The following is a 280585-nucleotide window of genomic DNA, read 5'->3' as shown; positions in this document are numbered from 1 at the left end:
TTTGTTTGTTTATTTTGTAATACAGTTGATTCCCACAGTAAACATGGACAGAGAACTGCCATAATTTGTTTGAAAGGTAAACCTACCCCCAAGAAATATCCTCGAGATCCAGGAACTCCAGCTAAGATTCCACTTTGAGAGGAATGTTGTCATGGCTCCGTATCTCCCAATTGTACAGTTAATGTATGATAGAGGGAAGTTTGTATTTTAGTATCCTTTCTCTTGAGTTTAGATGCAGATCACTATACTCATGGATGGCTAGACACAGTACTACTAGTTCCTTTGTGAATTGATTACCTCGTTATTTGAGAAGGTACACCACACAGATTTGGCTTAAATTCCATCCATTAAGATGAATGTATATTACAACCACACAACCCTTCTATTATTTTGTAGCCAAATAAAGACATTAACAGTTGCCATGTTCCAGTAGGTGATTCAATGTCATACATTTTGTTGCTTTTTCTTTTGTGATGTAAGCAGAGATAGCTTCAGTCTGACATATTCAGGACTCAAAATATTTCACAGTAGGTTACCTGATCTTGTGGCTGCGGTAATTATGTGAAGAATTGAACAAGTCTCAGCTCATAGGAAATTGTGTTACTGTCGATAATAATTTGTGTACTTTGTTAGAATTTCGTTGCATCACATTGTGGAGCATGTGGACCTGTAGTTGGAATTTGGATATTGTTGGCCTTAAATTAAACTATGTATTTTACCTAACATTCTTCCCCACTTGTATTAAAAAAACCTTTGTATTTAAAATATTATTCGCCCTTTCAATACGAATAGTGTATTTGTTTGTGTCTTTGGAGGAAACTTGTTTAATTTGTTCCTGAATACAGTGCTAGGTTGGTGTAAAAAAAGGGACTGCCGTTATGTAGGTGCAAAGATGTCAATGTCCCATCAATAAGATAATTAAGGTTGAAATTGTGGCAAAGAGGTTTTACCTACCCAGCCGTGTGGATTGAAATGGGAGAGGGTTTCAACTTTCAATCTGAGAAAAAGACATGTTAGTTGCATTTTCTTTTTATTTTCTATGGTTAGTTTTGTATAGTCACGTCAAAGCATGAATATCTTAGTCTATGCCAACATTTGATTAAACCATATTGAAAAGATGGTACATGTACTTTTGGTCTCTCTCGAAATTCTAAAATTCAACTAAAGAAAAACTTAATATTAGGATGACCAGCAGCAGAATTAGGCCAAAAAGAAAAGTTATTAGGCACGGAGGGTTCTTTTTTGAATCTTAAGCTAAAAAATGATCACAAAATATAGGACTTAATGTGGGGTACTTAATAGAGTAGATCAATCAAAGTGGTTTCCAAGTTTAAGAAGCATAATCATTTCATAATGGTAGCCTTTTTCAATAGAATAAACAATCCAACTAAATAAGAAAAAAAGTTGAAATTTTGCAGATATTTTCTTCTCTAGGTCACTTGCCCAACAATCTATAATGCAAAATATAGTATACAGATATGTTAACTGGCAAATCTTGACCATGTTCATCATGCAAATAGCTTTAGAGAAAAGGAACAAAAATCTTCCAACCTTAGTTTCACCATCTAAACTAGCAGTGTATAGGACATATGAAGAATTTGTATCTGATGGAATTTGTTGATCACTAGTCACAGTTAGGCATTTCACTGGTCCACTGTGCCCTGAAATAACACTAAGACAAGAGTAGCATCTCTCAACCCCTCTCCATACTCTTACTGTTTTATCTTCTGAACCACTGCACACCAAATCCGCGACGACAGCCAGACATAGTATGGACTTCTTATGACCCCTGAGTGCACCCACCAGCACCATTTCACCATTTTCGTCCTTCTCCCATACTAATATCGACCTATCACAAGCACCCGAATATAAAACAGAATGAGTACTAGTACTACTTCTCCCCACTGCTAGTGCATTTACACCTGATCTGTGTTTCTCCAGTGTACAAACTAGTAAATGTTTTTTCTCTTCCTTTCTCCACATCTTGATTCTCTTGTCAGCTGATCCGGTGAAAACATCCCCATCTTGTGATATTTCTAGTGCATTGATCGCGTCATCATGTGCATTTGCTATTGATTCCAGGCACTTAAAATCACTGGTTCGCCAGATTTTAAGTGTTCGATCCCACGAAACAGAGTAGAGGAATGACTTGTTGTTCGAAAGGGCTAGTGCTGACACTGTGTCAACATGGTGCACCCATGTAGACTTCTTGTGGCGCCTGATCTGAACATGGTTTTTTGGTAACATAAACTTAAAGGCTCTGTCACTAAGTATTGGTAGAGTGGCCAAATGAACTATTTTAGGAGTATCCGTATCATGGTTTTCGATTCTCCACACTCTGATTTTGTGATCTTGATGAGCACTAAAGACCTTATCAGCCAAAATTACTAGAGACTTCACTGCACCTTCCCCTGCTATAACCGTGTCGATTATACTAGCATCTATTGTGGAAGTTAAAGCTTTTTGCTCCCACATACAAATTTCTTTATCAGAAGAGCCAGTAAAAAGGAATTTCCCACCAAGTACAAGGGAAGATGTATAGGAATTCTGTCCCTTAAGATTAGCTATGCATTGATGTTGAGTTTCAAGATTACGCGAAAAACTCTGATCATGACATAGTGACTTGATTGAAGGAACTGAACGAAAACTTGGCTGTGAATCTAAAGAAGTTGGCTTTTCTTGTTCTGCTTTTGAGCTATTTCTTGAACATGATGTTTGGTAAAAAGGCATCATTCTTCATTCCCCTAAAACTATAGTATATGAGTTTGATTTTATGTAAGCAATAAGGTTTGGTTGATCATAAAATATACATATTTGGTGTATCTTTACTTTGTGAATTGTGAGGAGTGAGGAGTAGAGAAATTAAAATAGGCTTCTTTAATAGAAAATGGAAAGGTACTGTTACTATTTGTTTCTTGAAAAAGTTCTATATATTGTGTAACTTTTGTTGATTGAGAAATGTTTTGTCTACATCAATGACACTTAAAAGAATTGGCCCACAAAAAATAAACTAGACAAAAGTTACTTCTTTAATTGTCTTAACAAAAGTTTTCAACTTGCATGAAGCAAGGTTTGTTGGAACAAGAAAAAGTGTAGTCTCAACAAAAATATATATAGTATGAATTAGGTACAATCAAATAGCTGACTGGCAAATTTTTAAAGCTAAACCATTTAGCCATTTCATTATTATTTTCCCTCTAATTTGGATGATGATTGTTGTCTTTTGTATCTGCCAAAACAAGGTCAAAATGTGGACTTCCAGAAACACGGGCGAATATAGTATTCACTCGAGCTCAATAACTTTGATTCAACTAATAAATTTCGAACCTAGCAAATCAAATGTAATGTGTTAAAATACGTACTTAAACTCATAATGTTCATATCCCGAATTTGACTCTGTCTAGCAGAATTCAAAGGTAATATTAGTGTCTATTCAATGAAAGGGACTTAGCTAGTTGCCTTTCATTTTTAAAAAAAGTGATTGGTAAAAGCAGCAAAGTTAGGTACTCTTATTGATCCACCAATCTTTCTATTCTCTTTTTCATTAATTTTTTTAATCTTTTATAACAAACAAAATATATGGAGAATTTGCTAACTTAGTTGTCATGATAAATTATTATGTGAAAAGTTTTCCATAAGAGTGTTTCTGCTCAGCATCTGATTTTAATCATGGAGGACAGTTCTGCTTATCTGGATGTGCCTAGCTAGGCACTAAAATTTGCCAGCTTCTCAAGTGGCATTTAATTAAATCATAATCCTGGAACATGAACCCACCTACATTATCTTATTTTTCTCATTTTACCTTTTCTGTATTAAAAATATTTTCTTTCGAACATATCACATGATTTACTCAATTCCGAAAAAACATTAGTAGGCGTTTGATCATGTTTCATTGTAAAAGTAAAAAAAAATGATTTTTTCTTTTTAAAATAATAAAAAATTTATTATTTGAAAATTGGAGTTGTGCTTAACTATATAAGAAATGAATTAGAGATTGCTTTTGGATTTTGTGAGTAATTTGCGGAGGAAATAGTTTTTATATTTTTGGAATTTCTGGAAAAATTTTGATCAAGCTTTAGTGTTATTAAAAAAATACTTTCGGCGAGGAGTAGTTTGTGTTCAACGAGTAAATCTTAAAAATACTAAAGAGCAATAATTAGTACGTACTTTTAGAAGTGTTTCTAAGAGTACGTTACTCAAAAATGATTTTCAAACGTTCCCGTTATTCCACATAAACACATATTTTTCCTCAAAAACTTGTTTTTTTTAAAGAATTAAGTATCTTTTTTTTGCCTCTCAAAAGCTTGGCCAGACAGAAGCAAGAAGTCAATGAATAGCTAACTATAGGATAGTAGTAGTATATATAATAATAGAAGGCATGGAATTGAATGTGATTCAAAATATAGGACAATGAAGGAAACCTACCTTCCAAATTAGGTTTTTGCTTTAAAAATACAGGACAATAATTTCTATGGGACTATGTCTCATACCTAAAGGACCTCTTAAGGAAAACTACTACACTACTACTATCAAGTGTGTAAAATTTTCTTGTTTAGATATATTTATCAAACATGACTTGTAATAATTGGAATTATTATGGATCTGTGTTCACTTGTTTGCAGGAATATAGAGAATTGATTGTTTGAATAAGTAACATATATAAATCACCAATTATCATAATAATATTTATTTATAATCTAGATAAGTGCTATGAGAAGTGACAACAAGGTGATGAAGATAAAGATAAGGTGTGTTGAAGGACGAAAAAGATATAATCAATGTGAAATGTTATTTGTGAAACTTGTTTTCCTTATTTCCATTAGGCGAGTTATTTTCCTCGTCCCTTTTAAGAAATAAAAAGTTTTGTTTTTTCCTAACAAAAGAAAAAAATTAAAAAATTTGACTAATAAAACACAAAAAAGTAATAATTAAAAACTCTATATATACTGAACACACTCTAAAAAGTATTTTTGTATTAGGAATACTCACCCCTTCCTTTACTCAGAGATTTCGATTTCGTGTCTTTGTATTAGGAATACTCACCCCTTCCTTTACTCAGAGATTTCGATTTCGTGTCTTTGATATATGTAAAAAAATTTAATAGAGTAGTTCCTATGAATGAGCCTCTACCGTGCAGGTGCTAATCCAAATTATTCGTAATTTAATATGAAAATCGAACAATAATTAATTCATCTTGACTTCACACGTGAGCTTCTTTTTCCAAAGGAAATGGATTAGGATTCTCTGCTTAGGCGACAAACATGAAGATTGACTCATCAAAGAAAAAGTAAACTTTTGCTTAACCGCATGACATTAACAGATTCTCTGAAATAACACATTTATTATTAGTAAGTAGTAAGCATTTAAACGTCGTCGGAACTATTTTAATTTTTTTAGTGAAACCAATAATACAAAAAAGTAACATTGTGGTGTAAGATTTCTTCATTATTAGTTAAAAATTTTCGATTTGAGTCTTGAATATGAAGTAAATTTCAGTTGATCGTGTCATTTCCAAATAATTTTATCGTGCGATACCAATTTTGTTGGAATTTCAATGCGAATGAAATTTTTTTTATAGAATCAATACTAGGGGTGTATTAGGTACAAAAAAATATATTATGTTTTACAAAAATGTAAGTAATTTATATGAGATGACTGGTCAGGATCTAATTTAGCATGATTTATACTTTTATAGAATATAATACTTAACAGATTGGTATTGTATTCCACAAAAATTAGGCAATCTTAGCTGCTAAATATAAAAGTGGGATTAATTTAGTAACATTGTATTGCACAAATTAGACATCTTCAACAGTTATTTGCTTTAACGGTACGAAATTATGCTAATCTCATACAAACGAAAATTAAAAAAAGAAAAACTAATAAAATAAACGTAACAAAATTAGTCCACGAAAACCATAATTGACGAATAAAGAAAAATAGTTTTAATTGATACTAAAAACAATTATAAAAGAATAAACAAAGTAATTTATAAAACTTAATAAGAATTGAAATGAATTCTATCTAGAACAATATATGTTTGTCAATCTGTATTATGAAAATCAGAAATTACTGGTTGTAATAAATCATTCAGAAACACGAAGTAACTGAGATTTATAGAACCAGTAAGTAAGATGAACAGAAATTTATTTGTAAAAAACAATTGAATCCGTAAAAACTTACGAGAATCTGGAATAGTCTTTTTAATTTTGAAAGAAAATCAAGTTCACTGAATTCACAGTGTCCCCTTAAAGAAATTATTCCCCTCTAGTATCCGAGTTTTGATTTGGAATATAACCTCCCAGGTTACAACGATCCTAATCAGTAGAGTGTAGATACCAAAAACCCTACTGTCAGCGAATCAATCCACAGCAGTAAAGTACACGAAGAAATATGTGTTTAGAAGAAGAAGGAAGATCAGAAAATTCGTTGGGAATTATTCTGAATACTGAATGGTATTTATAGGCAAGAAGAATATATTCTGAAAGGTTGCAAAATTTCAAATGGTATTGACTGCTCCTGAAAGTTGCAACCTTTCAGAACAGTCATGGCGGGAATTTTAAATATAACGGAAATTAAAATAAATAAATAATTAAATAAACTAATTAATTGAAAATAATTTTTAGCCATTTAATTAATTAAAATAAATTTGTCCAAAAAAATAATATCTCGATCGATTGCCGAAGCCGAAGCGAGCGACGGCGCGAGGGTGGTCCCTCTTTCCAATCCTTTTAACATTTAATAGAAGTGTTTATTTATTTAAACTCTCCTATTTTCATAGTCATTACCGATAAGGAACAATTACCGTTTTCATTAAAGCATTAGAGAACCTTCCAAGTTCTCAACTTTTCAAATTTCTTTCTTTCCATCTGTTTTCCATCAATTCTTGCTAAATATGGAACAATATATATTTGAAGTACCTTTTGATTCAAATAATAGTTTATAATTCGTTCATGTTCAGCAAAATTCGCTCACTTGATGATGAAACGCACCGGCCTGGCAAGTAGTTGACAAACGGACAAGAAGATATGGATGAATTGATGAGGTCTTGACAAGTAACCTAGCTATCAAGAGATAGGTTGACAAAAAACAAAACTTGCCTCTCAATTTGTTTCTACTTTGTTAGTCTTAGGTTAGGTTTCTTTAATAGTACAAAAAATTATGCCTATATCACCCCAGGCTCATTATTTTCATTCATAGGGTGGATCGATATGATTATTCCATTGGAATTAGCCAAACACCTGGCCTCTATTATTAGGTTTATGTCACACTATTTATAAACATTTCTAGGGCCCTCCTGCAGATCTTGGTACAAAAAGAAATAAAATTTAACAACAAATAATTATTATTTTGAGCCATAAAAAATTGTGCTTTTTTAAAAATTATTTAATTTGCTCACAATTGTATAAATTCCTTCCACGATAGACGGAACACTATTTTTCTACTTATGCTAAACAATTAAAATTGCACAACTTCAGGAAACTCAATAAAATTGAATATTCATACGAAACTTTTTTTTTTCTTTTTTGTCTTTTCAATTATTTAACGAGCTTTGTTCAAGTTTTATATTTTCTCTATATTATTGCTTATACTTATTTTTTTATTTTTTTTTACCGAAAACACAACATTAATTGTTCCAAGTAGATTATACAATTATCGAAGCAATTTCTTTTTCAGTCTCAGTGACTGATCTAGAATTTTCACTGAATTCAAGATATGAAAAATAAATGTAACTTTTTAAATATTTCTAATTGAAAAAATTGAACCCCTTTACCGGTAGGCTAACCTCGCAATCGTGTGAGTGAAATGAAATTAAATATATTACTATATAATTTCAAAAATTGATTGATAACATAAATAAATATATATGTATAATGTTATTTTTCAACAAAATAGATTCATATAAATTAACTTGACCTATATAGGTCTGCCTCGTGGTTTTGTTATCTAACTTAGGTAAAATTAGATAAGTATATTAGTGTTAGATAATGAAGGCATACATAAACCTATTAATTATCATTGTTACGTGGACTAATTATACAGTTATTTCATTGGAAAGAAGAGGATTTCATAATTAGTTTTCAAATAATCCACTCCCAAAATTTGGATGACATTAGGTGTCAATGTTTTCTAGTATGTCTAGATAAATTTTCAAAATTTGTTTTTGTTTGGAATTTTTTTTTAAATTTTTTTTTCTAGAGAATAGCAATTTATGTTTGATTAATCAATTTGAAATACATATTTTTTATTAATATTAGAGGCATTTCTTTATTTGTGCCTGACCAATATTCAAAAGTGGTTTTAAAAAAAAAAATACTTTTTGTAACTTCTAAAATATTGTTTAAATTGTTTCCCTGCTGTTCATAAACACTTTTCTCCCCCTTAAAGCTTGGTCAATCTCAATTTCCTAAATTAAGTGATTTTGAAAAGGCACGTATATATATTTTTGAATGTCCAAAAGTTTTGGTCAAGCAAACTAGAATCATAATTTATATATTATTATGTAATTAAATTAACTATTTATGAGACGAGTAAAAATACACAGAAAAATTATATTACAATTTAAATCAAATGTTCTTATTTTCAACTAAAACATGACTTAATTTCTACGTCTAAAATGAAACATTCCGATAAATTTAAAAAATTCGCAATATATCTAACCATTGATAAATAAATGAAACATGCGTGATAGTGATAATATATTCATATATTTTTTTTATCAACATACATAGAAAATGTGACATGATCGATATTGCCATTTTATGCACTAGGCTGGGTGAGTCATGCTTCCTCTTTGTGGTAGGGGCACAACTTTTTCTTCGTTCATCGTACTCAATTCATTTTATTTTCTTTTTCAAATTAAAGAAGGCTACGTGCGATGGTGCGGAAAAATAATCAGATACAAAAGTTTAAAATTACTCAAACTTAAATCTCAAAGTTATAATATTTTTTTTTCCAGAGATGGTGTGAAGAGCTAAGCTTGCATATACTTCAACTATTTAGATCTGAATGTTATTATTTTCAAAATTTCTTATTAATACTAGTTCGTTGAAAATTTAAAAAATGCTTCTCAGATACTAAAATAGAAAAAGTTGAAAAGAAAAGATAAATATTTATCTTTGAAAAAATGTCACATTGTTGAAAAGTTTGAAAAACACTTTTGAGATACCTAAATACAAATAGCTAAGAAAAGGCATAAAACACGTTCACCGACTGCGATTTATGAGTAAGCTTTTGTCATCTCATCTATTGTCGAAATTACCATATTGTCCCTTCTGTTTAATTTTGTTTGTCCGTTATTCTATAAATATATTTATTTATTTCATTTATTACTTTTGTAAAATGAAGAAAAGATAAATATTTTATCTTTTTAAAAAACGTCATATCATTGAAAACTTGAAAAACGTTTCTCAAATATCTAAGTAGGCATAAATTGCATTTACCAAATGCGAGTTATGAGTAAAATTTTGTGTCACCCTGTTTATTGTTGAAATTATTATATTACCCGTTCCGTTTAATTGTATTTGTCTACTATTTTTAAAATATATTTATTTATTATATTTATTACATTTATAATATGAAGAAAAGATAAATGTTTTATCTTTTTAAAAAATGTCATATCACTGAAAAGTTGAAAAACGCATTTGAGATACCTAAAAACAAAGAGCTGAGAAGATAAGACATAAAACGTGTTCACCAAAAGTGCTTTATGAGTAAACTCTTGTGTCATCTCATTTATTGTTGAAATTACTATATTATCTCTTCTGTTTAATTTTATTTGTCCACCATTTTAAAAATATATTTATTTATTTCATTATTACTTTTGTAAAATGAAAAAAAGATAAGTATTTTATCTTTTTTAAAAATGTCACATTGTTGAAAACTTGAAAAACGCTTATCAGATACCTAAATAGAAAGAATTTAGAAGATAAGGAACTAAATGCAATTTATATTTTATGTCATCTCATTTATTGTTGAAATTACTATATTACCCATTCCGTTTAATTTTTGTCTATAATTTTTAAATATATTTATTTATTTATTTCATTTATAATATGAAGAAAAAACAAATGTTTTATCTTTTAAAAAAAGGTCATATCGTTGAGATTTTGAAAAACATTTCTCAGATACCTAACTAGAAATAGTTGAGATAATAAAACATAAAACACGTTCGCCAAATGTGATTTATGAGTAGATTTTTGTCTCATCTCATTTATTATTAAAATTACTATATTACCCTTTCCTTTTAATTTTATTTGTTTACTATTTTAAGATCTATTTATTTATTTCATTTATTACTTTCACAAAATGAAGAAAAGATAAATATTGAATCTATTAAAAAATTTCATATCGTTAAAATTTTGAAAAACACTTTTGAGATACCTAAATACCTAGAGGTGAGGAGATAGACATAAAATGCATTCATTAATTACTATTTATAAGTAACTTTTGTGTCATCTCAATTATTGTTAAAATTACTATATTACCCCTCCTATTTAATTTTATTTGTCTACTATTTTAAAAATATATTTTTTTATTTCATTTATTACTTTTATAAAATGAAGAAAAAATAAACATTTTATCATACCATATCCACCAAACTTAATAAATGAAAAAAAGCCTGTGTTTTTTTTTTTTTGTGATAACATAAGTACCCTAATTTCTATTTTTCTCATCAACACAAGTATAAACTTTTAAGGTAAAATTATCATTTGTCTCTAATAAGTTTATAATTACAGGAATCCCTTAAACTGATACAATAATATAAATTTTAATACATTAATCATTAAGTAAGATACATTACATTTTATACATGAGCACACTATAATGTACATTTTATATATGGTATACAAATCTGATGTGCGAAATACATTAATTTGATAAGCGAGATACATTATTTTAATGTCATGATACATTAATCTGATGCTTGAAAATGAGAAATTTAGAGATCCGTAAAGCTAATAGAAGATAATGGTAATTAAAAAATTTAAAAACGAAATTTCTATCATTTTTTCTAAAAAATTACTATAACCACTATATTTATTATCTCAAGGGAAATGTTTTGTAAAGCTAATCCCTCATATTCTTCTTCCCACCTTTAACGTGGGCCATCAAGTCTTTTATATTCTAGCCTAAAAGAGTCGAATCGTATAAATACATATTATCTTTTATTTTATTTTATTTTATTTTGAAAGAGTAAGTGAGAGAGATTAATGAATTGAATCCACCATCTTTTTATGTTTAATCTTCGTCGGGGGATGATTCATTTTTTCTAGCTAAGTTTGCAAAAATGAACTAAGTCAAATCATATAGAAAAAAGAAAATTGCCGATTGAGTGTAAGAAAAAACAGGATAGCATTTGTTTTGGTAAGCACGAATTACACTAATTGTAGAAATTAATCTTAATTTCCACATAAAATAAAGATATGGAGACAGATTGAATCTACATTAATAGTGGAATATGTAATTAAGGCAATTGTTCCCTACATTACATCAGAGAAAAGGGATGTTGAGAAGCATGCACTTAACAATCAAATTCAGAATATAATAAAGAAAAATCTAGCACTAAAACAACTTGATTGATAAATTAAAGTAGGTATATTCTAGAAAAAAGCCACCAAAAAAGAAAGATGACGGTACTATTGTTATTGAAATCTTATTTTTTTTCTCGATGTTCTTCATTAATTATGTTGTCCAAACATTATGTTTTTTATCGTATGAAGTGCGAGTAAATTAACTAGTATTTTAATAATCACAGAAAAAATTGAGTAACGGTTACATGAAGTTGCAAAAAGAGAGGCCTACAAACAAATGAACTAGAACAAGTGGTATATGACATATGAAAACTATTTTTCTCCATTTATACCAAATACATATATCCTACGCAAATTCGCATCTTTATGGATTCGACACATAATTGATTTTAATAACGATTTTTAACTATATTTGTAAGATCTCGATGCTTACTGAACTATCTAGAAAATATTTGATGAAAAAATAAAAAAATTAGATATTTATTTTTAAAAAGGAGATGACTTATCTATAGATTTATAAGTAAATGTATGATAAAAATGATTAGAAAGAGATGTATTATCTATAGGTTTATATGTAAATGTATGATAAAAAATGAAAAGAAAGCTAACATCCAATCAAGAAATTCAGAAATTGAAAGAGTATCGACGCATCACTATATTAATTTTTTTTCTTCAAATAACCAAAATAGATAAATGAATTACTGCAAATTTTACGATGAAACTCTCTAAAAACTAATAAATAAATAAATAATAATTCGATGAATGCGTTTTATACTTTGTTTTCTAACACTTTTAGGTAGTTGAAAGCAAAGAAGCCCTCAATCAACTACTCAAATATAAATCTCGGATGTATGTATCAATGTATGAAATGTTGAAAGAAACTGCAAATTCAAAATTCTGAAATAGTTTTTCCATTTTAGTTCACAATGTGAAAATACTGAGTAGAAAAACTTTTAGCTACAGCTTAAGAAAACAATTTCGAATTTTGGGACAAAAAATCAGCGATATGTTTCCTTTTAGGATGATGATATTAGTGATGATAACAACGACAAGCTAAGAGGACAGGTACTAATATGAGTTCCTTTTAAAATTACCCTTATATTATTTAAAAATAACGCATATTTACCTTTTATTTATTTTTTAGATCAAAATTGATGATATATTCATATTTTAGATAACTGTATTTTAAACATTATATTATCGATGAATCTGATATATTGTAATTCACCTGGCTAGTCCAACATAGCAAAAATCTCTTCTCTCTTAATAATGTTGTTCTTTTTTGGTGAGCCCTATCACAAAAAAAAAAATCAATCAAAATAATTTTTTCATTGTTCTTATTTGAGTTGTTGTCTGGATTTCAAAATTCCAATTTTGAAGTGTGTTGAAATTTGTTTAAGGTTGTACCTATCGTGTTGAAGGATCTAGGTCATTATTTGGATTTTAAGGTCATCGATTATGTGGATGAAATTTTTATTTCAAAGTTGAATAATTATAAAAAATTCTTGAGTCATTCTTTGTGTGTTGGTAAGACATTTTTAGCCTTTTGGATTTTTAAAGTGTAAAAATTTGAAGAGATTTAATTAAATATTATTGAAAATTGCTTGAATATTTCTGTTAACATTTGAAGGGTATTTGTACTTCAAAATGTAAACAGCAAGAATAGTTTTGATTTCAAAAATAAATAAAGAATAAATTTGAGCTATTTTGAAAAGTTTAAAAATAATTTTGATCCTTTTTATTAAAAAGAAAAAGGTTATATCAAAAAAACCTTATTTAAGAATATTGAAATTCAAAGGCAAAAATACTAAAATCAATCTTTGTCATAGTTGACTTTTGGCGCTTGATTTTTAAAGAAATGAATTATCATTTGTTATTACACCCTTTTATATTATACAAAAATACATTTAAAGAAAAAAATAGAAAAAAGAATCGTTATTCTATACTCCTTTGGCCTGCAAAATTTGTCTCGACTCCTCCAACTTTCACTCCGTTGATACTCTTTTCATCTCGCTACAAAACGAGAACATGTCTCACATTTCCACTATTATAAACGTCTTCTTCATCCATCACTTCGATTCAACAATTTTCAGTTTCAGCAATGGATTCCATTTCTATGATCTCCTTCTTTATTTTCATCGTCTTGTGCGATTTCATGTTTTCCGTAGCTAATTCGTCGACGCTCGGAGTCAACTACGTTTCGCCGCTTCTAGATATTCAGGAACGTGAACGAGCACCTTCTTCAGTACAATTAACCGCCGCCTATGGCGTTCTTAATCGCCTAATTCCTTCCCACTTTTCGAGCTTTGAGTTCCATATCATTCACAAGGTGCTTTACTAGTTGCTCGCTTAAAATTTTAATACTCCATGATAGCAGCAAATTAAAGAGAATTGTGTACGCTTCATTTGTAGGAACATTGTAGTGGAGAATTTTGCTTTATCATAAGCAATCACCCTGGCTCAGCTCGAGATGGTTCTCCTGAAATTCTGTAAGTTACAGTTTTATTTATTACTGTAGTTTACAATGACAATAACCTTGAAGTACCAAATTTTCTGTTTCATTGTTTGTCTTTGTAAAAAGGAAGTACCAAATATTAGTGATTCTTTCTCTTTTCTGTTGTATAAAGTTTCATGCGCCAGTTCTGTTGTATAGTGATGATAGTTGATTGATTTCACCTCTTAACATAAATGTATTACGCATGAGTCTGGTATGTAGAGAGCTTTATGAGCTCATTTTGTGCTAAACATTTAATATTGCTTTTTAACCATTAAAATTCTGTTATGTCATTTGTAGCAGAACTTATATAATACCATAATTACGAAATAGAATGTTTTTTTTCTCCAATTTTTTCTTAGATTTAACAAGTATTAATCTCTTCTATACGTAACGTATTGCTCACAAGTGGAACTCTATTAGTAAATCTATCCGAATGTTACACAGAATTCGTGGAACCACAGCTGTAGATATATTGTCAGGTGTTCATTGGTACTTGAAATATTGGTGTGGGGCACATATATCATGGAGCAAAACAGGTGGAGCACAATTAGCTTCTGTACCTGATCCTGGCTCTCTCCCTGATGTTCAAGATGCAGGAGTGGTAGTTAAGAGACCTGTTCCTTGGAGCTATTACCAGAATGCTGTCACATCAAGCTGTAAACCAGCTTTTCTTTTACTTTTTAGACAGTCCAACTCAGGAGGTATATTAAACATTTATTGATTTCTTCTTCTAGATACATTTGCTTGGTGGGATTGGAAAAGATGGGAAAAGGAGATTGACTGGATGGCTCTCCAGGGAATCAACTTGCCATTGGCTTTCACTGGGCAAGAAGCTATATGGCAAAAGGTTTTCAAGGTATTCCCCTTTGGCTATAGTTTCATATTGATTGTCTTAGTTGAAGATTCTAGTTCATCGTACTGATGTTATGTTGCATAGGATTGACTCAACTGAGAGTCTTTCATTTCACAAGAGTAATTCATATAGAAAATCTGTTAGTGAGTTAACTGATTTCCTGTTACAATTTCCTGAGAGGATATTTTGACTAAGCCTGTTAGAGACTGTGTAGCTCTATCCAAAAGAACCTGGAAAATTGTTGACTCTTTTAGGAGTATGGAGAAATTATGTAATTGTAGATCTTATAATCAAAAAGGAAAGAGGCTCTAATGGAGTCTGTTCAAAGAGATAGTTTAGGCAGAAAAAGTGTAGATGTCGGGTGAAAGGTTCAAGTCAAAAGTTTTGGTACAGAAACTCAAAAAGCTGCTTAAGTTAACTTAGTAAAGTTATATTTGACCAATGGAATCAGCAATTAACTAGCTTTGACGTAATGGAGCCCTTATCTTTGGCTAGTACATTGACGAAGGACAAATCAAATTCTTCAATCTTTATATGGATGCTACTGTTGATGATATGAAATTGATCATCATCTATACTTTTAGGATACTCTGATTCTGGACACTTAAAAGCCCATTACTATGTGATCTACTGCTCCATTTGAAGATACTTCTTGAACTTCAACTTTTCTGTTAAATTCTTCAGTTTGCTACAGTGGATACATGTTTAATGTAGAACATGTTGAGACGTCTGAACTTAAGTATAATATGAAGACTCTTTGGAGCACCCAAGGATGTGGCCTAGTGATCAATGAAGTGGGTGCAAACATTGGTGCCCAAGGTTCAAATTCCAAGAGAGACAAAGAATATTAGGTGATTTCTTTGCATCTACCTGAGCCTTAATAGGCAGAGTTATCTGGTCTGGTGAAAGATAGCAGGTACCTAGTAAAATATTTGAGATGTGAGCAAGCTGGCTCAAACATCATGGTTTTTCAAAAAACTATTAAGTCCCTTTCGATGTAACATTGGCCTTGCTGTGTCCTTTACTGGCTTGATTTTGCGTACTTATATATTTGATGAATGGTTTTTATTTGTGCAGAACTTCAATATTAGCACTTCAAATCTGGATGATTTCTTTGGTGGTCCAGCATTTCTTGCATGGTCACGTATGGGAAACCTACATAAGTGAGCTTCTAGTCATTGACCTATGGATACAATTTATTGAAGTCCCAAGAGTTGGTGTTCTGTTAACTGAAAAAGTAGAGGATTGGTTTTGCCAGTGTGCAGCTAGCTAATTAGTACAAATGCCTTAAACTCCATTTTAAGCATCTAATATTTTCACTTGTCTAATCACGTGTCATTGTAGTTATGCTTCATCAAAATTGGGGGAATGGTGCTTCTTTTGAAGAAATGAGTTCTTTTTGCATCATGCATTGCAATCAAATTGTTGAAATTTTTGCAATAAATTCATTTGTAGTAATTGAAAATTTGCATTACCTAAATAACTCACAGAAATTGATGGTGTTATTTTTTAATGCTTAGTCATTCAGGAGCTAGTTTGCTTTTCAACATAAACAGATTTTTTTCTGGCATTCAACTTTGTTTCATTGGTTCAATAGTTACTTCTCTCATAAGCAATTTGGCTTGTGTGTTCTTATTTCTACTATAATTCTGTTCTTTTGAATTTTCAAACATAATGCATCTATCATAGATGGGGTGGGCCACTTCCGCAAAGTTGGTTTGATCAGCAACTCATTCTGCAGAAGAAAATTCTTGGTAGAATGTATGAGCTTGGGATGACACCAGGTACAATTATTATTATATAATGTGTTGAAAGCACTCTTAAACTCACCTGCTTATCCTAACGGAGAAAGGCATATTTTCAAAACATATTTTGGCTAGAAAGGAGTTAGAAGTTGATCATGCATCTAAGTTATATACAATTTTGATGAAGTAGAGGCACAGGTTTACTAAAAAAGAGAAATATGAAGATGAAAGTAAGCTATAAGGTTGCTCTTGTATACTAAAGTTTAGCTTTCATGCAATTATTCATTGCTTAATGTGGAATTCCTTATATATTAAATGATCATGGTAATCTGTTCCTTGTTTAATTCCTAACACTTTCTTGATTGGTTAAAACAAATTAAGGAATTGCTTAAAAAAATTAGAATCTGTATAAGCTAAAAGTGTGCCCTTGACCTCTGTGTGCTGTTGTCTCAATAAAGTATTCCTAAGTTGATTTCGTGCATCTTTCAGTTCTTCCAGCCTTTTCTGGAAACGTTCCGGCAGCACTGAAGCGTGTATTTCCATCAGCAAAGATAAGTCGTCTGGGGAACTGGTATATATCTACTTTAACACAAAGTACTTGATTGGTGATTTAAAGAAGCTAACGCCTCTATCTACTATTCTGTTCCCTTAATTTCCTTTGGATTCTTTCAATCTTTCTATTGGATTTATTGTGGAGATAACAAGAGAAGATTAGCTAGTTGGAAAGATTTGCCTTGTTTTCATATTTGATTATGCTGTTTCTCCTTAATCCTATCTTCAACTTATTTTTTCTTGGTCCTATATAATTAAGAAATGCAAAAGAAACAGTGGATGCTAGAGATATTTTTGAATCCAGACTTGCTCATTTTAGAAAGAACGTTGCTCATTTTTATAAATAGACACGTTGCTTTTCTTTATGATCTGCTTGTTCACTGTCTTTTTATATTAGTTCATTCACAATCTTTGACTATAATCACCTTTTCTAATAAGCTGTATTCTTGGGAGATAAGGACATTATTAAAAGTTAAAGTGGTCAATTACAAAGTTCACTTAATTAGCACTTTTGATAATAAATAATTAATAGTATGGCTGAGTCTTTTTTAAAATAGGTAAGTAAGCTTGTTGTGCAATTGTATCTTTTCTTAATGTTATAGGACAAAAAATTAGTTTAAGAAATAAAAAAAGTTTGGACTGATCCTTCTTGATGACATGACTATGATTAGAAGTACTTAATTTGCTGAAAATATTGGACACTATTCAAGTATGATGTCCAGTTAATTCTAACGTTTCTCTATTGATTGATTGCAAAGACAAACATTTCTATTATGAAATGGTGTCTTCTGATGGTTATATCTGTTTTTAATAAGTGACACAATCATGAAAAAAATCACCCAGTTATGGTTTTTATTCGATTAAACAACACGATATACCATGAGATGAGCTATGAAGAAGTTTAAGTAATATTGGCAGACCTGTACTAGAACTGATAACCTAATTATGTACTTGAGTCCTCAACTGCTGATAGAAATGAAGTGCATAATTTCAATAAGCATAATGCCGCAATCTTCTGGTATTTATTCACAATTGATTATCGGTTTCAGGTTTACTGTGAACAGTGATACCAGATGGTGTTGCACATATCTTCTTGATGCAACTGATCCTTTGTTTATTGAAATCGGAAAAGCATTTATTGAACAACAGCTAAAAGGTATTGTAATATAGTAACTTCTATCACCATTGGACCAATCACAATCTTATTTGGATGCTGTCATTGTAAAATTTTGTAGCTCAAATTGTCTTCTTTCTGTTTTATTATTTTCTGTTGGGGCCAACCGTGATGTTCAGAATATGGAAGGAGTAGCCACATATATAACTGGTAAGCTTTTTTTCAATTCCATTATCGTCAGGTGGAAAAATCATTTTACTTCTATAGTTTCATGTATTATTGGATACTAGTTGGCGTAGATTGGTCGGTTTTCATTCATTAGACAGAAGTAATGATTATTGACGCGGTAACTGTGTTATAATAGGATCCAACTGCTTACCTTAAACACCCAATAAATTGTGTGGATGTCAAGCATATCTATACCATAAACAAAAATGCTGGAGCACATTAGAGCAAAAGAAAAATTCAGGCAAGTCATGTAGATTGCTCTCCTTTCCCTCGTATACATGGATCCATACCAGATAATCCCAATGCTAAGTTGAAGCTTCCAAAAGGTTGACAATAAGGCTGGACAGCGAGCAAGGAATGCTTTCCGAAGTTAGATATTCTTCAATAAAGAAGACAGAACAACCAGAGATAATCAACTATTGAATTTTAAAATGTAGGAAATGAAAGAGCTAGCAAATGTCTTGTCATACAAGAAAAGGCTTCAGGAATCAGTGGTAAATTATTTAAGTTCACTCTTCATGAGCCATATCAAACTTCAAAAGAAGATATCTGAACAATGCATAGCATCTTTTGAGTCTTACGGTGGATAAATTTCGAAGAGATATTTGGTAAAAAGGCCAAAAGAAGCACCCAAGGTACAGGCTGCATACATCAATAGTGAGAGCCTCAGCCTCTGCATAGACAGAAGATTTACGATATAAGAAGCGAATTTAATAACATTAATTCAGCAACTTGGAAGAAAATCTACAAGACACTGATCACGTACCACTCTCAATGGTGATGCAAAGTAAAGCCAGAGTAAACTTGCTACAGAAGAAAGGACTGTGAACAGCCCTCCCACTTCCCAGATGATCAAGTGCAAGAAGGATCCAAAAGTAAAGTTCAACATGGCACAGAAGAGATTAAGATACACCTATATTTTCAGCAAACTAATCAATCAGAGGAATAAAGCGGAATCCAAAACTTAGACGCAGAAACTAAAATACATCTTTTCCAGCGAAGCAGGTTTTGCAAAGAAAGAAAAGATCAAAAATAAGACTCTGAAACCTGAAATTGCATGAAACAAATTAACCCTTCTGTCCAAATTTAAATGAAACAAATTCATTTTGGGAAGTTCGAAAGCACATGGCAATCGTTTCATTTTAACTATTTCAAAAAAACAAAAAAACTTTCAGGCCTAAATAGGAGCAAGGTTTCAATACCAAAACTCTACTCGTGTTATCAGTTATCACTAACAGCATAATTAAGTAAAAAAAATATGGCAATACTTGTAAAATATTCAGAAAAATCAAAAATCGTCATGAATCCTGAAGAATTAAGTAAAGCAAGTACAAAAGAAGAGAAAACATTACGGTAATACATGTAAGATGTTTTGAAAAATCAGAATTCATCATAAATCCTGAATAATCAAGTAAAACAATTAGAATGTAACCTTAATTTCTTACTAGAACTACAAGAAACTGTAAAGCAAATCGATTCCAAGTAGATCTCCTGATACAGCTATCAGTAACACGATAACGAAATAGAAAAATCAGAACAACATTTTAATCAGAACAATCCCTCGATTACAAGTTTTTCAAATAACAACATTTTAATCAGAACATAATTCTTACATTTGTGATCAAGTAGAAAGAAAAAAATGAAACAGTAAGAATAAAATATACCGTCGTCAAGCTTGTGTAAGCGTACTCGGAAACTTCTCCAGTATTCACCAGGTCTTCTCTTGTCCAATTCCTGTTGAAGTAAGCTTTCACGGCATTCATCTCTGAGAACTTCAAGTTCTTTTTTTTTGCTTCAGAGAGAAAACGAAATCGGAGATTTGGTGAAGAAGCAGGAAGAACGTGAGCCGTGTTTATAGTTCGTTATATACACAAGAGTTTGTTACAAAAGAATTGCCCATCGCCGTTACTCTGTTTGGGAATATTTACGGCTCTACCTTTCAGTTATTGGCTGAGTTTTGGGGATATCGCAGGGGTAATTTTGTCAAAAGAGAAAAAGGATATTCCATCCTTAAAAAAAGTTTCAATTTATTTTGGATCAGATTTCCTTCCCTCCATTTTCCTCATGCACACATTTAAACACTTACGAGTTATCTAATATATTTTTTAAAGGTCAAGCATTAGATTAATTTAACAAAACATCTTAATTACGATTAAAATATTAAATTTGAAAATCACTTTTTAATTTTAGTATGCAAATCAATCTCCCCATATTTTTTATACTCAATAATTTTAATTTATAAATTTTAAGAATCAAGCATTGAGTTTTAGAATGTTGGTCTGACTTGTAACTAAGATTCATGGATTTAGGGGACTGGAATGGAATTACAGATACCAAATTATGACTCAGAATTATATTCTTTAGAAATCAAAAACAGTTTTAAACTATATTGACGAGAGAGTTGCTCGAATCGTAAACACCCCTTACTTCCAACCCGAAGGTTGCGAGTTAGAATCTTAGCGTCAATGTCTATATGGTTGTTGTTCTCCATCTTCTCAGGTTAAGAAAGCAATTTCGAATTTTGATACACAAAATCAGCGATATGTTTCCTTTTAGGATGATATTAGTGATGATAACAACGACAAGCAAAGAGGACAGGAACTAATATGAGTTCCTTTTAAAATTACCCTCGTATTATTTGAAATAACGCATATTCACCTTTCATTTATTTTTTAGATCAAAACTGGTGATGCATTCATATTTTAGATAACTGTCTTTTAAACGTTATATTATCAATGAACCTGACATTGTAATTCACCTGGCTAGTCCTACATAGCAAAAATCTCTTCTCTCTTAATAATGTTGTTCTTTCTTGGTGAGTCTATCACAAAAAAAACAATCAAAATAGTTCTTTCATTGTTCTTATTTGAGTTGTTGTCTGCATTTCAAAATTCTAATTTTGAAGTGTGCTGAAATTTGTTTGAGATTGTAACTGTCGTGTTGAAGGATCTAGCTTATTGTTTGGATTTTAGGGTAATCGAATTTAAGGAAGAAATTTTTATTTCAAAGTTGAATAATTATAAAAATTTCTTGAGTCATTCTTTGTGTGTTGAAACTCAAAATAGCAAACACATTTGAAAGTTTGTTGGTAAGACATTTTTAGCCTTTTGGATTTTTAAAGTGTAAAATTTGAAGAGATTTAATTAAATGTTATTGAAAATTGCTTGAATATTTTTGTTTAACATTTGAAGGGTATTTGTACTTCAAACCGTAAACAACAAGAATAGTTTTGATTTCAAAAATAAATAAATAATTAAAAAAGACTTACTTAAGAATATTGAAATTCAAACATTGCAGGCAAAAATACTAAAATCAATCTTTCTCATAGTTGACCTTTGGCGCTTGATTTTTAAAAGAAAGGAATTATCATTTGTTATTACACCCCTTTTAATATTATACAAATACATTTAAAGAAAAAATAGAAAAAAGAATCGTTATTCTAATACTCCTTTGGCCTGCAAAATTTGTCTGGACTCCTCCAACTTCCACTCCATTGATACTCTTTCATCTCGCTACAAAACGAGAACATGTCTCACATTTCCACTATTATAAACGTCTTCTTCATCCATCACTTCGATTCAACAATTTTCAATTTCAGCAATGGATTCCATTTCTATGATCTCCTTCTTTATTTTCATCTTCTTCTGCGATTTCATGTTTTCCGTAGCTAATTCGTCGACGCTCGGAGTCAACTACGTTTCGCCGCTTCTAGATATTCAGGAACGTGAACGAGCACCTTCTTCAGTACAATTAACCGCCGCCTATGGCGTTCTTAATCGCCTAATTCCTTCCCACTTTTCGAGCTTTGAGTTCCATATCATTCACAAGGTGCTTTACTAGTTGCTCGCTTAAAATTTTAATACTCCATGATAGCAGCAAATTAAAGAGAATTGTGTACGCTTCATTTGTAGGAACATTGTAGTGGAGAATTTTGCTTTATCATAAGCAATCACCCTGGCTCAGCTCGAGATGGTTCTCCTGAAATTCTGTAAGTTACAGTTTTATTTATTACTGTAGTTTACAATGACAATAACCTTGAAGTACCAAATTTTCTGTTTCATTGTTTGTCTTTGTAAAAAGGAAGTACCAAATATTAGTGATTCTTTCTCTTTTCTGTTGTATAAAGTTTCACGCGCCAGTTCTGTTGTATAGTGATGATAGTTGATTGATTTCACCTCTTAACACAAAAGTATTACGCATGAGTCTGGTATGTAGAGAGCTTTATGAGCTCATTTTGTGCTAAACATATAATATTCTGTTATGTCATTTGTAGCAGAACTTATATAATACCATAATTACAAAATAGAATGTTTTTTCTCCAATTTTTTTTAGATTTAACGAGTATTAATCTCTTCTATACGTAACTTATTGCTCACAAGTGGAACTCTAATAGTAAATCTATCCGAATGTTACACAGAATTCGTGGAACCACAGCAGTAGATATATTGTCAGGTGTTCATTGGTACTTGAAATATTGGTGTGGAGCACATATATCATGGAGCAAAACAGGTGGAGCACAATTAGCTTCTGTACCTGATCCTGGCTCTCTCCCTGCTGTTCAAGATGCAGGAGTGGTAGTTAAGAGACCTGTTCCTTGGAGCTATTACCAGAATGCTGTCACATCAAGCTGTAAACCAGCTTTTCTTTTACTTTTTAGACAGTCCAACTCAGGAGGTATATTAAACATTTATTGATTTCTTCTTCTAGATACATTTGCTTGGTGGGATTGGAAAAGATGGGAAAAGGAGATTGACTGGATGGCTCTCCAGGGAATCAACTTGCCATTGGCTTTCACTGGGCAAGAAGCTATATGGCAAAAGGTTTTCAAGGTATTCCCCTTTGGCTATAGTTTCATATTGATTGTCTTAGTTGAAGATTCTAGTTCATCGTACTGATGTTATGTTGCATAGGATTGACTCAACTGAGAGTCTTTCATTTCACAAGAGTAATTCATATGGAAAATCCGTTAGTGAGTTAACTGATTTCCTGTTACAATTTCCTGAGAGGATGTTTTGACTAAGCCTGTTAGAGACTGTGTAGCTCTATCCAAAAGAACCTGGAAAATTGTTGACTCTTTTAGGAGTATGGAGAAATTATGTAATTGTAGATCTCATAATCAAAAAGGAAAGAGGCTCTAATGGAGTCTGTTCAAAGAGATAGTTTAGGCAGAAAAAGTGTAGATGTCGGGTGAAAGGTTCAAGTCAAAAGTTTTGGTATAGAAACTCAAAAAGCTGCTTAAGTTAACTTAGTAAAGTTATATTTGACCAATGGAATCAGCAATTAACTAGCTTTGACGTAATGGAGCCCTTATCTTTGGCCAGTACATTGACGAAGGACTAATCAAATTCTTCAATCTTTATATGGATGCTACTGTTGATGATATGAAATTGATCATCGTCTATACTTTTAGGATATCTCTGATTCTGGACACTTAAAAGCCCATTACTATGTGATCTACTGCTCCATTTGAAGATACTTCTTGAACTTCAACTTTTCTGTTAAAGTCTTCAGTTTGCTACAGTGGATACATGTTTAATGTAGAACATGTTGAGACGTCTGAACTTAAGTATAATATGAAGATTCTTTGGAGCACCCAAGGATGTGGCCTAGTGATCAATGAAGTGGGTGCAAACATTGGTGCCCAAGGTTCAAATTCCAAGAGAGACAGAATATTAGGTGATTTCTTTGCATCTACCAGAGCCTTAATAGGCAGAGTTATCTGGTCTGGTGAAAGATAGCAGGTACCTAGTAAAATATTTGAGATGTGAGCAAGCTGGCTCAAACATCATGGTTTTTCAAAAAAAACTATTAAGTCCCTTTCGATGTAACATTGGTCTTACTGTGTCCTTTGCTGGCTTTTTTTGCGTGCTTATATATTTGATGAATGGTTTTCATTTGTGCAGAACTTCAATATTAGCACTTCAAATCTGGATGATTTCTTTGGTGGTCCAGTATTTCTTGCATGGTCACGTATGGGAAACCTACATAAGTGAGCTTCTAGTCATTGATCTATCGATACAAATTATTGAAGTCCCAAGAGTTGGTGTTTTGTTAACTGAAAAAGTAGAGGATTGGTATTGCCAGTGTGCAGCTAATTACTAATTAGTACAAATGCCTTAAACTCCATTTTAAGCATCTAATATTTTCACTTGTCTAATCACGTGTCATTATAGTTATGCTTCATCAAAATTGGGGGAATGGTGCTTCTTTTGAAGAAATGAGTTCTTTTTGCATCATGCATTGCAATCAAATTGTTGAAATTTTTGCAATAAATTCATTTGTAGTAATTGATAATTTGCATTAACTCACAGAAATTGATGGTGCTATTTTTTAATGCTTAGTCATTCAGGAGCTAGTTTGCTTTTCAACATAAACAGATTTTTTTCTGGCATTCAACTTTGTTTCATTGGTTCAATAGTTACTTCTCTCATAAGCAAATTGGCTTGTGTGTTCTTATTTCTACTATAATTCTGTTCTTTTGAATTTTCAAACATAATGCATCTATCATAGATGAGGTGGGCCACTTCCGCAAAGTTGGTTTGATCAGCAACTCATTCTGCAGAAGAAAATTCTTGGTAGAATGTATGAGCTTGGGATGACACCAGGTACAATTATTATTATATAGTGTGTTGAAAGCACTCTTAAACTCACCTGCTTATCCTAACGGAGAAAGGCATATTTTCAAAACATATTTTGGCTAGAAAGGAGTTAGAAGTTGATCATGCATCTATGTTATATACAATTTTGATGAAGTAGAGGCACAGGTTTACTAAAAAAGAGAAATATGAAGATGAAAGTAAGCTATAAGGTTGCTCTTGTATACTAAAGTTAAGCTTTAATGCAATTATTCATTGCTTAATGTGGAATTCCTTATATATTAAATGATCATGGTAATCTGATTCTTGTTTAATTCCTAACACTTTTTTGATTGGTTAAAACAAATTAAGGAATTGCTTAAAAAAATTAGAATCTGTATAAGCTAAAAGTGTGCCCTTGACCTCTGGGTGCTGTTGCCTCGGTAAAGTATTCCTAAGTTGATTTCGTGCATCTTTCAGTTCTTCCAGCCTTTTCTGGAAACGTTCCGGCAGCACTGAAGCGTGTATTTCCATCAGCAAAGATAAGTCGTCTGGGGAACTGGTATATATCTACTTTAACACAAAGTACTTGATTGGTGATTTAAAGAAGCTAACGCCTCTATCTACTATTCTGTTCCCTTAATTTCCTTTGGATTCTTTCAATCTTTCTATTGGATTTATTGTGGAGATAACAAGAGAAGATTAGCTAGTTGGAAAGATTTGCCTTGTTTTCATATTTGATTATGCTGTTTCTCCTTAATCCTATCTTCAACTTATTTTTTCTTGGTCCTATATAATTAAGAAATGCAAAAGAAACAGTGGATGCTAGAGATATTTTTGAATCCAGACTTGCTCATTTTAGAAAGAACGTTGCTCATTTTTATAAATAGACACGTTGCTTTTCTTTATGATCTGCTTGTTCACTGTCTTTTTATATTAGTTCATTCACAATCTTTGACTATAATCACCTTTTCTAATAAGCTGTATTCTTGGGAGATAAGGACATTATTAAAAGTTAAAGTGGTCAATTACAAAGTTCACTTAATTAGCACTTTTGATAATAAATAATTAATAGTATGGCTGAGTCTTTTTTAAAATAGGTAAGTAAGCTTGTTGTGCAATTGTATCTTTTCTTAATGTTATAGGACAAAAAATTAGTTTAAGAAATAAAAAAAGTTTGGACTGATCCTTCTTGATGACATGACTATGATTAGAAGTACTTAATTTGCTGAAAATATTGGACACTATTCAAGTATGATGTCCAGTTAATTCTAACGTTTCTCTATTGATTGATTGCAAAGACAAACATTTCTATTATGAAATGGTGTCTTCTGATGGTTATATCTGTTTTTAATAAGTGACACAATCATGAAAAAAATCACCCAGTTATGGTTTTTATTCGATTAAACAACACGATATACCATGAGATGAGCTATGAAGAAGTTTAAGTAATATTGGCAGACCTGTACTAGAACTGATAACCTAATTATGTACTTGAGTCCTCAACTGCTGATAGAAATGAAGTGCATAATTTCAATAAGCATAATGCCGCAATCTTCTGGTATTTATTCACAATTGATTATCGGTTTCAGGTTTACTGTGAACAGTGATACCAGATGGTGTTGCACATATCTTCTTGATGCAACTGATCCTTTGTTTATTGAAATCGGAAAAGCATTTATTGAACAACAGCTAAAAGGTATTGTAATATAGTAACTTCTATCACCATTGGACCAATCACAATCTTATTTGGATGCTGTCATTGTAAAATTTTGTAGCTCAAATTGTCTTCTTTCTGTTTTATTATTTTCTGTTGGGGCCAACCGTGATGTTCAGAATATGGAAGGAGTAGCCACATATATAACTGGTAAGCTTTTTTTCAATTCCATTATCGTCAGGTGGAAAAATCATTTTACTTCTATAGTTTCATGTATTATTGGATACTAGTTGGCGTAGATTGGTCGGTTTTCATGATTTTTTGTTCCTTCGAATAGTTAGAACTTGTTAAACTCTCGACATGCTAGCATAAGTGACTAATTCTTCATCTCCATTTTCAAGAAGTCCTCTTTCCATCAACATGATCTCCAATTTCCTAGCATCTTTTGTTTATGAATCAAGAACTGACATGGTTGCATAGAGCTCTTGTGATGGTCACATGTGGTAATAGCCTATCATTGTAGCCTTGCCCAACTTTGTCTCATCCTAGTTGGAAAATGTCAATCTATTGCAGTGATACCTTTGATGAGAACACACCTCCTGTTGATGATCCAGATTATATCTCTTCTCTGGGGGCCACAATCTTTAAAGGAATGCAAAGTGCCGATTCAGATGCAGTTTGGCTAATGCAGGTAAAAAAGCTTAACTTTTTAGTAGCAGATTTTCCAGTGATTTGAAAATCTCTAAATTTTATGTCTACCGGTGTTTGAAAATTCTATTTAGTTAATCGTGTTTAGTTCTTCATTTGGGCATTAATTTAACATCCTGGCTTTACTTCGCCTCAATCATAGAAGTGTTAGTTTATTTCTCTGGCATGGCGCACACAGTTTGTCTTCGAAGTGATGAAACCAAATGTTTAATCCATGTTTAACTCCTCCTTTCTTATTTTTGACCAATGATTTCCTTTTACTTTTCTAGGGATGGCTTTTCACTTATGATCCTTTCTGGAGACCTACACAGATGAAGGTCGTCTATCTTATCTCTGTTTCTCTCTATAAAAATATCTAATGTTCATGCTGGTTACTTTATCAAGAGAAAAAAGAGTTCATGCTGATTGGCTGAAGCATATTGCATACTCCCATGAGCTGTTTAATATTGAGGGCATGGTACTATGATGTTTTGGATGAATTATAGGATGCTCCAAAATTTGGCCTTGAAGTTTTAATTATCTGCATGCACTATTTTCAGGCACTTCTACATTCTGTTCCTCTTGGCAAGTTGATAGTTCTTGATCTTTATGCTGAAGTTAAACCAATATGGGCTACTTCGAAGCAGTTCTATGGAATCCCATACATATGGAAAGTAACATTGCTATTTTTCTTTTGTGCATCTGATATAGTCTTCCCATAGTTAGCATATTATTTACTCAGTTCATCTGCCCTGTTTCAGTTGGAACTAATCTTAAAGTTGTCTTTTTGACTGGATATGTCATATATTTCATGTAATGACTTGGAATGGTGTTAGTTTGGTTTCAATAAATTATTTTAAATCTGTTTCCTTAAAGAATACATTCTGAACTGTCCTCAGAAAGTAGTTGCATATATTATTTCTATATGCATCACGAATCTAAGTCATGATGTCATGTCGGGCTGCTGACAATAATAAGCATGCCTGACCTTGGTTTTAAGAGCGTTAGACACCATACAGGTTTTGACCATGAAGTCCATAAAAGTTTAACCAGTGAGCACGAATCTCATAATATGGGTTTCTGGTGTAGTTAGCAGTAATTCATATAAGACTTGAAATCAGTTCAGGCCTTATTCATTCTAGAGATGAAATACCGTGAATTTCCTAGTTTTTGGGTTGGAGCTTTCTCACCAGCCTTGGCTCAGCCTTTTTCCAATCAATGGAGCTAGTATATTAGCTATTGCCACCTGAAATTGTCTTTTTAAAATTACTCGGTTTGTATTTACGATTTTTATTTCCAATGTCTCAGGTGTATGCTACACAATTTTGCTGGTAATGTTGAAATGTATGGAGTTCTTGATGCTGTGGGATCAGGACCTGTTGAAGCTCGTACGAGTGAAAACTCAACCATGGTAAGTTTTGTTCTAATCGTATTAGGTTTTCATTCTCCTTATAATTGTGTATCCAATACAGAATTATAAGTAGGTTGCCATTTTTTGGATCTTTGATATCCTGATCTGTTAGGATCTTTGGGCAATGCGGTTGAGTTACTTCCAATGCTCATGCAACTCCATCAATTTCTTCTGAGAATGTTTCTGAAGGGATTTCAAAATGAAACTGTCTACCGCTTCCTTTTTCATTGATTTAGAGATTACAGGATAGCTTAGGTGGTATAGGTAATAGTTATACGAGATTATTTGTTCTGTTAGTTGTGTTGGATTTGGATCTGCAATTCACAAATCTATTAGGATCTTGTTCATGTAATTCGATTTGTCATGTTTCTCAGTCCTTTCTATTCACTGAATTTATTCATGAATCACATAGTCTTAATTTTTTTCCTTGCCTAAAGGTTGGTGTTGGGATGTCAATGGAAGGCATTGAACAGAACCCTGTGGTGTACGATCTTATGTCTGAAATGGCTTTTCAGCATAGCCCAGTTGATGTCAAGGTAATGTAACGGTTTTATGTACAATGCTGGAGTTTATCATTTGATTTCTTCTGTATCTTTTCCTTTTTAGTCAAATTGGATCCTTTGTTTTGTGTATTAGTAATTTCCTTTGACTTATCAGTTCAAGCAAATGTATGTGAAGAACTGTGTTAGCTATAAGAAAGTATCCAAAGTTCTTTGCTTTGTAAATTGTATGTAATACCCTTTATCCTTTTACTTATTCAGTTTTGACTACAGCATGGTCAAGATTCTTCAAGTTTACAAGATTTTGCTATGTTGACAAATTCTATAGTTTGAGAGACAAAGCAGTTCAAACTAGCATGTTTTCATGTCATAGTACTTCTATATGTTATCGGTTAATGATGATTCTGGTTGCGTAGTGGCACTTAATAAGTCAATCAAACACTGTCTGTAGGCTTGGATAGATCTATACTCCAGAAGACGTTATGGGAGATTTGTTCAGCCCATGCAAGATGCCTGGAATATTTTGTATCATACCATCTATAATTGCACTGATGGTGCTTATGTAAGTAAAACCTGCTTATTGCTGCCTTGTTCTTCCATTTGAGGTGTTTATGCAAGTAAATTCTGTATCTTTGACTTGTCCTTACACAAAGAGGTATTTTAAGGATCTTTAGAGACATATGATATAAATTAATGGAAGCACTGTTTGCACTTGACATATGATAATATCATGTTTATAACTGATATAATTAGGTGGGATCTTTCAAATATGCTCCTCTAGAAGTATATACTCTGCATCACCTAGGAACTAAAAATATTTGGAGATCTGAAAGGCTAGGTAGATACATGTGTGGAATTGGTTTTAAGACAGATTATTCAGGACAAATGTGTAAAGAACATTTAGGATGGTGCAAGTTGCTTAGTGGAGAAAAGGAGAAGAAAATGCAAAAAGTAGTGTCATCTCAAAATAAATTGATAGAATCTCCTAAGCTTTATGCTCTCCTCAAATACTAAGGGACTACAACTGGTTGTTCTTGATGGAGATAAGTATAGTCTGATAGTTCCATTGTGTATGCTTGTGCAGTATTGGCAAGTTGACATGGTTATTACTTGCCCTTTTTCATGATTTCTAGTATAGTGCCTCATTTCAAGATTTGAATTCTAACAAAAGTAGTGCTGTAAAGAAATTTGAGATTACCAGCCTAGAAAAGTAATTCACTTGTTTATTCTCCTTCTCCTTTCCTTAACTATTTAGGTACATTATTGGAGTTTTATTCTGTACATAACTTGCGATATGGCTATAACCTTTGGCTATTTTGCTGATATTAGGGATTGGTTATATATTTTGTTGATTTCCGAACTTTGATCTGGTTCCTACATACCGAATGTGCATGCACTCCCTCACTTATGATGCCAATACAAGAACATGCATCAATCTCCAGAAAGTCCTATTTTTATCATCATACTTTCAAAGACTCCTATTTAATATGTTCAAAGTAGTAGTTTTTTTATGTTGAACATTTCCTTTGTGATTCTTGTGAAGGACAAAAATAGAGATGTTATTGTTTCATTTCCAGATGTTGATCCAAATTCCATTTCAACACTGCAAACAGTACTAAACGATGTCCATGAACGATATGGAAAAAGATATTTAAGAAGAGCTATTCTGGAAGAACCAAATGATTCCTATGATAAACCCCATCTTTGGTATTCAACTTCAGAAGTTATACATGCACTAAAACTTTTCCTGGAGAGTGGAAATCAACTATCTGACATCCGTACTTTCAGGTTGGATACGTTAGTTCCTCTTTTAAGTTTCCTTCTTTATTTCCTTTCTTCACTTCGTGAGGGTAGTGGTTGTTGTTCTCCATCTTCTCAGGTATGACCTTATAGACCTGACAAGACAAGTTTTGGCAAAGTACGCAAATGAACTATTCTTAGACGCTATAGAAGCATATAAATTAGATGATCTGCATGCTGTTGCACACCTTAGCCAAAAGTTTCTCGGCCTAGTGGAAGATCTAGATATGCTTTTAGGATGCCATGATGGATTCCTTCTAGGACCTTGGATAGAGAGTGCAAAGGAACTTGCTCAAGATGAAGATCAGGAAAGACAGGTAGAGATGTCTTTTACTTAAAACACCTTTCATGCTTAAAGCAAGAAGATCTTTTAACTTGAATGGACAATTTGCAGTTTGAATGGAACGCAAGAACTCAGATTACTATGTGGTTCGATAACACTGAGCTGGAAGCTAGTTTGCTTCGCGACTATGGTATGCAAAACATCCAAGCTTGTCTTGCTTATATATCCATGCTCTAGACTTCCCAAGCTTAGCCTATTAAGTTTTAGCTTTTGGAGGATAGAACTTCATACAAGGTTTTTGTTGATTCATTTTTCGTCCCCTTCTCTCTAGGTAACAAGTATTGGAGTGGGCTATTGCGAGATTATTATGGCCCTCGTGCCGCAATTTATTTCAAGTATCTGATAGAAAGTTTAGAAGAAGGCAAGGGCTTCAACTTGAAAGCTTGGAGGAGGGAGTGGATCAAACTTACAAATAGTTGGCAAAGTAGCAGAAATGTTTTCCCAATCAAAAGTAGAGGCAATGCCCTTAATGTATCACAATGGCTTTTTCAGAAATACTTGCAAGATTTGGGATCACACGATCATTAAGCTTTATAATGAATATTTGTAATATGGATATCCCCTGCCCGCAATATATATCCCATTACGGTTTCTGCAAGAAAAAATTCATCGTGGCTATGTTGTTAAAGCAATTGTACTTGTGACTTTTGACTAATGAAATGAACGCTCTCTTTAATGAAAAATAAAAAAAGTCAGAATTTACAGAAAAAAAAAAGTTTATTTATAAAAAATGGAAAATGTCACCTGAAAAACTCCTATTGATTAGACTGCAGACTAAAGTTTATTTTTAATTTCTAATTGTTCTTAAACTACAAAGTTGTCACTTCTTTGGAAGCATTGAAAGCCTGCGGTTAACTTATATTCCCTCCATTTCCGTTGGTGAGTTATTGAGGCAATGAGCACACATAAAAACAAAAAATGTTTAGAATATAGATTAAAAACTGTTTTTTATTTTTTCTCTTTTAGTTACTTTAAAGTAAAATTATAAATATAATAATTATATTTATTGGAATTATCACCTAAAAAATGAGAAATCCGTTATAGGCCCCAAATTTGAGGAGCAACTTTTTTTTTTTTTTGGTAATAGTAGAATCAGTATGGGTCCTTTTTAACAAACAACAAAAAATGTCTTACATTTTAACTGTTTTTTTACTTTGTTTCAAAATATTATAGAATATTTCTTTCTTTTTTATCTACCTTTAAATTTAACTTCCACACAACATGTTTAATATTATAAAATTAAAAAAATATTTAATATATATTTAATTTAAAATTATTAAAAAATAAAAAACATTGAACAAACAGAAAAAAAATAACTTTGCATCTCAAAAATAAATAAATAAATAAAAATTAAGCTTCCAAATTATTTTTGGCTTTAGCGGCGGCACAAAAATGAGAGAAAAGCCTCGGAACAGTTACACTTATTTTTAACTTATAAAAAATAATCTAACAATTCGCTTATTTTAAAATAGAGAAAAAATCATATGTATTTCTACTTGATGATAAACTTAATTCTTCATTTTAACCAAATTCCAATTAAGTTGGCTAGATTTGTTGGTAGAATTAATTAAGATTAAAATAAATAGAAAATGGTAAAAAAAAAAAATACTCCCTTTACTTAGAACAAGAACAACAGCGAAATTTCTATTTCCTTTTTAATCCAAATTAAAATCATTCAATTATTTCAAAATCTTTTTTAATTTTTGAAAAAATAATCTTATTTAATACATCATATTTCTTTTAATATTTATTTACATAGTCATTTTATAGAAATGTCAAATAATGGAAAAAACAAAAAGAAAATTTAATAAAAAAGATTCATACGTGCCTGCAAATTGTATACATTCATTCGGCCAAAAAAGCGTGGGTTTTGTAGATAAGTTTGTTACAGTCAATAAAATCACATCGTCAACATACTACATTCTATCTTCTTTGTTGCTGACTAGCTCCATTCTATATCTGTTTACCAAATCATCCTTATATAATACATTATATTTATTCATATCTTAATAATATATACATATATTTATGCACTTTCTCAAGTTGGCAAGGAGAATACTGTACTTTCAAGACTTTATCTAATATATTATTATATTAATTCTCTTTTCTCCCAAATCTTCTCATTACTGGTAAACCTCTTCCTGTTTTTTTTTTCTTCATCAAAAAAGCAATAAAACATGTCAAGAAAAAGTGCATATGAGAATTCATGGGCTGATCAATGGGACTACCATAAAGAATCCTATTCCAAAGAGAACAAAAAAGGTGATTTCTCCGCGGTTGGCGTCGGAGTGGCAAAGAAAGTTGGAGAAAAAACAAAGGCAGTGGCTTCAACTAGCATGAAGAAGATGAAAGAAGGTACTTCATCTGGATTTCAGTGGATCAAAGAAAAGTACCAAAAAACTGCCCAAAAGAATTGATTATTTTTTTCTTTTTAATTATTATTTGCATCATCTGTACATGATTGATGATATATTCATTTTACTGGCATGTATTGGTGGTTTAAATAAATTTGAGATGATTTCATTTATTGTTAAACCAAATTTCTTCATTCTTTTTTTATTAATATCAGTTTGATCATATTGTAGGTAATACGTATGTTAATTATTTTTTTTTATAATAATTCTAGCTTGAAGTGAAAAGTTCTTAATCGATTAGAGAGATGATTCATGAACACGCACGATACTTCGGTTATTTTTGAATAGTTAGCTATGGAGATCACGTTTGATGAAAATGTTCACTGATTAAATACTAACAGGGACTTTCTTGCAATTTAATCAACCATGTTTTCTTAAGTAATCATGTATCATTGTTATACATATATAAAGTTTGTTTTGATTGTTAGTTAAAATATATTATATAAAGTTTGTTTTGATTGTTAGTTAAAATATATTATATAAAGTTTGTTTTGATTGTTAGTTAAAATATATTATATAAAGTTTGTTTTGATTGTTAGTTAAAATATATTATATTGTATTATGTAATAACAAAAACCCATATTTTATGGAACAACCAATTTGGTGTGTTCCGTTAGTAAATTTATAAATTACAATACTATACGATATAATCAAACCAAATAATTACAAATTTACAATGTTACTAAATAATAACAAATAATATAATCGTTCATTATGAAACAATACAATATAGTATTAAAACGATATAATATTATATTTACCATACCATATAGTACAATAGATTACAATACGAAATAATGAATAACAATGACTCAAAATAAAGTGTTAGTCGTTCATTAGGCCCAAATTGAAAAACAGTTTGTCACAATATTGTCAAATGGGCTTTACTCAAACAAAACTGTAATTCGCCCATTTCGTCACTTTTTACTCACTATTTTGAATTTTGAAATTTCAGATTATAAGTGAAATTTTGTCTCTTTCTAAATTTTATTTTTCAGGATTTTAAGTAAATATAAAATAAAACTGAAAATAGCCCTGACCATGAAAAAATTAAATAACATTATAATATATCCATATATTAAATTTATGATGATATGATTTAATTTTTTAAAAAAAATAAATCAAATTATAGATAGATATATTAAAACGATTAATTACCTTTTTTTTTTATAAAAAAGGGTAATATAAAAGTCTTTTTCCATTCACCGTCCAGTCCATGATGTGAAATCTGGAAAATGATGGCAAATTAGCTAGAAGCTTCCGTCACGGTTTTCCTTTATTTGTTGGTCCATTAAAGCTACACTATCTTTCTTTTTTGTCTCTTTATTTAATTTATTTTCTTTGTTTTAGTTTTTTTTTAAAAAATGTGTATACTCTTTATTATAATCTTGGTTCTTTTTTTCATTTCTTGTTTATTCATGCTAAAAAAAAAAAATTGTTTTTGCAAAAAAAAAAAAAAATCACAAACAAATGCCGTTTCAGCATTTACCACAAGGTGTTAATCTCGTGAATATATACTTACCATAAAAAAATCTTATTAAATACTATATGATGAGAGTATTATTCGGAATACCATTAGATGACAGATTTAGCTTCCCCAAATCTATTATTAATTAATTAATTATATATCACTACTCTATTAGCTTGGATATTGATGCTATTCACGTGTGTCGACCTACCAATCAATATATTTAATTCTGTGTCATATAGAGTATAGTATATCACACATAATCACTTGGAATATTTTCTTCACGTGGTAGTTGGCACATAAGTATTTATTATCGTCAAATCAAATCATTTCAAGATACAATTCAATTCAAGCCACGTAAATTGAGTTATTAATAAAAAGACAAGAATAATGGTCAAGCCTAATGTGATTTTATTATTAAGATATGCATGAACATTAAATAATTAAAATTATTTGTTTGTAAATATTAATAAATATATGATTGAATAAAAATAAATTCAATATTAAGATATGATATATTTTCGTTCGCTAGTGATGGTGGAGATGGTTTGTAGTGGTGACATAGTGATAATGGTTAGGCTACTGGCTAATAATAGTGATAATGAAGGTGGTTGGTGTAGTATCAACTGATGGTTGATAGTGATATCAAGAGAATGTAAGGTGTCGGATGATGTATTTGTGATAGTTTTTTTATCGGATGATCCCGAAAGGACATATTTGTGGTAGTTACGTTGATTACAATGTTAGTTGTGATGGTGGAGTTGATTAGTAGTAAAATTAACCACAAAGTGGTATTATGACGTAGTAAAAAGTGCTTGTCAAGGATGATTATGATAATAAAGGTGATTGGTGAGACGACAATAATAAATGACAATTGTTGATTGTGAGATGGTAATAATAGTTGGCAATAATGAAAATTAATGATTGTTAGATGCATCCATGGTGAATAATATCATAAAAAAAATATATCTTTTAATGATATTTAAACATTATTTAAAATTATAATAATAAAAACGTATTCAAATCAGTTAAATACTTAAAATAGCTATTATGGAAACAAATAAATAAGTCTGGAAAGTCAAATCCAAATGATTAAGTATAATTTATGAATAATCTATTACTATTATAGATGTAAAAGATTTTGTTGATTATTCATTAACTTAATAGTCTTTTTAAATTTAAAATTGATAGAAGAAGATATGGAAAGATCAGCCAGAAATATCATTGAAATTATATATGTATTATTAATACAATCACATATGACTAACCCACATGTAAAGTAGGAAAAGGTGATGGAAAGTGGAGAAAGATAAAATTATATAAAAGGGAAATTTTTTCTTTTATGAAGTTAGAATTAGATATATTCTACCTAGGACTTAGGAGATGAAAGATGGTATTTTATTTAAAATTTATGAAGATGAAAAAAAACACGTTTGAAACACTTCTTTAAATTTAAAATTTATGGGCACACTTTTCGGATTAAAAACTAAATAAAATGCATATCTAGCAATGATTTTGAAATATAAGGGTAAATATATATTTTAAAAAATATTCCTGTCTGATAATTATTGTACACTATTGATTTGTGTTTTATAAGAAATAATAAATAATAGATGTAATATTATTATATTATTTTTTGACTTTATTAAATTTATTATTTTGAAAAATGTATTAAATAGAAAATAATAGTATCATTTTGGTTCACACGGGATCCAACTTCCCGATTTGCTTGAGTAGTCTTGAACTTGAGAGTTACAGCTTGAGCCAAACTTAGGAAAGCATACGAGTAGCCACTTTGGCCAAGTATTACTTTTAGTTATTTTCATGAGTTATCTTTTGTGTTTTAGTCTTTCGTATAATAAGTGAGCCAGTAAATTAACTCTTAATTTATTAAATTAGATAATTATTTTTAATATAGTGAACAATTATAATTAGATGGAGAAATAATAAATATTTCTCGTAGCCAAGGGACTTCTAATTCTATCTAAGGGCATCTCCAACACAATCCTCTATTTTACTTTCCAAATATAAAGTTCTCTATTTTTCAGACAACCAACTCCAACCTAATTCTCTATTTTACACTCTAAAAAAATATATTTCTCTCTCCTCAATATTATATTGTTATTTCTATTTTATTCTTATTTTCTTATTTCATAATATAAATTCTTTATTTCTTTTTTCTCAAATAATTACCTTATACATTTTTTACTGTGATATAAATTTATCTTAAAATTTTAAATAACATAAATTGCAAGAAAATATTAATACATAAATTAGGGGAGCAAATTCAAATAAAAACTGACATACAATTACATAAACACTCAATTTCATAGTCATTACATTGCTCCCACAATCTATAATGCATTACGGAGATAAAATGAGCATTTTTGTCCTTAATTTTTTTATGTTTAGCTAAAAATTGTTCAAACCGGAGATTCATCTACCACCACTTCTATAGTTGGAGTTGGAGTCTCTACGACATCTTGAATTGGTGCATTGAGAAACTATTAGTGATTCAAATATTTGTGATTATATGCAACGAGAACAATAACAAATACTTGAAAAAAGAAATCAACAATCACAACCGCAGTCACAACCACAATCGCAACAACTTTCAGAATCATATTCTATTTTTTTTCCAAATAGTGCTATATCTGGAACGACCTACCGGATTATTAAATTATTATTGTGATCAATTACTTATTATGTTATGTATTGTATTGTTGTCTTGTATTTAAATTTATATGTTATGTATTGTATTATTGTCTTGTATTTAAATTATATGTTATGTATTATATTATTGTCTTGTATTTAAATTATCATATCATGTATTATATTTTTTATAAATTTTTCATCTTGCCATTTTGATTTTTTGTATTCTTTGAAAATTAATAATAAAATGAATTTTTATTATTGATGAAAATTAGAAAAAAATTATTAATTTGAAATTGAAGTAGTATATATTAAAAAAATATTTAGAATGTTATATTACATTTAAAAAAGAATTATGAATATTAGATATTTAATTAATGAAATTATATATAAAATAATAAGTTAATTAAAAAGAAATAGAAATAATAATATAATAATAAAAAAAGTAAAATAGAAAGTGTGTAATAATTCTCAAAATATGAAAAACTATTATTTTATCTTTCTATAAATGAAGAATAAAGAATAATTCGAAGGTGAATTAGAGAGAATATTCTTTATTTTACTTTCTAAATATAAAAAATGAAAAGTAAAATAGAGATGATCGAAGATAATTTAAACGCTTCATTTTGCCAGCCAAAGTCAAAATAGTACAAACACACAACACAATAAACTCTTGATTTTCCAGAATTAAAAAAAAAACTATGTAGGCCCTGTTGAGCCACAAATATATTTGGGAAAACTTTATAAATTGGTATTTGGTCATATAATTATTATTACTTTGACAAATATGTACGGCAAACATTTCAAGTTTATAAAAAGAGTTAGAATTTGGCCCCAAATTTTAGCATTAGGATTTTTTTTTAAAATTATCCCAAACTTCTGTATTGATTTTTTAAAATACCCAGCATTTATAGTGTTGAACTAAAATTTATTTCTAAGGTTGTTGCACAAATTTATATTTTTCATGCAATTTTTCCGAGCTTGTTATTCTTAGTGACTTTCAATTATAAGGTAACACTAAATGCTTAGAAAATTTGGTTAGAAATTTAAAAAATTTATAATTTTTTTTATTTTAAAATAATCTTTTTTTATTTTTAAATTAAAAAATATCAAAGTTAAAAGGATAAAGATATCAAAAAGACAAAATACATAGTGTGAAATATGTTCTGATCAAACAGATTTTTCCTAAGTATTAATAGTAGTTTTTAGTATATAAATATCAAATTAATGAAACTTCTTTTTTCAAATTCATATTAATTATGTTTAATGTCATGACTTTTTATAAAATATTTTCATAATTTTTAGACTTACGAATATTTTTAATAATTTTTAAAAATTTATGAATATAAATTAATTTTATTAAAAATAATCAAATTACTTTTATTTACTACTATATAAAAGAGGCTAGAGAAACAGCTGTTCGTCAAAATGCCTACTTCCCCAGCCAGGGGCAATATAATAATTTACGAAATATCATTGTACTTAACTGCTTTGTTGTTGCACTTTCTTATTTATTGGACATAAAAGTCCACCACATTTCCGTTTTTGTTTTACCTCAATAGAAAAACAAGGGGCCCATAATTGTCTTTTTAACACATGTACTCATTTCAACTATTCTCATTTCCTTTCTTTTATTTGTTCCTCACAATTTCTCCTTTTAATTCTTTTCACTTCGTTTCTTTTGTGGCAATTAGCTTTTAAAAATTTGATTACTTTATTTATACAATTTTTTACAAAAATATTTGTTTCTAAAAAATAAATTAATTAACACTTAAAATTTTATTATTGTCACGTGAATTTGAATAGATTTAATTTATATTATTGAAAATTACGTTTGACATATTATAAATCATAATAATTAACAATTGAAAATATTTTTAATTGACTTTTGAAAAAAAAAAGATTAATTGACTGTTGAAATTTTATCATTGTCCAATGAATTTGAATAGGTGTAATAATATGTATTGATAAAATTATGTAAGAAATACTACAAGTCACAATAATTAACAATAAAAAATATTTTTAAATCATATAAAAAATTTGGTTCACTAACTTGAGTAGAAGAAGTAAACTATATTATTTGAAAATAACATTAAAACTTCTAGAATTCATAAATTAACAACTTAAAATACTTATGATTGTATTAATGTGTGTAGACAATAAAATTTTGCATCAAGAAATATAATAATCAAGAACGAAAAAAAATCATAACAATTATATTTATTAATTTAAATGCGAGCGATTCATCAACATGCTTGCTTCCTAAACAAGGGCAAGTTGGTAATTTATTGGGTAATTTTACTTTTACGTCTACTTTATGATTTTTGTTCTCATTTCCACGGTGTCCTATAAATTGATACATGAAAAGTAATTAATTATGTAAAAATTATATAAGAGGTACTACAAATTATAACAAGTAGTAATTTAAAATATTTAAATATGTACTGCATAAATTGAAAAATAAAATAATATATTTTGTTTCAATAAAATTGCATAAAATATATTATAAATTACAGTAATTAATAACTTTAAATTTCAATAATTTCTCAAGTTCTATTTGTATTATTTAAAATTAAATAAAAAATAATATTCTATATTTTTTCAATTTATATGACACATTTTATTTTTGAGAGTTTAAGTTTGACTAAGAATTTTTTTATAAAATCTTTAATTTTTTAAATAAATTTCTAAATTTTTGAACTACATAAAAAAGTACTACAAATTACCATAATTGACAATTTAAATTATTTAAAAAAATTTATGATAAAAAAAACTTATCTAAAATTTTAAAAATTTAAAATATGTCACATAAATTGAGATAAGAAAGTTCCCATAGAGTATATCTAAAAAGTTTTTTTAACCAAACAATAAGACTTTATCTAAAAATAATTTATTAAAAATATATAAAATACTATTGTCAAACACCCTCGATTAAAATTTATACGGTAAAAAAAATAACTCCGCAAAGTTACAATAAAACACATGTTTTACTAATTTTGTAAAGAATATAGTTGTTGGAGGGTTCCAATATAAAAGGGCGACACATTATAACCGAGACCGACTATTATTGCCCAAATACTACTTAGACTTACCATAACACGTTTTCATATGGACAAGTTAAAGATTATCTCACTTGGAAATTATCTGATTAAATATTTATAAGATAACAATTTCAATTTACTAAAAATATAATCTTAGATATAAGCTCAAAAAGAATATATATAAAAATTGTTATAAAATCAAGCTCATGACAATATAAATATAAAGAGACGAAAATAAGAGAAGTAAGATGGAAGAAGACTTTCTTCTTATTCAAGTGTATATAACTTTCATATATTTATATTACAATAGTGAATGAACAATCCTATTTATAGAGCGAGAAATCACTCCAAATGTCACCATATTAAGTATCATAATAAATAGATACATTCTTATCCAAAAAGGTCCATGTAACCTAGTGAATATGAATGGTTGTTCATGTACCAACCTTATGGACTATCAACTCATTCAATGAATTTATAACAAAAATAGAATAATAGTATGTAATAGTTATAATATTGGTTTGATAGTTACCTGTCCTTTAATTTCTATTATTATTCATCGTTTATTATACTTTAATTATCATTTACGTACGTATATGATAATTTTTGTATATGTTACATTTCTTTAGTCGATTTTGAATAGTTTTTTCTCGAGTGTACATGCGCGTGTGGATGCAAGCGAGTGGTCGGATTATATGACGGTGTTATCAAATTCTTTGGCTATAAAGTAGGAATGAGCACTACATTTTTTCGACTGATATCAGTAACACTTTGACAAAATACTGAAAGTGAAGTGATCAAGTGTAGAGCCATGGCGATTCCTAATATACGGATCCCTTGTCGGCAGTTGTTCATCGACGGTGAATGGAGAGAACCCCTCAAGAAGAACCGATTACCCATCATCAATCCGGCCAATGAAGAAATTATCGGTATTTGAAATTTCATAGGTTTAATTTCAAAGATCTCTTGCAATTTAGTGGACAACTTTTGAAATGATGTTAGAAATTGTGAAGATTTGTGTGTGTTTTATGGTTGCAACTGGAATATGTTCTAGAATAACCTTCAAATTATATTTTCCGCAAGATTTGAGCAATTATGTTGCAAATTAATGAGTTCTTGTTTGATCCGGTTGTAAATTTTTTTTATCTTCTTGGATTTTTTCAGGGTATATTCCCGCAGCTACAGAGGAGGATGTAGATATGGCCGTCAAAGCTGCACGGAGTGCGCTTCGTCGAGATGACTGGGGTTCTACTACTGGAGCACAGCGTGCCAAATATCTTCGTGCTATTGCTGCTAAGGTTGGTGTGTTCAGTTTGGTTATTTTTCCATATCGTTATTAGGTGGACCACCTAGGTTTGACTTTCAGGTTTGGTAACTTACGGATGCTTGGGTGGAATTTCTCATCTGAGAATTTTATCGTTTGTTGACTTGCATTTTCTTGATTGCTTATTAACCTAAGGAAGTGTTAATTTCACATCTTCCAAGACTATACTATAGTGTCATCTCATGAGATCGGTTAACATGATTTTTGTAGATAGCCCTACAGTTACATCAAGATTGCTCAAGCTGTACTTGATTCCCCCTCCCCCCCCAAAAAAAAAAGAAAAAAAAAAGAAATCCCTCAAATTGTGTCGTTCAGCTAACATCAGCAATTTACATCTAATTGAGTAGCACCTGCAAAGATTATTCTGTTTGAATAATAATAAATTATTTCTCTTCTATTTACTATACTCAAGAAAAATAATTACACTGCTTCTCTACTAAACTGAACTGCATTATGATAATGCCAGTTTTTCGCTAGCTTTCACCTTTGACTCTGAATATCATGGCTAGATAGCAGATCCAGTTTGATTGGATTATGTTGTAGTGTACTAACAGTTCTGTGTGTATATAGCATTTACCTTGATTCTTGGTGTTTGAGTGTCAGGCCGATAGTGATATTTTTACTATTCATGATTATTTGTTTATGCTTTATTGATTCAGTTGCTGTTGTTTACATTTACTGTAGGTACTGGAGAAAAAGCCTGAACTGGCTACACTTGAGACTATCGATAATGGAAAACCCTGGTTCGAGGCTGCCTCGGATATAGTAAGTTCTTGCTTAATAGGATAAACATAGGATAATTTATTGCAAAGACTTCATTCTACTTATGTGCTCTTTCTTATCTTCCAGGATGATGTCGTAGCGTGTTTTGAGTACTATGCAGATCTAGCTGAAGCTTTGGATTCAAAAAAGCAGACTGAAGTTAAACTTCATTTGGATTCATTCAAGACCCATGTTTTAAGAGAACCTCTTGGTGTTGTGGGGTTGATTACTCCATGGTACACCACTTAATGTTAATGATTTATGCTCTTCTTATCTCTTTCAACCCACTTTGAAATATGGCATTCTTCTCTTTTCAAACCAAGATGATATTATTTTAGGCGACCAACTTCTGCATTACATACATTTACTTTATATGTGGCCGCTCTATCTGGTTATGAGCTATTAAGAAAAATGAAGAGACTGTTCGAATGAGCTAAACTTTGAGCTTTATGATTAATTGAGATAGCCTCCTGAACAACCAAAAATTAGAGAAATGAAAACAGTTTGCACTTGTAGTTCATTAAACTAGTTATCAACTAGTTCAGCGGTGTCTTTAATTACAAAGTTGGATGCCATCCTAACACGAGCATCGGGAATGATAATCAAGTGGACTTGTGAGAATTTTATTTATTGGATAGTGACAACATACACATTTCAAGTTCTGAAAAAGGTGAAATGTCATTGAGATGAATTCTATGAATCTAAGTTCTTTAGAAGCCTTCAAAAAAGTTTAGAGAAATTAGATGAAAAAGTAGGAGAGACTCGAGGGGATGTAGGAAATTGTAGAGTTCTCCTGAATATTTCTTTGTTTGTTGGCCTCAAATGAATTGCATCTTCAAGGCAATCAGGAATACTTGTGGAAGTCAAAAGGGGCGTTGACAAACTGGGGGTGGGGGATAGTTTTCAAGAGATTCTTTTTTTTTCTCTTTCCTTATTTTACCATTCACTCTGATTAGTGGACAAACCGCTGCATTTGCCGTTTCAAAGATCCCTAAAAAGATTAGCTTTTTTTGGTTATGAGTTAGGGAGAGTGGAAATCAATCTATTGGAGCATTGTGAATTTCATTGGATTTTTCGTGTTTCGATTGAGAGAAAAGATTTAGATGATTGACTTATGAGCTTTTGTTTCATAATGAAGGAATTATCCTCTTTTGATGACCACATGGAAAGTCGCTCCTGCCCTAGCAGCTGGTTGTGCAGCAATACTCAAGCCATCAGAACTAGCATCTATGTGAGTTCTTAGACGGTTTTCTTCATTATCCTTATTAGTGGTCCATATTATTTACATCTTTTTTTTTTTTTTGCAACTTCAGTACCTCTTTGGAGTTGGGTGAAATCTGTAGAGAGGTGGGTCTTCCTCCTGGTGCCCTTAGCATACTAACGGGATTAGGACATGAAGCTGGTTCTCCTTTGGTATCACATCCTGATGTTGATAAGGTTTGCTTTGTTTCTTTTAGGTGTATCTGTGCTTGCCTAAATTTAATACTATGTTAAGTTCATGTGATGAATGCATTTTTACTTCTTTGGGGAGAGCAGATTGCATTTACAGGAAGTGGCCCAACAGGGGTCAAGATCATGACCGCTGCAGCTCAACTTGTTAAAGTACGTGCACATCTAAATAATGATTTAGGTTCCTATTGGCAAAACCGATATGCTGGTGGATTCAGCTCACTAAGCCTCTTTATGTCATTTGCAGCCAGTTACTCTTGAGCTTGGTGGAAAAAGTCCAATAGTTGTGTTTGATGACATTCATAACCTTGATACAGGTTTGCTCTTTTAGTCCTATTTGACAACTCCCTTCTAATGTATATTTCTGTACCCGACATATCTGGAATTTCCTATCACATACTTAGCAGAACTGATAATTTTGGAAAAGGAGGAACTTCATCATTTCAACATCCTTCTATTTTGGAGGAGCATTATCAATATAAAAAAGAAGGAAAAGAAAGAACAGGGAAAATCCAGCTATTGAAATTTAACAGGTGACTAGCACATTACAGATCAATGCTCTAACCTCCGAGTTATGAGCAAATGCGTAATAATTGCCTAAACTGTTGGGAATACGAGTCTTAATACTACTTTCTATGCCCTCATACATTTCATAGTCACCTTTGCGCTGCATTTACGAAATTAATATAGCTCTTGAGCTTAAGTGTCCTCATTGTCTACACAGCTGTGGAGTGGACTCTTTTTGGCTGCTTTTGGACAAATGGTCAAATTTGCAGTGCAACTTCACGTCTTATAATACAGGTACTAGCTTAAATATCGGGGAAGGCCCATGTATTTAGTTAGTTTTCAGTTTTATGGTTATCATGGTTCTCTGACACCACTGTTTACCACTATCTAGAAAATACTGTATATACTATTGGCAACTAGCAATTCCTTGAGAATACAAGACGATTGTGGGTGTGTGTGTATCTTAAATAGCAAATAATTAGTTTTTCTCGTAACACTATATCAAGGTCACTCTGTTTTTCTCTGGTTGTTCATAATGAAGTTTCTTCAGGTTTAAGATTATGTGAAACTTGATTGCTCCTTAATTTGGTAGTTCACTGATGGTACCTGAGTCAAACATAATATCAGTTTGTGAAAGTTGAAACAGAAAGGGGCCTAATTTCTAATGGTTGACTCAGCAGAATGTGCATCTAGTACTATACCTTGATAGACCAGACAAACCAGACAATACTTTATCTAATAGTAGGATAAAAGACCCTGCTTCCTTTTTCTTATGCTACAAGATTAGATTGTGAAATTTAGTCCCTATTGGACATCAATTAGTTTGACCTTTGAAAATTTAATTTATCTTAACTGAAAACCAAGGGCTCTGTAACAGATAAATGTAAGAATTCAAAAGTTTCTGAGGAAAAAAATAAAAAAGAAAGTAAACAAAAGGCAAGGTCTTTTCTGCTCAGTTCAATTTCCTTATAAAAAAACAAAAGGCATTGTCTTGCGAGCTATTGCATAGGAGCGGGGTTTTTACCCTGTGTGCACCCAAAGGATAGCGGCTGCGGATTTTCCCCTGTCATAAAAAAAGAAGAAGTAGGACGATCTACTCTCAGAGAGGGTGAGACTCCTAGTTTTTCTTTGTTTTTTAAAATGCCACCTTATTATAATATCCTTCCATATAGTTGTTACTGTTTTGCTATTCGTTGTCATGTTTCTCCCTGCCACCTGTTTTTTCGTTTTATTACTACTTTGATTTGCTTGGGCTATGTTCTTGTTGTTGCCACCTTATATAACACTGAAAACAATACTATTACGGAGTCCCTTTGATGTATTCTTTGATGCTATCTCCCTTTCTAGTATCGTCAAACACTAGAGCTCTTTGTGAAAACAAATTATGAATTTGCAGGAAACAATTGCTCCACAATTTTTGGCCAGGCTTCTTGAGTGGACAAAAAACATCAAAATCTCAGATCCCTTGGAAGAAGACTGCAAGCTTGGTCCTGTCATTAGTCGTGGACAGGTAAAGACATTTTTGCAATAAACTAGTAGAAGATGTTCTGCTTTAACTGTATTATAAAGTGCTTGAAGACAATGTTGTGTGGTGCCTTAAATAGATGCAACTGTAGTGTAAAATTTATGTTGTTCCCTGCTTAAAGTGATTTATGTGCGGAAGTGCCATCTCATTGGATGAGATATAGTCAACAGGATAAGTTTTGGGATATGGAACTTAAAGTCACAACGGTCTGTTTAGACTTTTTGCAGTTTGAAAATTGCCAAAAGCTATCCAATGGTCTTTTTTCTGGTGTAATATCACTAGTTGTGCTGCAGAAGAGAAAAAATAACCAGTCAGCATTGATGATCTTGCAAAAATAGCCGTTCAAATGGGTTGGTTTGTACATAGTTTCACAAGGCCAAGAAATATTTAAGAAACATATCTCTCATGAAAAATAAACAACTTCTTTAAGATTATACTTGTACTGGTGAGACAAATCTTCTGGCTGAAACTTTGATGTTTGCTACTCCTTGATTCAGTGATCATATTTAAATGTTGCGAGAACATAAAGTGTTCTCCTTGTTTAATGTCACCTCTAGTTTGTCTTGTTAACGTCACCTCTAATTTATCAAGATGCAAGGGACTTCTGTCTGAGAAATTACTAATGCTTCCTCTTTGAACTTCTATAGTTAATATTGTTAATTTGAAGTTCTATTCACACCCTTGTAACTTATCCTATTCATACCTAATAAATCTGATTACTTCTGTTCATAATTGCACAACTTTGGGTTAGACATTTAGACGTTTGGTGTTCATCCCATATAAAGTTCATGGTAAAACTTAACATTAGAAAGTAATTGAGTACCGCCTATATTAATGGTGGTCAATGCTGTATAATATTCATCTGCTTACCCTAGTTAGTCAATGTTATTGTTAAAGAACTATTGATGTGAGAAATCATTTCTTTCAGAATTATTAGAACTTAATCTTTGATGGAAGAATGAAAATACAGAGGATTCATGTTTTTTGCTAAAATAAAGAGATATTGATTATGTATTTGAAAGAGTTAATTGGTCTTGTTGTCCAAAATATTGTCAATTAAACATCTGCCAAGAGAAGGGGAGTTTCTTTAACAACACCTTAATGTAAATAGGAGGTTGACTTAAATCTTAAAAGGAAGTTGAGGAGAAATTATAGTACAATCGACATGGAAGGTCTGTGTAGTTGTGAAAAGCTCCAGAATAGAATAAGAAATGATCATAATTCACATCAGTTTAGAATTCTTTGAAGATACTGGAACTTTCTTATCACTGGGCAAAGCAACAACATTTAAAAATGATATGGATATTGGCTTTCAATTTGTGTCTAGTTTGTTTCTTTTCTTGTTATCATGTTCATCTGCTGGGTTCTTTGTCAAAAATAATGTTTATCTGCTGGGTTTCTTTTTTTGTCTAAGCAGACTTATGAAATATTCTTATATGTTGACTTGTTTGTTTTACCTTTCAGTATGAGAAGATCTTGAAGTTCATCTCTACAGCCAAAGATGAAGGTGCAACCATTCTTTATGGTGGTGACCGACCTGAGGTAAGGAACACTTCTGGGTGAAAGTATGCAGGTGCTGTATTTATCAGTATGTTGGAACATGACTCGATTCTTCACTGGATTTCAGCACTTAAAGAAAGGATATTACATTCAACCAACAATCATAACTGATGTTGATACGTCCATGGAGATCTGGAAAGAGGAGGTATTTGGACCTGTTCTTTGTGTCAAAACATTTAAAATTGAAGAGGAAGCCATTGAACTAGCAAATGATACCAAGTGAGTTGGCTAGACTTAAGATACACGATTCTATTATTTCACAAACATTCCTTTTTCTAATTTACGCTTTTTTCTTTGTTAGGTTTGGTTTGGGTGCTGCTATTTTGTCAAAAGATCTTGAAAGATGTGAACGTTTCACAAAGGTGAGAGTAGTTCCTCAATTGCGAAAAACATCTTTTATCCATACCCAAAGGCACTGCTTCTTGCAAAGCCAGGGATGACCTCTTAGTAATTGGACTTTGCAGGCTTTTCAGTCGGGGATTGTCTGGATCAACTGCTCGCAGCCATGCTTTTGGCAACCACCATGGGGGGGTAAGAAGCGTAGTGGTTTTGGACGTGAGCTTGGGGAATGGTAAGCACTCATTGGTTGATTTTAGTTCCATGTTGAATATCATCTTAGTGACTTAGCAATTACCTCACTTTCCCTTCAGCCATCTTGTTTCTTTCTGCTACCAAAAGTTCTCTTTCTTGAATTAGCTATGTTGTGTAAAAGCAACCGAGTATAACGGGAAAACCTGTGGTTGTATTACCACACTTGGAAGAGTATTTAGATGGAGAATCTGGCAAGCTGTACAGCTGATTAGTGATATATTGCTCTTTCTTCTTTCTCGCAGGAGTCTCGAGAACTACCTAAACATTAAACAGGTGACTCAGTATGTGACTCCGGACGAACCATGGGCTTTTTACAAGTCTCCTTCAAAGCTGTGAAACTTTCAAGTGGTCAAGGATTATGTGAATGATGAAGAAGCAGAGATGAAACTTGGATCTGATGTAGAACTGGCCTCGGTTGTTATTATCAAGTCTAATAATCTGTTTGAAGGGACAAAATGTGGACTACATTTTTTTTTCTACTGATATTGCGGTCTTCTGTTTATTTCATCTTTATGAGCAAAGTGTCAATCTTGGATTCATCATATTCACTAATTGCACGTTACATGCAAAATTTCATAAGAGAAAGGTTTAGCAAGCTATATTAACTACATAAATTCATCTTATGCAATTTCCACAAAGGGGAAATAGCATGGGATGGATAAACAAAAGCACCAATGAGAAGTTAGAAAAGTGACTTAATGATATGGACTAATCTTAACATTTGGTGAGTTGCTATTTTGGGTTAGTAAAATATGAAGAGGGTTAAACCACTAAAAATGATTGAAATTATATGCAAGCTAACTTACATGGTTGCATTTAATATTTACATTTTTCCATTCCTAAGTGATGATTATGAAAGTATTAGTCACTTTTTCCCCCTTTTGCTTTTCATTTTCCAATTCATTATCTTACTATTTTGTCCCATCATTATTTCGGATGATTACTAGTACAGTGCTACATCTCTTTCTTCTTGATCTGGTATTCCCAATGAAACCAAGTTAGGTACGGCACTTTAAAGAGTACGATGACAAAGAAAAAAATAGATATCGAAAGACGAAAATAATTTTATGAGGGTGTAACGGAAAATATAATTTTTTTTCCATAAAAAATATTTTTTGCATTGTGGAAGAGGAAAAAAGAAAATAAGGAGAATTCATGTGGAACTTTACGAACACAAGAAAATCTCTGTGGTTGAAATTTCTTATTGGAAAAAAAAAAATCTTCTTGCTTTAGTAAAAATATTTTCAAGAGAATATTAGAATATGCTTTCCAAGTTCCATTTATCTCAAATATATGAACTTCCTCTGTTCGAAAAATAAAAGATCATAATTCATATACCTTAAATTAGACAACTTTATAATGACAAACATAATAAATACAAATATTTCTGTACTGTAGAGTGATGAAAGCCGATTAAATAAAAACAAAAGAAATGTCGAAATTTGCTACCTAGTATTTATTTATATTTGCCTCATTATAATATCAAAAAAAAATCAACCAATTTTCTTCTGTCCTTTCTTTCTCACTGGATCTTCTGTATTCATCTCAATTTTTATTTACAGTATTCATATCTCTTTCTCCCCCAACATTCTCGTCCACCTCTTTTTCTGCTTCATCTTCTGTCAGCACTGTCACTTTCAGGTTTCTGTATTGTAATTATTGAGTTGCCCCTTTTGAGATTATTTCCCAAATTGTGTTCATTGTAGAGTTAAAAGAATTGGGGCTGTTGATTTGGGCGGAACGTTTTATCCTTTTTTTCTTTTGAGATCTGAGCTCTGCTTTTGATAGAAATGGGAAGTTCTGAGGAGAAAGTTGTGGCTGTGATCATGGTCGGTGGACCAACCAAAGGTATGCATTTTTTGATTCAAGTTTTAGAACTTCACCATCCAAGTTCTTTATCACTGTTTGGAATTTGGGAATAAAAGAAACCCTTGATTAATTTCAATTCAATTTAAATAAAGTTCAAATCTTGTGCCCTGTGTTCTTGATTCCTTGACAGGTACACGTTTCCGCCCATTGTCATTGAATATCCCAAAGCCACTTTTTCCATTAGCAGGACAACCAATGGTTCATCATCCGATCTCTGCCTGTAAAAAGGTAATGCTTTCTTTGTACTAATGCTAAATATGGTTATATAGATTTGATGTTCTAAGTTTTCTTGTACTCGTTGATGGATGGGGTGTTCAAAGTGTGAGTTTTTATGCATTAAACTAATGCCTTTCTGTACATATGGGCTTTCAGATTCCGAACCTAGCGCAGATCTACCTCGTTGGCTTCTATGAGGAGCGTGAATTTGCTATATATGTGTCTTCAATCTCGAATGAACTAAGAATTCCTGTCAGGTTATATTACTATCCTGCTTATCAGTGCAGTGAGTTTTATGAACTTCTTAATATTGGAGCTCATTCATGTGCATATTGAATTTATTGTTAATAGATACCTGAAGGAGGACAAACCACATGGTTCAGCTGGAGGTCTTTACAACTTTAGGGATCTGCTCATGGAAGACAGCCCGGTTGGGATCTTCACTCTTCTTGATTATATTTTTGTGATGATCATGTATAAATTGCTGGGAAATATAACTACAGAGTTAGTTAATGGGAACATAAGAATTGATCAAATATGATCTGAAAAATCTGAAAATATAAGTGGGGCTACTGCCTCATCATACTTAGTGATCTCTATTAACATGGTTGTTTTGTCTCCCCTGGCAGTCACATATATTTTTGCTGAACTGCGACGTTTGCTGCAGTTTTCCTTTGCCTGAGATGCTCGGTAGATAGTTCTTTCTTTCCCTCTTTATACTTCACTCCCACTTCTTAACTTTCTATCGTCTCCTCTCTTGATCAACTTCTCTGAAATAAAGAGCATTGCAGTAGTTTGTATTTTTGACTTTTCCAAGTTTTACCTTCTGTTTGCTCCAAATTTGCAGAGGCTCATAGAAGATATGGTGGAATGGGAACCATTCTTGTCAGCAAGGTAGATGAAAGTACCCTCGAACTGTTTGTCTAAGACACATGCTATTGGCTATTTTATAGTTTATTAGCATCTATTATGTGATTACTTCATGTTGAAAGTCTATTGGAGTTTCCATGTGTAGGTGTCTGCTGAGACAGCCAGTGAATTTGGAGAACTGGTCGCCGACCCCGTTACCAATGAACTGTTGCATTACACTGAGAAACCTGAAACTTTTGTACGTCCAGATATTTACTTGCTCTTGGATTTTACTTGCACAAACTAAGAAATGTGTAGGTTTATACCCATGGATACTTGCCTAAATATGACTGGGATGCAGGTGAGTGACCGCATCAACTGTGGTGTGTACGTATTTACACCAGATATCTTCAATGCTATTCAAGGAGTATCCACTCAGAGGAAAGACAGAGGTTAGTGTGTTTTCATATTAAAAGAAATGAGATTTTTGGTCCATCTCGTCCTTTGATCTCATTGTTCTAGTGTCATTTTCACCTTACAACCATATTGGGCTGATTTGAACACTGATATAGCACAATTGCTGAAATAGAACAGTGTTGTGCTTGACTTGGGACTATATTACGTCTTCCTAATCCAATGTGGTTTTCAAGTTTCTTAAAACCCATGCAATGATTGGTCTCAATTCTCAAACAATAGTATTATATGGGGTGATTTATGAAGTATTTTCTCTTCTTTTGCAGCTAATCTAAGGCGTGTATCCAGCTTTGAAGCTCTTCAGCCAGTAAATAGGTATAACTTCCCTATACAACTACATAATAGACATTTTGGTGCTACCTTCAGAGAGTAATTATCTCATTTGCAGTTGCCCTTTATTATGATATCACTGTTGCAGCTCAACATGGTATCTAGGTGCTTAGTCTGATTTTTCATTCTTCTATTCAATTGCTTACAAGCATGGTTGCTTCTTTCTCCTCGTTGCATGGTTGCTTTTTTCTCCTTGTTGCATGGTTGCTTCTTTCACTATATTAGTAATTTATTTCAGTATTTTGTTTGGTGAATGGTGAAACCGGGTGAAGCTTTATAACTCTAGCAGCTGATAATCACTTTTGAGGACAGAGGTTCTAGGTGCTGACATAATTCGTACCTTTAGTTTCATAGGGCAATAGGCGAATACTTATCTTCTTTAAGTTGTTGAGGAGAACACATAAAGAGCAGATTTTTGGTTGCTAAATCTTTTGAAGGATAATGATTCTAATTTGTTTGTAGTTTGTTTTTCGAGGTTACTCATTTCATTAGGATGATGTTACTACACAATCATATGTTCCCACAAACACCTGTCATTTTGAGCTTTAATGGAATGGATGAGGTTACTGCTCACTGTTTGACCAGTAAATGATATTCAAAGTGCAAAGTGTTCGTCTTGTTGTCTTCACTGTCATTGAGGAGTCCACCAAAACTGAAACCAGTTTTAGATTTTTGAAGCCCACACTTATCCCAAGCTTAATCGATTTAATTTTGGCATCTTCCTGAGGTCTGCTCAACAAGACACTGCCACAAATGTTTGAACTGTGTGGTCGTGCACCTCTGGCTTGAATCATGTTACCTGGTCTTATAATGACCTCCAGAAAGAAGCTTCTTCTGCAGAAGGATCATATGAATAAATCACCTGCTATAGGTGATACACTCTCAGGAAAAGGTAGTCAAGTAGGGGGCTGCAGACTGCAGTTACTAGAGCTGGATTATGGGTCTCCAAGCCACAGCCCTATGTAGAATAAATTAATGAGGTTTATGATGCTTACAGGAGCAGTAAAGTTATTCTTTCTACTGAATAATACTTAGAATTGGAAAAAAGAGTTTAAAGTACTGGTGTACCTGAAAAAAGGATTTCTAGTGCCTTCTTTTCCTTTCCTAATATGAGCTTATTTGGCAGGAGTCTTCCAACAGACTTTGTACGGTTGGATCAAGATATTTTGACCCCTCTTGCTGGGAAGAAGCAGCTATATACCTATGAAACCATGGATTTCTGGGAACAAATTAAAACACCAGGGTAAGCGAATCACATATGAAGTGCTCATCCTCCCATTTCCATTTCAAATGTCAAGATTTGAGGTGATGAGTGGGTTTATTTCTTTTGCAGGATGTCTCTGAAATGCTCCGGTCTCTACCTGACTCAATATAGTTCCACATCACCACATCTTTTGGCAAGTGGGGATGGCTCAAAGACTGCAACCATCAGTGGTGATGTTTATATCCATCCATCTGCTAAAGTTCATCCTACTGCAAAGGTAGGAATATTTGGATACACCTACAAAATAACTTGTTATGATTATTATATTTATGTTATAAATTTCATGGTTGGTTAATTGGGATTGATGGTTATTTATTTTACTGCAATAACTTCTGTGATATGAAAAACAGCTAGGATATGTTTTCTTATTTATTCATGACGATATTTGTTTGTAACAATTAACACCCTCTATGTCGTACACATCTTGGCTCACCAGCCAAGTCTATATTGACTAGCACGTGCTTGCAACACTGTAGCTCGAGGTCTTTTTTTTTGTAATGAATATGATTCCTGGTAAAGATTATGTCATATATTGCAGTGATTTCTATATTGTCAAAGCTGCATCTTTGTAAATATATTTCAGTTAAAAGTAATGAGATCAAATTTGATTTCTGCTTAGCGTTTATGATTCTGAAGAGCTAGCTCTTGATGGTTCTTGCTTCATTCCATTCCATGTCTCAAAAAGTTCTTTTTACGTTGTTTCTCCTTACATCATTAATTGCCACAGACACCTCTGACTGCAGCTTGCCCTGATTATGTGCTCACTTATGACCTCCTTCCTTCACCTATAGATTGATGTGTCTGTTACAATGTTGAACAGATTGGTCCTAATGTTTCAATTTCTGCTAATGCTCGTATTGGAGCTGGGGCCAGGCTCATCAGTTGTATTATCCTTGATGATGTTGAAATCAAGGTACCACTTCACTTTATCACAGCTCATGGAATACTTCAGTGACATATGCTGGCATTTAACACGGGGTTCATTTTCCAGGAAAATGCGGTTGTTATTCATGCAATTGTTGGCTGGAAGTCTTCAATTGGCAGATGGTCAAGAGTCCAGGTAAGTAACGGAGATGGCTAAATTCTTGCTTAATTATATGAAATATATTGCTGAAAAAAGATGTTTTGGTCTCGACTCCCCACAAATATGCCCCAAGAGGACATTCTTAATTTGTCAGTTTGTCTGTCCTGTCGATACCTAGGGCCAGCTGGTTTTCTCCTTTGGAATTTAGGAATATGTAAGAGCCGTCATACTATTTCATCAGTACTGTAGAGTAAAATAATCTGGAGAAAGTGCTTTTTCACATCAAAATTATTCATCACTCATGATATTAAATTAGTACACCAAGTGTGTAATCCATGTATTATGTGAAGATCTTCTATGAGAATTCATAAGATTGGCTGTACTAGTCCTTTCTCTTGAACTCTATAATACATGCTAGCTGAATAGCATTCCTCCATTATTTCATTTGCTTTCTCTAGTCCTAGTCTTGACATCAGATATCTAAACTCTATCAAACTGATTTCAGGGTGTAGGAGACTACAACGCAAAGCTCGGGATCACAATTCTTGGTAATGTATTTGTTATTCTCATATTCCTAGCTGTTACAGCTCTTACCTTAACAAAATTATCAACATTAAACTTCTGTGGTGGATTATCTAAACCAATATATTGAAATCAGGTGAATCCGTGTCGGTCGAGGATGAAGTAGTAGTGATCAACAGCATTGTCCTGCCAAACAAGACTCTTAATGTGAGTGTCCAAGAAGAGATCTTACTTTAAACACAGAGAAATGAATTTGGCAGTGCCCTTTTGCTCATGCTACTAAGCCATCTTCATCCCCTAGGATTGTATTACCATTTTAATTCTATGTATGTATTGTTTGTACATCTGAATACGGAACAATTTTGCTACCTTACTTTGTATTTGTAATTTTACATAGTAAGAACTGCGATAAAACCCTCCTTTTCTTAGTTTTATTGTTGGTCTATCTCCCTAATATTTTTTTGAAAAAAATTCAATTCATTTAGTTTCTCAAAAAGGAATACGTCAATATTTTCAGATATTTCTCAACCCGATTATAAGGTTTGGTGTATACTTTATTCTCATTGGATTCATTTTAGTGAAATTTCACTTGATATTTTGTAAAAAAATAAAGAGATGGAGAGGAAATCTTATGTAAATTGTCATTTTGCATGTATCCCTGTTATATAGGTCCAAATATTTCCATTTCCAATAAAAGCATTCAAAGAAAAATTGTTTGATATATTCTTCAATTTTGTGATTTAAAATTAATATATTCTTCATGAAAAGGATTCAACATATATATATATATATATAAACCGACATAATTATCAAACAACTCAAATATACTCTTCTCAATAGAAAGAAATAAAAATAATTAATTTTAAAATTTATTTTCCTATTTTTATTAAAATAAAGTCCATATAGCCTATATGAATATATCCTTTAATTCCTCCTATTCAATAAAGGTTATCTTGAGGTTTCATGTGTATTAGATCAGGGGAAAAAAAGTGGCTAATCGAAGAGGTGACAATGCCAGAATACTCTATTGTTAATTGTGTATAAAATGCTTCGCAAAGCCAAAAGAATGTCATGTCTTCTCTCCCAAACATTACTTCCTTCTTCAGCTGCTAATTCCGTCTGTAATTTCAAGCCTACTATCGCTCCACATCATCTTCTTCTTCCGGTAAATTCTCTTTCTTTCTTTGTGTGATCTTGATTTCGCTACGTGTAGGGCTGTCAGCTATGGAATTATACTTATTTGCTAAATCTTGTGAATGAAAGAGGTTGTTGGGTTTAAGACCCAAGATTGGATTTTTGGGTTCATTGAGAGGAATGGCAACGAAAATGGATATCATTCAGCAAAACCCTGAGGCCATTTCGTATCTAAACCAGAAAGAAGCTGCTCAAATTGATGAGATACTTATGGGTCCTCTTGGTTTCAGTGTTGATCAACTTATGGTTAGCCTCTTAATTATCACTATAATTGTGATATCTTTTGAGTTTCGACTTTATTAAGGGATAATTTATAGTATGATGGGTGATATTGTGGTTTTGATCGCAGGAACTGGCTGGCTTGAGTGTTGCTGCTGCAATTGCTGAGGTGAGTAGTGGAATTGCTTTGAAAAGACTCTTTGTACTTCGTGTCATCACCTCCTTGACAATTTGACATGGTTGAAGATGCATTCTGACTTAGAGAATTTCAGTTTGTTTCAGTTGTATTGGATTGAGTAATTTGGTTATTTTAAATTTTGATGCAAGTTAACTATACATTTATATAGCATCTACCCTGCTTTGCGTGTCATATTTTTGAATTTTTAAAATTTTGTTTCCCCCTGCATGTTGGACAACAAAATTTTAGTCTCCTTTTCTGCCATTTTAGCAGTTTTTGAGTGGATGTAGGTTCATAGACAATACCATCTGGCTATTGCTTCTTTCTTTTTTTCCATCTTGATCCTTTGTGGGTAGTTCGTTGAGGCTGTACGCCAGTGATTTTTTTCTTCTGACAGGTCTACAGACCAAGTGAGTACAGTCGTGTTCTTACTATTTGCGGTCCTGGTAATAATGGCGGTGATGGTCTTGTAGCTGCTCGTCATCTATATCACTTTGGCTATAAACCATTCATATGTTACCCTAAGCGTACTGCTAAGCCTCTTTATGATGGCTTGGTAACTCAGGTATCAATTTTTGTTTAAACTTTACGAATGACCAATTTATAGTCCATTGTTCGGTTAAAGTTCCATTTATTCAACTTTCTGATTAATCAACATTTTTTCTAGCTTGAGTCGCTGTCAGTTCCTTTCTTGTCATTGGAAGATTTGCCAAAGGACTTGTCTGACAGCTTTGACATTCTAGTGGATGCAATGTTCGGATTCTCGTTCCATGGTATAATTTTTCTTTAGATCTTTTTGTCGTTGAGCTTCAACATGTAACTACTCAAATTTTAGAATCTTTTGGTTGGAACCTTTCATTTATCTTTCTTTTTCTATTGTTCATGACAATAACTTTGTTTATTGATAAGTAACTCTTCATTTACCTTTTATTCCTTTTGATAGAAGATGTACACTCTCAAACATAAAAAGCTATACATCATTTTCTTGTGTTGGAGTGGAATGTTGAGGAGGGATAATGTGGTAAATTTTGTTTCCTGGTGGTAAGATTGTCAAATACTTTAGTTTTGTTTCAAGGCCTGGAAGTGTATAGGATGGTTTGATACCAAAACAGAATCAAAAGCAGGGGGTTTTGTCCATGATTAATAGGAAAGGGAAAAAGTTACGAAAATAATCCTTCCAACATTTCTTTGTTTGGATGAAAATTAGATAAAATTGAAGGGGGCAGGTTGTTGAAGCAGGATAAGGATGGTTCTTTGGTCAAATTTTATCGTGGTTTCCTGGAAGAAAAATCCACTATACTTTTAGTTTGTTTTAAGGTCTAGATGTGTATAGAATTTTTTGATACCCAAAAGGAGATTCTTTCGTCCATAATTTGCAGGAAAGATAATTTTTCTGATAAAATATCCTTCTATATCCCTCATCAGGTGGATAGCATGAAGCCAAAAATAGATAAAAATTAAGAGAAACCTAGTTTCTTCTTCAGGAAAATTTGGAAGTGGTAACAACAAAGTACCTTTGCGAAGGTGTTCTTTTACGGAAGATTAAAAAAAAAAGGTTCTGGTACTGAAGTGTGTGCACCTCAACCTTTCTTTAGCTTTTGTAAGATGTCTGGTAACTTGTCCAGGTAGCCCAAGGCCACCTTTTGATGACTTAATCCAGAGACTGGTGGCACTAAAGCTTAATGGCGATACACATCAGAAATCACCTGCCATCATCTCTATAGATATTCCATCTGGATGGCATGTGGAAGAGGGGGATTTAAGTGGTGAAGGTATTCAACCTGACATGCTGGTATGTGTCTGTTTTTTATTTGTATTTAATATCTGCAACGCCCTACTGTTTTGACTTTTATTGAGCCACCTAACAAGTAAAATTTCTCGAATCTAGGTTTCTCTAACTGCCCCAAAATTGTGTGCCAAAAGGTTTTCTGGCTCGCACCACTTTTTAGGTGGCAGATTTGTTCCACCATCCATCAGAAACAAATTTAATCTTCAATTACCAGCATATCCTGGCACTTCCATGTGTGTCCGTATTGGCAAGCCCCCAAAAATTGACATATCATCTCTGAGGGAGAACTATATTTCTCCTGCGTTGCTTGAGGAAGAGGTCGTCGCTGACCCCTTTGATCAGGTATGAGTTGATGTAATCATGTAAAGCAGAGTGGACGATGACTGATGACTTCATTCTTTTTGTAATTTTATTAAGAGATAGTTGGCCCTATTCCAGGTGTCACTAATTCTAACCCATGTTTCTTGAATTTTCACTGTGATTTTGTGTACCTAATTCCCCTGTTGCTTTATAATTACATCAACCTTGACTTTTTGCAGTTCCAAAAGTGGTTTGATGATGCAATGGTCGCAGGCTTGAAGGAACCAAATGCCATGGCCTTGTCAACTACTGGCAAAGATGGCAAGCCGTGAGTGTCTCACGTTGCTTTTGCTAAAATTAGTTCATTTTATATTTTAACCCACCTGCTGTAATAATATGCAACTCTAAGACTTTACCTATTTCTTTCCCCCTCTCTTGCATTATCAATCACCAAGAAATTGTGATGAGAGCTATATCAACTAGGGAACTTTCATATGACAGTTCTGGTTCACGCTCAATTGTAAAACTGGCAACAGTTCTGCTATGAGAATTAGCAGGATGTTTAAGGAAAATATCTCTCTCTCTCTCTCTCTCTTTTGATAAGGTAGGAGAATTGTCATCTGTGTATAATGGTTCTACTTACTTGTCCTTCAAATGCCCTTTGGTTCCCAAGCAAATAGAATCTTGTCCATTTGCATTGAATGACAAGTGACTCTAATTTTCTCATGTATTCACTATAAACAAACTTTGTGATACTTGTAACCATGATAAAAAAACTAGATCAGTAGGATTTTTTGCAAGATTATTGGTTCATATGAATCTCTGATTAGTGTCTCAAATTGTTTATGTATTGGTTCTTGTTAAGTGCTTAGATATGTTTATCTCTTACTTGGACCATAAACTTATAGCATTTTATGACTTTTTAACTGAAGTTCATCAAGGATCGTATTGCTGAAAGGGTTTGACAAGGATGGTTTTGTCTGGTTAGTTTTGCTCATCTTTATATTAGTGCATCCTAATGCCATTCAGAAGACACTCGTTTTTTCATTCTTATATAGAGTCTTCCCTGTGCAGGTACACCAATTATGAAGGCAGAAAAGGTCAACAAATAGCTGAAAATCCTCATGCCGCACTCCTCTTTTATTGGGATGATTTGAACCGCCAGGTATATTCTGACTAAACTATCTATAGTAGAGAATCTGTCAGTGTATTTATTCTTATTCTTCGAGGAGAAAGATTTATGCAGTCTGTGAGGAGGCTATCAATACCCTGTTTACTATTTTCTAGCATAGACTAAAATTCAAGTGGTTGCGTTTCTCAGCATTTTGGTTGAACATGGAATATGTATATGATATTGTACGATGCTAGACTTAGTTGTCTGCTAGATTAAAAAGGAAGAAACTTTGTAATTTGTAGTGTTTATATTAAGCACTCATTTGGTGCTGTGCTTATAAAATAAAAGTTACCTATTAAAAGAAACTCAAATCCATGTGCAAGCTACATTAATTGTTGAATAATATGTCATGGTTGTATCCCTGCTGCCTATGAATTACTGGTATTGATTATAAGAATTTTTTTTTCTTCTTTTTTTGAATGGATCTTAAAACAACAGTGTGGTCTCTAGGTAAGAATCGAAGGGCCGGTGCAAAAAGTTTCTGATGAGGAATCTGAGCAATATTTCCACAGTCGTCCTCGGGGAAGTCAGATTGGTGCCATAGTTAGCCAGCAGGTCTGCCCGGTTCTTAGTATAATTTTCTAAATTGTTTCTTTAACTTTGTATTTCTGTAACTTCCTTTTATTTGCTCATATAATTTGCAAACATTTGTCTCTTGCTTTTCCTTAGAGCACAGTTATTCCAGGAAGGCATGTCCTCCTTGATGAATACAAACAGTTGGAGGCAAAATACTCTGATGGGTTAGTATCTATTTAACTAATCAATTACTTCGAATACCAAAACCAAATGCTATGATGTTTCTGTATCTGCACCATTCAAAACATGGTTTATCCCGTTCATATACTTTTACTCAACTTTATTTCTTGTAATCCATTACCGTACTTTAGGAAATATATGATAATATATAGTAAATTTCCTTCCCCAATTCACAACCCCTTTGAAAGAAAACTTGAGGAACAATTTTCTTGGAACTGCCTAAATAGGAAATCAGGTACTTTTACATCTAATACCCCATAAAAAATTCATTAAGAGAGAATGGGAATTCATAATTGGGAATGAGAACTACTCCCTCCGTCCCATATTAGTTGTCATGTTTTTCCTCTCAAGAGTCAATCTGACTAATCTTCAGAGCTAAATTGGATTAGATTGATTCCTATTTTAAAATTATAATTTGAATATTCAAAAACTACACGAAAGTACTATAAATTACAATTCTTTTAATATCAATATGATGAAAAATATAGATTAAAAACATCAGTCAAAGTTAATCTAGTTTGACTCTCGAAAAGGAAACATGTTAAGCATTATTGGACGGAGGGAGTAACAAAATCCATCAGTTGATTTCTCATATGAATTCGAATTATGCTGTCTAAACTTCTCAGTTGGGATGACAAGCGCCGCCCCCCCCCCCCCCCCCCCAGGATGAAGTAAAAAGGTTTCCTTGAAAGCATCCAAAAGATGCAAAAGAGGTAGTACATTTGAGCTTACAAGAAAGTTGTGTGAATCCCTTTGCATAAGTGGCTATTACAAGACCCAGGGAGATAATAAACTGCAAAAAAAAAAGAAGTCCTGGGATACTACAGGGGGGACATATTGTCACAGCTACACAAAAACATCAGACACCTACTATTTCTTTCTAACCAAGAGCACCAACAATATCTGGAATCATCCTCCATGTGCTTCTGATGGCTTACCAATTCCCAGCAGCTCCAACATTCATAAGCTTCTTTAAAGTTTTGCGGCATGACCCAACAGAGACCAAAAATAGAGAGAAACAGACTCCACAAATCAGTTGCAACTTTACAATATAACAAAGGTGGTTGTTGGTTTCCAAGCTATTGCACAACATAAAACATCTGTTCACGGTCTGAATGCCCCTTTTGCTGAGATTGTCTTGGGTAGGCCAGGCCTCATGTAGGACTGTCAACTACAAATGAATCTTTTTGTTTGCAATGGTAAGTGGAAATGCATGTGTATACGGTAAGCTTCAATTGATTCTTTTATCTATGCCTGCCTGGCTGAGCAAGTCGAATTAGATTTCATCAGTAGGTTCAACCAAAGCTCAGCCTTGAAAGTGCTAATTTAATATTATTAAATTGTTAAAGATTGTAACAACATTTTATCTGAAAGTTGTAGATCAATAATCGATGTATCAAGAAAAGTATAATGACATTTAATTTGATAATGGTAGATCAATAGATTGTTTGTGAAAGGAGAGGAGAAGAACTAAAGAGCAATATATCTACGAACAACTTGGACCCAGCCTAATAAAGTTCAGACTAGCCTTTTCCTGAGGTTGGATCAAATTTAAAGTTAGCCCTCCCAGATTCAATTTGGGCTCAGCTACAGAAATTGTGCTCAATGAGCTCAGTTTCAATTGTTCAGTTCGTATATGGCGTATGTGCTTTTATGTAGTGCAGTATTTTCATGTTCATATATAACTAAAACCAACTAATTCTGTCTCCTATAAGCTGATTAAAATAATCCATCTCCTGTAATGCAACCGTTATAGTAATTTGTCATTCCTCCTCTCCCACTTCATGTTCGTAAATTTCACCCGCATTTCCCTGTAAGGACTTGATTACCTGTTTTGTCTCATCTGCAGATTCGTGATTCCCAAACCAAAACACTGGGGAGGGTACCGGCTTAAACCTGAAATGTTTGAATTTTGGCAGGGACAGAAATCTCGCTTGCATGACAGGTATTTACTACAGGATGTCTCATCCAAAGACTTCCATACTATGCTAAGAATGTGTCCAACTCAGAGAAGAAATAAAGTGTTAGCAGATTTTTTTAATTTGTAAGAGAAATGTTAGGGTTCTAGGTAGCTCCATCATTTGAGAAGAAGCATGTCATATAGAAATACAAGAATGTAGTGGAAAAGAGATATGGAGTGTTGAATAAAACACTATATATCAATTTAGAAAAATCTGGGACGGGGAACTTCAGCAGTTTTTATGCTGAATGCTCCGTCTGAAACAGATATCCAACTTATCACCGATATAAGCAAGTGGTTTCTTAAAATTCTGACATGTTAAGTATGAATACTGTTTTTAAACTACAAGTATCCAAGGCTGTTTCTCCATATTTGAACTGCACTTTGATGAGATTTCAACATTAACTTCATCTTGTCTTCCTCTTTAGAACTTCAGGTTGCTCTTATTTCCCATATAATCTATGGCTAAATTTAGTTTATGCTGTTGCAGGTTGCGTTACATCCCGGAAACAGCTGATGGAAAAACAGTGTGGAGGATTGAGCGATTGGCTCCATGACTTTTGTTGAGAGCATCCTCTTTATGAGAATGCCAATTTGTTGTACTTCCCTTTTCTCCTCTCACCGCCTTGTTGATCATGAGTGTATATTGTGGAGTCGAGGCAACTTTCCAGGCACCAATAAAATTTGTTACCGTTTTTATCAGACTACTGGTTAATATTTATAATAGAGATTTACATTTAATTACTTTATATTCCATTAGTCTTTTTCACAGTCAGTCATGGACTTACTGCCATTATATTTGTGTATAGTTCTGTTTCTCATTCGACATTTGTAAGATCAAAATGTATAAACGACAAATTGACTGCAGTCACAAGTTTGGCCAAACACCGCAATATTATTACGTTGGAGTATATCAAAAAAAATTAATCAAGTCTTTTGTCGTATAAATTCGTAGATAATTAACTGTTATTTATATAAGATAAAAAGACAGACTTGTATAGAAAATCTAGAAGCATTCTTTTTTTTAGTTTAGTAGATTCTAAATTATGACCATGGTTTACCCATAATTTTGTTTCCAAATAACGCAATAAATGAAATGGCGTGTAAAAATTTGTAAAGTACCGTATAAAAGGTAAGACAGAATATCACAATCTTATGTCTTATTATTTCGTTATTACTCATAAATTAAAGATGAATTTATAACGTAATAGTAGTAATTTTATTTTAATTTCGGAAGCGGGTCTGAAGTACAGTTGTAATTGGAGTAGAGCGTAGAAGGAACTACAAAGTATCCTTTCTTTGTTGTGTGTTTGGAGCTAAGCAGCATGGAGAGCACAGACGATATATCATATGTTAACCAGCAAGAAGCCATAGAAATTGATCAGATGTTGATGGGTCCTCTTGGTTTTACTGTTGATCAGCTCATGGTTTATCCTCTGATTTTTATTTTTATTGATTAATTTCTTCTTAAAGTTTCTCTTATCACTTAATTGGGTTTTTACTTGTTTTGAGATTAGGAATTGGCAGGCTTGAGTGTTGCCTCTGCAATTGGAGAGGTAAGTATAATATTGTTCCACCTGTAGCACCAGACTCCATGCGAAGTCTGCATTGATTTTCGACTATGGCGTCAGAGGGAAAGCAATATTATATATAATCATGGTTGGATGGTGCAGACTATTTGTCAGTTAGAGTTCATGTAGTTATGATTACAACTTTTCGATCAAACTAGACAGACTTAACCGATTTCATTTGTCACCTAGTTGAAATTTAAAGCATATATAATGGATTCAGTACTTGGAGTTCATGGGTTCCTACAATGATCTCAAGTCAAGTTGATATTCGATGATAACTGGGTTCACAATCAAATATTTAATAGATATTTAGTGAATTTCTATCGGGCTTGCCTAAACCTACTGGTTTATGTGAACCCAATGCTTCAAGGCTAGATCTCCCTTTGTTGTTGAATCTAGTCTAATTAAAGATCATTTGTTTGTGAGAGTGTTAGTTGAAGAAGAAATTGACATCAAAACATAGGGAGAACTTGGAATCAGTGATAATGACGTGTTGACAGAAAAGGCAGAACATATGTCAAGTGTATAAACAAGAAATAGCTTGGTTTGTGAAAGTATTACTTCTTTATTCTTTCCTAACCCGACCGTGGGATTAACAAGACTAAATGCATCTTATCTCTCCAGGTCTATAGTTCAAGTGAATATACTCGCGTGCTTGTTATATGTGGTCCTGGTAACAATGGTGGGAATGGTCTTGTAGCTGCTCGACACTTACATCACTTTGGTTATAAGCCCTCCATTTGTTATCCAAAACGGAATACCGAACCTCCCTTTGCTGGTTTAGTTACCCAGGTAGAGAATATGACATGAAATTCTTGAACCTCAATATTTTTAGTTTATTTGAGATGTTAATGGATGTGAGAATTTTGGTAGCTTGAGTCACTGTCAGTTCCATTCTTGCCAGTGGAAGATCTACCCGTGCAGCTTTCAAGTGACTTTGAAATTATAGTGGATGCAATTTTTGGATTCTCATTTCATGGTAATACTTCCTTCCTCAGTTTCTGCTTGGACATCCCCATTAGTTTTTCTCTTTGCTGAGAAGGCCACGACTGCTCTTGACTGCTACAGCTGTATACCAAACTTGTTAGTCTTATTATTAGCAAAAGTTGATTCAAATCATTCATTATCCACCATATAAGTGGGTATGCAGCATTGGAAGTAATTTGCTGTTGGTTCTTCATTTCTTAGAGATCTTGTATCCTTCCTATCTTTTTTTCCTTTTCCTTGGCATTATGTGGAATAACCTTAAGGTCTCCCAATTATATCCAGGTAACCCAAGGCCACCGTTTGATAGTCTCATTAGAAGGCTGGTCTCCATAAAAAACCAGCAGCGCACACATGAAAAAGCAGCTGTGATTATATCTGTAGACGTACCTTCCGGGTGGCACGTGGTAGAGGGAGACATTTGTGGTGAAGGCATTGAACCTGATATGCTGGTATAGAGTTGTTAAGTACTCAAATTCTATTGTTTTCATGCCTTTTTCTCGTTGATAATTCTGTTTTCCTTTGAGAATCAAGGGAAATACCTAAAGAAAACTTTGGACATTCACTCTGTAGGTCTCTTTGACTGCTCCAAAATTGTGTGCCAAAATGTTTTGTGGCCTGCATCATTTTTTGGGTGGAAGATTTGTTCCACGATCTATCATAGACAAATTCAAGTTAAAACTTCCACCATATCCCGGCACTTCCATGTGTGTTCGAATTGGAAATTTTCCAGAAACCAATTCATCAGCACAGAAAGGGATATTTACAGCTTCTGTAAATCTTGAGGTGGAGGAAAATCCTATTGATCAGGTTGAGTTGTATAAAGTATATCTAGAACTTTGACTCTCTTGTGGTAATTTTATCGCAAGTTTGTTAGATTATCTAGAAATGTATGCAAACTTCTTTTCATAAAAGCAATGCAGTATATTTATACTTGTGGCAATAAAGCCCCATTCTGATTGCAGTTTCACAAGTGGCTTGGTGATGCATCGGAAGCTGGTGTCAAAGAACCCCATTATATGGTCCTATCAACAGCTGGTAAAGATGCAAAACCGTAAGTCTTTCGAGATCTGCAAGTTAAATATAACAGTGATGGTTTGCCTGATGTTAACTGTACTATTTCTTCTTCCCAGTTCATCGCGAATGGTATCATTGGAAGGAGTAAACAAAGATGGTTTTGTCTGGTGAACTCCATAACTATTTCTGAATTATATATATTCTATTAATTGACATCCTTCTTGTTTCTGCAGGCACACCAACTATAGGAGTCGAAAGGCTCGTGAAATTTCTGAAAATCCTCATGCATCACTTCTCTTTTACTGGGGTCCTATAAAATGCCAGGTTAAAACAATTCCATCTTTAGCACTTCCTGCAATTTGACAGAGGACTAATATCTAGTGTCTATTAACAATTTAACATACATGAAAATGTCCAGTGATAGCTTTACGCATCCTATCCTTGATATGCATTCAATTACTTGAAAGTGATGTGCAGGATTGTGTTGGGTAGATGAATTGGGATGTATTTATGAACTACTATCTATGCACAATCAGAAATTTGTTGTTACCATTCCCTGGTTAGAATCCAAGGTTCAGTTTCCCTATGATAAAAATAAAATGTTAAGAGAGAAAGAAAGTGGAAGTCATGATTACTGGGCATACTCCCTTAAAACCTCAAATAGACATTTTCTTTATTGTCATTGCATTTATTCTCTGAGATATAATTCACTGACTGCATATAATGCACTTAGCATTAGATAATTGTTCTTGCTGTGCTTCATTACAAATTCATTTGTAGGTAAGAGTGGAGGGATTTGTGGAGCAAGTTTCTGATGAGGAATCTGAACGATACTTCTCTAGTCTTCCTCTAGATATCCAGATTAGGCCAATAGTTAGCAAGCAGGTTCGTGTAGTATTTTCAGCAACATAGTTTCTAGATTCCGATACTTTGATGTTTCTCGATACGTGCATCAACAGCTAGTTTCCAATCTCTTCTGCAAGTTCAGAGCACACTGATTCATGGACGAGAGATTCTCCATCATCAGTACAAAGAATTCAAGGAGAAGTACCATGACAGGTCAGTAATTTCACATATTGCTGGACATTCTTTCTTTGCTTGTCCTAATCTGTAACAAGCTCTGCTTTGGTTTCAGTATTCCATCTGTGCCTAGCAGAAGTATTCTATTGGTTGGGATACAGTTAAGATGCATTTCAGTTATGTGATTGTTGTCCCATGCTTAGAATTAGTGCATATCATTTTAGCATTTATATTTAGATCGAATTCTTCAACAGTTGCTTCTCATTGTTCGAACATGTAAAAGACGTAACTTTTGTGTATGCATTATTGGAAAAATGTCTGACCAAGACTTGTTGATTACAACCTAATCATACTTTGTTTTTCCTTTCTCTAAAGAAAAAATTGTTTTTTAGTCTAGATTCAAGTGAACCTCAAAGCAATCCTTTTCCCCTAACATACAGAACTTCAATAGCAAGACCCAAGCACTGGGGTGGCTACAGGCTTATTCCAGAATTTTTTGAGTTTTGGCAGGGAGAGGAATCTCAAGTTCTCCTCAAGTATGTCCAAACCCATCTTTCTTTTATTATTTCATCACGATAATTCCTACGAATCTATCAAATTGATCACTACTTAAATTCAATTAATCTGGAATCTGTACTAAGAAAGAAAAAAAATGGGTACTAAATGGGAGAACACTTGGACATACCTCTTTTAGGTGTTTCATATATTGTTTGGAATGGTTACTTGTATATTATTTTAAAAACTAGTTATAAAACCTCAGTCCAGAGGGTTGAAAGAACAGATCTCCAGCATCAATAGTATAAAAGGAGAATAGACTTATACGAGTTTTAATGGGACAATCCCTTTACCAGTAAAAGATTCTCTACAATATCTCCTACCAACTTGACTTAGTAGAACTGAAGCTATATTTCAACAGATTTACCGTTATAATTTGAGCTGAAATCCTTGATACTAATTGCTGTCAACTTATGATTTAAGTGTGCTGTTGTTAATAGATTTCGGTACTGTGTGGAGGAGATTGATGGAAGAAGAGTATGGACAATTCATAGATTGGTCCCACAGTTCGCAGAATCAGCATCATCATTATGACTTGCCATCTCTTTGAACTTAGCAAAAATGCACCAGTGCATGCATATGATAGGAAGCTTGCAATTAGATCTTTTGTTTTCCTGTTTTCCCTTCTGATTACCTTCTTTGGATAGGACATTGCACTTGGGAGGTGATATAATATTTCTGAGGGTGTATGGGAGGTATTGCCAGAAATTGTTTACTAACTCCTTATCTCTTTGTAAGTAAGTATCTCTGCGCTGATTTCCATAGTATATCCCTTCTAGTTCTGTTTCAGATGAAGATTGTGTTTTCTTTCCTTTTCCTGTTTTGCTCATTAAAAATGGTTGGAAAATTGGGTCTCTAGGTCAGTCTCAGGTTCAATTCCCAATTGACAAAATAATAGGTGTGATCTCTTACCAGCCTCGACAGACAGAAATACTTGGTACCTATGTTATGGTGGGAGGTAGCAAGTGCCCATGTGGAATTAATCGAGGTGTAGAAGTTGGTTCAAACACCGCAATTATAAAAAGGAATTGGTTCTTCATCAGGGGCACATTTCTTGAGCATCCAAATGGACAGGTTAGGTCTTCACTCCAATAGACAAATAAACTCAAACATTGGCAAATTTGGAGCAACTATGCTCCAAATTGAGCTGAGCAATAAGTTGATCTGATGGCAAAGGAATAGAATGACTGTTCAAAAATTAAGTTAGATAAGGTCATCATGGGGCTGTGGATTAGAGTTTCTAATAAGTTTATATGAATGAGTTGATTAGAGTTTCTAATAAGTTTACCAGATACTGCAAAGGTTGGTAGCCCAAAATTAACCTGCAAATTTGATTTTGAATTCACCGAACGCATCAAAATGGATACATTGGGGGTATGCAAATTAACGAGGCAATAATAGCCCTAATTTATTACCTCTGTTTTGCCATAAAGCATGTCAATCCTTTCAAGAATCACTATTAACCAAAAAGATATCGAAAATGTACATCAAATTACTGTTGAATGCAACGAGAAAGTGCATTCGACCATGTCTAGTTTGTAAAGGCAGTTGACTTCAATGTCCTGTTCTTATCAATAAAGAACATATCAAGAGATCAGCTGAATAGGGTTCTTCCCAGCAACTTCCAAGTACCATGATTTCCATGCTTCCACATAATGTGCAAATAGATCTTTCAGTGCTGAAACATAACAAACGGACAAGACTTGTTTATAAGCTCAAGTACATCGAATAATTTGTCTATACTGCTTTGATAATATGTCAGCATAGATAAGAAGCTGAGTCAAATAAACAGTAAGTGCAACCTACAAAAGTTTGTTTCACATCTTACGTAAAAGATGATTTGGTTAAAAAACATACTAAACGCGTCTATATCATCATATGCATCATATGGAGCAAATAACCAGTCAGCAGAGCGATTTGAGAATAGACCAGATATATATCATGATTGAATTACCTGTTTCAGTGCACTAGAAAAAGAAATTTAAACATAATAACCCATACCCTGGTTGATGATAGGTCACATTAAAAGAAGCTTACTTGCTGTCAAAGTTAAAAGAGTAACTACTTCAGACTCTCAATGTGGCATTCCTAAGAAAAGGGAGGGACACACAACATCCAATTAAAATGACATTTTAAGGGTTGAGTTCAGTAAAATTATAAAAGCTTCTTAATAAGGGTAGATCTGTAGACAATACTTTCTGTTTCTGAATTGATTTGCCTTCTAGTATTTATAATCCTCTGAACATTTATTAATTGAATCATACTAAATTTGAGAGGATGAAATTTCAAGCGAAATGAAACTCATCATACCTTGGTTGTGATATTGAGGACGGTAACTGGAGGCTAGACTTTCCCAGTCATGAACCCGTTTCATTCTGTCAGCCTCAGAAACTTCAGCTTGAGGTACGGTTGGAGGAGCAAATGGACCAAAGTGGTAACTCTTTTTGCTCGCTGTTAAACCAGGCTCCTGTTTAGGAATGTGAAAAGCATTTTCTAGGTTCTCACATTTCACTTCAGTTAGCAATTGTTTTCGAGTTGCTTCATCTGAAATACCATCCATAGGTAGAGCAACTCTGTTCCTCTTGATAGTTGTGTTTGTAAGCTCAGTCCCAAATACCCTCTTCTTGGACTCAATAGCACAAAAGGCATCAACTGATTTATATTCTGATCTTCCTCCAAGCCCCAACCATCTAAATGCAGGTTTCCTCGTCTCTGGATGATGGGTCTACAAGTCATGCGAGCAGCACTATTAGTGACTAGAGTTTCTTATACAAAACTTTACCTAGATAAAGGGTTAAATTTCCAGATTTTGTCTTCCTGATGAATAATTACTTGAGGATAATTACCTTCTCAATATATTTCATCGAAGACAAAACATTTGCGATATCATACAGCCTCCTAACTTTTGCTGCATAGATAAGAAGGAATAGCATTACTTGAAGTAGCATAGATTGGCAGCACAGTTGAATTATAAGAACTAACAGTTTGTGCATTAGTAGTTCAGATTACTCTTAAGCAAGAAAAAAAGGTGTAAACTTTTTACTTCTTGTCATGGCAGGAGGCCTCCCATCTCCTAACAGTATCTTTGCTGCCTCATCAAGGCAAATCATGTCAACCTGAACAGAATCATCACAAAGATTTAGGGTCTGATGAAAGCAAATTGAGAAACAAAGTTGTACACTTGAAAGTTTTTTACTTACATTGGTGCAGAGGAAGAGCTTCACAAAATTCTGTGTAAGCAGTCCCAATGATTTTTCTCTCCTATTTTCTGTCAATACATAGCCCAATATCTCAGAAATTAGTCTCAAAGTATCTCTATTTATCACATCAGAATAATTGAATGGCAATTTACAAATACCACTTGAAAGAGGGGAAAGGGAAGCAAATTTACCAGATTTAACTGGCGCTGCAGAGTTGACACCAGAATTGGAGCTTAGTTTATCAGTCTGACTCGAAGTGATTAGGTTGGAATCTCTATCATCATCATCATCATCATCTGAACCCTGAGATTATGGAGCAAAAAGATGGAAACTCTGTTATCTTGTTAGACATAGGGCTAAACCAAGCAATATTCAAGAACGAGAACCACCAATTACTTACCTTGGCAGAGCTAGATCCATCAAATCCACTGACATTCTCTTTAAGACCCTCTTCCTATCCAATTATAAACACAATTTAGCAAGCCAAAAAAGTGTCACAGATATAAAAGTTTAAACTTGTGTGTTTACCTTCAACTGTTCCAAAGTCCTCGGAATTGCTTCTAACCCTTTCCATGAATACCTGTTCTTAGCCTTCCTAGCAAGAACCTAAATTTACAAAAACCATAAGTTTTAAAAATAAAAATAGAATCTTTTAATTCAAAAACCAAAAATTGTTACGATATTCCAATTAATAGATCTTACACCAATGCTTTCCAGTACATTCACAATATCATAGATCCGCCGTCTTTCAACCCCTACATAGAAATCCAAAACAAACCCATAAATATCAATCCAAATCAGACCCTCAACAAAAAAAAATTCAAAAAAATCAAGGATTATATCAGTACCCAATCTCCGAGCAGCATCATCAAGCCCAATAGTTTCCACACCTTGTCGATCATACAAGCTCAAAAAACTACACCCAATTCACAAAAACACTCAAAAAAATCAGCAGAACTTCAGATTAATTCTCAAAAACATCAAATGCATAAAAGGGCATAGAAAAACACACACTTTGAACATAAGAGACCAAGTGATTTCTGTTTCCGACAATAAGTAGATCTGGATTCTTTCGAAGGATCTGAAGCTAAAGCCATGATTAAAAAAAAAAATCTTTCGACGCAACTCCAAAGAAATTCAAACAATGTGTTTATTACAAAGCTCTTTGCTGGAAGAAAGAGAAGTTAAATGGAGAAGAAGGAGCCGTTAAGAGAGGGTTTGTTGAGTTTGGCGGGGTGAGAATAAGCCATTGGAGGGTTTTTGAAAGTTTGAATTTCAGATTCTACAGCGGGAACTTGGGTTTTCTTCCCTAGATGGCCGCGCCTATGAACACTGAATTGACGATTTTGACCTTGCGTATTGATCCCACGGTCCACGCTTTTGTTGGAGGTTATATTTGGAAATTCACAGGGAACATGAGAAATGAGAAATCTGATGATGACACATGCATAATCACGTGATTAGATTTGTTCTTTAGTGTATTATATAAATATAATATAAGTAGTAATAATTTAAAAAAGCTGCCTTCTATTGAGGAAATAAATATTTTAAAAGGTTGTTTGGGCGCCAAAGTGATGAAATTTTGGTCACAAAATTAGTGCTGCAATTTTTAGATACATTAGGAAAAAAAACGACAATATGATTAACTAGAATAATTTCTTCTTCGAGCTTTGTTCATGTGTGGTCAAACAATTTTTCTAATGATTTTACAAATTTATGTGTTTGCCTGATAACATAAATATTCAGAAAACGAACGCATGAAACAAATTTATTTTTATTTGCATGCATAGTTAGAAGTCTAGAAGTAGTATTGGTTAAAATTAGCTATAAATTTAATGTTTCGTAGCCAAGTATTAAGTAACACTTGCTGCTACGACATATTTTTTGATTTGGCTATGTTGGTTACCTAAAAATTGCAAAGGTAATAAGATTTCAATGATGGCAGGGGGCGGAGCTAAAAGAATTATTCGTATGGTTCTATCTAAACCTGATAGCTTTGATTTAAATCTTGTACGGTTAAAAATGCACTAAATAAGCATAATAATTGATTGCAAACACAGTAAATCGAACGAATATTGGTGGAACTAAAATCTATAAACTTCAAACATACGCGGATTTTGTTTTAATTGGATGTCACTGTCATTATTGTGTTGCAACTTGCGTATATATCAACTAGTTCTCGGAACTTGCATTGCACGTTTGTCCTCTAATTGATATTAGAATAGTTATTTTATATAGCTAAGTTAAAATCTAAAGTCCTTTCATATGTAAGTTTAACATAAGAATATAACTCTGCACAAAATATAATATGAAAATCTTGTGTTAGATGTTGGAGGTTTGATATTTTAAAAATTTCATGAAAAATAAACGTTTTATTATATTAGAGGAATTAATATATTTTAATTGCAAAACATAAGTTTTAATAATCAAAAAAGAAATTGTCTATAAAAAAAGATACATATAAAGAAAAACATTACAACAATGTTTGGGCGGTATATCTTCAAATTTATAGAAAAATGTACAATTTCAAACGAAAAAAGAGAAGTAAATAAAGACATGACATCCATAATAAAAGACATCACATTAAAACATATAGACAAAAATATTTTCATACTAATTGAATTACATTTTGTTAGAAGTCGACATACTGTAGACAAAACATATCATATGTATAAAAAAACTATAATCATAAGATAACAATAAAAAAGATAAACAAAAAAGAAAGCATAAATATGTTAAGAATAAAAATGCGCTATATTTCTTTGAACTATATATTAAAGGATCTTTATTTATTTATACACATATATAAAAAAATATGAATTCTAAAACAATATTTTCAATGTATCATTTAATTATTTTTTTACTATATATATATATATATATATATATATATATATATATATATATATTAATTTTTACTTTTATACTTATTTTGTACCTCTATGTAATAGTTAAATACATGATTTTTTTAAAACATTTGAGATGAGATATAAAAAGGAAAAAGTACAAATATATTATTTTAAAAAGATAAATGATTATCAAAGAATGAAGAAGACATAACGATTGTTTTTTGGGATTTAACATATTTACCCTCAAAATAATTAATAATAAATACAAAATGAGATTAGCTTTACTATATATTCTAAAGATAGAAGAAAGGATGAACACAAAAAAACAGTAATCAATTACGAAGTTATATTTAAAAACTCAAAACGATGGAGATATTAAAAATAAAAATTTACTTACAACTTCATATATATTGTAGTATATTCATCTTGTAACTATCATAATTTACATATTTCTCGGCAAAAAGAAGATGAAAATGCATGATATTTTAAAAAATACGAATAAATAAAATAGTAAGAATTCTTATAATTACAAATTGATAATGAAAATTTTACAACTAATCTAGTACCTACTCTAGAATGCATGATGAGAAGGAATATAAATAATGTGGTGTGAATGTATTTGATAGATTCTTCATTGGCCCCACTTAACTTACAAATTAAAATTGATTGGTTATTAGACTCTTCATTACCTATATTTAATTAGTACATGAATATATGATGCATTAAGATCTTGTTTGATGCATGAATTTAAATATAGAGAAAAGACATAAAGTGACACCTAAAGTTGTCCCGAATTTTTAATAAGACACTTTAACTATATGAGTGTCCTATTACTCCACGAAAGTAGGAGATATTTTTGTAAATACACCACTTTGACCCGTTTTCTCCCTATGTTTGTTTTCACGCAAATAATGCGCGTGAATGATAGATTTTTCTTCCAAAGAACGAATTAACAAGTGACACGCGTCATTTTTTAATCTATTATTTAATTCTTTCCTTTTTAAAGTACTCATCTTCCCCAACTTTCCCCCATTCTTTCAAATGAACCATTTTTGACAATTGTTGCTTTTATTCCATATGGTCTCCTTGTTGCCTCTTGTTATACTAATGAAAAAAAATTCTTTTCTCTTTAATGAAGGTACTGCCGAAGTGAATCTTGCCCAAGCTCGTAGATAAATACTTCGAAGCTGGCAAAAAGGGTAAGGCAAACTAGAGCTTCATTGAATCAAATTTGATGAAAGGTGTGAGGATCTTGGTCCTTCTGTAGAGACTTTCCCTTTTTTTTTCAAATTCTTTTCTTTTTTTAAAATTGGTGATTTTTTTTTGTTTGTCCGAGTCTTTTTAACCCAAGTTGTAATTTTTTCTCAGCTAATTTCCCAAGAAATTGACCAACAAATGGCAAAATTGAAATAGATGTAAACTTCAAAAGAAGTTGTAATTGAATTGCAATTGAGAAAGAAAATAAAACATAAAGAAAGAAAGTGAGAAATTTAGAGAGAAGAAAAGAAAAGAAAGTGTACCATTTATCTTTTTAACGATTTGGATCGGGTTAAACCTGTACTTAATTGATATTTAAATTAAATTAATTAATTAAAAGGAGAGTGTGTCTCACGCGTGTGAGGTTGATGAGAAAATGAGTCAACATGGTCAATTTACAAAAATATTTAATACTTTTGTGGGGTAATAAGACATTTACATAGTTAAGGTGTCTTTTTAAAAATCTGAGACAACTTCAGGTGTCATTTTATGTCTTTTCTCTTAAATATACTATAACTATTACTTAATGTTCAATTGATTAAATAGATACTAATATTAATTTATTTTAGGGATAAAATAAGGACAAAAAGATAATTCAACTTTGAGGTTAGGAGTTTCCCACTTATAATAATATATAAATAAATAAATAATAATAATAATATAATAATATATGATGTATAAATAAGAAGTAGAGAATTATCTGGTGGAACCAAAAAGGGACACTTTTGAGATTGTTGGATGAAATTGTGCACCACAATCTGCACAATTTGCAAGTCAAAGTCTCAAAATTTCTCCTTAGCAAAATCTTGATTACCAGTTAATAGAGGCCATTTAGGAGATTGAAGGTAAATCTTCGAGGACGAAATTCTCTGTCAATAATTTCCCAGCCAGTGGCTTCTTCGTCGTCCTCTTCTTGTCAGCACCAGCTGCACTCTAGTAACTTCTTCCCTGCCATTGGCTTCTTGTCTGCTGATGCTATTTCAGCTTCTTTCTCCTCTGTTGCTGTTGGTTTCTGCTGTGCTAGCTTTTACTCGGTTTTTGGTACCTTTGAAAGTGAAATTTAGAATCAGAAAATGGGTTTTAGAATAAAGAAAATAGAAGATTTCTAGCTTGCAGATTGATGAGTTTGTATTGGTTGTCAAGTGTACACAGTTTTAAGAAAAATAGGGAACCACATCAGCCTATCTCATCACAGCAAGTTTACATTCTACAGACAGGTTGATTAGAAACACTCAGCTAAAACAAAATCGCAAAACAAGTCCAAAAGGTAAACAGATTTAAGAGAACTACTCCAAATAGAACTGAATAAAATTGGATTAAAAATCTATTAATATGCATGAATTCTCTTGTATCATGTTTGAAAGGGCTGTAGTAAATGCAGTGGAAGCTAATATATTAGGAGAACCTGTTGGCTTCGAGTATGAAATCCTGTAGTGTTTCTATTCTTTTATAATGATGCTGAAGCCTGAAGCATTAGTTGAGGTGGGATGGGAAAATAGATCTCATCTATCCTATACACATTGCATAAACATCAGGAGTTTTAAGTGCTTTTCGTGTTTCACAATAAATGTCAAAGATTGGCAATTCAAATGTTCTAATGAGTCGCTATATATCCTACAGCTTTTAGTTGTTGAAAGTAACGATCACAGGAAAAGGGACTGCCTGTCTATGATCCAAGCACAGCAATCCACTGATGCATAAATTGCACTTCATGACAGACTGAAACTAAAAGGCAGCTATCCCGCAGCAATACGGGCCAACAACCTTAGGTAAGACGGAGAACTGGCTTATTAAACACCTTAAGGAAAATTAGAAAGAAATTGTCACTCCAAATAGATGAAATCATAAATGAAACAATTTTGACAATTATAAAGTTGCGGGACTTGAATTGACGCAAGATAGTTAATGATCACAAAAAGATGAACACAAGAATTGCTATCTTTGCATAGAGTTATATGTCCTTGTTGTTTCAATCAAAGACTGCAATCATAGAAAAGGAGTCCAAAAACGCAAAGAATTTAAAATGCCAGCGTGTTCAGCAACTAGTTTCTTTGGGATCAAGCAGGTGAAGAGAGCACATACAAAACTTGACACAGAATTAAATTTTTTATAGAACAGTTTCCCCCCTTTTGGGGGTAAAAACATCATCAAAGAGGTTCATCAACTTAGAAATTACGAACTTATATTGTTAAACTTAAAACAGCAAAGGTTCAATAAAATTTGCGGGGGGGTTGCTAGGACTAGGGGTGATTCAGTAAATGTACAAGCCCACTTTATTTTCTAACCTCCACTTTTCCTTCATCAAGAATTAAGGAGGGAAAAATATACCTGTATACGTGGATGTGATTTTAACTGGATGTTACTGTCCTTTCTCTGTGGCGGATATATCAATACCAAGAAGTAATAAATTATCTAATACAAGTTAAAATGGGAACACTTTGAGATGCACCTCCTTCGAGTCATGGGCCACAGTCAGAGTACCCTGCTAAACAACACAAACCCTTATCAATGCCAAGTCTCTGTGCCCATGAGTTGCTGTATAAGGATAACAGTGTGCTTTTTAAGTTATTTTCATCTATGAAGCTCGGACTCTTTAAAAATGCTGACGGGTGCATGTTAGATCTTTCCAAAGTTGTGCATGTTAGGGTCTACCACGGTACAGCAACATTTTTGGAGTCTGAGCATCACAGATTTTCATCTCAAATTCTTCACATTCATCATACTTATCCACATCTTACCACACTATTGAATTTCACGAGACACGACAAACATGCTCATGAGCTGCTGCATAAAGATAATGGCATGCTTTTAAAGTCATGTTCATCTCAAACTCTTCATGTTCATCATGCCTGTCCATGGCACGTGACAAACCCATCACAGATTTAGAGCTTTACTGTTTCATTAGGCTTCAAAAGGGCAGTAAGTTTGATATCATACCTATGCTGTTGTGCTCACAATTTAAAATGACAGGGGAGGCGGCCAGATTTGCTTACCAACCTCAAAATCTCCTTTGCAAAATCTTGATTACCAGTTAGCAAAAGACCATTTAGGACCCGGTTGAAGGTAAATTTTCGAGGAAGAAACCCTCTGTCAACCATTTCAGTCAATAATTTCCCAGCCACTAATAGATCATCTGATTTCTTCCTCACAAACATTGCACTTATCAAGATATTGTATGTGTCCAAATTAGGTAAACAATGCCCGGTACTCATCCTCTCAAACACCCTCAGGCTCTTCTCAATTTCCCCTTCATCACAATAGTATCGGATGACAACATTATAAGTCTGAACATTTGGTTCACACCCATCCTCGTTCATCTTATCCATATACTCCATAGCATTGTCCATTTTTCCGACATGGCACAATCCCCTTATAATGGCATTATAAGTTGTGGCATTCGGCAAATAACCTTTCCTCAACATCTCATTGAAAACTAAAATAGCATTTTCGGTACTATCTTTCTTACACATAACTTGTATCAGAGCATTATAAGTTGCAATAGAGGGAAGTATACCAGCCCCCACCATCTCATTGAACAACTTTTGAGCCTTCTCAACCTCACCCGCAACACCAAACCCGTGAACTAAAGTAGTGTAAGTCACGACATCAATATCACATTTCCTCTTCTTCATCTGCAAAAAGAATTCCCAAGCTTCCTTAATCTGCCCTGCTCTAAAGAACCCATTAAGCATTATATTATATGTAGTTATGGTCGGATTAAGACCTCTCTCTACCATTTCTTTCAAAATTTCCTGTGCTTTGGGTGTCCTCTTAACTAAACAAAACCCATTCGCAAGTGTATTATAACTAATTGTATCAGCTTTAAACCTGCTCCTAAACATCTTGAACAACTTAAGAGCCATCTCGGCCCGTTTTGATTTGCAAAGCACGTCGAGAAATGCATTGAAAGAACTCAAATCTTGAGGGCAACCATGTTTATGCATAGACAGGAAAACATTCACAGCTTTATCAGCTTTCCCAGCGGAGACATACCTCTCAGTGATGATAGCGAATGTCTTCGGGTTCGGGCCAAGCCGCCGAGACTGCATTCGGGCCACAAGTTTCCACATAGTCTTGTAATCGCGCATCCGAGCAGCGATGTCAATGGCGTGATCGAAGGCTATGGTGGAGTGAGTATACGAACGGTGGTGATCGAGGAGGTTGAAAAATTGGAGGGCTTTCGGGCCGTGGTTCCACAGACGCTTTAGTACAGACTGGACGAGGTCCGGTGTCCATTGCGTGAGGGTGTGAAGGGTATCTGATAATGATTCTGGGCTGGATTGAAGTATGAGGGTGGAGATTACGACGGGGTCCGGTGGTAGCTGTGACGGCGGCAGTGGTTGCGACGGTGGTGGAAGAGTGGCGAAGTGGCTGAGGGTGGTAGAAATGGGATTCAGCGGTACTATGAGGGTTCGGTGCAGATTCAACATTTCACCGTTCTCCGGACTATGGCGCTAAGAAGTTAATAATTACAAAGAAGTGTTACCTAATAATTTGTATTTTACAAGCTTTTAAATTTTGTTAATATAAGTAAAGGATCTTTAAATATTTAGATAGTCATAATTTTCTAAAATATTTTTTAAAATTTGTTAATATGAGAATTGATCTTTCCAAAAAAAAATAAAAAATAATAATAATAATAATAAAATTAAAAAAATTGATCTCTAGTCCTCAAAGTCAATTAACTCAACATTCAATGATATCATATTTGGGAAAATTACAAGTTAAGCAAGTATAACCTTCGTCTAATTTTAATTGGAATAATTTTTATTTTTTGAGTAAGATAATAAGAAATTTAATTAATATTTTATTATATATTTTTTCTATGTAAGAATTTGGATTTGTAATATTTTTTGTAAAGTTTTTTAATATTCATATTTTTTATTTAAAATATTAAATTAATATAATTTAATTTAACTTTAAAAATTAATCATATTGACTTTTAAAAAGCGCAACATGACAATTAAAAGTGAACAGATGGTGTAGTTAATTAGTCATCGTAGCTATAATTTTAGTTAAATGAGGTTTATTTTACTCATTAATCTTATTGATTATGATTTAGAATGTAACGATTCAAAAAAAAAAGAGAGAATTATGTAAATAAGAATAAATAGGTATTTAAGGGCATAATTGTCCTTTCACGTTTTAAATGAATAAATAAATAAATAAATAAATAAATCAGATTTGTATTTATTTATTTTAATGTTATTTGACTAATTCTTGAATTAGTCTCCTAATCCAATTAGCCCTCTCTCTCTCACGCTTCTAAACTCCCTCTCTCACGTTCTCCATCTTCCTCACATTATTTCTGCCAAAATATCAACAATTTTCATGCTTGAAGAACTCACAAAAAAATTTTTAAGCAAAAGAAAAAGTAATCAAAACGTCAAGGCTAAGAGAGGTTTGTTGAGTGAGGTGTACGTTGAAGTGAATTGGGAGTGGTTTGGAGGAGTTTTCCGGGCAGCAACATTTAAAGTCTGAACATCGATTAAGGTATGGGTTTTCTTCTCTCTTGGATCCTTTCCCAAGAGGTCCCTTACGATTCAAACTATTCATCTTGAAACTAAGGTTGTTCCCGTTGCATGTCCCTGTCACTAGCTCCCTATGATCTTAGGTTGGGTATTCTTGTTGATAGAATTTAGGGATACTTGTTTGTGGTGATAATCTCGTTTCGAGTATGTGTTCATGATGATGTGATTATATTTTATGTTTTTCGGAAAATATGAATGTAAATATGTATGTATTTGTGCAAGATTTTGATCATGACTTTGAGTTTTTTTTAGCATGTTAATAGATTTGAGATTACTCGTGTTTTATGTGCAATTAGAGGCTCTTAAAATCGTAATATTCGTAATATTCACATGGTTGAAAGGCTATAAATTCTAGTCACAATAAATGATCAAATCATCCCCCTAAATTTGTCTTAAGAACATTAATGAATGTATAAGAAAAAAATGCTAAATTAACCCGTAAAAAGGATGTGAAAAATTATGGAGTAGTATCCCAGAATCTGGAAATAAGTTTTAGACACATTCTGGAAAATTTGAGCAAAAAACGAATTAAAAAAAAATAGGTGAGGTCTTCAGGGATCGAACCCGAGACCTCACCAACACATGCCTTGATAAAATAATTAAAAAGGAGTGTTGAAGACGGGGCTCGAAATGGGGGCTGGGACCAGCGAATTTCGCCAAGAAAAGGAAATAAAAAGGGGGCTGGGGGGAATCGAACTCGCGACCCCCAGCCACGCGCAAAAAAAAAAAAAGGATTAAAGAGGGAATGCTGGGGGCGGGGATCGAACCCGCGACCCCCAGCTATGCGCGGAACGAATTAAAAGGGAGAAAAGGAACGCGAGGCGTGGGAATCGATCCCACGACCTCAGCGCTGAAGGGAGGGCGCAAATAATAGCGTGAGGCTGTGGGGATTCGATCCCACAACCTCACTGCCACTCCCCTATTAAATAAAAAAAAATAGAGGGGTTGTGGGGGTTCGAACCCACCACCTCACAGCCTCCTCTTCAGCGAAAATGAGAGGAAAAATAAGGGGGCTGTGGGGGTTCGAACCCACAACCTCCCTATTCAAGCGAATTTAATTAAAAATAATAATAATAGTAAATTAAAATTCTAATTAAAGTTGGAAAATAAATTCTCTTATGTAAACATTGAGATTTAATTTAGAATTTTAATTAAAAATAGAATATTAATTCTTTTATGTAAATATTGAGATTTAAATTAGAATTCTAATTAAATTAGAAAATTATTCTTTCTTGTAAATGATTGAAATTTAATTTAGAATTCTAATTAAAATAGAAAATTTATTATGTCACGAAAATGTTGAGATTTAATTTAGAGTTCTAAATTTACGAATATTAGAACTAAAGTCAATGAAAAATATAAATGATATCCAAATAATTCAAGATTTGGGTTCTCGTGTCCAAACCTCCGTATTGATACATAAGTCATACGTGAGTGAAATATTCAAGAGTAATGTCATCTACTTAGATCAAAAATCAAAGACCTTGGCATATATACAAGATACATAAGTCTTGTAATACATAATCTTAGAAAAACAAGAATTCACTTAACGAACTATAAATGAAGCCTCATGGCTTGTATGTATAGATATATAAGTTTAACATACGTTCAGGAATAAGTGAACCTAAGATATACGTAATGAAATGAAGAATATGGTGACAATCATGATGTGAGGATAATGCATATGATGAGAGCAATCTTAAATGAGCTTAAGTAAATGTTACCGATACATACTCACCAATGAGAGTGTAAGATAATGAAGAGACCAGTCTCTATGAATACTCTAATAAAAACATTGAGTTTAAAACACTTAATACTAATGATGAGATGAGAAATCATCTATTGAGCTATGATGTCTTCATACTAGAAGCAAACTTCTATGATGTATGAGTTGCATGTAATGGAACTTTATACCGAGCACCGATAGGCTAGCTATGAGTGGTGATGCCTTCTTTCGGGAAGGGCGGAGGTTCACGTAATTCTCATGAGATGAGACTGTCCGGCTTGCCGGGTATGGGTCTCCATACATCTCCTAGTCTTTGAACCTATATTGCCACTATAGGGATCTGGCGGGGTTAAATTCCCATATACGCTAGCATGTTATTGAATCGCTTTGGCCGGTGATTCCACCTCTTTTCGGTGTGGGGAAGACACTGGATTTCATGATGCTCACATGATCTATGTCGGTTAAAGTTAAAGTTCCCAATGAATGAATGAGGCCAGCCTCAAATGAATCATATAAAGAAATGAATGATACCGAAGGTGTTAGGATAGGATAATCAAGAGGTGAGCTAGATTCAGGTAATGACATTAGGTCATTCCTGATCATTGCACAGCAAACCCGATGAAAGTCTTAAACTACATCCTAGGTATAGCTGGTGTTCGCACTGGCTTATGAATGAATTGAAATGAAATACGAATGAATGAGTGAACCAGACTCTGTGTTTGCTAAAGAAGGCTCCCTAGTTGAGGTCCCATATGTTGAGCCCTCATTTTGGAAAGTCTTAAAGTTAAGTCTATGATAATAAGGTCCCATGCTATACGAATGAATAATATGAGAGGAAGTATGTGTTATATGTTATGTGTTATATGAATATGTTATGTTTTGTGTGCCATATGATAATTATGATGATGCATGTCACTCTCATGGCATAACTTTCCCAATCTCAATTTGGCAAGTCCACTGACTTGACTTCCAAAAATCATGTTGTTAGGAAAGAGCTATTCTTTCTCATGCATGTCCCTGGTGTGTACTTGCATATACCCATACTTAGTACAAGTGTGTACTAATTCCATACGAACATCTACTTTTAGGTGCAGGCACAGGTGGACGCTAGAGCTACAGGTTCGTTGTCGCAGCTATCCGGACATCAGTATTCATCCGGAGTTTGGTAGGTCCTCATGCTTTCGAGGATGCTACTGTTGTACATTCTAGCGTAGTTTTAGAGTTGAGCTAGTGGAGCATGTTCCACTAGCGTTTCTTTCCTGTTTTGGTTCAAACTTTGTATTGGTGCTATTTTGGCCGATATACAACTAATACTTAATGAATTATTTCTTTCAGTTGCTTATCTCTTAAATGTTAGATGGTTGATGATGAACGATTACGAAATGTTAAGAATGTTCAGCAAGTATAATTAAAGAATCAAAAATTTCAAATTTTCCGCTAAATTAATCTATGTAAAGTAAGAATGACGTAAGCAGGCTTGTCTGCGACCTCTGAGAGGTCAACGACGCCGGTCTCGTCTGGGGTCTAGATTCTGGTCGTGACAAAGTTGGTATCAGAGCGCTAGGTTAAATTCCTCGAATAATGAGTTCACATCAACCACACTGAGTAGTTTCTAAGTCATGGTAGTGAAGTGCACCACTATCCTGGATTAGAGACTGCATGATGCGTAGGAAAGACTTCCCTTCTTCTTATCTTATTGTGCTTTTCCTAATGTTTTAATTCTTGGTGTTACGAACGTGTCTAACATCAACCTTGTTGTTTTCAGAGAATGAATACCTGGGGAACTAAGGGTCTGAGGACGGGAGCAGCAGCAGCTAGGGGTAATCAGAATCCACCCCAGGCTCCAGCTGAAGGAGTGGCCATGCCAGTGAACCTAGCTGGGTTGACTGATGCGGAGGTGAGGGCATCTCTAGCCCAGATGGCACAGGCCATCACGATGCAGGCCCAAGCTATGACTGCCCAAGTCAACCGGCAGGATGTTCTGAGGGAAAACCCACCGGTTCGCAGCTCAAAGATGTTGCACAGACTTGGTGCAAAATGTGGCGAGATAGCCGTGTCCTAGGAGGGGTGCCAGTCACCTGGGAGCTGTTCAAGACAGCATTTTTGGAAAGGTTCTTCCCTAGAGAGATGAAAGAGGCCAAGGTTGAGGAGTTCATCAACCTCAAGCAAGGATCCATGACTGTCAGGGAGTATTCCCTGAAGTTTGTGAAGTTATCAAGGTATGCTACTCCCTTGATTTCTACCAGCAGGGAGGAGATGAGCAGATTCCTCACAGGAATCAATGGAGACCTAGAGGAAGATTGTCGGGCTGCGATGCTCCATGATAATATGGACCTTTCTAGATTAATGATGCATGTCCAGCAGGTAGAGGACAGCCGAAAGAGGAGAGGTGTACATGATGTTAGGAGGCCTAGGCCTCAAGATCAGGCAGGTCCCAGCCATGGAGGCCATAGAAACAATTTTGGCGTCCGCGAGCAGCCCAAATTCAAGAAGGGGCAACAGAGTGCTGGAAATTCTGACCCTCAGAGAAATACAACGCCTAGAGGAGGCAGACCCGAACCCAAGAGGGGCAATGGAGGTGAGATGCAGCGTCCAAGGAAGACTTGTACTAAGTGTGGCCGAATGCACCTTGGAGAATGTAGACAGGGCACTAATGCCTGTTTCGGTTGTGGTAAGAGTGGACACATGGTCATAGACTGTCCCCAGAACAGAGGTCAGGCTGGGGGTAATGCTCAGCCTAGGCCTACCCCACATAATGCAGCAGCAGCCGAACCTCCGAAGAGGAACAGATTTTATGCCTTGAAAGGTAGGGAGGAGCAGGAGAAGTCCGCTGATGTGGTCACAGGTATGCTGCAAGTATTCTCAACTTCTGTTTATGCTTTACTTGATCCAGGGTCTACGCTTTCCTTTGTAACTCCTCTGCTTGCCCTTACCTTTGAAATACTACCTGAAGTTCTGCATGATCCTATAGTGGTTAGTACGCCTTTAGGAGAAAATGTGAGAACCGAAAGGGTATACAAGAGTTGCCCAATAGTTGTGAGTGGCAAGGCTATGTGTGCAAACTTGATTGAGTTACCCATGCATGATTTTGATATTATTCTTGGCATGGACTGGCTTCACAGCCATTATGCTTGCTTGGACTGTCGTAGTAGAGTGGTGAGGTTTAGTTTCCCTAATGAAGAAGAGTTAGTCTGGGAGGGGTACAACCCGATTCGTCCTAACCCCTTGATTTCAAATCTTAAGGCCAATAAAATGATGGCCAAAGGGTTATTATGTCATCTAGTGAGTGTTAATGATTTAGATCATGATGTTCCTTCCATAGACTCGGTGCCTGTAGTAAATGAATTCCTAGATGTGTTTCCTGAAGATTTGCCTGGAGTCCCTCCCCTTCGAGAGATTGACTTTGGTATCGACTTAGAACCTGATACTAAACCAATCTCAATTCCTCCTTATAGAATGGCTCCAGCAGAACTCAAGGAGTTGAAGCTGCAGTTAAAAGATCTCACGGATAAGGGTTTCATTCAGCCGAGCATATCCCCTTGGGGCGCTCCAGTGTTGTTTGTAAAGAAAAAGGATGGGACCCTTAGAATGTGTATCGATTATTGGCAGCTCAACAAAGTCACTATAAAGAATAAGTACCCACTTCCCAGAATTGATGATTTGTTCGATCAGCTCCAAGGGTCTAGTTTCTTCTCTAAGATTGATCTTCGTTCGGGGTATCATCAGCTTAGAGTTAGGGATAGGGATGTCCCAAAAACAGCTTTTCGTACCCGTTATGGTCATTATGAGTTCTTGGTTATGTCATTCGGTCTCACGAATGCACCTGCTGCATTTATGGACCTCATGAACAGAGTTTTCCGTGAATACCTTGACTCTTTCGTCATAGTATTCATTGACGACATTCTCATCTACTCTAAGACCAAGGAAGAGCATGAACAGCATTTGAGACTAACCTTGCAGGTACTTAGACAGCATCAGCTGTATGCCAAATTCAGCAAGTGTGAATTCTGGCTGAGATCAGTGACCTTCCTAGGCCATGTTGTGTCCGATCAAGGTGTAGAAGTAGACCCCAGAAAGACTGAAGCAGTTAAGAAATGGCCAAAGCCTCTTACACCCACCGATATCCGTAGCTTTCTGGGATTGGCTGGTTACTACCGCAGGTTCGTGGAGGGATTTTCTTCCATTGCTGCCCCACTTACAACCTTGACAAAGAAGAAATCCAAGTTTGAATGGACGGACACTTGTGAGAAGAGTTTCCAGGAGCTCAAGGACAGACTCACTTCAGCCCCGGTGCTTACTCTGCCTAAGAGTGGCGAGAATTACACTGTCTATTGCGATGCATCTAGGGTCGGTTTGGGATGTGTTCTTATGCAGGCTGGTAAGGTGATAGCTTATGCTTCCAGACAGCTCAAGGTTCATGAAAAGAATTATCCCACTCATGACTTGGAGTTGGCAGCTGTGGTGTTTGCGTTGAAGTTATGGAGGCATTATCTATATGGAGTACACGTGGATGTGTTCACGGATCATAAGAGTCTCCAGTACGTGTTCACGCAGAGGGAGCTGAATCTACGGCAACGCAGATGGTTGGAGCTGTTGAAGGATTATGACATGAATGTGCACTATCATCCAGGTAAGGCTAATGTTGTGGCTGATGCTTTGAGCAGGATGAGCATGGGGAGTACAGCCCACGTTGAGGATGAGAAGAAGGAGCTAGTGAAAGAGGTACACAGACTGGCCAGGCTGGGTGTGCGGTTGGTTGACTCTACTAGTGGAGGTGTTTCAGTTCACCCTAGTTCTGAATCATCCCTGATAGTGGAAGTCAAAAAGGGTCAGCATCTCGATCCTGTGTTGATGGAGATGAAGGAATCAGTGTTGTTAAAAATGAATGAGTCTTTTGCTTTGGGAGATGATGGCATACTTAGATACCAGAACCGGTTGTGCGTACCAGATGTAGATGATTTACGGACCAAGATTGTTACAGAGGCCCATGGTTCCAGATATTCCATACATCCAGGTTCCACAAAAATGTATCATGATCTTAAGCAGATTTATTGGTGGGATGGCATGAAGAAGGATATTGCAGACTATGTGGCTAAGTGTCCTAATTGTCAGCAGGTTAAGGCAGAGCATCTTAAGCCTGGTGGTCTGACTCAGATTATTGAGGTTCCGACTTGGAAATGGGAGGCCATTAATATGGACTTCGTAGTTGGTCTTCCGAGGACTAGGAGGCAGCATGACTCTATATGGGTTGTTGTGGACAGATTGACTAAGTCTGCCCACTTTATCCCTGTGAAGTCTACTTACAGGGCCGATGATTACGCGAGACTTTACATTGATGAGATTGTGAGATGGCATGGGATCCCTTTGTCTATTATTTCAGATAGAGGAGCTCAGTTTACTTCGCATTTTTGGAGGTCTTTCAAGAAAAGCTTAGGCACGCAGGTGAAACTTAGCACTGCCTTTCATCCTCAGACAGATGGGCAGGCAGAGCGCACTATTCAGACATTGGAGGACATGTTGAGAGCGTGTGTGATTGACTTTAGAGGTAATTGGGATGACCATCTACCTTTGATAGAGTTCTCGTATAATAATAGCTACCACTCCAGCATTGGGATGGCACCATTTGAGGCATTGTATGGTAGGAGGTGTAGATCTCCAGTTGGGTGGTTCGAGGTTGGAGAGTCATCTATTTTGGGTCCAGAGATCATTCATGAGGCCTTGGAGAAAGTTAGAATGATTAGAGACAGGTTGGCTACCGCTTACAGCCGACAAAAGTCATATGCAGACAACAGAAAGCGACCCTTAGACTTTAACGTTGGTGACCAGGTTTACTTGAAGATATCGCCTATGAAAGGGGTGATGCGATTTGGTAGAAAAGGGAAGCTTAGTCCGAGGTATGTGGGGCCATATGAAATCCTACAGCGCGTGGGTGAGGTGGCCTATGAGTTAGCATTGCCTGCGGAGCTAGCTTCTGTTCATCCAGTCTTTCATGTCTCTATGTTGAAGAAGTGCCTAGGTGATCCAGCATCGATCCTACCTGTAGAAGGTTTGGGGGTTGGTGAAGACTTGTCCTATGAGGAAATACCTGTTGAGATCTTAGACAGACAGGTCAAGCGGCTGAGGAACAAGGAGATTGCCACAGTGAAGGTGTTGTGGAGAAACCATCTTGTTGAGGGTGCTACGTGGGAGGCTGAGGCCGACATGAAATCCCGATATCCACATCTTTTCAACTCTTGAGGTTAGGCTTCCTACTCGTAAGACTATAGTTCCTTATCTCTTCATATTTGTTGCTATTGGCTGATTGTACATAGCAGTTAAGTTATGATCTCATTGGCATTATGAGGTGAAATGGTAGTGTCATTCGGGGACGAATGTTCCTAAGGGGGGGATAATGTAACGATTCAAAAAAAAAAAGAGAATTATGTAAATAAGAATAAATAGGTATTTAAGGGCATAATTGTCCTTTCACGTTTTAAATGAATAAATAAATAAATAAATAAATCAGATTTGTATTTATTTATTTTAATGTTATTTGACTAATTCTTGAATTAGTCTCCTAATCCAATTAGCCCTCTCTCTCTCACGCTTCTAAACTCCCTCTCTCACGTTCTCCATCTTCCTCACATTATTTCTGCCAAAATATCAACAATTTTCATGCTTGAAGAACTCACAAAAAAAATTTTAAGCAAAAGAAAAAGTAATCAAAACGTCAAGGCTAAGAGAGGTTTGTTGAGTGAGGTGTACGTTGAAGTGAATTGGGAGTGGTTTGGAGGAGTTTTCCGGGCAGCAACATTTAAAGTCTGAACATCGATTAAGGTATGGGTTTTCTTCTCTCTTGGATCCTTTCCCAAGAGGTCCCTTACGATTCAAACTATTCATCTTGAAACTAAGGTTGTTCCCGTTGCATGTCCCTGTCACTAGCTCCCTATGATCTTAGGTTGGGTATTCTTGTTGATAGAATTTAGGGATACTTGTTTGTGGTGATAATCTCGTTTCGAGTATGTGTTCATGATGATGTGATTATATTTTATGTTTTTCGGAAAATATGAATGTAAATATGTATGTATTTGTGCAAGATTTTGATCATGACTTTGAGTTTTTTTTAGCATGTTAATAGATTTGAGATTACTCGTGTTTTATGTGCAATTAGAGGCTCTTAAAATCGTAATATTCGTAATATTCACATGGTTGAAAGGCTATAAATTCTAGTCACAATAAATGATCAAATCATCCCCCTAAATTTGTCTTAAGAACATTAATGAATGTATAAGAAAAAAATGCTAAATTAACCCGTAAAAAGGATGTGAAAAATTATGGAGTAGTATCCCAGAATCTGGAAATAAGTTTTAGACACATTCTGGAAAATTTGAGCAAAAAACGAATTAAAAAAAAATAGGTGAGGTCTTCAGGGATCGAACCCGAGACCTCACCAACACATGCCTTGATAAAATAATTAAAAAGGAGTGTTGAAGACGGGGCTCGAAATGGGGGCTGGGACCAGCGAATTTCGCCAAGAAAAGGAAATAAAAAGGGGGCTGGGGGGAATCGAACTCGCGACCCCCAGCCACGCGCAAAAAAAAAAAAAAGGATTAAAGAGGGAATGCTGGGGGCGGGGATCGAACCCGCGACCCCCAGCTATGCGCGGAACGAATTAAAAGGGAGAAAAGGAACGCGAGGCGTGGGAATCGATCCCACGACCTCAGCGCTGAAGGGAGGGCGCAAATAATAGCGTGAGGCTGTGGGGATTCGATCCCACAACCTCACTGCCACTCCCCTATTAAATAAAAAAAAAATAGAGGGGTTGTGGGGGTTCGAACCTACCACCTCACAGCCTCCTCTTCAGCGAAAATGAGAGGAAAAATAAGGGGGCTGTGGGGGTTCGAACCCACAACCTCCCTATTCAAGCGAATTTAATTAAAAATAATAATAATAGTAAATTAAAATTCTAATTAAAGTTGGAAAATAAATTCTCTTATGTAAACATTGAGATTTAATTTAGAATTTTAATTAAAAATAGAATATTAATTCTTTTATGTAAATATTGAGATTTAAATTAGAATTCTAATTAAATTAGAAAATTATTCTTTCTTGTAAATGATTGAAATTTAATTTAGAATTCTAATTAAAATAGAAAATTTATTATGTCACGAAAATGTTGAGATTTAATTTAGAGTTCTAAATTTACGAATATTAGAACTAAAGTCAATGAAAAATATAAATGATATCCAAATAATTCAAGATTTGGGTTCTCGTGTCCAAACCTCCGTATTGATACATAAGTCATACGTGAGTGAAATATTCAAGAGTAATGTCATCTACTTAGATCAAAAATCAAAGACCTTGGCATATATACAAGATACATAAGTCTTGTAATACATAATCTTAGAAAAACAAGAATTCACTTAACGAACTATAAATGAAGCCTCATGGCTTGTATGTATAGATATATAAGTTTAACATACGTTCAGGAATAAGTGAACCTAAGATATACGTAATGAAATGAAGAATATGGTGACAATCATGATGTGAGGATAATGCATATGATGAGAGCAATCTTAAATGAGCTTAAGTAAATGTTACCGATACATACTCACCAATGAGAGTGTAAGATAATGAAGAGACCAGTCTCTATGAATACTCTAATAAAAACATTGAGTTTAAAACACTTAATACTAATGATGAGATGAGAAATCATCTATTGAGCTATGATGTCTTCATACTAGAAGCAAACTTCTATGATGTATGAGTTGCATGTAATGGAACTTTATACCGAGCACCGATAGGCTAGCTATGAGTGGTGATGCCTTCTTTCGGGAAGGGCGGAGGTTCACGTAATTCTCATGAGATGAGACTGTCCGGCTTGCCGGGTATGGGTCTCCATACATCTCCTAGTCTTTGAACCTATATTGCCACTATAGGGATCTGGCGGGGTTAAATTCCCATATACGCTAGCATGTTATTGAATCGCTTTGGCCGGTGATTCCACCTCTTTTCGGTGTGGGGAAGACACTGGATTTCATGATGCTCACATGATCTATGTCGGTTAAAGTTAAAGTTCCCAATGAATGAATGAGGCCAGCCTCAAATGAATCATATAAAGAAATGAATGATACCGAAGGTGTTAGGATAGGATAATCAAGAGGTGAGCTAGATTCAGGTAATGACATTAGGTCATTCCTGATCATTGCACAGCAAACCCGATGAAAGTCTTAAACTACATCCTAGGTATAGCTGGTGTTCGCACTGGCTTATGAATGAATTGAAATGAAATACGAATGAATGAGTGAACCAGACTCTGTGTTTGCTAAAGAAGGCTCCCTAGTTGAGGTCCCATATGTTGAGCCCTCATTTTGGAAAGTCTTAAAGTTAAGTCTATGATAATAAGGTCCCATGCTATACGAATGAATAATATGAGAGGAAGTATGTGTTATATGTTATGTGTTATATGAATATGTTATGTTTTGTGTGCCATATGATAATTATGATGATGCATGTCACTCTCATGGCATAACTTTCCCAATCTCAATTTGGCAAGTCCACTGACTTGACTTCCAAAAATCATGTTGTTAGGAAAGAGCTATTCTTTCTCATGCATGTCCCTGGTGTGTACTTGCATATACCCATACTTAGTACAAGTGTGTACTAATTCCATACGAACATCTACTTTTAGGTGCAGGCACAGGTGGACGCTAGAGCTACAGGTTCGTTGTCGCAGCTATCCGGACATCAGTATTCATCCGGAGTTTGGTAGGTCCTCATGCTTTCGAGGATGCTACTGTTGTACATTCTAGCGTAGTTTTAGAGTTGAGCTAGTGGAGCATGTTCCACTAGCGTTTCTTTCCTGTTTTGGTTCAAACTTTGTATTGGTGCTATTTTGGCCGATATACAACTAATACTTAATGAATTATTTCTTTCAGTTGCTTATCTCTTAAATGTTAGATGGTTGATGATGAACGATTACGAAATGTTAAGAATGTTCAGCAAGTATAATTAAAGAATCAAAAATTTCAAATTTTCCGCTAAATTAATCTATGTAAAGTAAGAATGACGTAAGCAGGCTTGTCTGCGACCTCTGAGAGGTCAACGACGCCGGTCTCGTCTGGGGTCTAGATTCCGGTCGTGACATAGAAATCTAAAATGAATTCCGTGTAGCCATTTAATGATATGCTTCTCTTTTTTATATAAGTTGAACACCTGCAATAGAATAAGTTATACTAAAAAATATATGTTTTAAATTTTTTTGGAAAAAAATTAAATATATTTTTGAATTTCTAAAAATAATAAGTATATGTCTTTCGTATTTTAAGATTGTATATATCCTTATCATTACATTTTTGTGGCATATATTTCCGTAGGCTAAATGAAAGGATATGTAACACCATCACAATAATTTATCTTATTTTATTTAAATTTTTTATTCATGATTTATATTTATTCTCCAAACTATTCATCCCGGCAAGTAATTGGAAAACCCAAATATCATGACGATGATAACGTCTTAGAAAGGTCAACATTTCCACGAAGATCTACTTAATCACAAAATGAATTTATAATTGATAATGTTTTTTGCTAAAATTATTTATATTAAACCTAAATTCCTCCAACAATGATAGCTCGTCTTCAAAAATTGTTGAGCCACTTTCATTGATGATGGTGAACGCGAATTGAAAGCCCTACATCAAAGAACACGAACGGAATTCTAGGATTCCACGGTTGAAATGATGTCATTGGAGTCGCGTTAATCTGGATAGAAATTTCCGCTTGCTAGATAGAAAATCACCCATAAGACGTTAAATTACTTCGTCATTGATAGAAAATCTAAAAATCGTTAATTACAGTAAAATTCTGATCAAATCAACTTTTTTTTTTGAATTGTTTAGTCCCAAAATTGATTGGAGATTTACATACACAACATTTAAAATATTTTTCTTGAAAAAGATACTGAAAATTGATGGAAATCAAGGAGGATACAAGAAATAGCTTTGATTTGTTGAGCCAAGACAACAAATGAATGAATGAATATTTTTTGATTTAAAAATAAAATAAAAAATAATAAATATTTTGTTAGCTCAAAAATACGATGATATAATAAAAATGTATGTTATTTTAAAGTATAACGAATGCTATATTCATACTAATTTTGAAAATTAAAGGTATATTTAATTCTTCTTCATTTTTTTATTAATAATTTTGAATAAAAAACGTTTAATCAAAACAATTTATTATTAAGTCGATGGGTTTAATAGAAATATGAAAATTAGTAAATGTAAAATACAGACATGTTTAATTTATTTCTTAACAAGTTACAAAACTTTGAAATATAATTTGATGCTATCAAGAATGGAGTACAAAACCATATTTCATCCAGCGCAGCAGTAGCTACAAGTACAAAAATTTGAAAAAGCAGCTAACCCGCGCAGTCATCTTGCCGGCGGCGACCTCAATTCGCCCATTTTATCCAAATTTGTGTTCTAACTCCGGCGAGCCCTTCCTATTCTCGCCGTCAATTTAATAGTAGCAGTTTGTATGTAAAAGTTTTACTACTACACAGATCCATCGAATGGGTATTAAAGAAAATTGCAGAAACGAGCTCCGAGCCGCCGTCCGTCAGCTCAGTGACCGCTGTCTCTACTCAGCCTCCAAATGGTATATCTTCTTTCTCCTAAAAAACCCTAAAAATTTCACCTTTTTCTTGAAATCTTAAATTGGGATTTTCCATTGGGCACAGGGCTGCAGAACAGTTAGTGGGAATTGAGCAAGACCCAGCAAAGTACACCCCGTCTCACACAAGATTCCAGCGTGGAAGCTCCAGCATCCGTCGCCGGTTCCGCACAGCCACGGAAGCTGCTTTCACTTCAACTCCTGCTGCGGGAGTATCACATGTGGCTACGCCGACTGTACCGGAGGATGATAACGAAGCCATTGACAGCGATTTTTACCTGCTCGCTAAGTCCTACTTCGATTGTCGGGAGTACCGGCGGGCAACCCATGTGCTCCGTGATCAGACTGGCAAGAAAGCTGTGTTTTTGCGCTGTTATGCCCTTTTCTTGGTTTGTCCTTGTCTTCCTTTTTACGAATTTGTACTTAGATGTTAATTTTCTCCTCTTTCATGCTTATCGTTTTTGAGTGAAAGCATTAGCCTGTTATTTGATTAGCTGTTAATGCGCTGTTGGGGCACATCAATTAATACTGACACCATTGGGGGTGTATCAGTGTTATTAGACCAAAAGGTACGACCTTTATCATTTTGTGATTCTGAATTAGTATAACATCTAGAGAATCAGGTGATCCGGTACATAAATACATGTTTATACGTCCAGGACTGGAACCATATATATGGCCCGTAGATGAATTATTAGCAAAGGAAAACTTCTAGATGGTTTCTCTCAATTACACGTGTTTTAGGGAGTTGAACATCTTATCCTTACGAGTAAGTCGAGCATTGGCATCAATGAAACTAATAACACTATGCATTGGTAGCTGGTTTTATCAAAACGTGTTTTAAGTAGTCACCTTTTAGTTAATACATCTAAAGTAATTCATACCACGTGCATGAGGAGATGGTGTGATTCATCTATGGCATCTTAATTGTGTCTTTCAACATTTAAAGATTCAATTACATTATCAAAAGCACTACAAGCTCAATCACGTTCCATATGTATTAAATGATTTAGCAAACAAGAGAACATCATTTTCATCAATAGGAGAAATCTTATTCCTTGACTGAGTTCTCTAGTTAGTCTGTTCTTGAAGATGCGGCTAAGGTCTCCTATATTTTGTTACTTAAGATGGAAGGTAAAGAAATCAACTCTGCACCCACAATAGATTCAAAATGCATAGCTAATAGCTTTAGGTGTCAGCTCATCATTATATTTCTTTATTAGTGTCACTTGATTTTGCTTTATCATGTCCTTAAATAGCTAGGAATTGGCCACAGCTTTCAGTGAGCAACTTTAAGGGTTATAATGAAGTTGTGCTGAGATAGCAAGAAACTAATATAATTCCCTTTGTATTCTGACAATGTTGTGTTCTTCAAGGTAGCTTTATTATTTATTTAATTGTATTATCTGGTCTATCTCTATTCTGAATTGACCTTCCTTGCGTATCAGCAGAAGGGTTAAAGATGTCGATATGCATGAATGTCAAGACGTGTTGGATCCTGGTTAAGTTTTTGTTTTATGAAACACGAAAGGGAAATAATATTCTCAGAACTGTAAAAATGTAAGAACTTAATATTTATTGTGGTTGAGCTATCTCTCATGGGAATTCAACACTTGAGATAAGACTTCTCATCTTACAATTTTTTTCCCACTTAATACTAAGTAACAATCTCAGTTCATAGCTCACTCAAGCCCTCTATGCATTGAGGTGATTTCTGCTGTTAATATAAAGCAAATAAGTAGATTTATTTCTTAAAATATATGGATAAGGGTCAAATATGCACCTAAATTATACGAAAATGTCTAAATATACACCGTTTGAAGTTTGGCTCACCCGTGCCCTCGCGGTCCAACTTTTCACATATATATGCCCTTGTAGACATTAGTTGCTTTGCTGGAAATAACCAGCTCATTTTCCCTTTCTTCAAATAACAAATGGAAATGACACATCCCCTTTTAATTGCCACACGACATTTATATTTAAAAATAAATACACCTCTTTTAAATAGGATATCCGACCTGTAAATCATATCCGACCCAAGGTGGCCGGAGTTTGAACCGTTCCGGCCAGATCTAATATGAGATAGCATTTGAGATCTGAAACGCAGCTGAACATAGCAACAAGAAGAGCAAAAACAAAGTAAAACAACATCAATTTTAATTAGATTTAGAAGCGAAAACTCAAACCTCACTGGAAATGGAGCTCAGAGCTCACAAGAGAGCTACGGTGGAGGCTGTCTCATGGAGTTTTGATCTGGTTCACCAAACCTTGGAGCTTGGGGTTGTTTGCTGGCTGTTTTCCAGACGAGTGAGGTGCGTGGGTCGGGGTTTTGTCGGATGCGTTGTGGGTGGCTTCTGGATCTCTATTGTTTTCTCATGGTTAGAGCTTGAAGCTCACCTTAATGGTGTTTTTCTTTAAGGAGAAAACGATGGGTTTGGTTGGAGATGTCGTTTCTCCGGCCAAAGGGATTTGGGTCAGATATGATTTGTCGGCTTATGTGGAATATCCACCAAAGGGATTTGTGTCTTCTTGAACAAATGTAAAAGTTGGTTGCTAGATAGTCTTGTTTAATGACATGGTGTTCGGGTCAGCTTATGTTGTACTTTCCGTTTTTTTAGATGATGCAATAAATTTCATTAAAGGCATAGCTCTACTATAATCTTCTCTACAATCCTAATCTTTATATAACCGGCAATACCTTAATTTGAAACTTCTTTTTACTAATCTCTACAGCCTTTTTCCAACCGACTTAGTCTTTTGTATACACAACAGTATTAACTCTCGTTCTCTTTAAGATGCTTATTAATTATAGAGTTTCTCGTCAGCACCTTTATACCGCAACTACCTACTTGAATCTCTCAGGGTAGCTTCTTTATCCATTTGTCAAATAAGATATGTGAACTCTTTTATATCTAGCATCACTTACATGTGTTGATGTGGTGGACTAAATTAAGCACATGCACTCATAATGTGGGAACTCTTGGTTAGATGCTATCACACTTTGGTCACAATATCCCTGGTTTAATCAAATCAAAACTCAGGTACTGATGTAGCATGTTTCCAGGTGGCAATGTCCAAATGAAACTATTTATAAGATTATTAATAATTAGATGGTTCTTATGCTGGCTAGCAACTATTGGTAAACTTCACCCTTTTCTGTGCTGTCTCTCCAAGAAGTGACTGTTAAGCTTTCGTGTGCTATCTTGTTGTATGTTTACCTGGAGTTTACATATGACTTTTCCTTTGTCTTCTTCTCTTATTCCTTTGGCTTATGTTCGAGGATGAAATTGAGGTGCTGGAGCTTTCCTCTTCTTTTTCCCCACCCTATTATGTGGGTGATGGTGGTGTTCCTTTGCTTTACTTCAGTCAGTCCTATCTTTGGAACTGTTAATATCTTCCTTTCGCTTAGTTAGACGTATAATTCACTGTAAATTATTTTGCCATGGACCATATTACTCTCCTTAGAGATTCTCATGTTGCTGAAATATTGGGTTTTCAATGTACAAGAAAGTGTAGAAATGAATCATCAACCAAAAGAAGAGAATACATATCAGAATAGTGTAAGCACTTTAAAGTTACTTTTTTCAGTTATACTAGTATGTCACTCCTTATATGACATTTTATAATCTACATTTTGTTCATTTCCTTAGATGATTGACCTTCTCTTTTTTATTCTTTCTTTTTGATAAAGAAATGAAAGTCATTCTCATCAAGTGTACCATTCAGGATTGAAATTAGTGTAACGTTTTCTTTCAATCAGCTAACATCTGGATGAATTTCCAATTGATCAAACCATGTCATAGGACTCGAAGCAAAAGGGACCAATTTTATAGCACACTTTAACTGATTCAGATCATAAATTAACTTAGGGCTTTAACCTAGAACTCCATCTCTAACCAGACCTGGTCACATGCAAAGGACAAAAGGAGAGCCGTGATTGATTCTTGTTGTCTGCATTAGCGGAGAGATTAGGATATACAGGCATCAAATCTTTTTTCTTTTTGGTTCTCAGTTTGTAGCTTTGCTGATTAGCACCTTCCTTATTTTGGCATTCTCTGTAAAATGTCATTGCAGGAGAATATATGAGAAATTTTAGCTCCTTTTTGTTCTCAAACAAATAAATCTTAAATATACTTCCATAAAAAGCAAATATAAAGTCAACTAGCTTTATGCCATTTGTTAATATTGAAGTGTATCTAATAAGTCTGGTGATAGATACTTACGGTGCTTCTTTATTGTTTCTTAGGCCGGTGAAAAGAGAAAAGAAGAGGAGATGATAGAACTCGAGGGACCCTTAGGCAAGAGCGATGTTGTGAACCTCGAACTGGTTTCTATTGAGCGGGAGTTGTCTGCACTTCGAAAAAATGGAAGCATTGATTCCTTTGGCCTGTACTTGTATGGTCTTGTTCTTAAGCAGAAAGGCAGTGACAATCTTGCTAGGACAGTTCTTGTTGATTCAGTAAATAGCTACCCGTGGAACTGGAGTGCTTGGTCTGAGCTGCAGTTGTTGTGCACCACAGCTGAGACATTGAACAGTTTAAACCTTAATAACCACTGGATGAAAGACTTCTTTCTAGCCAATGCTTACCAAGAGCTTCGTATGCACAGTGAGTCATTGGTGAAGTATGAAAATTTGCAAGGGACTTTCAGTTTTAGCAATTACATCCAGGCCCAGATTGCTAAAGCTCAATACAGTCTTAGAGAATTTGAACAAGTAGAAGTTATATTTGAAGAACTTCTAAGAAATGACCCTTACAGGATTGAAGACATGGATATGTATTCCAATGTGCTATATGCAAAGGAATGTTTTTCAGCCTTAAGTTATCTTGCACATAGGGTATTTTTAACGGATAAATACAGGCCAGAGTCTTGTTGCATTATTGGGAACTATTACAGTTTGAAGGGGCAGCATGAGAAATCTGTAATGTATTTTCGGAGGGCTCTTAAGTTGAATAAAAATTATTTATCAGCTTGGACACTTATGGGTCATGAGTACGTAGAGATGAAAAACACTCCAGCAGCAGTTGATGCCTATAGGCGGGCTGTGGACATAAATCCATGTGATTATCGAGCCTGGTATGGATTAGGACAAGCATATGAGATGATGGGGATGCCATTTTATGCTCTCCATTATTTTAAAAAGTCCGTGTTCTTGCAGCCGAGTGATTCTCGATTATGGATTGCAATGGCCCAGTGTTTTGAAACGGAACAGCTTCATATGCTTGAGGAGGCAATAAAATGTTACAGAAGGGCTGCAAATTGTAATGACAGAGAAGCAATTGCTCTTCACCAGCTAGCAAAACTGCATGCTGAACTTGGTCGTTCCGAAGAAGCTGCATTTTACTACAAGAAAGATTTGGAGATTATGGAAGCTGAAGAACGGGAAGGTCCTAACCTCGTTGAAGCTTTAATGTTTCTTGCAAGATATTATAAAGCTCAAAAGAGATTTGAAGATGCAGAGGTTTATTGCACCCGCCTTCTAGATTATTCTGGCCCAGTAAGTTTTACCTCCTCTTATTACATACTTAAAGAGTCAATTTCTCTTATGTTATCTTAAATCATTCTCGAAAACAACTCTTTGAGCAGTTTCCCTCATATTGTTTGGTCATTAATGCAGGAGAAGGAAACAGCAAAGAGTCTACTTAGAGGAATAAGATATGAAATGGATGTTGAGCATCTTCCACCCTGATAAGTTTCTTTTTCCTTAACAAACCTGTGTATGAATTTTGAGACACCAACTGAACAAACAGCTAAGAAGCTGGACAGTTCAGTCGAACAGCCAAAAAGTTGAGAATCTAAGCTGGCACCTTCGTTAAAAGTTATCTTGTTGATTTCATGATCAAAGAAACGTCTCTGTGGTATGAGATATTTCCCTTGTTTGAAACGCTCAGGAACAAGCTTAGGAGCAAAAGAATGCAGATATAGTTATGTATCTTAGTTTCTCCTATTACATGTGGTTCTGTTTTTCAGATGATTTCATGGACTACCGCCATGTCCGCATTTTATATAATTAATGTGATACATACAGGATAAACTGCATGCTTAGAGTAGTTGGTTGCACCTTGAGTTTCATTCAGAAATACATTTGACATACAAACTGTCACAGAGGAACCTATTTTACAGACACATCGATACATCCAGCACAACAGATTACCGTCATGGTCACATTACATTCCAAATCACACCATTATAATGATGAAGTCTGATAACTTTATTCTAACCAAGTTACAGGTGCTTAATTCTTTTGAGGGTCACTGAAGAACCTATTAAGGTTAGGGAAAATTTCTGGTGGCCTACTACGAGCAAACTTTCTGATGGCATGTTCAGCATATTTCTCTCCCTCCTCAAAATTCTCCAGGATGCCAGCAGCTCTTTTCTCCTTGTTTACCCTGCCCACGAAAAAAGAAAGAGTAAGTAAGTTGTTGCAAAAATTGGAAATATTCAACTACGGGGACTTGAGCGCCTCTGTGTAATTGAACAGATCCATAACCTGCTTCCATCTGCCTGTCCTAAATTGAGTACCTGGAAGTGCCTACTACACTATTAACAAGGAATTGACCAACAGAAATGCAAACTACTCGTATTTCCAGGTAGAAACTAGTGAATCATACTAATACTGAAAGAGAGAATTAAGGATGTATTGAAGGAATATGATAGATCAAACCTGACTTCAGGGTTGATACGCATATTACGAACCAATTGAAGTCCACAGATTCCGATGGCAACTCCAACGGCAGCAAATAGTGGATAAACCTACTCGATCATTCATTTTGCTTAGAAATTCCCCAAAAAGTTGAGAAAACAAATAGTAATAACGTGGAAAGATAGAAAATACCTCGGGCCTGAGCCAGCGATTAGTAGCCATGGAACAAGACGAAGAAGTTTGGTTTGATTACAGAGAGACCGATGAGATAAAGATTGAGGAGGAGTAAGAACAATAATGGGAGCAATAAACAACTTTATCTTGTTTCAGAAAAAAAAAATAAACTAATATTTTTTAAGGAAGATGATGTTGATTGGATGAGAGGGTCTGACATTATCATTGCCCAACTCCCAATCATTGATTGCCACGTTTCAACACTTGACAAACATAATGGGCCAAGCTAACTGTTCATTTCAAAGTCACAGGCCTAAAACATAATGGCCCAATAACAAATACTTAGCCCACATCTCTTAATAAACATGAGAGCCTTTGATGGATCTTGGACCAACGTATGGAGCGAAGAAGCTCGCTCTTGCTTTCCGCATGCCAGTCCGGTCGACGAGAGCCGTCATATAACCGATTGTCCTGTCTGATCAGGCTAAAGAAAGACTTCAGGCCAAATTAGATATGAGGAAAGGTTGAAACGACAAGAAGAGTGCTTAGTGAGGAGACAACACCGGAGGGAGGAAATTCTCGCGAATAAGGAAGCACGTCGACTCCGAAAGGAAGCTCCCGAGAGGGAAAGAGAAGAAAAGAACCAATGACATCATCCCAAGCCGATTGCTTCTCTCGAGATAGTAGTGAGGAAGGAAAATGCTTTGTTGTAACTGTACTCTTTTAACTCTGATTGCTCATTGCAGTACGTAACGATCAAAAATTACAAATATAAATTGGTTTTTTGACGATTAACAAGTTAATTTAACGATTGCTTAAGTGGTGCGTTTTTCCACGACTATTAACCAAAAATAAATAAATTAAATGGCCAAACGATTGTTTATAACCACATTAGATGCACAAATTGGTTCAAAATATTCATTGAATTCGACAGTTGCTTACCATTCCCAAATAGATCATACCACCATATATATATATATATATATATATATATATATATATTATAACATAAAGTATGATTCATTTTCCAGATAATTAAAGATGAAGGACAGTGAAAGAATTTATGTTCAACTATTTCTTGTGCCAAAAAAGATTTTGTTACACGGCCGCACCACATGAGATGGGTGGACATGATAAAATATGGTATTCAAAATTTTGGTTTGTAATTTTTTATTTTTTTATTTTACTTCTTCAATTTTAATTCACCTGACATTCTTTGTTTTTAGATAGTCAAATAATTTAGGTTTGACGAAAAATTTACTCGGATTCTTAAAAAAATTTAAAATGAAATATATGTATAGTTGTAAATAATGTAACAAGTATTATAAGTCACAAGAATTGCCAATACAAAATAATGAAACACACATATAAAAAATTTACTGTAAAAAATTGACTTGCTTGAATTTTAAAATTCAAAAATTACTACATAAATTGTGACTAAAAGGAGTATCAAATTAAATTTATAAGTCTATTTCGATATTTCAAGATACACTAAATCAATAATTATGATCTATTTGATACTGACTTATGTATACTCGAATTATGATCTCGAATTTTTTAAAACGGCTCAATAGTATCATAAAAACGCCATACACATGTTGTATTTTAAAGAAACTAGAAATTATTTGTGTTATATACATATAACATTTCTATCAAAATAGAATAATCAAAATTTGAACAGCTAAATAATTAATTTCTACTAATCTACTGTAAATCTTTGTTAGTATTATAATATTATTTTTAAACACTTGTCAATTATCAAGTATCATAATATTAAAATCACAATATCAAAAGTTCAGTTTGATAATTTGATATTTATCAGACCCTCTCGCTAAGTATAATCAAAAATATTTTTCTCATTCCATAATAAAAGGAAATAGAAAGAACAATTTTTATATCATCCTTGCACTTTTTTTTTGGGGGTTTCCACTTGATATCAGTATTGATGTTAGATTTCGTTTAAAGTTATATTCGCATTAAAAAATTTCAGAATGTTTTCTAACATAATCAACTATATTTATATGTCATCGAACTTTTAGAAAAGACTTCTTTATGTCATCCGTTTGGTGTGTAAAAAATGCTTTTAAAAAGTAAACATTTGATCCAAAAAACACCAATACAAAAGTGTTAAACCTTGTTTGGTGTGTAAAAATAGTTTTGCAAAATCGGAGTTCAAAAAATTACATGAATGAGTCTTTTCTTTAACAATAATGATATAAATGAGCCAAAATTTAAATGAATGACATAAATGAGCCTTTTCTAAAAATTTGATCGCATATTTAAGCTTTTTCCCTATTCAAAATAACTCAAATTCAAAACTTTTAATTAAGAATCAAGAAATATCTATTACTCCATCACAATTAACGACTTTATTTTCAAGTTTTGAAGCCTCACTATCAATTTATATGGAATAAAAGCAAAAAAATTCGTAGTAACAGTAACATTAATGTTGATTGGTCTTTTAACTTGCAATGTCAATCACCCTGCTCACAACAGAACCTAACAATATCGCAGGACTAGGAAAATACTGTTCCTATCCTTTTTTTTTAACCTTTTGTTTTGATTTACGGTACACACTTTTGTAAAATTATTTGAAAGAAATATTACTTTTCTAAGCTGAAAAACGATTTAACTTGTACTGTTATTATATTTTTTTAAAAAAAATAATTTATCATCACATAAAAAAAATATTTTAAATTATAATTCAATTTTTTTGAAATTTTTATTTGTATGATATCAAATTACATAATATAAATTAAAACAAAGAGTAATTTACTTTGAAGTAAAAGGTGATTTCTTTGGTAGTACGGAACGTGCAAAGTAATTTACTTGGGATTCCGCGATTTTCAGGCGAATCTCAACAAATAGAATCCAAAGTTTACTTAATTGGAAAAAGTTCACTTTTTTGTTTAAGAGATTTGATTGAAGATCAAAAAGATTTAGTTTGGCTGTCCACTCAAATCTCTCCCTGCTGCTTGGAGCTTCTTTTTTTTTTTTATTTCATATTTTTCTTTTTTCAAAACTTATCGAACTCGTAATATAGCTGATTAGAGTTATACATATATAAATATCATAAAGTAAATTACTCGCATATAACTTATTCTAACTTTTATTTTGCATAGAATAATACTCCTTTCATCGGATATTATTTGTCATTATTTTCATTTTTAGAGTTAAACTATAAAAACTTTGACTAATATTTTAAGATGTACTTTCCATCATATTAACATGCAAAAAGTTGCAATTCGTAGTATTTTTCATATAATTTTAGAATATCTAATATTTTTTTAAAAATATCGAATTAATGTGATCTAATTTAATTTTGAAAAGTAATCAAATTAACTTTTAAAAAAAATACAATTTCGAACGAAAAGAATATATATATATACACGTCATCATCTTCTTGTAAAAATAAATTATAAATTAAAAAAAATACGAGATAAAGTGAATGTAATATTTATTTGAAACGAGATAAGAAAAGCACAAGTATAAAATAATAGAAACATGTGAAGAGAATTAAAAGGATTACGATGTTGTATTAATTTAGAATCTAAATAAACTAAAACTAAAAAGGATTACGATACTATATTAATTGAAATTTGATCTGTTTGTTGGAAGATAGTAGCAATATTTTAGTACAAATAAGATTTCTTGGGAAAAGAAGAGATTGGAGGTGTGACTGTTGAATCAAATTTTGAAGATTTTGGGTGCATTTATAGACTTTGTCCAAATACTGGAGGCGCCTTTTCTCCTTATGGACGCCGCCTATTTGTCAAACACTTCCACTTTGAATTTTAGTCAACCATTTGTGAATACACACTTTTTTTCATGGGAAAAAAAATAAAAATATACCTCAAGTTAATATATAAATATTTCGTTATATATTTGAGATATTGATTTTTTTTGTCGTTAAAAATTAAAGTATATATACTTTTTATACTAATAGATCTATACGTGTCATAATCTTATTTATCGATTCGATATTTATTAAATATCGGATCGATAGATAAGAATGTGTCACGTATCATTATTTAATCTTCCATAGAATGAAGAAAATATATGATTTAGTTTTTGGACGACAGGATATCAATATACTAAAAGTATGACGAAAGTATCTGCATGCATTAACGATAGTTACGTCCGAGGCTTATTTGTCATTTAGTTCTCTTACAAAGTCTACGAAAATAATGGTATATTATTAAGTGAAATAAATAAAATTTGATTGAATTTAAATTCACGTAAAATAGAGCGGGGATAGTGTTATGAACGTGATCATTTTTCCATGTTGGTATAGTTTAGTTAAGTTTCTGTTTTGCTACATTTTAAATTAAATTAAACTATTTAGGATTTTATCTTCCTGTCCTCAAGAAGAATCGTTGATTCGATTCTGTTTGTCATCTTCCCTTTGGAAATAAAATGCCTGATATTTTTTAATAATTCATTAGAGCACAATGAACACCAAGTGGTAGGTTCAAACTTTGAATTGTTAATAGTTTTCCATAGTACGATTAATATTTTATTAAGTGCATAGGAGCTTTGACAAAATCTGAGTATCTTTTCATTGATTTTGTGGGCTTGTGTTAGTTAAATAATCATTAAATTCATTGTTAAATTTGATCACTGTATGCCGTAAAAATATTCAAAACAATATTTAAGATGCTAATAAAGCCAATTGACCACTGTCCAATAGGAAACATTTAAACAACAAACCACACAAGTGGGAGACAATATAGTCGGCCAAAATGTTGACATGCACATAATATTTACACCAACGTTTCCTCATAAATTTTTTGAAAATTTTTAACTTTAATTTCAAATTTTATCATTACATAAAATAATAAGTTTTAAATTTTAATTTCAAAATTTACGATCAAATAAGAGAAAACTAAATTTGTAAAGATATAATATTAGTCATTTATATGCATATTTATCACTAAATCTAATTCATTAACATAAACAAAAAAAATAATTTTTAGCGGCAATAAAAAAAATTTATTAATAAAGATTGTTGAAATTTTTATCGTCATTAATTTAGTGACAAGTGTTATTAAATTTAACATCGCTAAAGTCAAGACATATGTAAAGAGTGTTAGTTACTGTAAAAAAAAAATATATTTTGCTAATTAATTATCGTTAAAATTTATTTTTAATGTAGTGTGATAATATAATATATATAAATATGAAATAACGTCAATCTACATATATAATTTAATTAATGTCCTTTAATGCAAACGTTAGGTTTTTATATACGTTTTCCCCTTAGTTCACCTTTTCAAATTCCAACCCTTCTTTTCAATTTGCAGAATTAATTAATTAAAATTTAAGGTAATTAATCTCATTTGACTCAACTATTTTTTTCAATAGAAAAATACAGTACTATCATTTAATATTGTATTTGATACTTCTTTCTTATTATATCTGAAGTTTCCAAATAAGAAGTAGAAAAATACAAAATTCATAATTTTATTAACGTTATAGCGTTAGTGGGCTAGTGGCCAGTTATTGTATTATAAAGTCGGAGATTAAAAGATATTTGAATTATCTTGTGCAATAAATTAACATTCATAAAGTAAAATCATATTCTTTGTTTTCCCCCTAAATTTTGAATTTACAACGTGTTCCAATTTAAAATCACAATCTACTTTATCCAACACTATTAATAATGTGAAATCATTATACTTCTTTTCGTTTCTATATTGCTTTTTAATTGATACACAACAAAAATTTAATTTATGGTTAAATACTTTAAATATTTCATATATATATATATACATTTAAAACAAAAAATCCAAGATTTGAGTGGACCATATTTATTATTAGATACTATGGAACACATAATGTCCATCATTAAACAGTTGATCAGAGGTAACTTTAAATTCAGATTAATCAAAGTAAAAAATAAAAAAAAAATATTACCCTGGTTTAAAATTTACTGTATGATTACTTTTTATTGAGAAGAAGAAAATATACAGAGGGTCAAAGGAAGTGACAACACAGGGGTCAAAGTTAGTGACCACAAACAGTGTTCATGGCACCTGGTCCCACTAACAAGCACGACACTACCCACATTGGCTATTACGAATATTTCTATAATTAAACGTCTTCTCTGTTTTAATTTATATGATATTTTAATTTATGATAAAGACAAATTTTTTTGAAATAGCAACATCGTTCTATTCTAAAATTTATATTTCATTAGTATAGAGTGTATTAGGAGAATTTTTTTTTTTTAAAGTATATGACGAAAAATATGTTAGAGAGAGTAAAAAGCAAACCCCCCACCCCTCTGGATCGAATTTAATAATAATAGCGTGAGATACATAGGGGGACAAGTGGGATAATGCGGTGTAGATTTTGTAAGATCTTTCAGTATCTCTTCATCAGTCTCTAAAGTAGATTTCTTCCTTTACTATATATCCTCCCCACATGACCCAACTCAACTAATTGAAATCTCCTTTATTCCCTTCTACTTCTATTCGATTTTCTTGAAACAGAAATACAGAGGACCATTTTTGGAAACAGAGTATTAAAAAGACCCCATTTTTGGTAATATGGAAATGGCACAAGAGTTGCATGTTCTTGCTGTTGATGATAGTCATGTTGATAGGAAAGTTATTGAGAGATTATTAAAGATCTCTTGCTGTAAAGGTTGGTTCTTTTTTCTTGTTTTCTGTCAGTTGAAATGGACTCTGTTTTTTTTTTTTGTGTTTATCAGGTGTTTGTTGAAATGTGTATTGATGGGGTTGTTTTTGCTTTTGCAGTTACAGCAGTGGAAAGTGGAACGAGGGCTTTGCAGTATTTGGGGTTAGATGGAGAGAAGAGTTCTATGGGGATTGATGTATGTATAAACACTTTTCTGTTTAGTAGTTTGTTAAAAATCAGACCTTTTGGTTGCATGTTAAAAGCTGTTAGGGAAAAATTGACAGATTGTGGTTTCTATTTATTGAATGAGATGAAAATGTGTCATCTAATTTTGATTTTCCTTATTTGGTGATTTTACTTTTGTGCGAGTTTGTTGTAAAGGAATTTGGAATTTTTTTTTTTTGGTTTCAGGGTTTGAAGGTAAATCTAATACTGACGGACTATTCTATGCCTGGGATGACTGGCTATGAACTTCTCAAAAAAATCAAGGTTGGTTGATAATGGGATTTGTTTTGGTGTTCAATTCATGTCTCTTTTGGCCTTTATTTTGTTGTTTTCCTGATAATGGTGAATGACAATTTCATTCTTGTTTAACAGGAATCATCGGTGTTGAGCAAGATCCCCGTTGTTATCATGTCATCGGAGAAGATTTTGCCTCGCATTGATAGGTATATCCTCTTTTGACCATCAATTGATAAATATGATGAACAAATTATTACACTTCAATACATTGTAGAATCCTTAGGTCGAATGAGTTCAACTAAGCTCATGGCTTTCGACTCAATCGATATGTACATATGTAGAATATTTTGCATTTGTGTTTTTGTGCAAGTCTAGGAGTATTTGGCAATATTGTACTCTTGTCTCTCTAGAATTGAGGACTATTGATTAAATTGAATTCGGAAAAAGTATTTGCGGAGCATACATCGCTTCATCAATAGTATATAATTGCCTGTTAGTTGAAGAAAACTGTTGATTTTGGTATATATATTTGGTATTTACTGAATTCATAGACGACACAATTGTAAGTTCGGACCAACTAATTGAATAGATGTTTTCTTTGTAATAGATGTTTGGAGGAAGGTGCTGAAGAATTTCTCCTGAAGCCTGTTAAGCTGTCTGATGTTAAACGTCTCCGAGACTTCATTCTGAGGGGCGAGGGGGATGACAACAAAGAAACGGAGAAGAATATCGAACAAGTATGTTCTAGAAAACGAAAACTTCAAGACGATCCAACGACACAATCAATACCATCCCCTGTAGTTACAGCCCATGACATTGAGTCATCACCAGAATCTCAACAGCCTTTGTCAAAGCAATCCAAGATTGGATAGCACAGGGATAGATAGAAGATATGACAGATACCATAAATAGCTGCTGCTGTTGTTACCATTTTGCTAGCATCTTTCTTTTGTGTGTATACCCTTACAGTTGTACATGTTTAGCTCACCATTTTGGATCCTTTTATGAGCTCTGTAGAAATAGATTAGAAATCCAAATGATTTCTTGTTTTCTTTTTTTGTAACCAACGGGGATATTGACATTTTAGCGCTATGACATTGCCTTCTTAGCAACCAAATCTTTTTATGTATGCATTTTGTTTGTTTTGTTACGTTAAAGGCGTTACTAGTTTCAATTTTGGCCACTTAAGTTGAATTCTCACTGCTTATAGTCTCTTTTTCTGTATTCTCCAATGTATAAAATATGTTCATAAAAAGTCTTTTTTTCCAATGACTGACTTTCTTTTAATAGGCAAAAGGTTGGATTGAAGCTTCTTGGTAGGTGGACTCTTAAATATGAAACACGTAACACAAAAATACTAGAACTACATTTGTTTGCTTGGTTCGATCAAATTAAAATGACATTAACACATAAATATGATTTTTAACTTAGCGTTAGTTGACAATTATGATCCTTAATTTTGAATGTGCACAAGTAGACACTTAAACTTGTATAAAATTGAACAAGTCGACATATTTATCCTACTTGTAATAGGACAAATGTGTCTACTTGTTTAATTTTATACAAATTTAGTGTCTACCTGTGCACATATAAAGTTAAGTGTAATAGTTGTCAACTAATGTCATGTTATGTTTATGTATTATGTCAATTAAAATTAAGTTAGAATTAAGCATGGTTAGTGTTTTGAGTTTGCTGGTATGTACATTCGTTATTAAGTAACTGGTATTTCCCTCCTTCCCATAGTACTTTTTGGATAGTATTAAATTTCAAATTGTAACTTTACAATCATGAGTTAACCTAATCCATATAGCTTTAATGATTAGTGATATTGGCTCTCGAGAAGTGAAATATAATACTTGACTAATATGGGACCGAGAGAATAGCGAAGTTAGTTTGTAGTTCAAAAAGCGTCTTATATGGTAAAATCTCACTAAATTAATATAGGTATGACCGTCAAATATTATTACTTTATAAAGATATTATTTAATCAACGATTTAACTGTTATGAATATTAAAGCATGTTTCGACACAACAAAATTCGTTTGAGAAAGAAATCATAGAAAATTTAAATGGAAATCCCACTTGTTAACCTGTTGGACGAGTGAAAATGATACATATTCAGAGGTTCATAACTTAGAAAGAAATTGTGAATAACATTGAAAAAATAATATTGATGATAAAGTAGAAAATGCTACAATACATTTGGAATCAGTTATGGGTAAGAAAATACTTATTACATTTAAACTCTTCACGATTTTAACGTGCAGTTCGAAAAGACCAACAAGATTTAAAGTTTAACAAAAAATAGAACACAATAAAATCATATATCACTAAATTATCTTAAATATGTTTGTACTTGCGAATTATTAATTTATAATATTAATGAGACCATATATTTATATAGGGTCTTTTAAAAATATATTATCTTATCAAAATGGGTGTTTTCATTAACCCAAGTCGAAACCAAAGAAATATCATTTTAGAAAAATTATTAATTAAATGAATATTAAATTTATAAGACTTAACAATACTCGGATAAAATCATTCGGTTATACTCTCGTAATAAAATTAATTCATGTCTATATTGTAGAGGAAGTATAGTACTGTGTTATATTACTTCAAATTCGATACTTCATTTGCAAATATTTTACTATAAATACTGCAGTCATTTTGTTAACAATTAATGAAACAATTAAATAAAAGAAGAAAAAAATTAATAAGAATATAAGAATTTAGCGGTGTTCAGCTGAACAACGGAGCTGCACACCTAACTGCTCTTAATAACATTAATTAAATTTTATTTTTTTTAAATGTGGTCCTATTGATTATTATTATTATTATTATTACGCTCAATCCCCCCTAAAACAGTACAATTATTACCAATTAATAAGAATTATTTTTCTCTCTCCATAGGATCCAATAAATCAGCACCACATATTTAGTGAAAATTCCACATAAATCATCTCATAATTTCATTAAATGGAGCAACATTATTTTAAACGTAAAGGACAATAGGGGTATAATACATGAAAAAAAAAGTATTTTTTTTATATAAAATCTTAATTAAAGCGCAGTTTAAATCTAATAGGTAAGTAAAAAAAGATACATGTAAGTCATTTTCAATGTTAAAGAGACATTTTTTTTTGAATCTTTTCCATTAAAAGATTGGAACTACAACCACCTAAGTTATAACTCTAATCGAAAACCTTAGTCTGTTTAAATTTTTAATATGGATCCTTCAAATTAATTTTAAAATATTTTCAAGATATACGTCTACTTATATTAAATATGTCAAAATATTATTTAATTATGTAATTTCAAATATGCTATGTAATAAATTAAAATTAGAAAGTCGGCAAAAGAAAAAAATAGGACAAATAAATTATATTGGGGTACTTCCTCCATCCCAATCTGTACTATCATCCAGTTTGGATTGACATAAAATTTAAGAAAGTTAGAAAGACACTAAAGATCCGTCTTAATTAAATTATAAACATTAAGACGGATTTTTTTGAAAATAATAAATTGAGTATTTAATGAAGTGTAACGTACCTTTCCTCTTTCATCTACACGATGGTGGAGGAATATTTAGGTCATTTTGGTACTGGTCCAAAATTTTGAAATTGACTAGTGGCTACAAATATGATCTCCTCATGCCAACTTTTATACCAAATTAATAAGCTCCTACATAGAGTAGTTAGAAAAATGTCAAAAAAATAAATAAATACTTAAACTGTCCAAAAATTGAGTAAAATATATTTTACAATGGTACACGAATTCAAATTTAATCGAGATTTGATGAAAAAAAGGAGGTCGAAACATTGTTGTCACTTGCCTGCTGACAAATAATTGGTTTTCCCTCTCGAAGTAAATCTCAATTTGAAATCTGATTAATGTCAAAATTATACAACGATGACAACTAATTGGATAAAACAAAGAAAAAGACGACATTTTCCTTATAAAAAGGGAACAACATCATCATCTTCTATTTGTTTGTTGAAAATGAAGTATCACATTGACACAGATGTCTTCTTTTATAATAAAAGAGTATATGACTAAGTAAAACTTTTCTTATACCAACCGTCCGACTACAACACACAAAATACAAAAAAATTCCAAAGTTGCCAAAACTTACACAGTTCCAAGGGCTAGCTTTCTTGATTTTTGGACTTGTTCAATCCGCCTTAATTTGGCGTTGGAGGGTCAATAACTCGCTCATTTATAACTAATTCACTTCATATAAAAGTTGGGTTGATATATAACTCGACCCATTTCAGCTTTGGATGAGTCAATAACTCGGCCATTCTGACCCATCTCATTTCAGTAGCCCTAGCAACCTTTGGGCAAGTCAATTATTCGTCCATTTAACACCTCTGCAGCTAGACAAAAAACAATAAAGTCATTTCTACCAAAGGACTTACAAGGTTTTTAAGACAGCCAACTAACAGCAACAACCTACTTTGAAACTGTCAAGCAGCCAAAGATGATAACAAAATGAATATGTTATTGAAAATATAAACAAGAAGAAACTCTTTTCCTTCACTTTGATCAGAAAATGGTCCAACCAAGAAATCATTCCAACAGTTCTTTTCTACATCTTTCCTCTGTCAAACTATGCAACAGTAGCTTGATTGATCTTATGTATACCAGTTCTTTCACTGACTAGTTTTATCTACTCACTTTTTGGCTGAAATGGATATACCAGGGCCACCTCCAACAAACTCATCTCAGAAACATGTGGTTCTGAAGGCTGTTATTGCTGCAGTTCTATCTACTTTGGTAGTCGCTGGCATACTATTTTATTTCTTCTACAGATACTATGTAATTCGTCGATGGAAGAAAAACAAGTTGAATTCAAGTTTTCGTAGAGAAGTGCCTCATCAAGAATTCCAGCAAACTGGGGCTTTAAAAGGGTTGATAGTTGATGAAAACGGGCTTGATGTTATATATTTGAGAAGATTCGAAGGAAGCCAACTAGGAAGTTGTTTTTCTAAGATTTGGGTGAATCATATGGACGAGGATGAGGATGGGGAGGAAGAGAAGAGGATTGATAGCAGACGAGAGCAACCAGTTTCAAGTGATCACATTCAAGAAATGCCTTTACTGCAAAATTGTAGCAATGTAGGTAGCTATGAGAATAAAGAGGCAGTTACTGCATCACAACAAAGAACTAACTCGCTCTTTGCAGCAAGCAGATCTTCAAAACAGCCATCAACCTCATTACTGTTTCAACAAAAGGAAATCATTCCGCCTCAGCCAGAAACACCTTCTGAACTAGCAGTTGTCTCGAGTCAAAATCCGCCTCAGCCACCGATACATCCACCAGCTCCACCACCTCCTCCGCCTCAGCCACCAGCACCAGCTCCTCCTCCGCCTCCCCTTCCAATGAAGAGGATTGCCAAAGCACCAACACCACCTAATGCAGGAAAGATAAAATCGTCTCCACCATTCCCCCCACCAAAGGGGGATGGTTTAAGTTCATTGATAAAACCACCTATTGCACCAAGAGGGAATGGGAGCAGGAAAGATAAAGCAGAAGCTCAAAACAAAGAGAAGTCGAAAGAAAACGGTGAAACTAAAGTCAAATTGAGGCCACTGCACTGGGATAAAGTCGTTGCTAATGCTGATCATTCTATGGTCTGGGATGAAATCAACAATGGATCTTTCCGGTAAGTGCACCTTGGCATGCAAAATTGAGTCCCTTTAGTGCAGTTAGTGCCTATTTTGAGTACAACTAATAAATTGCATTTGTATGCACATTTCAGATTTGAAGATGACCTTATGGAAGCTCTGTTTGGATACAATGTCACTTCCAAGAGAACCCCTGAAGGAAATAGGGCGACAACAAGCTCAGGCACTTCTAAGTTGGCTCGACCAACTCAAATGTTTATCCTCGATCCTAGGAAGTCACAGAACACAGCAATTGTGCTAAAGTCTCTTTCAGTCTCTCGCAAAGAAATTCTTGATGCCCTGATGGAGGGCCAAGGACTCAGTGTTGACACTCTAGAAAAACTAACCAAGATTTGCCCAACTGAAGAAGAAACGTCTAAAATCCTTCAATTTGATGGTAACACAAGAAAACTTGCTGACGCAGAGTCTTTCCTCTACCAAATGCTGAAAGCTGTTCCTTCAGCATTTAAACGTTTCAACGCGATGCTTTTCAGATCAAACTATGATCCAGAAATTCTTAACCTCAAGGAGAATCTACAAACAATTGAGCTGGGTTGTAAGGAATTGAGAACAAGTAGAATTTTTATAAGACTTCTGGAAGCGATTCTTAAGGCTGGCAATCGGATGTGTTGTGCGGAATTTGAGATAATACGAGAAAATATAAACGCGAAAAATAAGACAACAGATTTACGTGGTTCACCAACAAATTGGCTACGTCCACGGGAAGAGAGGGAGCAGTTTTATTATGGAGAGGCAAAAACAGAATTACAGAATAGGGTTTCCCATAGCGTCTATATATAGTGCTAAGCTACGCCCTAACAGGCTTGGGCCCAACATACAGAATCAACAGAAAATTAAGGGCCCAATACAACAACATTGTATACCGTCGGCCCGGGGGCGTCTCCGCCCCCCCGGACCCCCAGGCCAGGGGGCGCGTCGCCCCCCTGGACCCCCCGACTCGCTGACCGGGCAGCGAGACCCCCGTCCTTTCTGTTTGTAGCGGGTCCGATTCAAGGCATTCAACAAATCTCCACCTTGACTTGAATTCTCCGAACAGATTCTTCAGACGCACTATGATAGTGCCAAGCCTCCCCCTCTTCCTCAGAGTTGCCCCGCAGGGCAATTAACAGCTTCTGATGTTGAGCAAGTCCAAACAGTGTTGAAACTTGCTCTGTGGAACCGGCTTTGTGAACATATCAGCAGGATTATCAGCAGTTCCTACTTTCTTCACCTTGATTCTCTTCTCACTTCTTAGAAAATGATACCTTACGTCAATATGCTTGGTTCTCTCATGATGGACTTGATCCTTGGCTAGACAAATTGCGCTCAAACTGTCACAATACACCGTAGCCTGATCATGATGCAGACCAAGATCACTAACCAGCCCTTTCAACCAAATCCCTTCTTTTGCAGCCTCTGTCAAGGCCATGTACTCCGCTTCCGTAGTAGACAAAGTCACTGTAGGTTGCAAAGTTGCCTTCCAACTGACGACAGATCCTCCAAGGGTAAACACATAGCCAGTCATCGATCTTCTTGTGTCAACATCTCCAGCATAGTCTGAATCAGAATAGCCAGTAACCAAGCACTGAGTATCACCTCCATAAATGAGACCAACGTCAGATGTACCTCTAAGGTACCGGAAAATTCTCTTCACAGCCTGCCAATGTTCTCTCCCTGGTTGTCCCATGAATCTGCTCACTACACTGACTGCATGTGCTAAATCTGGCCTTGTACAGACCATAGCATACATCAAACTTCCTACGGCACTGGCATAAGGGACTCGTGACATATACTCCTTCTCTTCTTCTGACTGTGGAGCGAACATGGCAGTGAGATGGATATTGGCAGCACTGGGGGTATCAATGGGCTTAGATGAAGACATGCCAAACCTCGCCAAGACCTTCTGAATGTAGCTTCTCTGTGACAAGAAAAGTTTCCTTCTCTCTCTGTCTCTAATGATCTCCATCCCTAAAATCTTCCGAGCGGCTCCCAGATCCTTCATCTCAAACTCAGCACTAAGTAAACCCTTCAGCTTCTGAATGTCATACTTCTTCTTTGCAGCTATCAACATATCATCTACATAAAGCACCAGATAGATGAATGAATCATCATTGAGCCTATTGTAGTAGACACAACAATCATATGAGCTCCGAGTATAGCCCAACTTCACCATATAGCTGTCAAACCTTTTATACCACTGCCTTGGAGACTGCTTAAGTCCATATAAGGACTTCTTCAACTTGCAGACGTGATTTTCCTTCCCTGGAACTTGGAAACCATCCGGCTGAGTCATGTATATCTCTTCCTCCAACTCTCCATGTAGAAACGCTGTCTTCACATCAAGTTGTTCAAGCTCCAGATTCTGATGTGCAACTATCGCTAGTAACACTCGGATGGAAGTATGTCTGACCACTGGTGAGAAGATCTCATTATAGTCCACTCCCTCTCTTTGGTTGAAACCTCTGGCAACAACCCTGGCTTTATACTTGACTCCTTCTGCTGGTGATATCCCTTCCTTCTTCTTGAAAACCCATTTGCAAGTAATAATCTTTCTCCCCGAAGGCTGTATGACCAGATCCCATGTCTGATTCTTGTGTAGGGACTCCATCTCATCTCCCATAGCGGCAAACCATTTTTCAGAATCAGAACTTAAAATGGCTTCTTTGTAAGTAGACGGCTCAGATGTATCTACCTCTTCAGCAACCTGCAGTGCATAACCCACCATGTCCTCAAAACCATACCTCGTAGGTGGCCGAACTCCAACCCTCCTTGGCCGATCTTGAGCTATACTCTGATGGATATCTGATGGCATAGATTCTGGAATATCAGTTTCAGTCTGTGGCTCTTGATCCTCCTCTTCAGGTTCCTTTAAATCGCTCTCGTTCTGAATGACTTGAAACTCCACCTGTTTGTCAAGACTCCCAGTTTCTGACGTAGTTGTAGGCTTCACAATGGTTCTAAGCAGAGGACTTTCATCAAAGACAACGTTCCTGCTCATAATAACCCTCTTTTCTGCTGGAGACCAGATTCTGAAACCTTTCACTCCATCTCCGTAGCCCACAAATACTCCCTTTTTAGCTCTTGGTTCTAACTTACCTTCACTGACGTGATAGTAAGCCGTACAACCAAAAGCTTTCAGATTTGAATAATCAGCAGCTTTTCCAGACCACATCTCCATAGGTGTCTTGCACTGTATACCTGTATGTGGTCCGCGGTTAATCAAGTAGCAAGCTGTACTAACCGCTTCTGCCCAGAATCTTCTATCTAGCCCAGCATTAGAGAGCATGCACCTTGCTCTCTCCAGAAGTGTTTGATTCATCCGCTCAGCTACACCGTTCTGCTGTGGTGTATTTCTGACTGTGCGATGTCGAGCAATCCCTTCATCCTTACAGAATTGATCAAATTCAGACCAACAGAATTCCAGCCCATTATCAGTTCGCAACCTCTTGATCTTCTTCCCTGTTTGATTTTCCATCAAAATTTTCCACTCCTTGAACTTCTGGAAGGCTTCACTTTTATGCTTCATCATGTACACCCAAGTCATCCTTGAGTAGTCATCAATAATGGACACAAAAAATCTGCAGCCTCCCAAAGACTCAACACGGCATGGACCCCAGCAATCAGAATGGATATAATCAAGTGTGCCTTTTGTTCTATGAATGGCCTTTGGAAACTTGTTGCGATGTAGTTTTCCAAAAACACAATGTTCACAAAACTCTAGGCTCTTAACCTTATGACCAGCAAGTAAATCCTCCTTTGACAGAATTTGCATCCCTCTTTCACCCATATGACCAAGTCTTATGTGCCATAACTTAGTCATATCCTTCTGGTGAAATTCTGACGATGCAACATGGGCTGAACCTGTAACCGTGGAACCTTGTAGAAAATACAAAGTACCACGCATGACACCTTTCAGAATCAAATTTGAACCCTTCCAGACCCGCAAGACTCCATCTTTTCCCGACCAGCTGAATCCCTTGCTGTCCAAAAGACTGAGAGATATCAGATTTTTCGTCATCAATGGAACGTGCCTGACCTCGTTCAATGTGCAGAAGCTACCGTCATGTGTCCTTATCTTGATCGAGCCTGTCCCAACCACCTTGCAGACAGAACTGTTGGCCATCGAGATGCTGCCTCCGTCTACCTGCTCATAAGTCGTGAACCACTCTCTCCTAGGACAGATGTGATAGGATGCCCCAGAATCAAGAACCCACACATCTGAATGATGAGTGTGCTCATCCGCAACTAGGGCAATATCTTCTTCAGAATTGGTGTCTTCTTCAGCAACAGCAGCAGACACTGATTGTTTTTCCGATTGCTTCTTCTTCTTCGGACAATCAAATTTCCAATGTCCCTTCTCCTTGCAGTAATTACAAACATCATCCGGCTTTGCACCCTTCGACATCGGCTTATTTTTCTTTCCGCCGTTTTTCCTTCCCTTTCTGCTACTGGTGAACAGACCGGAAGGCTGTATGTCCGTACTTGTGCCGTTAGCCTTATGCCGTAATTCCCTGCTATGAAGGGCTGATCTGACTTCTTCCAGTGACACAGTATCTTTCCCAACAATGAACGATTGAACAAAATTCTCAAACGACATTGGGAGAGATACTAACAGAATCAGGGCAGCATCTTCATCCTCGATCTTCACATCGATATTACGCAATTCTAATAACAAAGTATTCAATTGCTCTAAGTGTTCCCTGAGTTGTGTACCTTCAGCCATTCGTAAACCGAATAGACGTTGTTTCAGAAGCAGCTTGTTGGTTAGAGATTTTGTCATGTACAAACTCTCCAGCTTCAACCACAGACCAGCAGCAGTCTCTTCATCCGAGACCTCCGTGATGACGTCATCCGCGAGACACAGCATGATCGTCGAGTGCGCCTTTTCCTCCAGAATCGCCATCTCAGGAGTAACGACGGCGTTCTTGTCTTTCGACAACGGCGCCCAGAAGCCTTGCTGTTTCAACAAGGCCCGCATCTTGATCTGCCATAAACTGAAACTGTTCCTCCCTGTGAATTTGTCGATTTTCACGTTCAAAGCAGACATCTCGAATTCTCCAAGAACACCGATTAACCGAGAGGCTCTGATACCAATTTGTTGTGCGGAATTTGAGATAATACGAGAAAATATAAACGCGAAAAATAAGACAACAGATTTACGTGGTTCACCAACAAATTGGCTACGTCCACGGGAAGAGAGGGAGCAGTTTTATTATGGAGAGGCAAAAACAGAATTACAGAATAGGGTTTCCCATAGCGTCTATATATAGTGCTAAGCTACGCCCTAACAGGCTTGGGCCCAACATACAGAATCAACAGAAAATTAAGGGCCCAATACAACAACATTGTATACCGTCGGCCCGGGGGCGTCTCCGCCCCCCCGGACCCCCAGGCCAGGGGGCGCGTCGCCCCCCTGGACCCCCCGACTCGCTGACCGGGCAGCGAGACCCCCGTCCTTTCTGTTTGTAGCGGGTCCGATTCAAGGCATTCAACAGGATGAATGCAGGAACGGCTAGAGGAAATGCTCAGGGATTCAACCTTAGTGCTTTACAAAAACTATCATATGTGAAAAGCAATGATGGAAAGACTACTCTGCTTCATTTTGTAGTCGAACAAGTCATCTGTTCTGAAGGTAAACGTTGCCTTATCAATAAAGGTCACAAGGATGATTCCGATAGAAAAACAGAAAAAGTAGAGAAAGATACTGAGCACCTAACACTAGGTTTACCAGTATTGCAAGGATTAAGTTCCGAATTCTCTAATGTAAAGAAAGCAGCTACCATAGACTACGATAGTTTCATCAATACATGTTCCACTCTTACAACACGGGTAAATGACGTTAAGCATCTCATAACGTGTTGTGGAATTGCTGAAAGGGATCAATTTGTAAAAGAGACTAAAGGTTTTCTAGAGGAATGTGAAGAGGAACTCAAGCTGATCAGAGAAGAACAAACAAGAGTTATGGAACTTGTCAAGAGAACGACAGAGTATTACCAAGCAGGAACTTCGAAGGAAAAAAGCACACAGTCACTTCAGTTGTTTGCATTTGTGAAAGACTTTCTCGACATGGTTGACAAGGTGTGTGTTGATATCACAAAGAAAGTACAGAAGAAGAGTGCAGCAACTGTAGAGTCATCACCACCCCGATCACCACGACCAATAACTCCTGTGAGGTCCCATAACTTAATAACATACTTTACACCAGAAATAGCAAGTAGTGAATCTGAGAATGATTTCTGATGGAACTTCATCACTCATATTACTTCACTTTTTAGATGAGTAGATTGTCAAAAAATATTACTACTAAACTTGACATTTTTTCATATTTGAAATGTCACATTAATATACTGGTCTACCCCCTCCTTCCCAGAAAGAGAATAAACTATGATGAGTAGATTGTCAAAAACTATTACTACTAAACTTAACGTTTTTTCATATTTGAAATGTCACATTAATATACTGGTCTACCCCCTACTTCCCAGAAAGAGAAAAAACTATCTTACTTCAGGCAGGTAGAGGCACTTTATACCATATCCTATGATCAGGTAAAGAGCAATGTTCTCTAGATTCTTCTCAACATGAGGAATGACTCTAGAGCTTCAGGGACACTGAAGAAGACCAGGATTTCAGACTTCATCAAGGGTGTGTTTGGTATGAAGGAAAACATTTTCTCGAAATGTTCTCCAATTTTTCCATGTTTGGTTGGTCAAAGATTTTCTCTAAAAAAACAAGCACCTTAAAATAAGTAAAAATGACTTCCCTAGTGAAGGTAAAGAACCCACTTATTTTCCAAGAACAACTTTCCATGAAAACATTTTCCTCCATACCAAACACACCCCAAAAGTCATATGAAGAATGACTGATATCATTAGTCACTTCCAGTAACTTTTCAGTTCCTTCTATCCATTCTTACTTGTTAACTAACCCATCCCAGGCACAACCAGTTCTCCGGCAAAATCTAGAAAAAAAAATTAGTAAAACTTAAAACATAGGAACAGGAGACAATAACATCAAAGTTATGCATACACACTCGAAGCTGGTAGCTGACGACCAACCCCAGCTTGTTTAAAAGTGTTATTTGCAATGATTTTCTTCAACCAAACATCATTAGGGATTTTCTTTTTTTAATTTCTTTTACTAAAATTACAAAAAAAAGAGTTTAGCCTAATTTCAAAGTAAATGTCATTTTAAAGAAGGGAAAACTCACTTCCACCCTTTTCATTTACATGTCACTTTTTATTTATTATATCAATATTTTATTGGAATTCTGCACTTGCTCTTCCGAAATGATTTAGATATGATTAAAATATCATGAGAATAACACCAAGAAATGATTAATAATTGTTTAAAGTCCCATGAGATTAACATCTTGATGGTAAAGACACTAGTAATAAGTTTTGCAAGCTCACATTTCAGGTATAACTCCCGACCTTTCACAAATACCCCTTGAAATTACAAATTTTAATACAAATTATGGCGCTTTGCCAATAAGATATTATATACTTCAGATATAGAACAGGAAAACAAAAACATAAAATCAACTGAAGACATAGATGTTAACAAAAACACTCACCATAAAATATATACAGATGCTAATATATACTTTCCCTTTCAATTTGTTTGCCTGGTTTTGGTTTTGACTTGACATGGAGTTTAAGAAACGAAGATTTTTAATCTTGCGATCTTAAACTACAGTAAGTGTAGAATGTACCTAAATATCCTATAATCTTCTGGTCTTCAACATGTCAAGGCTTCAAGGGAGAAGTTAAAATTAAAGAGTTACTAAAAAAGGAAAGAGGAATTCTATTCTAAAACGGAACCAAAGAAAAGGACAAATACAATAAATTGAAACGATGGTCAGTAAAATGAAGAATATCAGAATAATGTTACACAGATTTCTGTCCTTCCAAGCTTTACACATCTGCCAGAAGATTTGCAAAAATTCCTGAAAGAAACCAAAAGCAGTAAAAAAGTCGCAAAAAACATGTCCTCTTTCAAATAGCAAGAGCAAGAGACATCTAAATGTTGCAAAAATAATCTCCCATTCAATCCCTGCAAAAACACTAAAACACTGAAGTAGCTGCTCTCAAAACTGAAGATAAACTAGCATAAGATCGCAACACCATACAGTTAGTCGAGAGTAGCTGAAAAGCTTTGAATACAAATTGTTTAGATATTTGGTAAACTATATGGAAAACCTTAAAAGCAACATAACTAGTGCTAATATCAAGAGTTAGCTCTCAACTAGTAACACTGTTCACGAACTAGAAAACAGAAATTGCCAACTAGAACGATGAGGTAAGAAGGAAGAAAGGTTCACAGATTTTCTAGATGCCCTTAGCATTAATAGTTTATACATATATCTATGGATAACGTATAGATCATTCTATACAAGAACACAACATAGAATAAAAGACATATGTATTCACAATACTACAATAAGTTTATTCTTGATTTTGCTACTACAATCCCCTTGTAATATTCATCGCGCAACTTTCCGCTATTAGAATATTCAAATAACTAGTCTGTGAACAAAACAACCCCTGAGAGTATGTTGCTTCAAGAACAAAGACAGTAACATAATGAAAATTATACCCTCATACTTGCAGTAAAATCAGTTATACAGTTGTGACGATATTATAACAGAATCAACCTCACACTCGGAGTAAAATCAGGAATACAAAGTGATCAAATTCATCAAAACTTGACCGGAAAGGTAAGGGGCTACTCAACTGATGACTGCTACTTCCAGTTTCTGAGCTGAACGAGAAACACCAAATTGACAACAAATCTCTTTATTTGGGCCAGTTGATTGAGCTCAAACAGGAGGGAGGGAGTTAAAAAGATGCAGTGTTCAGTGCTGCACAAGAACGAATTTAAGAAAAATTTGTTGACTCCCACAGTGAATCTGCAAACAGTTGCAGATATTGAACATTTCACAACTCAATAGAAGACCTTTATCTGGTCTGTTTTTCTTCCCTGAAGCTGGGAGAAAGATACAAGCACAACAACAACACAGCATGTGATGAAAAGACGCAACTAAAATAAACTCACCTGCCAGTTATCAAGAAATTACAGTCCATTAGGTTACCAAAAAGTAGTCTAGCTAACAAAGTTTGGGGGTTAGGGACATAAATAGTCCAGCGAACTTTTGGATCTCTAGAAATGGCAGAAAGAATGCTTTTAGTCCATCCACACTCTATTAACACAAAAAATTTCAAAGAAAATGGATCTTATTTGTACTGTTAGACCTTGAATGTAGACTATGTACTGCACTCTCTTAAATCTTTGATCCAGTTAAAAAATGTAAGTATAGATGACAGTTATCCTGGCAGAAAGATAGAAGTAGCAATCGTAAATTCGTAATCCATAAAATATTAATCATTATTTACAAGAATAGCTCCACAAGTCTGCACTGGAACAATAAGTAGATAGTTCTCAAGGAATATCCACATGGTGAGGCAGTTAACAGACTTGTAACGCAACCAGAGATGGGATATAGAAATAGAGGAAAAGAGTACAGATTCAAAAAAGAAACACAGTTTTCCTTTAGGGCATGATGATCTTTTTAATCACAATAACTTCTACGATGTTCAGAATGTATCTCCACTGCAATTTACCAGATCAAGAATGACACAGACAAAATCATTTATAGAGTGATTATTTTTTCCAAAAGAAAAAATATAAAAAGCTTCTGATAGCATGTCCAAAAAAAGGTAAACTAGAATGACTTATAACTGGCAGAAAGTTGTTCATATAAACAACTGCTATGCCTCAATTCCAATCAAGTTGGGTTCGGCTAAATCCTCACGGACCATGTTGCTCCATTTAAGATTGTCCCAAACCAATATCACTTACACACACAAAAAAAAAAAACTTGCTATAGCAAGTCTAAAGGCAATATTTAGAATCTCAACTGGAAATTTATTCTTTTGGGGCTAGATTTGGCAATTACTCGGATCTGGTACACTTAAAGAATCTTTAGACCTATGAGATGTATTCAGACATCTAGACCCAATTTTGCTTAAAATGTAATGATAAATAAAGATGTAACACATTGAATAAAACTAGCATGACTAAAGAAGTGTTAAAAAGATGCCAAGCAATAAGAAAATACAGTATGAGACAATGACAGGCTGAACAGTTGTGAGAACAACTATGGGAGTAAATGACTGTAGGTAAAAATGTGAATGTTAAGATGAATGATCACTTCCGATAAATGGCAGAGGTAACCTGGTTTGACTGAACCCTTGTAAGGAAATGAGGTAGAACAAAACTTACTCAAAGAGAAGTCTCAAGGTATCTCCAATCTCTTATAAATAATAAAACTATGCAAACTTAACTAACAGCAGAACACAAAGAAAGCAAATGTCATATATAAGCAAAATCAACTAGTTGAAATAAGACTAGTTGTGTTGTCATACTTGCATCAAATCCAGTACTGGTGGAGACTTGCCATAAGCTGTATATTTAAGGATAAGTATAAGAGTAGAGAAACTCAAGATTTAATACCTCTAGTTCATCTTGAGAGACATTTTTTTAGTATGAAATAAATAAGCCCAACAGAGAGTGGATATAAGTAATTCATATAAAATAAATTCATATAAAATCCAATTATTTGGAACTAAGATGCAGTTGATTGATTGATGAGATCCATTATTGATAAGTTTCCTGTCGTTCTCCTTGTAAAAAAACACCATTCTAAGCTAAATAGGTAGTAGTTGTTACATTTCCATTTTCCTCTCGTGAACGAGTAAAAAAAATTGGAAAAGTAGTCCAAAATGAGGATAAGATTGAACATATATTTCTTTGATAATTGTTCATCTAAGACGTGGATAAACGAAAAGTTGGACAGGAGGTTAGACTACCTTCTAGGAGAGAATACACTGTTAATACCAGAAAGAAGATCCTCCAGTTTACAAGACAGCTTATTTGATGCAACTTTAGTTATAACTCATACCTCCGACTACCTTTGAGAATGACTCCAGCCTTAAGGACGTGCTGCCAATGGACATAATGACTACACACTCAAAATATTCCTCACAAGCAACCAATGAGCACGAAGTCAAATAAATTAGATTGCGACTCAGAAAATACAAATCGGTGCAGATCAAGAAAGTTAAATGAAATCCAGCCGCATTAAGCATTTTGAAATCCTTGGAAAGATGTTTGAAGTAGCATTGATCTTTTCATCCTATGTCTATCCAAGGAAACTAAATAAAGTTTAGCTATAGGCTTGACTTATTAATGAATCTTTGTTTTCCAGACAAAGATGTCAAATGAATCTTTGTTAATATATAAAAAGGTTAACTTGACAAGATTGACTTAATTACTTTGAATCTTCTTTCCAACGATCTCACATGACGAGAAGCTCAAATTTGACCCAAAAAAAAAAATCGTCAGAAGGTGTCATTTAGCTTAACCCAGTCCTTACATGATCTTATGGCGAGAACAGCACCCATTAAAATAATTAGAACCCCTCTACTTGACTTGTAATGGCTATGTTTAGAAGCAGATGGGAAAGAAACATAATGCTCTGGAAGCCCACAACCCTTGTAAAAATTGAATGTGCAATATCATTATAGAACCGTCAGACAGCCAAATGGACACCACAAATGAGGAAGACAGAGAGGTTAGCAACATTAGAAATACATATAAAATGATCTACGAATAAGTAAGACCACTCCATTTAATGAACCTCAACTTCCAAGATTTCTCCCAAAAGCACAAAAGAAGTCTCGGATTTCCCAAGAGAACCTAAACTAACACAATTCAGACAAAAGATTATCAATCCATAGTTACTATACGAAAAGCCCTAAAATATGCCAAAGATAAATTTGGATGTCACTATAAATTAGGTGAAAAGAAGATTAGTGAAGGCAATAGACCTGCTCAAGAGCCTTGTTAGCAAATGCCAGTTTGTTTCTCATCATTTATTAGTATTCACAGGATAGGGTGGGTGAAAAGAATTTCTAATACAATATAGCTCCAAAATACACACAACATTCCTCTAATTTGTACTAGGAGTTTTCTGCTGCTTCAAAACGCTCTCCTGTTCCTCAAACATCTCATTAGATGATGCTGAATGCCACTCTGATGATTACTAATAGCTTCATACTAGCATCATAGGCAATTTTTGGAAGCTAAATAATAAGAGATATAAGACATGCTGCTTGTTATGTAGTTAATTACATTAAAGGGCTTTTAGACCTGATTCAAAGTTCATAGACAAATAAAAATAAGCAACAACCCACAGCTACACATTTGAAAGCCTAATTATCACTGTTGACTCCAGAAAGTTTCACATCCATCCAGGACTGCTCCATTGACCCAAAAAATTAACTATGTTGCTCAAATAAATCTGAAGAGAAGGATTTGCAATATTTCGGTAAATCCCAACAACATTCTCCTTACCTGTACAATGTATCACCAACACTCTTTAAGATATTAAAAAAAAAACTAAAAAATTCATTTGCTCTCCATTGAAATGTGTACCTTACTGGGATACAATTACAGATCTTAATTTCATCAAAAAAAAAAAAAATACAAATGTTAACAATATTCAGGAAGTACTAAAAGTATCTGATAAGGAAATAAAAGAAGAGAGGTATTCAGTTAAATGTGACAACTTGTCACGTCATCATGCCACATAAGCTGTAAGTGCCACATGACACAAAGTTGCCCATGTGAAGGTCTTACACCGGAAGAAGGACTTCATGGAAGGTTCTTGAGGTATGTCATATGTGGAGAAATCCCTTGAAAAACTTTGGAATTCCATGGATTTACATGGAAGGTCCTTCGAATATTCTAGTAGTGTATATTCTAGAAAGCAAGACTTATTTGTAAATAATATATTAGGACTTGTGTGATAATTATTATTTATATATTAGCTCCCAAGTAGTAGTATATATAGAGGGGCATCCATTTGTAAAATCATCAAGCAAAAATCAATCAAAATTCTCTACACAATGCTTCCAAACAATCTTCTTGTGTACTTTTTTCTATTCTCTTAGCGATTCCTAGAATCTTAGGCTGATTTGGCATAGTTTTTCTGTTCTCTTAGTAATTCCTAGTTTCTTAGGCAGATTAGCAAGATCATGAGCAAATTATCAAATGTCGCACGTGTGCTTAGTAAAAGACTAAGGACGTGACATAAAAGTCTGAAACTAAGGGTTTCAACTACTTCAGAGCAAGCAAATTCCGAAATAAAAAGGGAAAAACGAAAAGAAAAGAACAAAAACTGAAAATTATTTTCTCCCAACAATCCTTAGTTCAAGATTGGCGTTTTTATGGATAGTTGCCATGACAAATAACCATGTAAAGATGCCTATAACCTCTCTCAGTATTTATTCCAATTTATTTACTATGCTTTTCTTGATTATTTATAAATGCAACACATCGGATTTTTGCTAAGAATGGTTCCTTATGAAATGGTAAGTATATCCATTCCACTTTTGTTATGTAATATATTTGATGTTCTAAAAAGTTCAAGCATTTATACTAGAGCACAGGGAAAGGGAAGGTTTGGAATACTAGTAGCAGAATACTTTCTCATTCTTTATCTGCCAATTTCTTAAGAACTTTGGTAATTCAAACTGTTATTTCATTATTCACACATATTAATAATAATCAGATAGAAGGGTGATAGAATTACAAGCACGATATATTTGACTTCAATACCACCTTATTTATTCACATAATGAGTGTTCTACATCAGCACAAGCACCACATCTATAATGCAAAAAATCACAAAGAAACCAGAACATTCCCCTGAGCTTCCAAAATCACATTCTATACCAACATCTATAGCTAATGGGTTATCTTGACTCACAGTCTGCTAAGAACTAGAACACTCACAATGTCATGCAGAGAAAGAAAAGGACCCAACATACACATCCATGGAACAGAATCTTCCTAGGACCTTGATATCATACTACAGGAACGAGCCAATCGAATCGTCAGTCTGCCTCCATCAATGGTTGCCTCTCGCTCAACTGCCTCCTGGTTATACTGTTTCCTGCACCCTGGACAACGCCCATCTTCCTCGAGAATCTTCTTGTGACAAAAGAGGCAAAGCCTAAATCCGCACGAACAAGGGAGAAAACTCGTGTCTGTATAATCCAAATCTTCACAGCATATGGGACACAAAGTGGGTGTGGCTAAAGTTTTACATCCCCATACAGAGTCCCTCCTACAACGCCGTTCAGAATTCATTGGGAAACTATGCTGCTTCGACAAATTTGGCAAACCCGACGGACGGAATGTATCATCTGGCCTCCATGCCCGGCAACTGAGAGGAGGTCTAGGTGTCAATCCTCTGGCATTACACTCCTGCTTTGATCTATCAATCCCTGAACCCTGCCTTTCAGAAACCTCTTGCCTAGAACTCATATGTGTCATGTTCTCATTCCTCTCAAAATGTGAATCCAAACTGGGATTTTGCTGCTCCTGTTTTTCATCAATGGCAGCCAGCGCATCGGCAACAGCCTCCCAATCATCCAAGCAATCATCCTCTACTTCTTCATCTTCTTCACTCACACTCCCTGAACAACATCCACCACTGCTACTGCTGCTACTACTGCCTCTACTGCTTCCTGTGAAATTAGTCCCTGAATCATTTCCTCCCAAAACACTACTGGTGTGGCTTGTAGGTGAATCAAAATCACTGTAGTGGTTTAAGGATCCTTCATTGTCCTCTTCACCTATTGGCTTTATCTGCAATTTCTTAATCAGTCGTTCCCTCTCATTCGCAACATTCTTCGCTGAACCATGAGTTCCTCCAGTGTTTTGTTCCTCCTTCAAAACTTTGTTCTTCACTATATAAAACCCCAATAGCCAAGATTTAAGAAATATAGATATAAGAAATTCAATTTAATAATCACATATACTCAGAGACGCAATCATGCAATTAAAGCAAGAACAAACTTGAAAAGGGGAACAAATTTCACGAAAAGGCAGATTACATATACATGCAAAATCATTAAGAAACTTTAAAAAAAAAAAAAAACGAGTAGATCTTATGCTACCTTGTGAAAGCCACTGCTCACGTCGAGCATCTAGCTTGCACTGCTTCAACTTCGCCAACCGATTAACCTGAATTCGTAGAAAAAAATCTCAGAAATACAACTCAATCGTAAAGAAAACTAGGAATACAGTTTCAATATGCGACAAAATTTACCCTTTTTTTCTTGGCAAAATCTTTGGGGTTAGAGGAAGCAATAGGGATCGAAACATTGGGGATTGAATCGGAAACCATTGTTGCCGAGTGAAATTGGATCAAAAACCCTAAAATTGATGAGATGAATATCTCAAGAATTTAGAGAGAGAAAGCAATTGGGTGATTTAGATATGGAGAGAGAAAACCAACGGTGAGTGAAAGAGAACGGATAACGGAAACTTCTGCTCTGCTTCGCTCGGATCTTTTTTCGACTGAGAAAACCAAACGTTTTGCACTCGATGCCTATATATACTATTTTTTGTTCCGTAATTGCCCCTCAATTCAACCCAAATTTCCGCATACACTCAATCTCTTCGGTATATAAAACGAAAAACTAATACGTAACAACGTTTGATTTTATAAAGTATTTCAAATTATGATAAAATATTTATTTTTAATATAAATTAAAAAATAAAATATGAAATAATTGACTTTTAGTTTACTTATTATCATTATACTTTATAAATTTTACAAATCTCCAAAATCTCTCGTTTTTTCTCTTAAATAAAACATGTTATTAATATATCCGATCCTCTATTAATATATTTCGACCCTCTTTTTAATGTATTAACCCTTTAATTTTTTGGGCATTAATATATCCGATCTTCTTTTTAATATATTAATATTAATATTATTATATTCATTTGAGATATTTTTACAATTATAAATTTTAAAGGAATATATTATGATTTTATTTTTAAAATATGTAATTTCCGTAGTTTATCATAAAATTGAGAGAGAAAATTAGAAGTTAGGAGTGAAAAATTACGGGGATAATCCTTGCCTTAAGGCAGGGAAATGGCCACGACGCCGTTTGGCTAAGTTATAGTCTTAAATTGTTATTCCCATAATTTGTGGGTGAGATTATTTTGGGATCTTTTTCTTTAGCTAAGGTAAAATAACTCAGTTCCAAACATTAAAACTTTATAATTTTTTGGTAACTGGTATTTTGGCAGGTTATTTAAAAGACTACGGATAATATAAAATGTAATTAGTTAATAAAAAAAGCTAAAATTAAATTTTATAGTTAAACATAAAATTCTTAGTTAGTTTTATTTAGGGTTGAATTATTAAGAAATTAGACTTTTAATTTTATTTTTTCGCTGATATAACGTAGGAACAAAAATTAGTAATAATAGTGATAAAAGATCCCAAAAGAGTACTAATTCATCAGTTTTTAGTCTATTTATTTTTTGTTTTTGATTAATACGATCAAAAATAATGTACATTTAAATACTAATTGAGAAAAATTAAACCACGTGATGGATATCAATCTAGGATAAGATTAAATTATATGTTTCCTTTTGTCATAAAGCATAGAAACGTACTTAATTGAAGTGATTCACTAACTATTTCGTAAAAAAATAATAATTAAGATATAGCATATACAAAAACACAATTATTTAAGATATTTCGTAATTAAGATAATATATATATTACTAAAACAAGAATCTTCGTATTTATTCCGATTTACCAAGAGTAACATGGTTTAAATAAAACTCCATTTTTGTTTTTAGTAAATATATTACTTCTTCTAGATAATCTTGTTCTTGCTTTCTTTTGGTACTGCCTTAACTTGTATAGGTGGTTTTTTCCTAGTACTATTAATATAAAATAAATGTAAATAAAAATGTCTAGCTAATTTAGTGATTAATTTATTTTAGAGCACTTCTTAACTTATTTTTATGAATCGAATTTAAAAATTCACTTGTAATGTATGATACGATTAAAATTTATAAGTTTATTAAAAAGACAAATTATCAATCTCTATCAAGACATAGATTTCATCAACTAACTTGTTATTTCACCAATATATATTATTATCATTCAATCTATCAAGCATGTTGACTCATCTCAAAATCTCACAGTTTAATAAATCAAAATAATAATCAATACATATATATCATATAGTTATATTCGGATTAAGAATATAAGTACATTTAATAGTTTAGAGTATATGTTTTTGTCCGTCAGCAACTATCTTTATTCGATTTCGTTCAATACATACAAAAAGCACAAGGATGTTGTTTATACCCTTATTATCATTCCCATAATCAAGATAAATTATTACAATTGTACAGATAACATGTCTAATTTTCATCTTAGATTGTGAATAAAAAAACTTTATACTTAGTCCTCTACATATTATAAGCTAAAAATCTATACTTTAAGAGTCTGTTTGGATTGGTTTAAAAAGTAGACTTTTAAGTCAAAAATAAAAATTTGAACTTAAAATGACTTTTAAGTAAAACATAAAAAATAGGGAAAGAACTACTTTTGATTTTTAACTTATTTTAAGTTATTTTAATCTCGTCAAACACTTTCTAACTTATTTTAAGTCATTTATGATTTATTTTAAATTGTTTTATATATGTCAAACACTTCGAGAAGTGAAGAACTACCTTAAAAGTAGATTTGCCCATTTGAAATCAATCAAAACACCCTCTAAATTATTTATAATATAAATAAAACAGACACCATAAACAATATATGATCTATTAAAATTAAATTAATAATTATTTTATAATAAATACTATATCTAAGCATATAATTTTAATAGTATATATCTCAATAACCTTACCATCCAAAAACTTGGAATATGAATTAATGCGTTGGTTTAGACAATTTAAATCATATTTATTTATAAAATATTGACATTGACACTAATAATAAAGGGTAACGTGCAAAATTAAATAAAGTACATATTTTCCCAACTACCTATTGAACGTAAACAAATATTGTAAGTTTTGTTTGCCCCACGACATTAGCGTACTTAATCTAAGAAATTAAAATATTATATATTTATAATATTTCACTCTCGATGAAAACTCAAATTAATAATAGAAATATCGTAATTTTATTTTCAACATACCTCCTTCAACACGTCTTATTACAAATAATGGATCCAGTTGTTTTCCTCTAAGCCATGTAACAATTATTGTAGTATGTACTATAACCAAAAACGATTAGACCTTTTGGCTTGTATTTGTGCCCTTTTTACGTATAATAAAGCAAATCATGATTTAATATATAAAATTATTTAGCTTATATACACAAGGTTATATCATCAATTTAAATGAGTCATGAAATTTAAATTGTATAGGTCACGCTATTAATATGATTGTAGCATAAATTTAATGTATTTTTTTATTTATTATATAAAGATGATCTGATTCCAATTTGAATGAGGTCAAAATATATTATAAAAAAGATTCTCTAATTCATTGGATATTTTTGTACTCTTAATTTATATACAATTATTATAGTATGAATATTGCTTAATCGATAGATTCTCCATTCATGTGTCGATGCCTAACAAAATTGGGCTACGAGAACAAATATTTTGTTGCGTACTAATAATAAATTAGTTGATAAAGCTTGTTTTAGAGAATATTAGTATTTTTCTACGAAAAATTATAAGATTTCATGTTTAATTAAATTTTGTATTTAAGTCATGAAATAAGTCGAGTAAAGAAGTGAAAGTATTTATTTATTTATTCAATCAATTAAATTGTTAATAATTTAATTTAATCAATTGATTTCTATAATATTAAAATATGGTAGTTATACAATTTTTAATGTTATATTTAATATTTATTGAGCAGTGCAATTACTATAAGTATGTCTATAAAAGGTTAGACAACAAATAGTGCTTTGTTCTCACCATCATTTTCAAAATACATTGAATAATTTAGTTTTCATCTTCTCAAATGTTGAAGTTTCTAATTCATCCGTCTATTTTAGGCGTCTATATTTAATTGACACATCTTTCGTCTAGCCAAAATGAGTATCTAGGTATTATTTGGAATTTAGCTAACTGCAAGGAAAGCTACTAAACAATTATTTAATTTGAAAGCAGTCATAATAATAGGAAACTTTCACGTACAATCACTCAAAAATAACATAATTATTTTTCATATCTATGATTTAGCTACATAAGATGTTATAGGAAGGAGAGAAGCGAGCGAGACTCGGAGAGAGAGGAGAGAGGCGAGAGAGAGGGCAAAAAGTGGGAGAGAGGTGAATTGTATATGTATATCGGTTAGATAATTATACATTATACATATATATTTATATAATGGCGAGCGAGATTGGGCGAGGGAGGAGAGAGGGCAAAGAGGTTAATTGTATATGTATATCGGTTAGATATGCATTTGTATATATGACAAGAGAGACTGGGAGTAAGGAGAGAGACGAGCGAAAGAGGACAGAGAGTGGAGCAAAGTGAATTGTATATGTATATCGACTAATATAGATATGTATATGTATATTCTGGTGAATTATGCATATACAAATGTGACTAATTATACAAACTCGAAGTCAGCCCACATAATTAATGTATAATATTAGTCATGAGTGATAATTATAACAAACGATAGCTATAATGAATTATTAAATAGTATAAGTTTACTTAACCGCGTAATTTTTCCCGTAATTAATTGGGGTCCGAAAGTAGTTTATTGGGTCATTTCTTCCGGTGAGAAATAGGTAGATTAGGCCCAATTATGTATGGATTGGGCTGCTTTGTTCAACCCATTTGTAGTTGTTTACCGTCATGTAAGATCCGGAAAAAAATAACATCATAATTCATCCGTTCTATATTATATGATAGTGTAAATAATTTAAATTCTCGTAAAAAAATGAAAATAGAATGGTATCAAACATTTTTGGAACGTTTCGAAATGATAAAACAGATTATATATTTGAACAAAAACAAAAATAAGGTCCATATAGATTTTAGGCTAATATTACATGACAACTAGATTAACACAAGTGAACTACAAAAGAAACACACATAAAAAGATTTCTCCAATTCCACTCCATTAAGCTAATCTATTGCTATGCTTCTCGGAGTCTTCAAAACTGGCATGCACGCGAAGCTCTTTTTACATAGTACGAGCAACATAGATCTATTGTACGTATTATAAACATGAGATACTCGATCTTTAATCTTCAACAATGTTGTGTTCTTCTGATCTCCAGCATGTTGTAATCTTTCAGATTGTTGTCTTTGACGCTTTTCTTGCAAGAACAATCCAAGAAATCACCCTATAAAACACAAAGAAAGCAAGCATAATTCCAACATTCATCCATCTAGTATCCTTGTCAAGTCCTCTGTTCTTCAATACATCATTTCCTGTAAGCAAACATTCTGAATGATTTTCATCATTCCACGTAAAACATTTGTGTCTCAAGCTCCAATATTCATTTGTCAACAAAGCGTCCAACGGGTACCTATATAATGAAACATAGTACATGAAAATCCAATATTTTGGTATGCATTCTTTTGGAATGAAGTAGCCTGAGAATAGAAAAAATGCCCCAAGAACAGTGCAAATCAGTGAATTCCCTGAAATGAAATCAGGGGAAATTGCACTAAGAAACAGAACCAATGAGCTTGCCATCAGCACTATCACCCAAACCACGAAAGTGAAGAACACGAAGGCTGTAATCGAGGGGTTCAGCCCTACAATCCAGTACACTGGGACAGCGAAAAGAATGGCAACTGCAAAGAGAAATGGGAGAAAGATTATGGTATTCGCGATCATGTAAGAAGAGATTTTATAAGCTCCTCTAGACGCTTCCTTCATGATCACGCGCCTTTCTTGAAGATAAATTGGTAAAGCTTCAACAGTGGATGAAAGAAGAAAACTTAGGCTAAATGCAAAAAGGCCTAATCTTTCTGCAACTGCACCTTCATCATTCCTCATTTTTATATACACACTTCCAAGTCCAAATCCTCCCACAAGAGCTTGCATCGTTCTCGCCAAGAACAGTTGCTTTGTCCTGTAAATAATCTTCCAGAATCTTGAACATAACACTGCTATTTCGAATAAACTTGAGCAGTGTTTATTCGAAACAGCCCCTACTTTTGCCTGATCAATCCCTTCTTTATTCGCGGTGTCTTGAATTATGGCCTCTTCCCATCTCAAATAGGAACATGACTGATACTTGTAATGTGGTTCTTGATTTTCCAATACGGATATAGTTTCCATGGCAAATTCAAGAGGGTTGAGCTGAATAGGTATTTCATATCCCATCCTAGTTATATTTTCCTCGAGCGATTGAAGAGAGCCATAGTGAACCACTGATCCATGAGAAAGGATCAAAAGATTAGAAATGTACTGAAGAATTCTATAACTAGGCTGATGGATAGATAAAACTATACTTCTTTGTTTTGTTTTCGCCATAGACGAAAGCAATTCAATAACTTGAAGTGCTGAACTGCTGTCTAGTCCTGAAGTTGGCTCATCTAAGAGTAATATTGATGGATCATGAATCATGTCAACTCCAATCGACACCCTTTTTCTTTCTCCACCTGAAATTCCTCTCTTCTCTTCGTCTCCAACAAAGTTGTTAGCTACATGATCAAGGTCAAGTTCTTGCATCAAGCTTTCAACTCTTTCTTCGCGCTCCTTTGAACTCATCCCTCTTAGCCTAAACTTTGCGCTAAACATTAAAGTTTCCTTCACTGTTAACAAAGGAAGTAAATTGTCCTCTTGAGCTACGTAACCACATATGTTCCTCAATTGTGCAGGGGTGGTAACAGCATGATCATTGAGATAAATACTCTTTGGATCAAACTCTTTGTCACTCACCCTGCCTGATATCACACGTAACAACGTTGACTTGCCCGTTCCACTTGGTCCAACAATCGCTAGAATCCCCGAACATCCAGCCACAAAAGAAACTGATTTGAGTATGGTGGTTTTTGGCTTAGTACTCTTCTTCATTAATGAAGAAAATATTGAGCCATTTGGGGAAATAGTATAAGAGAGATTTCGAATTCTTAGTTCATAAGTTTTATCTAGAGACGATTGTGGTGGTGATGAAGAATCGAAGGAAGAAGAATTAGAGTTAGTTATTGTGGATTCTTTGGCTGGTGAACATGAAGTTGAAGTTGAGAAAAGTATCATTGAGTCATTTTCAGGGCTACCGGGACTTGGATGGTAAGTTGTACATGGAGAAGCCATTCTTTTTTTTTTGTTTGTTTGGGAGTTAAGAGAATTGGTGAAGCAGAAAATTAAACAAGGTTGTGGAGATGAGAGAATTAAGTGTAGAAATGTTTAGTTTGGATTTTGGGAAAAGGAAGTTGAACAAACTTGGTTGATTAATTGTTGTTTATGGTTTTCCTAAATGCTGGTGAAAATATGTAATGTAATTATTGGCAGTGTTTGGCCATCTACATATTTTGACTAAACATTTGTTACTGTAATATCTTATAATTATCATCCCACCAGTTTTTTCTAACTAAAATTAATAGACTACATACACATATGAGTAGACGATACTCAAAATTATTAAATTATGATGATGTATATAATAACTTGTTACCTATTTCTGAAAGGGCAATCAAGTTGATTGAGCAGGTGATCTCTCACGCTTTATATAAACAGAAATGCAATTTATACATTTCGCTTCTGTTTGTATAAGCGAGAAAAGCGAGGGTGGCGAGTGAGATCTAGAAGAGGGAAACAAAAATATATGTATTTATACAATTTTTTCTGCTTTATACAATTAGAAACAATTTTTATACACTTGTGTTTGTATAAAAAGTGAGGAAGCAATAGATTGGAAGAGAGTGGCGAGCGAGATATTTGGGAAAGAGGCGTCTGACAATTTTTTGCAAAAGTTTGCTATGGAGCACAATTAAATCAAATCCTAACTACTCCATTTATTTTAGGTTATTAGTTTGCTATTATATACAATTTCTCCTTTTTAACTTTTGTGCACCATCGAAAAGTGATTACGAATTTCCTTGTTAATATACGCTGTCTAATGCCAATTATTTTCAAATGTGTCAACTTATTGTCACTGCCACACTGAGTATCAACTTATTGTCACTGCCACCATTCTCATGTTTATTGGATTGGGCTTATTTTAAGTCCGTAGTTCCACCCTTCTTATTTTCTTCTGTCTTTATATTTTTCATCACACCTATAATCATAATTAAGGTGCAAATAGAGTCGGAGTTACGATTTGAAGACAATAGTGCTCCATGTCACGTCCCTGTAGCCATAAATCCTGTAAAGAGTACACAAATACACCCATTTCGATTCGATTTGACATGGTATGAAACTTGAGTCCAACAAGTTGGGTTATGGCATGACCCAACAACATGGCCTTGTTGATTCATGGCTCATTAACTAAATTTAAGAACATGCCAATGTCTTTGGGCCATTTCATAACATATCAATGAGTGTCACTTTAGCCTATGAAAGTGTAATTCCTTCAAAACTTCAATTGGGATAGAATGTAGTCATTAAGTTTGTAAAGTATATATATATATATATATATATATTTATAGAGAGAGAGAGAGAGTATATGACTACACAAATGCTACTATTAACTATTAAGTAATCAATCTACATCATTTTTAGTTTGTTAAGATAAAATGACATTTTTTTTTATATTGTAATAATTTAAATTAAATACTCTATGTTTTTCTTAAACATAAATTTCAGTAATACAAATTACTTAACATGTTTAAGATTATAAGCTTCAAAAAATTATTTTTCCTTTTCAGAATTATCCATTCAATTAAACACATAATAAATATAAATACCTAAAAGTGTGGACTATCGATGAACAAATGGATTGAAAAAAATGAATTCTTGAGTTTAAATTATATCAGAGGAAGTAAAATACTATGGGGTCGTTTGGTACAAAGAGTAATAACGCAGGGATTAGTAATGCATGTATTAGTAGTGCAGAGATTAGCAACACATGGTTTATTTTTATCAAGCGTTTGGTTCATTGTTTCCCGCTTCATCTTGTATATGATTTAAAACTCTATGAAAAGCTTCTTTCCAATTATACTCTTGGTTTATGTAACTTTTTTAATTGTTAAAATACAAATAATTAGAAAACATTGTATTTTGAATAATTTAAAAAGTTACATACATATAAAAGTTGTAATTTTTATATATTTATTTGTATTGAATTTATTTAGTAACAAACACCTCTCTCTAAATAATTTGTAAGCTAATTTATTTGAATCACTTACTAGTATAAATATAAATCACAAAATCAAGAAAATAATTAAAATAATTTGAGAGATATTAGACTTATCTCATGGTATTATATCAATGTATTACTAATACCTCCAAATGAAAGGTATTAGTAATACATCCTATAAGACCATGTAGGAGGTATAACTAATCCATGAATTAGTTACACATACGTCAAAATTTCTACTAGACATGATATTAAATAATACCTTACATAATACATAAATTATTTCTAAGTAAGCATAAAACTATCGTAAACATCACACGAGGCATGTAGTCCAAACACATATAAATATAATGAATCCACAAATAGAATTTAGTGAAGGTAGAAGAAAACTTTTAAAAAAATTCAAACTAATTATGGTAGGGTGCTGTTTTTTGACCTCGACAGCAAGTCTATTTAGTAAGCCCCATATATACAACTTTTACCCATTAATTTCTTCTATGTTTTGTCCATTTGTTTGATAATGAAGTTTCAAGCAAACCATATGTCCCTTTTACTCCCAACAAATTTTTGTGCCAGTCAATGTGATCAATTTTCATCACTATCACAATTTCACTAAATAATAATACAAACCAAAGTCCTTCCAAAATTCATTAACTGATGGTTTGTGAAATTTACCCTCCAGTTGTTCATTGACACGGAAGATACAGAGGCCGAAGATTAGAGTAGAAGGTTAATAGACAGTTGAGTGTTATTTCTCTTTACGCACACAAATAGTATTAACATTAGACTAGTTCGTTGTTTCTTATCATTCGATTTGTATTACACTGTTAGTGCATGTTGTTTCGTTGATCTGGTAGTCACATTACGAATGCTAATTGGTAATGATTTCTATATTATTTGTAATGTTTTGTTTTATTTTTGTATCTTGAACTATGTTATTTTTTTGAGTTGACAATCTTTCGAAAATAATTTTGATTTACCTCCATAAGATAAGGATAAAATCTGCATACACTTACATATTTTAAAACTGCATTGAATATATAGAAAATTGTATATAATAGCAAATTAATAACCTAAAATAAATGGAGTAGTTAGGGTTTGATTTAATTGTGCTCCATAGCAAACGTTTGCAAAAAATTGTCAGGCGCCTCCCTCCCAAATATCTCGCTAGCCACTCTCCTCCAATCACTCGCTCGCTTCCTCACTTTTTATACAAACACAAATGTATAAAAATTATTTCTAATTGTATAAAGCAGAGAAAATTGTATAAATACATATATTTTTATGCCCCTCTCTCCCCTCTTCTAGATCTCGCTGGCCACTCTCCCAAATCTTGCTCGCCACCCTCGCCTTTCTAACTTATACAAACATAAGCGAAATGTATATGCATTTCTGTTTGTATAAAGCGTGAGAAAGTTGTATATATACATGCAAGTACATATATTTTCGTCCTATACACTTATAATTATACAATAAAAATACTCCCCTGCCCAGTTTCTTTTGTCTTTCTCTCTTTCTCGTTTTATACATTTTCAAATTGTATCTAATTTTTCTCTTTCTCGTTTTATACATTCGATTCAATTGTATATTCCTTGTCAAGTCTCTTTTGTCTTTCTCTCTTTCTCATTTAATACAAATTCAAAATGTATATAATCATTCTATACACTTATAATAATACAGTTCGTTTTATAAACTTTGTTTTTATACAGTTCTCTGCCAAGTGTCTTTCTCTTTCTTGTTTTATACACTTCATTTTATACAATTTGCTTCAACTATATATGTATAGCAAATTAACAGTTTCTATGTTTGCTATGGAACGCAATTATGCAAACTTTGATATAACATACAATTACGAATTTTTTATTTGTTATATGTAAAAATTGCCCTCAAATATATTGTTATTATCGTAACTATTCATTGAAAGAGATATACTACCAGCATTGGCTTAGATCATTTTTATAGTCATCGAGAGAGATACACTTGATTAGTGGATGTTACATTTCTAAAGTATTTATTGAGGTCGATAGACATGTTAACAAGAGTTACAAATTTATTTAGTGTCATTGTCATTCGGAGAGAAAAAAGATCTATATGCGAGTCTCCTTAAAATATGAAAATATTAGATTTATATATAACATGTAAAAAATTGTGATACGAGTGACAATATATATTACTTAAAACTCATATTACAAAATTGTGATTTGTGACGTTCTAAAAAAAATTTCCTCTACTAGCAATTCATGTAGAGATCGAAACATATATATACTAGTTACATATATAATCATTTATTTTGACTAATTGTCTATGTTTCACAATTCTTTTTCTTTTGAATAAATTAAATTCTCAGAAACTACTATACTTGTTCTTACAATCGAATTTGTGAAGAAAATTTACAAAATAATTGCCCTTTTGATTAGCATTTAGGTCAATCCATGTGGCTGTAATATAGTTAGAGAGACTAGACCTATATATAACAATTAATTAAGATCATGGCAGTTATTAATTAGCAAAATAAGCCAAAACATAATGTGGAATCAAATCCAAAAGAAAAGAATATGAAGCCAAAAAAACAAGAAATGATTATCACTTGCTTGCATGTGCAATTATGTTGAAAGTTTATGATAAAATTATTTTTACGTATTAGGCAGTGTCACAACTAACATTATTTATGTAACAAATGATAAGGACAAAGAAAAAAGAAAAAAAGAATATATGTATATGAGAACAGAAACAAACAAGCTTTGTTCCCCTTATATGAGCACGAGCCTTGTCTCTAAATTCTGGTCCACCTTACTTGTTCTAGTAGTAATAATTAATATAAAATAGGTTATATGATTTTTCGCTTCTTTTTTTCTCTCTTTAATTCTAAGTTATCCTATCCTAAAATAATCGTCTAAAGGGGATAAAAAAAGAAACTTAAGTCTCGTTGATGCGACAAGAGGGGATTGTTCAGATGATAAACATTATTCACTTTCAATCTTAAGACGGTGAGTTTAAGTCATAAAGGTGAAAACTCAGAGGGTTTAAAAGAAAAGTATTGTTGATGCTTATAATGATATTAACGAATTGTTTAAAAGATATATAGAGTTTCCTGTGAAAAAAAAGAAAATTTTTACTTAATTTGGGAGTCGTGTAAAATGTAAAAGTGGGAAAACATCAATATAAAAAATGTGGGTCAACTGGGCTCATAGTAAGCTGTATAAATATCTTTCTTTTATTTGTCAAAAGAAAAAATCTGCATTTTTAAGTTTCAAAAAGCTAATTATTCAACACACACAACATTTTTCCAATGACAATACCTTATACTCCTTTATTTCAATCGTTTTGATTATAAAATTATTTTTGTTAGAAAGTATTTTACCTTCGAGACTTTCTATTAAACTTAGATCGTATTTTGTTGACGCCTAGCACGTTAGTATTCAAAGTGACAATGCAAGGGCTAGTATAACACCAAATGTAATCACACGATTGTATTGTGAAGGAATATGTTAGCATAACTGGCCTGCAGTCAGATTACTTATCGAAGTAAATTTGAATTTTAATTAGATTTCAAATTGAATAGTAAATAGATTTTATTTGCCTTTTGAGATTATAAAACATTAAAAGTGACGTTTATAATTATGAAAAATAACTACGGTAATATTATTTCATCCTTGATCGAGCAAAAATTTCAATTTTCAAAAATATAACTTGCTTTCCTCAATTATATCAATATTTAATTGTACTTTTTTTGTGATAATCCGTTTAATGTGTACTATTGGAAAAGTGGCCTCTCAAACTGATCTAGAGTAGGCACATGATATCTACTACAGTAATTAATCTGAGAATTAATAAGACGAAATTAATACGTCAATAAAAGTTGAAAATGGTTTTAAAAAAATATTGGTGTTAAGCGTTCATTGGTCATCAATTTGAAAGCGTTAAAATATTGCAACAATTTGTGTTTTCCTTCATCCATCATCTTATTAAAAAATAATTTTCTCATTAAAATTATTCACCTTATTAAATCAAAATATAATTTCTATATTACACTTATAATTAACTTTTTTTGAAAATACTCACACTTTTACGTGAAATTCTCAATAATTTTTCAAAAAACGAAATAATAAAATTATCTTCTTATTTATAATTTGTTAATATACATATAAGAAAATAAAACAATCGATTAATATAAAAATTAAAAAAATAATAAAATGCGATATTACCAAATTAATAAGAATCATGTGAAATAAAAGAAATGGAATAATATTTTAGTTAGTAGATTAGGAGAAGGAACGAGAGACTAGCTAACAGATGCACATGTATTATTAACTAACTAATTATCAAATTGATATCTATAATCTATAGTCTATAGCAACATGTATTATTAACAAACTAATTGTCAAATTGATATGTATAATCTATAGTCTATAGCATGAAAAAGAATAAAATAATTTGAACATGAACTCTCCATTTGATTTATTTATTTTCCTCAATATTTCATTTTTTTGGTATGACAGCAATTAGTGAAATGAAATGGGTTAAAAGAATGTCGGTCTGTGGGGGGAGATATAATGTGGATATGTTTTGTCTTTATATGAACCATTATCCTATTTTATATAGTCTTCTACTACCATGTTATGTGTCTTTTGATTCATGTCTTCATACATGCACACTAATTAAATTCACTGCTACTATATTTATTTATTGACAGGGATAATATATATATATATATATATATATTGGCTTCTAAATTTAGTTTCAGATTTTTAATTTAAATTTAAATTTTAATATATAAATAGATACTTTAATTATTCAACTTTTAAATAAATAAACATATGAGTCCTACATGACACAATACATCTAGGATATCACGTAGGACAAAAAATAACATGTAAGACATGTGTGTCTATATATTCAACTTTATACATGTTTGAGTGTCTATTTGTGCATATTCAAAGTTGAAGGACATAAATATAATTTGAAGCCAAGTTAAAGAGTATATTTATGTATTACGTCTTATTGATATGCTAAATGATTACTATTTTACCCTTTCGTTCTTATTTACTTGTTCATTATATTTTTCATTTTTCATATATTAATAAAAGAGTTAATAAATAAGTACTCCATTTATCCGTAATTATTTCATTGATATTAATTATGTGTCTATTTTTAAATTGGCACATCCTATTGAAGATTAATTATTGACATAGTAAATTTATTATTTCAACGGAAAAATTAAAAAGTAAGGAATTTCAAGAATATTTACTTTTTCCAAAACAATTAATAGAGGATATTATGGGTAAAAAAATTGTTCTTTCTTGCTTTGTTAATATTGACAAATAATTAAGAACTAAAGATATGAACAAGTAATTTTTTTAAAAAAAATTATCCGCACAAGGTGTTTGTACCAAGATAATACAATTTTCATTATAATGTAATCTAATGAAGTAAAACGAACAATAAATTTAAATACATAATATATATATTGATTTGATATAAATATTTGATGCGAATAAATTTTACCTCGTAAATACGAACGAGACCTGAAAAATTAGAAATCAACTAGTTAAATTAAATGGATGGAGTAAAAAATGGAAGGCAGTAGTACCAACTACCGACGACCTAGAAGATGAATGAACTTAAACATATTTTCTCAGTTTTATGTTACATGTCAGGCTTTTTTTTTAAAAAAAATAATAATAGGACCTTTAAAAAAATTTATTTTATTTTAGACCATTTAAAATTAAATAATTAGATCATAAATAAATATTTATAACTTATTTCATACTTAAATATTTTTTCTTCTTCAATCTTTTATACGGCAAGTTAACACCGTTGGGATTGGGAGGGAGTTACAATTTACAAAGTGAAAAATCACTTCCCTCTCTAATAAAATACGCTCTCTGTTTTAAAAATGATAATTTACTTTAACTTGAAATAAAGTTTAAGAAAAGAAAGTAGATTTTTTAATTTTGTGGTTCTAAATTAAAATTATGTCAAATGTATTAAAACATCATTTAATCTTGTGGTCTTAAACATGCCACATGAAAAGTTAAAGTTAAAGTGTTGTCAAAAATAAAAAGGAAACATTATCTTTAAAACAAACTAAAGAGAAAATAGAAACAATCTTTTTAAAACGAAGAGAGTAAAAATTTAAATAGTCAATCAATTAAGTTACTGAAGTTTACACTCCGATACGACGGTACCATTGTAATTTATTTATAAGCAAGAGTAAGCAATGCTTATAATAAAAACAATGTTATATGTAATTAATTTTTAATAACAACAATTCTGAATAAATATTTATACACATAAGTCATGCTTTTCCTATTTTTAAATTTTACTTAAACGTAAGTTCTATTTTCCTAGAGAAACGAATTAAAAGTTTGAAATTGATCAGTAGGAGGGCAGCACATGATAAACCAATTAATTAATGAGATAGACATATTAGCCATGTGCCAGCACCAACCCTATATTAATTAATTGACCATATAATATAATGATTGATCGGGAAAAAAAATACATATATTTTTGGACAGTCAACCCACCGGAATAATTTTTTATTTCATGCATAAAGTGGAATAACTATTTCACCTAGCTAGTATATATAATGAGTACTATATATGTTTTTTATTTACTATTTGTAGCTTGTTACTTAGTTGCATTTGTTTTAAGTAACTAATTTCACTTTCTATTGTTATTCTTTAATATGACACGATAGTGGTAAATTATTTGATTCAATCAATCTAAAATACTTTTATTACCTATGATATTATATACTCAAATATTCTTAGCCAATCTTTCGTTCGATCAAATTAATTTCCACAACTTTGGAGAAGTATGCTGTGTTATCTAATTATTTGAATATGAAGGACCACAAATTACTTTAATTGATCGATACGTTTCATGCGATAATTATAAGTAATATGATCCATAATGGGTAAAGACATTATAAATTAGGTCTCACACTATGACCCCACCATTTCCATGTATACTTTTCTTGTAGACAACTTACTTTTATATTAATTCTTCCGTCTAGTCAATTAAAAAAATGTTTTCAATATAATATAGTATATCATTTTTTATTTTAAGATTAAATTATATAATTTTTTTCAAAAAGTCTCTCAAACCGTTGAAATACATACAACACCTTATATATGTAATGTTTTTTTTTTTAGAAAATCCATTTAATTTTCTTAATAATACTCCCTCAACAAGTACCATTATTAATCAATAAAAAAGAGAGTTTTCAGTTTGGTCGAAAGTAGTTGACCTTTCGGAAATTGTGAGGTAAAATGTCGTAAAGAAACCTTGGCAAGAAAAAATGAAGAAAATGATTGCATTTGGACCAACAAAAAATATGTTGTTGCAGATCGATGACACTGCTTATTTTTTAATATAAGGTCTCAAATTTAAATTCTGAATGTAATTTTTTTTTTATAAATAAATACTCTCAAATGAACACAAAAAATCAAATAAAAATTAAAAAATGGCATTTGACTCTCACAATTATCTGTAAGCGCAATTGTAGCCGCTTTGCCTGTCTCTTAACAGCAAATTATCACGCTTTCTCTCTACTAATTATTTTTTTTTTCACGACAACAACATACTTTTGAAGTTCACAAGATCATCATATATAAAAGTGTTAAGAGTAAAACAGAGATTTATTTTCTAATGTTTGGAACTTTTTTCGACACAAATTTAAATTTAATTAACTTATAATATAAATATCAAATACTAAATAAAATATTTCGACGACCAAAAAAAAGAAAAGAAAAAATAAAGAGTGTGGGGTTATTCGAAAACTTTGAATTTTCCAATTTCTTTGAATTACAGATAAAGGGATACAAGGGAATTACTCTATATAGTCTATATTGATAGATAAAGAATAATATTTTAATATTACACCGTACAAAAATTCCTTTATTCGCCGACAATTATTATTGCAAGTAGAGTAATTATTTTACAAAGGGTATTGGGGTAATATTTTAAAAGATGTTGCTCTATTTGATTCATATTAATTGATTGTTTTATTAAAAATATATGCCTATGTTCATTTTCTAAATTAAGATAAAATGAACTTTTAAAAATTCATCTTATCCGTACAATTAACAAATCTTTGAAGGCCTTGAATAAATTTAGTAGTTCTAATGATTTCCTTTTACAAAATTCACATATCCTGTGCTATTAGACATAATTTTAATAATTATCTTGAATCAATCAATATGAATAAAAGATAAATTAGTAAAAATTGATTATTTTATTTATGATTTTAAAATATACAGATCAATTAATATAGGACGGAGAAAATAGTAAGAAATATTGTTAATTAGCTTAAGTATTTTCTCTTAAGTCCTGCTTAATCATTGCTAATTCCTTAAAATTCTGAGAGCTCTATTCTTGAAAAGGTGGTCTTATCTTTTTTTTTTTTTTTCATATATAAAGAGGTTTTAACTTGAAATTGATGACTCATAAATCTATTTTTAAGAGTGTTTTGGTAGGTGAACTCAATATTGAATTTGGTTCACCAAAAAAACACAACTATCACACCATATTTTACTTGCAAAAAAGGTGTTAATTATTCTATAATAGTAGTACTATTTAGGAATTAAATTACTTATTAAGTTTCTTTTTCTTGTGCTATGTCATATTTTACTATTATTATTTTGGCTAACAATCACTAGATTCCTAACAATCAAGTATTATTAGCAAAATCTCTAAAAATTTTGTTCTCCTACTCTTGTAAATGAGCATATCTAGCTACTACAATGTTTTGTGAGTATATTGTAGTGATAATAAAACAAATATATTTCTAGTTTTAATGCCTAGTGATATAGAGTTTATTATATATTTCAATGTTAATAATTTTTTTAAAAAATTACGTTTGAATTGAAATACTGACATATCATACGAAATATATTTAAAAAAAAATAATAAGTTAACATAATTCAATCGCCCTTCACTCTAGATACAAGAAAATTCTAATAAGATAAGAAAGTCAGACAAATACTTAACAACTCATGTCTCGATTATTCCTTAAGAAATAGTAAGTCCTGCTATTTATAAAATTTGTTTTGAGTAGGAAATTAATTACTCAAAATGTTAAATATGATTGATAAGAATATTTCTTTTTCAAGGTTAGAATGAAAATTGAGAGTGAGTAGAAATATAGTAAACAATTTTGGGGTCGGGTTGCTTGGCCTTTCCTATTTGATTAGGTGGTTTGGTTCCCTACTTTTTTTTTATGTTTCTTTAAATTAAAATAAAAACTTAATTAGGGAAAAAGACTGATTTTTTTAATGACGTTTAAACAAAAATTAACAGTGATATTTAATCAAATCAAGAAAGCACAGAAAATGAAGAGAAGAAAATGGAAGGTTTGTCCACTGATTAGAGAACAAGACTTAATCATGAAGAGGTAATGATGTGAGAACACTGTTACTTGTATCATACTCTTTTTTTTTTAATTTTTTTTTTACATGCTCACATCATTACTTATATTTATAGCTTTTAACAACTTAGTTTATTTAGTAACACTATGTTTTTGAACGATATTTTTAGAGTTGATATGTTTGATTTAAGTTTTTACAATAGAAAATAGTAGTGTACTTAATTGTTTTTTATTTGTAGCATAGACGGAAAAAGAAAAATAATTCAGAAGTAATTTTTAAATCCTTGATCAATTATAAAGTATCACTCTCTGTTAATTTCATAAATAATTGTTCAAAAATTACTCGAATTAAAAACACATTTTCCGGAGAGAGATTTAAAATTTTGATTATTCTACCTATTATTGTTGGAGTTGATATGTCAGATGCTCATCAATTTTTAAGTGCCTCATTTAAACAATTACTTAATTTTATTTTATAACTCAAAAATTACTCTATGCAATTTTGAATTTTCCTAATGAAATAACTGAGAGTTTATATCACTTGGAATTTCACCTAGTTATTAACGACCATAATGAGAATAGGTTGAGCAGATTATAGCATTTAATTTGCAATTATTATTGCATTAAACCTATAGATACGTAGGTGCAACTTAATTAAGTACCCTGTACGGGTTATTTCTTGACTTACCCTCCTGAAGTCTCAACTATTTTTCGGTAATTTGTCTTTTTTTTTAAACACAAATTCAAATTATAATTTTGTATTTGGTAAAATATTCTAGGTATTGAATTTGTTTGAAATTGATTTATTCAAGAAGTTGAAATTTTATCGTATTATTTATATTAAAGTAGTAAATGATATTACACGGTATTAATTTTAAATAAATTGATTAAATTTTAAATTGGTGCAAATGTTTAATGTATAACAAATTTAATAATAACGAGTACAATCAAACTTTATTATTATATTCGTTTGATATAATATCATTTTTATCATAACAACATGATTTTTCTTTAAAACGAAAATTTCATTTTGTATTTTACTTTTATATATCAATATTTTATTTATAATAACAATGCAATTTTTTACGGTGATGCATTATGTGTAACATTATTTATCTATATGAACAAATATTATATAAAATATATATATAATAATCATCATTAATATCACGCTAACAATATGAGTTCATTTTTATTGTCATTAATATCGCGCTAATAACACAGAAAATGAGGTAAACAGAACTTAGTGCTAAAAGATTATCATGCAACAAAATGCACATGGTTAAACTTGATTTCATCAAAAATTGTCTTGTTCATCCATATTTGGTCACTTTTTTTTTTTTTTTATCACTATGAAAACCGAATGTCCAACTCATAACTATTATTAAACAAACAAATTACTTTAGTACTTATTTGATTTGCTGTTTCGATTAATACAATTACGACAATAATTATCAAATAAATAAATAGGAGGAGGGAAATAGCGAAATGGCGCGACGCTTAACGTCATTAGCACCACGATGTCGTTTTGTTAGGCTAATAAACAGTCAAAACTCAATTAACGGCTTTTCTTAAGTGTAACTTCTTCGCTACAGTTCTCCTCTCACTCTCTCTATAAAACGCTGAAAGAGAGAGAAACCAAATCCATAAAGCATTGCAACACAAAAGATACCGCCGGCACCGCTGCAATGCTGCCGGAGACACCACCACCACCTTTACAGTAACTCTCTTATATTTTCTCACTTTAATTTCTAACTCCATTCTAGAAAAATCAGTTTGCCGGTGAATTGTCGGTGAAAATGTCGGTTTACAGTAAGCAAAACCAGAACCAAACACGTGATATGAAGCACCGGGTACTCACATGCTTACACAAGCTTTCCGACCGGGATACACATTCGGCGGCGGCTTCTGAACTCGAGTCTATTGCTAAAACTCTTTCCCCTGAAGCAATTCCTCCTTTTGTTTCCTCCATTGCCGCTACTGATTCTTCGGATAAGTCACCAGTCCGTAAACAATGTCTCCGACTGATCTCCCTGCTTTCTGAGCATCATGGAGATTCTCTCTCTCCTCACCTTTCCAAACTTCTAACCGCCGTCGTCCGCCGCCTGCGTGACCCGGATTCCTCTGTACGCAATGCTTGTGTCACTGCTTGTGCGTCCATTTCGTCACACCTGACTAAACCTCCCTTCTACTCCATTATCAAGCCATTCCTTGAAGCACTTTTCACGGAACAGGAGATGAACTCGCAGATCGGTGCTGCTTTGTGTTTGTCGGCAGCTATTGAGGCGTCGCCAGATCCGGATATAGCCTGCTTGAGGAAGTCGTTACCGAGATTTGAGAAGTTGCTTAAGAGCGATAGCTTCAAAGCGAAGGCAGCATTGCTTACAATGATTGGCAGTGTGATCGCAGTTAGAGCAGCTTCTACTCAGCAAATTGTGAGGAATTTGGTGCCGTATTTGGTGGAATTCGTGGGTAGTGATGATTGGGCGGCTCGGAAAGCCAGTGCAGAGGCTTTACTGAGACTCGTGGCAGTCGAGGGAGATGCTTTATCTGAGTTTAAAGCACCGTACTTGAAGACATTCGAGGCGAAACGATTTGATAAGGTTTGTAAATTATGTTTCATTTTATCTCCTCTTTTCATTGTTAGCTGATCCGGGGTCAGTTCGATTTACCATTAATTGTTATCTATTTGGTACCATAGATATGCACTTTTGCCCAATAATTGAAGATGATTGATTAAATTGTACAGGTAAAGGCAGTGAGGGAAACAATGAATCAAATGTTGGAAGCATGGAAGGGAATCCCTGATTTGTCTGATGATGGTTCCCCTCTTCCCTTGTCGAATTCCTCTTCCAAAGGTACTTTCCCAAATTTTCATCCATCTTTGTTCTAATGTAAATTAGGCATAGGGTATTATTTCACATTAATTACATTTGCTCATACGTCAATTTCAGGTTCATTCCTCCTAGTTCCTTATTTGTGTCCTTTTGATCAGCTTGTTGGTTTTCTTTATCATTCGTCTGTCAAGAATATTATTATACCTTCTAATTTTTTCCCAAATTAGTATCTGTTTTTAATTTACTTTTTTGTAGTTTCTTTTGGTTCTAGGATGATATGTTAACCCTGAAGTTTCTGATTTTGTCCTCACTGTGCTAAATTATGGATCATTTATGCAAGGGGTTGGCTGTTAGTTACTTTGTTCCACATTTCATCAGTTCCTTTTTGTTCATAAGATCTTTTTGCTACTGTTTTCTATATTTTAGTATACTGATGTTGTTTTGTCTAGTTTAGTTAAGTTGCTTCTTTTTTTAGTTTTTTCCTTGGGGTAGTTTAATTTCTTTTTAAAAACTTTTCATTTTTTAATACTCATTGCTTGTGAATTTGAATCAATAAGTATGTTTTCCATGTCGTGTCCTTGAAATAGAAAATGCAAGTGATGGACGTTATCCGCCTGGTTTGAAGACTTCCAGGGCTGTGAGCTCCAGTGTTCCTAGTGTAAAGAGGCTGTCTAACAAGTCGTCTGTAGCAGATAATTCCACCGCTTCTGCTGCCCAAAAAGGTCCAGCAATCTTTCGCAAACTTGATCGCAAGAAGCCATGGAAAGTTGAAGTTTCTGCTCCTCATGGTTCTTCTGTGGATTATCAGCAAAACAATGATGGGATACAGTTGGGCAAAGACAAGGATCTGGAAGCACATACAAAACCTGGAGTCAAGCGTACTCTTTTTAGTAAGATCACTAATGAAACCAGGAATAGTGTGGTGAAGGCTGGATCTCGTGTGGTTCCGTATCAAGATGAGATATCAGAATCTACTGAAGTTGTGAGCAATGAAACTGAAGATCTCTGTGGGAATCCAAAAAGTTGTGAAGATCTCTCGCTGATCCGGAAACAGCTTGCTCAAATTGAGACTCAGCAGTCCAATTTGTTAGATCTTCTCCAGGTAATTTTCTAATATTCGACGAAATTCTGCTTCTATGATTCCGATTCATAAGGGGAGTGGTGTGTGAATATAAGTATCCTAATTATTAATTTCAGTTCAGTATGCATTGAATTTTTTTATAATATGTTGAGCATAGAAATGTTCTTGATCATTATTTCATAAATCTTAATTCTCCTGATTAGTCCATAGATGCTTCCTTGAGTATTTTTCTCAAACTTTTTCTTGTCTTTGTATATATAGAAATTTATGGGGAGCTCACAAAGTGGCATGCAATCCCTGGAGACACGTGTACATGGTCTGGAACTGGCATTAGATGAGATCTCATTTGACTTGGCTATGTCAACCGGCAGTATGTCCAATACCAACTCTGCATCTGTATGTTGCAAGCTACCAGGTGCAGAATTCTTGACTTCAAAACTTTGGAAGAGAACAATAGGTCGTGGTGCAACTGCACACTTCTCTGCTTCTGGTGGAACCTCATCAGCAGGTTTAATAAGCAGCGTAGCTGATCAGAATGGAGATGGTGAAAGACTTAAGGTGGAGAATAGGAGATATCGGCTCCATAGTAGTCGCGGGTTTATTGTGAACCCATTAGCTGAAATTCATAGTGATCCACAGAGAATTTCTGAACCTTCAGTTGGTGGAGTTTCAAAAAGTCCGCAAAATGGTGTATGATAGTTTATGTCAGGTACTTCTTAAACATCTCATATTTTTCCATAAATTTCCTGCATGTGGAGAACATGGATTTTTGTGCTTCGGATACCAATGGTCACATATATTGATAAAAGTCAGTAATTGGGATTTGGTAGTAAAATCAGTTTATGTTGCCTATTTTGGGGCAACCCTCTCCTGAGCATGACATGCTTTCAGGGAAGTAAATGACCACTTCTTATTAGTCATTGTTTTTGTCACAACCAACTGTAGAGTCCTCCTTTAATCCACTGCCATGATTTTTCATGTGAGGGTTGTTGGGAGGGTTGTAGTAATTGTTGTTTGTAATTAATGTACAATGTGGATAAGTTGACATCCCCAAAGAAAATGTGCAGTTGTTAAGAATTTATATAGCTTGCACATTTTCATTAGGACGTTTATTATTACTTGGCACCTTGGCTGGCCCTGGATTTTGCGTGCTAACTACTAGTAGACCCCTTGAAAATATGCAAATGACGCAGCTTCACAAGTACTATTTTGACTGGAGAAGCATACACTAAAACTGTTTTCTACCGTTGCTTCTGTTTTTCCAGGTTTGGAGATTGCATAGACTCTGAGCACTGTATCAGAGGATTGTAAAGAATGAAACAGGAAGCAGTGGTTTCTTACTAGAAGAACTACTATCTTGTGCATTTTTCGGCCTTTGGTTATTCACTCAGTAAGCTTTGCCAAGTGCACTATAAACTATCCCACATCATTCAAACAAACTTTCTTCAGAATTAGTGTTACATTTTGATGTTCTACTTTTTGATATGTCAAAGTACGAAAAGGAAAGCCAGACCACTGTTCTGTGTGGTGGGTTTGGTATGAACGTTGGCCTTGTATAGAAGAAATATTTCGTTTATTTCATTTTTTGCTAAGAAATAGTTTTCCTTCTTTTTGATGCATTGTATACGGTTTGAAATGATATTAGAATATGTAAATGATTGTTGCCTGTGTGTCTATATTGATGATGCCCCATGGTGGAACCCTTAACTGTGAGAAGGGAATTCAAAAATTTTCAACCTGCGATATGAAATAATTTGTTTAAGTACACTACCTTACGTCAAATAGTTTTCGTATATACCCAAAAAAAAATGTTTTTTGGGGTCCTGTGGATCTTCAAGACATTGGTGAGGGCCTGAACAGATGAGCTTTCTCACTAAAATTAACCACAACTGGAACCCAACAAACCAGACAGCTTCAAAATCATAAGTACCAATTATAATGAATCTTAATTTGTAAGAATAGTCGTCATAATTCAATTGGCCAACCTGCTTGTATAGCTTTTTTATAATGCTATAAGTTCTAGGTATATACTGGTCTAATGTTGTGCAATTTTGTTTATGCGTCTCAAAAAAATTAGGCAGTATTCAAGACTTGGTGATGCACAATGATGCTGAAAAGAAAATAAAGAAGTTGACGGCAAATTATGGAAACAAAGGACTTAAATGGAGATACATTTCTTGTCTTCTAATTGGGGTAGAAAACAAGAAAAGAACGCAATGACATTTGACGTTTCTTTTAAAAATTTTATAATTGTGGGTCCAAGAGGAAAATTGATTCCCTCCTTTATTTTCTTCCCACATTTTTTACTCACACCAATCATTTAAAGGGGAAAATTTAGAGGTTTACTTCATTTCTCTTGCTTTCTTTAGTTTCCAGGAAAAGTAATACTATGTGTATTCTATAATTTCAATTCACGCATATGAATTTCAAACATCATCCAAAAGGTATCTCAGAATTACATCTCCACAATTATATGGCCGGGAACAGTTAAGACGGGATGTAAACCATACTCGTGTTAAAGTTATTGCATCACTTTAAAAAGATTCAGAACCTATAGCATGACCTCAGCTAGCAACGCGATGTGGAAGTGTAGAACTTCTCAAACCGTCATTCTTGCTGTTGCAGAACTTTAGGTCCTTCCTTCTCAACCCTCTACATGAAGGAAAATGCTCACATATCAGATAGCTGACTAGTTGAGCTAAAAGTTCAATAAACAACGTGTAACGATGGAACAATGCTTAATTAATAGTCAGACGTCAAAACTAGCACATCAATACAGAAAACGAAAGACATAAAAAAGAGTGAGCAAGCAGAATGCAGAACAGAAAAGCAAAGAGCAGAGGGACTTATAGCCATATGCCGGAGGGATTATAGTTCAACTTTCATTAGAATCATTGACAACACGGTAGTAAGATGGTCCAGTTTACTTGAGCAGTAACACAGATTCACCTTTGAAGCAACCGTACTTATCACCATAAATGGAAGGAAATGACATCTTACATCAACAACTCTTCTAGAACTTCTATTCGTAGTTCAATTTTGACACAGAATGTTGGTCCCTTGCCGGACATCAGTAGTTGCAGTAGATAGGAAAAGAACAGAACAAGCAACTATCCAACTATACTAGAATAGAACAATTATGTGATAGATTTACGACATTCATTTAGGCTAAACGGAGTGCAGGTAAGTAGTTCATATTTGAAATCACACAGTGCAGTGGCACCCAAACCCAACATACTATTGAAGCAAGGCAACAAACGAGCCACTGCTCTCGTGCTCCTATAATTGGTAATCTGGCATCAGAAACTATCCTTAATTAGGTTCCACGGAAAGACTGATCATGATTTTCACCAATCTCTTATAATAGCTGTTTTGAGTTATTACCCATTTATCGCATCCTTTTCCAGTTCATACTTTGTAGAAACTCTTCCAGTATACATCCAATAGTTCAATGACAAACAAAGGCAAGCATTTCTTTGTTTTACATGTTGATGTTATATACTTATACTACATATCCTATCAATCGTAACACAAATAACAGACAGATTAACATACTATTCAGGTCATACAATCACAAACAAAAGGACGCTAGAATGTCAATCATATATATAAGTACAAGAACATAATTGGTATCAGAGAACTAAAGAAGAAAAAGAATAATCTATTGGTACTCGTTTAAATCTAATGATTAAAAGAGTGCTTTAGGGTTTATGGAACTAAAAAATCACGGATAGATGAGTATGAGAAAGTGATTACTGGGATTACCGATTGTCGATTATGCCAAGAGAGACCACGGTAGACATTGGCGGAGAAAGAAGCGGCGAAGAAAACGGTGGCAACACCCAGCCCCGCCGAGAAGGCTTTAAATGCCCAATCTCCTGCTTTACTCACCACCCCCATAGCACTCAACTCTTCACCTCCACAATCCCCAATTCAATTGTCTCGCCTTAACTCAACTGGAACTATTGTTTTTTCTTAATTTCACTCGCACCCTTTTTAAGAAAATAAAAATGGATAGAATGCAAAATGTAAAAATAAATATAAAAAGTGATCGCATTTTAGTTTACTTATTACAATTATTTCCTACAATTTTCTAAAATTTATTATTTTTTTCTTAACTTAAAAATGTCATTAATGTATCCTACACTCCATTAATATATTCAACGCTCATTTTACTGTATCAACACATGTATATTTGACTCTCTTTATAATGTATCAGTGCTTTGATTTTTTGGTCATTAATGTATTCGGACCCTCCATTAATGTACCCGATCCTCTTTTTAATGTATCAGTGCTTTGATTTTTTGGTCATTAATGTATTCGGACCCTCCATTAATGTACCCAATCCTCTTTTTAATGTATTTGCCTATGTATTCGACCCTCTTTTTAATGTATCGGCACTTTGATTTTTTGGTCATTAATATAGTTGAACCCACCATTAATGTATCCGTTAGAGAGAATTCTATATTTATAAACTTTTAAGGGATAAATTGTAATTTTACCTTAAAATTATGTGATTTCTGTAATTTTAAAATAAAATAACAAGAAAAAATGATAAATATATCCCCGAACTATCGTAAATGGTATGCTAATACCATCCGTCATACTTTAAGGACATAAGTATCTCTACCGTCTAAAATCTAGAGCATATATACCCTTTATACTAATAGACATACACGTGACATAATCTTATCCACCGACCTGACATCGAATCAATGGATAAGATTATGCCACGTGTCCCTATCTAATCTTCCGTTAGAGTGAAGGGCATATATGCTCTAGTTTTTAGACAGTAGGAGCACCAATATCCCACAAGTATGACGGAGGGTATCTGCATACCATTTACAGTAGTTCAAAGATATATAAATTGAAATCATAATCATGCCATAGATAAAAATTTAAATTAAACTCGAAGTTGGATTATAAATTTGAGAAAGTGTTTTACATTTGTTTTCCAACTTAAATATATATGTAAACTATCTGAAATAACTTAAATATACCCATAAATTATATTTTGGATCAACAATATCCTTCATATCAAACTATTTTGTGACATACCTACCCTTCTAGTTAACGAATCCATGTGTGTGTTAAACGTCACATGGACGTCGCCACGTGAATGTCACATGTGCACGCCAAATAGACCTCACTTCCACATAGACGACTTAAATATCTAATTTCCCTTTTTTCCCCATTTCAATTATTTGGTTTTTTATTTTTTTATTAATAGTGCTCAGTGAACACTATACCAAACAACCTCTGTTTGGTTCAATATTCTGCGAATAAAATACATCATGACTCCAGATATATCACGTCAGTTCATCCATGACCAATGGAAAATGAAACCATATAAAGCTTGATCCCTAATGCAACCCTTTCATGGCCAAACAAAAATTTACAGATAAATTTTCTAAAACTACTCCCAAAATCTATGATTAAATATTAGCTAAACTTTTGAACTTTCCCCAATTTTGAATGGAAACTCTAACCCTAGATTTCATTTTTTTTTCTATTAGATATTCATGTTGTGCGCTTCTTCAATTCCATTTGTGTCTTCTTCTTTTTTCCGGTGGGTGAGCGATTAAAGTCCCTTATAATCTACGCCTAATCATTGAGTTTTATTGATTTGAAGACGGGTAGGTGAGTTGGTGGCCCTAACTATTTATTTTTACATGAATTTGAAATGTATCGATGTTTAATTGATTTAGAATTATGGTACAGAATTGGATTTGGCGAGAAAAAAAATATGAAAGAAGGAACCGACAATCTTTTTAGCAGTTTATAGATACTTGTTTAAGGAATAAGGAGCTCAGTAACGAAAGGAGGAATGTTGGAATGCGATACCAGAAATATTGTTTCTCAGGGAAAGAATGAAATGAGGGAGAAATTCGTCTCTGTAGCAGTGGGGAGTGTTCTTAACTGAAAGTGTAGACGTAGCTCAATAGTTTGACGGAAAAAGTACTTTTGAGTCGAACTATAGTTTAAAAGAGTATATTTACAAGTTTTTCAAAAAGGCAGGGATTCTTGTTTGTTAAAAGAGTATATAGATTAGTGAAAAATATAAGGCTGCACTGTCCATTTGTATGAGGAGTTGTAAGCCAAACAGTTTAAATAAGCAACGGTGATAGCAAAACTCTGCCATAACAGTCATTTTAGAAAATACAAGATGCAGGAATCAACAAATGTTTAAATCAGACAATTTGAAATTCTTATATATTGAAAATAATCTAAATATTAACTGTAAACAATGCCAAGTTCATATATATTATATATCATAGTAGGACAGTATTTAAACAAAAACAACATCATGAACCTATTAATATCATGCCTTCATTTATCAATTCAATCAACTCTCAGTCCTTATCCTTCGCGTCCTTCTCGAAATGATCTCCAAGGGTGGAAAGAACATCATGGATTTCTGCTGCCACTACTCCGCGTTGGCGTGAACTCTTTATTCACTTCCACCACTTCTTCTCAGACAAAGAAATTAGCTGCCAAAACATAAATAGAGAAGATGAGAAAACACATGTGATCAGGGGGTTCAAACCGAGAGTCGAAAGCAAGAAATTACTCATCAATGATGCTGTGAGTTCTTTATTAACATCAAAACAACCAGTGTAATCCCACAATTATGGTTTGGGGAGGATAAAGTTATGCAAACCTTACCCCTACCTCATACAGATAGAGAGGGTGTTTCGGATTAGACCCTCAGCTTGAAAAAAATATACTTCAAAGCAGTTTAAAAAGGGGAATACAGAAATGAAATGAAATAATGCGAAATGGAAAATAGTACACATACCAAAGAAAGACCACTAACAACAGTAAAATAATGTCATAACCAAAGCACAAACAAACACAGGTGATAACTGAAATTGAAGAACATGAAACTACACGGATATTGCTAGTACTACTGGTAAAAAAGTAGGTAATGACAGGAGGTAAACATGTGACTTTTTTATTCCTTTGTCACTAAAGCTAGGCCTCCACGGCGTTGATGTTTTAGAATCCTAGGAACTGATGAATTTTGTGAAGAAGTAGAATTAGCAGGTCCAAAAGTATTCCTCGATTTGCTGCTTATTTGTGCAAGTGTCAGTATAATTCCCATGTGAAAGCCATTCAGAAGAATACTCTACATCTGACTGACTCCAAACTGCACAGACACGTAAGTTCTCTTTTCTGTCATATATATTTAAGCAGTTAAAATTACATTAGAAGTTGACACTTCTTTGTTTCTTTTGGATGGGTGGAAAGTAAAATGACAACAGATACCTGAGTTGTCACACTCCACGTATTAAACTGATATATGAAAATAAATGTAAACTTCTATGCATATACAAACATGGACATGCAGCAGAAACATCTACGAGGATAATAGAAGAATAACCAACCTGTCGTGCAACCTGTGCCATTCGGCGACTGTCCCGTGATGATTCTGTCGCTGAATTTGACATTTTTGGCTCTACATGACCATTTGCTTTTTCTCCATTTACTTCCTTTGGAGAGCTCTTCTCAATTCGAGCACTCTCTTCTGATACACTCAACTGCTCTCTCTTCCTCTTTCTTTGAAAAGTGTATTTGATTACTCTATCTTTCGGAGTTTCACTAGGAACTTCACCATATACATCAGCTATCTTTGACAATGAGTTCCCTGGCTGACTGCTAACAGTTACAAAATCAGGTCTGTCGATATGAACCGCTAAGTTCTCCAAGGTTCTACTTTCCTGTCTGGGGGAGTCCATTTTTGCCATCGCTAACTCATCATTGACTGTTGAATTTAAAACACTAGAAGTTTCAGCAGACTGCAGTTCATTTCCAGAAATTTTAGTGGACCCCAGCTTCATGCCTGGTTCAGTTTTTTCTATCAGCAAGCTGTCGCTCATCTCAGAAGGATCTTCACCAGGAGCACAATCTCTATCAGGGCTGGAGTGAGCTATCAAGACACCAGCATTTGATGTTTTATCAATATTAAGGAAATGATCAGGACTGCTTCTTGGAGAAGGATAATCGGCTTTCCTATTTCTCATAGCTCTTCTTCTTTTTCGGCGAGAAGATTTTGAAATCTGTGTATCATTTCTGTGGATTTCAGTGAATCCCAGCTTCATATCTGGTTCATCTTTTCCTATTGACAAACCATAGCCCATATGCGAAGGATCTTCATCAGGAGCACCATCGCTAGCAGGGCTGGAGTGAGCAGTCAAGCTACCAGTGTTCGACGTTTTATCAATATTCAGGAAATGGTCAGGACTGCTTCCTGGTGAAGGATAACCAGCTTTTCTATTTCTTATAGCTCTTCTTCTTTTTCGGCGAAAAGATGTCAGCATGTGCCAGCTGCTAAGCAAGCCATCTGCTTGTTGAATATTTTCCTGTGGATTAACCACATCATCGATCTTATTAATAGGTGCTGAATAGATCCCTTCACCTTCATCTACCGCATTACCATTTTCATTTTTATTTTTTTCAACTCCTTTAGAGACAGATAAATCTCCATCTAAAAGGTTTCCTTCACAAGCACGAATTCTCTGTGTGCACCCGTTTCTGTATAGCTCTGGCACTTTGCTTCTCAAAATTATAGAGGGTAAATCTGGACCTGAAATGCTAGGTTTTCCAAGTTGAACCATTTTGCTACATGACTGATGACCCTGACTTTTCTGCTTCATATTTGTAACTTCTATGTTAGAAATTGTCATAAACTCCTCCTGTGATTCATGAGGCAACACAACTCTGTTCTCTTCGTGCAGTTCTCCAGGAGGAGCAGCATCAATATCCTCTAAGTTACGTACTCCTTTCTCTTTGCAGCTTGTCACCCTCTCAAGATCATCCTGAACTTCCCTCAGCTCTACTCTGAGATCACTCACAATATCTTCCGCTTCCTGAAGTTGAGCTTCAAGTTCTTCAATCTTTCTCTGTTGACTCAAGGACGTCAACTCTGCTTCACTAATCTGTTGCAAAAGAATAAGTAAAAAATTATGAATACGCAAAGCACCAGTAAAGAACATGTTAACTCATGGGGAAAAGGGGGGGAAATAAGTATCAAACAAGAGTTGCAAAGAGTATCCAATCACTGGTGCTATATCTAAAAATGCACCAAAAAACGAAATGTTAATCTAATTTGTACAAAGGAATTTTCTACTACTCTGAACGCTCTCTTGTTCCTATATAGCAATGCGAAAGGTGGTTTTCAGTTTTCTGTCAAACTTATATATGCCAAACATGTAGATGCTGTTGAACAGCTTTCTGATGATTACTGAAAGCATCATACTTGATAACAGAAAGTCAAAAACTTTATGGTCTCAGTAATTTAACCCAAACAACCTTATTTCAGATTTGACAAGACAATTTTTGGAAGACAAATAACAAGACAGAAAAAGTGCTGCTTGTTATGTGGTCAATTACCATAGAAGGCTTTTAAACCTGAACTCAGTTCGTAGACAAACGAAAAGTAAGCTACAACCTACACACAGACAGTCCAAGTGAAGAGTATACTGACACTGAGATAGATATACTGACACTGAGATAGATCAACACATATCCTCCAAGCCTAAATGTCTCTCTTCACTCCCGAAAGTTCCAAATTCATTTTAATCATTTCTTTAAAATGCATCTGTCGATTCTAGAGCTCAATGAAGATTTGGAACCCTAGTAGCAAATGAAATCAAATTCCCAAGCTAACAAGTTTATCTGGTGCCAAGTCAAAGTGCCCAAGACTGTGGCCATGCAAACATACATATAAAACGAGATTAATAAATCCACTGGCATGACCAGTGATTATGCTACCGTAGCTACCAGACTAGCAAAAATTTCTTGAACAAGGAAAGAGCATGTCACAAGGATTTTTTATGTGCATATCAAAATGATCATATCAAACAAGAAAACAAAGAGAATTGTATAGAGAGCACTAGTAGCAAGATTAAAACCTTAAGAAACTAATACAGTGGACTGACACTAGTTTCTATCCTATAATTTTAAGTGACTATGACTTCCTATCACAAAGCAAGCCAAACAGCCACAAGGGTAAAGAATGTGCGCACACAAGGAGGAAGCACGTCACCTCTATGTGCATTTGTGAAGTTTGGACTCCTAAGTGCCGATGCCTCTCAATGGATATCAGAGAAGCTTAGAGGCCTAGGTTACAACCAAACGACAATGCTGATATACAAAATTACTGGGTAAACAAAAGGAACTGAAAAGAAAGACAACACTGTGTTTAAGATGTTTGTCAAAAAAAAAAACTTTGTTTAAGATGAACTCTTGCAGAGGAGGTAAGAGGTCCCAAAAGATTTTAAAAAGAGCCAAAGATATCTTACAAATATGGCAACACATTCGGAACAGAAGGAGATTACAGTCATTCCAATATAAAGCCCAAAACATTAGGGTCAAAGAAGCTCTCAAGTGCTTAGTCTGCGGACCTTTTTATTTTAGGTCCAACAACCTCATATTCCACTACATCTAGCAAGGGATCTATTTCCTCTGGGCTTCCATGGCAGGTGCCACACAAAAACCGTAATTTGTCCCAATGTTCAACTGTTTTACCAATAAGACACTAATTACCTGCATGCCATCATCCTAAATACAAAGAAGCAGCACGACAGGAAGAGTCCTGAAACTCAGTATGGTTCCAAAAGCTGACAGCCAACATTTTGATAACTCTACCCTTGAAAGGAAAAAGGGTGTGCAGGTGAATATATCTTGCCCATACTTGATTCCCATTGTGCATCTTATTACCACCAATATAGCTCAAAGTTCACAATCAGCAATTCATCGTCTTTCTTTTATAGTCATTCTTTTGATAAGTCAATTATCCACCTTGTTCTATGTTTAGGAAGAGCCTGAACTTTATATCGATTTCCCTCAGTACCCCTCCACCCTTTTAAGTAGAGTAGAGATAACAATTCAACCCCATTGAGAAGTCAATTATCCACCATGTTATATTTTTAGGAAGAAACAGAATTTTGTATCAAGAAAGAGAATTCTCCTCAGTACCTCTCCACTCATGGAGTAGAGATAACAATTTATTTAACCCACCCTCAAATCTGATGGAAAAAAAGAAGTGAATGATGATCAAATGCTCACATAAATTTAGGTTCGGGATCCAGAGCCTCCCTTGTTACCTACTGACCTTTACTTTTGACCTCTTCAACAAAAATTAAATCGGTAGAGCATGCTAAATTTCTCCTTGGAATCTTATTAGATGCATAAAAGGATAGGTGAAAACCATGCCAATTAACACAAGTGAATTGTTCACAAATAGCATTATTCTCCTCAAAAGCAAACTGTCCAACCACCCAAAATTGAGGTTAGTATGAGTTTATTAAATCTATCGGTAACTCATCCCGAATATCTTGACATATATGCTTAATAGAAATATCATGTCTAGTAGGAAAGGTTTAACTCTATTTACTAACATGTTAAACTTGACTCAAAGTTTCATCAACTTGCACATATTTCATAACCAGCTGATAAATATGTAAACATTATTGAATGAGATGTTTGGAAATCCTCTTCCAAGTTCAGTTCGTGGCATTGTAATTTCTAGAACCCATCACAGATGGCATTCCTTTAGAAAGCATAAGACTGCCTATGAGGAGAAAAGGCACACATAAGCAAGTAGGCAGACAAGCTATAACAGCTGGAAACCAAGATGTAGCCTTTTCCTTAAAGTGGTCTTTGGGCAGCTTGCACGGACCTCGACAATTCCACCAGGTACCTGCTACCTCCCACCGGCACAGGTACCAAGTAACTCTGCACCAAGAGTTGAGTGAATGGAAAGAAATCACTTAGTGTTTTTTGCATCTGCTGGGATTTGAACTTAACCTAATGGTTCTCCCCTTAAGCCGCACACTTGGGTGCAAAACCTAGTTTTAGCCTTTGACTACCTTCATGAATCAAATAGATCTTAAGCTCTAAATTCATAGTAGAATTATATTTTCCTATCCCCACCATCAAGAACATAAATTGAAAAAATTCCATTGATGCCTTTGCTTGTGATACTTCATCATCACCCTCTCTTATTTTCTTGAAAGTAAGTACCTGTTGATCTCGGAAAATATCTGGCTCAAGTTCTTTCGACTTGTGAGAAAATACATATACAAAACCACACAAGAATACAAAAGGTAAAATAAGACCATCACTTTGACCTTTTCACTTAAATGATGAACCTTTTTTCTCTGTCATGAAACAGGAAGAAGAAAGTGAACAAAATGTTTGGATGGTGATTCCATGCCCTAGTGACAGATGACTTGAAATGAAAGAGAAAACAGAAGTTTAAAAACATGGAATCGCAAAAGGAGAAATGAACAACAACAACATACCCGGTGTAATCCCAAGAGAAATCATTTTTGAAAAATGAAAATGTTACTGCTCAAGCAGAAGGGCGAAGAAGAAGTAACACTCCGAAAACCATTGACATTCTCAACTGAATATCAACATCAAAGACCAAGAAGCATGATCATAATTGAAACAGATAGAATTGACTTAATATATCAATGAACAAGTTATGAATTTGGTTGACAAAACAAAGGTACATATTTTTCTACATTTCGTTGATTCTAATTTAAAACAAAATAGACCAGTTATCCTAATAAAGTTTATTACAATAGCGTTGAAGCCTATAACATCACCTCCTTCCCCACTTCTACCAAAACCAATCCCAGATAGAGAGAGAATGAGAGGAAGGGAAGAACAAAATCAAGAGAACATTACCACATAATCTGGGAGAAAATGCATTAAAGATTGTTACCAGACCTGAATATGTGGTATGACAATAGTTAGACATTTGAGACGATAGAATATTGAAGTATCATTACCTCAAGCAATGTAAAGCTAATGTTTCCATGCTGACCACAACTCCAGGCCAGAAAACAAGAAAAGGAATGGGAAGGAAGAAAGACTGATGATTGAACTACAGTGAACAATCAACCAGAGGTCCTACTCAGTAGTCAGTAATACTCTTGATCAAGTTGATACTTGCCTATTGAAAATATGTGGTGAAACTTTTAAGTGTATAGTATCTCGAGTAGAGAATATTGGAAGTTTAAATGTCTACTCTTTGAGTACTTAAACACTTTCAGCATTTGCAAACATATTCAGGTTTCAAAAAAAGATGAGAATAACCAGACCTATTGCAAGGGGAAATCTAGTCAAAATTCCATCTGCCGTGGTACATGACATATAGGACAAACTCAACTTTATGAACAAGACACATACTCAAAGAAGCAGAGTATAAGCTAATATTTCAGCCACAACGAAACAGCATCGCCTTACTGAACAAGGCACAGCATTTTCTCTGGTCTGAATCGCCTTTAAAACAAGTTGAAATCGTAAGAGCAGAAAACAGGGGTGACAACATTAGTGTTAGCATCAGAAAAATCAACATTGCTGAGTACAAGAGCTACACAAAAACCTAATTGAGTTACTAGGTCACAGCACAGAAATTTTGGAATTTCCTGTCTCCACCAAGGGAGCCTGAAAAAGGGTGAAAGAAAATCAGCAAAAGAGATGATCAATACTTTCTTTTACTCAAAATTCTTTACACATTACTAAAACTAGAACAATCCCTTGAGCAGACTGACCAACTCATCAACAAAGTACTCAGCACAACATCAATCAACTCATTAACAAGTTATCTACCTTTCAATCAATCAACTCATTAACAAGTTATCTAGCTATCAATCAATGACAAGTAGAAAAAAAACATTTAGATCAGTACTAGACAAGTCAAGAATCAATTTTACCACAAAAATCAAGTTCAATCAACCAACCCAAAAAACCCAAATGAACACACGAGCACAACAATCAAGAAAACTCAATACTTCAAAACAACACACTAATCAAGAAAACACAAAAAAAAAATCACCTTTGAATCCATCATCTGTTTGAGACGCAAAAGCATCCCAAGCCCCTCCTCTTTCGCCACTTGAAGCTCATGCTTATACCTAACAGCCTTCTGTTCGGACGACATAATCCTCGCTGCAGCTTCCTTTGCCGTATTCAAGATTATATCCGCATAAGCCCTTTTCAAAGCAGTCAGTCTCTGCAACCCAATAAATCAAAATTCAAAAAAAAATAAAAAAATCGAACCTACCCAGAACAAACATTAAAATGAAACTAAATTAACCGTTACTACGATCAAAATCGATTTCCATTATCACAAAAGCACTCAAATTTAAAAATAGTTTTTTTTATAAAAAAAAAAAAAACAGTAGGTAGTTAGAAAGTTGTAAGCAGCGGTTGAGTTGGTAGCGCTGCCGTGAGAATCCGACCAGATTGTCGGAATGTCGGCGCCAGGATTACCTCATCGGTGTCCATTTCGGTTTTCCGTTAAAGCATCGACGGAGTTGCGGTTTTAAGGTTTTTCAGACCGAAGTATAAAAGAGAAAGAGGGGAAGGTGGTTTTTTTCTTTCTTTTTTTTCTCAGCAGCTGTCTGTTATGAACTGAATGTTCTGTTGTGTGGTTCGGTGAATGTACCTTTATACCCCTGAGAAACGGGTTGAACTACGAGACCGCCACCGTCATGTGACTGGGGGCGGTTTTTGTCTTTTCGGGTTGTAGAATTTGGTTACCTATGTGCGCCCGACGGAAAAGGTATGGGTCCCACAGTCCGATGGTTTTGGATGACGTGGCAGTATTGGGTTGTTCATCCGAGGTGGCAAGGGACACGAGGTTGAAGTTTGAAGGGAGTTGTCCCACTTTCATTCCTTAATTTGTATTTTTAGTTTTTTATACCTTAAATTTATTAATTTTATTTGGTGGATGTTTCGAAAATTTTACAACTGAAAGGTAATTTTAAAAAAAGTGACTCTGTATTTGAGATGACTTGAGCCTGAGTCTCTAGATAATGATGAAAGAGTGTATATCACTTTACCATAATTTTGCTGGTAATATTTGTAGGCCTAACACCGATACACTATGAAATATAAATACACAGGGAGTGATGCGAGTGAGAGGCAAATATAAAAGTTTATATATCTCAAATAAATGTAAATCACATTATATACATGTATTTGTGATATCAAATAGAGCCTGAAATACAAAATACATAAGAGAAAGGTGGTTGAGAGATAAGGAGAAGGCGAAAAATTCACTTATATATATATATTGTATATGAAACAAATTACATTTATTTTTTATTTTATTAATCTGAAATATATGTATCTAAATATGTCTGATATATATATATATTTAGAGATTAAAATGAATTATAATTTTAAAAGTTCACGAAATTATATGTAATTAAATTTTAAACTAATAAAATTTATGTTATATATTTTATCCTTTAAAAAACTGGTCTCAAACACTTGAAAGTTCAAACATACACTGAATGTTGTTTTCACTAGTGAAAGTTAGAGCCTGTTTGGCTCAGCTTAAAAGCTGGTTTTTGACTTATTTAACTGTTTGACAATACTCAAAATAGCTTATTTTAAGTTAAAAAAATTTATTTTAAGCCAAAAGTTAAAAGCTGGGGTAGGGGTGTTTTTTTTTTTAGCTTATAAGCTGTTTTAAGTTGATCACATTTTTATGTTTTTTCCCTTAATATTTTTATACAATCTTCAAATTACCCATATAACTCTAACATCTCTTTCTTCTATTTTTCCCTTTTCACATTTGGCATAACAACTTCAGCACTTTTATCCAAACACGTAACTGCTTATTTTAAAAATAAGTTTCAGGACTTTCAAAAGTACTTTTTTAAAGCTACTTTTATTAAGCCCATCCAAACGGGCCCTTAGTTACGAATTTACTATGCAGGAGTGTGACTTGTTCCCAGTTGGAGTATGTAGGTCCTATCAACAATTAGTTGACCTTTGTACTTTAATTTGTTTATTTAATTTCAAATTGATGTTGAGTTTAAATAAATAAAATTTTATGATTTTATTTTAAATTAAAAATAAGTAAAATGTATTAAAATATTTTTTAATTTTATAGTATAAAATATATTATGTACTTCCTCCGTTCTATTTATATGTTATCTATTTTACTTTGCACTTGTATTAAGAAATAACATAATTTTACTCTTATATCCTTATTTAATGTTTTTTTAAGTCAATTTTACAATAAATAATGAATACATTGTCAAGATTTATTAACTACTCTGTCAAAGGTATAGTAGGTAAAATATGATAATTTATGCACAAAATTTTATAAAATGATAAATATTTTGTTTCAGTTATTTATAGAAAATGATGACATATAAAATGAGACGAAAACAGTAAAAATTTATCATTAAAGAATTGTTAAAAATAATATATATCCTTTTTAAAATTGACTAAAAATTATACGAGACAAATAAATTAAACAAAAAGCAATATATATTGATGATTGGTTGGTTTCGATCATTAATAACATGACGTGAATAAAAGTACTTAATTGACCAGCTACTCCATTTTTTTCCTTTTTCTTATTGTTTTTTCTTTTATCTTCGATTCGCTTTGATACTTTTTTACAAATTTATTTATTAAGAATTTATATTAGGAAATTATTAAATGATATTTTATAATTTGATTATTAATGTTTTATATAAATGTTCAATGATTATAATAACATTTAAAAAATGAGTTTGATTAAATAGATAAGTAAATTAAAAATATATATATGAAAAAAATAGTAAAGAGAATGAAATGATTATTAACTTATCGAAATTTCTTTATATTTCTCATTAAACTTTAATACTATGTTTGGATCATTATTATCCATTGTATTGTATTGTATCGTTATTATACTTACAATGTTTGTTTTGATTGCTATTTAAAATGTATTGTATTGTTAAATTTGGTTGTTACGTAACAATAAAAATCCTTATTTTATGGAACAACCAATTTAATGTGTTACCATTGTCATTTAATTTCTTTTTTCCAATTATATCTTTATATAATATTTCAAAATACTATTTTACCTTTTAACTTAATTATTTAAACCTCGTAATTTAGAATAATTAAAAATATTTTAGTAAATTTATAAATTATACGATACGATCAAACCAAAATAATTAAAATAATATTAAATAACAAAAAGTAATATAATATATACAAACGTCGTACCTTTCATATGATACAGTATAATATAATATAATATAATATAATACATTATGAAATAATGGTGACAATAATCCAAATAAAGCGTAAATAGTGAAAGTGTCTTTGGTAAAAAAACGAGAAAAAAGTTAGAAATTTAAATCAATCAAATAATAACAACAATAACATGTCTGTCTGTGGTCCAGGAACTGAATTTAAAGAGAGTGCAATATATGTAAGTTCTATTTTTATCTTATGTAGGATGAAATAAAATAAATTTAATAGATTTTTAAAAAAAACATTAAAAACGTCCGTCAAATACAAAAGTCAATCAAATAATAAATGAAGCCAATATATACACACTATTAAACAAAAAAATAAATAAACTAAAACTCACACCACCCCACAACCCCAACTCCTCTACCACCACCGCCACACTCACACAGCCCCCCACCCACCCACACATTCAATAATGTCTCCTAAAATTATGCTTGGATAATATTTTTTATTTATTTATTAAATATTTAAAAGTAATTAAAATTTTGTTTATTTTTGTAGGATTTTTTATTTATTTTTAGTTATCATCAATGGAGAATATGAAAAATCACCTTTATAACATCCTATCTTACATTTTTAATGTAAATCTTCGTTATTAATGAATGTAAATTTAAATGCTAAATAAAATTGACACTAACTCTTATAGTGCAAGAGACGATATGGTTTCCACACAATCGATCACGAACACACGCATATCCATTGAGGGGTCGTAGACAGTGGCGAAGGGAGGATTTTTTATTGAGGGGTTTAAGAAATAAGTAAGCACACAATAAGTTAAAATTTAATTAGAAAAAAGGCTATTCGAACTCGAACTAGTGAAGCCGAAAAGAGTTGGCTAAATTATGAACACTTAATCACAATCAAAGTCTTTAGCTTATATTGAGGGGGGTCATTAATGAATATATACATGTATATTGGTAAATCGATCATATATACACAATATAATTTTTTGATGAAAGAGTTCAAATGAACCTCCTTCGCTCCATGTAGCTCTTCTTTTGGTCGCAAGAGTATTAAGTGAAATGGTATATGTACGGTATAATTTTTTCTATTCTTAATTACTTGTTAATTTTTGAATTGACATGTCTGTTAATGATTGACATGGTGAATTTATCATTTTATTCTAATAATTATGAATTAGATGAATTAAAAACTTAATATTTTCAAAAAGTTTTACCTTTTCAAATAATTAATTGAGAGTATAATAGGTAAAAAAAAAGGGAAAATTGTATATAATAGCAAACTAATAATCTAAATCAAATGGAATAGCTAGGGTTTGATTTAATTGTGCTCCATAGCAAACATTAGCTAAAATTTGCTAGCGTCTCTCTCCCAAAAATCTCGCTCGCCACTCTCCATTCTCGCTCACCTCTCTCGCTTTATACACAGAAGTGTATGATTCTGTTTCTGTTTTGTATAAAGCGAGAGAAAATTGTATATACACATGCAAAAATATATATCTTCGTGTTATACACTTAATTATACAATTTACAAACATTTTACTTCAAATATTGCAGAGAAAAAGGCCAACGAATTATACAATTGCGAATTATACAATTGCAGTGAAATACAATTTTCGCTAGCTTTATACAACAGAAGTGTATATATTGTGTTTTTGTTTTTGTATAAAGCGAGAAAAACATATTTTTTCTTGCTATACACTTATAATTATGCAATATACATACATTTTAATTCGATATAAACTGTATGCAAAACAAATTATACAATTGCAGCGAAATAGGCCAGCGAATTATACAATTTAGGCCAGCGTCTTTATACAAACACAGATAAATTTATACATTTGTATTTGTATAAAAGCGAGAGAGACAAGCGAGAATGCCACCAAAATGAGAGTGGCGAACGATTTTCTCCCAGCGAGAGATGCGAAAATAACAATAGTTTGTTATATCGTACAATTAAATCAAACTATATTTATATCATTTAATTTGAATTAATATTTTGCTATTATATACAATTTTCCTTAAGATTTATTACCATGGAATTAATCTACACAGAGATAATAATATCCCTCAAATTGTTTTGTTTATTTTCTTGATTTTGTATTTTCGGTTTCTTTAACTAAATTAGCTATACAACTATTATTATTTAGAGAGTTGCTTGTTGTTAAATCAATGCAATACTAATCAATACTATATTGAAATTTGAGTTGTTTAACATTTACTAATTGAAAAGACAAACATGTTGTCACGTGATTTTTGTAATTTAATTGAATGTATTGTTTGTTGATGTATACATGGTTTCCAAGTATTTGTATTTTAAACAATTTATAAAATTCCATACATATTAAAATTATAACTTGAAATTTTTATGTGTAAATATAAATGATTTATTCAATTTTACTATACTTACCATTTTTTTGATTTTAAAAATAGATGGTCTATCTTTTTTAATTTGAAGATTGACGCTTTGTGAGTGATTAATTAATTGATTAAGATGATTACTATTTACTCTAAAATAATTCAAGTGAAAAAATACAAACATGGCAACAAAATTGTTATTCTCCTAGCTAGCTAGAAGACTTTAAAAAAATCAAATGATTCAAAAGTTATCTACCTTAACTCGATTACATAAAATAAAAAATCTCATAATAATTTAAAAATATAATTAATAATTTTTTATAAATTTAATCAAAACACAATATAAAATGAAAAGTACACTACTAATTCATACGTTATTTGTTTTTGCGCCAAACAACTCCTTATAGTTCTTACAATAACATTTTCTTTCCCTGACCCACCTATCATGACCATCTTTTTATTAGAAATTTATGAAAAAAATTAAAACATAAAGATTCAAAGTCGATTTTATCAAATTTTTAAAATCAATTTATCATGAGAAGTATTTTCTTTAAAAAATGCCACTAAATTTTTTTTACAACTTCATTATTGCTTTCTTAAATAAGTACTTTTTGTGAGATTTATTTTATGTTTAACAAATGAATTGTATTCTTTTTTTTTTAACATTGATTGATATTTGACTAAATTTTCAAAAAGTGTTTCTAAATACATGTTCTCTAAAGTGTTTTTTAAAATATCCCCGAAATTACTTTTTTTAGCTTGTGAAAATAGATTTGCTATTATGCAGATTTTTTCTCCCAAAAGTTTATTAAAATATCTCATTTTAAAAAATAACATTTTTTGAAAAGAAAAAATAAATTACATTTTGATCTTTCAAGAACTTTTCCCAAAAACTACAGACTTGAAATACTTCGAAAATGTTTTGTTAAAAGTACACTAGCAAAGTCTGAAAAGCTAAATAATTCTATTATATGTTCAAGTTTGATTTGAAATAAAAAAGTCATTGTTATTATATTATATATATATATATATATAATCAGAACAATTTTTAATTAAAATTATCAAAAAAATCATAATATATGTAAACTTAGCGATTTATTTATATTTTTAATAGAATGATTCCACTTCTTTTCTTTTCAATAGAATCATTCAACTCTAAAACTTAAAAGTTGATAGACAAGTGCAATGAAAGGGAATATATAAAAATTGCACATACAAAACTTTATTGATGCTCATTTTAGTTGCATCAATTTACACAAGCTTTTAAGCTATTAAAAGAAACAAGTTTTATGCAATTCTGAATCTTGATTAACCACATTTTAAAAGTCATCATATTTATAAACAATAAAATTAATAAAAATCGAAGTAGCCTTATTCATTTTATATAATTTGATAATCGTAATTTTTTCCTTCTACATTAAGATTACACTTTTAATTCATTTTAGATACTTAAAATATATACGTAAAAATAAAAATTAATATCAATATAAATACTAAAACACATTAATCTATACCTATTACCATCAATTTATTTCATTATACATGATACGAACACACAATTTATATGAATGAGGTACATATTCATTAAAATATAATCATTATAGGAATATATTTTGTGTTGAAATTTACAAGTATTAATGAAATTATTCTTTAGACAAAAAAAGACAAGAAACAAAATTACTGTTTTTAATGAAGTGGTTTAATGGTGAATCTTTAATGCTCCTATTTCGAGGGTTCAGATTTTCCGCCGCTAAGATATTTAACTTTAGCTTAAAACGCATTATTGAAAAAAGATGTGAAATTACTTATTCGGGAGTAAAATAACCTCTAATTAAGCTCGTTTAAAGGGGTAAAACTGTCATTTGACAAAATCTACAGGTGTCATTGGAAATTAGCTGTTTTTCAGGTTCAGTATTTAGGAAAAAACGAAGTTCTTGTCTCCCAAACACGTTTCTCGTTCACATCTGTTGTTCCTTTTTTCCACGGTTTCTGACTCCGTACACCCATCGCCGCCGTAAACAACCACCTCAGCCGCTGCGTTCCGTCGCGCGCTACCGTCACTAATTATTTTACAAGCTTTAAGCTTTTTTACAGCTCAAGCATCGTTGACTTGGTTATTCCACGTTTGGTTGCTGAAAAGAAAAAGAGGAAAACAAGAAATAAGAAACTACATTTAGGTGTTTATTCTTTGTTTATCAAAACATTAATTGGATCAGTGCTTTTAGGTGGGTTTTTCTTGTTTATTGTTTTTTGTATTCGCATTGTTTAAGTTAATTCGAACTTCTGCATCGAATTGATTTTTTGCGGTATTTTCGATTTTTTTAATAAAACCTGTAAGGTTGTGGTTTTTTTTTCTTGAGTTGAATGAAGGGGTATTTTGGTTCGGCTTATGTTGTTGAAATCTTGTTTTTTTTTTCCTAGGGTGATTGATCAAAGTGATTTTAGTTAACTTGTTGTCTTACTTTCTAATCTCATTCTTGTTTCTTGTAAAAAGAGAGAGACTTTGCATCAGAATAAGATGAGTTTCAAGGGGGTTTTAGTGGGGTTTTCAGAAATTTTGTTTTCTGCATTAGTGAGGTTTATTTTCTTCAGCATAACAGCTGTGCCTGTCAGTAAAAATTTGATGTATGGTGGTTGTATGCTTCAATTTGCTTTTATTATCTTGGGGTTGTAGATATGGATAGCTTTCTAACTTTTCTATGTGCCTCATAATAAATGTCTTTGCTTTACCTTTTGTGATCTCTGACCTATAATACTATGAAGTTTTTAAGATGGCAAACTCTATATTCTCTGATGTCGGATAGTATGAACTTGCTGCTAATTTTCCTTTTTGAAAAGCCTGTGGGTTGCTTATCAAAACTTTCACCTAGTAGGGTTTTAGGTTTGATGAAGGAGTTTTTAAGTTTTGACAAATAATGTTTCTATACACAGGGATCTGCTTTGAAGATCTTCGTTGCTAGACAGTACTGGAGCAAAATTAACTTCTCCACAAGTGAGTTTACGAGTCGCTTTTTGAGATCTTCATTTGTTATAATCTTGTTTCTGATTGGAAATATAGTGGGCTAATACTTGGGTGAAGGGAGTCAGAGGGATGCAAATTTTTAGATATTTCAATAGATGTCTGTTATATTACGGCGCCTTCGATGGATGATAGCTGGTCTAAATAAAGGAACACCAGTAACCCTTAAGAGGCTGCACAGTGCTGATGTGCGGCCTGTGCCTCTTTCGCCACTGTCAAAGCAACAACAGTTGCAACTACTCAAGTCCTATTACGAGTCAAAGTCTGAGCATAGAAAGCCTAAACAACCAATGTTGGAGGCTGTACATGAGATTTCCATCTACATTCACCGGTTTCACAATCTTGATTTGTTCCAGCAAGGGTATGTGTGCATCATGTTTCAGAGTGCTTTATCTTACTCCTTTGGTAATTTGACTATTGTACTTCTGTTTCCTTACAATTTTTGCCAAATATGTAGATGGTACCAGATTAAGATTACAATGAGATGGGAAAATGGTGATGATGGGGTATTAGGAACTCCATCCAGAGTCATCCAATATGAAGGTAAATTTAATATGACGAAACGGCCAAAGCATACATCTGGTTTCTAAAAGAAGGGTACTTTCGAATATTGTAGTCAAGTATAGTGGGATGTAGAAGTGAGAAAAATATCATCTTTGAGGAAAAAGTGGAGGAATCAATATTCTGAAATGCTTAAAGTCCCATTACTGTGAATAAGCTATGCAAGATGAGAAACTAATGTGGTAGTTTTATGCGCTATGATATCTTTCTGATGTTATGTGCATTTGATTTTTATTTTATTGCTTCTTTGCTGAGAACAAATTTACAATCGTAGCAAGTAGTTTTGGTCATTACACATTGTTTCAGAGGATATAATCATAGAGGAACAAGAGATGTACAGCAGAACAACTTCAGGATTTTCCCGACTCACTAGTTCTGGCTTAGATAGTTTGTTTAGTTTTGCAGAGATTTTTTTGTAAGCTCAAATGCTATACATTGTAGTTCTTGCATCTTCTCGACACTGTTATTAATACCACTTACCTAATCAAACAAAAAAATACTGCGAAAACTAATTAAAAGGAAGATAGAGGTCATAGGTTGTATAGTGCACTAGTCTATCATAATTGAATATGAATCTCAAAAAATGAATATGTCAATCCACCAAGATAATACACGCAAGCCCATTCTCCTTTTGGAGAAATCAGAACTCTCTGTTCCCTTTCGGTAATGAATATAATTGATGGCTGTCATGGTTATGATTTATCTATCCTTTTTAACTTCACAAAAATTGATACATCCTTTTTAAGCATCTGTACCTAAGGTAGCAAAGGCATGAATGATTAACTTTCTCTATCGTCAAGAAAGTTTATTTAATTGTTGTTCTAACCTCTATAGTCCTTTTCAAGGTTCTAGAGACAATAATTAGTGAACCTGTTCGATTACACTCCTAGATCTTGTTCTCATACTTGGAGTCTTGTATATGTTTCTCGTTCTCTTGACATTGACATTCTTTCTGAAAGTTGATGGTCATTATCATTTTCAAAAGAGTTCTGCATTTAAGCACCCTAGAGTATGCCCAAGCTTAAGTCAATCACTGTGCTGCTAAATGAGTTCCTATTGTGAGCTGTCTGGATAAGTACAGATTTCTTAGATTAGATTAGGTTAGTGGACTAAATGTGACTATTGTTGGCATTTCATGTATAAACTCATGATTGATTGCTGTTTTGAAAAACTTGACCAACATTTTTTTGCACTTATCTTTCTAATCTGTTTCTTCTTGCTGTTTTCACTAGACATTTGTAAAGTAAACACTTAATGGTCGTAATCTTGTCTTCAACTCTCTTAAGAAGAAGGGAAATGATCAGATGATCTCTCTGAAGAGAGATCTTAATTTGAGAAGGGAGGAAAATGAGTTGGAATAAACCAGGTTATTTTATCCTTCTTTCTCCTTTCTTTTTGATGGGTAACGACCTGTGTTTTGAATGGGTAGGGCCTTTTATTGTCAATTATAGTTAATTATTGATTCTTAGATTGAAGAGAGAAAATCAATGGAAATACATGTTTGCATATTCATGAACACACACATAGAAAACATACCATTGATAATATGAAATAGCTTTTGCAGTCATGGGAGAACTGTTGTCTGGTGAGTAATACCTTTGTTTGGGTTGCAGCTCCTGATTTGGGTTCCGAAGATGTATATGGTGTATGGAGAATTGATGATACAGATCATAGTTTCTCCACACAGCCTTTCCGAATCAAATATGCGAGGCAGGATATTCTTCTCTCCATGATGGTCTCCTTCAACTTATCTCTGAACAAACATGAGGTGATCTCTCTTGAACTTAGCCCTCATCTTAAATTTCTTCCCCTCCCACCTTCTCCCCCACATTCACCCATCAAAGGTGTATCAATCTGGGCTTTGTTCTTGTTATAAAAATGAGGCAACAAGGCCGATTTGTTCAATTGAAGTATGTGTCCACTTTGTTCAAACATTTCAGATATATAGGTTATCTGGAACCGTTATATCTTTCCTTATCTTAATCTCACCTACTAACATGTTAAAATTATCAGGGCCCATCGACATCTGGTGTCATTCTGAAATTTGAGCTTTTCTATGCACCTATATTGGAGAATGGGTTAGTTGATTTGTTGAACTGTGCTTTTCTGTAGTTGCATCAAGAAATAATTCACAAACAATTTTTTTATTTCTAATAAATATAAAAATGCAAATATACTTTGCATTCCTGATAAATAACTGTATAATGCAGGACTAGTCTACAGGATTCCTCGGATGCTTCTCCTGCTGCAGTCCATGAATTTCGTCTTCCACCCAAAGCTCTTCTAGGGTTGCACTCTTATTGTCCTGTACATTTTGATGTTTTTCATGCAGTACTGGTTGATGTGAGTGTGCACATCAGCCTTTTGAAAAGTGGTGTTCACACTTCCTCAAAGAAGGTACCAAGGTTTGTCAAAGATTCCAATCCTTTACTGTTAAATTGAGTATATATTGAGATCATACCAAAGTTGTATCTGTTTCATGTGGCTGCTGCTTAATTTTATTATTATAAGATGCTAATATCTACATTTACAATGGACCTTTTCAGTGACCCTCCTGTGGATAAAGATAATGATAATGAAGATTACAATCCGGGAAAACAAGTATGTGCTCTTCCTGACTTTAGATTTCTGAGTTCTGACTCCTTCACCTGTCTTTCACAATTTATTCGGTTTAACTTTTTAAGTAAGGCAGATATACCACTGTGTTGGTGAAATGTAAGGAGGATCATCTTGTAATTTGCTTCATTGATTTTGTGATCTTGGATCATTTTAAGATTCAAGGATCATGATTTTTTTCCCTTCAAGTGTTAGCCAGTCGCTTGCTTACTCTTCAATTATTCTGCTTTCCATTTAAAGTGTATTAAGAAATCATGGTACCCAGACAGAAAATATTCATGGGTTCCTTGAAAATTCTGCTGTTTATGCTTCTTGCTTTTCAATGAATTTCAGTAGTAAACACAACACTAGTGATGACACATCTTGCAATGGGCATCATTTCAAGATAAAATAATAATAAAGGGCATCCTAGGGTGTATCCTGGTGGTCCATGAAGAGAGATTAGAACAATGAGGTCTCATGTTCAAATCTTGACGATGCAAAAAAATAATAATACTAGGTGATTTGCTTCCATCTATTTGAACCTTGGTGGAAAGAGTTATTTGGTACCTGTGGTACCTATGCTGATAGGAGGTAGGGAGGTAGAAGATACCCGACGTCGTGGTGCACATAAGCTGACCCTGCCACCACTGTAAAAAAAAAAAAAGAAGCATAGAAATTGTGGTGAAGCAGTACGAGTTTGTAGGAGAAGAAATCAGTCTGGGATTTTCACATATGAAGCAAGTCTAGTATCATATCAAATTTGAAGGACTGAAAGTTAAATGACTTCATATCTCAGCGGTGCATCACTAAAGAATTCAACAACAACACTAAGATTCTTTTAGTGGACCCATTACCCATTGAGTTTTGAACCGTGGCCACCGGCCCTCAGGGATATCTAGGATTTCTTTGATTATGAAAAAGAACGATTTGTTTTAGAAGATAAAGTGGTTTGATATGCTTGTTTTCCTAATACAAAGAGGAATCCGAATCATGCACTCTCTACGTTCCAGTTTATGTGACAACATTTCCATTTTAATCCTTTCTAAATAGAATGACAACTTTCTATATATTATGGAAACAATCGAACTTGAATTTCTCATCTTTCACACAATTGTTATGGAATGTTAAGGTCACAAGTTTATGACATGTTTCTTTTTATCAAGTAAAACAAAAGTTATAGCATGTTTATAACCATAGGTTTCAAAAGTCTTACTTTCTTTCGAGTAAAACAAAAGTTATAGCATGTTTATAACCATTGGTTTCAAAAGTCTTACTTTCTTTGATAAACTCTGTTCCAATGCAAACCTTGCCACATAAATGGAGGGAATATCTTTTCTCGAGCATGTGTGACATCTAAGAATCATTTACCTTGTCATTCTTATTATGCGGGTCTCCAGCATTTTTATATCATATCTTGTATCAGGAAATGCTTATTAAAGCCCTTTCAAGTGCACGGGACATACTTCTTGAGGAGCTAGAAAAAATTAGCAAGTCTATAAATCAGTCTATCGATCTTACTGATTTTACTTCGAAGTTCGATGATAAACAAGCGTCCCAATTTCCTGCAAGTGCTGACACAGACTTGATGAATGATGAGGCTGCAAGAGAAGTGCCAAGCAAGATACTGAATGGCACCAAGGTCTTATCCCCATACTGCTGAAACTTTTTCTGATTTTCATTACATTAATGTTGATCTTAGTGCCTTTTAAAATCTAATATCCAAGTTTGTTTTCCAAAAAATAGATTTAATGTTCCACTTTGACTGTGTGCTGTGAATTCAGTTGTATGTTTGTATTTCCTCTTTTACTGCAGAAACTTTTTTTTCATTACATTAATATTGATCTTGGTGCATCTTAAAATTTTAATATCCATATTTGCTTTCTAAAAGTAAGATTTTTTTCCTCACTTTGACTGTGCATTGCTTCAAATTAGCTGTATGTTTGTATTTATAACTTTCCTTTTCACAAAGGTGCTATCTCTTTTGGATGTTCCTATGTAATAAGTTAGATATTGACTTGTGAGTTGGGACTGACGAAGGACCACCTTCTATACCTTATTAGTTCTTACTCTTTATATTCTTAATCAGAAACTAGAAGATGGAGTTCTCCAGTCTCAATCCAAGGATGAATTACTCCAGTTATATCATTCCCTTGGCGACCAAGTCTTTTACTTATGGAGTATGTTTATGAGGTTTCACAGGTTAGTTTACCTTTACATTTACACTACTTGTAGTGAGTGAGCTTATGCTTTTTTGCCCCTCAGACTTTGCTGATTAGTATATCATTTGGGTAAATAATTTGTATTTAGTACACCCAAAAAAGAAAGGCGACTACCTCATTTTATGCCTTAGGTACCAGTCAATGTATTATGCACCTCAATTCTAAGTTGCTCGGACCCTTCACTTTTGGTGCCACACCCATGTTGACACGACATGGGTGTGGGTGTGGGATCCGTGTCAGATTTGGACAACGGGATTTGGGTAATTAGACCAAAATCAATGGGGAAAATCTGGACAATTTTAATGATTCTATAATCAATACAGAAGCTAAGGTGAAACCGAAGAAAAGTGAATACCTTTTATATTGAAATTTCTATGTCACTCTTTTCCTTTAATCTCTTTCCATAATTCTCCTCAAGTTTTCCACATAATATATCATATAAGTTTTATAACTCTATTTTTAGATATTTTGATTATTTTAGGCGAATCCCCGCACCCGTATCCGTACATGGATCCATATCCCTGTATCATAAAAATTAGATCATGAAGGATCCGACCTCTAGATCCCCACCTGTATCGGACACCCGCACCCGAGTCCGAGCAACTTAGCCTCAATTAGTCTATCCATGCACAGGATCACGCGTAAATATAATTTTTATCTAGGGTTAGTGCTGTATTTTATCTAGGGTTCGTCATCTATGGTTAATGCTGTACTGCTTTTTCTTGGGATCTTAAACTGATTCTTGATTTTCCTTTAGGACTCATAAGACATCAATTATGGATTTTCTGCGTGAGCAATGGGCTATTGATCGAAGAGCTGAATGGTCAATATGGATGGTTCATTCTAAAGTTGAAATGCCTCACCAATACATAAGTAGTGACATTGATAGCTCTTCTTACCATGGTTCCCGTGGGAGAGCACCTGTCCTGCGGAAGATATCGGAGGATGTAAGCATACCTACACTTCTGATTTTCTATAATATTTGTCATTTATTTTTCCTTTTTGAACTTTATCTCTGTAGTTTGACAAAGTTTGAGTTGTTAAAGATAAGAATCATTCTATATATTTTAGTGTAGTATTTGACTTGAATTGTCATTCTGCTCTGTGCAGCCTGCACAGACTGCAGCTATGAGAGCTGATCTTCATAGAAAAAGTATTGCACAAATGAGGGTTAGTACAATCTAACATATTATTCTCGGTGTATATATCTTTACTGTGATGGATTGATGAATTAACATTGGTGCATTGCAGATCAACAGTCGATCTATCCAAGACATGCATATATTTGGAGATCCATCACGCATCCCAATTGTAATTGTAGAGCGTGTTGTTAATGCACCTTTGCGGTCAACAAGTGGAAATTCATACTTCATCCACCGGGAGCCAAAAGATGCAAATAGCTTGCTAATTGAGACACACTCTAAAGGCTCAAAAAAGATTCATGGTGCAACCCCATGTCAAAATGGCCGTGTTTTGAAGATTGTGGTTTTTGTCCATGGATTTCAGGCAAGTTGATCATCCTCATTCTTCAGCATCAAATAGATTAATAATCCTGTCATTTGTTTTTTGCATACGTCCTTGTATTTGTCTTTCTTGTTCTCTGTCAGAAAGCACCTCTAGTTCCTCATCTTAAAGCCTGACATACTTGTCTATTCAATATTTTTTTTTCCGTTCAACTCTATGTTACAATTTGATCAAAGTACAACAACATACCCTGCTAAGTTATCTTCTGGATGTTAATGCTCGAACCAAATGCCTGTAATTGAGCATGACGCTTGTTGTTCTTGAAATCTTCTTGTAACTAGACTCTGTCCTCATGAATGGCAATGCAAGAGGAAGGGTTGACATGCTGAATAAACTGTGCCAGATATACAGGATATTCTGATACTAGATTCTTTACTATGCAGTCCTTATCATGATACACGGATGAGGGACTTCCAGGATTTGCTAGGATCACAATGTGCACTTTATTATTGTTTGTACTGCAACTGTGGTGTGATGAGCTGTTTTTACTGATTAATTTGCTTATAATCCTTTCTAACTCTAAGATGAGATCGTTTATTGCAGGGACATCATTTAGACTTGCGCCTTGTTCGAAACCAGTGGCTTTTAATAGATCCCAAGATGGAGTTTCTTATGTCAGAAGTTAATGAAGAAAAAACAGCGGGAGACTTTAGAGAAATGGGCTTAAGGCTGGCACAAGAAGTAACTTCTTTCATAAAAAAGAAGATGGACAAAGCCTCAAGATCTGGAAATTTGAAGACTATTAAGCTAAGTTTTGTTGGACATTCCATTGGGAACATCATATTAAGAACAGCTTTAACAGGTTTGTACTCTGTTATCTCATCTGCTTTTTTCGAATAACTTTTCAACATTTCTGAGACTTTGTGCTTCCTTTGCAGAGAGCATCATGGAACCATATCTGAGGTTCCTTCACACGTATGTTTCTGTATCTGGTCCACATCTAGGTTACCTGTACAGTTCAAATTCTTTGTTCAATTCTGGGTTGTGGCTCTTGAAGAAGCTCAAGGGCACACCATGCATACATCAGCTTACATTTACAGATGACCCTGATCTCCGGAATACATTCTTGTACAAACTTTGCAAGGTACTACATGGTATAGTAGTATTAATTTTGGTTGAGGGATTAGTGCTGCGGCCAAAATGACTGCTTCACCAATTCATTCCTTTTCAATTTATTTTTTTTGGTTGGAATTCATGGCTAGTTAAGGGTGGGAAGAAGATTGATCATTCTTAGTCATGAATTACAGGTGGAATATTTAGTTTCCTTTATCATGACGTGCTTGTGGTTATCTTTCTTATTCAATCAATTAACTATGCCCCTATCAAAAAGAAAAAACGATGCCTCCATCCCAAGATTATTTTTGTTATCAGTTCTCTTAAATATGGTAGCTCGAAAAGATATTTCAAATATTCAGTACTAGGCTCTTATCAATCTGGAAAAAATGTGACTGGAGCTGTGATTATTAGCAAGAGTACTAACACTCGTAATTGCGTCTTTTCCAGCAAAGGTCCTTGGAGAATTTCAAGAATATTATTTTGTTATCTTCACCTCAGGTATTATTCGTATTCTTTTGCTGGCCTCTGTTTTTTTTTTCTTTTCTTTTTTTAACTTTCATGCGATGGTTACTTCTGATCATAGAATACAAACTCATTGGATCTTTTTTCTCTTCAGTATTTTATACACGTCGTTCAGAATATAATAGAACTGAAATTGAGTGTATTAACATGATACAATTTTGTTTGAGAATTGATCTCTGTATGAGAATTGATGTTCTTCAATCTAAGAATTATAATGTAAAGAATTTGCATTATATTCAGTCCATTTGGCTTAGTGGTATCACTGGTAAGACTGCAATGCATGATGTGATTAGGCTATCTACCGAGTTCCGAAACGTGCACCATAAGGTTCGAAAAATTCTTGGTTATTTTGAAAAATGTAAATGTATTAGGCATCTGCAGAAGGAAAGGAGTTGTGCTAAGAAATTTTTTAGTCATGTGATATGGAACAAGAGTTTTCAGGCTTAAAAGAAAGATTTTTTTTTTGAAGGGGAGGAGAAGTTGAGTTTCTTTTTGGCTGTGATCGGTAAAAGTCACTCGTCGAGTCTTTTAAGGAACAAACATTGTGTTCGGATTGCACTGGGAATTTCTGGGTGAAACATAATTTTCTGTGAAAAATCTTAGCTAATGGTTACTAAGATAGAAAGCTCAAAGATCCATGACCCTTACATTCATATGGCATTGTAGACTTAAAGTTTAACAAGCTTAGCTTCTGTGTACTATTCCTCATCACTGAAAATTAATTACTTGAACCATATGGTGCTCTTATGGAAGATCTTGTGCAGAGAATAAATATCTGAAATGTCATGAAGTGCATTCATTCTTTCTATAATATAGGGAAACCTGCATCTTTTAACACACTTCACAAGATCTATTGTTTGGAACACAAAAGAGATCTGGAATGGCATAAAACTATCGAGGACCTGGATTTGTATGTACTTGAATAGCTTCCAGAACTGCTTTATCTTTTATTTCATTTCTTCATATCGTTTTAGGTGGACCAAGACATGAAAATGAGATCTTTTATAAATACAGAAACACCCAATACGTCGATATGGCTTCTGCCTCTCATTCCTAGAAGAGTTTTTAACTTTCCTAAAGATAATTTTTGTGTGAACTCACTGCTGTATGAATGCTTGGCATTATGTTCTATTTCTTGTATTATTGGTGAGGTTATCCTATGCGGTGTATTTACCATAAAATATGGTATCATGAAACCCCTTATGTGCTGTATAAGATAGTGCATTGAATATTTTAGTTCACAACCCTCGTTGGTATTGTGAACCCTTTGTCTATCGGAAGGAACCTCTTGCATGCAGGGTAAGGCTGGGCAACGGAACGGGATGTACCGGTACCGTCCGGTGCCGTTCCGGTTCGGTTGCCTACGGGACGGAACGGGACTTCCCGAACCGGGACACGGAACGGAATGGAACCGAGGTTTTGTACCGATGTACCGGTGCCGGTTTATCCCTGTTTATTCCGAGTCCGGTCCGGTTCCGATTATTAATATTTATTCATTAATTTATATTATATATTTATTAATTAATTTATATTATATATTTATAAATTAATTTATATTATATATTTATAAATTATAATTTATATTTTATATTAAATAATAAATATTACCCAAGTAACCCAACTACCCTCTATTATTATTACATTCGAGACTTAGTTGAAACAGAACCCTCCCTAGAAGGTGGTTGCGTAAACTATGCACTCTACTAGTAGTTGTAAATTGAAATTGTAATTTATAATACAAATTTAAATAAATTAAATTGATATTTTTTAATTTGTGTAATTATTTTATCCTTATTTTTATTTAATTTTTTTAAATTACAAATTTAATTTATATAAATTACAAGTTATAAATATTACTTATAAATTATAACATATTAATGAATAATAAGTAATAACTTTTAAACTTCAAAAGATTTAAATCTTGAAAGCTTAATTAGACTTAACTTGCAAACTTAACAAGTAATTTTTTTATAAAAAATATCTTTAAAAATAACTTAAGTAAAAAATTACATTATAAATTTAAAAATTATTACTTTAAACTTAAAAAATAAAAAAATATTCATATTTTCGTAATTCACAAAAATCATTTTTTGAAATAACTAGATGTGTCTTCCCGTTTATCCCATCCCGTTCCATTCCGGTCCGTTTTGGTTCCATCCCGGTATATAGTGGGACGGGACGGAACCGAGTATCCGTCCCGGTAATTCCACTTGTCCCGTTCCGGTGCAGTACCGGTTCGTTCCGGTCCGGTAGTCCCGTTCCGGTCCGTTGCCCAGTCTTAATGCAGGGTATTAGTGTTAATGTCTGCTAGTCTGCTTAAACCTTTAAACTGATAAAGAAAGAGAAGCACATTTCTATGTCATAATCGTTAGCTTGTTACTGCTAATCACTTTTCTAGTTGCAATTTTAATCACCAATCTTGTAATTGCCACATTTTTGTTACCATCTGCCTGAGCTTCTTATGTGGTACGTTATTTGGAGCATGTTTTGGATGTTGCTAGTTTCAACTGTACACCTTGTTTCAATTAGGCTACCATTACATTATATGTGGTCTTTCCCTGAGACTTGTACCTTCTCATTTGTCCTGAAAAGTGAATATTTTAATGTTACTTGTACCTTTCCATCCGTCCGTGCCATCGTTAAGTGTACTTTGCTCGTGAAAAACTAATTGAGAAAAACACTGTAAATGAAGCATATTTGGTGATTCTAAGGTGTATCTGTTTGGTTAATAGAACTTGTGTTATCTTTGCACTGCTATAAAGAACTGTCTCAAATGGGACATGCAGTTCTTTGAGATTATTGTGTTTCTTATCATCCTGGCCCTTTTTTTCTTTCCAATCTCATTGCATGATGGCTGAATCTCTCTTTTCAGGATGGTTATGTTCCATATCATTCTGCAAGAATCGAGATGTGTCAAGCATCTTCAGGGGACAGCTCGAAAAAGGGAAAAGTATTTCTGGAGATGCTGAATGAATGCTTGGACCAGATACGTGCTCAGTCATCTGAGCATCGAGTATTCATGAGGTGCGATGTCAACTTTGACATAACATTGCAAGGAAGGAACTTGAATACGATAATCGGAAGGGCTGCTCATATAGAGTTCTTGGAGTCTGACATTTTTGCCAAGTTCGTAATGTGGTCATTTCCTGAGTTGTTTACATGACTTGTGGGCTGGTCAATTTCATCACAACTCGACTCCATCTCTGGAGCCCCTTGCCTACCATGTTACCCAAACCTCAAAAAATGGCTATGGCTCTAGGATGTCCAGGGCCTCGACACACTCATAACCATGAATATGGAATGCTGTGGTAAGTCATTCGCTGCAAGCTGATTTTGGTGAAGCTGCTCAGTGTTATATAACTCTATAGCACAGTTATAATGGTAGCAAATGCAGGAAAGTTTAACGACTAATCTACGTTTAGTGATCACAATATTTTTGTACTTGGAATTCCTAGCATCAATATGTTGTGCAGTAATAGAATCATCAGGTCTAACAAAAGACCATTTGTAGCGAGTTAGACAAATTGTTTTTAATATTATCAAATTATATTCTTATGGGGAACTCATGTTGTCAAAGTTATGTTACATTTTCCATTTATTTCATTCACGGCAAAAGAGAAAAGAGAGTTGTGGGGGGAGTAGCAATTCATTTGCTTTGAAACACCACACAACAACATATCCAGTTTAGTCGAAGTTAATTTCTGTTTAATCGAAGTTAATTTTCTTAAATTATTGATAGATTCTTGGCTCAAAAGAAAGATATTCAATACATAATTATAAGAAAATAGATATACAAGTGTTTGAGGTAAATATGTAAATTTTATGAAGAAATATTCGAATAATTTATTAGAGATCTCAATTTATTCTAAATTTTAGAACTTTTTTTCTTCTTGTTTTCCCGGGTAAAATATTTAGCCCACCAAAATGTGAATCTAATTAAAAAAAAAAAAAAGCCTCTTCGAGAAAAAATAATACTCCATCCGTATAAAATAGAATGACTTCATTTTTCTTTTAATAAAATGATTCCCTTTTTTGATAAATTTTTAATTTTAACTTTTCATTTAGCATATTTAAGGCTACAAGATTAAAGAACATTTTGATACATTTGGTATAATTATAATTTACGATCATAAGATCAAAAAGTTTTTTACTTTTTTTAAATATTGTTCCAAATCAAATTAGATTTCTTTTTTTGAACGTATTATTTTATTTACGTATTTTTTTCTCATTATTATCCATAGCGTCCATTATCCACGTGTCCTTCTCCAACGTCTTCTTCTTCTCCTTGTATAACCCCAGCTTAAACCTTAGCTCCTTTTTCTGCCATTTCTCCGAGCTCCACCGTGCTCCGCCACTTCGCCGCCATCCATTCCGGTGCCGGTTATATTGTTCAGTAATATACGGGTGACACATGTTAAATTGACCAAAAATGTCCCTTTCATACAATACTTTCTCCCAAGTCCTGACTCCAGTTCCTCCCTCTCATCGTTACCTATTTCCGGCCAAAATCCCAAATTACTACAAGCTACCCGGATTGCACCGACGGCTTCTGCTAACTGTGGCCGTTAGAGCCAAGCCGAAAGATCTTATCTTAGGCAACCCAACGGTTACAGTTGAGAAAGGAAAGTACAGCTATGACGTTGAAACCCTAATCAACAAGCTTTCAAGCCTTCCGCCACGTGGTAGTATTGCCCGGTGCTTAGATACTTTCAAAAACAAGCTTTCTCTGACTGACTTTTCACTAGTGTTCAAGGAATTTGCTGCCCGTGGGGACTGGCAGCGTTCCCTTCGCCTCTTCAAGTATATGCAACGGCAGATATGGTGTAAGCCTAATGAGCATATTTATACCCTCATGATTGGAATTTTAGGCCGTGAAGGCCTTCTTGATAAAGCCTTTGAGATATTCGACGAAATGTCTACTCATAATGTGGCACGAACGGTATTCTCTTACACTGCTATTATTAATTCTTATGGCCGCAATGGGCAATACGAAACTTCTCTTCAACTCCTTGAAAAAATGAAACAAGAAAATATAGTTCCTAGTATTTTGACTTATAATACTGTTATTAACTCTTGTGCTCGAGGTGGATATGAATGGGAGGGTTTATTAGGTCTGTTTGCTGAAATGCGACACGAGGGTATTCAACCGGATTTAGTTACGTACAATACTTTGCTTAGTGCTTGTTCAAGTAGAGAATTAGAAGATGAGGCAGAGATGGTTTTTAGGACAATGAATGAGGCTGGGGTTTTGCCTGATGTAACTACTTACAGTTATTTGGTGGAGACTTTTGGGAAACTGGGGAAATTGGAAAAGGTCTCGGAATTGCTCATGGAAATGGAGGCTGGAGGTACGTCGCCCGAGGTTACCTCGTATAATGTCTTATTGGAGGCTTATGCGCATTTGGGGTCTATGAAAGAGGCTATGGATGTGTTTAGGCAAATGCAGGCAGCTGGATGTGTGGCTAATGCAGAGACTTATAGTATTCTGTTGAATTTATATGGGAAAAATGGGAGATATGATCAGGTTAGGGAGCTTTTCCTTGAGATGAAAACGAGTAATACAGAGCCAGATGCGGATACATACAATATTCTCATCCAGGTATTTGGTGAAGGTGGTTACTTTAAGGAGGTGGTAACATTGTTCCATGACATGGTTGAAGAGAAGGTAGAACCAAATATGGAGACTTATGAAGGGTTGATATATGCCTGTGGAAAGGGAGGGCTTCACGAAGATGCAAAGAGGATTCTGCTACATATGAATGGACAAGGCCTGGTGCCTAGCTCTAAAGTTTATACTGCTGTAATTGAAGCTTATGGGCAGGCGGCGCTGTATGAGGAAGCAGTTGTCGCCTTTAATACGATGAATGAGGTAGGAAGCAGGCCAGTGGTGGAGACTTTCAATTCTCTGATCCATACATTTGCTAAAGGGGGACTTTACAAAGAATCTGAAGCAATATGGTTTAGAATGGGTGAGGTTGGAGTTCCCCGGAATAGGGACTCTTTTAATGGTATGATTGAAGGTTATAGACAGGGAGGTCAGTTCGAAGAAGCTATAAAAGCTTATGTTGAGATGGAAAAGGCAAGATGTGATCCAGATGAGCGGACGCTTGAGGCAGTTTTGAGTGTTTATTGCTTTGCAGGCCTAGTTGACGAAAGTGAAGAGCAGTTTCAGGAAATTAAATCACTGGGCATTCAGCCTAGCATCATTTGCTGCTGTATGATGCTGGCAATTTACGCAAAAAGTGAGAGGTTGGACTTTAATTTCCTATCAGCTGATTCTTCACATTTAAAACTTTGATATTATTCTAGTAATCATATTGATGCCTAGAAATGGTTTAGATAATTGTTAAAACCATTTTTATGCTGTCTTTCAATTTGCTGGGATATAGCCTCTTTGTTTTTTTGAGAATGGTAACATGTGCTATAGCTTCTTGTATGACTGTACTTCTTAAGGTATTAGGAGGAAATACTCTATTTCTACAATTTGCAAATGCACAGGAGTTGAACTGATTTACTAGTTGTGTGCACTGACAGAACTAGTCTCACCTGATTGAGGAGTCCAACTTCTTTTTCCATAAATTTCATAGTGTTTCTTCTTTTAACTGTTTTTTTATACTGCCTCAGGATTTGTGCATTTTGTACTTGCATTGCTCAATATTTGGAGAAACTTTATTTGTTGGCTTCTACCATATATTTTACCATGTATTGAGTAGGTTCTAGTCTAATTTGGTAGTTGATGTTTGGATGCTCTTAAATTGGTGGATGCATTCTTGTGAATTTGTGCATGACTGGTGTAACACAGAAGATATTTTTCCTTTCCTTTTTCTTCCGATGCTCTTATATGTTGTCTTAAAATTCTTCTATTAGGTGGGATATGGCCCGTGAGTTATTGAATGACGTGATGACAAACAAGACTTCTGATATGCACCAAATTATTGGCCGAATGATTCACGGAGATTTTGATGATGAAAATAATTGGCAGATGGTTGAATATGTCTTTGATAAACTCAAGTCAGAAGGATGTGGTTTGAGCATGAGGTTCTACAACACTCTTATAGAAGCACTTTGGTGGTTAGGCCAAAAAGAAAGGGCTGCAAGAGTGCTGAATGAAGCAACAAAAAGGGGGCTATTCCCTGAATTGTTTCGAAGAAACAAACTTGTGTGGTCTGTGGATGTTCATAGGTACTCGTTCTTCTTAGTATTATGTAGCGGCACTAACCACACAAAACCTGCCCCAACATGCCTATAGTTCCAAATAATGGCATAACTATCTCCTGGCAGGAGATATTTAAATGGGTGTATATTACAATAGTTATCCGGTGTTCTCTAATCATTCTCTATTGTTTTAGGATGTGGCCTGGTGGTGCATGCACTGCAATATCTATCTGGCTCAACGATATGGAAGAGTTGTTTCATAAAGGCGAGGAGCTTCCCCAACTGGCTTCTATTGTAGTCGTGTAAGTGTTTTTGCCTCATTGCTTTTTCGGTGATCATCTCTTTTTTTGTGATGCCATCTTCCTATTTACTTTCTGTGGGTCGGAGATTGATCAAGCAACATAAATGCTGGAACCTTCTTTTTGGGGCTGGACTAAGATAGGTCCTTTTAGTCCCACACTAGTTATTTGCTTCTTTCTCTAAATTTTGGAAAGTAGCGCAATAGCCATCTAGCAGCTCGAGCACATGCTTATTGCTAAACAAGTCCATTATTGTTTCATCTGGTTTTATATGTTTCAACATTTAGAAGCGTCAAATGTCATATTGATAATCTAGGAAATATTTCCACTGTCCATTTATGTAATTTTAGTTTCACCACAGATGAGGGAAGGAAATTTGATCCTGTTTAGTAGTTCAGGATTTTTTTTACTAAATAATTTTGTAGTTTAGGATTTGTGCAATATATCCATTTTACAACAAGTTAAGGAGTCAATTACCAAATTTCCATGAAAATTAGAGTAATCTAGGAAATATTTCCACTGTCTATTTATGTAATTTTCACCACAGATAAGGGAAGGAAATTTGATCCTGTTTAGTAGTTCAGGATTTTTTTTTAAATCCTAATTTTGTAGTTAAGGATTTGTGCAATATATCCATTTTACAACTACTTACCCAGTATCTCACAATTTTCACTCCCACTGGAATGGGGGGAGTAAATAAGAATCTCCTAATATCTCATGTAGCTGTAATTTCGAAGTGTCTGAATCTTCTTGTCTAACCTGTTTCTCACCTAGCAGTGTTGTCTACATAGCTTAGCAAATAGTTAATGGATAAACTGTATTTCTATGTCTTTTTATTTCCCCCTTCCCTTCAATAAAATTTACATGATTGCCCTTTGTGAATCAGACGAGGTCAGACAGAGAAGAGTTCAGTAACTAGGGATTTGCCAGTTGCTAAGGCTGCATATTCTTTTCTAAAGGACACTATTTCATCATCATTTAGTTTTCCTGGATGGAATAAGGGGCGGATAGTCTGTCAAAAGACTCAGCTCAAACGTACTTTTTCTAGTGCCGAACCATCCGTAGAAGCTTCAAAAGGTGACAGACTAATTCCTTTAAGTAATTCTCTCATTTCTCTTTTGGGAACACAAACATCCATGAGTGTTGCAAAAAGATCAGAAAGTGTGAATGCTGACAGCGAGAGAAGCACCAGACCAGATCCAGAACTCATGACGAGCAGTGTTTGAACAGATAAATGAGATATTTTAACGTGTTCTGCTTGACGAGCTTTTATTGGGTTTTGACCAACTAAGCAAGAACACACAAAGTTACCTGTCCCATGCTCTAATTTTGATCTATCCATGCCTTGGCATCACCTCCTTTGATCTCAACTGCAGAAAAATGTCGAACAGATGCAATCCCCTTATGAAGCAGTAGAGTGAGTGCTAAAAGTTCATGTTGTTTTCAATATTCTGGCACTCATCTACGGGGACGGGGAACAGGGAATGTAAGAGATGGAAAGCATTAGCTTACACAGGTGGCTTAGGTGCACATGTATATTGAGAGTGTTCCACTGCTAAAATCAAAATGATTCTTCTGAGAATTATAGGTTGGATGTACTTAACGCTGCTAATAGTAATAACGCGTTTTTGTGTCCTTTAAATTTGCTGTATTGACACGATGGAACAATATCAATATAGTCATTAGCATACTTCTTTCCAATTTTACTACAACAACATACCCAATGAAATCTCACAAAGTGGGCTTTTGGGAAGGTACAATACAATGCACGCAGACTTTATCACTATTTCGTGAGAATAGTATCTTATTCATATATGCTTCAGGATATGAGCTTTGCCTACTTTAGGTTCTAGACTGTAGCTTTTCCTACCCATAGTATAGAATGGCGGACTTTTCACTTTTGGGCTATCGACTTTTGAAAAGGTTAACTTTTCATCCAATTTACAAAGAGGTTGAGATTAGGTTGGCTTTGTTCTTCAACTTGGTTAAAAGCCAAGTTCATTAATTTAGTTACACAAAAAAAATGAGAAGAAAGCTAAAAGTTATTACTTTTGAGTTCTCATCCATTTGATTAAACCGAGTTTCTTTCAAAGAAGGCTCTCCTTTTGACATGTTTACACAAGTTGTGTGACTTAATAAGATTAGTAATATGTAGGATTGTTCAATAGTGTCATATCCATCCAAAATGGTCCAATTCCATATAGAATAACATGGTGCTCATAAATAAACGTAACATAGGGATAACCACTTTGTGGAATGCAGCCCTTTTTGTTTGGGTAGTCTAACTTATGTACACCGAAGATATATATAGACTTTTTACACTATCAGGTCACTCAAAAATATTTATCCTCCCTTGAGGGAGGTCAGGAAGAGTTGCATTTGCTGAGGCATCAGGCAAGGTTGGACCAAGGGTGAAAACAAAGTCACTTTGTAGCAGTAGTTGCACCAAGCCAAACTCGGCGATAAAAGCAAAAAAGAAAAGAAATTATGACTTCATGACTAACTCTTGTTTGTTTGACCTAATTTAGAGAGGATGAAAAAAGGCATTGGAGGTTCCACTAGACACCACTTTTTTGATGCCTAATATGGAAGAGTGACAACTCTCTCATCTCTTTTGCCTGCTTTCATATAGTGAGTTCCGCAAAAGAAAACTTATCACATTTATTGGTAAAATAAAGATCATGCACGTCCTTCCACATTTGCATCTTTAATTTATACAACACTATCACGTACGGTCTAAACTTTTTTTTATAATGACATCTTTTTGTTTACATATTTTTACTAGTAAAATGTTGTTACAAAAGGCATATCATATAATAATAAACACAGACTCGATTCAAAAGAAGTCTTACTATTGTAAAGAGATATGATTGTACTATAATTTAACGAAAAATAGAGGAAACGAAAAATTGTGTAACGTTCATGATCGATTGACTCATATTCGTTGGTTCAGTACTAGAGTTGTTATTGATCAAGTTTTTGGTTGCTTATGTTATATAAGAAAACATATTAGAATTTCATTTTGACATGATAAATAATGATGCCCACCTGCAAAGCATAGTCTTTCGTGTGGCCTTGAAATAGATTATTTTTCGAGTCTGATTTTGACATGATAGTTACAATGACTTTGATCTAGCGTGAATACTAGACGCGAGTGAATATTTTTTTTGTATGAGAATTTGATCCAACAAATTATTATTATTATTATTGTTATTATTATTATTATTATTAGTATATCTTGTGTGAAATTACACACGCATTTAAAGGAGAAAATAGTTGGAAAGTTCCTCCTCATTTTATACTTTGTGATGGGTTTAGCTGGTTTCTTCACTACGAAGAAAAATTCTATTGTTCAATAGTCGAAAATAACCCAGAATTTTCTAAAATCTGATTCTATTTCATTTTATTATTATGAAAAAAAGTTAGTTGGGATCTCACAATTATACGCCTAAAATGTATCATATACATTTTAAAAGGAGGACTTTAGGTAAAGGAAAAAAATGCATAATACATAAATATATTTTTTAATTTAGGTTCAATTGATAATTATATTTTTTAACTTTAAGTATGCATAAATAAATATTTAAGTTTGAACAAATAAATCTATTCATCTTACATGGCGTCTTATATGTTAATTTTGTGTCTTATGTGATATTCTATATTTATAATGTCACATAGGATATATGTGTCTACTTATTTAATTTTATACAAATTTAAATATTTATTTGTACCAAATTAACTTTAGAAGACATGAATATTAGCTAAAGCCAAAATAAAATATATATTTATGTTCTAAGCTAAAAAGAAAAGAAGGAAATTTTTTCAAGAATCTACGTATAGTATCACTTTTTTCAACTTATACAATAAGCCTTTGAAAATTGAAATTATAAAGTTAATCATTCGGTTTAGAGAATAGTCCCATTGACTAAAATATACTCTTTGATATTGCTTGCTCCGGTTGATTCAAAACATTCTTTAAGAAAAATATAATTAAAGGTGTTTTTAAGCACTAGTTTGTATTAATAATATTTTAAATCTTTAAATTTAACTACTATTACTATGTTATGAAGCAACTTTAATACTATGGATATAAAAGAAAAAATGTAATTATTTTTTCTTAATTTTGTAAATTAGATAAATAAATAATTTCGCGCTACCGTAGGACAGTTAGAGTTACTGTTGCCGTTTACCGGGGCTTCCATTCAAAGCTTATAACACTTCTCCTTTCGACCTTCCAGCATCGGATAGGTGTCAGACTCTATACATCGTGTTACCACTTATTAGAGTCCTGTATTTTTAATAAACATTCGCTACCCCTCGATATGTGCCTCTTTCCTAATCAAAAGATAGGAGAACACCCCTTCTACCGAAGTTACGGGGTCATTTTGCCGACTTCCTTCGACATGGTTCTCTCAAGCGCTCTAGTATACTCTACTTGTTCACTAGTGTCGGTTTGAGGTATTACTTTTTTATTTTCTTTTGAGATAATTATGAGAGAGAAAACTGAAATACTATTAAAAGATGAATTTTACCTCTTGGAGAATAATTCATAAGAATTTTTATAAAAAGCAAAATTTTGAATGGAATGATGATGATTATGTGGAATTTTTTACAAAAATTATTTCTATTAGGAAAACATTATTATTATTATTATTATTAAGGAACTTGTGTTCTTACAAGAATATTTTTCCAAAATTTCAACGAATAAAACGTGAAAAAATTTAAAAATTTTATTTTAAATAAATAATAATATATTTTTAATTTTACGATCTTATAAAAGGAATTAATAAGACAGTATCCCTATTGTCTTAGTCCAATGTTGTTGACAAGTAATTAATAATAGGAGTTAGCAGTTAACATCGAGATCCCAAAAGTCTAAAGTACGGATTTTAAGATGAAATAATTAGTGGATGATAATTAATTACTTTTAGTTATTAAAGTGGTCCATAATTGTAATGCGTATCTTTTTTAATAATTATTTAGCTAAAGCTACTCTTAAAATTTGTCTAACGAAGACAAAAGCATAGTTTATAGTTGCTCTGTCTCAAATTATATATTGTGTTTTTTATTTATGCATGTTTTAAAATTTTAATTATTGTATATTTTTTTCATCTCATATTAGTTGTTCATTTTTTTTTTACATTATTCTTTAAAAGTTACTTACTAAGTGTAAAATGAAAAAAATAAATAAATTATCTTGAACTGTAAAAATATAAATAATTTAAAATAATTATTTTTAAAAAGTACGATAGATAAGTTGAGACGAATCTAAATTGGAGAAAAATATGATAACTTGATTATAAATAAAGAGTGAACTTCGATACTGATAATTTAAATCTCGTATTATATATTACTATATATATTATCTGTTTGATGATCATCTAACTTTGTGACCTATAACCCTTAAAGATTTATCTGTTACTTTTTGTTGAATTAAAAAATAAAATGTTAGTTTTATGTCTACTGTGAAAATCAATTCGAGAATCATTCTGCACGTTAAACCAAAAAAAATCAGATTTTCTTAAAGATAATATTCACTATATATATATATATGGTGGTCCAGGAAAATAAATCAAAGGGAAAATAATATAATTGAGTCCACGCGTAGTATAATCAGCCGAAAGATTACATATTTTAAATTTAAATTATCTATATCGTCAATTAAAAGATATGTTTAGGTTATCGCTATTTATATATGTATATGTTTCATTATTATATTAAAAAATTATCGAATAATATTTTTTAGTAGCATGATAATGTAAAATATTTCTTTCACTACTGATATATTTTACATAAATACAAATTTTAATGCTTGTATTTGGAAAATTTCGTTTTCATATAAAAACCTACTTTTGGGGGAACGACACAATCCTTAAAATATCGAAGGATAAAAATCAAAAATTATTTTCTATTATTGTCCTTTTGATTATTCCTAGATTATTATATAAGAAAATTTTATGTAGCTTAGAACCTCATTGAAAACATTAATAAATATTGGGGGAAAAAAAGATTCTAATAACTTTCTTTTTGAGTTTGCAATTTTACTTATTTTAAATTAAGGAAAAAAATTCTCAAGTATTCACTTACGCAGATCAGAAGGAGTATTATTATTTTTTTTCTTTTTTAACTAATTTAATCAAAATATATCTAGCTACTCAATAAGTTTTAGTAGAAAATTTCAGTGGACACATCAATAATTTTTTTTTTGTGTTGGTAGGCCCTTAATTTCAATTAAAAATCTCTTTTCATAATTAAGTGATTTCACTACCCCATCTTAATTTTAAAAAATGCTCGTTAATTATTATATATTATAGATGCAGAGAAGGATAATTTAAACTTCTACTTTATACATGTCAAATTGAAGGCTTAATAACTGAAGAAGTCACTTCTGTTCCATTTTATTATTAAGCTAAATAAATAAATAAAAGTACACGCCAAAACGAAAAGAATAAAAAATATTGGCAAATTATTAACATGCCAAATTGTCAACATGTAATATTTTGTTAGGGGATAAAAAGGTATTTTGATAAAGATTGGAGGTACTTTTTTAACATAGAATAGGTAGCTAGAAAAATAAGTAAACATTATCTTGAATCAAATAATTGAGAGGAGACATATCCATACCATTACTTGTTGTAAAGCTTTGTTTTATTATCATATTCTAAGATAGTGACCTAAATAGCCATGCTTACTTGACAAGTGTGCCATTCATATTATTTACGGATTCAAAATTTGAATTTTATAAATTTATTTTTTATTACTAATTTGCAATTTAAAATTACGAGTTCAGTTATATATCTTTTGAATTACTAGTAATTTCATCAAGTTTATTCATTAAAAAAACACATGATAAAAAACTGATTCTCCCATACATATTGGGGAGTTTTTAATTTTGTTTTCTTTTAATACTGAATCAATCAAAATATTTATGAAATAACGATTAAAATATTTTAATAGATTAAAAAATAGTGATAATAGTTTCTTCTAAATATTAAATTCGATTAAAATCAGGATAACTCAATAAGTTTCATCCCGTTTAAAGTAATTAGCTAATTAAATGACTGAGCATTCCTATTTCACATGTGTCTTCATCTTTTATTCTCGTCCATTAATTAGTACCTATAATTATGATTATGATTAATTGATTATTATACACGATACAAATATGGGTGGTTGTGATGGAATCAAATCATGTTTACATTGAATTATTGATCTATCTTTTAAAATATGGAAAAATTATCATCTTAAAGAGAGTCAACATCAATCCTCAAAAAACGATAAGCCTAAATTGTCAAATGGTAATCCAATTAATTACTCCCTCCGTTACTTTTTATGCATTGTCGTAGATTATTTTTTAAAGTGAATTTTAATAAAAATTTTAAGATGTAATTTTTTTTTTATTTTTAAGATGTATTTTTTCATTGTATTGATATAAAATAAAAGTTCAATTTATAATATTTTTTCATATATTATTTGAATATCTAAAATTTTATTTTAAAATATGAAATGAATGTAATATAATTTAGCTTTGAAATCCTAATCGAATTGACTTTAAAAAAAAACACAATATGACAACTAAAAAGAAACGATAGAAATATTATTTTTCTATGAAAGCTATTGTACAAAGTTTTTATCACTTTAAAATATCATTTTCCTACAAAAGCTATTGTACAAGTTTTTATCACTTTAAAAATACCAATTTATTTTTTAAAATATGGAATGAATATAATCTAATTTATCTTTGAAATTCTAATCGAATTGACTATTAAAAAGAACATAATATGACAACTAAAAAGAAACGATAGAAATACCATTTCTCTACAAAAGCTATTGTACAAGTTTTTATCACTTTAAAATACCATTTTTCTACAAAAGCTATTGTACAAGTTTTTATCTCTTTAAAAATTATTCAGCTTACGAGTTTTCCCGCGAAACTCGATAAAATCATCCAACTTAATACGAGTTTCTACAAAAATTACTAAGACTTGTTACTTTAATTAAAACCAATAAACTTATAAAAAAAATTTTATAAATATTTAATCTGACATACTCCTCAAATCAAAGTTATCAAAACATTCTTACTAATATTTATAATTCAAACTTTATAAACTAAAAAAGGTATAACTTGAATCCACCTCTGAACACAAGAAATAACAATTTTCAGCTAACCTCGTGCTAAAAAAATTATAAAATTAAAATTAGTATCGAAACAACAATTCTCAGTTAACCTGATTAAGATTAAAATATTATTGTATAGACTATAGTGCATTTCAAAAGTTGTACATAAATCCATCAATCTTGTTTTGAAAAGTTAGTGGGAAGTCTAGAATGATTAGTCTAAAATCCATTATAATAAAAGGAAATTAGGTCAAAGAGGGAGAAAAAAAGTATAGTAATAGTAATTAGTAGCTTCAATGATAATATCAACTCCCAAAAGCAAAGCGACAAAAGAGTTACTTTGACCACACAATTCACATGAAAAAATTTGCCTTAACTTAATTAAAATAGAATAATCTCATTAGCAAAACTACACGAAAATAATCCAGCAAATCACGCGCCGTTGTCTTCTTACCAAGATAGATATAAATATTTACGTATCGCAGATTTAATTGAATTCAATAATTTTCACTAATATTTTATATTTATATAAAAAAATTAATATTACATAACATATATAATGTGATTATTAACATGATAATAATTATCGTTCTAAATTTTAAATCCATAAAAATGAAAATTCAAATTTAGCCTATGAGGTCTCCTCTAATATAGTGTTATACACAAGGATTTTTTTTTTTTTGAAAAGAAATATTCTCTTAGCCCATTGATACAAGAAGATTAGGATGGCCATCGATATCCCCAATAGGTCAAAGTACAAATTATAGTAGTAATTAAGAATAAACAACATAGTATTATATGAATATGAGGTTTATTAAAATGATTCATAGTTGTAGTGCGTATCACTAATTAAGATTATACGCTGAAACTAGTGTCTGTTTAAGGAAGACAAAAAACATAATGAGCGGATCAATGAGTTTATAATTAATTGACAACTTGGTTATATTTAAGAATTTACTTACCTCCTTAATTAATCAAACCTACGAAGAGGAAATCAAACCTCGTATAGTTTAATCTTGATTCTCGTTAATTGTAGTTGCTTCACTTACAGACCCTAATTTTGTGGGATAAACTAAGCTTAATGACCTTTAGACCTTCCAAAAGATCAAATTACATTACTAATTGTTTAATTGAAGTATGTTTAGTGTTTTCGAGAATGAAAACCAAGAACTTTCAATTCGAATCATCATTGCACAATTAACAAAGTTATTTTCTGCTAAAAGTAAAAAAATAGTATTTAAAAATCTTTAATCCATATTAAATTTAGTTTCAAAATTAGTGAGATTTCTGTAAATTCTTTAATTTTTTTTAAAAAACCCATATAGTATTATATGTTTTTGACATAAAAAGTAGGTTTTATGTTAGGAAAAATGAATCTTATAAAAAATAATATATATATATATATATATATTCACATAAGAGTATTAAATTTATTTTATTTTTGAAAAGAAATTCATGTGACCATTTAGGTAGCGTATCATAAAATAAAAATCCACAACATTGAAAAAATCTTCTTACTATATGCAAAAGCAGAATTTGAAGTCTAGCTATAAATTTGATATAATTCAATAATTCTGAACAAAAAATATATTTGTAATCAAAATTTTAATTACTTAATATGTATAAATATGTGAAGTTTAGAATTGACTACTAATTCTTAAAATTATTACTATAAAATTCAAAACTTATAAAATTAAATTTTGATTTTGCTTCTAATTATAAAGATTTAAGTTTTATCAATGGTAGAGTGTTAAAGTCATAAAGTGGAATTGGACACCCACCACTTACCCTTTACCCTACATTTTATTTTCAAAAAAGATCCCACTTTTAATTGCTCCTTATTTTTATGTGTACGGACGCATCTTATAAATTGACCAAAAAAATGAAAAAGAAAAAATAGAATCTGTATAGCTGCCTCCCAATATTTATTTATATTTTTTATGTGAGAAATATGCTTAAACCTACGGCTTAAATATAATTTAAAGTGAGAATTCTTTTAGTCAAAAAAATGTTATTAAAAAGAAGATAAAATTCTTCAATTTGATTTTTGGTTTTATATTTTCTTCTTCATTGAAAAAAAAGTTGTCACCATATTATAGTGGTTGAGGAATCATATTGTTTATCACATTAGATAGGAAAACAATTATGTCTCACTATCAAATAATTATTAATCACTTTCACATTGTCAATTGTCATATCAAATAAAAATTAAAAAAATTAAAATTATATTGTGTAAGTTGATAAAAAAATAATTAAAAAAAAAAGATAAGGAAGAGATTACAACCACAACAAAATCTTTGTAGTTAAATGCAGAATTAGGTTTGGAAGTTGTTAAAATTGTGGAGCCATTTAATTATTAAATTTTTACATATATTCTATGTTACACGAAATTATATTAACAGATAAAAACATAATATATTATTCCATTCGTCTATTTATAGTTGTTCGTTATATTACTTTGAGATGTTTAACAATACTTGTTCAATTTATGAAACCAATAAATAATTTATTATATTGTATCTATTTTACCTTTGCTATTAATATTAGTTTCAGTTTGAACGAGGGATTAACTTATTATATAGTGCTTAGTTATGTGCATATAAAAACACATACATATGTTCACGTGAAAATAAACGTTTGTGAATTGTGCTATGCTATTGTCCATTCATTTTATTTGATAAATCACAATGTCAATACAAAAATTCATATAATTAAAGGGTAATTAAGTGGCTTATCGTGTTGGTAGGCCATTTGTACTAATTAATCTTTATTCATTTTGTAGGCTGCATCAATCTTTAATCTCAGTCCCTTCATGATTTAACGATTTCATGATTTGATTAAGAACTTTTATTTTAAGAAAAAAAAGAAACTTCATTTTTGCACATGTCAAATTTCCCCATTTTATATCCAATTGTATTTGTTAGATGACATTATAATGATGTATACCATGTCATGCTAGGAAATATTGAATTGTCATATTAAATAAAATCGAGGGAGTTAATGTAAAATAGGACAATTTGATGCTCAAAATATTTTATGTTACTATATTTTAGAGAATGCTTGCAGTTCCACCTCAAGAAGAGGTAAAATTTATCCGGATCGGGTGTTTACACTAAGCCAATATATACATGTTATGTGTTTAAATTTATAGTTCATTTTACTTAACTATTATTAATTGAAATGTATTTTACTTCATTGAATCACGTAATAATGAAAATCGCATTGACTTGATATAAATATTCGATACGGATAAGTTTTTTTCCTCAAGAAGTGAGATGTACACAAATTTATCCAAGTGTATTGATGGTTATCTTTATGGCTCGAACATATAATTTATAAATTATGGAGAGACAATTTTATTGTTACTCCATATTATTGTAGGAACAAAATGGTCTTTTGTTAAAGAATAGATGATTAATAATGAGTGAATAAATCTCAAATGGGTAAGATGATAATTAGGTAGGAGATATATAATATGTTGTGTTTGTTAATAAAGATTAAGGACTCTTTTAGATAAAAATAGTTAACTTAAAATCAAGGGCATCATGTTGAATAATTTAATTGTTTTCATTCAAATAATTGTAAAATTAAAGGACATACCCATCCATTAGTTGTATTTTAGTACTAAAGCTAATTTCGAGATCTGTTATTTACAATAATAAGGCATCTTACTAATATCGTACTTAATTAAATATGATTAGTAGACAAGTTTGTCAGTTAATCAATAGGTTAAGCATTTCTTTTTCACGTGATCCTTTATTGTTTTTCCCATCCACTTGTGCCTATTATTTCGATAATTATAAGTTTAACCGTACAATTTTGAATATTGTGAAGGAAACTTAATCATGTTAATATTGAATTATTGATCTACGTTTAGTACATATATATATTATCTTAAGTTGGATCAACCTTTTTTTTAATACAAAAATGAAGATAATGTTATAATTTGGTGGGTGGACCTGTTTAATTGAATGATCTTTGACTTTTTTAAAACAAAATCATTCATGACTAATCATAAACCATTACCAAAAAGAAAAAAATGCTTGTGAAAATAAAATACAATTTATTTTTTTTGCAACAAACTTAAATAATTTATTTCTATTGTGCAACAAACTTTTATTAATATTACTAGATTGTAGTATCAAGATATATGTTCTTCTAGAGTTGAATTAACTTTATAGCTAATGTGACATGAATTTGAATTAATTATGTTTTAGTGGCGAATATTAAATTAACTTTATAGCTAATGAGACATGAATTTGAATTAATTATGTTTTAGTGGCGAATATTAAATGCCGAATGAGGGAGGAAAAGAGATATACAATTAATAAATTGACAATCTCACAAATTTGTTGACAAATTTCATTTAAATATTCAAACTATTGTTTTTTATACTTTAGCAGTCAACATAATAAATATTTCTATTCTGTTGGATTTCTTTTAGTTTAAATTTTTATTTTTTAATGTGTTCTCAAATAAAATGTACATCATATTGATAAGTTAAAAATTTAAATATGTCATATATTCTTTAATTATAATTTATATGTATTGGTCACAATAAATTATAGAATATCATACTTGTTTCAACTGAATGATGTTTTTAGACTCAAGATCATAAGAAAACATTTAATTATCAAAATCTTCCTTTTTAAAAAAAGATAAATTCAAAATATACCTTTAAATATTTAGAAATTACACAAATAGTAATAACAAAACATATTTAAAAATGTTATGTATTGACTCCGAGAAGTATTACCAAAAAAATTAAAAGCAAAAATGTGAAAATAATTTAACGTATTTTAATCTGAGAAACTATCCCTCGTATTTTATTTAAAAATCTAATTGAGAAATTTGGCTCATTCATTCCTCAAATATCAACAAATTCTAATTTTTGTCCTTCAAAAATTTTAATTTAATATATTTAATCTTCCATTAACTATAATATACAATTTTATATCTTTCTTTAAGAATTTTAAAAAATTATTGAATTATTAACTTTTACATGATATAATTATATATGTATTATGTTAAATGCTTATGGTTACTATGTGTTTGAGAGTAATATAATTTTAAATAAAAAAATATTTCACTTAAATGTGGTTAAAAAAAATATTTTTAAAAATTAAATACTAAGTAGTAATCATATTTCGTGAATTGATTTCAAAATATCAAGATTGAAATTCACGAAATATTCAGGAATCAAAGTGTAACTATTCTAAAATTTAAAATAATTTGGAACAAAAATACATGAAAAAATATTGATTGATAAAATCCGAATCAATATAGTTGAACCTTAAATTAGGAGCGACTACACAATAGGTGACATAAAGCCCAAATCAACATAAAATAGAGGCTAATGAACTTGAAAAACTTTCTTGCAAGAGCTCTTCATGCTATCAAATTGAATATACTTAATCCGTATTAGTCCCAAAAAACCATCTAATATTTAGGAGAGACTTAATAGAATGATAGCCTAAAGTTAAAATTTAGAAAAGAGAGTCACATATATTTAATTTTTTTAATATATATATATTTTATTCTCCTAAATTCTAAAAAAATTGCCATTGATTATAACTCAACAATGAATTATTTTTTCAAACTAGCATAACATTTCTTGTAATATTTTATTAGACAATAATAAATATATATAACTATTATACTTTATATAACAACACAAATGTTTGAATCTCTATTCTTGATTATAGTTTTTTGAATTTTTTTCATTACAATCAATTGTTACATAATTTATCAAAATTATTATAAAAGTACTTAAAACTAAAATTAAGACTTCACTTCATTGGTATCGTTTTTTTACTTATAGAATAATTTTTGTAATACTTTTAATTATAAAAAAAATTATATTGATTGTTAAGTTTGGAAGACATTCGAAGTTAAAGATAATATATTTTAAAATTTAATTATTTGATAATGTAATTAGTTTGAACTTGAAATATTTAATAAAATATCTCATAGAATTGAAGACAGTATTACACATCCAATGTTAAAACATGTTGATTCGAATTGGAATGAATTAAACAAGTTAAGAAATATTAATAATCTTAAATTTAATTGTCTATATTTTTAATTATAATTACATCCATAATAATAATTAAAAAAATATGTGTATGATAATTAGTAAGAGATTAACAACAAATTATTAAGAAAATTTTAATTAATAGTAACAATAATTATAAAAAAAATTAAATATTTGGATGGCTGTGATATATTATTTCATAATGTAACATTGTATCGTATTGTGTCATATAATATCATTTTAAATATAACGTTCATTACATAGTGTCGTCCATAATTTGAATGACAAAAGTTATAAGATATGAGGTAGAACTAAAATGAAAAAGTAGGTTACTATGAAGAAAAAAATAGAACTATTAAATACCGAGTAAAGATAAAATGAGAAGAAAATATATAGTAAGGTAATGATGCGGTCACACCAAATCGATCTTTACACAAATGAGTCTTTTCATTTTTATTTAACGATGAATTTAAATGATACGATACAATATAATTTATGTAACGATCAAACAAATATTATATTAAGAGTAAGAGTATGTTTGCTATTGTTATTGGGAGATCAAAAACTCTTATTTTGAGAAAAAACACTTTGTTGAAAAATAAGACGTTTGACAAATCAGTAAATATGCTTTTAAAGAGAACAAAAACAGTTTTTCTACTGTTGGGAAGAAGCTAAATATTTCAGCTTTGTAATAAAAGTAGAAGCAAAAAAAGGAAATGATTTTTCTCAAGTCTAAAATTTCTTTTTCGTACGTACATATTTATCAATATATCTATTATTAATTAATTAACATATTTCATAAGTTTGTTAACTTTTATTTAAAAATTATTTTTGTCTAATGAATTTCTTATGTTTATATATTATTTTACGTATTATTTTGCAGAATTTTAAAAAGATAACAGCAATATTTTTGTAAAATTAGAAAATAAAATAATAACCTCTTAAAAAGGCGTAATATTGATTGAAAATTCAAATATATTTATTTTAATTTAATAATAATTAAAATTCAATAATATTTTTTAATAATAGACATTTAAAATAGTTCCCTATAACATAATCTTAATATTAATGATACATTAATAGATGTCATTTTTTTTATAATTTGAGTCTCAAAATCTTTTTTAAATTAAAAATTAATCAAAACGAAATTTGCTTATGAAAAGTACTTCTCATATGAACAAAATAGAAATTAATTTTCTCAGAAAAATCATTCTAGAAAAATACTTCTAAAATTAAGTTATTTTTAGCAACAAAAAGTGTGTTTGACATTATTATCAAAAATTACTTATTTTCAGAAGCACTTTTTAAAATAGTTTTTCAGATGCACTTTCTTAAAATAAAATAACAATTGATATTTACTTAATTCATTTTGAAAATTATTTTTGATAAGCAGATTGTACTTGAGTATTTATTTTAAAATTTTGAGATTTAAATTACAAAAAATAACAAGTATCATGCAACTAATATTATAGATGATGCAAAAGAATAAGACTATTTTTTATCAGCCTTTTCAAGTTTTAAATTTAAATATAAAAAATATCTTCATTAGAGAATGTTTCTCAGTGAATAAATTTTATGAATTGAAAATTTGAATATGGCAAGTCATGTTTTAGTGTATGAAAAATCTTTACTAGAGAAGTATTTTTATGAATAAACTCGATATAACACAAATTTTTCTTTATGAAATGAAACTTTGAACAAGTCGGCCATATTTTAGACTATATGATTAATCTTTTATTAGAGAAGTATATATATTTTTTATAAATAAACTTGCTATATACATAAATTATTTTAATTTTAATATAAATATATTGAAAAAACTTTTACAGGAATCGGATAAACCGTCCGTCATATGGTGTCCACGTTGTTATCTGAAATGATAAAGTTACAGTTAAGCACATGCATTTTTCCTTTATTTACCCATCACACCTGTCTCCCACTCTCTATATATTTTCTTATCTCCATTCACAACACGCCTCTCTTCCCTACGCCATCTTGTCTTCTATATATATATATACACAAATACATTATCTCTATATGCAGAGTCTTCTCCATTAAGCTCGAATAAATTCCTGATTCATGATGTCGAGTTTCTGTTCACAGTCGGCAAACGACGGCCACAACTCTTTCACCTGCGCCGGCGAGTCATCGCCGGCAGCCGTGTCTGTCGGCGGAGGCGTAGGAGGAGGAGGAGAGATCATGCTGTTTGGCGTGAGGGTGAAGGTAGACCCTATGAGGAAAAGCGTGAGTTTGAACAATCTGTCTCAGTATGAGCAGCCTAATTCTAATGATAATAATAATAATAATAGCAACAGCGGAAATAACAATGACGCTTCTAAAGTTGCCGCCGACGAGGGTTATGCCTCTGCCGACGACGCTGTTCCTCACCACTCCGGTAGTGGCCGTGAGCGTAAGCGAGGTTAGATCTCTGATTATCTAAGTTACTCTTTGTATTCGAATTTCTTTGTTCTGTGGAAACTGTTTTTTCATTGTTTTACAAGTCAACGTGTTACTCGATCATTTATCCTCTCCTTTAGTCACTGGATTTCAATTAGTAATGATTTTTGTGTTATGAATTTTTTTTTTTAGGAGTTCCATGGACGGAGGAAGAGCACAAGCTATTCCTTTTGGGATTGCAGAAAGTGGGAAAAGGAGACTGGAGAGGAATCTCTAGAAACTTCGTAAAAACTCGCACACCGACACAGGTTGCAAGTCATGCTCAGAAATATTTCCTCCGGCGAACTAACCTCAATCGCCGGCGCCGCCGTTCTAGCCTCTTCGATATCACCACTGACTCGGTATGTGACTCAAATCCCCAAATTTCAATAGATTAATTTGCTTGGCTTTTCAGTTCCTAAACTTTACTTCTTTGACAAAAACAGGTATCTGTACTAGCAACAGAAGAAACGAAAAATCTGCAACGACACTCCATTCCATCATTGCCTTGTATAGAAACATCAAAAATGAATGCATTTCAGGTGACATCTGTGCCAGTAAATTTTGGGCCAGAGAACCCAATAGAAAGTCCAATCCTTAGACAAGGAAATCAAAGTTATTATAATGGATCATCATCAATATTCCTCCGGCCGGCTCCTGTTGTTGTTTCGTTGCCTAATTCATCAAAAACAGCTGACTTTAACTTGAATCAAAGCTCAGCAATGGAGACATCTTCGTTATCGTTGACATTGTCGTTATCACCATCATCATCATCTACTAGACACTCAGGATTCCAAGTGATGTCAAATTTTAAAAATGGAGAGAGCATCATCAGTGTGGCATGACACACAAGAATCTCTATTATTAAATAACTAAAAGCTAGAAGAAGAAAAAAAAACATAGAAAAGGCAAATGGGAGTTCTATAATGGAGTTATATTATTAGTGGAGTAATATGTATGGTCCTTTTGTTTTGTACAGACCAGAAATATGTCATTATCATGCCTGTTTTATGCCTTAAAGTGACTTCTTTATTTGTTTTGTAGTTGGAAGATAAAAATTAACAATGAATAATATTGGACTTTGTGCTTGTTTTTTGTTGCTAATTTGAACAATGGGCTGAGTATAGTGGTGTCCATTACTTGTTGAATGTGTAACAATATTGTGGTTTTCCATTAAAAAGCAGAACCCATCACTGTTTGAATGTGGATGGAGGCTTGTTCTTCATTCATTGTAGTCACAATAAGCGAGCTAGTGGTAGGACCATTAATGTCTACTCATGTGATGTTGTTATCCAGAATCCTGGTTGGGTCAGGATATCTTCTTCATGTGGTGCATTTTCTATTACTATGATATTTCATTGATTGAACTTAAATGGTATACAAACGTGGACGTGGACACCATTTATTTTTGGTTGTTTTTAGATTTTTGTTTGAATATCTGTGGTGTTTGAGCTAACTTAAATAGATGAGAAAAAATCATCTAAAACTTGTAGTGTTTTTTCATGATTGTGTTTATCCTTCGGTTGCAGCTGAATACTTTGATTATTTTTCGTATAATATTGTTTTGCTGTTAGACCATGAAGATGCATTTATCTAACAGAATCCCTTCTGGTAGTTGAATGGGGATGTCGGACCATTCAACCCATTTTGAGATTCTCCAAATTCCGGCTTAACCCGCCCATTTGACATCATTGCAAAATAGCATCAGCTTCATTATGTTTAGTGACATTTTTTTACATTGGTGTAACCATCAGTGCATAACTCAAGAGGTATCTGCAGGATGATTATGTTGGGGTAGATGAGATGTATTTAGCCTTTTTGAGTAACTAGTTATGCACAGTTGATGTTGGATGATATTTGTTGCTGGAAACGCGTTGTTCACAATAAAATTGTTATGTCAAAAGCAAGACACAAGTTAAAGAGGAAGTATTCAAAGAGACATTTTCCTTTCTGTTATGCAAACTCACAGCTTTAAGTCCCAAATCCAACTGCAGAAGACGTTGCGCCACTTTGTAGATGAGCTTGCCTACACTATCTGAAACATAATGTACTTAAAGAGTAACAAATAATACTAGTAGAAAATTAAACGAAAAAGAGTGTTACAGAGTTGGTGTGACCCAAGTTGGAGGACAAACATGACTTAAAGAGACACCCTTGTTGTGTGGGAACGGAAAGGTATGATTCGCAATTATCATCCGTAAAATAAATATATTCTAGTGCTAGTTGTGCAACTACTTGTGTCCGAGTTGATTCATTATATCACAAACTAGAACTCGACCCATCCAATCAACTGCATAAAATTTGCCATCAAAATATACGATATCACGATGTTGAACGTGAAAGGATTTATGTATCATCCTGGTTCATCGCAAGTTTTCTGGCCTCCAATAACTGATGAACTTGAAACCTCCCTCAGTTACCATGAAAACATAGTCTGATGTATGACAAGGACTTGCAGATAAAACTGCCTTGTGAAAATAGGTCCACACTTCCCCAGTTTGGTAGTGAGTAAGATCATAATTAGTTTATGACCAATCACTCATTCATATAATAGGAAAAATATTAACAATTTATGGGAGGATTTGGATTTCTTAAGAGCAATTTAGTTGAAATTTGAAGTCAAGAGTTATATGATTTTTTTTTTATTTTTTATTTTTTTAAAAAAAGTTATAGGAATATAGAAAGATAATAGGTTGGAAATAATAATTTAAAGTTGGAGTACAAATTTCAAAGTTGATTAGAAATTGTCATTTATGATATTTAACTAGCATGAAATTTCATAATTGCTTTACATTACATTTTATCAAGTTTTCTTGTATGATTAAGATGAAACTTTTTCTTTTGTACAAACTCTACTTGCACTTTACCAACACTAGACGTACATGTGCCCGTGATAGCAGAGGCTTAATATTTATTATTTTTATTTTAATTTATGGGATATACATAGAATTTGAAAAGTTAATTAAATTTTAATATGAGTTTTAGATATTTTATGTTGTCAGTACTTTTTGTTTGGACAAATTTAATGTGAAGAGAGATTCAATAAGATGTCTATAAATAAAGTGTTTTTCATTAACGAAAATATTATTGACTTTCAAAATAATAAAGTTATAACTGAATAATATGAATTTAAAATTAAAGTCCTAGTTAAAATCGATTTCATAATTTTAAAATATTATACACTAATTAAATTAAAGCTAAACAAAAGAAATAATTTTTTTTGAACATGTTTGAAGCAGGCACATCGACATAGATGTGCTTGCTTCAACGCGAATTAAAAACTAAAAGTCATAACTAAAGTGAATCCCATAATTTTGAAAATATTTATACAATAATCGAATTAAAAATAAAATTAAAAAATATACATTTTTCAGAAACACACTAAAGCAGATACATCGACGAACATGTTTGTTTTAGCATATAGTCTCATATACAATAAGAAAAAATACTTTAAATATTTAAACCCTCTCGCGTTTGACTATGATTTTAAAAGTTTTTTTAAAAAAATTAGAAATATATTTATTGTTCATGAAATTTGATATATTTTTTAAAATTTATTTTCGTAAAGTTTACAAAATCCTAAAATTTATCCTCCTTTCCAAGTAAAAACATGTTGAAAATTGGTTTAAAATATAAAAAAGTTATTAAGAAAGTTCATATATTTATTTTTAAAATTTTAATTAAATTTATGATCAAACATTAATTTAAATGTTAAAAGTATATGAGTTGACTCAAGCCTAACATAAGTGCTAATTATTTATTTTAAATCGTTAACATTCAATTTCAAAAATTCATAAAGATTTGCAAGATCGTTAATGATTAATCATCAAAGCTCAGAAGTTTTGCCAATAGTTTAATTTACATAAGGATTTGCAAGATCGTTAATGATTAATCATCAAAGCTCAGAAGTTTTGCCAATAGTTTAATATATATATATATATATATATATATATATATATAAAAGGTGAACTCATGCTTTGATTTGAAGATGAAGAGTGTCCACCAAGGACCAATGCACGTTAATCAAGTATGTTATCTAATACCAATTCCTGTGATAATTTTATGAAGCATAAAATTATAAAACTAATGTATTAACTTATAAATATGAATTAAATGACCTTGCTAAATGAAGTTTACTTTGTGAATTAGCGATTTTAAATTTCATGTCGCAAGTTTAAGATCAGTCATCCTCTCATATTGAAAAATGCACGCTCTAAATCATCTCAATTAAATAGTTTAAATCTTTGGTACTTCATAAAATATATCTTATATAAATATATATAATTTTTTTCAAAGAATATAAATTGAACAAGAATATTTTATTAAATTGAAGTGTTTTATTAGAACAAAAATAAAAATTCATGATCTAAATAAAACATATTTGTCAAGTCTAAAAGGCTATAGAATATTGGGATATATTCAGCTTATTTTTTAAAAATATGTTGGAAGTTCTCCAAAGATTACAAAGGAACGCAAAAAAGTATTAGAAAAAGGGAATAAAAGTAGAGCATCAATTACTTCGGGGTTACTATTTAGTACCCGACCCGCTACATCACACGAAGAACGTGCTTTTTTGTGTGTTTCGGTTTTTTTACCCATAAACACGCCTACACACTTCGCTGCTGCAGACTCAGAGAAAGAGAGGGAAAACATGGCGTCCTTTGTCGACGATGAGTTTCAATCAGCTAACATATTCATACCGGAGGAGTGGTCCGATGCTGCCGACTCTGTAGCCTATGATTCTAACACTTCGCCGCCGCCGGTTGCGTTTGTCTGCGGTCCCAAAAATAGCGGCAAAACCACTTTCTCTCGCGTCCTTGTCAATGTTCTTCTTCAGAGGTATCTCTTTTGCATTTTATCAAACATATGGCAGTCAGTCAACTAGTGAACTTAACATTTTAGCTAACAACCTGTATGAGAATAGTGTGAAATTATTATATCTGTATGTAACATACTGAATTGATAGATTCGTGCTATGTATTGTATCTTGACTTAATATATCATTGCTTATATTTTTGTTTGCTAGTTTGAAATTTGAGAATGAAGTTACCTGTTAGAATTGTTCCTTCTTTTGAACAACAGTCACAATTTTCTGCTTTCTTGTTTCCGTAGTAATTTTTAAAAATAAAATATAAACATTTTGCTTTTGCTTTCTTATTTCATTGTTACCATAAAATGTTGTTGATGGTTTAAAATGCAAGTTTAGAACCAAACAAGATTTGAACAATGTACTTTCCTGTTATTTCCATTTTGACTCGTTTTCCTTCATAAGGCATTTTCAGTGGTACTTATGTTGACCACAGTTTTTTTTCTTATATTTAGCCATCCAAAATATCTATGAAATATCATTAAAAGCTTCGACTTGTCAATTGCTAATGAAAAAAAAAAATTTGGTATATATACCAATACCTATTACTTGTAAAAAGATGTTACCGGAATAAATAACTATTGGGTCTAGAATAAAGAAGAGAAATCTTCTGGGCATTAAATTCAAGGATTGCACGTTATGTTCTAGATTAAACATGTCTAATTAGGAATAATCGATAGGCTAATATTAAAAGACAACTAAGGATTCATTGAAAATTTTAAATCTGATTGGAAGATACTTATTTCGGATGGGCCACACCAGCTGAATGAAGCAAATGACGTGGCATCACGAATTTTTTACCACACATTGATTGTCCTTGAGAGGCTCTGTGTCCTTTTTGTCTGAATTGAATAATGAGCAACAACCACTCCTCTCTGTATGTTGATACCTGTGGATGATCACATTTTTCTGTTATTACTGTTGGCTGTTCGTGAGAGGCTGTGTACTTTTTGTCCTGAATTAGATAAGTATAACCTGATCATAGTAGGTTCTGATTGGAAGATACTTATTTCGGATGGGCCACACCAGCCGAATGAAGCAAATGACGTGGCATCACGAATTTTTTACCACACATTGATTGTCCTTGAGAGGCTCTGTGTCCTTTTTGTCTGAATTGAATAATGAGCAACAACCACTCCTCTCTGTATGTTGATACCTGTGGATGATCACATTTTTCTGTTATTACTGTTGGCTGTTCGTGAGAGGCTGTGTACTTTTTGTCCTGAATTAGATAAGTATAACCTGATCATAGTAGGTTCTGATAGAAGTACAAGTTCAGATAATTAACTGTCTTTGACTTTCAGATACAAGAAAGTCGCTTATTTGGATACAGATGTCGGGCAGACAGAGTTCACTCCACCTGGTTTATTATCGCTTACCACAATTGACAAAATAACTTCAGGTACACCAATCACTCCTGAACTATTACATGTTCGTATTTGAGCTTCCCTAGTGCTGCTTTTATTCACTGTCATCTTTTTTTTCTTTCTTTCTGCGTCAGATCTGTCAATTCCATGCCTAAAAACTCCTGAGAGGTATAATTTCTGAGCCCATGTCTTGAAAAAAAAAGTTTTGGTCATTTATTTACTTCTGTTATTACTTGTTTAGCGAGCAAAGGACTCTTTTCAGTCTCAGTTCTTGGAAGAGTTTAGAACCCTTCTTTCCCTTTCCACTCTTACCTTCTTTGTCCTTCTACAGGAAAAAATATGAAGAGTGATATGATATACTGATTTTTTAACCACGCAATATGATAGTTAATTGTCTTTCCCTGTAAAGAGGGCAAATTTAAATGGAGAATGGTCTTCTGGACTCCAGTAGTAATCTTACTAAGCATTTGAGATTGTGTGCCATAGGTTTAGGGTTATTTTAGTAATCTGGTTGTAGATTTCTTGTTTAACAGAGAATATTGGCATTTGAGAAATTAAGAGGTGTCCATTGTGCAAATTGGATATTGTCTAGGTCTTGCTTGAAGGGAGATTTTTATTAGTTTGTTGCATGAAAGGTGTCCATTGTGCAAATTGGATATTGTCTAGGTCTTGCTTGAAGGGAGATTTTTTATTAGTTTGTTGCATGAAATGGAAAATGTACTTTCTTTCTCCCCGGGAGTTTTGTAAGCTACGTTGTGCATAAACTGTATAGTAGTAAAAATATATGACACTTGAATGAAGAAATTTCATCCTGTTAACAAGGCCGAAATTTACTCGATGTTGATTTTGACTCCAATTTTTTTCTTTCAGATGCTTCTTTTTTGGTGACATATCCTCTAAAAGGGATCCCAAAACATATTTGGCTTATATTTTTGCCTTGTATGATCACTACCGGAGAACGTACCTGTTGAGCAATGGCGGAAGTCCTGGAAATGCTGGGGTGCCTCTTGTCATTAACACAACGGGCTGGGTCAAAGGCAAGCTCCTATATTTGTTCACTTGCTTTCATTTAATTTAGGCTAGTGTGGTAAGCTCCTATATTTTACTTGCTTTCGATCTAATTTTGACTAGGGTGGTCCCTTTTTTCATTGATCTGGTCGCAGTTTTCATGATCAAGTCTGATTCCGCTTTCCTTGTCTTATAGGTATTGGCTATGACATTCTTGTGGATATTATCAAATACATCTCTCCTACACATGTTGTTAAGATTTGCATATCGTCTGTGAGCAAGAACCTTCCGGCTGGTGCATTTTGGTTGGATGATGATAATAGTGATGTTCCAACTGTAGTTGAGGTCAACTCTGCTCGTCGGGACTCTTTTAACAGATCGTATGAGTTTATCTTTTCTTTCATTTTAGTTTTTTTTATCAGACAATTGAACTTCTCTTTCTTGTAAGTTAAAATAATTTCTCTTGAGAAAGATGCTTTTCCATGTCCATTAATATCTCTATATCTTATCCCTTAAAATGACAGAGAGAGATTAATAAGAGGGAGAGAAAAGAAAAACACTTGCAGGCTACACACACCACATCTCAGTTCATATTCCTAAAACAAATTTCAGAATTTATTCATAATTGATGGAGTTTTCTGTGCTCCTTCAACAATTTATATCCCCCTTGTTTCTTAGTCCTCTGATATGTTTTCCCAGGGTTCTTGTACAGAAGGATGCACGTCTTTTGCGTGATCTACGTGTCATGGCCTATTTCAGACAATGCTTTCCAAGTGATATGAAAATCACAACAATCAAGGAACTCTCTCGAGCATTAGCTGCTCACCCTCCATATGAGATTCCTATATCAAGTATCAAAATTAAACACCTTCATTGTGAGGTAGGTTTACCATTGGTAAATGACCTGCTCTAGATGCAATGCTTTGTTACTTTGATGGTGGACAACAGCATTGCCTTCCATAAATGCTGGATCTTCTGGCCTGTGGCATTTTCTGTTATTGCTTCCTCTCTATCTCATATATTCATTATTCATTTAGTTAACTATCGTTCCAGTCTTATTCAAACAAGTACGACTAGATATTCCTCTCATGTTCTTATTAGTTCTACATCTGTATGCCAGGTTCCTAAGAATGAGGTTTTGTACAGCTTGAATGCAACTATTGTTGGCTTGGCAGTTGATTCTGAAAATTTTCCTGACTGCATGGGCTTGGGTAAGTTATTACAACAAGATTCCCACATGTGTGCTGTGATATTGCCAGTTTTGTTGGCCTCTTTAAAAGAAACTCAGTTTTGCTTCTTTTGAATGGAGAATTAGTTGCTTTCTTTGCATAGGATGTCTTCAGTATTTCTCGAATGGTCACAGTGTTTATATATGTGGAATTGTAAATGTTATCTTCAGGTAGGGGTACTGAAGAATCACGAGAGCAAGAAGCATGGATGTCCTAGTTTTAAAATGAACACAGTTAGTAAAATGTACTGTGCCTATTGCATCACTTAACAATGAGCCTGATGGATCGATTTATGCAACATTAAATAGTCACTTGTATGTGATTATGCAGAAGGTTGTGTTATCATTGCTGATTGTCCGCATTGAATATTATTCATACTGCTAGCTCTGCTCCCTTTATTAGCTAGAGGAATTTTGCAATGCCCACTAAAGACCTAGAACTAGACATGTCTGTTTACTGTCAATGTCAATGCCTCAGTTTCTTATAAGCTTAAACTTGATGTTGTTATTGGATGTCAATTTCCTCTCATTGTTTCCATTCTCTACCTGCTTTAAACTGATCCAGGAATCGTGCGTGCCATTGACACTCTCAAGCACGTACTCTATGTACTTACCCCTGTCCCAAAAAGCAGTCTGCAGAAGGTGGATCTTCTGTTGCAGGGCTTTGTCGAAATTCCAACTTGTTTGTTGCAGGTAATTGTCAATCTATTCCTCCATGTGCGGTTGTTTTACTGTATTTCTTTGATTTGCCTACATTATCTGTTTATTTGTATGACTTATATTGAGTAAGAATTAGAAAACAGGAAATACAAGGTATAAAAGACACATTTTAAAACAAAAGGTATAAAGGAAATAATAGACAACATGGAAATGTGACACTGCATGCTGTTTTGTTCTCTGGCATGATTTACTATGAAGTTTTACATCCTGCATCCTTTCATCTAGGGTATATTATAAGTAGCCCCTGTATTTAGAAGGTTGAAAGATAGCTTGTTTATGTACATTGCAGAAAAAACTAGTGTTCTCTTGGCACAATGCTATGCCTATCTTTTTCCCATTAAGAAATGATTTCATCATGGGATTCAATCTTTATCACAGCTGAAGGATGAGGGGCTTGCACCATGTGAGATACCTGAAAATCCCTATGATGGCCTAGCTTGAAACTCTTTTTTCAGGAACTTACCAGAAACAAGAAGAAATGGAGAAAAAAGAAAAGAAAAAAAAAAGCAACAACTTCATTTTTAGGAAGTACTAGAATGGTTGTGTAGTTTGCATGGAAAGCGCATCTGCTGATGAACCTGTAGTACACATACTTGATCCGTTCTTTTCGCTTGGGGCTAATGATGTCGAAGAAAGCATTTAAATGAAGAGCATAACTTCTGGGAATTACTGAGAATAACTTCTTTTCCATTTTTATTTCTCAAATTTTGTTGACTTGCTTTTCAATTATAACTCTTTCAGCTTGTGCATGACACTAGAAAGAATGAGAATTACAATTGTCTGATAGATTTTCTGAATACTTCGTCTAATGCTTAGGTACAAGGCTGCATCTCACCTTACATGTCTGCCGATGTATTGCCTTCAGCTTAGGCAACAATGGGAGCTCGTCTATCTGGATAACTTCACTCTATCTTGTACAGCTTAATAGAAGTCATTCGAGAAGGTTGGTTATGCTAAGTTATATATACTTCCTGAACAATTGCCTTATTTATGAGGTAGACTTAAGAAACTTCTTATGAACTATCGACCTTATAGGTTGCTACTTGGTTTGTAAAACTTAATTGAGTTTAGGGTGATAACTGTGTCTTTGTTGGACAGCAAACTTTTTCCGTGTATGTACAATTTAATCTGTTGGAATCATCCTGTTATTTTGGAATTTCTGGTCATCCTAGCATCGGTTGCTCTACCATTTATGATGGCTTGACGCACAATCATTGTACTTGATTTGTATCCTCGTCTGCACTCTGCTGTGGCTTTCTCTGATGAAAGCCTTGAGGAGTTGGAGAAGCTTATGATTTTGGTGCAGAAGCCTAAATTGGTACTATAGCCAGCTCTTATCAAAGGCATTAGCATTATGTTTTGACGGAATATTTCATTCCCTCGTATAAAAGAGGAAATGAAAATGGTAAAAAGAAAAGATTCTAGTAAATTGAGGCTTTAGGAACCTAATAAATGTCTCTTGAGTGGGAAAGAAAGATAAGTAATGCATGAGAGGATTAGAACCATTATATGCTCACTCACACCTTCCACTGTGATCGTTTAATGAATGACTAAGTTACATTATCTGCTAAACAAGCATGTGTGTACAAGTACAACTGCTGTCAGTGAAATTCCTGTCGTAGCATCTGATGAAACAACAAGTCTAAAATAGATGGTCAAGGGAGGTGAATATCTTACAAATATATAACCATCTATATGCATTTACATTAGACAAAACTAGTTGTTCGTTTCTCATTTAGAGTCTTCCTGTGAATCCATAATGCCTTTTGCTGGACTATTTCAAAGTTTTCTGGTTCCAAGCCAATTTCACCTGCAAAGCAGTATTAATCACTACCTGTAGATCAAGTGTTTGCATATTAAGCCATATACCTTTTCAACAAAAGCTTAGAAGTAGTATATTTTTGGGAGAAAAATACTTTAAAATAGGAGGTTTGTAGGTCAATAAGAACCCATTTAAGTTAATAGTACTTGTTTCTAAGGAGATTATCCTTTAAAAATACATCAATCTAGCACATATATTCAATCCTCACCTAGAAAGGAGAAGTTTAAACCAATCATTTTTCTTTGGATCCTTTACTCGGTCCATTCCAGAATGATATTAACACATCCCAATATGTATTTACTTTCCTTCTCAAAATTTGGAAAGAAATTGGCTTATGCCTAGTGAATATACTAGCATGCTATAGAATATTACCTGAAGAACCTCAAGCCCCTCTTAGTAATGAGAAGTAAAGCTCATGGGAAATGCCAAAGCTGAAGCCTTCAGGGCTCCTTCTTTAACTGTACATCCTAAATATGGAAGAACAGGAGAGAGGAAAAGAAAAAAGAGAACTGCAAAAAACACTTGTTACATTACTGACTCCTGCTGCAATTAGCAGTTAAATTGCAACTCAAAATGGAAATGATGAATTGATACACTTATCTTCTTTAATTTAATTACCTATGAAATATTCAAGGTCGTTGTAGCAGCATCTTGGTAAACCAGGCCCTTAAGAGCGCGACCACAAAAAGTTGTCAGCAATGTTCTGCAGACTTCTAGGAGCATTAAGCTTCCAGTGATAAGGGAACTGACAAATGACATGAAACATAAATGCAAAAATTCTGAAAACACGACCAACAAGTTTATTGTTGGAGTTAAATATTAGCTAAAAGTATGAATGGTTCTGTACTTCTGTAGCTCTTGAACACTCCTCTTTGGAAAATTTACACCATACATAACTGCATAACTTTCTAATTCTTATCATTTCGTTGCTTTAAAGAAATTCTAGTACATTCGGCTATCAACTAAGAAGAGAGCTCACTAGGGAAGAATCACCTTTTTGGACAAAAGTCATGCATCTGCAACTTCTGTTGCTGTATCTCTGTGTCTAAGCTCCCGCAGATGTTGAGCTATCTCAGTCAAGAGTTTGGTTCCGTCTCCACCCCTCTGTAATGTCATGGCGGCGTGTTTCAAGAAACCACTTTCTGCTTCAACAGCTCTCAATCTCTCTCTAAGTAGAGAGACTTCTCTTGTAAGTATAACCTTATTATCATTTCCTAAGAAGAGAACTTGATATTTAGTATCTGGTAGTCTTTAACTAAGAATGAAAAGAAAAAGAAGGCTGGTAAATAGAGAAAGCAAAGACTCATATATACCTTTGTCTTGAATCACATTTGATTCTAGCACATGAGAGTCAACATCAGGAGGTATTTTGATCTGCTTTTCAAGGGTTGTTAACAAACCCTGTAGATAAGATCTCTCGTTCTCAAAATCAAGGTTTGATTCATCAATATTTTCATCTCTATATTCCCCAGGACATCCAATATGGAATCCATTTACTCCATTATGATCTGCTTGACGAGGACTGCTACAGTCGGATCTTCCATCGAAGGATGATGCAGACTGAGATCTCAACTCTTGATAATCATCATCTGCATCAACTTCACAAACCTCACTACCGACTTTCTTGATAATTCCATATCTCTCCCTGTAGGTATCGATTTCAGCCTCCAAGACCTTTATCTCTTCCTCTCTCTTCAAAACTAAGTCTTTCATGACTTGCAAGGCCTCTTGGTCATATTCTGCCTGCTCTTCCATCATTCTCTGATACTGTAAGGCTTCCATTTGTACAGCTGCCTTCTCTGCTTGCAAACGTGTGATCATGGCCATGGCATTGTTAGCTGCCACAGCAGAGGCACTTCTTTCTTCATCCAATTCCATGTATAATTCCATAAGAGACTTTCTGTCCAGACGAACCTGCCTCTTCAAGCTATGCACAATGTCATCATCTGCTTCGTTTACTGCACTCGCGTCATTAGCATCTGAGATGAATTCACTCTTATCACCACCCAATTTTCTGGGCTTATTAGGCCACTTTGGACTAGCTTGAGCGGAGTCTGTTAATGGGATCCCAAAGAACTTGTTTCTTGCAGAAACTGGGGTTTTGCTAGATTCCTCATGAATGTCCTCGGGATCTGGTAGCAGCGGGGCAGTAGCAGCTTTAATATCCTCTCTACCTGCTACACATTGAAAATATAGTTCGACTCTTAACACAAATATTATAACTATCCCCTTCAACAATGACAGTCTTGTACGTGCGCTATCAGAGACTGAGATTGTTAGTCATCTTGATAATTGTGAGATTTAAGTTGTGTACACTGAAGAGTGAGAGTTGATAGATGTTGAGCTCTAATTGTAAAAATTGCAGAGTTAAGATGAAAGAGCTTCCCCTTTTTTTCTTTTTACCTCAATACAGATAATGCAGAAAACTTTAAGCCAAAAGAAATAGTAAAGACAAATAGATACCTGCATTCTGGTGTCCCTCATCATCTGGTAGAATCGATTCATTATCTGAGGAAAACTTGAGCTTTGTATACTGGATACGAGGCAATTCCATATTGCCGGATTCCTCATTTTTCCACGTTAACGGAGATCGAGGAGATGAGGCAGGAGCTTGAGTGTAGTGATTTCCATTTATGGATGAGTTCCTGGCATATTTAGTCCTCAATTTCAGAGGTTCCCCACAGCAAGAACAGTTCCGAAGCACAACACTTGCAGTTTTGATAACCTCTTCTTCGTTCTTAACTGATTTTATCGACATTCTCTTATCATCATCCACAAAGCAATCAATGTCCTTGTGCAAAATCCCAACTAACGACTTGTACTTATCACAATCTGCTTCTTTCTCTGTTGCAAAAGAGAGAAGACACCCTTCACACATGTTTCTTATATCAGAAAGCTTCTTGTGGACATGACAATACGCGAGGGAAGATATGTCTTTCTTGTGACCCTCACAAATGGACTCGTTGTAATAGAAACTAGAGTTCCTCTTTATGAAAATATGATCGATCCTTGTGCAGAGCAAACAGGGGACTTTCAATTCAAAAAACTTCGCAAATTCATTGGTGAAAAGTGCAAGAAAACCATCAATGAAAAGAAGAAGGATCATCACCCATTCAAGAACAGCATATACACAGAAAACCCCAACTCTCCCAAGCTTTTGTTCAACCAAGCATTTGAAAGATCGCGAAGCCATTTCTTTCCTTTTTACCTTAATTTTTTTTTTCTAATAAAAATACCCCTAACAATATTCAAGACAAAGATTGATGATCAAAAGGCAAACAATGAAAGGAGATGAATCATGATCATGGTGGCTAAAATAAACCCCAGATCATGATCACCCTCTTTTTTTTTCTCTCTAGTTTCTTTCTGTGAAGAAGGAAGAAAGAAGTTTAGTTTTCCCTAATGCAAAAGTTTCAAAATGTTTAACTAATTAATAGGAAAGTGCTTGGCGGATCAATTAACTATATTAACGGTCGTCAATCATGCTCCCTTTAAAGCATACACGATAGAGAAAAAAATAATATGATTTAATGTAAATAACAATTGAGTATATATATAGATATATATATTTTATCTTGAATGATTAAATAATAATTACGGTACTATACTTTTATTCTACTATAATAAGAACCTATATTTATAACGTAAAATTACAAGTAAATTCTAGAATTAATAAAGATACCCGGAAATTTGCTTCCACATCATAGTTATAAAAGAAAAAATGTATGGTATAACATGTCGCCATTTAATCCAAGCTATTCCACGAATGATCCATATAAAAAATCATCTCATTAGTTGTTACCTTCCGAAATGGGTCAGTCAACGCAACCAAATAATTATCAAAATATATTTTCGATTCATATTACTGGTTTAACTTTGAGCTTATGAGTTTATGACTGTTTTTAAATAATTCACTCAATAAAGATTCTGAAATTGAGATTTTTTGTCCAAAAGTATTCAGTTAAATAAAAATATTTATGCAACGAATGACGATTCAAGATTAACCTCATAAAAATATATCACAAAATATATCACGTAGAAAATGTTCTAATAAAACTTGGATTTCTTTTGATAGATCAGGAAAGCCGGGCTCACGCTCCTTGAGAAATATATTTAATAATGTGAATTATAATTATAAATATTTTTATTCTATTACTAGCCAATAACTCAAATTTATAATCATCATTAGGGGTGGGCATTCGGTATTTCGGTTCGGTTCGGTTTTTTTTCGGTTTTCGGTTTTTTAAAATTACGTATCGAATACCGAATCGAAATATTTCGGTTCGGTTCGATTTTTGTTAATTCGATTCGGTTTTTTATTTCGATTTTTTAATGGGCCTGTTTAGTGGGTTGGCTGGTGGCTGACTCGCCGGCGGCTGGCTGCTGCTCGAGGATGGCGGCTGGCGGCGCTGCTACTGGTGGCGGTGGACGCCGGCTGGAGTAAAAGAGGAAGAGGAGAAAAGAAGGCAGAAGTTGTGCTGAAGAGTGAAGAGGAGAGGACGAAGTTGAAGAGAGAGGAAGAGGATGAAGTTGAAGAGAGAGGATGAAGTTGAAGAAGTTGTGCCGAAGAGTGAAGAGGATAGGGTATTAGGGATTTAGGATTTTTTATTTTTTTAAAAAAAATTATCTAATATTAATAATTGTTAAATATAATATAATTTATAAATTAAAATATAATATTTCGGTTTAAACTGAAATATCGAATTCCAAAGTAATACGTACCAAAAACCGAACTAAAATACCGAAAATACAAAAAAATAAATCAAATATCGAACCGAAAACCGAAAAACCAAAACCGAAATTTTAAAAAATTTTGATTCAATTCGATGTTTCGATTTTCCGGTGTTTATGCGCACCCCTAACCATCATGTCTATCATTTTTGCTTGTCGATTTTAGTGTATCAAAGAAAAACATATTTTTGTCATATACCCTCAACATTTATTATCCATTTTTCAAATTATTTTTTAAAATTTAAAAAGTTATATATCAATTAATTGATAATCATCCTGCTGAAATACTAAAATCAATAACTTCTGGTAATTTTAAAATATTAAATTACTCCAATGGTTAACCGCGCGTGGGTAACGGAGGAGAGGCGATTAGATGGCCATTCCTTGGGCAGTGTCACTGTCCACCAGCCGCTTCTTCCCCACCCGCTCCGCTATCCTCCGCCGTCAAACCTCACCGTGTTCCGCCACTGCCACCATGAGCACCGCCGGAGAACAGAACACTTCTGACACTGCCCATTTGGACACAATCTTCAAGCAGAAAAAGGCCCTCCGTTTGGTTGTTAAAAGAGATCTCAAATCCATGGATCCTACCCTTAGATCCGAAGAAGGTAGTTCTTTTCAATACACGTAGTAGTTATAGACTTTGATTTGTTTTTCCTTTTGAACGTGTAGTGATGCTTTGATTTCTATGCGACTGGTTAGATGAAGCAATACAAAGGATTGTAATGGAGGCCCCGTGGTTTAAGGCTTGCAAGGGATTGTGCGCTTACATAAGCTGTAGTGCCTTGCGAGAAGTAGATACAAGCCGAATACTATCTCATATTCTCAGTAGCCATTCAGAGGTGTGTTTTAGAATTGCGTTTGAAAATTAGGGGATTTTTTGGGTGTAAAAGGGCAGGAGTATTCTGTTTAAATCTTTGGCTTGTAACAATGCTGAGGCTCACAGACCACCACTAGGAATTCTATTTAACTAGTTTGGGATTGAGTCGTAGTTGATTGATTAATCGATATAAGGAGTATGCTATATTGGATATCCCATATAGTAAATACTTCTCTGCTAATATATTCTAAAGTACTAATGAGGAACTGATTTTTAAGGCTAGGCGGTGTTCGTACCTGACTATTTGGTAATGCTATTATTCTTTATTAAGCACTTGGTGGAAACATTATTACAAGTCTCAGCTTTTTTTCTCTTCGTTGTCAAGTCTTTAGCTTGTTGTAGACCTTGGTTCTTGTTCATTTTTACTGTTATCAAATAAGACTAGATTTGCAGATGCGAAAGAAGCTATTTGTTCCAAGAGTGGAGGATAGGAACAGAAACATGCGAATGCTTAACATTTCAAGCACTGAGGATTTGATTGCAAATTCAATGAACATTCTGGAACCAGCTCCATTAGATGCTGAGGGGAATGAACGCGAGGATGGTACATTACTTTTCCTTTGTAACAAATAGTACTTTTTCTTCTCATTGCTGTAATGTCACGACTCAATTTCTCGAGCCATGAAGGCACCTACTATAACCCATCAGTAGGTAAGCCAAACCACAACCCAGAACCACACATACTGGGTGTGAGGGTAGAAACTAAACAAGACTAAGAAAAATTACTATAACAACATAAACAAACCAAAACATAAATACAATAAAGGATCCCTCCCAGAACCTGGAAGTCACTAATACAGAGCTACCAACAAAACGAGTACAAGTCCCACAGTGGACCACCGAAACTAGACTGTCTCGAAAAGTAAAAGACAAATCTTTATATAAACAGATGGAGACTGAAATAGTACAAAACGCTGTGTGCTCACCCCTGTCTCCAGACCAGAAATTCTCCAAACTCGATCAACGCTGACTACCGGTGCTCGGACCTGCATCACGAAAATAGATGCAGAGCGTAGCACGAGTACCAAAAAAAACAGGTACCCAGTAGGCATCATAGGCCGACTGAACTAGAAAAGTAAAGCACTATGAAAAGACGGAATCACAAAACTAGAGATCAAGAACAGAAGGCTAAGTAACACAATAATGCACACGAGTGTATAAAAATCTAACTAAATTAATATAAATAAGCTAACTATACCTAACTGGACCCACCATAAGCCCAGAAGGTACACTCGTGCACAAGTTTAAATAAAAACCCGAACGGACCCCCATAAGCCCGACGAGTACACAAAATAACTATAACTTAAGGAGAATAAAACTCGAGGCCGAAGAACACCGAACCAAAAAGTAAAATCTGACGGTACGAAGGTCGGGCCTTGAACCGGACACTCACCAGAATTACACAAGTAGCCAATTGCAAAATATAAGTAACTGAGGCCGGACCTCTAACCGGATGCTCTACATACTTGAGGCCGGACCTCTAACCGGATGCTCTACATAAGTATGTGGATGTTCGAGGCCGGACCTTAAATCCGGATACCCGACAAAGATGTCGATATAGCTGCTGAAAGAGTCTTTATCTATCCGTAATCATATAAACCCATGGAACACCATCCAAACTTAGCTAATCAATGTAAGACCTTAAAGTCGAATAGAAACTCAACTTTGAATCACGGAGCGGAAATCATTGTCACTGACGTAACTCGAGAAGCCGTAACATCGAAGAAATAAGAGTAACAATCGCTAGAGCAAGCTCATCGTCTTTCTAAATACCCAACTATCAGACTCAAGTCTGCTACATCAGTCTACAAGGATTTAAGCCGGCCGAGCGACGTCGGGGCTAAACTAAGTCCTACCGACTTTGAATCATGCATTTCTAAGGAAAACCCTAGTCAAACTTAAACTAAGGCCCAACATACTTCTGACAACCAGTATTCAAACATACAAGTAATTCATATAGCAAAAAAAATCAATTAATAACAATAAACATGCTCACAGTTACCCGATAATTCTCAGGAAAAAAAAAGCGGAAATATGATTTGTAACACCTATGCATGATCCAATAACTACCCAACCCCAAATCCCAACTAATCAACATGCATTCACATGTTCGAGTTCAATCTAAGAAGAGAAACCATAGCCTACCTGAACGCAGATCACGCGCGCTCCAAAATTCACTCCCCGGATCTTTTACTTTCTAAAAGGCCTCGAAACGTTGATACACTAAAATCGCAAGAAACGGAGACGGGTCAATTTCATGGTCAAAATGGAAAAAGTGGGATCCGCGTTGAGAAATCCCGAATTAACCCCAAATAAAAGTCCTAAATAACTCTCGAAACTTGTATACCATAATGGAGCATAATTCAGGACTCAAAACAGTCCCAACATGAACATGCAACAAAAGAACCCAAATTCTAAGCTAAAAATCAGCAACTATGGCAGCAGCTACTTACAAGATTTTACCAAAAATGAAGCTCCAACAGCCAAAACCAACCACACCACGACGATCCTCATGAAAAACTACACAATATAGGCTCTTGAATCACTTGATTCGGACCTAAAATGGCCAAGAAATCACCTTCTAAAAAAACCCAAAACTTGTGCTCGAAAATGAGCTAGACAGCAGTTAAAACCCAAAATTTACCTCAAATCGGGTCCCCAAATCAGATTCCAAGCTCACCAATGCGTTGCCCTCAAAAAATCTCACAACTTAGCCGTTTGAATCGCCCAATTTGGAGTTGTATAGCTCAAGATATCAAGATTCTAAAGTAAGATACAAAGCTGAAAGTTGGGTTTTTATAGGGGCTGCACCAGATTCAGCTTTGCCTACTTTCTTTAAAGTCTCCGACGGATGCTCGGAATTCGTTCGGAACCTGATAAAAATAAAATGGATATGCTGCCCTACCAAAGTCGACATTCCGGACTCAAAGGCGCAGTCGAAATTTTCATCAAAGGTCACCTCGATAAAATGTGGGTCCCACTTCCATTGGCCATTTTAAGTCAAAAACCACAAAAGGACTCGGAAAAATATCAAAAACCTCAAAACCCGAAAGAAGGGTCAAACTAGACCAAACTCGACATTCCGGAGCTAACCGCGCTGACGGAATTCTCATCCGAGCGAGTTGACTAAAGTCAAACTTAGCCTTTAAACTTAAAGTTAAAACGCCTAATCCCACCAACTCACACTGAAAACTTAGGGAGTCATGTCGACAATGCTACTAGACTAAAATGTTCCGGAACTGATGGAATCGTCAGAATTGGATTCTGATGTCATCTTCTTGAACTTTTGATCGAGAATGATCGTTCAAGGTTCATAAGCTCCAAAAATACTAAAACTCACACAATAACCAAACGAATGACCGGTGACCGATCTGTCAGTCCCAGCAAGTCATAAATGACTTGGAATCGCTATAGGAACGCGCTATAGGAACGCTCTAAACGATGTACAGAAGATAAAACACTAAAAATGACAATAAGGGTCATTACATGTAACTGTTCTGACTGCAGTAATAATAGGTAGTGCACATAATCAAATTGTTTAATTTCAACTTTCAGTAAGTTCTAATTGTGGAACAATTTCATTCTCTGTCCCAGCGTTGTATTTTAATGTGAAAATTTGTGTCGTTTCAGAAAATCCTCTAATGGTAGTTACTATATTAGATATCCTTGCTTTATGTTTTAATAACTTCTGAAAAGTGCATTTCTTGAATAAATTATCTGGACACCTCATGTTAGATGTAGTTGTCTGTTTCTTGTTTAAAATGAATGTGTTTTTTGTTTGTTCTCATTTGTGTTGTTATAATTACATAGTAGTTGCTAGAGGCTCCCTTTGGAAACTATGCCCCTTCCTTTTAAATATTAAATGCCAGCCAAACTAGTTGGTTACAGGATATGCTCTGTGAACGCAATTTCCACTCCCCAAACTCATGGCTATCTGACAAACTTTTTGAAGGAAAACACATTCAATGTATAGTCTAACACTTTGGGTGTGCCTCAGCACGACTAGAGCAATTGTCTATCACTGGCAACACATGAACAGAATAATAAAAGGTGAAAGCATTGAAGAATTTTGGCTGCTTTGATTGAGGAGTTTCAAAGATTGTAATATGCCCGAGACAAATGGAAAGGGGCATAGCAGGTTCCAGGTTCATTTGTATAAGATAAAAAAGAGCGTAATACATGTTTAGGTTCATGTTTACTAGAAGAACTTCATCTCTGGAATTGATACCTTTTCCTCGTGTGCCCTTGTATTGTACTGTTGTTGAAACTAAGTGTCACATTTTACACTTATCCAAACAAGAGCATCTGCTGTTCTTTTAGACCTACTTCATTAAAATATTAACCAAGTAATGGATACATCTTGCGGGTTATGTTTGGATTTGCAGCTAATATCTTTGACTTGTTTGTTGGTAGATACATTTTTTTTTTTCAAAGGTGAAATCTAAAGCAGGATTGTGGACTTCAATGCTAATAATTGAAATACTTTTTGTTTTTGCAGTCTTGTTCGCTAATGAGCCTGTTGATTTGTTAATTTTACCTGGTAAGTACATTAATGTCTGTCATTAACTTGTGAAAGAGCTTGAAATAATTTTGTAAATATATTGCTTTTGGAAATTATGTGTTTACTCTCTCTCCATGAAGGACTTGCATTTGACAAAGCTGGAAGACGGTTGGGCCGCGGTGGAGGGTAGGTTTTATTCCTTTGTCTCTTTATATTTCTTCTACAAAAGTAACAGATTTGATTCTTTATCAAAAAAATAGTAACGGCTTTGATTTGATTAAGATAAGATAGGGAAGAAGTACAAGAAAGGAAGAGAAGAGTGACCTGTTAATGAAAAAAGGAATAACAAAATAACAAGAAGAGCAGTTACATGGTTTCCCTTCTGACTCGTTACTAAAATTTACATTTTTATCCTCTTGTTGATGATCCTTTGTTTTTTTCATGCTTTGACAAAAACAGATACTATGACACCTTTTTATCAAGATATCAAGAGCTTGCCGAGAAGCGAAATTGGAAGCAACCGCTCAAAGGTATGTCTCTCTGTCTGTTTCTTTCCAGGATAAATACAATAAATTTTGCTTTTCTATAGTGACTTTTCACTATTGTTCGCAGTTGCACTTTCTTACTCAGTTCAAATAGTGGATGAGGGTACTATACCTCTAACTCCAAATGACGTTCTTGTGGATGCACTTGTATCACCTTCTGGTGTGATTCCTATTAGTCCAGCTGCGCTGGAGTTTTGCCAGTGAGAAAACTGCTCTTATGACAAGCTGCAGGACAATTCTCATCACAGCATCATCATAGAGATTGGGATGGAATCAGTCCTTAGTGATTTGTGATCTCTAATACAAATGCATCATCTATCATGTCATCTGAAGAGGAACCACTTTGGTGCAAGAATGTCTTTGTAAGTTTGGTAGCATGTGTGTCAATTGAGTTGAACCATTCATTTGTGGGCAAGGTTGGATATGAACATATCAGTTCCTTCCTAGAATCTTTGAAATAGTACTGTATTTTTAGTTTCTTTAATCTGAATATTATCAACCAAACACTGGACTAAGTTCATGTATCGTTTCGTAAATTCATCAGATTTTCCTAGGTCATTTACATGCAGCATGAAGTAGTCTAATTACGTTACGAAAAAGTAATATCCAACGAACATGGACATATCATCCCAATAAATTTGACTAGGATCATATCAATGTCAAGCTAATAAACAACTTTTTCCAGATTGAGAATTTTAGTTGACCATGTCAAGCCTGTTTAACAAAAATATCGGTAGGTTTAACTACTCCAGTTTCCTCCAATTTGACATTTTTTTTTCTTTGTTCTACTAATAGCCAAGCTAAAAGAATAGTCCAAAGGGGTTAGTTTAGCCGATGTTATCTTTTCTTAATTTGATCTGGAGTATTTGCATGTGTTTCTGGTACAAGTCCTTGTATATTAAAATGACCTAATCAATGATGTTCATTTGAGCATGAAGGTGTGTTGTTACAGATCCAAGAAGTCAACTTCCCTATCTATTTCAGCAGTAAGTTAGATGGTCAAAACCTGCTGATAAAGTATTCAAGTTATCAACATATTGACATTTATTATATCTGGAAATTAAAATTAACAAGGTTAGCTCGATTGAAAGATTAATCTTTTGACACTTCACATATGAAGAAATTGACTGATGGCATGACATGATGTGCTTGTCTAACTCACTTCAGAAAATGTGGTTGTGATTCCAATAGGACTTGGATACTTTCAGCTTAATGTTTGAGATGGAAGGTAATTAATCAACATTTTTCCCTTTTTTCCTTCATGACCAATCACAACTCAAGCACATTACACGTATCGTCCACTTTGGCCCAACATACTTTACGGAAGGCTATGCCCTCTTAAAACCCTTCACTTTTCTCTCACATTTGGATGTGTTATTCGCCTAAGGTGTTATGTGTACGGTGTACTCCATATTCAGAAGCATGTTAACCTAGAACTCTGTCAGTTCTTCTCTTGACCTGTAGGTGTCACTTGACCCTCTTTCGATACGAGCCCCCTGACCATAACAGAGTCTTGACAGAAGTCTGTTGTACCATGGCAAGGGCTAGGATGAAGAACATCTGGTTAGAAATGAGTTGAACGGTTCGTAGCTTTGACAAATGGTATGATAATTCATAGAGGTCATAATCCCCGAGTTAATAAATAACAAGTTGATTGACTATTTCCCGATGAAGTTAAGACATTGCATTTTTCTATTGTCAAAAAGGCCAACTAACCTCAACTAAATTTCCTTTCTTTATGATTTGATTTCAACATGTTGCTTTCTTGAAAATGAAATGTCACCAAGGCTAGCTTAACAGATAAATAGCCCTTGAACTACCATGTCATTAGTACATTGTCGCACACTATTCTTTAAAATTTCAAGTTTGATCATTCAATGGCTATTCGTGTGACGTTCTTGTTGGTTATGCTGGTAGTCTTACCTTTTCCTTCTCATTCTGCTGATCCTGATCCCCTACAAGATTTCTGCGTTGGAATTCTGAATGATACATCAGCATCTATTAACGGTTTTCCTTGCAAGCCTACTTCCCAAGTTACTTCAGATGACTTTTTCTTTGATGGCCTAACCAAAGAGGGAAACACAGACAACGTATTTGGATTCACTGCAACCGTGGGAAACGTTCTTGCATTCCCAGGGCTGAACACGTTAGGTCTCTCAATGAATCGAGTTGATTTCGCCCCAGGAGGGCTAAATCCACCTCATTCACACCCTCGTGCAACTGAGACCGGGGTAGTCATTAAAGGGAAACTCTACGTTGGATTCCTGACAACAAACAACGTGTTACATGCCAAAGTATTGACTGTGGGAGAGATGTTCGTGGTGCCCCGAGGACTCGTGCATTTCCAAATGAATGTTGGTAAGGAGAAGGCAATGACAATCACAGCTTTTAACAGTCATTTGCCAGGGTCAGTGGTTCTACCAACTACACTATTTGCTTCTATGCCACCAATTCCTAATAATGTGTTGACTAAGGCCTTCCAAGTTGAAGCAAGTGTTATTGATGACATCAAAGCCAAATTTGGTTCTTAAAACTAGAACACCTGAAAAACAGAATGGAAAATAAAAGCCTAAAACACAAATTTGTGTAGTCAGGTTTATTTGTGTATTTGTCCAAATTTTCATCTGGTACATAGATTATCCAGGTATGTATCGTGTAATAATAATGCAGAAAGGCAACAAGAATTCTAAATATATTCATTTGTAAGTATCGATTTGGGTACTCAGATCATTCTCTTCGTTTAGAAACTCATGATTCTGGATCACAGTTCTTGAAGTATACATATCAGTTTCTTCATAAACTTTTGAAATACATGACATACTAGATACAATTGATAGTTTGGTTTGGTTGATATTTTTGAACAAGAATGCATCTTTTCGAATCAAATAAGGCTAAGCGCACTAATGGGATTCTCTCAAGCCTTTTGTGCAGTTTCTTAGCATTTTGTTGACTCTATATAGTCCTATCAACTGTAGTACTGAATGCTATTTCAACACAAGAGATGAAATTTCTTTATATGCAGCATGAAGTATTCTAATTACGTTATGGAAAAGTAATATCCAACGTAATCATCTCAAGAAAATTGATTAAGATTCATAATCAATATCATGACTTTTTCCAGTCTATGAATTTTAGATGATAATGTCATGAATATTAAACAAAAATATCCCAAAGAGAAAAGAAAAAGGGTTAGTTTAGTTGAAATGATCTTTGAGCATTTACATGTGTTGCTCTGTAAATTATGGAACAAATCCTTGTAGAATAAAATTTTATTCAGATGAATAATTAAAATGACCTAATCAATCATCAATGATGTTCATTTGGGCATCAATGTGTGTTGTTACAGATCCAAGAAGTCAGCTTTCCTATCTATTTCAGCAATTAGAAGGTCAAAAGTTGCTGTTAAAGTGTTCAAGAAATGACAATTATTATATTTGGAAATTAACATCACTATTAGATAACTCAACTGAAAGAATTAACTTTTAACAACATGACGTATTATGATTCAAGCCCATGACACATATTGTTCACTTTGGCCCAACCTACTTAACAGATTTGTATTTTGGGGTATGCCCTTGCAAAACTCGTTTATCATTCTATCACATTGCTAAGGTGTTATATATGTGGTGTACTCCAAATTCAGAAGCATGTCAGCCCTTTCTCTTGACCTTTATCTGTCACTTGACTCTATTAAGATACGAGGCCCCCGGACCATAACAGAGTCTTGACTGAAGTCTCTATGGACTTGCTGTACCATAGGATGAAGAACCACGAGTTGAATGATTCGTAGCTTTGACAAATGGTAGTAGAATATTTCACAGAGGTCGTAATCTCCAAGTTAAATTTACTAACAAGTTGATTGACTATTTCCTGAAGTTGAGACATTGCACTTTATCTATTGTCAAAAGTCCAACTAAACCTCTTTTCTTTATGTATATATATGATATCATTTTAGCATGTTGCTTTCTTGCTGATGAAATGTCACCAATGCTGGCTTGAGTAATAAATAGGCCTTTTAACTACTGTGCCATTGGGTACATTGTCACACACTATTCTATCAAGTTTGATCATTCCATGGCTATTCGCGTGACGTTCTTGTTGGTTATTCTAGTAGTCTTGCCACTTCCTTCTGATTCAGCTGATCCTGATCCCCTGCAGGATTTCTGTGTTGCAATTCTGAACGATACATCAACGTCTCTCAACGGTTTTCCTTGCAAACCTGCTTCTCAAGTTACTTCAAATGACTTCTTCTTTGATGGCCTAACCATAGAGGGAAACACTAAGAATGCATTTGGATTCAGTGCAACCGTGGGGAACGTTCTTTCATTCCCAGGTTTAAACACACAAGGTCTCTCGATGAATCGAGTTGACTTTGCCCCAGGAGGGCTAAATCCACCTCATTCACACCCTCGTGCAACTGAGTCCGGAGTAGTCATTAAAGGGAAGATCTACGTTGGGTTCGTAACAACGAAGAACGTGTTATATTCCAAAGTATTGACTGCAGGGGAAATGTTCGTGGTGCCCCGAGGACTGGTGCATTTCCAAATGAATGTTGGAAAGGAGAAGGCAATGACAATCACAGCTTTTAACAGTCATTTGCCAGGAGCAGTGGTTCTACCAACTACACTGTTTACTTCAAAGCCATCAATTCCTGATGAGGTGTTGACTAAGGCATTCAAAATTGATGCAACTGTCATTGATGACATCAAAGCAAAACTTGGTGCCATAAACTATTAACAATTGAATAAACCAGAATGGAAAATAAAAGCCTACAGCATAAGTTTGTGTATTTGTCTACATAGATAGATTATTCAGGTGTGTATTGTGTAATAATAATCAATAATACAGAAGAAGAAGGAGCAACAATAATTCATGATTTGGGTGCTCAGATAATTCTGTTCTTTGCAGTTACTCATTAAATGAGAGTCCGGTTGTTTTTCACCAATTTCTTTGATACATTATGTGTTGTTAATTGTTTATTAAAATTTAATACGTCATATTTAAACATGTGACAGTTTGGCCGAGTGGTCTAAGGCGCCAGATTTAGGCTCTGGTCCGAAAGGGCGTGGGTTCAAATCCCACAGCTGTCATTTTATCCAATTTTAATTTTTTTTAAATATATTATGCATATTTGGAAAAATAATCAGTCTTAAAAATCTCTCATAACTCAAAAATCCATTTTTTTTTGGGAAAAAATAATCAGTCGTAAAAATCTCCCAAAACTCAAAAGTTTGACCAAACAGGACATTAGTCTCTCTCTCATAGCAATCATCTTTGGAATAGGTAAGAAGAATTCATTATTTTTACGTTCTATAACTAATTTCTCTGTGTTTTATGAATTAGAAACTAACTACACTTGTGTGGTGCTTCTTTTTTTTCTTTTACTTTTTTTTTTAAAATGTAATTAGTGCATTTAAGCTAAGGGTGATTAAGATTTAAGAAGTAAAAGAAAAATCACCTCTTCTAGATGTTTCATGTGTTGATTAAGATTAAGAAATCAAAACAATTATTATATTGCTACTTAACATGCAATTGAGTCTTTATGCTGCAAGGATTTAGTGCAGTCTTTTTGAATTTCCAATTTCAGGTAGAAAAAGCATGTTTGTGTAATTCTGTTCCATTAAGTTTGATCAACTTGCAGAGCTCTCCATAATCGAATAGTAACAAAAGCAACAACTACCAAACAAGTAGGACACGACTATATGAATCCTCATTGATCATGTTTCTCCATTTAAATTCATCTCGGAGACAATGCAATTATACAAATGCTTAAACACCATCACATTACATAGAGCCTAGAGTAGAGATTTTTTTTTTTTTTAAAAAAAAAAATTGCTAAAAAAAGGAACAAAAGAAAAATCAGAATTGACTTATTCCTGAATCCCATTATTAATTGCTTAACTGACTGAAACATTTCCTAGTGAAGCTAAAAGTGTTGTAGACCCATTGATTTTTAGATCTATCTAACTGGTATAGTAGTTTGGCTACTTCAGCCCCACTGCTTTAAAGTAGAAGAATCGTGTTCTGCTGCCTGCCAAACCTCTGCTTTTCTTTCTCTAATTTATCGCGCAATCTTAACAAATACAACTAGTTATCAGCTTCTAGACTAAGAAATTTCTGTTCTTTGAGCTAGATTATAAAGTTTGCTTAGTCTATTTCTTATATCAATACAAACATATTACAAGTACACTTGAGTTGGACGACTTTGATCGTACAACGATAATACAGACAATTCTACTGGAAATGATTATATGATTACACATTTAAGAATGCTTCTTCTATAGTGGAACACAGCTGCTGGATCCAGTACCAAGGTTCTCTAAAAGACATGATGAATAATTGTGGGAGGCTAATGTTCCTGAATAATCTATATTCCAATTCATTAGGGTATCTGTCATGTTGCTCTGTCAAAGCTGTTGCCAACCTGCATATGGAGCCACTCGGATTGTGTCCCTTGAGCATATTCTCTCGGTGCTTGAGTGCCGAAAATCATTCCACTCGTATCAAAAGCTGATGGTGCTAGCTGAAAGAGAAGTAGAGGTCCCATGAAATCAATAAAGTGGTGAGAAGCTTTCCACCCAAATTATACTTACAAAAACATGAAAAGAATCAAGCACTAGATTCTGTTGCAAGGAATGTGAGTATTTTAGAGATTAACTTGATAATGAAAATACAGTCAAGATAAATAGGAAAGTGTTGATGCATGAATGAAAACATTAAGTACAAGTTCGGTTGGTAATTGAGAACTCGGTTTTGTTATGTAGTTTAAGATGGTGCGCATAAGGTCACACATGTACAACACAGATCGTGGTTGAGGAGTAAATCATGTAGTCAATTTCTAAATAATCAACTAGGTAAGATCATACATAACAAAACAAAAGATCGAGAGGGACAGAGTACTTGGGAAAGTGAAAGTTGAAAAGTGGGGCAAAAGAAGTAGAGTAGTAAGTACGTCATAGACTTTATTGTGGAGCCAGATGGCATGGAAACCTATTGGAAAATGTCTACATCTGTCCTAAATATTACATCATTTAATTTCACATGGTAAAGTGCAGATCTAGCAATGCTACAAAAAGCTAATACTTCACTTTCAATACTAAACCGTAAACATCATCACTGTGAATACAGTATTGGGTAATAAATGAATTGTAAATGGTGATGAACTTCAAGACCGATTCCCCCGCCCCAAAAAGATGAGGTGAAAAAAAAGAACACATGGAAAGAAGTACAAGAAAAAGTGGTCGAGGCACATTTATCAGAAATTCAACTACACGAACAGACACCATATGCAATCAAGAGAAAAAAAATCCCAGCTGTTATCCAATCAACAAAGAAGAGGAACTTTGTATTGGATGAACCTTAATCTAAAGTACAAGCTTCTTTAGAAATGCAATTGGACGTAGAATGCTCCATACACTAATGCAAAATTCTTCCTGTTGACACAACCTTGAGATAACCGAATAGGACGAGTTTAATAGCAAATTGGTACATGAAAAAGGTCCGTATCAAAAGAGAGCACAATCTTTCCTTGTTCCACATATGCTCCTACATGGACCAGAGAGAGCACATCATGTTTCTCTTGAGAAATATAGTTGCATAGAGGTCAAGCACTCTACGGATGCTTAAGGAACATATCAGTATCAACTAATTCAATAACTTTTTATATGACTATCACATAATTTCTCTTTTTTTAATTATTAGTATTTTTTTTTTGAGATAGACCTTCACATAATTTCTCATAATCATGGTGCTTGAAACTTCTTGAACTCCTAGGTCCAGTCTTTGGGTAATAGAGATTTTCAACTGCAGCAAGGAGAAAATATGATATACAAAGTGCACAGTGAAACATATCTACCACTGTCAAAAGTTTTGGCACTGGTATTTATCATTTCAATCTCCCTTAACAAGTCTACAATATCTAAATTAAACAAATTCAGATAGAAGAACCTCCAGCAAATTTTTATTTGTCAACCAATAATCAACTCTAAAATTTGAAGCTGAAACATGCTGTGTTTTAGATCAACATAAATCAGACTCCATCTACCAGGTTTCTTAGATAAGGAAAAAATATCATAAAAAACACCATATAACTTACATCTTTTGAAGGAAAGGTTTCTATAGGGTGGTTCATCCTTGAATTGACTGCTTCAAGCTTCATGGACAAGAACTGGAAAGTTCAAGCAAAGCAAAGCAAAGCGGATGAGGTTATGGCTTGAGTTGAAAAAAGGACAACTTCAATACAGAGAAGATGAGGAACTACCTCAACTTGACGCTGTAGTGACTGGATATAATTTATTATTTCGTCAAGAACAAGTGCTTTTCCGATAACCTGTAAGAAAGTTACAAACTAAATCTTGCAAAATATGCAAATTGTACATGAAACATGCATTCAATCTTAACAGAGAACACAAAATATTGATGTAGTTCCCCTCAGTAGACACATTAAAAATGTCACCCTTCATATACTATCCACCACTAGCCATAAGCTCAAGGCAGATAAATAGTATAGATAACTTCAAAAAGATTACTGACCTTATTACATCCAGGAACCAAATCTTGCAGAATTTTCATCCTCTCGCTGATCTTTTCTCTCCTGGCCTGATAAATTAAGATTATGCTCAGCCGCTGTCAAGAAATATTTGCATCATTAAAAGTTAAGGGACGTTCGGAGAAAATGTTACCCTCTCTGCTAAACTGTGGCTATCAGTAGCTTGACCCCTTCTTGCCCTTACGTGGATGTAATCCTTAGGTGGCTCAGGTTTACTACTTTGTTCAGTCCCCTTGTTAGCCGTCTGAGAACTTGATTCTGCTTCTACCTTTGAAACTCCATTTTCTTCTTTAGATTGGGAAACTTTCAAACGTTTGGCCACTGAACCATCCTGAACATGATTCGAATTGATATGAATATCAATAAGTTGCTTCGTTAAATCTGAAAACTATGTCAAGATAAGAATTCGTCACCAGAAGACTTAGAATTAGAGTTATGAAATCTAAAGTTGAACCGAATAAAAATTGTTCACAAAGCAAATAACCAATTAGCACATACATCCAGGATTTGGTTAGTACATGTTTGATTTGACATCTACACCAATTAGGATGAATGAATCTGGTTTAGATAACAAATTACATAATTAACATGTAAAAGTAGCTCAATTCAACGAGAAATTTTAAATTATTAGGTATCAAGGTGATGCTAATTCAACAACTTCCAACGTCAAATCAACAGTAATCCATCCACATCAGGAATTAAATAAAAGTTAGTAGTATAATTACCAAATCATTAGCATCACTAGTAGAGACAAACTTAGAAAAATCATCCTCCGAGTTCACATCCCTCTTCCTTACACCAACATTACCTCCACCACTACCACTACCATCACCACCACCAGCTCCGCCGCTTCTTCTGCTCTGCTCCGTCAGAGTAGATTCATTAATGGAGTTTGCAGCTGCTTCTAACAAACCCGTAAAGCTACTCATTCTGAGTCCCAGTCCTCCTCCACCAAGTTCACCGTTTCCTCCACCATTTGCCGCTGCGGCAAACGGCCAAATCTCAGCCAAACTGTAAGAAGAAGGATTCGCCGCCGAGAATGAACCTTCATTAATAATTGGTGGATCCATTTTTTAACAATTCACAGTTATATACAAACCAGGATTAGTGTGAATTTTATTTAACACTAAACGAGTGAAATGACAAAACCTAAGTGATTATGGAGGGAAGAGAGAAGTGTAAAGTGAGTATGGTTTGAAAATATTTTGGGTTTATTTATTATTAGAGAGTGAGAGTGAAAGTGAAAGCCATAGAAAGAGACAGAGACTACTGTGATGTGAGGTAGAGAGGAAGGAAGATGAAGATTAGGGTGCGCACTGTAACCCCAGGCGCACTTTAGTACTCGCTGTTTCCCAATTTATATCACTTAAGAGTTAAAATTTAACTCTTTTTTTTTTATCATTGCGACAAACGCACAAATATTTATGAATTATTTTTCTTAATCTTCATAATTTATATCAAATAAATTAAAATGGAGGTAGTTTAAATTAAACTTAAAAATGGTGAGTGGGGAGGTATGCTGAGAGGATCTAAAAGGTTTAGTGGAGATGAGAAATGAAAACAAATCGCCTGGTTTATGCTGTGTTGTGTACTCGCATTTATAGGGAGACACGTGGTTTACGTGGAGTATTTTTTAAGTTTGGGATTAAGGAAATTGGAGTGGTTAATAATGGGCGCGTGGGGATTAATATTTTATTAATCTGGATTATTTTTGGGATCACACGCCTTACAAATCGCAGATTAAGCAGTAATATAATAATGGCGTCGTGATTTACAGATGTGCATGCTCCGTATATTACTATTATTAAATTCAACCCTGTTCCCTCAGAGTCCGATAACTCTATTAACGGTGAAGTGATAAATATATCTTTAATTTTTTAATAAGATATTTTTATTTGAATAATGAATTTTATATAAAACGAAGCTCATTACATTCATACTAATAAAATTGGTATATGACTTTGATAAGTATGTTAAATTTATATATCATTATGAATCAAAACATGGAAATTGTTCAAAGTTATATAAATAATTCAACAAATTCATCCTTCTCTAATTCATTAGTTTAACTTGTGTACTTTTTATTTAATGTCTTTCTTATGTATATAATTTAATTAATAGGATCAAGGTTAGAGACAAACCAATAATTTGTTAGTAGAAAGTAGAAAGTAAACACAATTATTATTAAAACATAGGCCAGGATGGCATCCCAAAGAATTTGCTGGTTTGGTTTGAATTTTGAAACTCCAAAATAGGAAAGAAAAAGTAAGTACAACACAAAGCCTAACAAATTCTAGTTTATTCAAGTATAATTTAAATCATAAATTTTCTTCTCTATATATCTAAAAAAAATCCTTACAACTTGTGATCACGGATAGCCGAGAGGGTAGACAAGTTATTGAGTCCAAGGCTAAACCACGAAGTGGCCCAAGAATAAGACAGACCAATAATAGGTTTGCTTGGGATCCAGGTTGAGTAGAGATAAAAGGGTTATAACTGCGGTTTTGAGAGATTATGCTTATTGTGAAAGAAATCATTTGTTTCTCATGTCTTCTTCTAGAATCTGAGCTTCTTATCTCCGTTCTTGTTTCTATCTTTAGTTACTTGTTACTCCCTTGTTCACTTTTATTTGTCATGTTGCGCTTTTCGAAAGTCAATTTGACTAATTTTTAAAGTTAAATTAGATTACATTAAATCGATATCTTTAACATGAAATTTAGATATTCAAAAACTATATGAAAAGTACGATAAATTACAATTTTTTCCATATCAATATGAAATATTAGTCAAAGTTTTTATAATTTGACTCTAAAAATAAAAATCATAACAATTAAACATGGATGAAAGTAGTAATTTTATTATTTTCCATTGAAATTCTATAGTTGAAGTATTATTGTCATAATTTAGCTTTCAGTGATTACATATTACTTGAGTATTTGTGTTCCGAATTTGGGTTCGTTACACAAGTTTAGTACTATATCATGAAAAATTGTGGTTGAAAACATAACGATGATGAATAGAAAGGTCAATCAAGTTATATAAATTGGTTATACATGATTTGAAAACATTAAAAGTATATTGAATAAAAGTCTAACCAAATCAATAAATTAACGATTTACGTAAATACACATATCTTATACTTACAATATTAATATAAATATTGAGCGTGAATAAATTTATCCTATACAAATATTGAGCGTGAATAAATTTTGTCCTACTTTTTCCTTATCCTCTCTCATCTTAATAGAAGTGCAATTTCTCATCTCTAACTACATATAGTCAAAATTATAGAGTTTATGAATTTTGAATTTGTCATAATTATATTTGACGAGCTACCACAATACCTACCTTTTCCCTTGAATAAAAGAATTTAGCGTCACTAAAGTGCATGTGTTAGTTAACAAAAACAAACACCAAGTAGTCTTAATAGGTTTGGGTAATTAATGATGATTATGCGTGAAAAATCAATCATATAGTTTGGTATTAAATAGATGGATTAGTTTGGGGCCACATATGATTAATACAAAACCCTAATTTGTCTTAGCAATTAGAGTTGGAAGAAGCTTTTATGATTCATCAAATTGGCCTAACCTCACTCTTTTAAGTATGTAAGTAGAATTTTGTTTCTCTCTTTTGCCTAATTTTTCTTGCTTACCCACACACTTCAAAGTCAAGCAAAAAACAACTCAATCGAAAGTTCACTTTGAACTTTACTTAACATAGTATTACTTACATGTGCCTTTGATACTTCCTTCTCTACATCATAGTTTTTTCTCATATTCGATATAATAATATGATGTTTGGTATTCATAGTTAGTCCAACACAGAGGCGGATTTAGAGGATTGATTATGAATTTATGTAACTTCAATAGTTTCTTTCTGAACGTTGCAAATAAATATTATTTGATTATGCACTCAATTATTATATTATAATATTAACTTGAGTTCCTTGTAGTCTGTTAATATTATATTATAATATAAGATCTATAAAAGAGATCGAAGTGTTTCTTATTTTTGAATAAGAATAGAGGAATCTCATCCATTCCGCATGCGGTATGTTTGGGTCCTCATGCATGAAAGTGACTAACTCCTTCCCAAATTCCTTTATACTACTTTATCAACTTTGGGTATTTAAAATGTGCTCTAAGCCAAAGGATTTGGTATAGTGATTTTTCACGTCTTATTCGTAACTATTTATATCATCATGTCATCACCTTATGGTCCTTTACCCAATTCGAAAGTGACACATATGCTAAAATTCATTTTATTATTAGAGTATCGTTTTAATGTGCTTATAATATAATGTTCTTTTTAGATGTTCGTTTTCTTTTTACTACTGTTACATCAAGATTGGAATATGGAACATTATAAAATCGTGGAACAAAACTATGATCGATGGGAATTGATTTGTTTTTCTTTCCCATATGCTTTTTATTTTTGAGAAATGTCAAATTTTCATTGGTTGTATATCATATATATATGGATGGGCTAATTCGTATGTTCATCTTATGACTTTTTTTAATTTCCATATATGGTACGTTAATAATTTGGTGGCATCAACTTCATGACATTACTATTTACTCGTCCACGAAGGTGAAGCTAGGTGGAGGTTTGTGGATTCAAGCTTATCCAATAATTTTTTCATATATTCTGTATTTGTACTAGAAAATTAGTTAAACATATATATGTATATTAATTTGTGAGATTCTAACAAAATTAATTGACAGTTTTAAAGAAAATTTAGAATCTCCAAACTCTTAATCACGGCTCCGCCTATGCCATCGTCCACTTTTACTTCTCCACTTATAACTAAAAATAAAGAGCTAATTCAAGGAGATTTTGATCAATCTAAGTCATTATATAAAGTAATTTACCAAAATAATATATTTTTTTTAAAATTTTACAAAACTAGTATAAACGTATTTCACAGTAACGTTTTAGGGTATATTTTATTTTTTAAAAGTTGACGGCGTTAAATTGATATACGTTACTCACAGTAATGTTTTACTCCTAAAGTATTACTCACAATAACTTTTTAGGAGTAAAACGTTACTCAAAATAACGTTTTACTCCTAAAACGTTACTTACAGTAACGTATATCAACCTAACGCTGTTAGTTTTTAAAAAACGAAATATACTCTAAAACGTTATTGTGAACTACGTTTATATTAGTTTTGTAAAATTTTAGAAAAATATATTATTTTGATAAATTGATTTAGATAATATTTCAGTTTGGTCAAAAATTCTAATTCAAGTTTCTAATTTATTCTTATTAGTTAACTATATATATTATAAAATTATTATTATATTATTGATCCTCCGGGAATGTATAGTCAATATTAGACAAGTTAACATGGACGAAAAGAATATTATTTCTTAATTTGCTCAATATTTGTTAATTTATTTTAAAATTTTCAGAATCTAACTTCTCTTGCTGAAAATGAGGTACAATAATTAGTGCTATGATAAAGTAACATTTTTTCAAATCACAATTCTATAGGTTTTCAAGCCGAATTGGACACGCATTTTAATTACGTACTATTTTCTAAATTAAGCAAGACATTAGTCACAAAGTGACTTTCTTACCTTAAAAAAAAAAGTTAAAAACCTCAATTTCTTTTTAATCTTGATGCTGACCTTCCCTCGTTGCAAAGCGAGGTCCGATGTAAATGTGAATTAACGATCATGAAGAAGCGATCAAATCAACTTTGAATTATATTTTCATTATGTCTATTGAGAAAATTCGCAAAAGTAGAAATTTAGTTGCTTGGGATTGACCTTCTCGATTTTATGTTGTTTTCCATGCTCATCTTTTATTTTATATGTAGATTCTATAATATATATATATATATATATATATATAAGATTTTATTTGTTCCACCATAATGATTTGTGCTTCATTTAAGTATTCATTCTTAGAATTATTAATTTATAAGGTCTAACTTCTAAGAAGAAGAAAAAATCAAATTTTCATATCTAGCCATGAGATTTCATTTTTTTCTTCCTCTATCTATTTTCTTTCGAATCCTCTAGAGATTTACGATCTTTGTTTTTGGGGTGAGTATTGATATATTCAATGTGCAATAACTCGTAAATAACACATAAAATGTAACCTGTATTAGACAAATCTCATTCGACGAGCTCATGAATGAGAAGCTAAATTCAGATCTCCCACAGACTCACCTCTTAACCACTCAACCATGTCTTTGCGGACCTCTGTTTATTTCTATATTACCTTATTTATTTATATATTACCTAATTATTATTATTATTTCTAAGTCAATTTTTCTCAACGCTCATCATTTGCTAAAATAAAATTTTAAATAGTTAAAACGAAATTGCTCCCCTTGCTTATTTATACTTGTCACTAGTTGATTTTCATAACCTTTAAGAAAATAACTATTGATATAGATAGGTAGTTACCATGTTATTTCGCTTATTTGATGTTTAGTATTAACTCTTAGAAAATCATTTGGAGAATAGTAGAATTTAATGCTAAGAGTAAAAGATAGATAAATCATAATTGTCTTTTTGTGATGTATGTCGAAAATAACAAGTAAAAATAAAAATTATTTAGAAATAAGTGACAAATAAAAGTAAACGACATAAGTACTTCTTATATTTTTCGTAACTCGAGTTTTGGTTGGTCCAAAACCAACAGAACATCAATTTCCTTTTTGCGTATGCCTAAACTCTCTTTCACTTTTGTCAGTAATTATTCTGAATCACGTAAGAAAAATCATGGCTACGCTAATAAAAAATTATATTTTAAATTATTAGTAACACGTAGAATTACAAACATCTTTCGATGATATTGAATCTGCTGGGCCACAAAACGTTAAAGCTCAAAACCATATCCGTTTCTCATTTCAAATTTAGCCCATTTTTATTCTTATCGTGTGATTGGTTGGCTAGAGAAAAATATTTAAAATCGTTATTTATAATTGTATTAGACATAGCAATCCAGGGCATGCAGATCGTACACATACGCTTCTTTCAACCAACATGCAGCTATAATATAATCAGTATTAATTTTCATACTAACTTTTTATCAAAACATTATCAAGTTTATTGAGATTATTACTATCAATTTTCCATAAATTGTTTTCGGAAAGCTAATATAAATTGGAAAATGAGTGAGAAAATCACTTGTTTATTCGAGAGAGAAAAAAAAATACGATTACAGAACAAAATAAATTTTTTAAAAAAAGTAATCGTCGCCTGAGAGATGCGAACTCTCGCGGGGAAACCCCATGTACTTAGCAGGCACACGCCTTAACCACTCGGCCAAAGCGACATTTTGTTTATGCTTTCACTTGAGACATATTTTCTCATTCAATATCTCCTCGTGTGTGTAAAATTTGGTTGCTAATAGATAGTCTACTTGCCCCATTGCCTTTGGTAGTTTGAGTTCTTGCTTAATGTTATGGTAAGAGCTTTGAGACAAGTTCTATTTACTAATTGAATATTCTAATATCCATTTTCTTTAGTCATTTCCAAGAAATTCTTTTAAAAAAAACATTTCCAATTTGTAACTTGACACTATCATTAGTATAAGAGCAAGCTATCAAAATCACTTGACACTTACAATACTCTGTTGGAAAAAATGGTACTAGTGAAACCTTTAGTTGACTAGTTAACTTGGAGTTGCTACAAGTATAAGAACTTGTTTAACAGGGAACAAGTTATCCCGCGAGATATCTGAGATAAAAATCCTATCGCTTGACCAAATAAATAACTAGCCCAGTGATTTAGGAAACTACTTACTATAGTAGAAATACACTGATGGTCCAACATAAATTTTATAGAGCAAATGCAGGAAGAAGAAAACTAGCCAGTTGTATGCACAGTAGCAACAGATGGAACTGATCAAAACCCTCCACTGTAAAAAAATCATTTCTTTCCTTTCAAGTACATCAAAGAATCAATTGGGGCTTTGAACACGCAAAGGGTACCAACACATTCATTGGTTAGTGGTAACTTTTTCAGAACTAACAAGATATGAAAATTTAAAGTTAGTTAAAGTCAGTTCATCTACACAGACACCAAAATGTTTCTACATTATGGTAAAACTAGAGGGTTCTCCTCTTTAACTTCCATTGATGGTCCATTTACAAGTACTGTCAATCACTCCATCATGGGCACCACCATTTAATAAATTTTTTTCTACTTTCTGAGCCAGAGGACAAAATGTAACAGTATACAATTTGTTACTCAAATATGCCATTCATCACTACACTACACTCCCTCATTAGAGAGAGGGCACAGTTAAAGGGACTATGCAACTACCATTGCTTCGTTTTAAATCAAAGCTGATGTACAAAACTACAAATATAGAGATAGCAAACATCTTTTCCCAAAAATTTCCCTATGCTAAAAGGAATTTCATTTCACCTCAAGATTTCAACTTGATTCTGCTTTTTGTACAGTAGTCTTGAAAAGGAGTACATATAGCTTGTGATCCATGGAGAAATATATGAATCCACCTACAGAATGTGTGACAAAAGAGCCAAAACTGGTCCCTACTATACAGTGCCATGCTGGTCCATAGACCCCATCAAACTCCTAAAAATTCAAGAAAAAACACATTTTTAACAAAGTAATGAAAAGCTCGAAATCTCATAATCACTAAAGATTGCACAATCATTCAAGTGTTTACCTTTTTTAGGGAAAATCCAAGTGATTTAGAGGAGAACTTTTCCAAGCTATCATGAGCCTTTCTTGCAAAATCCACAGCATGAATCTGCATAAAGGGTGGCATATCAACAGACACAACTTTCACAGCACTACAAGAAAAGAAATCAGCCAACTCAGTCTCTGAGCAGCAGAATGATTTCCTCCTGCCTCCACCATTCATAGACAAGGAAAAAGATGGCCTTTGTTTAAACCCCTTTTCACTATCTTGGTTCTTGGATAACAGAGCTAAAGCCCTTTTCACATCCACCTCTTTCTTCAACTCCTTCTCCTTATTGGGTATTTTCTTGATTTCACCCTTTTCTTGCAAGACAACAGCTTTATCAACATCCTTGTGCACATATCTCCTCCCATGTTGGCTTTTTGACTTGGTCAAAGCAGAGCATGAAGAATCATAAGCAGCAGCTAGAGTTTTAGCCTGTAAATGAGTGTCAACAGGTGGAGGATGTCTATGGCCAGATTTGAGTATTTTGTGATTTGCATAGAGCTTGGAAAAGTGTGAAGAGATGTTTTGGATAGTGGGGGTGGTGGCGGAGAAAGGAGTAGGTTTAGGTTGCTTTTTAAGAGTGGGATCCATTGCAGGAGCTGCAGCTAAGGTCTAATTTTGGGGAATAACTAGAAATGAAAGAGGAAAGAGTAAAAATGGGAGAGAAATAGTGTAATTTATTGTACTGGATTGGGACCTGTGATACTTCAGCTACACCTCTTTTTACCCTTTTAAGTTAAGTGCGCCGCTTGCGGAGAAAAATAAGGCACATTGTTGACCGACTATTATTTATTAGATCGCGTTTATTTTAGTGATGTTTCTAATAAGATTTTAGTTTTGCAAACAAAAAGTGATGAAACATAGGTTGATTGGTCACTATATTAATAATTTTTATTCTAACAAGAAAATTAATATCCTTTTTTTTACTGAATTTTAAAAATTTAAGGTATATGAAATGAATTATAAAATTTCTAAAATGAACCTAGAGCACTGATTGCTTGGAGCAACCGTCATTTAGATGGCATTTATAGTCAAATCTTAATGTTGGGTGTGTCATATTTAATGATCCATCAAAATCATGTATTCGTTGCATCTCTCATTCTTAGAAAGCAACAAAACGTGAGTGGTCTGTTCTGGTCAACACAACCTAACTACCTAACTCTTGTTGGTAAATTTTGAATATAGGTAACTTGCTTTTCTTTTGCTTTGTTACCGTCATATACTGATTGTCACCTACATGCAATCAATTTGACCAATTAATTTTGAATCTGTGATACTTTAATATTAATAAAATATAATATATTATGTTATGACGTTATATTTGTATCTCTTTATTCTCATCAATTATGGAAGAAAGTGATCATTAGTTATTATTGGCCTTTCATTCATTATTCGACCTTTTTATTATTACAAACAATGTAACCTATAGCCACTCACTTTCCCTATTAACTACTCATTATCTTCCATTCATTATCAGGAAGATTTTCGTCCCTATATATATTGAGTTTGTGTAGTGAAAGTAAGAGTGAGACAAAAAAAAAATGATCTAAGTCTTCAACTATATTTACTATATAAAAGAAAATAATTATATGTTGAAGAATGTGTTTTTTTTTTTTGAGCTTTGGACTCTTCAACTGATCTGGAGTTGTTTGAGTTATACAACATTGTTGGGTTGTTGTATTTCGGAGGGGACAAGTCAAGAATATTGTTGCTGAATTAGTGTTGATTATGTCGCAGTGGGCTTGAATCTCTTAAAGAGAGCGAGATCAGGGATAGACCCATACTATATGGAGGGAATGCACGTGCATCCGCTAACTTTCGAAAAAATTATATGTATATCTATTTTGAAAATTTTGTAGAAATTAAGCTATACTAAACAGTGCACCCATAGAAAAAACATAGAAGTGTCCTTTAGCTATTGGTAGAAGCTAGACTTACTACAGACTAGGGATGAAATCCTACTTAAGCCTATTTCTATTTTAAATTTAGCTTAGATCTCATATTTGAGCTATGTTTATATTGGAAGCTATGTTTATATTGGTGCACCCACATGAAAGTCAAGAGAGGGGTGAATTAAAATTCCCTTCAGTCAACTTCCTACTCTGGTCAGTCGACTCATCTGCACGTTAGTAAAACAAACAAACAGTAATGATAACTTGCAGTAAGTAAATAACATAGAGTGTTTTTATACTGGTCCGGATCACCAATGTGGTGCCTAATCCAGTCCCGTTGGATTACAAGGGTTTCCTTAAGAGCTTGTTGAGAACTTTGGTCTTACAGAATGTTACAATTAAGAGCCCATCTGATATGCAAATCAGACCTTCTTCTTTGACACAACCTCTACATGTAAAGCCTACTCTCAAATCTTCCTACTCTCAGGTGTACAGAGTTTTACGAAAGATAAAATAAGATTATAATATAAGTTCAAGTGAAGTGTGTGCTTCACATCTAAGACTGAGACAGGTTTAAATAGCTGTGAAAGATGATGTCATGTTTCAGAAACCCAAGGGAGTTATAAATCAAAAATCCTTAGATGATTCCTTGATTTATTTGAATTGATTTGCTGAATCATGTCCATATAAGATATGTGAATGATTAAATCAATTCCTTCCTTTGTTAAATGAACTCATTGAATCTTGGTTGATCTTCAATATATTTCTTGAATCTTTGGCTGATCTTTAATCTTCTAATCTTCAATCTCTTCCTTGAATCTTGACTGAATGATTTACAGATATTTCTTTTCCTTAATCTTGGCTGATTGATTTACTACATTATCTTTCTTGAATCTTTGGCTGCTCTTTTAATCTTCTGATCTTTTCACTCTCTTTCTTGAATCTTTGCTGATTGATTTACAGATATTTCTTTTCCTTAGTCTTGGTTGATTGGTTTACGAATATTTCTTTCCCTTCTTTAGCCTCCTGCCTTTCCTGTTTTGCTTCGTTAATCCAGATTAGGATTTTGTTCCTGCTTTGTGTTGTTTTCTGTAATGTTGTCATGACTTCTAGGCTGCTCGTATTATTCCTTGTTAATTTCTGCGAGTTGTCATCAATCAGAATATCATAAGTTAACACCAAAGTGTTCAAATCCTGGGTTCGACTCTGAGCGAGATATCCGTGTCTCAGCCTAAAAATTTATTAAGTCATATTAGTTATTTTATTTCAATCTTAATTTATTATATTTGTGATATATTACCCCAACAAAATCTTATCCCCTCCTCAATTTTGAATTACTGTGATTTTGAACCCAAGATCTTCATGTAATGTTTTTTATTACTCTTCCATAGGGGTGGCAAATGATTGGATTGGATCGGATTTGGATGGGTTGAAAAAAAATGGTTTGGATTACAATCCATCCAAATATAATATGGGCAAATATGAATTAGGTCAAATAGTTCTACCCCATTTAAAAAAAAAATAATTATCCCTCCCTACAGGCACCCCTCCCCCCCCCCCCCCCACCATCCACCAACTTATCCCTAAAAAGAATTTGTTTTTGAAAAAAAAAATTACCCTAATCAATCACCAAGCTACCCCTAAAAATTTAAACGTTTTTTTTTAAAAAAATGAAAATTTACCCCCCCCCCATCGGCACCCCCTGCCCCCCCCCCCTTTCCACATCCCACATTCCACCAACCTACCATTAAGTTTTTTTTTTTGTTTTCGATAAACAAAAAAAAAAAATACTCCCTTCCCCGGGCGCCCCTTCCCCACCTTTCACCAATCGACCAAAAAAAATTTGCTTTATTTCTCACTTATGTCGGCTTGATATAGATTCTCATGTTAACTCATTTTGTCTATATTTGTATGAGCTTAAATAGGTTGAAGACCATATTAACCCATTTAAGAAAAGAAAAGAAAATATAATCAATTTAATTTAATATGAACAAAATAATTTCATTCACTTATATGGGTTGAAATTACCACCCCTGCTCCTCGAGTCTTGTGTTCTCAAGCAGAGTGTGCAAACAAAAAAAACCACGTAAGGTGAGGATGGAATGAAAGGGATAGGAGGTGCAGCAACAACTCTTGTAAGAATAAGACGGCAGCATGGGTTGCCCATACGTTGCACCACAGCATATTCACATTACACGTACTCTTGTTGACAAATTTTTCAAATTTTACTTTTTGTATCCCACAAAGTAGAGTGAGATTAAAATCCATTAGCCAAACATCCGTTTGAATTAGAGAATTGTTTCTCAGCACATATTGAACAAATAACAAATTTCAAGATTCTATAAACACATATCTAGATTCAAAAATTAAGCCATGGCGCGGGTGTACTCTGTAGTATTCAACAGAGCACCAGATAACTCTGCCTACCAAAGCTTACGTAGACATGACCTCTTGTTTGTCTAGCAACCAATGTGATAAGAATGTTTAAAAACAGAAAATGCTGCGGAAACAAATGCTGTTTCTTTTTATGATGATGGTGTTGGAGAAGTGAAAAGTAACAAGCTAAACTAAAAGGAGGTTGTATCTACTAAAAACTCATTAGATGACGCGAAAACTTAAATACTTTCACTTGTTAGGCAAGCACAATTCAACAGTGTATCACTGCAACAGCTTGGACCAGTCCCAACTCTATTAAATAGAGAAATTGCATTAACTTAGCTATTGGAGACATGAAACAAAGCTAAGTCTAATTCTTCGCCATCAATTAGTGGCATTGTCACTAGTAAAACGGATCCTCAGAGAGGCCAGGGAAGTTCAAGAACATGTCATTTTCACATTCTAACATGGCTTCGACAAATGATGACGATGATGTTCCCTTTGTAGATAACGAGTTCTCAAAATCCTTAGTTGATGGCACGTTGTTTGATCCATCCTCAGCTCCACCACACACTAACTTTTCTTCTATGGTTAACGTATCTTCTTGAGCTTTGAAATTTGATGGAAGAAATTCATCGTCAAGAAGATAGTCACACCAGTTTACTTGATTATCAGCTAATGAATGAGATGCTGATGATGAAGACGAAGATGACAAAGGCGAAGACGTAGAGCAATCAGTTATAGGATTTGGATTATGGGAGAAAACTGCCTTTGGGGAATTGTAATTTGAGGCTTCTGTTACAAACTTTATGGCTTGTAACTCGGAGAACAGATCAACAGGAGGTTGATTAATATTGCTGGAATCTTGATTGTTGCTAAAGAAGCACTCTTCTGAAGCTTCTGTTTTAGGCAGCTTCACACAAAGGCTGTTAAAGTTTTGGAAATTTTGTAAAGAATGTTGAAGTTGTTCTGGTCTAGACATAAATGCACCTTTTAGCTCTCTGTTAAGAGATACGAAACGTGTTCTGGCTTTCGGAAAGCCACCAATGTTACCATAGTCTGTGAGGATTTGTGAGAAAGGCTTGTGAGTAACAGGATCAATCCCCATTGCAGATAGCTTTTTTTTCAGCTTAGTGTTCCACAGGTTCTTCACATCATTATCCGTTCTCCCAGCTAGTTGTTGTGCTATTATAGACCACCTACAATATTTTGAAGTGTCAAAACTATAGGCTACTCGTAATGTTTGTCAATACAACCTTCAGAAAACAAATTTTTTCATTACTTCAACACGATGCTTATCAACTACTTTTAATTAGCTAAGATGAATTGAATTTGATCGAACTATTCAGAGCATACACCGAGACTATTGCTTAATGTGTTAGAGGACACACCTGCTTCCTATAGTGGCATGAAGCTTAATGATCAGTTCCTCTTCTTGAGGCGTAAAGCTGTCCTGTTTAAGATCAGGCTTTAGACGATTGTTCCATCTCTGCTTCTGATTCCTCCCACCACATCTCCCGTGTCCTGTTAAAAATTGCACTCATTTACAAAAATCTTGAAATTTAGCACTTGACAAATTGTTAATTAAATGAATCTTAAGCCTAACGAACTCAAAGTAAACTCATGAGGCGATCAAAATCACTCATAACCAAATTAAGAAAACTACATTATACACCCTCAGACCTCAACCAATGTGAGCATGTTTCACATGTCTAGATCAGAAACAACTGAAGTGTGAATAACATAACATCAGAGCCAACATTGGGAAACACAAAAGCACTGATGGGTCCTACTTTAATAATATGTTGAAAAAATAGATTACGAGCATAACTGAATCCCCAATGCTAGATCATAATGTAAAGATTATACGAGACCAACAACTCATCGATCGATCGAGTTTGTACCTGATTTCTTAGACATGGTTGCCCAATTACCAATTCCATGTTTGTTGATTGAGACAAATGTAGATGTGTTAGCATCCTCTTCTATCCAATTACATTTTCTATTATGTACCTTATCATTACAACAAGGAGGTCTTCCCATTTATAATATATAGTAATGAATGTTGAAGAAGAGATATGAATTAATAACATTAGTCTCTCAAGTTTTGAACCTTCTTATGGATGGCCTAAAAGAAGGCAAGAAAAGCATGAGATTACTTTCCATTTAACTATTTTGCTTGATGGAATGTATTTTCCGTCAAACAGTTTTTAGATGAGTTATTAAACAAGGTCAAAGAAATATACAAGTTTCAAAGAGCGTTTGAAATAGGTTCGAATTGGGTGAATTAATTTGGTTAAACATTGAATTATTATTTTGCAAATAAACTTATATAATATAGTAAATACAACTCTCTTTTAGTTTCACACAAGTTTTTGAGAATTATTTATTATAAAAAAAAAACAAATGAAGAAAATATGAAAATGACCGTTTGTTCTCTGCTTAAAACCCCACAGCTTTGGCATGATAAAGAGATTATTAATATTTCATGTTGGAAATTAGTTTGATATCTACTATTACATACACATAGGAGTAATAATATATATATTATTAGAGAGGAGAGTCAGTCAAATATCTCATGAGTGTGGCGGTGGAGTTAGGATTTTACTTAGGAATTTAAAATATAATAAAACGTGGCGTCGTTTGATATGAGGTATAAGGTATAATAATTTTAAGAATAGAATGTAGGACTATTTTATCTTGCATTTTTGTTTAAGATATTAAGCCATCTTAAAATTATTTATCTTACCATTTATACCTTAATAATGAAATAACTAATCCCAAAATAACTTATTCACGATCAAACCATCAAATCCTACAATCAAGAGTATAGACCAATTAGAAGAACAATAAAGTGACTTTTCTAATTATTTTTTTATATATAAAAAGGATTTTATTATAGGGAAAGGGTCTGATATACCCTCAACTTTGTCATTTAGAGCTGATACATCCCTCGTTATAAAAGTGGCTCATATATACCCTTACCGTTGTACAAACGGCTCACATATACCCCTGCCGTTACAAAATGGCTCACATATACCCTTCATTTAATGGAATTTTAAATAATTAGTTTTAAATTTATATTTATTACTTATAATTTTTTTAAAAAATTATTTAGTGGTATATATGATTCTTCTATAAAAGTTCAAGATATATTTTAATTTTTTTCATACATAAATTATTTTTTGACTTCTTTTATTATAATTATTTGAGTTTCTTATTCTTATTTTATTTTTTTCTTTCATTCCTTAGTTTAAAGAAAAAAAATTAAACTATTTTTTGTGTGTATTGTAATTTAATTTCATATTCGAAAAAAAAATGGTCATCTACAATAAGTTTTACAAGAATATTAGTGAAACATAAATAAATTTGATTATCAAAATAATAATTATAAATTAGTCATTGAAATAAAAAAAAGTCAAAAAGAATATGTTTGACGAGGATTAAATTTACTCATATGATATGAGATTATATTTTTTAGAAAAAAATAATAAAAATTTAGATTGAAAATTATTATTTTTTCATTTCCGTTAGAGGAAAAGGGTATATATGAGCCATTTGTTTACAAGTAGGGGTACATATGAGCCACTTTCATAACAAGGGGTATATCAGCTCTAAATGACAAAGTTGAGGGGTATATCAGACCCTTTTCCCTTTATTATACTTTTTCTATTTCATTATATTTAACGATCTTTCCTTTTTAGAAGATCTTTTAGAAAAAAAGTCCTCTTATTATAATTAAGAATAATTTAATTAAAAATTTCTATGTTATTCTTCATGAAATGATTCTCAGTTGCACAAATACTCAATAATTATTTTGGACCACATATTTAAAAAATTCCTTTTAATCTTAAAAATCATATCAAAACAGAGAATATTATATATAATGAGACGGAAGAAAAACTGTTTTTTAATTAATATTACTAGTTATTATTTCCACAAATGGAGTGATTATATATAAGCAATCAACTCTACGATACATGAATTATCTTATACTATAGTTAATGAAGTTTTTGGGTTTTATCGTATAGCTATTAGAAATTAGAAGGAAACAACATATGATATGATATAATTTAATATTTGTGTTGAAAGATTCTGAATGGCTGTCAAATAATAATAGAAAAATAGTTGAAAGAAATAGTCCAAATCAGGAATCTAATACATTAAAACTTGGACGGTCCCTCCTTTTCACAACTGGAAAATGAAACCGAGTTGAGTTGGCCAGAAGAGACTCTAATGACTAAATCAAATATCGATACATAATTTGAATTTTTTTCAAAAAAAAACAATTTTTACAATTATTAGACCCTCATAAGACAGGTCAAAAAAGTTAAGACAAACCTTATGCCAAATGCCAACTCTCAACAACAAATTAATGAAAATGAGTGAGTTATAATATGTTTGATGTAATCATTAATTACAATTATAATTAGAAGAATTAGGAACTTTACTATATATGTAGCAATATGTCTTGTAATATTCTTTACAAAAATGAAGAGGGAATAATAGAACATGTGGCGCACAGCTTATACTAAAATCTTTCCAGATAACATTTTCTCAAGGGACATGTATTCCACCATAAAATATTACTATATCGTTGTCATTCAATTTTGCTATTTAATTTCCACAATATTTATTTATTAAATAGTTTATCTTCTCTTTGGTGTATAAGTAGAAGAAAGTTTTAAATATTGGTTCATGTTTTGGTGAGAAAAAGATTATATTTTTATATAGTGATGTTTTGTAAAAATTATGTGTATTTAAAAGTTTATAATCATAAATATTTATTTATGTGGTGCCTTAAGATATTCAAATATCTTGTTAATGAATCATGACTTGACGTAAAAATTATATAAAAAATAGGTGGTCATTTTTCCTTTTATAGTTTTCACAACAAATTGTAGGGTTTCATGTTTATGGGGAAAAAAAATACAACCCTAAAAATATAAATTGTATGTTCAAATAAAACTTCAACTTCAGTCCTATTTAATTTTTAATCATGTGTAAACGAGGCTAAAGACTTTACACCAATTAATATGGGTGTTTTTAGTTTATAAAATATGTATTTTATTGTTTGTTATTTCTGAACGGACATGCAAAGTCTATTATAAATAAGTAAAAATATATGAAGGAAATATTTAATCTAGAATATTAAAATTTCAACAAATCGAGATTAAATAAAATGGTATTTTCTAAAAGATTATTACTAAAAATACATATTATTGTTAATTTAATGTTACATGTGTTTTAAGTACCAAATATGAGGATCAAATTCAAAACTTATCAATAGTTTAGGACTTTAAAATACTATTAGTGAAAAGAAGATAAATACAAAAACAAAAGACTCCAATTTGTTTGACATTGATAAGCTTTGTGTGAAAACTCTTTTTGCCAACCAAACAAGTGACATCCTCCAATTAAACTCCGGACTTTACTAATTACATCACTTTGTTTTATTCGTTTCTAACGAAAAATGAACTTTCATTTTCTTGTCCATTTTTGCTATATTAATTCTATACTGTGATTAAAAGTGAACGGAGGGAGAAAGTAATTAACGAATTATATTATAGCAAAAAATAAAGTACTAATGAATTGTTAATTAAGTGATAAATTGTTAAAAATACATAACATAAACGATAAGATAGTTGCAAATAGCACGTGAAAACTGAAGTTATTATATATTACGTGATGTTATTCTCATAAAAAGGTAGTTTTATTTTTTGATATACTTGAAAGCTCTAGCCAATTTGTTAAAGTATACAAAAAATGTTAAATATTTAGTTTAAAATTGTATGATTAACTATAAACAACACAATATGAAAAATTCCTATTAACATCAAATGTTATACAACTTAGAAAATATTTATTAAAATGAGTTAGCTTTTAAGCTTTCATTATTTATAAATATCTAATTAGTTTTTTTTTTCTTTTCGAATTAGATTTGCGTTGACTACAACTAAAAAGGCCCTTAATGTCTAGTTCTAGTTTAATTATAAGGAAACTAGTTTGAACTAGTTTAGAATTTGTTATTAATTAGTTATTACCAAACTAGTAATCTGTATCATTTCAAAAACTTAGTAATTAAATGTAGAAGAAAAAAAACTTATTCACAAATTGGTTTTGGCTTCAAAATTTGTTAAAATACGTACTGCTTAATAATTCATTGGTACCAAATTAATCTACATATCGTCTTATTCATTATAAAAATAAAAATAATATGTCTAACTAATTGACTTTGACTACTAAATTATCGAAGTAATTTACTTACCAAATACTTTTTAGAAATGTAATTCAAGGCAAGTCTTATAAATCTTGACTCATTTAGCTAATCTAATTATATTAATTAAACTTTTACATATGAACTTTCAAAATCTAAAAACAATTAAATTATCACAAACCCCCCCCCCCCCCCCCCCCAAATTACACTAATTCTAAAAATATAAAAAAAAAATGTTTGCGCATCAAGAAAAATATTAGGACCCAATAATAAATATGCAAGAATTTTAGGGGCTTTATATGAAAATAAGTAGCAAATAATTAATTCTCCTTTTTCCTTTCTGGACAATTAACTAAACGTATTTACTGCATCTGATAAAAATAGACAAAATATTCTTTTGGGTCCCTTTCAAAACATAAGTCTTTTTTTTTTTTCTTATTTTGAATCGAAAAAAGTTTCTTTATATTATTACTCTATACTATATATATATATTAGTATTAAAATTTTGTTTCACTGAAAGTATACAGAATCCGATTGCCTCTGTTCTTCTTTCAGTTCTCTCTATTTATATATCAACTTTTACTTGTTTAAACGCGTTTGTGATCATGTATTCCTTGAATTATTAATTCTTCTTCTTCTTCTCAACTGGTTTTCCTCTTTCTTGGTCAAGCTGTGTTTTTTCTGAAACTTTCAGAGAAACCCATTTCAGTTTTTCTGTCTATTTATGACTATTGACCATTGAAAGAGGGATTTTTGCAGTTTTTTTTTTTTTTTTTGTGGGGGGTTGAATCTTGAAAATGAAGAGAGCAAAGTTTGATATGTTTATGTCTTGGAGTCGGCAAAGATCGGTCCAAGTTTTGATTTTTATAGCTTTTGTTTATGTGGTATTGGTGGGTTTAGAAGTTCCTTTTGTTTTCAAAACTGGGTTTAGTTTAGTTTCTCAAGAGGGTTTTGGTAAAAACCGTCATTTGAATTCTAAAACTTTTGTGCTTGAGAGTGAAGAGTATGTGGAAGAAAGGAAGGCCCCAATTCGTCCTGTTGATGCGCCAGTTAGGGTTGTGGATCAGTCCAGGCCGGAGAGAAGAAGAATCAGAGAATTGCATACTTTGTTGTCGAATTTAGCTTTTAACGGAAGCTCCGTGAATATGAATAGCACTGATGGGTTTTCGGGGATTTTGAAGTCTGCAAAAGAGGCATTTGATGTAGGTCAAAAGTTCTGGGAAGAGCTTGAATTGCAACGACAAGAAGTGATTCCTGTAGATTATAATAACAAGACAGAAGAATGCCCACATTCGATTTCGATTTCCGGGTTGGAATTTCAGGAAAAAGGGAGAATGATGGTGTTGCCTTGCGGGCTTACTCTAGGGTCCCATATTACAGTTGTTGGGAAACCAAAGAAGGCCCATCCGGAGCATGACCCAAAGATATCTTTGCTGAAAACTGGTCAATTCTTGATGGTTTCACAGTTTATGATGGAGTTACAGGGACTGAAGACAGTTGATGGAGAGGACCCACCAAGGATTCTCCATTTCAATCCAAGATTGAGGGGTGACTGGAGTGGAAAGCCTGTGATTGAACAAAACACTTGTTATAGGATGCAGTGGGGGACGGCTCAAAGGTGTGACGGCTTGAGGTCCAAAGATACGGAGGAAACTGGTGAGACAATGAAATTCGGTTTATTGCTTTAACTCTTAACTGCTCCCTATGTTTTATTGAGTAGTTAAACTTAAAAATTTGTTCATTGGTGTAGTAATTTAAGCTAAAAACTGTACTTTTTGTGAACTATGGGGTGGTGGATAGGAGGTTATGGTTATGCATCTCTCTGTTAAAAGTTTGACTATTGATTTTGAAATATTGAAGGAAAAAAAGTAACTGAGTTACCCTGTGCGCACCCAAAAGGGTAACGGCCGCGGGTTTCTTGTTATCAAAAAAAATATTTAACTGAGAATACATTGGTGAAGTAGGTTTAATTTATAGGTAACATAGGCCTCTTTTGCAGTTGATAGACAGGTTAAGTGTGAGAACTGGATTCGAGATAACGACACTCATTCTGAGCAATCAAAGTCATCGTGGTGGTTAAACCGGCTTATTGCTGGGCGACCAAAGAAGATGTCTATTGATTGGCCATTTCCATTCTCAGAGGAGAAGTTATTTGTGCTAACACTAAGTGCTGGCTTTGAGGGTTATCATATAAATGTTGATGGGAGGCATGTGACCTCATTTCCATATCGAACTGTGAGTAACATACTATTTAGTTCAAGTTCATACTGGAGTATTTAATTGTGGACTATTCTGAAGGTTCTTTCTTTGTGCTTTCAGGGATTTGCCCTTGAGGATGCTACTGGTTTGTCATTGAACGGTGACATTGATGTTGATTCGGTGTTTGCTGCCTCCTTGCCAGCAACACATCCCAATTTTGCACCTCAGAGACATCTTGATATGTCAAACAGGTGGAAGGCACCGCCTCTCCTTGATCAGCCCGTTGATATGTTCATTGGAATTCTTTCTGCTGGCAATCATTTTGCTGAGCGAATGGCTATAAGGAAATCTTGGATGCAGCATCAGCTAATCAGATCTTCAAATGTCGTGGCTCGATTCTTTGTTGCATTGGTAAGTTGACATATTGGTAGCATATGGAACCTATTAGAAATATCTTTTTCTATAAATATTCGTGTTGGTGCTGTTAGCATAATTACTTAATGTGGAGATGGATTTTTGACAGCATGCAAGAAAGGAGGTAAATGTGGAGCTAAAGAAAGAAGCAGATTTTTTTGGTGACATCGTCATTGTTCCTTATATGGATCACTATGACCTCGTAGTTCTGAAAACAGTTGCCATCTGTGAATATGGGGTATGTTTCTGGATTTCCCCTGAACATTGACATTAATTTTGTCCCGATAAAGTTAACCTCGTATATACGTTTGTTTTTTTACAGGTCCGTGTAGCATCTGCCAGAAATATCATGAAGTGCGACGATGATACCTTTGTGAGAGTCGATGCAGTTATCAAGGAAGTAAACAAAGTGCCCAAAGATAGGAGCCTATATATTGGAAATATCAATTATCACCATAAACCCCTGCGTAGTGGTAAATGGGCAGTAACATATGAGGTAAGAGCTTGGATCTTCTTGTGCGTCTCTTCATCAGAATCTTTACCTCATATTAAAAGATCGTTATGCTGTTGTATAGTTTTTGTCTTGACTCCTAATTCTGTCCTATAAAAGTGCATAGTTTCGTAGGTCTCATTGTTTAATAATTTTAAATTATAATTACCACATTATAGCGAGTAATCGAAATGCTTGAGATAGGTGAGTGTTCTCAAGAGATTATATGGAGGGTGTTTAGATAAACGATGCACCAGTTTCACGACAAATGCACTTAACCAAAATAGTTGTCTGGTTGCTTCCTGGACATTAAGTTGTCTCAATAACGCTCTTATGTTTAATTTACGTGGCCTTGTACGAAATCTGAGTATCTCTCTTTCTCTCTCAGGAGTGGCCCGAAGAAGATTATCCAGCTTATGCAAATGGACCTGGCTACATAGTTTCATCAGACATCGCTAACTTCATTGTCTCAGAGTATGATAGCTATAACTTAAAGGTAGGCACAAATCCCGCTCCCCTTCCATCTATGCCACAGTTCAATACAATATCTAACAAAGCTCTGGTGAGTTGCAGTTGTTTAAGATGGAGGATGTGAGCATGGGAATGTGGGTTGAGAAATTCAACAGCTCAAGAGCTGTGCAATATGTACACAGCTTGAAGTTCTCCCAATCTGGTTGCGTTGAAGATTATTATTCAGCTCATTATCAGTCACCTAGGCAGATGATTTGCATGTGGAACAAACTACAACAGCAAGGGCGAGCCCTTTGCTGCAACATGAGATGAAACACAATTAGAGATTCAGAGAGAAGTAACTGAGAGTTGAGCAGAGAAAGATGTAGACAAGTCTTGCAGTTATAGTACACCACCATCTGTAAACTTTCTGGAATCCTCAGTTTTAGATATGATACGGGGCTATACTTAGGGGGCCCTTTACAAAAATTCATTCATTGTTATCTCTTACCGTTTTATTGTTTTTCTTTCAATTTTTTGAGTAACATTTTCAAGCTCATCTCTGGATGTATAGAAGTAGGGACATACATGTGCAGAGAAAACAAAATCCATACTTTTATATCTATCCTACATAGCATAGATTCGTGCTAGTTTCTTGAATTCACTTTTGGTTTTGTCTTTTGACCTATTCAATGTAACCAAAAACACAGAGGTTCTGCTTTGCTATGTGGTTGATTTTGAAACATAAAAAGTGACAAAAGCATACACATTTGAGGTCAGTGCCTATTCATAGGAGAATAAAAGTGTCACCAATTAAAATTTTGAAGTTACCTACTAAACTGCATTTAGTCAAAACTCAGAAAAAAGTTCAAAATTAGACAAGTTACCTTGCTGTAACCTGCCCATTTTAGCTGGTGTGGTGCAGTTAGGTTGGTAAGAGAACGTTGAGACGTGTATGCGGTAAACGATGAACACGTCTCATTAGCATCAACCTACGTGCCCTTCCTTAACCGTTTCCACCTCCATTAACTTTATCTTAAAAAAATCTCACTTCTCACTCGGAAGAGACCAAATTTCTGCCATGGGACAAGGCGAAGATTCGAAGACTAAAAATGAATCCAACGTTCAAGTTCAGGTACGTGTATGTCTCTCCATTTTAACGTATGTTTTATGTAGTTTATTAATTTTTCTGTAATTAATGGCTGTAGGAAAGAGGTGAAATATTCTTCTTTTATCGACCAAAAGTTGGCAAACAACAAGTACATGATTTCGACGATGTGCAGCGTTTATACATAGTTCTCCGTCCAGAGTCGGGGGAACATTCTGTTGAAGTTAAACAAGATTCTCATTCTGGCAAGGAAGGTGAAAAACTTGCTTCTCCTGGAAAACCCAACCGTGATATTTCTTCCGATAAGGAACATTCTGGAGGTGAGGGAGGACATGGGACAGAAGAAGTTAATATTGAGAAGGAGCCTTTGCTCCGGTTTATTGTAATGGGTCGGAAGAGTCTCCCTGATCCTAGCAAGAAAACAGGGCATCGTCCCTATTGGGGTTTTGTGGAAATGGTGACTACGAAAATCGACGATGTAAAAGCAGCTCTCAAAGGAGAAGAATATGACACGGCAACTAGAGGACACCGCGTAGTTGCTCCAGCTAGAGCTGTAGGAGAAGGAATTTATCGAATTTTGAGGCATAATCCGAAGAAGAAAATGCATACCCATTTGGTTTACAAGCTTGAATTCCCAGCAGAGGACGAGGAAAACGAACCTCAGGAGGAATTGAACATAAAACGAGAAGGGTCATTTCTGATTCAGATTAAGAACCCGGAGCAACGCGGAAGTGGATCGCAGTTTAGAGGGCTTCAGAAAAAGAGGAAGGCTACATTTCCAGCTCACTTACAAGGTGAATTTGGGCAGCTGAGGTACCATCCGGCAGACCCGCCGGATTTTTTGAACTATGAAGGGTGTGAATTTCTGCTGATATCTGCTTCTGATGATATAGAAGAGGAATTGGGGTTGGAATTGAAGACGGAAACTGAAGAAGAACATGATCCGTCTTGTTCGGATTTAGTGAAGACTTTTGGTGAAACTGCTTCCATTCGCCCTCTTCTTAGAGGCACTTGGGTTTGAACTTAGTTACTAGGATGGATTAGTACTAATTATGTAGGTGTTAGTTTTTAGATGTAGAAGTGTACTCTGTCAATGTTAAGACTTGTGTAATTAGTAACTCTTCCTGTTGATCTTTAATTTTGTTTTCATGTAAGTTAGGATGTTTAACAAGTTAATTCCACGAAATTACTAGTCTATCTGGCTTGATTTTGCAATTCCATGTTTCACTATAGAGTTTTTGAAATTTATGATCTAAAATGAAATAAGTTATGATCTTAAATTAGGTCATACATCTGCATAACTATAATTTTTTTCATTCAGAGGTTAGATATAAGGAATTAGATTGACACAGTTAAAAAAGTTGGGAAACAGTAGGCTTGAAACTGAAACTGAAGAGGAAAATACACACATATTGCAGAGATAAGCTGTATTTGAGACGACTTGTGAGAAGATGTCTCATTTGGGGAAGTGTACAAGGTTATCAAACTACCTTTGTAGCATAAACAGACAAACCTTTTTTAGTACATTACCGTGTGCAAACTTCGTGGAGGAAAATGACACCAAGCATCTAACTAAATTAATGGTTCTAAGCATCTAAAAGTGATATTTCTGTTACAATATTAGTTATAATGTTATTGTACAGCGAACAAAGAAAGAAAACTCTCATAAGAGTTTTCCCACCATTTCTCATAGGTGAATGTAGAAATGCCAAAAAAAAAAAATGACTACTCAATCTACATAATTTTCTCACTTCTGATTAGAAGCCCCACTTTGGATAAACGACAGTTGCCAAAACTTTCCATGGGAAACGGAACTCCTTTGCTTCCATCATGGAGTGGATTCAGAGTTAACTATCATATAATCAGCTTGCAAGACCAAACTACAAGCAACAAGATCTCAGGGAAGGACATCAGAAGTCATCTGCACCTTCATCTTTCATCACTGAATTAGGGCCATCATTGAATCCAGGACCCGGGGCAAGCTCATTGAGATCAAGAAAGTGCCTTTTCCCTCCACTTTCAACATCCTCTTGATCTTGATCTGGACTGCTTGTTCTCTTTGGTACATCATTTTGATCAACTGTTGCCATCTCAGAAGGCACATCATTAACCGGTTGCTCAACTTTCGTCTCCTCATTGTCATTGTTTTCCTCTGTTTCATCACTTCCCATTGAGAACTCTGCATTATCACTTGCATCATAATGCTCTTCGGATCCATTTGACTTCTCAGGTTTCGTTGACTCAGACTCTGATTCTGACATCTCTAAATTGCTATAGTTGATGCGGTTTCTGGTTGCCCTGTTACTGCGTCTTAAACCTGACTGAAGGTTGCCCACTGACCTCAACTTGGTTTCTCTTCTTGTGCGGCCCGGCAGTTTCTTAAATCTCCGACTCCGAGGTTCATCGCTCTCCTCACTAGCACTTGGGGAATCTTCATCTTCATATTCCTCTTCTTCATCTTCAGGATTTTCTTCGTCCCAATGGTACTCATCATCTCCTTCTGAGCTACTTGACACCTTCCGCTGTTTCCGTTTCCTTAAATATTCTTCATCATAAACTGCTTCACCCATTATATCATCATCACTGTCAAAATCTGCCTCATTTTCAGACAATTCTTCAATAAACTCTGATGCAGAATAGCGTTGGGGTCTCTGCCTCCTACGGTTGCTACATGTAAGACAGAGTACCGGTTAGTCATTGAAGGGAAAACCCAAAGAAATCTCAAAACACAAGGAGCAAATACCTCCGATCTAATTGTTCATCGTTATGGTCTTCATCATATTCATCGTATTCGGGTGATTTAGGAGAACGCACTCTGAAAGACACGTGTTGTGACAAGTGAGGAGGACTACCCAATCTACCATTTGTAGAAGTTTCATGCCTTGTAGCAGGATCTCTCCTCAAAGCAGGTTCTGCAGATGGTTGACCGTTCCTGAAGTGAGACAGGAAAGAACATGTCAAGCATATTACAAAAGACACAGACAGCAGGAGACTAGCCAATAGAAAATCATACTTACTTGGTTATCTTGATAGCCTCATTAATTGACCGATCATAATCATCTGCATAGTAACCAATGTCCAATTAGACAACAAATACTTAACCAGCACAAAAGCAGGACGAAGTGAAATGCACTTACCAAATGTGTAGGTGACAGGCTTCCTATCCCGCAAGGAGCGTCCACCAGAAAGACCATCCATATTTAGCATGTTATCAAGCATCAATGCCTGTCTATGTTGTTTCTTCAGCAATTTCTCTTTTTTCTGCACAAAACACAATCTCAGAACAGTCCCATAATATGAAGCCAAAAAACAAAACTCAGAGCTCGGGACAATGAATCGTAGATTACCTTGTGGACGCTCTCAACCTCAGCAAGCATGTCATTTTTCAACTTCTTTCCAACAGAAGCCTCTGTTCTATTTTTGCTCGAGAACAGCTTCTCCTATAGTTATCGAGAACGTACTTCATAATGAGGCAATAGTGTTTGTAGGAAACAAAAAAAGAAAGGAGATAGGATTACAGAAGCAAAATAGTTGGGTCATCAAATAGTATTAAGGGGGAAGGTGATGGTTACTTTCCAAATTGCTTCCTTTTAGTAGTAGGGGGGTGAGGAAGGAGTTTTACAGATGGAAATGCAAGGTCATCTGGAAATCTTACTGATATTCAGCAATGAAAACACAGAAATGTCATGCCAACTATAAAACTACTTCCGATTCCACTTATCAGCATCTTACCAGATTTAACGCAATGGTGTTGCACTATAAACACGTACACACATACCCACACTAGGCTAATTTACTTCAAATTTAAGTTGCAATCACCAAATACTTTTCTGTTCTGCTGAGGTTCAAAGTATTGTCAATTAATGACAACAAAAATTGATCCCACAAGATCAGGAAGGCGAAGGATGAAATTAAGAAATTGAAAAAGAAAGACTATTGGTTAAAGCTCATTAATGAACTTGGATTTTATATTCTGATTTCTAAAAGAGTACTAAATTTTACTTTCTGACTTACAGACAAAACCCTCAAAAGCTGTCATGGAAACAGAACCCATCTTGGCATCAATAAGGATTGGTATACCAATTTTAGAAACACAAATAAAAAACAGTATAGCTAGTGCATTGCAGACAAATACATTGCCGAGGAAATATAGCCCATGTCAGCATACAGTCCATGGTCTCCCTCATCCCCATATTTCCTTAGCAAGCCATAAAACAACAATGAAACTGTGTTACTGCCACTTTACATTTCACTCACACAATCTGATTACACAAGAAGATTCAGGTTAAAATCTTAAAGTAGCATTCAAGTATCATAGTCAGCGCCTCACCAACCTTTCAACAATAATCCATTATCACCACCAGTGGGCATCAGATAGCATGCGGCAAAGATAACATCAATGGATGCATATGGTTTTCATCAAGTCCAATTGTTACTTAAGAGCAAGAAATGTTTACAAGTATGATGACAACTCACAATAGAACAGAAGTTAAAGCACGACAAAGGACTTATGGTTCTAACTGTAAGAATTAAGGTTGCATGTCATCTGCACTGTCAAGATAAAAATAGTTAAGGAACAACTTCATTTCTCATCTTCTGGGGAGGAGAGTATAACCAATGGTTTTCCAAGCAAGAAACATACAACCTTAAGGACTCAAGAGCACGATGTTGACGACAAGGATATAAAAGAGCAAACTCTCAATCCCTCAAATAGAACTAAAGAAGAGCATGGCCTATTCTCTACTTTTCATGGTTCAAAAAAAGGTTCAGCCGTTTGTACGCTTACCCGGAATTCATTCTTCAAGATACCTGCATAATAGGTTTGAAACTCAAATTCCCCTTTTGTGTAGGTTTTAAACCAGTTGATGGATATCCTTCAGGGAAATATCCCTTTTAATTCTGAACCACCGGTTGATGTCTCCTTTCAAATTCCGAATTAAATTTTGCAGCAGATACAGAGCTCAATGCAGAATAGAGAATGAGCAAGCAAGCAGTCTGTGTTCTTATGACATCTCCTCGATGCAAGTAACTAATGAAGAACCTCCATTCTTCTAAAAAGAGGGTGGGCAACCTATTTTAGAAGAAAGTGTTTTGATTGGAAAAGAGAGAGAGAGAGAGGGAGGGAGAGAGTGGGGCACTTCAATCTTTTCTTTGCAGAAGCTGACACTCTGTTGCGGACTGCACAAAGCAGTCAAGGTACTGTAAAGCAGTTCTATCAGATCTCATCAATTGCTACACAATTTTCACAATGGGCTTGGAAATGATTTTGGAAACTACAGACTATAAAAGCCGTTCTTTTCTTCTTGGGTTATGGGTGCATGGAGTCTGCATGACTCAAACATAATTGGTAGAGAAGAGACAAATGTACAGAAAATCTGTACATAAGGAATCGAAGACAATAATCGTCTCTATTTGCACTGTTCATTTGGTACCTAATTGTGGAAACTGTTCATAAACTTATTCTGATGTTAAATAGGGTTATAGGTTATGGCTTTGATAAATACCCGCTCCATATTGTGCAGTACTATCTACAATCTCAATGCTTGCACTTGCAACCCCCCACCCCACCCCCCCCCCCCACACACACACACAAACACACACAGATAAGTCCATCCAAAACAAAAGGTGGACAGACAAGGAAATTAAAAAAAAATGGAGAAAGTTCAATAGGTATGCACTGTTATGCAGCTCTCCAGGTAAAAACACACTTACTGGACAGACAAGGAAATAAAAACTTTCTGAACTTGATAGAAGATTAAAACTCAAAAGTTACTTTTTTCAGACAGACTTCTTTGTCATCAGAAACCTCTATGTCCTATGCATGCGACGGCACAGCACAACAAATACTCGGAAAAAATTGGCAAATAAATAAAAGCTAGAGTTTTTCATTGTTCTACTAGATTGTGTCTAAACTAGCACATGGATAATCAGGCAATTAGTTACTTCAAAAACAATCAAGTGATAAATCAACCAGAGCTTGTGTATCATCTAGATTACAAATTTCTACCTGCTGCCTCAAGTAGCATTTCCTTCCTAGTAACAGCTAAAACTGCCCCACAATGTGAAGTTAGACACTTAATTATTCAGACTGCATTATCATAAAAGAAATGCCTTTTGACCGAGATTTAAGTAAACGAGATATCAACAAAGTTAATAAAGAAAACAAGTTAATAACCAACCATCCACATTTCCATATAAAGATATTTTTTAAGAAATAGGAAAGAAATATACTTGCTTAGAGTAGATTATGAGACCACCAAAGATGACTTCCCATGGACGTGACTGCTTTTTCTTTGAAATGCATTTTGCGCTAGACACTAAATGGAGAAAAAACAGCCATGCTGAAACTAGTTGGGTTTGGATAAGATTACACTTTTTCAAAACCAAAAATTGAAAAATCATGTTATTTCTAAAACCAAACCAGAAACTGAATACACACCCCTAACTAATACCTCGATGTGTCTAGTATCTACGTATTGGTTGAATTTTCCCCTTCTCCAACTGTATCCTCGGGGGTCATTTGGTTTGAAACCAGGCTATCCTGGGATTATAACCAAGAATATATATCTCACCCTCTAGATGGCATAGATATCATATCACTGGTTTTACCTAATACCCTCAACCAAATACAGGGTTAATTTAATGCGAAATTTCGTACGAGGAAATCTCACTTCATTCCTCCAACCAAACGGCCCTACATTCTCATCTTCTGAATAGATATCCTTGTTTCTTATTAACCAGCACTTCACCTATGACTTCTATTTTTGAAAAAAATATCTAGTGGTGGACAGGAAATCTAGGTTACAGACAATACACAAAGCAAAAGGCAAGCCTTAACAAATAGAGAGGAAAAAACGAAATTAGAAGTTATATACAGTGAATCATTGAAAAATCAATAACTAATGATGCAAGGACTTCCCGATGATCTTTCTACAATTCCATTCAGCAAACTAAAACATAATGGATAGAATAAAAGTGATTGACCAATGACCATTTAAGAACTTACAGAAACATCCTGGAATTCGTCCAAGTTAGTTGCAACAGTTTCCCACTGATAACATGAGCTAGGTATTTGTGGAACAGTCTTTCCCTTTCCTTTCTTGATTTCAATCTTTCTAATCTCCCGGTACAGTCGATGCCCAATTATGGGATCATTCTCGTACCTGCAAATGAAGTAAAAAAAACAAACAGGACTTTAGCAATGAACGTTGATCGTGACAAAATACTACTTTCCATCAAGTGCTGAGAGAACTTGTAAATCACTATTAGAAGTAATCAAAACCAACAGGAAAAGCGCCATCACAAAGCACTCATTGAAATGGAAGTGTGGGCTCTAGCAAATAAAAGTGCCAATCAAGAAAAAATAGAAGATAAGAACTGTTATGCAAGAAAATGCAAATATAAACACAAAAATGTATTATTTGGACAGATGACTGGAAACACTAAAAGTTAGCTATACAGGACAATGTGCCCTTACACTCTGTTTGGATCATTGTTACCCATTGTTTCATAATGTATTGTATTGTATTGTACTCTACTGTACTATATTGTATGATAGATACAATGTTTGTCTAGACTGTATTGTTTGTTGTTGTTTAATAACATTTTAATTGTTTGATTTGATTGTATAGTATTGTATTGCAATTTATAAATTTACTAAAATATCCTTACTTATTCTAGGGTAGAAGGTTTGACAAGAATTTAATAATATAAGGTAAAGGATAAAATAGTATTTTGAAATATTATATAAAGATTTAATTGGAAAAAAAAATTAAGTAACAATGGGAAAACACCAAATCGGTTGTTCTATAAAATAGGGGTTTTCATTGTTATGTAACAATGAAATTTAACAATACAATACAATATATTTTGAGTAACAACATTGTAGGCATGGTAACGATACAATACAATATAATGGGTAACAACGATCCAAACAGAGTATTAATGACAACTCATAGGTGAAGGTGTAGGTAAAGGTGTGCAATTGTGCATGCCTTGGCACCTTGATGCCTACACTAAAGTGCAAATTAAGGGAGGTGAAGCGCACAGCTGGGCTTCACTGAGCTTCCGCGCTTAAGCGCACCAACAACATTGTCGCTATTATGCACAATATCTAAGAGAAGTGGAATTATTGGGAATGAAGTTACATTTACCAGTAAGAAATTCCATGAGAATCACCACCAATACGTTCTTTTCGGAATAGTGATAGGTGAACACCTTGTTTCAAGTTTTCGTCAATGTAGTTACGAATATCTTCTTGCTGCACAATAAACAACCATATTGGGACCTCAAATGACACATTCTAAAATTAAGAAGTTTCAGCAAATCCACATAAAATCAAGAGTAGGCTATGTGTGTTTGTATATCATCAGAGTACTAGGCGCTCAAGAAAAGTTTGAAGGACTACTCTGCCCCACAACATCTTTATTTATAATAATGTATCAAAAAGAACCATCTCACAAAATTCCATCAAAATCCTTGATTTTTAAGATAAAATATTTTTTTACTTCTCTTCTTACCCTTATGGATGGAAGAAAATTACATGTGGTAGACCTATCTCTATCATTTAGGTTCGATGATGTGGTGCATTTAGAAGATCAAAACCAGACATTTGAATCTCTTAAAAGAGTACTTGGACAAAAGTATGAAAAATAGGTAATAGATATAGTAACAATCACGCAGTTTATCTCTTTTGACAATTTTAAGTGCCTTCTTCTCTTCCTTCTCTTAATTTGAATATAAATGATCCACTTAGCTAATACTAAAGACGTCTGTGTGATACTATGATGCAGGAAAGTGTGGTTTGTGGTTAAGTTTTTTCCCCCTCTTTTATATGTATCCTTTTTGTTGAGATGCAAATGAGGCCCCGTATATTGGAACTAAACCTAATTCTAGAAAAGACATAACATAATTCACACACATCTAGTAAATGGAGAATTTCACCACAAGAAACAGGTTAATGATGATTAACAAAACTACTATATACTTCATTTTATGAGATGTTCCAAATGTGTAAGATAACTACGTTCTCAATCAACAACGGTAGTCCAACTTCACTTATCAAGAACCAAACAGAATTAATCTCTGCCTATGGTGAACAGTGAACTTATTTTTTGGAAAATTGCAATGAGAAAGATTGCACGTTCATTTAGTTCTACGTGTCTGAATCAATTAACGAAGTTAAGTCTGATTTACATCTGATAACTCAAATAGATATTTTCCTTTTTAAAATATCCTTTCAGGATAAGTTCCTCGAGAACTAAGTCTAAGGACAACCCCAGTATAACTCTAGCATCTTTTCTGAGTATAATACTTTTGACTACCTCAACTCTAACCAAGTCAAACTGAACCAATGAGAATGTGACAAAGATGGTTTAAGAAATCATTTGCCTTCAAGAATCTTGATAACCCAAGTGACCTAGGACTAACGTAAATACAAAACAATGACAGAAATAATGGTAAAAAAGAAAAAGATTTGAAATACCTCAACACGAATATCACACAATGCTTTCAAAATCACCACACGGACTGCAGGATCTAGTGCACTATATGCTTCAATTTCAGCCCTGTAAATTCGAAGGTACTTTGTTAACATACACAAACTTTTTTTTTCGATTAGTAGATATGTAAACTAAAAGCACTTCAAGAACAAAAATCTATGTTACTCACCCTTGTGCTGCAACTATAGGTAGTTCCCCCTCTGCAACCTGCAGCAAGTTATCAGTTAGCTATTTAAGCATATGCAGAATAAAAGCTCACTCAGTTTGATTAAATGGTAAGTTACCCAATGCCACCAATCTCTTAATTTTCTGCACAAAACAGTAATCCATGTATTGTGTCCAAGTGCCATTCGAGTAACCGGCGGGATTGCCTGCAGAGATGAGGGGAAAACAGAAATAAGAAAACAAAAAAAACTTACAAAGGTAAAATTCAATGTAACCGTATTTCCAGCAAAAAGTTACGACAGTGTTAGAAGAAACAATAGGAATGAAATTGCATATATACAGGTATGTTGTATATTTGGTGGTTCAAATCATTGAAACATCTTTCCTTTTATTGAGTTTTTTTCACTGAAATATTGGAAGCACAACTTTAAATATAAAGCTCAAGGAGAAACAAATTATGTCCCTGAGTAGCCTCCCATAGAACATAAAATTTAGCTAAAGGACTGGCCAAGAAAACAGTCCTCTTAACCAGTAAAAACAGTCTTAAGGTGAGGCTCAAGGACAACGAGAATGGGGACAAATAATGGAGGCAAAGATTGAGTGCCTAGTACAAATGGCAGATTAGCATTCAGAGTTCTCTAATCTGTTACGCATGGGATAAATTTGCAGTTAACTTTGAATGAAAACTTCTCCAATCTGTCGAGCATGAGATGATTTTTCGGATCTGTCGAGCAAGTTCACCCCAAATGCAAGCAGTCTTTCTTTTGGTTTGTTCCTCCAATGAGTATCATATTTACTTGGGATAAAATTAGGAATACCTCCTTCGAACACTTCCTCTGTCACACATGAAATCCACACCATACCCCTGAAACACTACACCTTCCTCAAAAGAGTTAAGTTTAACCTGACATAACATAGAATAAGGGCAATTACCAACTATATGCACACAAGACAACATTTCTCCATTCTAGTTGCACCAAACATGACTGTTCCTCTTTGGTAATGTCAAAATCAGCAGGATGTATGCCCATCTCAAAGAATGCCACCCTATTTGGTTTATGACAGCTATATCATACAAAGGTTACAAATCATAAGGCCACTAACGACTAACATAGTCTACTAAGAAGGAAGAGATCCAGAGGAGCAAAATACTGATTATATGTTCGAATCACACTGATCAAACTGGATGGCAAAATACTGCTTCTATTCAGTGTTTAACTTAATAGAACATTAAACACCAGTAATCCGGTATGGACAATCACACTGATCAAACTGGATGTCACTAATGCTCAAACAAAACATAGTATTGATTACAGGTCATCATTGTCTACCTTTACTTAAGATATAATGTCTAATGAAGTAACCCACATGCTCCCCTCGGACTTTTCTTAATGCCATTTAGGCACCAAGTCCCATCCCTATCATGAAAGTTGAAAAGTATATTAACTTTCTCCATTTATCTTCTCAACCGCATTTGCGACATCTTTGACCATAATAGGCTGAGATTTGGTGAAAGAGATATCTCTTCACGGTAAACATTTCATACCTGTCGCACTTCTTCCACTAACTTTAAATAAATACAAAAGTTTATCATATAAGGCTAATATTTAATCTGCTCAAAACTACAGAATTCCAATAAACAACACTAATTTAATCTACTCAAAATTACGGAATTCCAATAAACAATACTTATGGTCAATGTCAGCTACATGTCATGAGAAATACTACTTATTTCGACCCCCTCCCGAATATTTGCATGTTTGTTGGAGCAAAAACATATATCTAAGGATTAGCTCCACAAAGGACACAACTCCTTCACCAGCAAGATATTGAAAATGATGTTTCTCTACCTGATGCTAGCGACTGAACTAAATTCAGACCAAACTGCATACTTTTCAGTGTATAGATGCATTGTTATGCATGCAAAAGTCACTTGAAAAGTTAATTCTACATGTTTCATAGAAAACATTCTATACAGATTCGACGACTTGGCACAAAACATAATTGATCTCTACTCAAATTGTCCTAGACTCCAAGTAGTTCCACGGCCCTGTTAACCGCACCAAAGGTTAAAAAGGTGCAAACTTGGCATGCATCCTCACACCCAATGAAGAAAAAGACACACGATAACAGAGAATGCTAGTTTTAAAGATGGGCATAAACTTTTCACTGATTTCAAGCAGTAGATAATGCTATAGGTTCATAAATACCAAAATAGTTACAGTTCCGTGAAAGAATCACCACAGCACCAAGAAGAACTACAGTCGAGTATGAAGGTACTGACACCCAACTGAGTACAGAAAAGCTCAACTTGCACCAAAAGCAATTGAAGTTAGACAAATTCACCAACCTTTAGCAATGGCATATGTATATGACCAAGTGTATCATTCGGAGTAATCAATGCTGTTTCAAATTCCTCAGCTGAAAACTCCACTCTGATATTCAACAAAGGCCTAAAAACCTACAACCCCAAAACAACAAAAAAAGTAAGCACTTATCCCCAAAAATTGCACATGTAACATAAAGTTCCAAACTTTCTCAGCTTGAAACATACATTCAAGAAATTCAATATGGAAGCTAACTGCCACATGGAACGTATATTCCACCGAGGCAACTGTGATGGTTCAGGCTCTCCCACAAGCTGTGTGACAATCTTTCCGCATTGTTGCCGCGAAGAAGGCGACCCATTTTCACCTTCCTCTACCTCCTCCTCGTCATCACCTTCTTGGGACTTCTCTTCATCCTCCTCCTCCCTCAACAACCTAGCCGCTAGCCTTTCTTTCCTACCTGCAGTCTTTTTCTTCCTTACCTTAGTAGCAGCCTCCGCCTCTGCTGCTGCTGCTGCCTGTAACCTCGCCGCAGCCCTTTTGGTACACTCCCTCGCGGGCCTCTCTCTCCTAACTATATTACTACTACTATTATTAGCATTACTATTACTGTTAAAGTTATTCTGTGAACTTTTCTTCTCCGGTGAATGGGAAGGTTTGTTTTGGGAGTTTTCGTTGTGGGTGTGGTTCGTTTGGTGTTGGATCGGAGAAGAAGGTTGTGGGTCGGACATGATAATGAGGGGATCGGAGAATGGATTGACTATGAAGGGTTTAGAGGTAGAGATCGTGGGGTTGCATTGAAGAAAAAGAAGCCTATACAGAACAAGTTTGAAGAAGAAGAAAGCTGGGGTTTTTGGTTTGAAATATTATCAAGAACTGCAAAGTTCCTGCCACTGCAACTGTAAAAAGAAAACATCATCCAGAAAAATGGAACATGGGTAATAATAATCTTGCAATAATTAAGGTGATAATAAGCAAAAAAAGATTCGAGCTTTTTGTTGTGTTTCGTGTTGGTTTTCGAAAGAGAAATTTAGGGAAGACGGAGAAGGGAGAAGAGAATTTAGGGATATCTGAGAAAACTATTTTAGGGGGTAAAAGGGAAAGTGTGATGAGAGATTGGTGACTCCAATGGTAAATTTAGGGACTAAAATTGGTAAATATGACAACTTTTGGCATTTATTTATATTGTGATTTGTGAATGAAAAAAATTATGAATTCTGCATAGAGGACACAAGGGCAAGGGTTTTCATAAAAAAGAAGCATAAAACGACGCCGTGTAGGTGTTGTTGGTGTAGTATTTATTTTTTTTGATAGAAAAAATGTGCCAGGTGCTCAGGTCAACTAGTGAAGAATGGCAAAAGAAAGTAGGATTGTTTCCCTATAATGTTAAAAAGAGTGTGTGTGTGTGTGTGGGGGGGGGGGGTTATAAAAATTCTTGACCACATGAAGATTCCATTGATTTGGAAGAAGATTAGGTAATTATAGTGAAATATTATTATAAAAAATGATTATTGATGTTTAAGACGAATTGTATAATAATTTTTTAAGTATTTATTATAACTAATGTTAAATAATTTATACGTGCGACACGATTAAATTAAAAAGATAGATATATTGTCATGATAATATGTATATTTAAAATTTTAAAAATAAATATGTGACTTGAAATTAGTATTTAAAAGCACAAAACTTGTTGCACCTCATCATATATGTAGTAAAGAACAATAGACAAGCTGAGTGTCACATGTGTTGAGTGCTTGGATCAGTTATCACTCTATTAATAAGCTTGTGTAAGAAAATACAAAGAGTATCTCAAAAAGATAAATTCAGTAGTAATAAATATTTTTTTAATACTAATTTTTATTGTTGAAAAATATTTAATAATAATTCAGTTTATGCTCTTGCATTTAGAATTGTCAAAGTCGTTAGTGATATTTTATCTTAAGTATTGATTATAAATATTTATATTTATTTATTATAACTAATACAATATAACGAAAATTGTATTATTGTAGTAAAAAGTTTTATTTGTTATAGTGCATAAATTACGAGGAGCTCTTATCACGGACTTATACACGTGATATTTTGTCCTGAAAGTAAATTGATGGATTTGTCAGTCCATTACACGTGAAATATACATGAAACTTAATTCAAATTATATATAACAAAAACAATTTCTATATTTTGAATCTAAAATACATTATCTAATTAAATTCATTTTCATTATCCAAAATATACCCTGATTCATTCTCTAAAATTAAGTGAGTCATTATTTCAAAACTCATAATCAATGTCTCCTTATGAGTAGTGAACAATTATTTGTTTTTTCTATAATGGTCAGAATTTTTTCTATTTATCTAAATTCTTTCTTTGTGAACCAACTAAGATTTTTTTTTTAAAAAAAAAAGAACTATTTGATAAGAGTTCTATTTTTTGCTATGAGAAATCTTTATTTAATTTGCTTCTAATTTATATTGGATTTTTTTTTGAATTCCAAGGGAGTCATCTATGTAGGATAAAATATTTCTGATGGTAATATTATAAATACATTTTAAGTTGTGAAAAAAATTGAAACCAATAATTATTAATGAAGTTATTCCTCGTTCCTCATATAAAGCTGATGGAATAAACAAAAGAAAAATAAAACCTTATAAGAAATGATGCACTATATTGCTTGTACATTTGATGATCTTTAAGGAGAAGTTATTTATATGCTTGCAAGTTGCAACATAGTAATAAGAGAATTGAACAAAAATAAATAAGCTCAAATAATTAATAATCTCCTATTTTTAGTATATAGTTTGTTTCGTAAATAATCGAGTAGATATACTCATAATCTTAACCATGGTTATTGAAATTCATTGACAAGAATTTTGAAATATTTGGGGTGCTTACTATGATATTAGATATAGCGTAAATTATGTAGAAAAACAAACACTTAACATATTAGGTAATATAGCTACAATTTAAGAAAAGTATAATTTGTAGCTAAAATTTTTCTCAATTTTTTCTATTCGTCTGATTTGTATAAATTCAGAATTTGTATAATTTGATTTTTATTGTATAAATTCAGAATTTTGTATATGTTTACTTTATCCATTAGAATACGATTTATTAAAAAAATCACAATAAATTACCATGTTTATATATTGACAAGCGAAATATATAAATAGAGTTTTGAAAAATTCCTAAATATATAATTACAGTATATACTTATTCTATTTGTGTATTCGCAACAAATATATAAACGACAGAAATATACAAACTACAATCTCCATAGAAAATGAAACTATAAATATGTAGCATAATTATCAAACTATAGATATAAATCTTTATTATTTCGATTGTATTTTGCTATATTTAAAATTTTCTCGATATATATACCTTAGATAGATGTTGAATTCATCAAATCTTTCAACATTTTCAACCATTTGGGCAGTGCGTCCATTATGACTTTAGGCTTCAGCTTTCATGGGCCCAATTTCTACACATCATTTCGAAAGGTCCAAACATAATCAATCAGCCCCTCTTTCGATTGGGCCAATTAAGTTCAAAAGTCTCAACGATCCGAAGAAGCAAAAAGGGAAATCCGAATTTGATTAAAAAAGAAGTAAGACTATGCCGTAAGATATATATAAAGTTTCTCTAAACTTATAACGAGCAAATTAGATACTATACAACTTATGTTGAATATCAAGCAAAAGTCTTCTTGATTTATGTCAAGTGAAATTAGATTATCAATAAGGATATTCTGACGTACAAATTCTCGAATAATAAAGATAAATATTAAAGAGCACACCAAAAGAGGTCAATGTGTGCTAACACTTGTTTTTATTTTGTCCCTAAAATGTGTATGCCATTTTTAATTTTATCAACACCTTGGACAGTTGGACCTATACTCTAACCAAAATACCAGTACTAGTAAAAATGATTTACTTTATTGTCAGTAGTAATAAATTAAGTGACAATCCTCAGAAATTTATTGACCATCATTTGCATAATATTACATCCAATTGCCAAAAAAAAATCCAGAAACAATACCGATGCAATGAACCAAAACAAAGCAAAAAGAGCAATTGTATATAATACTAAAACTAATTAAGCAGCCTATTTTGTGTTCCTCTATACACATAAAACAGCTTAAGCAGCATCCATTATATCAACCAAAAGGACAATAGTAGTAGTACTAAATTCTTGTATGAACCTGTAAACATGACTGCTGCTGAAGGAGGGGAATTAGCAGGAGCTGGAGTAACAATATCAGTAGCATTTTCCTTAGAACAAGTGTATTTGCATCGACTTGGACGAACAACCCTGTATACACCACTGCTTGCTAGGAGATATACATCCTTATTATTATCCTCACCATATGAGAAAATGTAGCCCAAAGCTGGAACTGTGCTTCCTGGAACTAATGCACAGTTAATAGGGGAATTTCCAGCACAAGTAAATGGAATTTCGGTCGTGTTAAATGTTCCACTGTCCTCAGGGGTTTCAGTGCCTGCCCACATAGCACCTGCATATAGATCTGCATACAGATACCTGCAATAGTTCTATGTTAGTTACCATGAAGTCATATAATCCAACACTTGGAGAAGAATTGAATTAGTAGACATACTTTCCGGACATGCAAGGATCGGTTGTGGACCTATAGAAGTATCCACCAGTGATTGAGGCTGAACCTTCATCCTTATTTATATCAGAGTGATTATAACCCATGACTGGGAAAATTGGGTTTATGGATGTATTTTTTGAAGGAGTGTATAGTCTGTCACCCTCATAGATACGCCAACCGTAGTTTCCTCCCTTGGTGATTAAATCCACCTCTTCATAGTGATCCTATGGGATAAAAAGATATGCTATGTGTCAAAGCCAGAACAATTAAATGAACTTATGGAGTGATGAAATGTATGGGCTATCGGTATAGATTTTGTATGGAGCTTGAAAGTGGACAGATAAGATTCCAGGAGCATATTTGTTACCTGTTAAACAAAAATGTCTTATGAGAACTGGTTGGAGAGTAAAATTCTTGAACATTACCTGGCCTACATCTGCACACATGAAGTAAGATGGCCTTGCAGAATCAAAGCTACAGCGCCAAGGATTTCGCATTCCTAGTGCCCATATTTCTGGCTGCAAGTCTTTATCTTCAATATAAGGATTATCCTTTGGAATGGTGTAGTTTCCCCATAAAGCAAGCTTGGTAATCTCTTCAGCACCTAAGAGAAACAAACATAAAATAAGGGGCAACTTAACTGAATAAAAAATGCTTCATTTCCATCCTAGAGCTCGTAAGTCTCAAACAATTTGACACTACATGGGGATCAACAGATGAAGGTAAATGGATGGTAGCCGCAAAAAAAGAAAGAACAAAAAGCCTGACAGACACGGAACAAGAAGAAAACCTTTATCAACACTCATTATGGTAGTTGAGAGTAGTGGCAAGACCATCAAAGTTAGCATAGACAAATGGATATAAGAAATACTGTAGATTGATATAAGAGCACTTTTTCAAGAAACTTGAAGACAACTTACTAGGTGTGCTATCGACATCAAGTCTCATAATCTTTCCAAGCAACGACTTCTTGTTTTGGGAAAAATTGTAAGGATCTCCAATGCCCCCACCATCTCCCATCATGAAATACAAATATCCATCGCTAGGTCCAAAAAGGATCTGGCCTCCATGATGAGAAGTAAAAGGAAGGCCCATGGTGAATATTCTTCTGACTTCTTCGGGGCTAGCAGATTTTGCCTGGAAATGATCAAATAAATCAGTATTATTCAGGGTCAAATATAACGGGAAAGATTAGTCCTTTTAGACTGAAAAATTACCTCTGATGGTTGGTTTGCTGTCCCATTGACAGTAAATTCTGCTATGACTGTTTGATATTGGCATGGTCGGGAACCACTATCGCTAGGAAGCTTTGATGGATCACAATCCACATCCGAGTTACAAGAACATCTTCCTGCGCATCCAGCCCATGATTGTTTATCGCAATTGAATGAAGCAAATAAACGACCATTTTGTGAGAACTTTGGATGGAATGCAATCCCCATCATACCAAATTGAGTGTCAAAATGAACTTCATCAGTTAAATCCAAAAAAGGATTGGATTCATCAAGCTCTAACACCTTTCCAGAGTCAACTTCTGGAATGGTAGCCAACCATATTTTTCCTTGCTGACTCGAGAAAAAGGCACGATTAGAACCATCAGGATGAGCAGCCATATTTAGATAACTACCATTTCCTATCTTCTCAAGGCACAAACCGCCTGGAGGACTTAAAGGTTCAGTGGTATTTAAGGTAACAGGTTCTCCAGCAAAGCATACTGATTCATCACCAGAAGCTCCTCCAAATGCATTACAGAAATCGTCTTGTGATTGCCAGAGATCCGTCAACTTGGTGGAATTGGACTTTACGGGTGTTGGAGCTCGACCTTTCAAGGAAGCAGCAAAAGGAGAATTCACGATGGACACATTTTGACATGTAGTCCAAACTTTAGAGCAAAAATTATTCGTAGCTTGGCTAGATTGCGTAAAATTTGCTGAAGTTGTGGAGTTGCACAGTATAGGAAGCTGTCTAGGAGCAGAATTAGTACTAAAGAGTTCTGCTGAAAACTGATCACATTTCTGCAGAAGTTCAAAACAAAGAAATCCATGCATTAAGATCCAATAGAGAAGATAGATGCACATTTGTAAACTGATAAATTTGGACAGTGAATCCGTCAGTAATAGTTCACAGCTTCCAAATAAATCAGTACAAAGTATCTCAGAGAGTCATGTTGATACAGATATATTATGGAGAAATTGTCTGTTGACACACAAAACCATGAGTTTTTAAGTAGGATGAACTTCTGATTTATATAAAACAGGCAATAAAGAAATTTAGCAGTCTAACTGATAAGATAATGAATAGATCCTTAATACTAAGTGGCTATCTTAAAACACATATATTCATGCTGCAAGACTATGAAAATAGGACATGAATATGTTCCTTACTATATATTGCGACTAAGGTATTAGTTATTAGGCCATTAGAAGCTTGTAAAACAGCATGAGTCTAATATCTGTATTAATTCAATTCCAGTTTATCAAATTTTGCTGTATCTACAGACTACAACATACATTGTTCCACACTTGTGAAGGGATTTAATCGACTGAAGACTAACTATGTGTTGATGATTACTAAAAAACAAGTTAAGCAAGAAAATATAAATTTAAACAGATCAAGGATTGTCTTACCGCGCAAAGGATAGACTTCAGAAGAGAAGCACAACCAGAATCAGAAATGTTCATAGCATCATATTGGTTCTTCAACTGCTTATCATCACCAGAGTTACAACATGATGTTCCATTGTAAGGACAGAATGTAAGTGGAGTCTTTTGAGGCAGAGGAGCCCCTGTAAAGCATCAAGAAAACTTAAATTAGGACAAGAACATATAACTACAAAATGGAAAATCTTGAACAACACTAAACAAACTTACTTGAATCAGTACACAAAGGAAGTGAAACAGAAGGACAAAGAATCAACAGAAAGTTGAACAGAAAGGTGATCAAGAAATGACTGCTTCCCATGACTACAAACTATGAAAACAAAGTCTACAGCACAAAAAAAAGGAGCTTTTTGCTACATATCAGGTTCTTTTCAAGATTTCTCAACATGAACCAGATTGATTAAATAGAGACAAATATTAGATATAATACTATTATCTAATAGACTATATTCTTTTTCTGGCTTTAAATTTCAAAGACATGGTTCCTGCTGCCAGCTCCCTCAATTATTAGTCAAACCTTCTAATTAAAAACATCTCTACAACCATATTTTCTCTCAATTTTGTTTGAGTCTGTCTTTTTCTCTTTTGCAAGGGGATTTTGACATTTTCCTTTTTCTATTGAGAATTAAGGCCCCAACTGATCTGTCTAAAACAGTTGACTTTTTAAGATGGTGAAGTCTTGACATAAATACATATAGAAGTAGATCATGACGGGTGGTTGAGCAGAAAAAAGAAAAAAAAGCACCTTTAATTGGAAAAAAACAGGCTGGATGGATCTTGGTTGGTTTGGCTTCATTAAACTAAAACTAGAGATAAAAGGCAAAACTTCTAATTAATGACTGATCCATAAGCTCAAAATAACGACATCGACATTTATATCAAATCAATAAATAAATTTTTTTCATATGCAAAGTTATCACTGAATCATGAGCAAGTAATATATATTCTGAATTTTTACTTTAATATTTGAATTACCTAAATTTAGTTTAAACATCAGGTAAATATTTTTCACGGAAT

General features: G+C 33.3%; 34 protein-coding genes, 3 long non-coding RNA genes and 2 other non-coding genes across 65 annotated transcripts in view; 21 read left to right on the top strand and 18 right to left on the bottom strand.

Annotated features, from left to right (window-relative positions):
* LOC101258352 (uncharacterized) overlaps nt 1-806 on the top strand; it is a 4989-nt gene extending 4183 nt beyond the window's left edge. Inside the window, exon 7 of the mRNA XM_004236100.5 lies at nt 26-806. Coding sequence (XP_004236148.1) covers nt 26-138 — 113 coding nt within the window. The 3' untranslated portion in view covers nt 139-806. The remainder of the gene's footprint in view (nt 1-25) is intronic.
* Nucleotides 807-1093: 287 nt separating this feature from the next.
* LOC101248569 (protein JINGUBANG) lies at nt 1094-2945 on the bottom strand. Its single transcript, XM_010320636.4, has one exon. It carries the CDS (start codon nt 2731-2733, stop codon nt 1309-1311), a length of 1425 nt encoding a protein of 474 aa, XP_010318938.2. The 5' UTR covers nt 2734-2945; the 3' UTR covers nt 1094-1308.
* Nucleotides 2946-13453: 10508 nt separating this feature from the next.
* On the top strand, nt 13454-32051 carry LOC104646612 (alpha-N-acetylglucosaminidase-like). The gene is made up of 19 exons (XM_069295272.1): nt 13454-13863; nt 13947-14023; nt 14476-14687; nt 14766-14887; nt 15962-16047; nt 16574-16668; nt 17119-17200; nt 18231-18337; nt 18475-18505; nt 27329-27446; nt 27733-27780; nt 28003-28113; nt 28752-28853; nt 29291-29389; nt 29805-29915; nt 30897-31141; nt 31233-31470; nt 31548-31626; nt 31768-32051. Exons 1-19 carry the CDS (start codon nt 13636-13638, stop codon nt 32022-32024), a joined length of 2448 nt encoding a protein of 815 aa, XP_069151373.1. The 5' UTR covers nt 13454-13635; the 3' UTR covers nt 32025-32051.
* Nucleotides 18725-20548, bottom strand: LOC104645329 (bax inhibitor 1-like). Its single transcript, XM_010316710.4, has 4 exons — nt 20188-20548; nt 19290-19436; nt 19105-19196; nt 18725-18862 (listed from the first exon to the last, which is right to left on the bottom strand). The coding sequence occupies exons 1-4, from the start codon at nt 20284-20286 to the stop codon at nt 18829-18831; spliced, it is 372 nt and encodes a 123-aa protein (XP_010315012.2). The 5' UTR covers nt 20287-20548; the 3' UTR covers nt 18725-18828.
* LOC138347297 (alpha-N-acetylglucosaminidase-like) lies at nt 21778-25106 on the top strand. Of its 3 annotated transcripts, none has more exons than XM_069295269.1 (5): nt 21778-22351; nt 22435-22511; nt 22941-23100; nt 23231-23352; nt 24427-25106. In XM_069295269.1, exons 1-5 carry the CDS (start codon nt 22124-22126, stop codon nt 24623-24625), a joined length of 786 nt encoding a protein of 261 aa, XP_069151370.1. In that variant the 5' UTR covers nt 21778-22123; the 3' UTR covers nt 24626-25106. The 3 variants fall into 3 exon arrangements, with proteins under 3 accessions (XP_069151370.1, XP_069151371.1, XP_069151372.1); XM_069295270.1 differs by having other exon boundaries at nt 21863-22351; nt 22941-23152; XM_069295271.1 differs by having other exon boundaries at nt 21863-22351; nt 22941-23152; nt 24035-24570.
* A 9762-nt stretch (nt 32052-41813) lies between the features above and the next one.
* Nucleotides 41814-49333, top strand: amadh2 (aminoaldehyde dehydrogenase 2). Its single transcript, NM_001247306.2, has 15 exons — nt 41814-42000; nt 42236-42369; nt 43080-43160; nt 43245-43393; nt 44296-44388; nt 44471-44594; nt 44694-44759; nt 44854-44923; nt 45331-45407; nt 46510-46623; nt 48103-48180; nt 48266-48417; nt 48500-48560; nt 48663-48769; nt 49032-49333. Exons 1-15 carry the CDS (start codon nt 41883-41885, stop codon nt 49123-49125), a joined length of 1518 nt encoding a protein of 505 aa, NP_001234235.2. The 5' UTR covers nt 41814-41882; the 3' UTR covers nt 49126-49333.
* Nucleotides 49334-49956: 623 nt separating this feature from the next.
* Nucleotides 49957-55771, top strand: LOC101258640 (uncharacterized). The gene is made up of 15 exons (XM_004236101.5): nt 49957-50637; nt 50789-50886; nt 51031-51131; nt 51226-51304; nt 51504-51564; nt 51722-51768; nt 51890-51982; nt 52085-52175; nt 52464-52512; nt 53654-53770; nt 53861-54008; nt 54612-54704; nt 54783-54851; nt 55321-55363; nt 55474-55771. The coding sequence occupies exons 1-15, from the start codon at nt 50580-50582 to the stop codon at nt 55572-55574; spliced, it is 1248 nt and encodes a 415-aa protein (XP_004236149.1). The 5' UTR covers nt 49957-50579; the 3' UTR covers nt 55575-55771.
* Nucleotides 55772-56274: 503 nt separating this feature from the next.
* Nucleotides 56275-63656, top strand: LOC101258934 (pyridoxine/pyridoxamine 5'-phosphate oxidase 1, chloroplastic). Its single transcript, XM_004236102.5, has 14 exons — nt 56275-56502; nt 56601-56777; nt 56881-56919; nt 57326-57493; nt 57596-57701; nt 58554-58720; nt 58817-59059; nt 59257-59345; nt 59950-60000; nt 60092-60182; nt 60642-60746; nt 60861-60931; nt 62797-62892; nt 63398-63656. The coding sequence occupies exons 1-14, from the start codon at nt 56383-56385 to the stop codon at nt 63462-63464; spliced, it is 1590 nt and encodes a 529-aa protein (XP_004236150.1). The 5' UTR covers nt 56275-56382; the 3' UTR covers nt 63465-63656.
* Nucleotides 63657-64062: 406 nt separating this feature from the next.
* Nucleotides 64063-68849, top strand: LOC101259228 (pyridoxine/pyridoxamine 5'-phosphate oxidase 1, chloroplastic). Of its 10 annotated transcripts, none has more exons than XM_010320643.4 (14): nt 64091-64334; nt 64425-64463; nt 65103-65270; nt 65352-65457; nt 65748-65914; nt 66036-66272; nt 66428-66516; nt 66596-66646; nt 66713-66803; nt 67260-67364; nt 67468-67538; nt 67615-67659; nt 67940-68035; nt 68495-68849. In XM_010320643.4, exons 1-14 carry the CDS (start codon nt 64233-64235, stop codon nt 68586-68588), a joined length of 1461 nt encoding a protein of 486 aa, XP_010318945.1. In that variant the 5' UTR covers nt 64091-64232; the 3' UTR covers nt 68589-68849. The 10 variants fall into 10 exon arrangements, 6 of the variants coding, with proteins under 6 accessions (XP_004236151.1, XP_069151369.1, XP_010318945.1 ...); XM_010320642.4 differs by having other exon boundaries at nt 66036-66287; XM_004236103.5 differs by lacking the exon at nt 67615-67659 and having other exon boundaries at nt 64063-64334.
* Nucleotides 68850-69429: 580 nt separating this feature from the next.
* LOC101259523 (E2F transcription factor-like E2FE) lies at nt 69430-72608 on the bottom strand. The gene is made up of 11 exons (XM_004236104.5): nt 72269-72608; nt 72103-72170; nt 71957-72009; nt 71783-71860; nt 71655-71708; nt 71446-71557; nt 71255-71322; nt 71098-71170; nt 70901-70962; nt 70365-70779; nt 69430-69732 (listed from the first exon to the last, which is right to left on the bottom strand). The coding sequence occupies exons 1-11, from the start codon at nt 72349-72351 to the stop codon at nt 69641-69643; spliced, it is 1158 nt and encodes a 385-aa protein (XP_004236152.1). The 5' UTR covers nt 72352-72608; the 3' UTR covers nt 69430-69640.
* Nucleotides 72609-75974: 3366 nt separating this feature from the next.
* LOC101259825 (pentatricopeptide repeat-containing protein At1g74900, mitochondrial) lies at nt 75975-79883 on the bottom strand. The gene is made up of 2 exons (XM_004236105.4): nt 77689-79883; nt 75975-76405 (listed from the first exon to the last, which is right to left on the bottom strand). The coding sequence occupies exon 1, from the start codon at nt 79788-79790 to the stop codon at nt 78312-78314; it is 1479 nt and encodes a 492-aa protein (XP_004236153.1). The 5' UTR covers nt 79791-79883; the 3' UTR covers nt 75975-76405; nt 77689-78311.
* A 13986-nt stretch (nt 79884-93869) lies between these two features.
* Nucleotides 93870-100312, top strand: LOC101260121 (anaphase-promoting complex subunit 8). Of its 3 annotated transcripts, XM_069295265.1 has the most exons (5): nt 93870-94263; nt 94346-94667; nt 94773-94847; nt 98525-99775; nt 99896-100312. In XM_069295265.1, the coding sequence occupies exons 1-5, from the start codon at nt 94178-94180 to the stop codon at nt 99965-99967; spliced, it is 1806 nt and encodes a 601-aa protein (XP_069151366.1). In that variant the 5' UTR covers nt 93870-94177; the 3' UTR covers nt 99968-100312. The 3 variants fall into 3 exon arrangements, with proteins under 3 accessions (XP_069151366.1, XP_004236154.1, XP_069151367.1); XM_004236106.5 differs by lacking the exon at nt 94773-94847; XM_069295266.1 differs by lacking the exons at nt 93870-94263; nt 94346-94667; nt 94773-94847 and adding an exon at nt 97689-97838.
* A 17-nt stretch (nt 100313-100329) lies between these two features.
* Nucleotides 100330-101307, bottom strand: LOC101260417 (uncharacterized). Its single transcript, XM_004236107.5, has 3 exons — nt 101114-101307; nt 100943-101031; nt 100330-100667 (listed from the first exon to the last, which is right to left on the bottom strand). The coding sequence occupies exons 1-3, from the start codon at nt 101141-101143 to the stop codon at nt 100514-100516; spliced, it is 273 nt and encodes a 90-aa protein (XP_004236155.1). The 5' UTR covers nt 101144-101307; the 3' UTR covers nt 100330-100513.
* A 6090-nt stretch (nt 101308-107397) lies between these two features.
* Nucleotides 107398-109316, top strand: LOC101260711 (two-component response regulator ARR15). The gene is made up of 5 exons (XM_004236108.5): nt 107398-107743; nt 107857-107933; nt 108149-108226; nt 108335-108405; nt 108807-109316. The coding sequence occupies exons 1-5, from the start codon at nt 107647-107649 to the stop codon at nt 109069-109071; spliced, it is 588 nt and encodes a 195-aa protein (XP_004236156.1). The 5' UTR covers nt 107398-107646; the 3' UTR covers nt 109072-109316.
* A 1027-nt stretch (nt 109317-110343) lies between these two features.
* LOC138347295 (uncharacterized) lies at nt 110344-112472 on the bottom strand. The gene is made up of 2 exons (XR_011220084.1): nt 112335-112472; nt 110344-111883 (listed from the first exon to the last, which is right to left on the bottom strand). It is a non-coding gene; the product is annotated as an uncharacterized lncRNA (long non-coding RNA).
* LOC101249168 (formin-like protein 4) lies at nt 112282-120275 on the top strand. Its single transcript, XM_069295264.1, has 3 exons — nt 112282-113868; nt 113965-114495; nt 119365-120275. Exons 1-3 carry the CDS (start codon nt 112892-112894, stop codon nt 120107-120109), a joined length of 2253 nt encoding a protein of 750 aa, XP_069151365.1. The 5' UTR covers nt 112282-112891; the 3' UTR covers nt 120110-120275.
* A 5498-nt stretch (nt 120276-125773) lies between these two features.
* Nucleotides 125774-129301, bottom strand: LOC101261009 (RING/Ubox like zinc-binding domain-containing protein). 2 transcript variants are annotated; one of them, NR_158986.1, is made up of 3 exons: nt 129048-129301; nt 128896-128962; nt 125774-126283 (listed from the first exon to the last, which is right to left on the bottom strand). NR_158986.1 is itself a non-coding variant. In NM_001366464.1 (3 exons), exons 1-3 carry the CDS (start codon nt 129123-129125, stop codon nt 127784-127786), a joined length of 1047 nt encoding a protein of 348 aa, NP_001353393.1. In that variant the 5' UTR covers nt 129126-129300; the 3' UTR covers nt 127536-127783. The 2 variants fall into 2 exon arrangements, 1 of the variants encoding a protein (NP_001353393.1); NM_001366464.1 differs by lacking the exon at nt 125774-126283 and adding an exon at nt 127536-128685 and having other exon boundaries at nt 129048-129300.
* A 4468-nt stretch (nt 129302-133769) lies between these two features.
* Nucleotides 133770-136374, bottom strand: ABCG6 (ABC transporter G family member 6). 2 transcript variants are annotated; one of them, XM_026030073.2, is made up of 2 exons: nt 135256-136297; nt 133770-135174 (listed from the first exon to the last, which is right to left on the bottom strand). In XM_026030073.2, the coding sequence occupies exons 1-2, from the start codon at nt 136058-136060 to the stop codon at nt 134084-134086; spliced, it is 1896 nt and encodes a 631-aa protein (XP_025885858.1). In that variant the 5' UTR covers nt 136061-136297; the 3' UTR covers nt 133770-134083. The 2 variants fall into 2 exon arrangements, with proteins under 2 accessions (XP_025885858.1, XP_004236517.1); XM_004236469.5 differs by having other exon boundaries at nt 133770-136374.
* Nucleotides 136375-147481: 11107 nt separating this feature from the next.
* Nucleotides 147482-153771, top strand: LOC101261312 (TORTIFOLIA1-like protein 3). Of its 3 annotated transcripts, XR_003246094.2 has the most exons (6): nt 147482-150020; nt 150167-150275; nt 150842-151356; nt 151597-152044; nt 152601-152725; nt 153413-153771. XR_003246094.2 is itself a non-coding variant. In XM_026030072.2 (5 exons), exons 1-4 carry the CDS (start codon nt 149217-149219, stop codon nt 152029-152031), a joined length of 1863 nt encoding a protein of 620 aa, XP_025885857.1. In that variant the 5' UTR covers nt 147482-149216; the 3' UTR covers nt 152032-152044; nt 153413-153771. The 3 variants fall into 3 exon arrangements, 2 of the variants coding, with proteins under 2 accessions (XP_025885857.1, XP_004236158.1); XM_026030072.2 differs by lacking the exon at nt 152601-152725; XM_004236110.5 differs by lacking the exon at nt 153413-153771 and having other exon boundaries at nt 152601-153011.
* Nucleotides 153696-155377, bottom strand: LOC101261605 (uncharacterized). Its single transcript, XR_182597.5, has 2 exons — nt 155101-155377; nt 153696-153987 (listed from the first exon to the last, which is right to left on the bottom strand). It is a non-coding gene; the product is annotated as an uncharacterized lncRNA (long non-coding RNA).
* Nucleotides 155378-157520: 2143 nt separating this feature from the next.
* LOC101261905 (uncharacterized) lies at nt 157521-165784 on the bottom strand. Its single transcript, XM_010320649.3, has 4 exons — nt 165625-165784; nt 165188-165364; nt 158724-160274; nt 157521-157826 (listed from the first exon to the last, which is right to left on the bottom strand). The coding sequence occupies exons 1-4, from the start codon at nt 165637-165639 to the stop codon at nt 157791-157793; spliced, it is 1779 nt and encodes a 592-aa protein (XP_010318951.1). The 5' UTR covers nt 165640-165784; the 3' UTR covers nt 157521-157790.
* Nucleotides 165785-172630: 6846 nt separating this feature from the next.
* Nucleotides 172631-185778, top strand: LOC101249722 (uncharacterized). Of its 5 annotated transcripts, none has more exons than XM_019213043.3 (17): nt 172635-172942; nt 173649-173709; nt 173797-174097; nt 174194-174279; nt 175911-176065; nt 176311-176375; nt 176508-176702; nt 176844-176898; nt 178319-178534; nt 178982-179094; nt 179872-180061; nt 180225-180284; nt 180366-180620; nt 181182-181440; nt 181517-181722; nt 182142-182192; nt 185089-185778. In XM_019213043.3, the coding sequence occupies exons 3-17, from the start codon at nt 173835-173837 to the stop codon at nt 185377-185379; spliced, it is 2460 nt and encodes an 819-aa protein (XP_019068588.1). In that variant the 5' UTR covers nt 172635-172942; nt 173649-173709; nt 173797-173834; the 3' UTR covers nt 185380-185778. The 5 variants fall into 5 exon arrangements, with proteins under 5 accessions (XP_004236518.1, XP_019068588.1, XP_069151364.1 ...); XM_019213044.3 differs by having other exon boundaries at nt 172661-172894; XM_004236470.5 differs by having other exon boundaries at nt 172631-172942; nt 173649-174097.
* A 671-nt stretch (nt 185779-186449) lies between these two features.
* On the top strand, nt 186450-191371 carry LOC101262199 (pentatricopeptide repeat-containing protein At1g74850, chloroplastic). The gene is made up of 4 exons (XM_004236112.5): nt 186450-188465; nt 189084-189398; nt 189566-189673; nt 190557-191371. Exons 1-4 carry the CDS (start codon nt 186646-186648, stop codon nt 190894-190896), a joined length of 2583 nt encoding a protein of 860 aa, XP_004236160.1. The 5' UTR covers nt 186450-186645; the 3' UTR covers nt 190897-191371.
* A 14394-nt stretch (nt 191372-205765) lies between these two features.
* Nucleotides 205766-207362, top strand: LOC101262503 (transcription factor MYB1R1). Its single transcript, XM_004236113.5, has 3 exons — nt 205766-206241; nt 206412-206620; nt 206705-207362. The coding sequence occupies exons 1-3, from the start codon at nt 205902-205904 to the stop codon at nt 207101-207103; spliced, it is 948 nt and encodes a 315-aa protein (XP_004236161.1). The 5' UTR covers nt 205766-205901; the 3' UTR covers nt 207104-207362.
* A 3345-nt stretch (nt 207363-210707) lies between these two features.
* Nucleotides 210708-216604, top strand: LOC101262800 (polynucleotide 5'-hydroxyl-kinase NOL9). The gene is made up of 9 exons (XM_004236114.5): nt 210708-211097; nt 212430-212527; nt 212627-212660; nt 213363-213529; nt 213697-213880; nt 214200-214380; nt 214621-214711; nt 215294-215421; nt 216265-216604. The coding sequence occupies exons 1-9, from the start codon at nt 210910-210912 to the stop codon at nt 216316-216318; spliced, it is 1125 nt and encodes a 374-aa protein (XP_004236162.1). The 5' UTR covers nt 210708-210909; the 3' UTR covers nt 216319-216604.
* A 382-nt stretch (nt 216605-216986) lies between these two features.
* On the bottom strand, nt 216987-220673 carry LOC101263101 (probable myosin-binding protein 5). Of its 3 annotated transcripts, none has more exons than XM_019213041.3 (6): nt 219734-220673; nt 218584-219444; nt 218264-218484; nt 217889-218015; nt 217643-217779; nt 216987-217258 (listed from the first exon to the last, which is right to left on the bottom strand). In XM_019213041.3, exons 1-3 carry the CDS (start codon nt 220461-220463, stop codon nt 218279-218281), a joined length of 1797 nt encoding a protein of 598 aa, XP_019068586.1. In that variant the 5' UTR covers nt 220464-220673; the 3' UTR covers nt 216987-217258; nt 217643-217779; nt 217889-218015; nt 218264-218278. The 3 variants fall into 3 exon arrangements, with proteins under 3 accessions (XP_019068586.1, XP_019068584.1, XP_019068585.1); XM_019213039.3 differs by having other exon boundaries at nt 218584-219447; nt 219734-220672; XM_019213040.3 differs by having other exon boundaries at nt 217889-217973; nt 218584-219447; nt 219734-220672.
* Nucleotides 220674-222349: 1676 nt separating this feature from the next.
* LOC543718 (5-formyltetrahydrofolate cycloligase) lies at nt 222350-228422 on the top strand. Its single transcript, NM_001247802.2, has 7 exons — nt 222350-222609; nt 222704-222843; nt 223275-223425; nt 227380-227421; nt 227523-227568; nt 227842-227912; nt 227995-228422. Exons 1-7 carry the CDS (start codon nt 222375-222377, stop codon nt 228129-228131), a joined length of 822 nt encoding a protein of 273 aa, NP_001234731.1. The 5' UTR covers nt 222350-222374; the 3' UTR covers nt 228132-228422.
* Nucleotides 222401-225205, bottom strand: LOC138347294 (uncharacterized). The gene is made up of 2 exons (XR_011220083.1): nt 225027-225205; nt 222401-223867 (listed from the first exon to the last, which is right to left on the bottom strand). It is a non-coding gene; the product is annotated as an uncharacterized lncRNA (long non-coding RNA).
* Nucleotides 228423-229804: 1382 nt separating the features above from the next.
* Nucleotides 229805-230652, top strand: LOC101264308 (germin-like protein subfamily T member 2). The gene has a single exon (XM_004236119.5). It carries the CDS (start codon nt 229805-229807, stop codon nt 230456-230458), a length of 654 nt encoding a protein of 217 aa, XP_004236167.1. The 3' UTR covers nt 230459-230652.
* Nucleotides 230653-231278: 626 nt separating this feature from the next.
* On the top strand, nt 231279-232872 carry LOC101263991 (germin-like protein subfamily T member 2). The gene has a single exon (XM_004236118.5). The coding sequence runs from the start codon at nt 232002-232004 to the stop codon at nt 232662-232664; it is 663 nt and encodes a 220-aa protein (XP_004236166.1). The 5' UTR covers nt 231279-232001; the 3' UTR covers nt 232665-232872.
* Nucleotides 232873-232937: 65 nt separating this feature from the next.
* TRNAL-UAG (transfer RNA leucine (anticodon UAG)) lies at nt 232938-233017 on the top strand. Its single transcript has one exon. It is a non-coding gene; the product is annotated as a tRNA-Leu (tRNA).
* Nucleotides 233018-234057: 1040 nt separating this feature from the next.
* On the bottom strand, nt 234058-238046 carry LOC101263397 (transcription factor BHLH089). 4 transcript variants are annotated; one of them, XM_004236116.5, is made up of 6 exons: nt 237201-238046; nt 236609-236806; nt 236460-236525; nt 236188-236256; nt 236023-236094; nt 234058-234450 (listed from the first exon to the last, which is right to left on the bottom strand). In XM_004236116.5, the coding sequence occupies exons 1-6, from the start codon at nt 237543-237545 to the stop codon at nt 234322-234324; spliced, it is 879 nt and encodes a 292-aa protein (XP_004236164.1). In that variant the 5' UTR covers nt 237546-238046; the 3' UTR covers nt 234058-234321. The 4 variants fall into 4 exon arrangements, with proteins under 4 accessions (XP_004236164.1, XP_010318955.1, XP_069151363.1 ...); XM_010320653.4 differs by having other exon boundaries at nt 236609-236863; nt 237201-237807; XM_069295262.1 differs by lacking the exon at nt 234058-234450 and adding an exon at nt 235154-235472.
* Nucleotides 238047-243690: 5644 nt separating this feature from the next.
* On the bottom strand, nt 243691-243772 carry TRNAS-GCU (transfer RNA serine (anticodon GCU)). The gene has a single exon. It is a non-coding gene; the product is annotated as a tRNA-Ser (tRNA).
* A 738-nt stretch (nt 243773-244510) lies between these two features.
* LOC101263691 (uncharacterized) lies at nt 244511-246162 on the bottom strand. The gene is made up of 2 exons (XM_004236117.5): nt 245135-246162; nt 244511-245040 (listed from the first exon to the last, which is right to left on the bottom strand). The coding sequence occupies exons 1-2, from the start codon at nt 245744-245746 to the stop codon at nt 244879-244881; spliced, it is 774 nt and encodes a 257-aa protein (XP_004236165.1). The 5' UTR covers nt 245747-246162; the 3' UTR covers nt 244511-244878.
* Nucleotides 246163-249610: 3448 nt separating this feature from the next.
* LOC101250007 (transcription factor MYB35) lies at nt 249611-251608 on the bottom strand. Its single transcript, XM_004236471.5, has 3 exons — nt 251328-251608; nt 250815-250947; nt 249611-250622 (listed from the first exon to the last, which is right to left on the bottom strand). The coding sequence occupies exons 1-3, from the start codon at nt 251464-251466 to the stop codon at nt 249827-249829; spliced, it is 1068 nt and encodes a 355-aa protein (XP_004236519.1). The 5' UTR covers nt 251467-251608; the 3' UTR covers nt 249611-249826.
* Nucleotides 251609-256055: 4447 nt separating this feature from the next.
* LOC101264614 (hydroxyproline O-galactosyltransferase GALT6) lies at nt 256056-259853 on the top strand. Its single transcript, XM_004236120.5, has 7 exons — nt 256056-257296; nt 257640-257875; nt 257960-258250; nt 258363-258491; nt 258576-258749; nt 259132-259239; nt 259317-259853. The coding sequence occupies exons 1-7, from the start codon at nt 256438-256440 to the stop codon at nt 259524-259526; spliced, it is 2007 nt and encodes a 668-aa protein (XP_004236168.1). The 5' UTR covers nt 256056-256437; the 3' UTR covers nt 259527-259853.
* Nucleotides 259854-260073: 220 nt separating this feature from the next.
* LOC101264914 (uncharacterized) lies at nt 260074-261516 on the top strand. The gene is made up of 2 exons (XM_004236121.4): nt 260074-260328; nt 260402-261516. The coding sequence occupies exons 1-2, from the start codon at nt 260275-260277 to the stop codon at nt 261320-261322; spliced, it is 975 nt and encodes a 324-aa protein (XP_004236169.1). The 5' UTR covers nt 260074-260274; the 3' UTR covers nt 261323-261516.
* Nucleotides 261517-261870: 354 nt separating this feature from the next.
* On the bottom strand, nt 261871-273613 carry LOC101265221 (DDT domain-containing protein DDR4). The gene is made up of 12 exons (XM_004236122.4): nt 272521-273613; nt 272317-272427; nt 270086-270172; nt 269971-270008; nt 269786-269867; nt 268455-268561; nt 267308-267464; nt 263649-263741; nt 263439-263562; nt 263319-263361; nt 263045-263233; nt 261871-262968 (listed from the first exon to the last, which is right to left on the bottom strand). Exons 1-12 carry the CDS (start codon nt 273022-273024, stop codon nt 262212-262214), a joined length of 2292 nt encoding a protein of 763 aa, XP_004236170.1. The 5' UTR covers nt 273025-273613; the 3' UTR covers nt 261871-262211.
* A 2637-nt stretch (nt 273614-276250) lies between these two features.
* On the bottom strand, nt 276251-280370 carry LOC101265528 (HIPL1 protein-like). Its single transcript, XM_010320654.4, has 7 exons — nt 279779-280370; nt 279536-279693; nt 278126-278923; nt 277829-278045; nt 277334-277512; nt 276912-277132; nt 276251-276835 (listed from the first exon to the last, which is right to left on the bottom strand). The coding sequence occupies exons 1-7, from the start codon at nt 279867-279869 to the stop codon at nt 276448-276450; spliced, it is 2052 nt and encodes a 683-aa protein (XP_010318956.1). The 5' UTR covers nt 279870-280370; the 3' UTR covers nt 276251-276447.
* Between the last annotated feature and the right edge of the window lie 215 nt (nt 280371-280585).

This window comes from Solanum lycopersicum, chromosome 3 (assembly GCF_036512215.1).
Source record: "Solanum lycopersicum chromosome 3, SLM_r2.1".
Lineage (NCBI taxonomy): Eukaryota > Viridiplantae > Streptophyta > Magnoliopsida > Solanales > Solanaceae > Solanum > Solanum lycopersicum.
This window is presented reverse-complemented; position numbering and strand designations above follow the sequence as displayed.

What these genes read in the sequence shown, in the direction of transcription:
- LOC101248569 (XM_010320636.4), bottom strand. Translation starts at nt 2,733, where the DNA reads ATGATGCCTTTTTACCAAACATCATGTTCAAGAAATAGCTCAAAAGCA.
- LOC104646612 (XM_069295272.1), top strand. Translation starts at nt 13,636, where the DNA reads ATGGATTCCATTTCTATGATCTCCTTCTTTATTTTCATCGTCTTGTGC. An exon ending in CGAGTGAAAACTCAACCATG is followed by an intron (nt 28,854 to 29,290) that starts GTAAGTTTTGTT and finishes CCTTGCCTAAAG; the next exon opens with GTTGGTGTTGGGATGTCAAT. An exon ending in TCTGACATCCGTACTTTCAG is followed by an intron (nt 31,142 to 31,232) that starts GTTGGATACGTT and finishes CCATCTTCTCAG; the next exon opens with GTATGACCTTATAGACCTGA.
- LOC104645329 (XM_010316710.4), bottom strand. Translation starts at nt 20,286, where the DNA reads ATGAATGCCGTGAAAGCTTACTTCAACAGGAATTGGACAAGAGAAGAC. An exon ending in CTTACACAAGCTTGACGACG is followed by an intron (nt 19,437 to 20,187) that starts GTATATTTTATT and finishes CTGAAAATATAG; the next exon opens with GTGTATCTTAATCTCTTCTG. An exon ending in TTGCATCACCATTGAGAGTG is followed by an intron (nt 19,197 to 19,289) that starts GTACGTGATCAG and finishes CTGTCTATGCAG; the next exon opens with AGGCTGAGGCTCTCACTATT.
- LOC138347297 (XM_069295269.1), top strand. Translation starts at nt 22,124, where the DNA reads ATGGATTCCATTTCTATGATCTCCTTCTTTATTTTCATCTTCTTCTGC. An exon ending in AGTTCCATATCATTCACAAG is followed by an intron (nt 22,352 to 22,434) that starts GTGCTTTACTAG and finishes CTTCATTTGTAG; the next exon opens with GAACATTGTAGTGGAGAATT. An exon ending in TATGGCAAAAGGTTTTCAAG is followed by an intron (nt 23,353 to 24,426) that starts GTATTCCCCTTT and finishes TCATTTGTGCAG; the next exon opens with AACTTCAATATTAGCACTTC.
- amadh2 (NM_001247306.2), top strand. Translation starts at nt 41,883, where the DNA reads ATGGCGATTCCTAATATACGGATCCCTTGTCGGCAGTTGTTCATCGAC. An exon ending in CCATCAGAACTAGCATCTAT is followed by an intron (nt 44,389 to 44,470) that starts GTGAGTTCTTAG and finishes TTGCAACTTCAG; the next exon opens with TACCTCTTTGGAGTTGGGTG. An exon ending in GAACTAGCAAATGATACCAA is followed by an intron (nt 48,418 to 48,499) that starts GTGAGTTGGCTA and finishes TTTCTTTGTTAG; the next exon opens with GTTTGGTTTGGGTGCTGCTA.
- LOC101258640 (XM_004236101.5), top strand. Translation starts at nt 50,580, where the DNA reads ATGGGAAGTTCTGAGGAGAAAGTTGTGGCTGTGATCATGGTCGGTGGA. An exon ending in GAACTAAGAATTCCTGTCAG is followed by an intron (nt 51,132 to 51,225) that starts GTTATATTACTA and finishes TATTGTTAATAG; the next exon opens with ATACCTGAAGGAGGACAAAC. An exon ending in GAACAAATTAAAACACCAGG is followed by an intron (nt 53,771 to 53,860) that starts GTAAGCGAATCA and finishes TTTCTTTTGCAG; the next exon opens with GATGTCTCTGAAATGCTCCG.
- LOC101258934 (XM_004236102.5), top strand. Translation starts at nt 56,383, where the DNA reads ATGCTTCGCAAAGCCAAAAGAATGTCATGTCTTCTCTCCCAAACATTA. An exon ending in ACTGGCAAAGATGGCAAGCC is followed by an intron (nt 59,346 to 59,949) that starts GTGAGTGTCTCA and finishes TTTTAACTGAAG; the next exon opens with TTCATCAAGGATCGTATTGC. An exon ending in GAGGCAAAATACTCTGATGG is followed by an intron (nt 60,932 to 62,796) that starts GTTAGTATCTAT and finishes TCTCATCTGCAG; the next exon opens with ATTCGTGATTCCCAAACCAA.
- LOC101259228 (XM_010320642.4), top strand. Translation starts at nt 64,233, where the DNA reads ATGGAGAGCACAGACGATATATCATATGTTAACCAGCAAGAAGCCATA. An exon ending in AACAAAGATGGTTTTGTCTG is followed by an intron (nt 66,647 to 66,712) that starts GTGAACTCCATA and finishes TTGTTTCTGCAG; the next exon opens with GCACACCAACTATAGGAGTC. An exon ending in GAATCTCAAGTTCTCCTCAA is followed by an intron (nt 68,036 to 68,494) that starts GTATGTCCAAAC and finishes TGTTGTTAATAG; the next exon opens with ATTTCGGTACTGTGTGGAGG.
- LOC101259523 (XM_004236104.5), bottom strand. Translation starts at nt 72,351, where the DNA reads ATGGCTTTAGCTTCAGATCCTTCGAAAGAATCCAGATCTACTTATTGT. An exon ending in TGCAGCGCCAGTTAAATCTG is followed by an intron (nt 71,323 to 71,445) that starts GTAAATTTGCTT and finishes ATGTATTGACAG; the next exon opens with AAAATAGGAGAGAAAAATCA. An exon ending in TCCTCAATATCACAACCAAG is followed by an intron (nt 69,733 to 70,364) that starts GTATGATGAGTT and finishes GTTATGTTTCAG; the next exon opens with CACTGAAAGATCTATTTGCA.
- LOC101259825 (XM_004236105.4), bottom strand. Translation starts at nt 79,790, where the DNA reads ATGTTGAATCTGCACCGAACCCTCATAGTACCGCTGAATCCCATTTCT.
- LOC101260121 (XM_069295265.1), top strand. Translation starts at nt 94,178, where the DNA reads ATGGGTATTAAAGAAAATTGCAGAAACGAGCTCCGAGCCGCCGTCCGT. An exon ending in CTCTACTCAGCCTCCAAATG is followed by an intron (nt 94,264 to 94,345) that starts GTATATCTTCTT and finishes CATTGGGCACAG; the next exon opens with GGCTGCAGAACAGTTAGTGG. An exon ending in CAGTGTTATTAGACCAAAAG is followed by an intron (nt 94,848 to 98,524) that starts GTACGACCTTTA and finishes ATTGTTTCTTAG; the next exon opens with GCCGGTGAAAAGAGAAAAGA.
- LOC101260417 (XM_004236107.5), bottom strand. Translation starts at nt 101,143, where the DNA reads ATGGCTACTAATCGCTGGCTCAGGCCCGAG. An exon ending in ATCGCTGGCTCAGGCCCGAG is followed by an intron (nt 101,032 to 101,113) that starts GTATTTTCTATC and finishes ATGATCGAGTAG; the next exon opens with GTTTATCCACTATTTGCTGC. An exon ending in CGTATCAACCCTGAAGTCAG is followed by an intron (nt 100,668 to 100,942) that starts GTTTGATCTATC and finishes TTTCGTGGGCAG; the next exon opens with GGTAAACAAGGAGAAAAGAG.
- LOC101260711 (XM_004236108.5), top strand. Translation starts at nt 107,647, where the DNA reads ATGGAAATGGCACAAGAGTTGCATGTTCTTGCTGTTGATGATAGTCAT. An exon ending in AAAGATCTCTTGCTGTAAAG is followed by an intron (nt 107,744 to 107,856) that starts GTTGGTTCTTTT and finishes TTGCTTTTGCAG; the next exon opens with TTACAGCAGTGGAAAGTGGA. An exon ending in ATTTTGCCTCGCATTGATAG is followed by an intron (nt 108,406 to 108,806) that starts GTATATCCTCTT and finishes TCTTTGTAATAG; the next exon opens with ATGTTTGGAGGAAGGTGCTG.
- LOC101249168 (XM_069295264.1), top strand. Translation starts at nt 112,892, where the DNA reads ATGGATATACCAGGGCCACCTCCAACAAACTCATCTCAGAAACATGTG. An exon ending in ATCAACAATGGATCTTTCCG is followed by an intron (nt 113,869 to 113,964) that starts GTAAGTGCACCT and finishes TGCACATTTCAG; the next exon opens with ATTTGAAGATGACCTTATGG. An exon ending in CTTAAGGCTGGCAATCGGAT is followed by an intron (nt 114,496 to 119,364) that starts GTGTTGTGCGGA and finishes GGCATTCAACAG; the next exon opens with GATGAATGCAGGAACGGCTA.
- LOC101261009 (NM_001366464.1), bottom strand. Translation starts at nt 129,125, where the DNA reads ATGGTTTCCGATTCAATCCCCAATGTTTCGATCCCTATTGCTTCCTCT. An exon ending in ATTTTGCCAAGAAAAAAAGG is followed by an intron (nt 128,963 to 129,047) that starts GTAAATTTTGTC and finishes CTACGAATTCAG; the next exon opens with GTTAATCGGTTGGCGAAGTT. An exon ending in TGAGCAGTGGCTTTCACAAG is followed by an intron (nt 128,686 to 128,895) that starts GTAGCATAAGAT and finishes GGTTTTATATAG; the next exon opens with TGAAGAACAAAGTTTTGAAG.
- ABCG6 (XM_004236469.5), bottom strand. Translation starts at nt 136,060, where the DNA reads ATGGCTTCTCCATGTACAACTTACCATCCAAGTCCCGGTAGCCCTGAA.
- LOC101261312 (XM_026030072.2), top strand. Translation starts at nt 149,217, where the DNA reads ATGTCGGTTTACAGTAAGCAAAACCAGAACCAAACACGTGATATGAAG. An exon ending in AGGCGAAACGATTTGATAAG is followed by an intron (nt 150,021 to 150,166) that starts GTTTGTAAATTA and finishes TAAATTGTACAG; the next exon opens with GTAAAGGCAGTGAGGGAAAC. An exon ending in ATTTGTTAGATCTTCTCCAG is followed by an intron (nt 151,357 to 151,596) that starts GTAATTTTCTAA and finishes TTGTATATATAG; the next exon opens with AAATTTATGGGGAGCTCACA.
- LOC101261905 (XM_010320649.3), bottom strand. An exon ending in AACAGATGATGGATTCAAAG is followed by an intron (nt 160,275 to 165,187) that starts GTGATTTTTTTT and finishes CTTTTGCAACAG; the next exon opens with ATTAGTGAAGCAGAGTTGAC. An exon ending in TGGCACAGGTTGCACGACAG is followed by an intron (nt 157,827 to 158,723) that starts GTTGGTTATTCT and finishes ATGTTTTGGCAG; the next exon opens with CTAATTTCTTTGTCTGAGAA.
- LOC101249722 (XM_004236470.5), top strand. Translation starts at nt 173,835, where the DNA reads ATGTCTGTTATATTACGGCGCCTTCGATGGATGATAGCTGGTCTAAAT. An exon ending in TCCTCAAAGAAGGTACCAAG is followed by an intron (nt 176,703 to 176,843) that starts GTTTGTCAAAGA and finishes GGACCTTTTCAG; the next exon opens with TGACCCTCCTGTGGATAAAG. An exon ending in TCTTGTACAAACTTTGCAAG is followed by an intron (nt 181,723 to 182,141) that starts GTACTACATGGT and finishes CGTCTTTTCCAG; the next exon opens with CAAAGGTCCTTGGAGAATTT.
- LOC101262199 (XM_004236112.5), top strand. Translation starts at nt 186,646, where the DNA reads ATGTCCCTTTCATACAATACTTTCTCCCAAGTCCTGACTCCAGTTCCT. An exon ending in TGGTCTGTGGATGTTCATAG is followed by an intron (nt 189,399 to 189,565) that starts GTACTCGTTCTT and finishes CTATTGTTTTAG; the next exon opens with GATGTGGCCTGGTGGTGCAT. An exon ending in CTGGCTTCTATTGTAGTCGT is followed by an intron (nt 189,674 to 190,556) that starts GTAAGTGTTTTT and finishes TTTGTGAATCAG; the next exon opens with ACGAGGTCAGACAGAGAAGA.
- LOC101262503 (XM_004236113.5), top strand. Translation starts at nt 205,902, where the DNA reads ATGATGTCGAGTTTCTGTTCACAGTCGGCAAACGACGGCCACAACTCT. An exon ending in TGGCCGTGAGCGTAAGCGAG is followed by an intron (nt 206,242 to 206,411) that starts GTTAGATCTCTG and finishes TTTTTTTTTTAG; the next exon opens with GAGTTCCATGGACGGAGGAA. An exon ending in TCGATATCACCACTGACTCG is followed by an intron (nt 206,621 to 206,704) that starts GTATGTGACTCA and finishes TGACAAAAACAG; the next exon opens with GTATCTGTACTAGCAACAGA.
- LOC101262800 (XM_004236114.5), top strand. Translation starts at nt 210,910, where the DNA reads ATGGCGTCCTTTGTCGACGATGAGTTTCAATCAGCTAACATATTCATA. An exon ending in AATTGACAAAATAACTTCAG is followed by an intron (nt 212,528 to 212,626) that starts GTACACCAATCA and finishes TTTCTGCGTCAG; the next exon opens with ATCTGTCAATTCCATGCCTA. An exon ending in TTAAACACCTTCATTGTGAG is followed by an intron (nt 214,381 to 214,620) that starts GTAGGTTTACCA and finishes TCTGTATGCCAG; the next exon opens with GTTCCTAAGAATGAGGTTTT.
- LOC101263101 (XM_019213039.3), bottom strand. Translation starts at nt 220,463, where the DNA reads ATGGCTTCGCGATCTTTCAAATGCTTGGTTGAACAAAAGCTTGGGAGA. An exon ending in TGAGGGACACCAGAATGCAG is followed by an intron (nt 219,448 to 219,733) that starts GTATCTATTTGT and finishes TTCAATGTGTAG; the next exon opens with CAGGTAGAGAGGATATTAAA. An exon ending in AAATGTGATTCAAGACAAAG is followed by an intron (nt 218,485 to 218,583) that starts GTATATATGAGT and finishes TTCTCTTCTTAG; the next exon opens with GAAATGATAATAAGGTTATA.
- LOC543718 (NM_001247802.2), top strand. Translation starts at nt 222,375, where the DNA reads ATGGCCATTCCTTGGGCAGTGTCACTGTCCACCAGCCGCTTCTTCCCC. An exon ending in TACCCTTAGATCCGAAGAAG is followed by an intron (nt 222,610 to 222,703) that starts GTAGTTCTTTTC and finishes GCGACTGGTTAG; the next exon opens with ATGAAGCAATACAAAGGATT. An exon ending in TTGGAAGCAACCGCTCAAAG is followed by an intron (nt 227,913 to 227,994) that starts GTATGTCTCTCT and finishes TATTGTTCGCAG; the next exon opens with TTGCACTTTCTTACTCAGTT.
- LOC101264308 (XM_004236119.5), top strand. Translation starts at nt 229,805, where the DNA reads ATGGCTATTCGTGTGACGTTCTTGTTGGTTATGCTGGTAGTCTTACCT.
- LOC101263991 (XM_004236118.5), top strand. Translation starts at nt 232,002, where the DNA reads ATGGCTATTCGCGTGACGTTCTTGTTGGTTATTCTAGTAGTCTTGCCA.
- LOC101263397 (XM_010320653.4), bottom strand. Translation starts at nt 237,545, where the DNA reads ATGGATCCACCAATTATTAATGAAGGTTCATTCTCGGCGGCGAATCCT. An exon ending in CACTACAGCGTCAAGTTGAG is followed by an intron (nt 236,095 to 236,187) that starts GTAGTTCCTCAT and finishes TGAACTTTCCAG; the next exon opens with TTCTTGTCCATGAAGCTTGA. An exon ending in AAACCTTTCCTTCAAAAGAT is followed by an intron (nt 234,451 to 236,022) that starts GTAAGTTATATG and finishes CTTCTCTTTCAG; the next exon opens with CTAGCACCATCAGCTTTTGA.
- LOC101263691 (XM_004236117.5), bottom strand. Translation starts at nt 245,746, where the DNA reads ATGGATCCCACTCTTAAAAAGCAACCTAAACCTACTCCTTTCTCCGCC. An exon ending in TTGGATTTTCCCTAAAAAAG is followed by an intron (nt 245,041 to 245,134) that starts GTAAACACTTGA and finishes TTGAATTTTTAG; the next exon opens with GAGTTTGATGGGGTCTATGG.
- LOC101250007 (XM_004236471.5), bottom strand. Translation starts at nt 251,466, where the DNA reads ATGGGAAGACCTCCTTGTTGTAATGATAAGGTACATAATAGAAAATGT. An exon ending in AACCATGTCTAAGAAATCAG is followed by an intron (nt 250,948 to 251,327) that starts GTACAAACTCGA and finishes AATTTTTAACAG; the next exon opens with GACACGGGAGATGTGGTGGG. An exon ending in CATGCCACTATAGGAAGCAG is followed by an intron (nt 250,623 to 250,814) that starts GTGTGTCCTCTA and finishes AAAATATTGTAG; the next exon opens with GTGGTCTATAATAGCACAAC.
- LOC101264614 (XM_004236120.5), top strand. Translation starts at nt 256,438, where the DNA reads ATGAAGAGAGCAAAGTTTGATATGTTTATGTCTTGGAGTCGGCAAAGA. An exon ending in CCTCATTTCCATATCGAACT is followed by an intron (nt 257,876 to 257,959) that starts GTGAGTAACATA and finishes TTGTGCTTTCAG; the next exon opens with GGATTTGCCCTTGAGGATGC. An exon ending in AATGGGCAGTAACATATGAG is followed by an intron (nt 258,750 to 259,131) that starts GTAAGAGCTTGG and finishes TTTCTCTCTCAG; the next exon opens with GAGTGGCCCGAAGAAGATTA.
- LOC101264914 (XM_004236121.4), top strand. Translation starts at nt 260,275, where the DNA reads ATGGGACAAGGCGAAGATTCGAAGACTAAAAATGAATCCAACGTTCAA. An exon ending in AATCCAACGTTCAAGTTCAG is followed by an intron (nt 260,329 to 260,401) that starts GTACGTGTATGT and finishes TAATGGCTGTAG; the next exon opens with GAAAGAGGTGAAATATTCTT.
- LOC101265221 (XM_004236122.4), bottom strand. Translation starts at nt 273,024, where the DNA reads ATGTCCGACCCACAACCTTCTTCTCCGATCCAACACCAAACGAACCAC. An exon ending in TACATATGCCATTGCTAAAG is followed by an intron (nt 270,173 to 272,316) that starts GTTGGTGAATTT and finishes TCATCTCTGCAG; the next exon opens with GCAATCCCGCCGGTTACTCG. An exon ending in TAAGAGATTGGTGGCATTGG is followed by an intron (nt 270,009 to 270,085) that starts GTAACTTACCAT and finishes AACTTGCTGCAG; the next exon opens with GTTGCAGAGGGGGAACTACC.
- LOC101265528 (XM_010320654.4), bottom strand. Translation starts at nt 279,869, where the DNA reads ATGGGAAGCAGTCATTTCTTGATCACCTTTCTGTTCAACTTTCTGTTG. An exon ending in TGAAGTCTATCCTTTGCGCG is followed by an intron (nt 278,924 to 279,535) that starts GTAAGACAATCC and finishes GAACTTCTGCAG; the next exon opens with AAATGTGATCAGTTTTCAGC. An exon ending in TGATGTCGATAGCACACCTA is followed by an intron (nt 277,513 to 277,828) that starts GTAAGTTGTCTT and finishes TGTTTCTCTTAG; the next exon opens with GTGCTGAAGAGATTACCAAG.